This window comes from Crassostrea angulata, chromosome 3, assembly GCF_025612915.1.
Source record: "Crassostrea angulata isolate pt1a10 chromosome 3, ASM2561291v2, whole genome shotgun sequence".
Taxonomy (NCBI): Eukaryota; Metazoa; Mollusca; class Bivalvia; order Ostreida; family Ostreidae; genus Magallana; species Magallana angulata.
In genome coordinates, this window is record NC_069113.1 from 26,355,873 (window position 1) to 26,644,230 (window position 288,358).

The 288,358-nt window shown below is 33.7% G+C and overlaps 15 protein-coding genes, 1 long non-coding RNA gene and 2 other non-coding genes across 23 annotated transcripts; 12 read left to right on the forward strand and 6 right to left on the reverse strand.

Annotated features, from left to right (window-relative positions):
* The first annotated feature begins 914 nt into the window (after positions 1-914).
* LOC128175753 (proline-rich transmembrane protein 1-like) lies at positions 915-5,368 on the forward strand. Its single transcript, XM_052841591.1, has 4 exons — positions 915-1,012; positions 2,998-3,092; positions 4,783-4,914; positions 5,049-5,368. The coding sequence occupies exons 1-4, from the start codon at positions 997-999 to the stop codon at positions 5,214-5,216; spliced, it is 411 nt and encodes a 136-aa protein (XP_052697551.1). The 5' UTR covers positions 915-996; the 3' UTR covers positions 5,217-5,368.
* Positions 5,369-5,505: 137 nt separating this feature from the next.
* Positions 5,506-19,319, reverse strand: LOC128175750 (uncharacterized). Its single transcript, XM_052841588.1, has 14 exons — positions 18,953-19,319; positions 17,683-17,822; positions 14,397-15,902; positions 11,337-11,385; positions 11,092-11,183; positions 10,573-10,696; positions 9,784-9,893; positions 9,394-9,498; positions 8,822-8,931; positions 8,429-8,621; positions 8,082-8,179; positions 7,641-7,795; positions 6,841-6,970; positions 5,506-6,421 (listed from the first exon to the last, which is right to left on the reverse strand). The coding sequence occupies exons 1-14, from the start codon at positions 19,123-19,125 to the stop codon at positions 6,395-6,397; spliced, it is 3,012 nt and encodes a 1,003-aa protein (XP_052697548.1). The 5' UTR covers positions 19,126-19,319; the 3' UTR covers positions 5,506-6,394.
* A 12-nt stretch (positions 19,320-19,331) lies between these two features.
* LOC128175751 (survival motor neuron protein 1-like) lies at positions 19,332-24,523 on the forward strand. Its single transcript, XM_052841589.1, has 8 exons — positions 19,332-19,471; positions 19,788-19,868; positions 20,020-20,127; positions 20,487-20,687; positions 21,680-21,826; positions 21,962-22,027; positions 22,993-23,115; positions 23,768-24,523. Exons 1-8 carry the CDS (start codon positions 19,409-19,411, stop codon positions 23,825-23,827), a joined length of 849 nt encoding a protein of 282 aa, XP_052697549.1. The 5' UTR covers positions 19,332-19,408; the 3' UTR covers positions 23,828-24,523.
* A 748-nt stretch (positions 24,524-25,271) lies between these two features.
* Positions 25,272-40,709, reverse strand: LOC128175752 (sugar transporter SWEET1-like). Its single transcript, XM_052841590.1, has 6 exons — positions 40,513-40,709; positions 31,530-31,607; positions 31,253-31,376; positions 27,904-28,065; positions 26,817-26,936; positions 25,272-26,449 (listed from the first exon to the last, which is right to left on the reverse strand). The coding sequence occupies exons 1-6, from the start codon at positions 40,578-40,580 to the stop codon at positions 26,366-26,368; spliced, it is 636 nt and encodes a 211-aa protein (XP_052697550.1). The 5' UTR covers positions 40,581-40,709; the 3' UTR covers positions 25,272-26,365.
* A 6,871-nt stretch (positions 40,710-47,580) lies between these two features.
* LOC128176200 (zinc finger protein 830-like) lies at positions 47,581-56,816 on the reverse strand. The gene is made up of 9 exons (XM_052842343.1): positions 56,667-56,816; positions 55,548-55,647; positions 55,203-55,308; positions 54,821-54,851; positions 54,457-54,647; positions 53,755-53,864; positions 48,737-48,814; positions 48,426-48,502; positions 47,581-48,292 (listed from the first exon to the last, which is right to left on the reverse strand). Exons 1-9 carry the CDS (start codon positions 56,783-56,785, stop codon positions 48,133-48,135), a joined length of 972 nt encoding a protein of 323 aa, XP_052698303.1. The 5' UTR covers positions 56,786-56,816; the 3' UTR covers positions 47,581-48,132.
* Positions 49,571-53,068, forward strand: LOC128176201 (uncharacterized). Its single transcript, XR_008242754.1, has 3 exons — positions 49,571-50,073; positions 51,061-51,344; positions 52,055-53,068. It is a non-coding gene; the product is annotated as an uncharacterized LOC128176201 (long non-coding RNA).
* Positions 56,817-56,907: 91 nt separating the features above from the next.
* LOC128176199 (uncharacterized) lies at positions 56,908-93,572 on the forward strand. The gene is made up of 5 exons (XM_052842342.1): positions 56,908-57,048; positions 69,629-70,331; positions 71,088-71,295; positions 80,083-80,218; positions 93,279-93,572. The coding sequence occupies exons 2-5, from the start codon at positions 69,662-69,664 to the stop codon at positions 93,438-93,440; spliced, it is 1,176 nt and encodes a 391-aa protein (XP_052698302.1). The 5' UTR covers positions 56,908-57,048; positions 69,629-69,661; the 3' UTR covers positions 93,441-93,572.
* A 5,659-nt stretch (positions 93,573-99,231) lies between these two features.
* On the forward strand, positions 99,232-139,225 carry LOC128175185 (cysteine-rich motor neuron 1 protein-like). Of its 2 annotated transcripts, none has more exons than XM_052840626.1 (14): positions 99,232-99,790; positions 108,187-108,432; positions 113,715-113,832; positions 118,363-118,478; positions 120,207-120,404; positions 128,865-129,035; positions 131,387-131,503; positions 131,802-132,056; positions 134,505-134,723; positions 135,026-135,238; positions 135,941-136,168; positions 136,352-136,540; positions 136,769-136,846; positions 137,108-139,225. In XM_052840626.1, exons 1-14 carry the CDS (start codon positions 99,436-99,438, stop codon positions 137,455-137,457), a joined length of 2,853 nt encoding a protein of 950 aa, XP_052696586.1. In that variant the 5' UTR covers positions 99,232-99,435; the 3' UTR covers positions 137,458-139,225. The 2 variants fall into 2 exon arrangements, with proteins under 2 accessions (XP_052696586.1, XP_052696587.1); XM_052840627.1 differs by having other exon boundaries at positions 131,390-131,503.
* A 118-nt stretch (positions 139,226-139,343) lies between these two features.
* Positions 139,344-148,988, forward strand: LOC128175187 (arrestin domain-containing protein 2-like). Of its 2 annotated transcripts, none has more exons than XM_052840629.1 (7): positions 139,344-140,003; positions 140,415-140,629; positions 140,753-140,882; positions 146,410-146,549; positions 146,886-146,990; positions 147,678-147,813; positions 148,540-148,988. In XM_052840629.1, the coding sequence occupies exons 1-7, from the start codon at positions 139,751-139,753 to the stop codon at positions 148,716-148,718; spliced, it is 1,158 nt and encodes a 385-aa protein (XP_052696589.1). In that variant the 5' UTR covers positions 139,344-139,750; the 3' UTR covers positions 148,719-148,988. The 2 variants fall into 2 exon arrangements, with proteins under 2 accessions (XP_052696589.1, XP_052696590.1); XM_052840630.1 differs by having other exon boundaries at positions 147,739-147,813.
* A 1,224-nt stretch (positions 148,989-150,212) lies between these two features.
* On the forward strand, positions 150,213-154,007 carry LOC128175186 (arrestin domain-containing protein 3-like). Its single transcript, XM_052840628.1, has 7 exons — positions 150,213-150,532; positions 150,944-151,152; positions 151,498-151,627; positions 151,993-152,132; positions 152,352-152,456; positions 153,103-153,241; positions 153,594-154,007. Exons 1-7 carry the CDS (start codon positions 150,280-150,282, stop codon positions 153,797-153,799), a joined length of 1,182 nt encoding a protein of 393 aa, XP_052696588.1. The 5' UTR covers positions 150,213-150,279; the 3' UTR covers positions 153,800-154,007.
* Positions 154,008-155,005: 998 nt separating this feature from the next.
* Positions 155,006-168,529, reverse strand: LOC128176273 (alpha-(1,6)-fucosyltransferase-like). Of its 2 annotated transcripts, XM_052842487.1 has the most exons (10): positions 168,407-168,529; positions 167,194-167,415; positions 164,279-164,451; positions 162,152-162,323; positions 161,529-161,643; positions 160,979-161,216; positions 160,419-160,665; positions 159,920-160,096; positions 159,561-159,711; positions 155,006-159,215 (listed from the first exon to the last, which is right to left on the reverse strand). In XM_052842487.1, exons 2-10 carry the CDS (start codon positions 167,382-167,384, stop codon positions 158,892-158,894), a joined length of 1,788 nt encoding a protein of 595 aa, XP_052698447.1. In that variant the 5' UTR covers positions 167,385-167,415; positions 168,407-168,529; the 3' UTR covers positions 155,006-158,891. The 2 variants fall into 2 exon arrangements, with proteins under 2 accessions (XP_052698447.1, XP_052698448.1); XM_052842488.1 differs by lacking the exons at positions 167,194-167,415; positions 168,407-168,529 and adding an exon at positions 165,553-165,674.
* A 10-nt stretch (positions 168,530-168,539) lies between these two features.
* Positions 168,540-178,688, forward strand: LOC128176274 (protein prenyltransferase alpha subunit repeat-containing protein 1-like). The gene is made up of 7 exons (XM_052842489.1): positions 168,540-168,658; positions 173,591-173,760; positions 174,324-174,399; positions 176,008-176,112; positions 176,491-176,797; positions 177,586-177,812; positions 178,282-178,688. Exons 1-7 carry the CDS (start codon positions 168,588-168,590, stop codon positions 178,520-178,522), a joined length of 1,197 nt encoding a protein of 398 aa, XP_052698449.1. The 5' UTR covers positions 168,540-168,587; the 3' UTR covers positions 178,523-178,688.
* An 18,931-nt stretch (positions 178,689-197,619) lies between these two features.
* LOC128176769 (zwei Ig domain protein zig-8-like) lies at positions 197,620-240,351 on the forward strand. 3 transcript variants are annotated; one of them, XM_052843299.1, is made up of 9 exons: positions 197,620-197,757; positions 214,481-214,940; positions 230,717-230,847; positions 233,391-233,601; positions 234,460-234,489; positions 234,782-234,805; positions 237,296-237,586; positions 238,279-238,320; positions 239,071-240,351. In XM_052843299.1, the coding sequence occupies exons 2-9, from the start codon at positions 214,874-214,876 to the stop codon at positions 239,199-239,201; spliced, it is 927 nt and encodes a 308-aa protein (XP_052699259.1). In that variant the 5' UTR covers positions 197,620-197,757; positions 214,481-214,873; the 3' UTR covers positions 239,202-240,351. The 3 variants fall into 3 exon arrangements, with proteins under 3 accessions (XP_052699259.1, XP_052699260.1, XP_052699258.1); XM_052843298.1 differs by lacking the exon at positions 197,620-197,757 and adding an exon at positions 208,387-208,900; XM_052843300.1 differs by lacking the exons at positions 197,620-197,757; positions 234,782-234,805 and adding an exon at positions 208,385-208,900.
* Positions 240,352-258,581: 18,230 nt separating this feature from the next.
* LOC128177256 (gamma-tubulin complex component 4-like) lies at positions 258,582-267,724 on the reverse strand. Its single transcript, XM_052843902.1, has 16 exons — positions 267,561-267,724; positions 266,673-266,808; positions 265,507-265,676; positions 265,258-265,314; positions 264,792-264,871; positions 264,349-264,544; positions 263,922-264,093; positions 263,433-263,557; positions 262,857-263,013; positions 262,408-262,512; positions 262,077-262,191; positions 261,572-261,749; positions 260,363-260,497; positions 259,803-259,919; positions 259,208-259,347; positions 258,582-258,683 (listed from the first exon to the last, which is right to left on the reverse strand). The coding sequence occupies exons 1-16, from the start codon at positions 267,633-267,635 to the stop codon at positions 258,677-258,679; spliced, it is 1,965 nt and encodes a 654-aa protein (XP_052699862.1). The 5' UTR covers positions 267,636-267,724; the 3' UTR covers positions 258,582-258,676.
* A 120-nt stretch (positions 267,725-267,844) lies between these two features.
* Positions 267,845-271,582, forward strand: LOC128177257 (60S ribosomal protein L4-like). Its single transcript, XM_052843903.1, has 9 exons — positions 267,845-267,973; positions 268,276-268,444; positions 268,724-268,969; positions 269,814-269,938; positions 270,118-270,247; positions 270,474-270,630; positions 270,737-270,820; positions 270,942-271,104; positions 271,392-271,582. The coding sequence occupies exons 1-9, from the start codon at positions 267,971-267,973 to the stop codon at positions 271,464-271,466; spliced, it is 1,152 nt and encodes a 383-aa protein (XP_052699863.1). The 5' UTR covers positions 267,845-267,970; the 3' UTR covers positions 271,467-271,582.
* LOC128179109 (small nucleolar RNA SNORD18) lies at positions 269,005-269,075 on the forward strand. The gene has a single exon (XR_008243042.1). It is a non-coding gene; the product is annotated as a small nucleolar RNA SNORD18 (small nucleolar RNA).
* LOC128179108 (small nucleolar RNA SNORD18) lies at positions 269,668-269,737 on the forward strand. Its single transcript, XR_008243041.1, has one exon. It is a non-coding gene; the product is annotated as a small nucleolar RNA SNORD18 (small nucleolar RNA).
* A 2,845-nt stretch (positions 271,583-274,427) lies between the features above and the next one.
* On the reverse strand, positions 274,428-278,880 carry LOC128175169 (uncharacterized). Its single transcript, XM_052840607.1, has 4 exons — positions 277,972-278,880; positions 277,009-277,134; positions 275,648-275,777; positions 274,428-274,573 (listed from the first exon to the last, which is right to left on the reverse strand). The coding sequence occupies exons 1-4, from the start codon at positions 278,321-278,323 to the stop codon at positions 274,528-274,530; spliced, it is 654 nt and encodes a 217-aa protein (XP_052696567.1). The 5' UTR covers positions 278,324-278,880; the 3' UTR covers positions 274,428-274,527.
* Positions 278,881-288,358: the final 9,478 nt, after the last annotated feature.

Genomic DNA, 288,358 nt, shown 5'->3' on the forward strand with positions numbered 1-288,358 from the left:
TAAGTTATTTTTCTATCAATTATGTCGACATGCAAGATAAAGATGTTGACATGCAAGATAGTTATGTCAACATGCAATATGACTATGTTGACATGCAAGAAAACTGCAATCAAATAAGAATTATACAAAATCTCAAATATCGCCAATATGAGACATCCAAGATGCTAGATACGCTACCTATCGATGTAAACATGCAACTTATTTATGTTAACATGCAACTGCTTTATGTCGACATGAAACTTATTTATGTCGACATGCATCTTAGTTATGTTAACATGAAAGATAAATATGTTGACATGCAACATATTTATGTCGATATGCAACTTAGTTATGTTGACATACAACTTATAAGTTGCATGTCAACATATTTATCTTGCATGTAAACATAACTAAGTTGCATGTCAACATATTTATCTCGCATGTCAACATACGTAAGTATCATGTTGACATAAATAAGTGGCATGTCGACATAAATAAGTTGCATGTCAGCATATTTATCTTGCATGTTAACATAAATAAGTTGCATGTCGACATAAAAAGGTAGAATCTAGCATCTTGGATGTCACAGGTGGGCGATATTTGAGATTTTATGAGATTTTGTATAATTCTTATCTGATTGCAATTGCAATGTCGACATATTTGATAGAAAAATAACTTGTACACAAGGGGCAGAGATATGCCACCATATTTTACACATTTTAAGCTGACTTAAATGTATTAAGTCTTTTTAATCTGCGGTTTTATATAGTTACTTACAACATAATGCTGATAATCAGACATTTTGCCAGTTTTTCTTAGGTGAAAAGGCTTCTATCTAGTTTTACATTAATTTTTTTTATCTGTATGATTTTTTATTTTTGTTGTTGATTCTAAAACATCACGATTACCTCACAATATTTATTCAAACAAGGTAGCTCGTGTATAAAAGAGTCGCGTTATCTGCAGACCCCCTCGTGACTTACTGTACCCATTATCTCAAACCCGAACAAATTCAATATGGACAACCAAGCTTGTACGTATAGATCTTACTAGAGTTTTTTCTTCAAATTAACCAGGTTTTGTGTTAATTGAAAATGACTGACTCTCTCTCTCTCTCTTTCTCTCTCTCTCTCTCTCTCCTCTCTCTCTCTCTCTCTCTCTCTCTCTCTCTCTCTGTAAGCACAAACGCTTGGGGTGTTTCCAATAATTTCTAGTTCGTGAACGCCGTATTTTTGTAAAAACAATATTTAGCTTTACTTATCAGATAGGCCTACAACAATCATTAATTTTAGGTAGGTTAGTAAGTAGATACGTAAATAAATCAAGTCAATCATCAAAATCTGATCTATTTTTTTTTTAGTCTTTTGCTTCAGCATGTAAAAAGATCATGTATGCGGTTTCCACTTTTTAAACAGATTTATGTGAAATTATGCATGTCATGAACAGTACGCACTATCTATTTGCCTGTCATTAAAAAGCCACCAGTTATATCAATACATATATGCATGATATTTTGTATTAATCTTTCATCTTATCTAATACATATATGCATGATATTTTGTATTAATCTTTCATCTTATCTAAAAAAAAATTCAAACAAAAAATGTGTCCGTCAATAAAGCAACCTACTGACTTCCCCCTTAGACTACGCTAGATAAAAATTGACATTCTTATCGCTTCGCTTGACTTTATTTTTGCAAGTTGTAACTTATAAGTTGTTGATTGATTTTATCACTCTCGACCGTATTTGATCACCTCATAATATTTGAAGATCTAATGATACATGTATTTGTAAAAATTTGTGCAATTGTACGAAAAAATATTTAAAACACTGATTAAACATTTTGGACTTTATATTACAAAACCGATTCGTAATATTTTCACAGACAATGACTGGAAAATGTAAATACATGACTTGTAAAATGATATTTAATTACGAAAGATTTTTCCTCTACTTTTTGAAGATTGGTTATGAACAATGAACACATTGTGGGGATTTTTAACACATTTTATTCTGTTTAAGTTATATTATTAATATGCTTCAGTAATTTGATGCAATAATTCGGTTATCTATAAGTAAACAAAAACACATCTGTCTTGATTATATAACATATAAGGAATTGCGCGCCAGATGTGTATCTTGCTTCCAGATCGACAACTGACATTTTTATTTTGGCATGTACATTAAAACTTTAAAAATAATAAAAGATGGTGTGAAAAACGGTCCAGTAAATCTCGGTTGACCTTTCATTGCATTACTGTATTATGCATGCCACGTGATGTACATTCCGGTAAACGTGTTCAACATGTTTATGACATTTTCCTTCATTTAATGCAACTTATGCTGAAACTGAGTAAATTAGATCTACATTTACATGTATATACCGGTATTAGTTGATGGCTAATTTTTTTTTTTCTAGATTTGGGTGATTTGTGAGAAAAACATTGATTTTGTCATGTGATATGTAAACGAGACATGCATATCGAATATTGTAATTTTAAAGGCAAATCCATATTCATTTTTATTAATTAAAAACAAACCGGGTTACAAACCAGCTATAACTTTGTGCTTTTGAAAGGTCTATTATCTAAAAACATCTATTATTCTGTAATCGTCAAACTAAAAAAAAAAGAGTCTTAACCCTGGAAAATAATGGTGTACATATTTTGTTTTGGAATTCAGCGTAAAAAAAGGGGCTACTGACAGTAAATAGTAGTGGGATCTTGTCCTCAAATCGTGACCATGCTCCTTTAAAGGACAAGATGAGTAGGTCATTTTAATGGCATTAAATGCAAATATGAAGTAAGGCCGATTATATGTTTCTCAGTGATGTCATCAAATCGTGTGCCACTATAAGCACTAATTCTCGTACATGTAGCTCAGAGGCCATTGTCACCAATACGGCAAAGACACAAAAATTTAAAAGAACCATATTACGGGTCATTTGCTCTTGATGCATGTAATTTACAATACACACATCAATTAATGTCCTGCTCGCCTTTTTTTTTTAATTTCAGACAAACACCCTTACGGCCAGAATGTACCACCCCCGGGGTATGCGCCTCAGTACCCACAGCAGATGCATCAAAGCTCGTCCAACGTGACTGTCGTAGTAAGTGCTCGTTCACAGAAAATCAGCTGTCAAAAATTATTGTTTACAAAGGAAAAAAACATGCACAAGAAAGGTTTACCATCAGTAAAACTCGCTATGACTACTTAATTCTTTCACTGAGAATTTTTTTTTAATTTTACATTAAATGATGATGAATCTCTATTACTCTGAGTCGGGTATTAGGAATCGTTTCAGGATTTTCAGTGGCAATAATTCAAGAACCGCATTATATTTTATCATTTTTAAGAATGACGGTGAAACTTGCGTGCATATCGAACATTACATCTGTATAATGCTAAAACTGTATCTTATTGTAATTTAAGTGTGTTCATGTGTGCATTTGCGGTGGCATATATATATAGGTACATACATTAGTACATACATTCACCTAATACAGAAAGGTTTACCATCAGTAAAACTCGCTATGACTACTTAATTCTTTCACTGAGAATTTTTTTTTAATTTTACATTAAATGATGATGAATCTCTATTACTCTGAGTCGGGTATTAGGAATCGTTTCAGGATTTTCAGTGGCAATAATTCAAGAACCGCATTATATTTTATCATTTTTAAGAATGACGGTGAAACTTGCGTGCATATCGAACATTACATCTGTATAATGCTAAAACTGTATCTTATTGTAATTTAAGTGTGTTCATGTGTGCATTTGCGGTGGCATATATATAGGTACATTGAAGCACTGTAAGCACGTGCTTACAATTTCATTTTCTGAATCTCAATTCATTTAATTTTTTTTTTCATTGCGAATCTCGACAACTTTTTGCTTTTGTGCGGTTAATTTTCCTGTAGCATTACGGATTGGTTCATAAACATGTAGTAAAATACTAATAATACACATTTTGAAATATTGACTGAGGCGTAAGATCAAAAATTTGGTCCATGTGGTACAAATTATTTTAAATAACAAATATTCATTTTATTACGATTAACTCATCAGCACTTTAATCCGCGTCAACTTGAAAATTAAAGAAGCGACTAACACTGAAGTATTTTCAAAGCATATATCCTCCAATTTTGGAGGGAAAAATCTAATCTTCTGTTGCCTAGATCTGTTAAGGGGGAAAGTAAATTGCCATAGTAATATAAGATTGCAAAACAGGTAATAAATACGTTTGCATGATATGGTATCCGTAAATTACAACTTCTATTCCATTGTTAAATAAACAATTGTACCAGGTATAAATTCGGCCTTAGAAATGCTGCAACAAGTAATTTTAAAAAAAATCAGTCGTGGTTGCCTTATTTAAAGGCTTTGATTTATTTTCTAGAGTCTTTGGTATCTATTGGTGTGTGTTTTGTATTGTTCGTTTTTCAATTTCTTTGATTTCTCTTTTTTTTTGTTCCTATATATTTCAATTTATGTAGACAAAAGAAAAAAAATGTATATCAAATAGAGATTTTTCTGTAAGTACGATTATAAAATCATGGCTGAGGTATTAAATCTTGTATATTGAAATAGATTAAATTTACTGTCGCCATAATTAAAAATGTGCTCAGCTTCTAAGTTCTCTTTCTTTTACAAAAAGTGTTATTTTTCAATTTTGAGTAATTACATGTAAAAGCATAAAGCATGCAGCAATGTCCACATTTTCAGTATATTGTCAAAAGACCACGAACAACTTGATAATGATAAAATTATACAGATTATTTTTTTTATTTTTTTGCTAGACGGCCGGTGGGTTTCAGCCAGCACCAGTTATCGTTACTCCCCCAGAGCGTGACTGGACGGTTCCCGCCGTTATGGTCACTCTGTGCTGCTTCTTCCCGACAGGAATCTGCGCCATCATTGCTGCTGTCAACGTAAGTGCTATCTTAGCCGAAATCAGAACACGCAAAAAATGTCACACAGAGGAAATTAATGATTTGATAGAAAGTACGTTAAAATTTGAAGTTAACCATGCTTCGTACTTTCTGATTGACGTTATATTTTACAGGCAAGGAGCCAGTTTCTCGCGGGTGACACTGAGGGGGCAAGGTCTAGTAACGCCTGGGCCAGGGGTCTGACCTTCGCCTCGATAGGGTTTGGAGTCGCGTGGATTGGCGTTGTCATAGCATTGTACATATGGGTGTGGTCCGTGGCGACGTCATTGAATGGCTATTAGATAGGGGAAGGAGCAGAGGTTACTCTGACAGAGGACCGATACATACGGAAATGTGGCGTCATAAAAAAATGTTCCATTATGTTTATGGATTTCGAAATAAAGAATAAATTTTTGTATTAATAAAAGTGAAATAATAAAGCATAAAAAACATTTTTATAGAGTATTTTTATTTTTGTAATTAAATGTTAGGTTACCTGCAGGTGACCTAACTTTTTTTTGGAGAGGGGGAGGGAGGGGGCTATCTGCACCAAGTTTTAAAAGTTTCATCATTCTTCTCCATAACTTCTTGGTCAATCTTGGCTAAATTTAGCAAGAAATATACAAAAGCGAGTGGAAATAAATTGCAAAATCCATGATTCTTGGCTTTAGGATTCTGTTGCTAGGACAGAAAACTGTTTAGATACCATACTCCAACTCTCCCTCCCCTTTTTTATAGCAACAAAAGTTCAACAGGCAAAATGCAACAATTAGCAGTGATTTTATTACATCAAATGAAATGTTTTTAACATATAACAGCTTTGGTCATATTAGAACAAAGAGGAAAATCAAAATCAGAAAATTATACATGTATAAAAAAAAAGCAATGAACTACATGTATAATTGTATTACAGAAAACAGGTATACAGAGGCTTCTATACAATGTTTGCATCTTATAATGCAGCATGTGTAACTGATGCATTTCCATGAACCACATAATAGCTAGGATATAAATAAGAAATGCCCACAGAATTAGATGAATTTTCATAAACTCTGCCTCTTACTTAAACATGCACATTGTTTCTTTTGATGGTTTTCTAACAAAAAATTTATCAAAACTCATAAATTAAAAAAAGGCTTCAAAAATAATTCATTCAAAAGAATTCTTACATCAGTACATAAATATTTTCTTCCCTCGCCAGATTTTCATATTTGATTTTTACGAGACACAAATGATTTTTACAATATTGTTTGACAACAAACTAATGAAATGATTAAACTTGACAATTTACTGAGAAAAAAAATTTAATTTCTGTTTCGTTCAGAAATAGCAGACACTACTCCAGTCTATGTGCATTACCTAGTACACTTAGCAAGATCATGCATGTCTGGTGAAAGTGTATGATATATCTATTGTCATTTTCAATAAAATTCTAATGCACTTGTTCGTAATTCCTTGCACACATTTCCATTTCTTTGCGTCAATAATAAGGTCTCCTTGGATTATTCTGGGGGGAAAAAAGACAGGTAAAAAAATAAGCATTATAACAAATACTGTGAAATCCTTATAATTCGTGGGGGCCAATTTTCGTGGATTGGTTAACTTTTACAGGTTCGTGGGGACGTAATTTCATGTATTCTTTTATACCAACATAAGGACAAATGGTTTTATAACACTAATTTATTAATTCATGGAGGATGTAAATTTGTGGATGAGAGGTACCCACGAATTCCATGAAAAATTGAGTCACGACGAAATTTTATGATTCCACAGTACATTTAGGTATTGATGGTGATTTTTATAAAAAGAAGAGAAAAAAAAAGAAAATGAAAGAAAGAACAGAAAAGGAAATGATCAAGGTCTATATAAACATGGAGAAACACTGATATACTGATTTATCAGAACAATATAACAAAGGAGACTCACCAATGGGTTTGGTCGGAATCGGTAAGCCAGCATCATTCTTTTTCTGTAAGCATCGAATTCATCATCATCCTTCTCCAGGGCTGCTGGCCGTTCCGTCCCCACTCCCCTACCCTCTACCGAAACAGAGCCCCTGAAACATGCCAAAACATTCATCATATATTTTTACTTTAATACTAGTATCTGTTCTTTCAATTTTCAATAATTTATTTCTTACTAGTAGACTATGAAAGCCTATTTTAAAACTGTTACGAGAGGTTTGAATAGCGAAACAAAATGTCAAAACACACTTTTTCGAAATTGTTTCTCTGTTAATACATTCAATCAAAGAAGAATAATATTTTACTGTACAAGAAATATAATTTCCACAATTTTAGGTAAAATTTGTTGCATTAGAGAACTTTTAAACCTAGCCTAAAGAGAAGTTAAGGTTCTTCGCTACCCTGTGACTTTTACTTTTAATGACAGCATGTCACAATATAGCGATTGTAAAACTGTTTATAATGCCAAATGTAGGTGTCTATATCTGTAGTGCAATGGGTATGGGGTCAGTCTATTAACCAACAGTCCCAAGTTAAATATAGCACGCACTTTTGTTTTAATGAAAACGACAGGTTTTTTTTAAAGTTACTTTTCCCTCCTAAAAATCAAATCTTTTTATTTCTCATTTTCAAGTTGAATGCATGCTAAATTTTTGTATCCACAAGGAATAGCTTGTATGCGAAAAAATTTTCAAAGGTGTGGAGGACCTTTAACAGTTCTGATGAAAATTGTTTGCTGCTTCTATGACATGTTAGACTTACTTGTTGACTGGGTTTTTAATTCCCTGACCCTCAGAGCCAAGCCCCTCTCCCTCTTTCCATCCCAGCTTCTGCAGCATCTGGTAGCCCAAGTTATCACATGTCAGCTTGAAATCTTTGTAGTCTGACAGATCTGGCTCCCTGCCTTCCTTCAATGCCTGTGGAACCATTTCAACAATTAAAAAGTTTCCAAGTATGATAAATATATTGAAGGTTTCAAAAGGTTTGATGTCTGCAAAGTACCTATGCAGAAGATGTATTTATATAAACATAGTAACAAAAGTTTTCAAAAATGCAAAAACAAAAAAAACCATTGGATTATATCATAATTCGAAAGTAATAAAAGATTCATCATAATACAAGTGTATAACCTGCACTAAAATGAAAACCAATGTCATAAATCTCAAGAAACCAGAAGAAAAGATTTCTGTAGGACTGGCTTACCCTGAATGTTTCCATGAATCGCTCCAGCTCATCAGGAGGAAGGAAGTCTCCAATGAAGTGCTTTCCTTTGTTTGCTTCTGTAAGGGCTTCTGCCCAGTCTGCCAAGAAAATGTAAACAATTCTCTGAGAATAGAAACCTTTACATTACCAAGTACTGTAATTCCTTTTTTCAAAAAACATAATGTAATTTAAATTCTCTTCAGATACTTGTACTTCAAATGCCTTAACTTTTGCAAAGGGCCTGCAGATGATAAACTCATCAAACTTAGACACAAAAACATCAAATCCACTTCAGTCATAGATATTTCACAACTGCATCATCTTAAGAGAGAAAACTTGCTCTTTACCTCTGGTGGCCTCCATTTCTGCAGTTCTATTCTTGTGTTCCCATGTCCCACCCTCTACGTCTTCATCCGAATCATACTCGTACTTATTGACTTTTTTAAATGAGGCAGCAGACATCGAGGCCATCTGTTCCTCCATCAGGGCGGCTTCCTCCACCTTCTTTTTGGCAAGGATCAACTCATACATCATGTTCATCTGTACAAAAATTGAAATTTTTTTTGCACATACAGATGATTGAGGATCAAATCAAATCTCAAACTCAGAATATTTTGCCAAAAGGCTTGACAGTTCATTTTTCCTATCAAAAACTTGCACTTGGCATAAATCATATTTCAAACAGCCTAATGCTACGCATTCAAGTTTCTAAACCACCACCAAACTTCACTTCTTTGTACCTCTTGCTGGTGGCGGATCTGTTTGATCTGGTCCTCGCTCAGAGTGTCACTGCCCACCATTTTTCGTGCAAAGTCTTGTAATGTAACCTGCGGTGGCCTGGACTGTACGACTGAGTAAAGAGTCCAAGCGAATCACAATCTTATCAACAAGGCATGATTGCAATAAACACAGACAAGCTCAGTTTTGATCTCAGTCTTACTTTAACTTGCAACTAAGATCAAAAGTACCGGTAAGTTGTTCTAAATTTTATGTACTCAGGGCTAGAAAACTCCTATGCAATCATTCAGTGTTTTGGAAAAAAAACTTATTTTTTAAATCAGAAACCAGAAGCCTGAGCTTATAATAAATCCATGCAAATATTATACTTGTGGTATAAAAGGCTTTGTAGTAGACAAATAATACCAATACATGTATAATACCCATTGGGTAGTTTTGATATGAATACTGGTAGCATACAAATACTTTAACTCAATGAAATGAACCAACAAGATATCATAGCAATTAAGTATAACGGCATGCTAACACCTATTGCTCCCCCCCCCCCAATGTTTTCGAAAGCATTTTAGTTTACCATGAGGTATGGCCACACCCACTGGAGGGACCTGTGGCTGGTCGTCCTGGGGACCCCACCTGCTCCTCTTCTTCCTTTTCATTTTTGATCCAGAAGCAGATTTACCTGTTCAAAAACAATCACATGTGATAGAATATCTTCTCGTAAAAAAAAAAGAATAACAATGTTCCATTTTTCTTCCATTAGGAATCTAAGCTACCTAAAATATATCTTTATGGTGTACTTGAATAAGCATACAATAATAAAGGAAAACGGTGATCAGGTGATTTAAAGTATGTTAACAGTACAAAGTGTGTCCTTTTTTGTTCTGATGTAAATTTGTGAGACTGTAAATCCTTTAATTACGTGAGACTGTAAATCCTTTAATTATGGTCGGACAAATTCACATACCATCCATTTCCTCTGAATCCGCTTCGTTGCCATCCACATTCCGTCCCCTCAGTTCAGCAACTTTATATTTGAAGTATCTGTGTGCATGACTAGCCTCATCATACAAAAACCTACAATAAAATAGAAAAAAATATATCAGACAGAGCTAAAGAGTACAAAGAATTCAAATAAGCTTTCACATATTTTTTCTTTCATGCAGAGCTGGGTTTTTTGGTACCAGTATCTGAACTTGCCAGTAGAGTTATGTGGGCTAGATTTTTTGAGGGGCAACCATAATACAAGTTTTTAAAGAATTTTTCTTTTTGCCAACCACAACGAATGTATATATCATGAACAAATTACTAATTCATGACATGAACTTAAAAGTCGCCATGGGCATGCACACTGAAAAAAAGAAGATATCTATGAGCCAAAGCTCTCCAGTGATACCCTAGCTCTGATGTGAATACTCAAAATAAGCAAAGTCGACATTTAACAGAAAGTTGACATGGCATTTGTTCAATAATAAATCCCACCATATGGCATGCCTATACAAAGGGCGTGTTAAAATTTCATTTGCGTTAAATAGTTACCAAGATAATTGCGAAACAATATGAGACAAGAAACTTGCTATGGACAGACAGACAGAGACATACAATGGTATAATATGATATCCCCTTCTCCTTTGAAGCGGGGATATAATTAATTTATCTCTATTGAAAGAGCATTTGATGTACAGATTATAATAAACACTTTGTATTGGACATTCTACAAAAAATCAAAATAACCAAAAGTGGCAAATGTACTCACCAGAAAACCGGGTTGTCTTTGTAGTCTTCAAGGGCCTGGAATTCTTTGTCAGGAGAGCACTGGGCAAAGAAGGCTGCCATCTGTTCCGCCAGTATCACTGTGTCGGGGTCCTCTGGGGGAGAAACTAGAAGCAGCCTATCAGTATCGAAAGCTCCCGGGGCCAACAGGCTTGATCTGACCAAAATTTGACAACTAACTTGAGAGCTTTTTAACCCTAATTTCTAAAATTTGCTCCCAAATGAGTGCTCCCTTTGGACATTAAACATCATCCTGGGGATAATGGGGCATAACATGGGGATGAATGCCCAAATATCCATCTTAATTATCTTTCATATTAAAAATCAATGTCATGAATTTCCGTCCATTGACCCTGAGATTTGAAAGAAAATCATTTTTTCAATGTTTTTTTCCTCCTTTTTAGAAATGACTGTTCTGATAAGGTACCAAGTGGCTGTAAACTCGGCTATGGTTGTGCCAGCCCTTTCATTACGTAATGTACTCAAACCCACTTCCACTTACCTGGTTTTAAATCTTCTTCATTGTCATCAAACACAGATGGCCTCTTCCTGTCAAACCTGCTACCACTTCCTCTCATTTGCATGGCCACCATTCTGCAATCAAATATGGTATGAACAAGTGAAAAAAGATAAAGTCGGAAACTGTTAGAATATTCTTCGTATCTCAACAAAAGGTGTGATTGATATTACATGTAGCATAAACTCAGGTAGTTGTAAATAATCATAATTTTTTTCTCAAAAACTTACGATTTTTGGTCTCTCTCTTGCTTGATGTCATCGTCAGGGGCAACTTTAACTGAAACAAAGAAGTAAATCAGTTTCGATATTCAATACAGGTATGTGTGCATAAGTATAATTAGGTCTTTCCACCTTTCAGGTGAAAGACCTTTTGTATTTCTTATGTTTTTTATTTTTTTTTCTTCTCTTTTTTTCCAGGGACAGCTTTTTTGTTTCAAGAGATATTGAAATAGTTTTTCTTTATGTTATTGAGCATTAAAAGTCATGGTACCAAATGACCCTTTGCTTGATACCTCCCAGGACTTACAAAGTTATTGCCCTTGTGTAAAAAAAGCTTGTTATTGCTACTCCTCTGAAACCATTAGAGATGGATACTTGAAACTTTTACCAATGTCTTCATAACACTTAGAAGGTTCTTCAATCTAATCATACCGAAAGGATCTGAGCCCTCCTTCTATCAGTTATAGCCCCTGAAAGTTTTTAAATTTCTATAAAATCATTTCCAACTTTTTTATTATTTGTCATAGAGATCTCGGACCAATTGGGATGGAAGCGTCTACCTTGACCAAACAAAATGACATAATGGTCAAAGGTCAAGGTCATTAAGAAATCCGTTAATTAATGAGTTTTTGGATCTCTTTTGTTTAGGGTGGTAGAGAAAAACTTTTTCATGGATATAGTAGGACATCTTAAGACATTTTGAAATGTAGCCCCTTGGCTCCTACCCTCAAATAATTACAGAGTTATTGCCCCTATTGTATGAAAAGCTTGTTATCGCTACTCCTCATAAGAGATAGAAACTTGGAACTTTTACCAATGTCTTCAGTACACTTAGAGGGTTCTTCAATCTATTCATACTGAAAGGATCTGAGCCGCCCTTATAGTAGTTATAGCCCCTGAAAGTATTTACATTTCTATAAAATCACTTTCAACTTTTTTATTACTTATCATAGAGACTTCGCACTACTTGGGATGGAAGCGTCTACCTTGGTCAAACAAAATGACATAAAGGTCAAAGGTCAAGGTCATTTGGAAATATATTTTTTAATGAGTTTATAGATATCTTATGTTTAGGATGGTAGAGAAAAACTTTTTCATGGATGTAGTAGGACATCTTAAGACATTTCAAAATATAACCCTTTGCCCCTTACCATGTAACAAGTATAGAGTTATTGCCCCTATTGTACAAAATGCTTGTTATCGCTACTCCTCATTAACCGTTAGAGATAGAGACTTAAAACCTTTACTAATGTATTCAGTACACTTAAACGCTTCTTCAATCTATTCATACCGACAGGGTCCAAAGTCCCTTTCTAGCAGTTATTGCCTCTGAAAGTTTCGACATTCAATAAAAAACACAAATAACTTTTGAATCAAAAATCATAGATACATCGGACCACTTGGTATTGAAGTGTCTACCTTGTCAGATCAAAATGACATAAAGGTCAAAGGTCAAGGAATAAAAAATTGCAATCTTAATTGTTTAACACTTTATTATGAAGTAACACAGAAAAAATACTTTATTCTATTAAAGCAATCCTATTTTAAACATAAACAACAATGAGGTGGGAAGACCTCTAATTGTTCGAGAACAATTAGTCTATTTTTCTCTATTTTCCAAGGGACAGCTTTTTTATTATTTGGCATATTAAACAATTTTTTCTTTATGTTATTGGCCATTAAAAGTTATGGTACCAAATGACCCTTTGCGTGATAACTCCCAAAACTTACAAAGTTATTGCCCTTCTGTACGAAAAGGTTGTTATCGCTACTCCTCTGAAACCATAAGAGATAGAAACTTGGAACTTTAACCAATGTCTTCAGTACACTTAGAGGGTTCTTCAATCTATTCATACCGAAAGGATCTGAGCCCCCCTTCTAGTAGTTACTGCCCCTGAAAGTATTTACATTTTTATATAAAAAAATTATTTTTTTTTTTATTATTTGTCATAGAGACTTTGGACCACTTGGGATGGAAGCGTCTATCTTGGCCGAACAAAATGACATAAAGGTCAAAGGTCAAGGTCATCTGGAAATCTCTCTTAATTAATGAGTATTTAGATCTCTTTTGTTTAGTGTAGTCAAGAAAAACTTTTTCATGGATGAAATAGGACATCTTAAGACATTTTAAAATATATCCCCTTGGCTCCTTCTTTTAAATAGTTACAGAGTTATTGCCCATTTTGCACGAAAAGCTTGTTATCGCTACTCCTCTGAAACCATTAGAGATAGATACTTGGAACTTTTACCAATGTCTTCAGAACACTTAGAGGGTTCTTCAATCTATTCATACTGAAAGGATCTGAGCCGCCCTTATAGTACTTCTTGCCTCTGAAAGTATTTACATTTCTATAAAATCACTTCCAACTTTTTTACTACCTATCATAGAGACTTTGGACCACTTGGGATGGAAGCGTCTATCTTGGCCGAACAAAATGACATAAAGGTCAAAGGTCAATGTCATTTGGAAATCTCTTAATTAATGAGTTTATAGATATCTTATGTTTAGGATGGTAGAGAAAAACTTTTTCATGGATGTAGTAGGACATCTTAAGACATTTCAAAATATAACCCTTTGCCCCTTACCATGTAACAAGTATAGAGTTATTACCCCTATTGTACAAAATGCTTGTTATCGCTACTCCTCATTAACCGTTAGAGATAGAGACTTAAAACTTTTACTAATGTATTCAGTACACCTAGACGCTTCTTCAATCTATTCATACCGACAGGGTCCAAAGTCCCTTTCTAGCAGTTCGAAAGTTTCGAACATTCAATAAAAAACACAAATAACTTTTGAATCAATAATCATAGATACATAGGACCACTTGGTATTGAAGCATCTAAATTGTCAGATGAAAATGACATAAAGGTCAAAGGTCAAGGTCAAGCAATAAAAAATTGCAAACTTTTTTTATGAAGTAACGCAGAAAAAATACTTTATTCTATTGAAGCAAATCTTATTTCAAACATAAAAAACAATGAGGTGGAAAGACCTCTAATTGTTGGAGAACAATTAGTCTACCAGTTCTGTTTTATGTTGCCACCTGAAACAGTGTTGGTAAATACCTGGTGAATCTTCTTCTGTTGGCATGGATGGATCATAGTCTGATGAGGAAGGTTCCTTTTTTATTTCGATCTTTTCTTTTTTGATGACCACTGGTCCATATTCTCCATATACAACCTCGGTATTCTCTCCCCTCTGGACTTGAGGATGTGGCAACAGTGATCCTGACTGTTGTGGGGGCATTCCAAATATTGTGTTTGGCTGTGTCATTTGGGGAGGAGGGATCCTAGGAGGCATTCCAAATGCAGCCGACGACTGGGGAGGCATAATTTGCGGCTGCCCAGGGAAGTTTCCAGGTGGGGGAGGGGGCCCTTGAGGGGCACCTGGATGAGGAGGTTGGCCAGGATTTCCAAAATTTGCCATTCCTGGAGGTGGGGGTGGTCCTCCAAAAGAAGTAGGTGGAGCAGGTGGCCTGCTTGGTACTTGTGAATTAGGCATGCTGCCAAATGGTCCAGAATTCATTTGTGGTTGCTGGTTTGGGGGCTGACCAAATGGTGCTACTTGAGGAGGGGGTGGAGGTCCTCCATAACTGGAAACTGGGGGCCGAACTTGTGGGAAGTTGCCAGGATTTTGATGAGGGGGAGGCTGTTGATTAAATCCACCAAATTGAGCTGGTGGGGAATTGGAGGGTGGGGGTCCATTGAAATTACCCTGTGGGTGTGGAGGATTTAGCGGAGCAAAAGATCCTGGAGCAGGAGGTCTTTGAGACTGTGGGGGAGGTGGAGGGGCACCAAAAGAATTTGGTGGTCCAAAGGGAGGAGCCTGAGAAATAGGAGGCATGGAAGGTTGCCCCTGAGGAAACATTCCAGGATTTGGCCCTGGGGGAGGGGGTCCTCCAAATCTAGTTTGCTGAGCTGGAGGTGCATTTGGATGGGGATGCATAAAAGGAGGATTTTCCTGCAAGACAGGAGCTTGAGAGAAGGCCACAGACTGTGGTGGCAGGCTCACATTCGGCAGAGTCTGTTGGGGATTTGGGGGAAAATTAGGATTCTGCACACTCGGAGGCATCTGTGAGGATGGAGGCCCACCAGGATGAATCTGTTGAGGTGGAGGCCTAGCTGGAGCCTGTTGTGGTCCTGCATGAAATTGTGGAGGGCCAGGAGGCTGCTGTTGCTGCTTGGGAGAGGGAGGCTGGAGAGACTGCTGAGGTGGGGGCCTCGGAGCTACTTGTGGCTGCTGAGGAGCAGGACCTCTTGTTTGAGGAGCTTGGGTCCTCGCTGGTCCAGATGGAAACATCCTTTGACTGTTTGCTGGGGATTGGCTTACAGATGAGGAACTATTTTGCCTTGAAAACCCAGACTTATTTTCAGGGTCCTTTGATGATTTATCATCACTTTCTCTGGAAGGGTTGTACACTTTAGCTTCTGGTCTAGTAAGAGTTTGTACTGTTTGAGGATCTTTTTTGAGATCTTTGATATTCATAGGCTTGCTGTCAGAATTGTTGTCCTTCTCAGTTTTCTTCTCACTTTTATCTGAACCAGAGCTTGATTTTCCAGCTGCTGCAGCAGCTGTAATATAAACAGATTCATTCTTCTAATGTTGTTATTTTAAAAAAATATCAATATACCTTATATCAGGTTTATTCTGTGTCATGTTTTTTCCACAAATTATAACTTAAAATAGTATATAAAAAGAGGTATAGTGCCTTTTCCCATTATTTCGCCTACACCTGTGTTTGGACAGAAAGTACCTGTTACTAAAATACCTTTGATCAGGTACCTAGCTGTCGCAATATGATTTTTGAAACCTGGATATGCTGTTCTGATTTTATAATGGTGTCTGTAACAACTGATTTGTCATAAATTCGGGAAACTCTGTGTATAACAGTAGTTGATATTCTGAACCGTGATAAGTTCAAGCAAAGTGCAATGGATCTAAGTGTGAATATAGTACATGTACAGTGTTAATGAAGAGAACTGTTAATGCTGGGTGTACTCATACTCAGACTGAATTAAACAAGATAATTTTTAAAAAAAGAAGATTAGATGCGTATAACTTAATCTCTCTATTCTGTTCATGTTTCAATTTAAGTGAAAAAAATTGCTACTTAGTGAATTCGATCCAGCGACCACAAAATCAAAAAGACCTCCGTGTTACCACTTGGCCACGCATCTAACATTTTCAACAGATGCATTTTATATATATATATGGCTATAAACATGATCATTGTATTAGAAAAGACTCTCATTAAAATACTTGTCTAATTTTCAGTATGAATACCAATTTAAACCAAAACTAATTCAATGTAAACGTGTACTACAATACCTGTAGAACATAATTTTAATCGGATGTCTTTGGTTTAGAGTGGTTCAAATAGTCAAATGAAATATCCAATTATCATCATATACTAACTACTTTCCTATATATCCCTAACAAAACCTGAATATCTTTAATAAATGATGTAGTGTAAGATAATTAAGACTCTTAGAGCATGGTGATTGTGTAATTTGCATATCTTTGAATATATTTAAACTAAATATTGTTTAATACATGTATTGAAAATGTCTGATGTTTGCAAAAGGCTATATCTGAGGCCAAATCGTATATTAAGTGCGCGATGCCTCTGTATGCGAATCAAATTTTCACTATTTCAAAGTCAAAGTGAAAAATAATTCATGAAAGATTGTTTTTACCTGTGAATTGAGGAAAAAAATATCTACATTTTGACTCTTAAATTTTAATAAAAATTTCAAACGATAAAACAATTTACATGATTTCTGTAATGTGAAATAATAACTGATAATTATTTTCAGAGATACAATCATAGATCAAAAAATCATGTAAATCTACATATACTTGTAGCACAGGTATAATTAAACAACAGTTAATGCAAGGAACGTGACCAAATTTAATTAACTTGTTAATGGATTATCTAATAAACAATGAAGACCTGTTAGCTGAACATAGTCTACTGTAATTTTGCTTACCTCTTTGTTTTATAGGCAAAGAGATAACTCTATTACGAGACCAAAACTTTGTATTTAATATACGCTGATTTATTTTTCGTGTGTCGGAAATCGACGTGAACAAAGCAGAAATTGGATACACGCAGAAGAAGTTATTGGGTTTTAATCTGATTTTCACCTTTCAGTATTCCTCACTGTCTTAGCATTTCATTTTTTGAAACTTAAATATTTTTTACCACAAAATGCTTATTACATCTCGAAAATTTATTATCATTTAAATACATATTATATATGTTGCAAAACAAGATAAAAAAACCTTCAAAATGATTTTTAAGTTCAATTTCAGAACAAAATTATTGTTGTAAAGTGCATCTATTTTCACCTTGCATTGCTAAAAACCTATCCATGAAACTGCCATCATTGGAGAAAAACTCTGGACTGGGGGTTGCTTTCTCTTTTTCAGCTTCTTTAGCAGCCTTTGGTTTTTTCATCCATGAAGGTAATCCTGCTTTCTTTACAACCCTACAAAATTGATTATCAGAAGTGAAGAATTCTAATGAGGATCTGCAAATGAATTTAACATATTTCTCTTTTTGAAGACATGAGCATGTCTAAGAAAATGTCTGTTGCAATTACAGCGACATTCTAACAAAAGCTTATTGTTTTGGTATTGAATATTTCTAAAGATTGTGTTAGGAAATTAGGTTAATCTTTCGAAAAGTTTGTACATATTTTGTGCAATAAATTTCAAGATTGTAAGATGTGAAGAACTATAGCTCTACATCATTATTTAATGCTCAACGCCAAATTTCACTTATAGAACCATTTTAACAAGTCCTTGGACTTTCGGTTGAACGTAGCTATCTTTTATCTTGGGTCAAAACAAGTTAAAAATGACGCATTTTCAAGCGAAAATGCACCGATTGCGTAGTCTTAGCTCAAAAGCCAGACAAATCTTGTTGATTTCAAAGAGCCATGGCTGAGTGGCCAGCAATGAAATGGTCAGACGTACGTCACATTGCTGTTTGACACAACTAACCAAAGTCCAAGCTCTTGTTAAAATAGTTCTAAGTGATAGAGCTACATATTATTTAATAGGATGCATACCATTACAATCTTTTTTGGAATGCTCAATTCTTTTTCATTCACATATTTTTAAGTGCAAAATGTATTAATTATAAACATATTTATACTATAAACAAACTTTTATACAACCCCGGTAAATTTTAGCGAGGCTTGTGAGAGCCTTGTTGCCGCAAACAGTTTTTGTTGCTATTAAGTCTTTTAATGCCTCTGGTATATTAATATTGAGATCGTTTACATCATGTTCGCAAAAATAGATATGACCAGAAATTAGTTCTTGAAAATCATTCATAATCAAACATTGTTACCGATGTAATCAATGTTACTGGTTACAAATAGAGAGGGGTAAAAGTCAGGACTAATTTCTGGCCATATATGTTGCAAAAAGTAGCCCTGAACCAGATTATCAGTATATCTGATATCATGATATAAAATCATTGTGAATTAAAGTCTATTCACAGTAAATCTGACATTTACTCAACATTCGATTTCTTACCTGAATATCACACTAATATAAATTCACTCAACAATGACATAACAATACAATTCTTCATAGATACTGCACATACGTGGAACTTTTGGGTATGTCAGGTTGTGGGGGGTGCGCCTGCAGTTTTTCCATAATCAGTTTCTTCTTTTCCTCTATCAATCGCTCTTGCTGGGTCATCTGCTCCATCTTGTCCTTGTAAGTTGTGTTGCTTCCACTCCATGATGGGTCGTTTGCCGGCCGTTTCTTTGACATGACTTCTGTTCTCTGATTCGCGGTAGATCTTAGTTGTCCAATATAAAAACAAGTTTATCTATGCAGACACCATTTTATCAAATTGAATAACTGTTTAGAGTTACTTGGTAAACACAATTATTGAAGAAGTAGGGTAGTGAGTACGGTAGTCTCTACCTACTGAGCGTGGTCAATAGTTTTTATAAACCTCCTTTTACAAAAGATTTCCAAAGCCTGCAATCCCGAAACCCCAAATTTGATTGGATCTCACAAAACGTTGATCCAATGAAAAGACCTCTTTTAAATGTATTTCGGTAGTATCTCTAATATGGCTGCCTCTGGTACATTGCTTTTTCAACGCGGAGGGGTAAGAGAAATGACAGAAACTAAACATAAATTTGACAGCAGTTGGACGTCTATACTATTTTTTTTTACGTAACGTTTAATATTTTTTAGTTTATACAGAATGCATATGACTTTTAAAAAGACTTTTAAATGTATTACAAATGCATCGTTGCTCCAACGTTTTGGAGATTTTTGTTTAATATTAAATTATGATTTAACTTGATAATGATTTGTGTCTGTCTTGATTTCAAAAAGTTCAAAATTGCACATGTTACAGAGAATCAGATATTGATAAAAATGTGTTTTAAAGTATATGTGTTGCTTTTTCTTTTTTACAGCATGGAAGTGACAGTGAAAATGATCTCTGGGATGATACAGCTCTGATAAAGGCATATGACAATGCAATCAGTCTAGTCAAGGTGAGATTCATTACATATTGACATAGGCTTTTGAATTGTATGTGATTTTGACCTATATAAACATTAAGAAAAAATCTGAAAAAAATGTTAACTTTTAAATATCAAACTTAATTGTTGTTCAACTAAGATCTTGTATTTTTTTTCCCATAAGGCTCAAATTAAAAAAGATCAGGGATTAACAGATGAAGAGAAACCAGAAACTACTGATAAAAAACGTAAGAGTGGAAAGAGGAAAAAAAGGCATCGGAAAAAGAAACAGGTGAATAGCCATGACACTCCAGTCACAGTGTGTAAAAGTTCATGCTTGAATTATCAATTAAAATACTCATGTTGTTGGTTTGATAACCTTACACAGGTAAAAACATATTCTGTTAATTATTCTTACTCCTAAAAAAAATTTTTTGGTTATGATTTGGAATATAACTCTATATGATTACCCGATAATTTACCAAACCAAAAAGACAAAAATATGAATAATTATCACCTATATTGCAAAACAATTCAGTTTTCTTAGAAAGATTTCATATCAATACAGTATGTAATTGAATAGGTTCATAAGAGCGGATGTAATTGCATTGCTCTGTTTTAAAATGAGTTCCTTAATTTTTCTGTATGAAGTGGAAGCAAGGGGACCAATGTCGAGCGGTTTTCTCTGAGGACGGTTTGGTGTATGATGCAGAGATACTTTCTGTGGATCTGCAGGCAGGAACGTGTGTTGTGAGGTATCGGGGCTATGGGAATGAAGAGGAGCAGATACTGGATAACTTAAAACATGCCCCTGGTCGAAGATCCCGTCCACAGAAACTGTCTGATCCAGAGGTATTGTAATAGAATATTGCTGGGATTTTATTTCCTAGTCTGTTATAATTGGTTTCATTTGAATGTCATTTCTTGTGCCCTCTCAAATCTTCTCTCTCCCACTTGAAGTTTCTCAAAAACTAATTAATATATGAAGAATTGATTTAGAGATATGTGTATAATAATTATAAAACAAATTGATCTGCACTCTTTAAACCAGGGTTGGCAAAAAATTGGAAAATATTCCTATTTCCCAGGTGAATTGGAAATACTTGTATTTACTAGGAATTATTGGTATTTCCTAGGTAATAAAGTACAACTACAAATAACATACTTCATACTTTTAATCATATCTATTGGGATGTAGACAGTAGGATACCTTGTTAGCTATGGCATTTAATAGTAATTATCTTTGATTTAAACAAGTTTATACTAGCCAGCAATACATTTGGCATCTACTTATGAATAATTGAAACATGGTTCATTTATATACCATGGTATACACTGTTGTAATTTGTTTTAAGAGTAAGTCCCAGGACGAAAAAATACCCCCCCCCCCCCCCCCCCAAAAAAAAAACCCACCATATTTACCATACCACTGGTAATTTCAAGCACTGGTATTTCCCAGCCAACCCCGCTCTAATCTATTTCTAAACAATATAAATATTAAGAAATGTATTATGATGAAATTTTGCTTGATGGTATTTAAAAATTAGGTTAAATAATGTAAATTCCTCATTAAACGCGAGGAATTAATATCCACGTAAAACCACAAGAGGCATCTCACAAATTTTAAAATCGTCTTTAATTTTTTGGACAGATGTAAACTATTTGGAACTATGATAAAAATTCACGATTATATATTCTCGCGATTTGATGCAGAACTATTGAATTGTGGAATTAAGTACTCGCATAAACAAGGAATTACAGTACATGATCATAGCCACCAGTGTTTGTGATCTCAAAATGACCTTGCTGTAATTCCTTGTTAATTAAAATATGCCTTATTTCAGGGAGGGAGTTTGGCAGACAGCATGGACTGGTGTGGTCAAAGGTCAGACACTTCCAGCCACCCTGCAGGGTCCACTCACAACAGGCACACACCTAACCAGAGGGGAGGGTTTTCCTGGCCTGGTGGGCCTCCAATGCAAGGATTTCCGGTGAGTTTGTTTCATCTGCTGTTGGATTTCCAAACACACAAGTATTTGATCGTTGTCTCTTAGCTTGACTGGATTCAATTTTATTGCATTGATATTGAGAAGAATCAAGATGGTTTCATTTTTTTTTTATTTCAGTCACAGTTTTCATTCCCTGGAGTGCCATCATTTCCTAATTTTACTGGTCCATTACCACATTCAAGTGTAAGTATATATTTATTCAGTACAGTAATGATTAGACCCAACCAAACAGAAGGTAAACCCCATGTAAACTCTGGGTTTACTTTTGGGGCTTACCCTGGGTTTACTAGAATGGTCCCAGAGTAAACCCCGATTGGAATACACCCCGAAAGCAGTCGCTACAGTACATGCATGTTTGGAATATACAAGGGGCAGGGAATACAGGCAGTAAGATAGTAAGACGGGTCTTCTTTACACTTCAGTGTGTACAGTAGACCCCAAAATTAAACCCCAAGTAAACCCTGAATGGACCCAAAGTAAACCCCAAGTGGACGCAACATTTATAAAAGCAGACCCATAGTAAACCCCAAGTAAACTTTGAAAGTAAACCTGGGGTTTAGTTGGGATCTGCTCTGGTGTTAAGTTGGGTGTAATCGGTATGGTATGTAATTAATGGCATTATAATACTCATTATATATACCGGTACATGTACTAAGCTTGTAATGAATAGTTATTGTAATCTGTTAGAATAAAATTTTAGAAATTAAAGCACAATTATATTTTATATTTGATTAAATGTTAATGTATCATAGTAGATTTGACATTTAATTCATGTTATGAAGGAGTGTGAAATGGAATGAAAAGATCTGCCCGAATGGATAGTGAATCAGTTCACCGATTTCAGACCAGATATTGATGCTAGCTCAGACAAGAGCAATCAGTATATAGGGCTAAACTTTGTGTTTAAAATGAGAGTGATCGTAAGGTTTTATATGAGATGTTGTAAGACCTACTATAAGCAAATTATATCAAGCATTACAAATGTGAGCATTGCAGAACTGTACATGTATTCATGACATTTAGTTAAAAATTGCAAACTTGTAATACACAGCCAAATGTAATAAGTTAACAGTATTTCAAAGAAATTGCATATAGACTTGACATTCATCAATGAATAGAATTAATTGATAAGTGATTTCAATTTTCAGAGTATCCCCTTTGTGCCACCACCTCCACCTCCAATAGAAGATGGTATAGATGGTGACAATGAGGCCATGTGTTCTATGTTGATGGCCTGGTACATGAGTGGGTACCACACGGGATACTATCAGGTACAGTTTACAATCAGTTCTCGAATGTGCACATACAAAATGTGTTTATATAAGGAATAAGGAATCATTCTTTGAGTATTATGAGGTGATAATTTTGGTCGGGGCGTGATCAAATCCAATAAAGCCCGGAGGGCTTTATGATAGATTTGATCACGCCCCGACCAAAATTATCACCTCATAATATTCAAAGAATGATTCCTTATTACTTATATTTATATAATTTTAAACCATCGTATGACTAAATATTTAAATATAAATAAGCAAACCCTGCTGGCGCCTCAATTTGGCGTCATTTGTATTATGGGTTTTATAGTACAAAATCGATACGTAGTGTTATCACAGGCAAAGACACTGGAAAATGTAAATATGAACATTTCAACATTCAAGTACTAGTACATGTATATACATGCAGTCTCAGATTTTGTGTGCTATAGAATTGGGGAGGCTGTTTTATTTACAGGAAATGGAAACATATTTTGTAATCAAATCAAATGGAATGGGCTACAAAGATTTAAAACTAAATTAAAAGACACTTTATACTTACATTACCATACTAGGTAAAACAGCACAATTGATGATATTTTTATGAGAATTTATGCAAACGAATTGATTTACGCTTTTGAACTTGAAGCCCAAATTTCTGTTATTTCAGGGATTAAAACAAGGAAGACAGCAAGGAGGGACATCACCCCACCCAGATTCATTCAGATAACTACTCAGTGCATAGGAAATGTGTCCATTGACAATTAGACATGTAGATAGATACAACATTGAGAGCTATGTGCTCAGTTTGTTCAGCGAATGAACAAAAAAGTTGCTTCTCTGTCAGTAATGACATTATTACTGCTATGTGTTGCCATGTTTCCATTTTTTGGGGGGTCATAAATATTACATACTGTAAAAGTGGTTATTTTATGCTGGTGGTTTAGTACTAGTACATGTTTTCTATGGTTTTCCATGTGCAGGTATTTAATACATGGATATGTGATTTACCACACTAGGGTATTGATTTTTTTAACCATACGCATGAGAGTAATTTACCCAGTGTTTATCTTTGTGCCTAACTAGTGTAATTTTCTCCCTCACATAAATAACCACTTTTCAGTACATAATTTTATTTCGAAATGATCAAGATTCCTGAATTTACTTTAAGTAATTTACTAAATGTCTGTCAACAGATATCTGCATCGATCAAACATCGCTACCAAATAACTCTCAAGTAAAATTACTTGGAGTCAATTTCTTGTAAGAAAATTTGATATTTTAAATTTAGCCAGAACTGGTTTCAGTGTAAATTAATCGTAAGATTTATTTTTGCAATTTGAAACATTTATCTGTATTACTTGACTTGAAAAGTAAATCCACAAAGTGGTAATTTTTTGTACAAAATAAATAATTCCAAATTTTATTCAATGTTTTTGTTTATCACAAATGTTAATCCAAAAAAGAAAGAGAGTACCGTTTAGTTTATCATCCCTTAAAAAGCCACACAACTACATGTACATGTATTTCTTTTTTATTTTTATTTCAGTTTTGGAACAATATACTTTTCACTATACTAGTATTGCTTTTGAAGCGTTTGAATCACAGTTGTATAGGCTAGACAATGTGTCAAGTTTCAGGTGTTAAGAACAATCAACAAAGAAAATTAAAAAGACAGATATTATCAGGATCATTGTCATCAGCATCATCATTGTTAGAAGCAAGTAAAGTTTGTGAACAATGTGTATTGTTCGTTTAAAGCAAATTATTGTTAAACAAACATTTCAATTCCTTTGTCCCTTACATATGACAATTAGCTGACATCAATCCTGTTTTGAAGAATATCAAGTTGGTTTCAAAAATAACATCAATATGGTGGAAATTAATTTTTAAATCATTAGACTTTGTTAAAATTGTAAATTCGCTTCTAAAAACAGTAATTGAATAAACATGAAAATGAGACAGGTAGAGAGTTAATGGTCATGGTAGTCCCAATTACTATGTTTAAAACTGCAAATTATCTAGGGGGGGGGGGGAGAAAAAAAATCTAACAAGAAATAATTTTGAAAACAATTCATATTTAGCTTATTCATGCGTAAGCATCCTTAAAGTGACAGCATTCAAATGCATTTTCATGATCACACTTTTGTTATATACATAAACCGGTATCATATAAGCAATTGGAGAACAACTAGCCCTGAAAATGTTATAACAAGATATGAGCTGTATATTAATAGAATATGGATTTCACATTAAGAAAATATAAGTAAAGCTAGCTGCATAACAACAAAAGATAAACAGAAATATATAAAACAAAATTAATGATTGTGTCTCAAAAATCAGACTTGCAATTTTGATTACAACAGTACAATAATCTAGCAAAAAACTATTACCAAGACAACCATAAATGATAAAACACTGCAAAACAATAAGCTAACTTTATAACTCATTGAATACATTTGCAATATCACATCTCAGATACTGTGAACAACTGCAAGTAATACATAAAATTCTTAGTATATAATAAGAAGGATCTGGTTAACAGGCAAATTTGTCATCATAACCAACATTGATAACACTTTTTCTTCAAAATTAAACTGGTCATAAAAAGTTGGTTTATATACCTACTGCTACCATGACAAATCAATGGTAAAACTTTGGAAGTTATTATGGGAATGTAAAACAAAAAAAATCTATACTCATGAACAAAATTTTTTTGCATAAAGAACAAAAAGGATAGCCTGAGCTTTCAAATTGAAATTCATGGAAGAATAAAGTGGGCACCCACAAAATGAGTATTATCACTAATTACAGAGTAGTAATCGAATAAATCAGGTTACATACATAACATCATCTTTGTACAGACTATTATCCAAAACTCATTCCTTCTTTATCATCAATGTGTGAAAATCAGAATCAATGGTATAAGTATTCAAATATGTCATGTTTTTTGTGTACACTTATATATATGCCCTACACAATCACATAACACATCAAAATCAATACAGGCTTTGCTTGCACTCAAAATGAGTAGCCATAATTTATCTAACAAAAATCTCTTCTGTCTCAATTGTTGAGCTTTTTTATTGGAGATATATATAATCCAGTAATTGTAAGTGCAACAGTGACTTGTTAATAAAACTTCACTACCTAAGTATCCTTATAATTTTAGATATACTATATATCACATACTGTATTAAGGCACATCTGAGAATTTCAATAAATATACATGTATTAACACTCTTTTTCTTTTACTTAATGGAGGTTTTCATTCAGTCTTCTTCTTTGAGCCATATTTCATTATACAAACCACTTTGCCTGCACTAGTAGCCAAGCCCACTATATTCGGAGACTGAAATAAAAGTACCATAAATAATAGTAATTATGAAACAGTAGCTAAGATATGACAAACACTTGCATATATATAATCCACTGGTAATAATTTTAATACCGTACATCGTTTTAACAGATAAAAGAGTTTAATACTAATAATTTATTTTTTTTATTTATTTAATTAGAGCATCGTCAATTTTCATATGATTTAGTTAGATTTTATCCGAATGTTATTATACTTACCGTAGATTTTTAAATTGGCAAGCATGTACGAATTTATTTAAGTACAGTGAAACGTCATACTTTCCAGTATGAGATATTCAAGAAATTCTTTTTAATATAAATGAGGACCAAGCATCTTAAATTTCCGACACTGGCACACTTACATATATATAGAAGTCATTTAACAGAAGGCCATAGAATAGCCACATGGTGGCACAGGCGATTCCACCAATCAACATGGAGACCGAGATATTGGCCGAACTCTGCTTCCTCATACAGTCTCTCTGAAAAAAATTAATACACATTTTAAAGGATCAAATAAAATCAATCTAATTAAAATTAGATCCTTCACGCTCTCGTATTTGATAGATTGAAATAAAATCAACATTCCATTAAAAACATTTCAAAACAGAGAGTGTACTTACTACTTGTATTCTTATTTTAATTTAATTGACTTGAAACATGGCATTTAAACATAACTAGGGGTAATGTTAGGAAGCTCACAAATGATACTCCTATAATAAATTATGTATTTCTCTAATTGAAAAGTATAAAGAATGCACCAATTTTCTTAATGTGACATTAAACTTGCACAAATGACCAAAGCTTAAGGTCAGAACATATTGTTGGGTCATAAGCAAATCACTGTTTGAAATAGGAAGCTTCTAATCATTTTCCATTACAAGATATGGACGAGACAGGACTTATGCATGTTTTGACAATGATCTGGGTCAAAATCATGGCAATTTAAACCCTCAGATCACAAGCAATCTTTGTGTGAAGTAGAAACTTCTAATTTGTCAAAGATAAAAATATGACACAAAATTTATACAATTTTTTTTCTAATGACCTTGAACTTGCCCAAATGACATTGGGTCAAAATAATGACACACCCTCGTGCTATAAGCAATCTTTGTGTGAATAGGAATTACTTCCAATGTTTCTCCATAAGAAAGATAGAGAATAGACACATATTCTGAACTTTTCTTCAAGTGACCTTAAACCGGCCAAAGTGACCTTGGGTCATATCATGACACACCCGTAGGTCATTAGCAATCTTTGCGTAAAGTAGAAACTTCCAATGTTCCTGCATAAGAAAGATAGAAACTGGAAATGATGAACAGACAGACAGACTGGACAGACTGACAAGGTGATTCCTATATACCCCCCCCCCCAAAAAAAATTATTTGGAAGGGGGGGGGGGTGGTTATAAAACTGCAGTGGTTTCTTAAATCTTATTTTAACACTTACAATTTCCATAACAGGTGTTGCCCAGGTAACTGTTGCTACAACAAACATGAACATGCCAAGCATGTTGAGTATGGCTTTTTCGTGAACCACAACGTGTATTAGATACTGATAGAAGGTCAGGAGTCCAAGTCCTGCCATGGTCGCTTGTGTCATAGGCTTGCTCTGCAAAAATATATACAGTAATGAAAAAAAATCTATATAGATAAATCGAATTGTAGACATTCACAGATTAAAATTAATTAGGTGTTGACAATCCAATCAGAGACCTAGTGCATATCTGTGTTTGAAAAAAGTCACATTTACCAGGTTAATAAAAACTAGACAACATTGAGATTGTGAGCATCTCAAAAGGTCCCGTTTAAGTACAATAGAATAAAATGAATTTCAGATAATTTTGCTTTGACCTTGACCTGTAACTTAGAAATTTTCCAGCTGGCATAGAACTTCCAATTCAATTTCATTACCCGGGCCCTTACATACAGGCATTATTTTTAGTCTGAGCAAGATTAAGAAAATGGAAACTAATTTACGGAATAAAACTGATTATAAAGAAATCCACTATGACTTTGTAGATTGGTTCAGTGCATACCCTTTGATCAAAGACACCATATGGGTGAAGTATGAGCCAGATGGAAGCAAAGGTAAAGAAGATATGCTCCCCACAAGGAATCTTGAAAATTGGTTGAAGGTCACTATACACCCTTTACTCAAAAGATCTATTTATAGGAATTATGAGCTGAAATAGGGCTATGTGGACAGTATATAAAAAGGATTTTTGTGTGATTAGACATGACCCTGACCCTTGACCTTCAAATATTGTTTAAGGTCACTGCACACCATTTAACCATTGACACTCTGTGAGTGAAGTATGAGCCAGATTAATTGGACCAAGGAGAAATAAGATATGCCCCGGACACGGACTTAACATATAATCCTGCTATGACCTTAACCTTAGACCTTAGAAACAAAGTTCTAGATCACTGCACCACTGTCGTGTATCCGAGCCGGTAGTGACATGTTTGGATAACGTGAAAATGGCGTATCCATTAATTGCAAAAACAATGAGTGTTGTGTTCTTTTATCTATCGACAATGAGGTAAATATTAATTAAAACAATCTTAACAGTCGTTCATATTTTTCTTACGGGTTTGCAGTTGAAAAGAGCGAGTGTTATTTTTGTTCATCGTAAATAAAAACGACTTATTTTTAGGAATATCAATCGTTAACGTGCCATTTTAACGCTAAATCCAAGATCTATTTCGAGATAACGTAGATAATATAACACATTCTAAAAATCTGAAGCAGCCAAAATTAATTTGAAAGATTACTCTAACCAAATGAAATCAATTCAATATATTTTTAATACACTTATATGTATAAAAATAGCAATAACTTCATGCACCTGCTAAATAAAAAGTACGGTTTGGATTAACGAATTATTCCGGTTTGGATGATAAAATATAAATTGTGCAAATGGTACGGTTTAAATAATTTTAAGATATAGCATTTTTTATATTTCAGACAAAAATGAAACAGCTTGCCTTTTATCGGTGTGCAACTGTGGGTCTGCTAAGTCATATTTCCTCTGTTGTTAAAAATAGTTGGTCCAAAAAATCCAAGTGATGACGAGACCTGAGTAAACGTCGCCATTTTAATTTTTTAATCATAATTTCCACCAGAAAATCAAAACGATAAATATGTATCTATGTATATTAATGATCAAGAAGTTTTGTTGATTTTTTCAATGAACAAACTAAAATAATAAAATTGATTACACAATATACCGGTATTTTACATTCCACTGATTTCATTTCCAATGTATATTGCTAATCTGTTCATAATTTTGTACATGCATGTTAGTTAAAATCCATAACCAATATTTAGTTCTTTTGTATTGCAATTACCCCTTTTCCATATCACAGCCTGCATCAGCCCTTCACCAATATCAACCCTCGGGCCTACGGCCCTCGGGCTGATATTGGAGTTGGTATAATTCTGTCTTTTGACTGATCTCTTTTGACATCGTTTACAGCATATAAAGTTAGCCTCATGACTTGATCAAAACTGTCGTAAACACATGTTTATATTTGTGTCGTAAAGATTTTGGTAAGGCTGAATCTTTCTAAATTAATATCGATTGAATGATTATGCAACAGACTTAACATATATGTAAAACACTCTGTATGCAATTTTTATAATTAAGCCAAGTTATTTTGAGCTTGTATCGTGTAAAATTGAAATTCAAATTACGGTATATAAAGTTTTGTTGACTTAAATATGCAAGTCTTTCAAAGTGTATGTTTATTTCTTTAAACAATGTGAATTCAAAGGTCAAATGTCACACGACGATCTCCAAGATATTGAAAGCATGCTTTGCAATGAGGGCATGTGCATCGCACAGTAGCGATGCAATTCCCCTTCGCGAAAATATAATTAAAAGAACAGTTTAAACTCTTATATATTAACCACATCCAAACCGTATCAGATGCGCATCCAAACCGTTCCTATTTGGAAAAACAAGGTCATCCAAACCTGTTCCGTTGTTCACAATTAATCGACATAAACTGCTTGTTTACATAATTTTCACATAAACTTCGTAGAAATTTAAAGATTGAATATGCTTTTAAATAGATTTGACGATCTCATTAATGTAAAAGTAAACAATGTAAGCGTTAAATAACACGAAAACTTATCAAGAAACAAACGGTGCCGCCATTTTCACGTTATCCAAACATGTCACTACCGGCGCGGATACACGACAGTGTGCACACCTTTACTAAAAGGCACTCTGTGGGTGAAGTATGAGCCAGATTGGGCCAAGGGGAGAGGCAAGGGAACCCGGATGAACAGACTGATCATTATAGGGTGCCTGCAGTAAATAAGTGGGGCCCTAATAAATGATTTCCAGCATTATTTCTGTTGTTAAAATTATAAATTAAAATGGTCTTTCTGATTTTTTAAGGGGTAAAATTTTATAAAATCAAAATCCTTTGGAGTCAAGCAGAATGACCTTGTCCCTTCACCAAAATCTAATTTTTTAATGGTACATGACCAAATAATAACTATCCAACTAGTATGGTTCAAAGATAAAGCTAAGTTTCAAAGTTGAGAGGGGTTGACAAAAAATCTTGACAGAGAAAGGATGATGATCTGGTGGAGGTACCAGAAAAACTTGAAAGATTGTCAATTTTTCTTTTACATTTTAAAGCTAGCCCAAGATCTACAATTAATGCTGTAATATCAATGATGTTGATAACACTCCCTGCTCATGCAAAAGCTTCATTAAATCTGTTTTCCTTCCCCTCCGCAAAAAGATTGTCTACTGTGTTTGATAATTAGTCCTACGCACCTTAGGTTGACTGACGAGTATAATTGTCATCACAAACACAGCCTGGAAGACTGCACACACCCAGTTAATGGTGATCAGAGCATCGTTGTTCAGGATCTGTCCATAAACTATTCCAGCAAAGGCGCTTAAAATTAAAAACAAACATCAATTACCTCTTTTTATTAATGCAACCCCAGAAAATGTAGGAAGAGACTAGACTGTTCACAGCTAGTGCTGCCGATGCATGGTCTATGGACAGAAAAAAAAAGTACCGCAGAGAAGGCTAATTAGTACTTACTTTAAGAGACCTAATAAACAGAATATATAGTTCATCTTATTAGGGTCCCTGGATTTGTACACAGCTATACATGCTGGGCTACAAAAAACAAGTATTGAAATTAATACATGCACTTAATTCATTACAAAAATCTACATGCATTAATTGATGATACAGATACCAATTGACCAATTAAGTCTATATACATATGCTATGTTACATCAATCATTTTGTGTCATTTGCTTAACATGTGAGGAAATATATATATACAAGAATACATAATATTCAATGATTGCCATGTCCAAAAATGGAGAGGACTGAGAAAAGTTTCTCAATCCCCAGTCTCTGTAGACTGCACAATAATTGACAATAATAATGTAGCACGTACTGATTTTTAGGGGGAACTGTACTATTGCCCATTTCTAACAATTTTTGAGACTGATTTCCAGCTAAAAGCGCACACAAATATATAGGTGTAAACAAATTGAACCCTCCTGAGCCCTTCATTTATTATTCATCACCAGTTGCATTGATCTGTTGCAATTCCAAAATTGCTCTCTCTTGCCTCAAGTGGTGAATCATAATGCAGAGAAAGAAAGCCATTAGCGAGTACATTTCATTCATTCTTTATTCAATTCCAAGGTTTTACAGCCTATAAAAATGATGTAAAATGGTCATTCTTTGACAACAACTCCATGCAACCAAACACAACATAATATTCTCTCACTGAATAAAAGCAAATTATGCAAGTGAACAAAAGTCTGAGTTGATTATATTAACAGTTCTATATGAATAATTGGATCTTGGCTCTTGGGGATTCATGGATACACAGAATATTTTTAGGTCCCTTGGCAGTGACATCATTCTTTGTTGCAATATGCTTTAAACTTTATGTCTGCATAACAAACTCTAATTTAAGATTTAAACCAATGTTCAGATAATGGCCAAATCAAATAATTTGTTGGCCATGCAGAGGTGTTTGTCAACTCCTCTTCTGATCTTTATTTATGTACATGTAAAAGATGATTGGATTTATTAACCCTAGCTTAGCTTGCAAAATTTAACATCAAAGTCCCCACTTTTAATATGAAACATTAATAAACAAGAGGCCCAGGGGCCACATTGCTCACCTGAGCAACAATTTCCTTAACTCTGATCAAATTAGCAGTACAGTTTCAAAATATCTTAACAACTAAGTACAGTAGATCTTGCTAAAAAAAAAAAATTCAAAATCTGCCAATTTTCATCCACATCTTTTTTGTTTGGTAAATACCAAGCCCTTTTATTGTTGTACATGTAAGAAGATTTTTCTCTATTCCTATATACCCCCCCCCCCCCCATTTCATGGCCCCACTTTTCTCTAGGGAATCATGGTTTCATCAAACTTAACTCTTTTCCCCTTAGAGGTTTCTATCCTTTAACCCTTAATGACACGTTTTGACGACCCTGGCCATATCCTTAATGACGACTTTTGACGCACCCTATATACAGCTCTTAATTAGACCCCTCAACACCTGTTGTTTATTATAAACATTGACCGGTATACACCTGGCCATGTATACGGATGGTTGTTCACTGATTCTAAATAAAGATATCACGTGATTTACTTGTGTATGGTGGCGTGATGCATTACTACAATAAACAAAGATGGCGGACTACGATGCGGACATCGCACATGTTTTCACTTTTTGTTTATAATCAAGTTTAGAGGCAGAATTTTCTAGATTTATTGGTAGCGAGATTAAAAGATGAAAGCCAGATGTCAAATTCATGCAAAATTTTGTGGAAAAATCTGTGTAGTTACAGAAAACGGAACATAAGGTGTGCATTACCTGCAACCCCTAAATACACTAATATACCGATAAATTTGTATTTTTTCAAAAAGTCAACACACTTATTTAGTTAACATGCTAGATTTATCAAATCCTCTTACACCATTTATCATGTTTATTGGGAAAAAAACGTAAATATAAGTCTGAAAACGATAGACATGAATTGAAAAGTCAGCCACAGGTACATTTAATTATTTACTATCAAAAAAAGAATTCCAGGATGATAATGGAATCTTTCTATAAAAGTTATTAAATAATTATATGTAATAAATACATTTTTAAATATGTTTATCAAGTATCTGTTGTCAAATTATTCTTAATAAAACTTTAATGTAGAACACTCAGTTTTATTTTCATATACCTGTTAGCACCTGTATTGCATTATTAGTGACTTAAAAAAAAAAAAATTTCAATGAATATTAAAATTTTAATTTATTACAAATCCATTGATATATAATTGTGTTTGATTTGCTAAGACCTGTAATAAGTCTATTCAAAAACACACACCAGCTGTTTTCAGTTCATCTGAAAACAGTCTAAGGGTAGCCCAGGGTAGAGTGTTAAGGATATGGCCTATGCGTCAAAAGGTGGCATTAAGGGGTAAAGAGTTAAATCTGCATAACCTGTGCTTTCAAACTAAGTATTGAGTTTTGGATAGAAAACTTTCCCAGAATATTTTTAAAGATTTCCTCTATATATTCCTATGTAAAAATTCAAACTGCCATCGCGGCCCCGCCCTACCACTAGGGACTGTGATTTTGCAAACTTGAATTTACACTACCCAAGGATGCCTCTACACACGTTCAAGCTTTTCTGGCCAAATAGTTTTTAAAAAGAAGATTTTTAAAGATTTTCTCTATATATTCCTATGTAAAAATTCATCCCCCATTTTGGCCTCAACCCTACCCCTAGACTATTATTTAAACAAACTTAAATCTATACGATCTGGGTATGCTTCCACTTAAATATGGGCTTTCCTGGCCTAATAGTTCTTGAGAAGAAGACTTTTAAATATTTTCTTTATATATAAAAATTTATCCCCCATTGTGACCCCGCCCTACCCCCAGGTACGATGACTTGAACAAACTTAAATCTACATAAACTGAGAATGGTTACACGCCAATTTGAGCTTTCTTGGCCTAAAAGTTTTTGAGAAGATTAGATTTTCTCTTTATATTCCTATGTAAAAATCTATCCCCCCATTGTGGCCCCACCATACCCCTAGGGACCATGATTTGAATAAACTTGAATCTACACTACCTGAGGATGCTTCCATTTTAATTTGAGCTTTTCTGGCCTAATAGTTTTTGAGAAGACTTTTAATTATTTCCTCTATATATATTCCTATGTAAAACTTGATCCCCCTCTTGTGACCCCCCTCTATCCCCGGGGACCATGTTTTGAACAAACTTGAATCTACACTACTTGAGGATGCTTCCATTTTTAATTTGAGCTTTCCTGGCCTAATAGTTTTTGAGAAGAAGTTTTTTAAAGATTTTCACTATATATTTCTATGTAAAACTTCACCCCCCCTCTTGTGGCCCCACCATACCCCCAGGGACTATGATTTGAACAAACTTGAGTCTACACTACCTGAGGATGCTTCCATTTTAATTTGAGCTTTTCTGGCCTATAGTTTTTGAGAAGAAGATTTTTTAAGATTTCCTCTATATATTCCTATGTAAAACTTGATCCCCCAATTGTGGCCCCACCCTACCCCCGGGGCCATGATTTGAACAAACTTGAATCTACACTACTTGAGGATGCTTCCATTTTAATTTTAGCATTTCGGCCCAATAGTTTTTGAGAAAAAGATTTTTAAAGATTTTCTCTATATATATATATTCTTATGTAAAACTTGATCCCCCAATTGTGGCCCCACCCTACCCCCAGGGACCATGATTTGAACAAACTTGAATCTTCACTACCTGAGAATGCTTCCATTTTAATTTGAGCTTTTCTGGCATGATAGTTTTTGAGAAGCAGATTTTTAAAGATTTTCTCTATATATTCCTATGTAAAACTTGATCCCCCAATTGTGGCCCCACCCTACCCCTGGGGACAATGATTTGAACAAACTTGAATCTACACTACTTGAGGATGCTTCCATTTTAATTTGAGCTTTTCTGGCCTAATAGTTTTTGAGAAGAAGATTTTTAAAGATTTTCTCTATATATTCCTATGTAAAACTTGATCCCCCTATTGTTGCCCCCCTCTACCCCCGGGGAACATGATTTGAACAAACTTGAATCTACACTACCCGAGGATGCCTCCACACAAGTTTAAGCTTTTCTTGGCAAATAGTTTTTAAGAAGAAGATTTTTGAAAAATACCAACAAATTTTCAATAATCTCAAGAGGGCGTGGCCCTTCATTTGAACAAACTTGAGAATGCCCTTCACCTAGTGATGCTTTGTGCCAAATTTGGTTGAAATCTGCCCAGTGGTTCTGGAGAAGAAGAAGAAAATGTAAAAAGTTTACAACGACAACGCCACCGACAACGCCAACGACAACGACAACGGACAAATTTTGATCAGAAAAGCTCACTTGAGCTCTCAGCTCAGGTGAGCTAAAAAGGACATGAAACGGAATGTGTTTTGCCTTTTACCTCTAACCTTTTAACCATATTTCAAGGTCATTACAATACACTTTACTTGCAGGCGCTAGACCATTTTTGGTTACACTTATAAACCAATAGGACATAGAGGGAAAATATTCAAGAATTTTTTCTAACTCTGCTGCTGATTTTACCCTTTTACCCATAAGAATGATTTGGTTTAACAGTTGGTATGCTCCCCAGATTGTGACAATGAGTAAGAAAACATTATCTATGGACTTAACGATTTAAAACCATTTTTTAACCATAACTTTTAGGAAACTTGGATTAAAGGTTACTAGCACATGCTTTATGAACTACAAGGACTCTATGAATGAATTTAGAGCCAAATTGGGCCAAGTGGGAGAGAAAAGTACAATTTTAATAACTAAGTGGTATCTTAATGATGGATGGCCACATTGATCCCAATATGGCTTTTATATAATACTAAGTTGTTGTTTTTTTAGTTTTAATTAAGTGCAGTTCTGAATTATATTATAGTCAACGGAAGTCATACTAGAGAAATAGCTGCACATCCATTACAAATTACAAATGAGGTGCTTTAAACTCTACATGTAACTCCTACCATAAAAATAACAGAGCTCTAAAACATATTTCAAGTGGCTTTTTAAATTTTACTGTTTCTGCTGTTTACTCAATTATGGTATGAATTATGCGATAATTATGAATTTAAATGTATGTCTGAAGAAAGCAAATAGCATCCAATGAAATGGAATGAATTTTTTAACTGCAGCTTGTCTGCTTCTAGCCTTTGCTTGTTTTAACCATTACTTCATATATCTAACATCAGCTGTAATATATTTAAATCAACATATTCATCAAATTTATTTAATATATTACCTGATATCATCTTTATTAACCAAAACTTTTCACTGTATTACGTTATGTATGAAAACAAGAATTCCAAACATGTATAAGACTTAATATTAATTGGTAAATATTTCTCTGGTTTGATACCATTTAATCATGTCCATCAGTTTTTATTTTCTACCAAGACAGGCCATTCCTTGCATCTCTGCTATGGCTATTGATAATGAAATGGTCTGAGTTTACATTAAATCTTGGGGTTGTGCGAAGGTTATGAGAAGCCATAGGAAATGATCAACGACCAACAAATTAGAGAATCCTGTGAAATGAGCAATCTATTAATCAACGTACATATGATTCCATCTCCAATTACAGACATTCCCTTGATGCAGATCAATACAATGCCAGGCCGAATCAAAATAAACAGAGTTCGACTGCCTATCTCATAGCTAGCTTAATTGTATTCATCACCATTCAACTGTGTCATCAAGGGATGTAAAGCCTGAATGAGCAAAACTGTGGTTTGAACTATTGATTGATCGAACAATTATGTATTCTTTTTCACACAATGCTATGGTTAATAATGGTTTAGATGGAAATCTTGATAAGTTAGATTCATTGCAAAAGTTGCCATTTCTAATTATTTACCACTTATTTAATACTGCTGGATCATTGAAAAGGGTGGCCATTTCAAAGGGCCTAAGTTTTATAAGCAAGAAACAACGAGGATGAAAGGGACTTGTAAAGAAAATTAATGCTTTGACCTTAACTTTGAAATTAATTCAGAGACATTCAAACCCTCTAATAAAAACCATTGATTTGCTGGATGAAGTATGATGATCGAACTATAAATAGGACTTATAAGAGAAAGAAAATATACTCCAAACAATGATTTCACACAGAGATCTTTGGCAAACCTTGACCTTCGAGCAATAAATTTGGTTCAAGGTCACTGCACATCCTTTTTCATGTATTCATAATGAGCACCCATTGGGTGATGTATGGGCTGAACAGGACAGGACTGAACAGGAGAAAAAATATACTACAGAAAAAAAAAAAGTTAACTAACATTGATTACATCCTTGACTTAAGATCTAGAGTCTTAACTCAAAATTGCTGTTCACCCTTTAATAATCCTTGATCTCTCTTTTTGGGTGAAGGATAGGCCATATCTCAGGTGTATCAGAAAAAAAACCAAGTCCTCTGTACAAAGGAATTATGTACATTTATGAACAAAACTACATTCAGTGGGAATATATAACAAGTTAATTGCATATAATTCATTTGATTAAAAAAGAAGAGTCATCCAATTCTCAGACAACAAAGATGTAGTCTTCGAAAAAAGCACCTCCTGTTTTAAAATAGGATTTAACAAATTCTCTCCCTCTCTCTCTCTCTCTCTCTCTCTCTCTCTCTCTCTCTCTCAAACTAGAAACTTTTCTACGTTTATTTTATGAACTATTTGTAAACACATATTTCTTTAATGATATATACAGATGTGTTGGAAAAATACAATAAAAATGTTGAAAAATAAAATCTTTCAGAATTAGAATGATATTTTATTGAGCATGATCTATTTGTAGGCACGTCAATTTTTTTTGGTATATACAGCTGTGTTGAAAAGTTACAATCAAACTGTTTAAAAATATTAACATCTTTTGGGATAAGAGTGATATTTTATCAAGTATAATCTTTCTGCCAAAAAAAAACAAAAAAACATCAACTTGTAAAATAAAATTAATGTTTAATCGAATGAAAAATTTGGAATAGAAATATCAAAAATAGTTAACTGATGGAAGTTTTAAATGCCATATTTAAAATACCTATTAAGTGCAAAATGAAATCATATTGAAACAAAACCTAATGGACTTATTCATTAGTTTGTGGTTTGAACGTTTATTTATCTCCCCCAAAAGAAGGGATAGGAGAATAACAAGAGGCCTATGGTCACATTGCTCACCTGATCACCAATAGAAATCAAAGGCCGGAACGGCCACAAAGGCGTCGAGCTGACATTTTCTTTTATAAAGATTTATAAATTGATATCAATAATTTGAATTTTGGTACTATTAGTCATACATCATTGCTACAAAATCACTATAAACGTTTATCGCTTACATTTATTTTGGAGGCCGTGCCCAATAACAAATAAATTTACATATCAAATTTTATTTATATCGGGAACAGTCTCCAATTCAATTATAAGCAATAATTTAGTGAATGTTTACACGTACCTTATTGTATTAATCCACCATTCTTGATTAGGCAAATTTATACTTATGCAATGAGTTGTCAATAACCAGGGAGGCAAAATTGGATTTTTTGTACACAATGCAGTTGAATAAAAGGAATAATAATCTTGTAATACGTTTAATATATTAACTTATTTCTTGTGCACATTTAAAAGGCGGTGCAGAGCATGAATTTTTGGACGATTGCCAATCCAGAAGATCGCTAGAAGGCTGCTGAGCAGTAGCTCGACGCCTTAAAAATAAAACCAGCTTTATGAAGTCATATCCAAAATATCAGGACAATGAATGAGTAGAATAGATCCTGTAATAAATTTTTTTTTTTTTACAGATGTTCTTATGCTAAGCCCCTTTTGTAACTAGTTGATTTCATAGTTATATCACATATTGAGTACTGCCATTCTCAAAAAGTTCTTAAACAACAGTTCATATAAACATTAACTTATAAACTGAAATCTGCAAAATGTTTTTCTTATGTTTTGTGTCATTTTTATGTCATATATATAGATCAAACATTAACATACACATATTGTCTAATTTACTACTTTTTCAAACCATCAGCACACATTTTTAACCATTAAACTCTAATCTATATTGATTTTGCATTTTATCAAATTTTACACAAAAATAGCTATTTAATATTATTATTATTACAGTATTATAATTGTTATTATTTACCTCTTCAATTTTATCCTAAATCAGAAACTTTAATACTTGTCATAAATGCATAAATCTGTATGACATTACGTTTCATTTTGTGCCATATTTTAATTTACAATTAAAACATAATATTACATAAATAGTGCCTGTTTGGGAGGGTAACAGTTGAAATTAACACCCCGAGGAAACCATTGTCAACCAACAATGCTTTTATATAGAAATGATGTGAATTCTACTGCGAACCGTACGCACATAATTTACGCGCATGTAACAATTCGTTATGTTACCCATTGCCAAGTGTGTTGCTAACGCTGAGGGTAATAGAACGGATTATCAACTGTGTCTAAACCAATCAGATTTCAGTATTTAACATGAAAGTATAATAATATATATTGTCTAATATTCAGCACATTGTATTTTTTCTATCTATACTGCAGCTGATGAATCAACTTTTTATAACAAATTTACAAACTAAATTGTTCTTTTATTAAGTGCCTAAAATCAACATTAGTAGATCAATTATGAGACAATCTTTCCAACATTATCTTTTCCTCCATAGGAATTGTTACTCTAACTTCCTTATTTTATCTCAGTCTCACTGATAAGGCAGTCACCCCCCCCCCCCCCCCCCCTCCTTAGAGTGGACAGTGTTTATCAGACAGTCGCTATATATCTCATCGTACTTCAACACTGATAAGACCATGACTGTGATGCAATTACCAACTGCATTCACAAGGATACTATCTACACTGAATTTAACTTAAATTAAAAGCATGCCGCGTCATCAGTAACTTCAGATTGTGTAGTGCATTCGACCTTAAATTATCATGATTGACTTACATTGCACTAATCATCATTAGATAGGTGACGACCTGGGTCCCCAGTTCCACCATCTGAAACACCTCCATCGTGGTACACTTTATACCTGTCCGATCTCACCTGTCCCTGGTCTGAATGGACTTTCTCTGACCTACTTGTCAAACATGATTAGAAGTTGCCCGCACGTGTCTTCCGTCAAAATAAACAACTTACCCACAGAGCGAGTTGTCGTTCTTTTAACTCGCCGAGGCGTGGATCTGTGCATAGTGGGCGGGTCTTAGTTAAACAAAACGGGGGGGGGGGGGGGGGGGTCTTATGATTCCACAATCTATCACAGATCAAAGCTCGCAGAGATCTGTATTTTACTCTTATCGATTTTTCCAAACCATTACACACATTGAAGTGGAGAGAGAGAGATAGATTTTGGACTGGAATTGGATGTGAATATTTGGTAAGTCTACATAAACCACAAAAACAAAAAAAAACAAACAAATTTTAATCTAAATTGACATAAACATAATATACATAAATATGTACATTTATACCCCCATCAAATTTATTTCGGGAAACACAAATACAAGAATTTGATTTTTGTTGCCCATGAACGTTACTCTCCAAAATAGGAATAATATATTTTCGAACTACAGTTTTTCGAATGGGAATAACAAGTTCTCTCTCTCTCTCTCTCTCTCTCTCTCTCTCTCTCAAAAAAAAAAAAAATTCAAAAAAAAAAAAAAAAAAAAAAGAGAGAGAGAGATAATATAAAAAATATAACAGAAAATTAGAAACTCTTCTAGGTTTCTTTTATGATCTATTTGAAAGCAGGTAATTTTTTTATGATATATACAGATGTGTTGGAAAGTTATATACAATAAAAATGTTTAAAAATAATATCTTTCGGAAATAGAACGATATTTTACTGAGTATGATCTTTTTTGTAAGCACGTCAATTTTTATGATAGATACAGCTGTGTTGAAAAGTTGCAATAAAAATGTTTCAAAATAAAATCTTTCAGAATTAGAACGACATTTTATTGAGTATGATCTATTTGTAAGCACGTCGATTATTTTATGATAGATACACAGATGTGTTGAAAAGTTACAATAATTTTTTTTAAATGACATCCTTTGGGATTATAATGATATTTTATCGAGTATGATCTTTTTGAAAACAAAAAACAAACAAACAAATTATGTAGCAGGTCAGTGCCGTATGGGTTTTTATCAGTACTTCGCGTTGTGTTTATTTTTGTTTTGAGACTGAATTTGACCTCTACATTAGGAATTAAAATTTACAAAATTATAAATAAGGTATGAAAACGACTTTACTCTCAATATAGATAAACCAGATATAATAAACCAAACTCAAAGTAAATGAAAACCAAGATTAACAACCCTTTATAAATTTATTATGAAAAAAATAAGAACAAACAAGTTTACAAGGCTTGAAGGTTTAATCATCTCTCGCAAAAGAAGGGATAGGAGATTGTATACTATATCATTCTAAAAATAACAAGAGGCCCATGGGACACATCGCTTACTAGAGCAACACTAGAAATAATAAAATCAGCTTTATGATATGGAACGCCATAGCTGCCTTATGTGGCTATTTTATATATAGATGGTGCTTTATTATATTATGCTGTGGTTATTTCATGTGAAGATGGTGCTTTTTTATATGAAGATGGTGCTTTATTATATGAAGATGGTGCTTTATTATATGAAGATGGTGCCTTATTATATGAAGGTGGTGCTTTATTATATGAAGATGGTGCTTTATTATATGAAGATGGTGCTTTATTATATGAAGGTGGTGCCTTATTATATGAAGATGGTGCTTTTTTATGTGATGATGGTGCTTTGTTATATGAAGATGGTGCTTTATTATATGAAGATGGTGCTTTTTTATGTGATGGTGCTTTTTAATATGAAGATGATCACTCGGAACTTTATTTTTGAAGACTGAGTTAAACATTTATTATCTCGAAATTTTGAAACTAGAACAAAATTGATACAGTTAAAATCAATTTAATACACAATTGCTAGTTTCTCTTTTTTAGCATAATAAGTATTTATGTTACGAGATGAACTGTACGACTTAATCTCAACTGAATTGACAAATATGATTAATTGAATAATACAATATTTTGTCAGTATTTCTTGACATTTTACTTTTGCCTTTACCACTTATAAAAGGGCCTTCTTTGAGCTATATTATAGTATAGTAGTCCTTTCCCTGTGATTTTTCCTTACTTTCTCTTCAAGTCTAATCCTATCACCTAGGGCATCAGTCTGTTTAAAATCAGATCCTCAATCCGTTTCTTGTTTTTTTTATAATGTTTTGTTTTGAAACACTCAGAATGTGAGCTCTTCCTCCAACTCACCACTTAGGTTAAAGAGGAACGGTCATCAATGACGAAGACCGACTGGCCGATGACAATAACAAAATCAAAGTACTGAAGAACTGACGGGAGTTGATTTTGTCGACGTTTATTTGTTTTAAAATCAATATGTTATTTTGCATGACAAGTACATGTAGTTTCTAATTTGTATTTGAATTACGCACATTTTTATAATATGAATTTTGGACTTTTTCGACAAGAATTTCGAGAAACCCCCATATGAACCATCTTAAATAATATTTAAAGATAAAATTATTTCAATCAAGCTATGTATCAGTAATAGAACTATTTCTCGAAAATTGTATGGATCCAAGCAATATTGAACTCTATAGTCTCGTTCAACCAAACGCTCGGCCGACACCGTAAATCTCCGACAAGCAAGGGAGACTCTCTGCTTGTCGGAGATTTACGGAGACAGCCGAGCGTCGGGTTGAACGAGACTACATGTATATTGAACTCTGGCGTAGGAATACATACGACTACAAAAATATCTAAATTGTTCGTACCATTTAAAATCTGACTATTTTCAAGGTATTCATAAATAAGTTTCCTTGAAAAACAATGCTTTAGCATACATTACATCGAATTTATCAATTATGTTCAAGAACTAAGTCTTGTCAGCAGCGATGATTTGTGATGAGGTCCAAACAATGTTTCACTTTCGGTTTGTCTGAGTAAGTGCATAGGAGAGTTGATTAAAATCAACTCCCATTTAAGAGCGGATCAAAGATCTTATTTTAATAAGATTGCTAGGGCATAACCTTCGCTTAAACACAAATAATTAGTAAATTCAATTTTCTGCTTTTCAGGATAACGTTACTACATGTAGGCTTTCATTCTTGTAATATTCCGTCATTATATAGTTGTCACTTAATAGATGTAAGTTCGGTTGGGGTAAAGCCGTACACAGCTAGATCTTCTCGATAGCTTATATACTAATTGTGCTAGAAAAAAGAGGAACTAGCAATAGTGTATCAAATGGATTTTGATCGCATCAATTTTTTGTTTTACTTTCAATATTTCGAGATAATACATAAATGGTTAACTCAGTATTCAAAAATAAGAGGAGTTCCGAGTGACCACCTTCACATTAAAAAGCACCATCATATAAAAAAGCACCATCATATAATAAAGCACCATCTTCACATAAAAAAGCACCATCTTCACATAAAAAAGCATCATCTTCATATAATAAAGCACCATCTTCATATAATAAAGCTCCACCTTCATATAATAAAGCACCATCTTCATATAAAAAAGCACCACCTTCATATAATAATGCACCATCTTCATATAATAAAGCACCATCTTCATATAATAAAGCACCATCTTCATATAATAAAGCACCACCTTCATATAATAAAGCACCATCTTCACATGAAATAACCACAGCATAATATAATAAAGCACCATCTTCACATGAAATAGGCACATAAGGCAGCTATGGCGTTCCATATTATGAAGTCGTATCCAAAATATCAGGACATTGAATGTGTAGAATAAATCCTGTATTGTCCTTATGTTGAACCCCTTTTGTAACTATATAGATGATTTCATAGTTATATCACATATTGAGCATTGCCATTCTTAAAAAAGGTCTAAAACAACTGTTCATATAAATGTCCATATGAATATAAACCTACATCAAACTTTGACTTCGGACCTTTAACCCTTCGGAATAGAGGGCCTTTGGACTAATGAATCTTCGGATTAGTTGGCTTTCGGATTAAAGGGACTTAGACACGATTTAAGCTCAAAATTTCTAATTTTATTTTTCCATTTTTAATGTTTAGAATGATTAATATGGGTATTTGTAATGCTTTGTCAAAATTTGAAAGTCAAATAGTGAGTTAGAAGCAAGATACAGACTGTGAAATTCTTTGTTTTGTAAACAAAGCTCGAGGCTTGTTATGTCGTTTACATATGTGTTTTATTGTTTTATTTGAATAAGTTTCAATCTAATGTTGCTTTCTTCTGTTGATAATATTATTTATAACACATTGAATAGGTTTACCTTGTTTTCCACGGGTCATTTTGTCAAGGATATGGTAATTCCATACTTTACATTATTTGTAAACAAATATAAGACCGGAGCTTTGTTTACGTAACAATGAACTCTTACATGTACCTCTGTATCTCTTTTATAAATTGAATTCTAACATTCAAATTTTGGTCAATCTTTCAAAATGTGCAAGTACACTATTTTATATATAAAAATACAAGTTTCGTCTAAAATCGTTTCCAAGTCCCTTTAATGAACCTTCTGGCTACCGGACCGTGTGTACAGGTGCTCGTTACCAGGAAATTCCAGTTCACTAACTCCCTGTGATTTTCGCCTCTTTCCACTTAGACTTACGGCGTTGTTGAAGACAAAAGTATTGATGTACATATTTGCTGAAAGTTTTGATTTGATACCCCCTTTTTTATTATTAAATAAGTTTGCGCATTTAATGCGTACCCTGTCATTCATTATGTGTATTATAGTACTTAATACTAACTTAAGTAAAAGGGTATAGCTGGCGGAATTTTTTCTTTAATCAAACATTAAAATGCTTTGTGGTTTTATATAAATAGTGCCTGTTTGGGAGGGTAACTGTTGAAATTGACACACCGAGAAAACTATTGTCAACCGACGCGAAGCGGAGGTTGACAATGGTTTTCGAGGGCTGTCAATTTCTACAGTTACCCTCCCAAACAGGCACTATTTATTTCATTATACTGAATGTCTTATTTTTAAAGAAAATTTTACTGCTTTTATATAAAAATGAAGTGAATTCTACGACGAACCGGAGGCGCATAATTTACGCGCATTTAACAATTCGTTTTGTTATACTTTCATGTTAAATACTGAAATCTGATTGGTTAAGACGCAGTTAATAATATTTTCTATTACCCTCAGCGTTAGTAACGCACTTAGCAACGGGTAACATTAAAAAATGTTACATGCGCGAAAATTATGCGCGTACGGTTCGCTGTAGAATTCACGTTATTCTTATATAAAAGCAGTAAAATTTTCTTAAAAATTAAGACATTCAGTATAACAAAATAAATAGTGCCTGTTTGGGAGGATAACAGTTGAAATTGACACCCCTCGAAAACCATTGTCAACCGACGCGAAGCGGAGGTTGACAATGGTTTTCTCGGGGTGTCAATTTCAACTGTTACCCTCCCAAACAGGCACTATTTATATAGTATTACCTGTTGCCAAGTGTGTTGCTAACGCTGAGGGTAATAGAACGTATTACCAACTGCATCTAAACCAATCAGATTTCAGTGTTTAACATGAAAGTATAATGATTCATGTTGGTATGCATGTTATTTGGTTTTGAAGGTAAATAAAAACATAATCCATATTTTTTCCGCAATGACTGCTACCTTCTTAGCCCTTATGAACACCATGTACACATGTTTGTTATCAAGTATGTGACTGCTGAACTTATGCATTTCGTCAACATTTAAGAAACTCCTGAATGCATTTTAAAGCTAACTGAATATATCAACTTTAATTTATTTTTATAAATATACATGTAATAAAAATGTTTACATCAATTAATGATGTCTTTTCATTTACTTTTGAGGTAAAATTTGTGAAGATATTGTGTGAGGATACACTGAAGAGGGCACAAACTCCACAGACGGCACTGGTTGATATCAGACTTTAAAAGAGTAGTTGTAAATTTAACATTTAAAGGAATAACTGAAAGTTCATTTGATGCAAGGTGCAGATGAACAGATGAACAGTAATGACAATTTCTGTTTTTCAACTCCCTTTATAAGAATAACTGAACAAGAGAAAAGCGGTCAATGTGACAGCAAACCGAGTTTTCTTTTGTGTGACTAGTATCCATAATCTATTTGTCAACCCTGAAATGATGTGCACTACCTATCCAGAGAAATATGTTACTCTATATACAATACTTTTTGTCAAAATTTTTTCCATAAATTATCAGAATTCAAAATCCTAGCAATATGCACACTTCTGATATATGTACAATTGATATGCGAAAGAAAAACTTCCCGTCATGAAAACTGTAGAAGTTATCTGTATAATAGGGGTACCCTATATGAAATATCAATTTCCTTTGGAAAACCTGCTTTAAAACGATTCATTGCAGAATGAGTTTACATCACCTACCAACACAGATTTTGTATTTTTCCTGCAATGTTTGCTACCTCTATACAGGTACCAGTCTCGAATACCAAAGAAAGCATCCTGTTTTTAAAATATATTTAGCTACATTTACTGTTTTCCATTGTTAATTCACTTTCTTTACAATTAAGGCACCTCACAACACTTAGAATTATACTTTTAAAGACTACATCACAAGATGGCGATTTAAATGTTTTGTTAAACTGTTTATATCGTTTGATTCATTTGTATATCGTCGTAGCTCAGTGTTTATAGTATTGGGTTTCTGAACCGCAGATCATGAGTTCGAATCCGCTTGGAGCTTTTGTTCATGTTAACTGAATCATATTTTTGAAAATGTAAAAAATTTTATCCAAAATTGCACATTTTTTTTGCCTATTAGACTTGAATACTTCCTATCCATTATGATATCTATCATAATCAAGTAATTTTCTGCTGATTTGAGAAAATATTTCACGGTGTAGTGAGCCACCTTAATTACATAGACATTTTCTGCCTTGGGTAATATCTCTTCATTTGAATAAGCTGAAAACCAGCTGAGTTTTCCATAGTTTATTTGTTAATATTATATCCAAAAGTGAACAATGATAACAATTATTTCTCACCCTCTCAGACCCTTTCATATACATTCTACACATACAGATGTAAATCATTCATACACATTCAATTCAGCACTAAAGTCTTTGTTTACTAGCACAATGAATCATTATGTCAACAAAGTTCTCTATTATAATTCATTCATACACATTCAATGCAGCACTTTCTTTACAAGCACACTGAATCCGAATGTCAACAAGTTGCCTCCCTTGGCACTAAATGGCAGAGACAATTACTACCATGTGTACTAGTTTAGAGAAAGTCATAAAGTGGCTTTCTATTTTCTTTTTCAGGTACAACGATGCACAAGAACAGCGCTTGAACAGAATAGCCGGATATGTAAAACTTGCTGAGTACACCAAAACTCGAGCATTTCTCTTTGAATTTTAAAGGAAAATTCAAATTTTCCCTTTCTGGTAAAAAAAATCCTAGCATGTTTATTAAGTATTTTTCCTATGATTTTTCAAAACTCTTCCATAAGCAATAAGATATTCATTTTAGAGTTTTTGATCGCCAGTCCATGAAATCCTCTAAATCTTCATCTTCCACATCTTCATCATCACTCTGTTCTTTAACAATGTCCTCAGAGGTTTTCTTCTGCATTATTTCTTCCTTTTTTATTTCTAGATCATTGATTTCCTTCCAACGATTTCTAAAAAGTTTGAAAGAAAAACAGAAAGTTCAAATGAAAAGCTCTCACCTTTTTCATAACTGTTCTCCACAAATATTACCAATATTTATAATAAAAGTATTGGTATTAGCTAAACAGGTAAACACCAACTTACATTTGGTCATCAATTTCATCAATATTTCTCTCCACATTAACAATTTCATCTTCTTCATCCATAATGGCTTCAGAAACCTGATGAATGTAAAGGTAGTTATAATTTACTTATGAAATCAAACTTTGAAACATCACATGGGCAAGTAGGTACCAATACATGAGAAAATGAAGTCTAACTATTGACATGCATGCATATATTTCAACATCTTGATTTTCTAAAGTTTGAAATGTAAAGATTAGAGCAATTTAAATTCTGCTATATGGCTGTTCACTGCATTTAAATGGAAGCTAAATGTGACTACGGTAACTCACATGATTCTCCTCTTTTATTGCTCTCTGAAACATTTCCCATTCTTCATCCAACTTATCCTTGTATTCTACTTGTCGCACCTGTAAGAAGAAATCAGTGAAAATAAATATGTAAATGTAACTATTGCACACTAGAATAGAATGCTTGTTTATTTCTTATTCTGTGACTTTGAAATCAAATCATTGCTTATTCAGAACAAGCACTGTAAATTCCTAATTAAACGCGAGGAATTAATATCCACTTAAAGGGGCATGGTCACGATTTTGGTCAAATTTTATTTTTCTGTTTTTATTATTTACAATGCTTTAGGAATGTATTTCTAATGATCAAATGGAATTTGGGTGCCTGTCGATGAGTTTTAAGCAAGATACAGGGCTCAATATTCTTCGTCATGTAAACAAGGCTCGTGCCCTGTTTTTGTTTACATAGGTTCAATATACCATTAAAAATCTTTTTTAAAGATGATTTGTCTATATTCTGATTCATTTTAAGCATAAATTAACAGTTCATAACGATTAACACATTCGTTTTACGTCTAAAACTGGAATTTTCACTTCAACGTTCAAAATGTAAACAAAAGCTTTGTTTACATAGCGAGGAATTGTAAGCTCTGTAACTTGCTTATAACTCAACAAATGACCCTGAAATTTTGGTTGCCTATTAAAAATGCCTTACTGAAGCATTTTTAGGCGGAAGCGCCTATTGCAATTGCTTTCATGACCTTCTACGTCATAGGTCAAATTCTTGCCCTTTTTCATGGTAAACTATCGGAAGTTATTTAAACTAAGGGCACACAACTCTAGAACCCCCCCCCCCCCCCCACACTGTTCGACCCCCGTTTAAACATCGTTTCTGATAATAGAACTGTGGTATGTCTCTGAATTTTTACTTCATCGTTTTTAATTATCCATTGAAAATGCCTATAGCAAAGATAGCAAGTGGTAGATTTACGTTTTTGATAGTACAGGAACGAACGATAACTCTTGCGAAGGTATGCGACATAAACAAGGGATAAGCACGGAGTCTGATGCCTGTAGATGAAATTCCGAGGGAAAAAATAGTTCAATTTGAAATTGCGTGTTTATGAGTACAGAAGGAAAAATTGATAGGGAAACAGGTAATGAATGCTTTTTAAAAAAAACCAAAAAACAAGGGTGTGTATAAATCTATTTAAAAAAGATTATTAGAATGATACAATGCCTATAAATTATTTGTAAACATACCAACGTTTCGCGTAGTAATCTCAGACAATACTGCATAACGTTATGCAGTGTAAAATTTTTGTCAACAAACCCACGTTGAGAACAACTGGTGACTGTCCATCTTCGACATACGTAAGGTAAGTTTGATAATTAATGTGTTATTTCTCATTGTATAAACGTTTGCCTCATCATTTTAGATTTTCATGTTACAATAATCTTGATCGAGGAGCTGGTACATTCTTAATCCGAAATTCCTCTGACTCTAATCTCCGCTTGTTTATCGTGACGTGCGGAGGAGACATGTCACAATATATAAGCGGGGGTTAGAATAAGAGAAATCTCAGATAAGTACATAAATTTTATGAAAGAATTTATATTGTTTGCGTTAGGCATTCATCGATAATTCTGAAATGTCGGTCTTTTGTTATAAATACTGTACAAGGCGAGGCCTACAGGATATCTTTAAAGATTAAAATTTAGCACAATGGAATCGCATATAAAGGAAGATAACATTTCCTTTTTTAAACCTTTAATATTTTGTGACATCTTTGCAGATCTATATGTTCATATGGTGATTTTAAAATATGTTACGAACTGCACTGTATGATATAGGGTTCATTCATTTTGCTTACAAAAAATTACAATATTCAGCTTGGTTTAAAAATGACTCATGAATAATGCAAATGAATTTTCTCAAAAAAATATCTCAAATATAGCTTTTAAGTATCATACAGGTTGATATAACAAATATTCCAGATAGGCTATTGCAAAGATATTTAATTGAACATTTAAAAATAATTAATATGATTTATCCTTTTACCTACTGTATTTACTTGTATCTCAGAATTACCTTATCATGACTCTATAATGAAAGTGACTAGTAAAATTTCCTATGGAAATTTCTCTACATCTTAATTTATATGATAATTTTTATGACTGCGTCCTTTGTTTTTAGATTTTAAATTTTCAATTCATGAGAACTTGGACTATATACCGGTATATCTTTGATCTACCATGTTCATGATTAATTGCAATTCCAAAAAGACTCATTTATATACCTGACAATGATTATAGATAATAGCCTAACATAAATCTATTTGTTCTATATGTATATGTTCTTTCAGATGAATGTCAAGAAACTGATTAACATTAACCGACAAGAGGAGACAATGAGAGCTCAACATCATTCTTCATCTCTGGTGAAGGGGAGAGTTGCTAAATTTGGGTGCACAACTAAATTCAAGCAAAACAAAGAAAAAGACGGATACTATAAAAATGCGGTGTTGGCTTCCCAGTTCAGCACTTTTAAAGAGGGACAAACATTGCACGTTTGCAACTTCTAAATGGAAGCAGGGCATCTGAAATATGCTGGAATCCTCATCTTAATGGCCTTAACGCCATTTTCAAGGTTAGTAAATACAACTAAATTTAAATACGATATTCCCCATGGTTTTCTTGTTTACGTATGAACTAATTATACCCATGCTCGGAAGGAGAGGGGGTATATTGTTTTACCCTTGTGTGTCTGTTTGTCTGTAACACGTCAAAATTATCTCAGCATTAATCGCAGATGCTTGAAATTTTAACTCAGTCTTTGTTAAGGCATGCCATTCAGTAGGATTGATTTTTTAAAATATTTGATGTCAACTTCCCATTACATGTAATGTTAACTATGCTTTTTTGTATACACATCAGAGCAGGGGTATCACTAGTGAGCATTGACTCACAGATATCTTGTTGTCATATCTTTAATAATATAGTAAATATTCTTGTACTAAATGCAATTCAAAACTGAAGAATTTTGGAGAAAAAATATTAAACTTTCATTTACAGTTCAATCACTATATTTTCCATTACTTGTATGTAATATACCAAAATAACCTTACAATTATTGATAATTCATATCGTGTGATATTCTTGTATATCTCATCCTTTATTTGCAAGATACATGTATACTTTTGAAAATAAATTATTTAAGGTAAAACACATATAAATTCAAAATATTTTATAGATTAATTTTTTTTTTAAATCCGTTTTTTTAATTGGAGGTCAAGTATATTGTAATGAAATATTGCTTGATAACATATCCATTATTCATTTTTCATCAACACATTTTAGAATATCCTGCTGAAAAAGACAGTGGTCATTGGTATAATGGATACAAGACAACACTAGTGAATTGAAATTGTTGTTACTACAAATGGCACATTCCAGGATTACACGCTTTCCAAAAACACCATTACGGCATGTAACCATAAAGGGATTCTTTGAAAGTCTATGTTCTGTAATGGTGGAAGTTCTCTTGAAGATTCCATTAGTATTAAAATAAAAACTTAAAAGGTAAAAGTTCAAATGTCTTCAATACTAGAGACCTGTGATTTGACAGTACAACATGGAGCAATTGTAAAGGACACATAATTTGTACATTATTGAATATCAATATATAGTTATCCATAAATTACTGGGCTTTTACATTGTATTGTTATTCTCAACATTTGCATATTTGATCTTTGTAAAATATGTTTGGTATACAGTACAGTAAGTAAATACATTCTTTCTAAGTTTTAAACATTTGTCAACAAAATATGTGAACTGCAATCTGAGGATCAATTGGAGGTCTGCAATTCTCCACATATAAAATGACGTTGAAATCATCCTGTTACTGTTAAACTTGAGAATATATTAAGAAAACATCAAAATTTCTTTATTGAATACCTTTTTTTACAACACATTGTCCAGATATTTTGTGTATTATTCTATGAAGCTGATTTCTTAATGGCTATTACTTCTCAGGTAAGCAAAGTGACACACATACTACTTGATTCTGTAAAATACTGTAATCAAGTGATGTACAAATGTCACTTCTGCATTTTTTGTGAAACATTATTGTAAAGAATAAAATATTACAGTTTCAGAAGTTCAGTTTACTAATTCTAATACTATAATATTCTTTCATCATTTTGATGTCAAAATGAACATTTTTAATAAATTGGCATAATAAATAAAAATGTATTCCTGTAATTTCAGCTTGCATATAAGTATCAACTGTTATACGAATGTACTTCACAAAATAAATGTTTTGATTTTTAAATTGCTCTTCTCATTTAATCTTTATTTAAGGCATGACCCAGACTAATCTGGTGCAGTAACAGAGTATTTCCACATTTACTACATGTATATACCTTAATTGACATATTAGAATAGTGTTTTATGTTATCAAACTAATTCTGATTGACAACACTGACAACTTGCAATCATGCTTCCGCCTATCAGTACTTTCAGTACTTTGATTAACATTAAAATCGAAAAAATAATTTTTGCCCAAAATCGTGACCATGCCCCTTTAAAATTGCAAGAGACATCTCACGGATTTTAAAATCTCGCTTTTACTTTTCTGGCAGATGGCAGAAACTATGATTAAAATCTGATGTTTGCGATTTCATATTCTTGCGATTTGATGCAAAATGGTTACATCGCAGATTAAGTACTCACAAAAACTAAGAAATCAACAGCATTCAATTTTCAGAAGTCACATACAATGTAATTTTTTTTTGCAGATTGATTAATGTGTGAAGAAAAAAGTTGCACACAGTATCCAATTGAACTGCTGACTTTTTAAAACTAACTAGACCCCAAGCAAATTTATTAAATAAAAATTCATAAATGTTAATAATATTCAATTAAAATAAGTATTTTTATTTATGAATTTTCATATTTTAGAGTAATTAGCATCTTTGATTCAACAACCCTCCATAAATTACTCACCCATGATATTGTTATCATTATATTAGTAAACTTATACTTAAACACATTCAAACCTTAGCATCAGCCTTAGGATTGTCAAAGAATCCTTCTGGTAAAATGTCAGCCATGGTTTTAGGTTTCTCTTCTTTAATTTCTTCTTTTTTCACTCCAGGGTCAAAGAAATCTACAAGATTAAATCATGTTTTACAACATACATGATCATAATATTTACATATAGTTGAAAACCATATTTTATTTTATTGCTTAGCATTGAAATGTGTTTAATACCTACAAATAATATCTGGAAAAGGGAGATAACTTAACATCATATTCTTATTCAATCGCAACTTACCTATTCAGCATTTCAGCAGAGCTCAGAAGATCGTGGGTTTTTCTGAACTCTGTACGAAAGGCCTGAGAAGTTGCAAATGTTTTTCTAGAGGACAGGAAGGGAATATGATACCAAAATTCAGAGTTGTTTTTTTTTTGTGTGTGTGGGATTTGATAAAGATTTTTAATGTAGGTCGGCCATGTAGTGTAAATATGAATGTATACAATGAACGATGTACAGTCGAGCTCTGTTATCTCAAACTAGATGGGACTGTTTAAAAACTTAAAGATATCCGAGTATTCAACATATCAAGGGTAAAATTAAGTGGTTGGGACTTACAAATCACTTCGACATATCAAATGTATTCAACATATCAGTGTTTGAGATATCGAAGTTCAACTGTAGTATGTATTACAGTTTTAACTTATTTGACTGAGATACAGACCTGCTGGTAAAGCTGGATGTGACAACTGGACTGACTTCAGTGATGAGGCTGCAGATGTTGGAGTTACCTCCCTTCCCTTCCCCTCATCTTCATCCTCCTCCTCCTCATCTGAGGAATATGAACTCAGACCTAGACTGTTCTGTTGTCTACCAGACGACTTGGGTTTATTGTCAAAGAAGTCAGAAGGAAGGCTGTAAACATGGTACATATTCAACAGGTTAATAATGTGAGGTAAATCTGATGATTTTTAAAGAGATGCCTCAGAATATATTACTCTGTCATCTGCTGTTGAGATTAAACAGTAAAATCTAATTAAAATTGAATATTTTGTGATATTTTTTGGTGAAATTATCCTTCGTCTTACCTATTTGATTTCTTTGAGGAATTTCCATTTTCTATAAAATGCAAGGAAAATATATATTAACTTATTATGGTAGTAAAATACAGTAACTAATTTTAAATGATGGTTGGACTTGAATATTAAAGTTTCAATAAATAGTTATATGCATAATTAAAAACAAATTAAAATACAAATTCATTTGAGGAGTTTGATTTGAAAAAAATTACCGGGTATACAAGCCATAACTTCATGACTTTTTATTTTAACTGACCTGCCTCAACCTTGGTCTTTGGACCATTCAGTTTTGGTGAAAAGTGCTTTAAAATAAAGTACCAAGAGATATATAACTAAAATCTTGACCCCACCTCTTTGTGTACATGCACTTTTGTAACAGTATAAAAGTCACCTTTTTGCTTTTTCTGTGGAATTGCTGGTTCAAGAAATTCAGATTTTCTTTTGATGCCAGGATCAGGTGGTTTAGCAGGTCCAGGTTGTGATTTTATTGCTAATTTCTTATTTAAAAAAAATCAATGAATGAGTCAGTTTGAAAGATATCAAATGTTAGAGCCTATCTGAGATACAAAGACTGCAATCACAATATTAAAGGGTATTTATTTTTAATGATGAAATATACACTAGTGTCTTTTGCTTGTTTTACTGACAGAATGACTGGGAAATCTGTGCAATGAAGCATTACGATTGGAAATAAATTCGAGATGATTATAGAAATAAAAGATATGAAGAGACCTACTTCTTTGTGTTGTCTCCCCTGTATATGAGCATTCCAAAGAATGTTCGATTTGATGACTGTGTTGCAAAGAACGCATACTAATTGATCAAGGGTGTTGTATCTATTGAAAAAGTGTTAAATGTTAGAATAGGCGATATGAATTGTACTTCAATATTTATCTAAATTTCTATATCAGGTTTAAGCTGCCTGCTGATCTATAAAAAAGACACCAGGGAAGAGTTCAAATCATTAATAAAATGTCATAAAAAAAATACATTGTCTTTTTGGGCTTTATAGTTTCTTGCATAAGCAATGAAGCAAAAACCCTGAAGTTTTCAAAACATTCTGTTTCTATTCTAGTAGTTGGATCATGGATATTGGCCTGGATAGCTCAGTAGTAGATCTCCTGAACTGATTCCCAGTCCTGCAGCAGCCATATGTTTTCAATATATTTATATGCTCATTCCTCCTTTCCTACCACAGATGATGCCATGGCCTTCTTAGGTCAGGCAATCTAGATAAAAAAGTCTGGTCCATAGGTGCTTCCCAGCTAATTTTGTAAATGACGAACAATGTCTATTTATATAAGTCTGCCTTCTATACTATAAATGCTGATTTTATAGTATAGAGGGTAGACCTATATAAATAGATATCGATTGTCATACACAAAATTAGCTGGGGAGCACCCAGGGGGTCGAAGATTTATTGAGGGGGGAGGAATGAAGTGGTTGGGGCTACACGGACTATGGGTACATTGTCCTGGATAGCTCAGTAGGAGAGCTACCGACTAGAGTGGCAGAGTTTCGATTTCCCGGTCCAGCCATATGTTTTCAATGTATTTATATGCTCATTCCTATTTTCCTACTACAGTACTATTAATCTAAATATTTATTTGGAGTGACATAAGCATTTCAAGTGTCTGTATTTATTAAAATCATTTATAGCACGCCTTTGGTTTGAATAAAAAAAACATGCAAATATTCAACTCATTTAAGTTAAAAGAGCTCAGAACCAAAGCATATATATATATATCATATAACACGTGTTGTAAACATCAACAAGCACAATCCATGCACCGGTGTAACTATTTTACCAATAGTTGCAATTATCATTGTAATTATTATAAAGCATTGCACATACTTAGCAAGGGGGTGTGTCACTTTAGTTTTGTTGTCTTTAGACGCCTGTTTTTCTTTCATGAGACGCTTCAAATCTTCTTTTGATACTGCTTTTTTCATGGTCTTACTTTTGGACGCCATTTTGAAATTTTTTGAGAAAGCTTATTTTCGTACAAATGGCTTTTGTTGATATTCTACACAAGAAATCTTATAGATAAATTTAACAAAATATTTTGATTTATGATTATTTATTTGATGATATTTCAGGTATTTTATTGAAAATGAAGATGTTTTGAGGTGTTGAGTGATATACGGAACTAAACATTTGTTGGTTCTACTTGAGATGGAAAAATTTGGTGGGAAAATGTCAACTGGATGACAGCAGCAAAGCCCGAACAAATAAAGTATGTTTACTTACAGTTAGCTTTATATACAAATTACTTTCATATACTTTGCCTTTTATACGTATGCCTTTTCAATGTCAATCCATGTGTACAGATTGTCACGTGTTCAACACGCACTAATTACATAAAAACTTAAAAAGTTATAATATGTTTACATTTCATGTTTTGTTCCTATTCAAACAATATTTTATGACATAGCTTTAAATATGCAATCAATAATATGCATTCATATGTCAAACTAATCTATGATAAAATATATCACTGTTTTTGTCACAACGGTGATAACTTATACACCAGTATACATTTACCATGCATTCATTGTAAATAGAGGAAATGTTGTTAATTATAAATGTAAAAAAAAGATAAAGAACAGCGTAAAAAATGCATTAAAAACAAATCAACACAGTTTTTCTGTTGAAACAATCACTTATATTTAATTTTTGAATGTTATCTGCTTGCAGTTACGAGTACATTCATGAGAGATTTAAAGTCCTGAATGGTTGATCGATTGATTCATTTGCAATGTTTATGATAAAGTTTTTTTTATTCTTTCTATCATGTAAGTTATTGGAGTCGATAATGCATCAAACATTTATGAAAGGTTCAGGGTTTTTGATAAGATTCATTCTATACTTTTATTTTGTTGCATTTATGGCAATATATATATATATCAACAAAAATAAATTAATTCTTTTATTTGCTTGATAAAATATGTTACATTGATGATTTTTATTAGCTCACCGAGACGAAGTCAAGGAGAGCTTATGCTATACCCTCGGCGTCGGCGTCCGGACCTGGTTAAAGTTTTTGTTGCAGGTCCTGTATCTAAGCTATTACTTGTCCTGTCTTCACCAAACTTGCATGGATGATGCATCTAGACCTACTTATGGACTTGAAAGACTTGGATGCTGAATCTGGGTCCTAAATTTCAGATGCTAGAGGAGGTTAAGGTTGTTGGACCAGGTTAAAGTTTTTGTTGCAGGTGCCCTTTGATAGCAATATCTTAGTTACTGCTGGTCCGTACTTCACCAAACTTGCATGGATGGTGTGTCTTATGATACTGATGCACCAGACAGGTTTGAGTGCTGAATCTGAGCTATAGGTTTCGGATGCTGGAGGAGGTTAAGGTTTTTGGAGCAGGTTAAAGTTTTTGTTGCAGGTGCCCATTGATAGCAATATCTAAGTTACTACTGGTCCTAACTTCACCAAACTTGTATGGATGATGCGTCTTATGATACTGATGCACCTGACAAGTTTGAATGCTGAATATGAGCAAAAGGTTTCGGATGCTGGAAGAGGTTAAGGTTTAGAGCTGGTTAAAGTTTTTGTTGCAGGTGCCCTCTGATGATTATATCTTAGTTACTACTGGTCCTAACTTCACCAAACTTGTATGGATGGTGCGTCTTATGATACTGATGCACCTGATAAGCTTGAATGCTGAATCTGAGCAATAGGATTCGGATGCTGGAGGAGGTTAAGGTTTTAAGAGCTGGTTAAATCAAGTTTTTGTTGCAGGTGCCCTCTGATGATGATATCTTTGTTATTACTTGTCCTTACTTCACCAGACTTCCATGGATGGTGTGTCTTATGATACTGATGAACCTGACAGGCTTGAATTCTGAGTGTGAGCCATAGGTTTCTGATGCTGGATAAAGTTAAGTTTTTTGGAACAGGTCACATGTTTAATAGATTATAGTACTATTTCAAACTTGCATAGTTGATTTAACTGTAATATGAATGAATCGCAGAGGTAGCTTCAGATGCAGAGCTTGATCTCCATTATCAAGGATGCTAAAAAATTAATCTTAGTTGTTACAGGTCCTAACTTCACCAAACTTGAATGGATGGTGTGTCTTATGATACAGATGCACCTGACAGGCAAGGTTGCTGAATCTGAGCCATAGGTTGCGGATGCTGGAGGAAGTTATGGTTTTAATTGGTAGTGCCCTCTGATGAAGATATCTTAGTTATTACTGGTCCAAACTTCACCAAACTTGCATGGATGATGTGTCTTATGATACCGATGCACCAGACAGGTTTGAGTGCTGAATCTGAGCTATAGGTTTCGGATGCTGGAGGAGGTTAAGGTTTTTGGAGCAGGTTAAAGTTTTTGTTGCAGGTGCCCATTGATAGCAATATCTAAGTTACTACTGGTCCTAACTTCACCAAACTTGTATGGATGATGCGTCTTATGATACTGATGCACCTGACAAGTTTGAATGCTGAATATGAGCAAAAGGTTTCGGATGCTGGAAGAGGTTAAGGTTTTTAGAGCTGGTTAAAGTTTTTGTTGCAGGTGCCCTCTGATGATTATATCTTAGTTACTACTGGTCCTAACTTCACCAAACTTGTATGGATGGTGCGTCTTATGATACTGATGCACCTGATAAGCTTGAATGCTGAATCTGAGCAATAGGATTCGGATGCTGGAGGAGGTTAAGGTTTTAAGAGCTGGTTAAATCAAGTTTTTGAAACAGGTGCCCTCTGATGATGATATCTTTGTTATTACTTGTCCTTACTTCACCAGACTTCCATGGATGGTGTGTCTTATGATACTGATGAACCTGACAGGCTTGAATGCTGAGTGTGAGCCATAGGTTTCGGATGCTGGATAAAGTTAAGTTTTTTGGAACAGGTCACATGTTTAATAGATTATAGTACTATTTCAAACTTGCATAGTTGATTTAACTGTAATATGAATGAATCGCAGAGGTAGCTTCAGATGCAGAGCTTGATCTCCATTATCAAGGATGTTAAAAAATTAATCTTAGTTGTTACAGGTCCTAACTTCACCAAACTTGAATGGATGGTGTGTCTTATGATACAGATGCACCTGACAGGCAAGGTTGCTGAATCTGAGCCATAGGTTGCGGATGCTGGAGGAAGTAATGGTTTTAATTGGTAGTGCCCTCTGATGAAGATATCTTAGTTATTACTGGTCCAAACTTCACCAAACTTGCATGGATGATGTGTCTTATGATACCGATGCACCAGACAGGTTTGAGTGCTGAATCTGAGCTATAGGTTTCGGATGCTGGAGGAGGTTAAGGTTTTTGGAGCAGGTTAAAGTTTTTGTTGCAGGTGCCCATTGATAGCAATATCTAAGTTACTACTGGTCCTAACTTCACCAAACTTGTATGGATGGTGCGTCTTATGATACTGATGCACCTGATAAGCTTGAATGCTGAATCCGAGCAATAGGATTCGGATGCTGGAGGAGGTTAAGGTTTTAAGAGCTGGTTAAATCAAGTTTTTGTTGCAGGTGCCCTCTGATGATGATATCTTTGTTATTACTTGTCCTTACTTCACCAGACTTCCATGGATGGTGTGTCTTATGATACTGATGAACCTGACAGGCTTGAATGCTGAGTGTGAGCCATAGGTTTCGGATGCTGGATAAAGTTAAGTTTTTTGGAACAGGTCACATGTTTAATAGATTATAGTACTATTTCAAACTTGCATAGTTGATTTAACTGTAATATGAATGAATCGCAGAGGTAGCTTCAGATGCAGAGCTTGATCTCCATTATCAAGGATGTTAAAAAATTAATCTTAGTTGTTACAGGTCCTAACTTCACCAAACTTGAATGGATGGTGTGTCTTATGATACAGATGCACCTGACAGGCAAGGTTGCTGAATCTGAGCCATAGGTTGCGGATGCTGGAGGAAGTAATGGTTTTAATTGGTAGTGCCCTCTGATGAAGATATCTTAGTTATTACTGGTCCAAACTTCACCAAACTTGCATGGATGATGTGTCTTATGATACCGATGCACCAGACAGGTTTGAGTGCTGAATCTGAGCTATAGGTTTCGGATGCTGGAGGAGGTTAAGGTTTTTGGAGCAGGTTAAAGTTTTTGTTGCAGGTGCCCATTGATAGCAATATCTAAGTTACTACTGGTCCTAACTTCACCAAACTTGTATGGATGATGCGTCTTATGATACTGATGCACCTGACAAGTTTGAATGCTGAATATGAGCAAAAGGTTTCGGATGCTGGAAGAGGTTAAGGTTTTTAGAGCTGGTTAAAGTTTTTGTTGCAGGTGCCCTCTGATGATTATATCTTAGTTACTACTGGTCCTAACTTCACCAAACTTGTATGGATGGTGCGTCTTATGATACTGATGCACCTGATAAGCTTGAATGCTGAATCTGAGCAATAGGATTCGGATGCTGGAGGAGGTTAAGGTTTTAAGAGCTGGTTAAATCAAGTTTTTGAAACAGGTGCCCTCTGATGATGATATCTTTGTTATTACTTGTCCTTACTTCACCAGACTTCCATGGATGGTGTGTCTTATGATACTGATGAACCTGACAGGCTTGAATGCTGAGTGTGAGCCATAGGTTTCGGATGCTGGATAAAGTTAAGTTTTTTGGAACAGGTCACATGTTTAATAGATTATAGTACTATTTCAAACTTGCATAGTTGATTTAACTGTAATATGAATGAATCGCAGAGGTAGCTTCAGATGCAGAGCTTGATCTCCATTATCAAGGATGCTAAAAAATTAATCTTAGTTGTTACAGGTCCTAACTTCACCAAACTTGAATGGATGGTGTGTCTTATGATACAGATGCACCTGACAGGCAAGGTTGCTGAATCTGAGCCATAGGTTGCGGATGCTGGAGGAAGTAATGGTTTTAATTGGTAGTGCCCTCTGATGAAGATATCTTAATTATTACTGGTCCAAACTTCACCAAACTTGCATGGATGATGTGTCTTATGATACCGATGCACCAGACAGGTTTGAGTGCTGAATCTGAGCTATAGGTTTCGGATGCTGGAGGAGGTTAAGGTTTTTGGAGCAGGTTAAAGTTTTTGTTGCAGGTGCCCATTGATAGCAATATCTAAGTTACTACTGGTCCTAACTTCACCAAACTTGTATGGATGATGCGTCTTATGATACTGATGCACCTGACAAGTTTGAATGCTGAATATGAGCAAAAGGTTTCGGATGCTGGAAGAGGTTAAGGTTTTTAGAGCTGGTTAAAGTTTTTGTTGCAGGTGCCCTCTGATGATTATATCTTAGTTACTACTGGTCCTAACTTCACCAAACTTGTATGGATGGTGCGTCTTATGATACTGATGCACCTGATAAGCTTGAATGCTGAATCTGAGCAATAGGATTCGGATGCTGGAGGAGGTTAAGGTTTTAAGAGCTGGTTAAATCAAGTTTTTGAAACAGGTGCCCTCTGATGATGATATCTTTGTTATTACTTGTCCTTACTTCACCAGACTTCCATGGATGGTGTGTCTTATGATACTGATGAACCTGACAGGCTTGAATGCTGAGTGTGAGCCATAGGTTTCGGATGCTGGATAAAGTTAAGTTTTTTGGAACAGGTCACATGTTTAATAGATTATAGTACTATTTCAAACTTGCATAGTTGATTTAACTGTAATATGAATGAATCGCAGAGGTAGCTTCAGATGCAGAGCTTGATCTCCATTATCAAGGATGTTAAAAAATTAATCTTAGTTGTTACAGGTCCTAACTTCACCAAACTTGAATGGATGGTGTGTCTTATGATACAGATGCACCTGACAGGCAAGGTTGCTGAATCTGAGCCATAGGTTGCGGATGCTGGAGGAAGTAATGGTTTTAATTGGTAGTGCCCTCTGATGAAGATATCTTAGTTATTACTGGTCCAAACTTCACCAAACTTGCATGGATGATGTGTCTTATGATACCGATGCACCAGACAGGTTTGAGTGCTGAATCTGAGCTATAGGTTTCGGATGCTGGAGGAGGTTAAGGTTTTTGGAGCAGGTTAAAGTTTTTGTTGCAGGTGCCCATTGATAGCAATATCTAAGTTACTACTGGTCCTAACTTCACCAAACTTGTATGGATGATGCGTCTTATGATACTGATGCACCTGACAAGTTTGAATGCTGAATATGAGCAAAAGGTTTCGGATGCTGGAAGAGGTTAAGGTTTTTAGAGCTGGTTAAAGTTTTTGTTGCAGGTGCCCTCTGATGATTATATCTTAGTTACTACTGGTCCTAACTTCACCAAACTTGTATGGATGGTGCGTCTTATGATACTGATGCACCTGATAAGCTTGAATGCTGAATCTGAGCAATAGGATTCGGATGCTGGAGGAGGTTAAGGTTTTAAGAGCTGGTTAAATCAAGTTTTTGAAACAGGTGCCCTCTGATGATGATATCTTTGTTATTACTTGTCCTTACTTCACCAGACTTCCATGGATGGTGTGTCTTATGATACTGATGAACCTGACAGGCTTGAATGCTGAGTGTGAGCCATAGGTTTCGGATGCTGGATAAAGTTAAGTTTTTTGGAACAGGTCACATGTTTAATAGATTATAGTACTATTTCAAACTTGCATAGTTGATTTAACTGTAATATGAATGAATCGCAGAGGTAGCTTCAGATGCAGAGCTTGATCTCCATTATCAAGGATGTTAAAAAATTAATCTTAGTTGTTACAGGTCCTAACTTCACCAAACTTGAATGGATGGTGTGTCTTATGATACAGATGCACCTGACAGGCAAGGTTGCTGAATCTGAGCCATAGGTTGCGGATGCTGGAGGAAGTAATGGTTTTAATTGGTAGTGCCCTCTGATGAAGATATCTTAGTTATTACTGGTCCAAACTTCACCAAACTTGCATGGATGATGTGTCTTATGATACCGATGCACCAGACAGGTTTGAGTGCTGAATCTGAGCTATAGGTTTCGGATGCTGGAGGAGGTTAAGGTTTTTGGAGCAGGTTAAAGTTTTTGTTGCAGGTGCCCATTGATAGCAATATCTAAGTTACTACTGGTCCTAACTTCACCAAACTTGTATGGATGATGCGTCTTATGATACTGATGCACCTGACAAGTTTGAATGCTGAATATGAGCAAAAGGTTTCGGATGCTGGAAGAGGTTAAGGTTTTTAGAGCTGGTTAAAGTTTTTGTTGCAGGTGCCCTCTGATGATTATATCTTAGTTACTACTGGTCCTAACTTCACCAAACTTGTATGGATGGTGCGTCTTATGATACTGATGCACCTGATAAGCTTGAATGCTGAATCTGAGCAATAGGATTCGGATGCTGGAGGAGGTTAAGGTTTTAAGAGCTGGTTAAATCAAGTTTTTGAAACAGGTGCCCTCTGATGATGATATCTTTGTTATTACTTGTCCTTACTTCACCAGACTTCCATGGATGGTGTGTCTTATGATACTGATGAACCTGACAGGCTTGAATGCTGAGTGTGAGCCATAGGTTTCGGATGCTGGATAAAGTTAAGTTTTTTGGAACAGGTCACATGTTTAATAGATTATAGTACTATTTCAAACTTGCATAGTTGATTTAACTGTAATATGAATGAATCGCAGAGGTAGCTTCAGATGCAGAGCTTGATCTCCATTATCAAGGATGTTAAAAAATTAATCTTAGTTGTTACAGGTCCTAACTTCACCAAACTTGAATGGATGGTGTGTCTTATGATACAGATGCACCTGACAGGCAAGGTTGCTGAATCTGAGCCATAGGTTGCGGATGCTGGAGGAAGTAATGGTTTTAATTGGTAGTGCCCTCTGATGAAGATATCTTAGTTATTACTGGTCCAAACTTCACCAAACTTGCATGGATGATGTGTCTTATGATACCGATGGACCAGACAGGTTTGAGTGCTGAATCTGAGCTATAGGTTTCGGATGCTGGAGGAGGTTAAGGTTTTTGGAGCAGGTTAAAGTTTTTGTTGCAGGTGCCCATTGATAGCAATATCTAAGTTACTACTGGTCCTAACTTCACCAAACTTGTATGGATGATGCGTCTTATGATACTGATGCACCTGACAAGTTTGAATGCTGAATATGAGCAAAAGGTTTCGGATGCTGGAAGAGGTTAAGGTTTTTAGAGCTGGTTAAAGTTTTTGTTGCAGGTGCCCTCTGATGATTATATCTTAGTTACTACTGGTCCTAACTTCACCAAACTTGTATGGATGGTGCGTCTTATGATACTGATGCACCTGATAAGCTTGAATGCTGAATCTGAGCAATAGGATTCGGATGCTGGAGGAGGTTAAGGTTTTAAGAGCTGGTTAAATCAAGTTTTTGAAACAGGTGCCCTCTGATGATGATATCTTTGTTATTACTTGTCCTTACTTCACCAGACTTCCATGGATGGTGTGTCTTATGATACTGATGAACCTGACAGGCTTGAATGCTGAGTGTGAGCCATAGGTTTCGGATGCTGGATAAAGTTAAGTTTTTTGGAACAGGTCACATGTTTAATAGATTATAGTACTATTTCAAACTTGCATAGTTGATTTAACTGTAATATGAATGAATCGCAGAGGTAGCTTCAGATGCAGAGCTTGATCTCCATTATCAAGGATGTTAAAAAATTAATCTTAGTTGTTACAGGTCCTAACTTCACCAAACTTGAATGGATGGTGTGTCTTATGATACAGATGCACCTGACAGGCAAGGTTGCTGAATCTGAGCCATAGGTTGCGGATGCTGGAGGAAGTAATGGTTTTAATTGGTAGTGCCCTCTGATGAAGATATCTTAGTTATTACTGGTCCAAACTTCACCAAACTTGCATGGATGATGTGTCTTATGATACCGATGCACCAGACAGGTTTGAGTGCTGAATCTGAGCTATAGGTTTCGGATGCTGGAGGAGGTTAAGGTTTTTGGAGCAGGTTAAAGTTTTTGTTGCAGGTGCCCATTGATAGCAATATCTAAGTTACTACTGGTCCTAACTTCACCAAACTTGTATGGATGATGCGTCTTATGATACTGATGCACCTGACAAGTTTGAATGCTGAATATGAGCAAAAGGTTTCGGATGCTGGAAGAGGTTAAGGTTTTTAGAGCTGGTTAAAGTTTTTGTTGCAGGTGCCCTCTGATGATTATATCTTAGTTACTACTGGTCCTAACTTCACCAAACTTGTATGGATGGTGCGTCTTATGATACTGATGCACCTGATAAGCTTGAATGCTGAATCTGAGCAATAGGATTCGGATGCTGGAGGAGGTTAAGGTTTTAAGAGCTGGTTAAATCAAGTTTTTGAAACAGGTGCCCTCTGATGATGATATCTTTGTTATTACTTGTCCTTACTTCACCAGACTTCCATGGATGGTGTGTCTTATGATACTGATGAACCTGACAGGCTTGAATGCTGAGTGTGAGCCATAGGTTTCGGATGCTGGATAAAGTTAAGTTTTTTGGAACAGGTCACATGTTTAATAGATTATAGTACTATTTCAAACTTGCATAGTTGATTTAACTGTAATATGAATGAATCGCAGAGGTAGCTTCAGATGCAGAGCTTGATCTCCATTATCAAGGATGCTAAAAAATTAATCTTAGTTGTTACAGGTCCTAACTTCACCAAACTTGAATGGTGTGTCTTATGATACAGATGCACCTGACAGGCAAGGTTGCTGAATCTGAGCCATAGGTTGCGGATGCTGGAGGAAGTAATGGTTTTAATTGGTAGTGCCCTCTGATGAAGATATCTTAGTTATTACTGGTCCAAACTTCACCAAACTTGCATGGATGATGTGTCTTATGATACCGATGCACCAGACAGGTTTGAGTGCTGATTCTGAGCTATAGGTTTCGGATGCTGGAGGAGGTTAAGGTTTTTGGAGCAGGTTAAAGTTTTTGTTGCAGGTGCCCATTGATAGCAATATCTAAGTTACTACTGGTCCTAACTTCACCAAACTTGTATGGATGATGCGTCTTATGATACTGATGCACCTGACAAGTTTGAATGCTGAATATGAGCAAAAGGTTTCGGAAGCTGGAAGAGGTTAAGGTTTTTAGAGCTGGTTAAAGTTTTTGTTGCAGGTGCCCTCTGATGATTATATCTTAGTTACTACTGGTCCTAACTTCACCAAACTTGTATGGATGGTGCGTCTTATGATACTGATGCACCTGATAAGCTTGAATGCTGAATCTGAGCAATAGGATTCGGATGCTGGAGGAGGTTAAGGTTTTAAGAGCTGGTTAAATCAAGTTTTTGAAACAGGTGCCCTCTGATGATGATATCTTTGTTATTACTTGTCCTTACTTTACCAGACTTCCATGGATGGTGTGTCTTATGATACTGATGAACCTGACAGGCTTGAATGCTGAGTGTGAGCCATAGGTTTCGGATGCTGGATAAAGTTAAGTTTTTTGGAACAGGTCACATGTTTAATAGATTATAGTACTATTTCAAACTTGCATAGTTGATTTAACTGTAATATGAATGAATCGCAGAGGTAGCTTCAGATGCAGAGCTTGATCTCCATTATCAAGGATGCTAAAAAATTAATCTTAGTTGTTACAGGTCCTAACTTCACCAAACTTGAATGGATGGTGTGTCTTATGATACAGATGCACCTGACAGGCAAGGTTGCTGAATCTGAGCCATAGGTTGCGGATGCTGGAGGAAGTAATGGTTTTAATTGGTAGTGCCCTCTGATGAAGATATCTTAGTTATTACTGGTCCAAACTTCACCAAACTTGCATGGATGATGTGTCTTATGATACCGATGCACCTGATGGGCTTGAATGCTTAATCTTAGTCATAGGTTTCGGATGCTGGATGAGGTTTAGTTTTTTGGAACAGATCACATGTTTTATAGATGAAAGCTTGCATAGTTGATTTAACTTTATTATAAATTAAACGCAGAGGTTGCTTCAGATGCAGAGCCTATCTCCATTATCAAGGATGCTAAAGAAATCTCCTACCTCACTCAAACCAGATCGATAGATAGATGTGTTTGTTGATAAATGATAAAACATGATTCCTATGATATAGTATTGTATGATATATATGATACAATATAATATAATATGTTATATTATAAAAAGTTATACGATACGATATGATATTGTATCAATTTTTTTGATATTTTATGATAAGATATTGTATCATGATATTGTTATTTAATGTATTGTATATTATGATACAATATTGTATAATATTATATTGTATTTTTAATTTATTATTTTATCAAATGATACAATTACATAAGATATTGCAAAATATTATATTGTATCCTATGATACAATATTGTATATTCTATAATATTGTATCATACAATATTTATAATATGATATTGGTTTCAGTAATATAGAATTATATCACATGAAATTGTATTATATGATATTGTAATATTATATTATATTGTATCATACGATATTGTATGATATGATATTGGTTTATATGATATATTATCATATCACATGAAATTGTATTATATGATATTGTAATATATATTATGTGTCATATGATACAATATGTATAATATAATAATGTATTTTATAATATTTTACTTTATCACATAATATTGTATCATTTGATAAGATACAATGTTGGAATCAAATTATATTGTATTATATGATATAATATCATATAATGTATCAAATATGTTTCAGTGTCATTCAATACAATATTGTACTATATTATACAATATAATATCATGTTTCAGTGTTATGATGTATTATGTAATATGATATTGTAATATAATACTATATTGTATTATATTTTATGATATTGTATTATGTGATCAAATACAATAAGGTATAACACAATACAATGTCATATCAACGTTGCAATATCATATCTCATTATTGTTTATTACAGTATTTTATTGTATTATATGATATATATTATAAATACGACATGATGCAATATTTAATTTTATATCATTGAATTGATTAACATATGAACATATGATTATCATAAAAAAAATTATCAGATGATATACAATATTTTGTCAAAACAGAATCCATGAATATCCAAGATCATAAAGTATGATTTTCATATAAAATGATAAAGGTGGTCTTATGAAGGTGATGTCTCATAAGGGTGATGCTCCGTCTCGGTGAGCTTAGTAATCTATGATTACCTATGTTTTAGATTGAAGTAACCCAATTTTTTAAAGGTCTTTCTAACCTTGCTTTGTTAAATTATTTTAATCCACTTTAAGTGGATTAAAATCTTGATCAAATTTGAAGTATGCCCAAAAATAAGTGCAAGTGAATTTAAACCATATAGCAATATTATTATTAAATATGGATAGTAACATTAATTTCACACACAGATTAATTACATGTATATTGATATTAGTAATTGATTGTGCATGCAATTAAATGAAAAAATTTCAGTAATTGATTGTGCATGCAATTAAATGAAAAAATTTCAGTTTGGCATTGAAAATTAAAGCATATAATAGTACTAGAAAAAATATTTGTATCAATTTAAGTGATGACAGAAGTATTGTAGAAAAAGAAAAGAATATTTATATATCAATGATCAGACAAGATCTATTTATCTGCTGACTCACTGTGTCTCAGAAAGCCAAACAGATACCATATAACAACTCATTTTCAGAATAGAATAATGAGAAATTGGAGTACATAATAAAATCGGGAAATGTAATGCTTTTTGAAAAATCCTGGTTTGCTATTTCTATAGTCATGAATCTTAGACACTGAATTTGAACGAAAAGAAATTTAAAAATGATTGAAGATTAAAGGAATGTTGAGAATAAAAACAAAATTGCTCTTTTATGTATAAGTTAGTACATTACATTTTATATGTTAATCACATTTTTATTTTTCTAGAGACTGAAGATGTTTAGCAGCTAGAATTCAAAGATGTTAACCCTTGGCCTAGGATTGAGAAGGCTATGTTGTCTTTCTAAATGCAGTTCATCCAAATTGTTGTTCATACAGAACTATGACTATTCCAGTCAGCAAGAAAGTGTTCAAGATGTTATAGCATCTATCATCAGAAATGCCAAAGATAATGACTCCCAACTTAATGACAGTCTCCCCAAGAGTTCGAAGTCTAGTCCAACAAAGAGGACCCAACAGGGATCCTCGGGAATCATTGCTGATAAAAAATACGAGAGTGAAAGGAATAGAAATGAACAAAAAAAATCTTCTCCATCTTCTGATATTGCTAGTGAACTAGAAATTGAAACCGCAGAACCAGTTGTGATTCAAAGGAAGAAGGCACCTGTTGCAAATCAACCACTTTTGACCAGAAAGGTCATGCAGGCTTTGCGAAGTTTAACAGATGATGAAGCTGAAACTCTTGCTTTTATAAAGAATGTGAAACTTTCACAACCTCTGGTTCCAGAGCAGGAGGAGTATCTAGAGAGGTTCACAAGCTTTGTGCAGGAAATGAATTTAAGAAACTTGCCGGCAGTCACTCGCATTATCAGTGCAACTCAGACAGACTACCAGAAGTTCATTCTTGAGCAGTGGAAGTTAAGGATGGTGGAAGAATTGGGAGTCCAAGGGTTCGAAGAATACCAGAAAGGTTAATTATACCATGCAGTATGTTGAAGTTAATTAATATGAAAAGAAAAGTGTTAATACTTTTAAAGTTCTCTAAATCACCTTGTTGATAAGGCAGAATGATTTTTTTAGAGGCAGGGGATGGGGGTGTGGAGGCCACTAAGAGGCCCCCATAAGTTTCAGGGTGAAGCAGCTAGTGCCCTTTACTCCTTTGTCCATCCAAAACTTGCATATTTTATCTACCCTTGGTCCAATCTAGCTCATGCTTCACCTCTAGGGTGCCTTTTGGTAAAAGATGTGTAGTTGCCTTGAACAAAGTTTCTTGGAAAGAAGCCAAGGTCCTATCAGACCTCTGAAAATCTGTGTCTGGACCAAATATTCTCTCCTTGCCAACGAGAGATATTGATAAAAGTTGTAGAACTTGTTTGCCAATCGTTGTAAAAAATATAATTCATTTCATTTTAAAAATATTCTCTTTCCTTTGTCCTATCTGGCTCATACTTCATATACCGGTACCTGTACTATATTACATACTGCTTGTGGGTAAAGGATGTGCATTAAGTTTGAACCACATTTCGAGGTCAATGGTGAAGGTCATAGCAGATCTCTTTAAATTTATTCCAGAGGTTATATCTCTGGAAAACTTGGTTTAAAATATCATAAAATCTATAGTTAGATGATATACCAGTACTTTAGTTGAAAATATGTTTTGATGTTCAAAATGCTATATTAGTATATACACTGTATACAGTATTGAGATAACAAATTCTTTTTGCAGAAAACTTTGAAAAAGGACACAAGCTGCACTATGCCATACAACAGAAACTCTTGGAGGAACCTTTAGAGGTTACCCCAAACATTGAGGGATACTGGAAGAGTCTTCAGCTTGTCTTACCAGCGCTAGAACATGTGTACTCCCTGGAGGATAATGTGGTTCACCCATATCTACATTACAGGGGCATATTTGATTGCCTTGCCATTTACAGGTATGAATCTAAAGAAGAATAACTCTTTTGGTCTTGTGGTATTCAAGTTCTTTAATCTTTATCCCATTGATTATCATCATACTAAAGATTATTAGATAGTGTTTGTTCTTCTTTATTTAATACGGCACATAAAATTAAAACTGAAAATTAAAAGGATACTTTTTTACTTTATTTACTTTTGTCCAGCGAGTTGTAATAAAAACACAGTAAATTTGAGGGTCCTTCTCCAACATAAAGGCTGAATATTTTAGATTTATTAAGAGTTATCCAACTTTACTGAGAATTGGACATGGCTTGGGGTTATTACCATACCAGCTAATCAATAATTCACAGAAATTTTTAATTATAATATATGGTACAACCTGCATATCTCAAAATAAAATAGTTTTTGCAGTGCTCTGTATTATAATTTTGGACCGAAATCTTAAATGTATCAAAATGTAAAATGCTATATCTCCCCTCATTAAAAGATAAATGAAGTACCTGTATCCACTCAACATAGATTGAAAAAATAATACATGTATTGATAAGTACAGGTAGTTAACAATAACATAGATAAAGGGAAACGTGCATCTTTGAAAAGTATAAGTAAATTGTAGATATGTGTGTGGTCACAGCAAGGAGGTATGAATGTTAGAAATGAAAAAAGTCTGTAGGGGCTCTCTTTGATACTAGATCTTGGTCGTATTGAAGGATTTCTTCCAGAAGCATTCATTTAGAATGGCTTGCGGCCCATCCTTTGGTTGTTTGATGTTTTAAGCCATTTCCCTAAATATCATGTCGCAGAATCCAACTCCTTCAACACTGGTGTTGTTGCTCTATATCTGGCTTCATACCAAACAATGCAATACCAAGTGCAGGAAAACAGTTTCATGTATACAATTCATGTGAATGAAAATTCTCTAGGGGGGTCGTTCAGTATGAATGCTTCGAGGTTGGAATGAAGGGCGTTTTTACATATTACAATTAAAACTGATGCAGCCATAGGTTTTTTTGTGTCGTCAGATTTTTTGTCTTCTCTGTAAATAAGTGCATTTTAATTACTTTTTCAACAGTAGTTCTTTCCCTCCCCATCATTTCTTCAATGTTACACGTGAGTAATTGCTTCTAAACATTCTTTCCTGCCAGGAGAGATATGTCTTGAAATATGTAAATGAATCTGGTAAATGGGAATGGTCCGATTACATTTTTGTTTGTTTATTGGGTCAACTTTATTTTCTTACCCCCCCCCCCCTTTTCTAAAATTGCAACCTACGATCAAAGGGTGTACAGTGACGTTGAATGATATTTGTAGGTCAAGTGTCAAGGTCATATTAGATCTTGCAAAATTCTTTTTTCAGAGCATATATATACTCTCCACTTGGCCCTGTTTGGCTCCTATTTCACATTAACACAGCTTTTGGGCTAGTGGTATGCAGTGACTATATATATAATTGAAGCAAGTCAATGTGAAGGTCATACCAGATCTCTTTATAATCAGTTTTAGACAATAGATTATTTCCCATTTGCTTAATCTTGCTCAGTTGAACAAAAATGTCTGTATGTAAGGGGTAATGAGATTGAAATAAAAGTTGTATGCCAGCTGGAAAATTTATAAGTTATAGGTCAAGGTCAAAGCAAAATTCTCTTAAATGCTTTTCATCCTATTGTCAATTATTTAAGCAGGGCCCTTTGAGATGGTCACTATCTTAAATAAGTTATCACATCATTAATAGATAACTTTTGGTAATTTTGGATTTAAAATCCATCACCACAGTTTCAATTTGATACACCATGAAAACTGAATCTGTTGATCATTTCACTCATTATAAAAAATATATTTATGGTCTGTCTATTGGTATGATGTTACATGATATTGTAATGCTGTACCAAGATTAAAAAAAAATCATCCAATGTTCCTTCATTAAGAAAAAAAATAACTCAGAAACAGGAATCCATTGATGTGGAAAAAGTCAATTATGGGATACTTAAAAAATAATTGAAAATAATTCTATTATCAAACCTGTTTTTTATTAAAAGTAATGAAAGATGAAAGACAACTTGACATTTATTTCTGTAATCTGCAATTTTTACATCAATATTTATGATGATACCATCTTCTTCACTGATGGAAAGTTGGATGTTTCATTTTCCTAACAGCTTTTATTTTTATGTCAATGAATATCTCTGATTTGTAGGTTAACGAACATGTAATCTTCTACTGTCTGTTGAGATTGAGCAGTGCTCCATTTTCAACATCCTCAGCTCAAGTATTGACCCAGTTGATTCCCGCATAGTGATCAGGTCTTGATACCCTGAATCCCTGGGGATAACGTGTCCAGAATTCAGTCCTTGACTTTAATTTTCAAATCATTGTGCTAATAAAAGCAGCTAAATTGTTCCAGACCACTGCGAAGAATTTTGTTTCCTTTTAAATTGCACTTTAAAAAATAAAAGCTACCAGTAAGATGTTGAGAGGTATTTTAGCCTCTTGATATACATACAAACAAATGCGAAATTGAACAAAATTGAAAATTATGTAACAGCCAGTTGTAAGTGTAGGTTTTTTGCCATTCCATTTTTGCTTCATAGGTAAACAGTTCATGTTCGTAATCAAGAAATGTCACTTTGAGTTAAAATGCTACTTTAATTAATGGACCTTTGCTACTATACTTGGATGCCAACATGTTCTCTTCTGTGAGGAAATTCTGACTACGAGGTGAATTTTATAGGATACAAAGTTTTCTTTATGAATAAAGAATATTGGGATTATGCAATGTGATAGCTTTAAGGTTTTGCTCGAGATGAAATAATTAACGTGTTGATGTAATTTTTCAATTACAAATGCTTTAAACCTTTTGTTCCAACTGCAAGCAATTAATGTAGATTTGAATAGCTCACAGGAGTTGAATGATTAAAACCATTAATAATATGATCACCTTATTGTCATCAAGCAGGAATATATTCAGCTTGTATGAAAGATACTTACGAGATTATCCCATTTAAAACTTAGTGTGAATGATGCAAACTTGGTTGAACAAAAATGACATTTCTTAAAGCTTATGAATAATTTGTTTATGAAGAATTTATAATCCTCATATATTTTTGGCATAGAAATTTCTTTAAATACAAAAATATTTCGATCAAAAGTTTCAAAATAATTTTTGATATTTTAAGTTTTGTCTTTTTGGAATTTGATTTTTACGTCCATTGGCAAGTAAAAACCTTTCAGTAGTCAAGAGAAAATGAATTGAAGAACATTTTTGATGTGATCTAAATCTTTAAATTTCTATAGTTTTGTTTCAAGCATTCTTTTTCTTTTTCACAAATGACGTAGAAAATTATATCTGACAAGTGACATGCACCCAAGCTGCTGTGAATGTCATCTCAAAATTGGATGATAATCTACCAAAAACAGCTCCTGTAAATTCCGACAGTTAATTAACCAGTACCAAAGCAGCAAAATTCATTCTAGGGGGAAACGAATCTGTAAGTAGATGCAGATGATGACAAGTTTTTCACAGAGGTAAGTGGCAATCAGGCCGGCTCTACGACACCCAATCTGTTTACACTATCTGCGGTGTCAAGATTTCCACCGGACATGATTGGTTATTTTACTTTCTCAGCTCTGACTAATGAGACATGAAGAAATAGATGAGCTGACAAATTGCTGCTATTATCTCAACTTTGCTGAACCATCTATCACACCGTAGTCTCTCTCTTATCGAGAAATATTCCTGTCCACCCAATTTGGACACATTGGAAATGGACAAATGTCATTTGTGTTTGGGTACAGCATTCCTGATTCTCCTCTTTTTTGATCATTCGAATGCAATGTATTATGGTTTTTCGCCTGGATGTCGGCTGTCATCAAAAATATATACATTTTACAAGCCCAAATATTCCAATTACCATGCAGCAAGCTAGAAGCTTGTGTGACAAAAATGTTTGTCATGTCTCTCCAGTGACATCAGGCAAAAAAATGTTTTATAGGTATATTATAATCTCCCAAATTGATCCTATTCAACCCTGTTTATAAACGACCAAAATTGTTTTCCCCAAACCTATGAATATGATTAATTGCAAGAAAATGAAGATTCAGAATTCTTGGTTTATATGGGTGCATACATGTAGGATTTTGAGCCTTCCCTTTGGCTATCCCTTCCATTCTGTTAGAGAATGTTTCTTTGATATTCATTCGTAATGCAAGAGTTCATTTTTTACTACTCCCATCACCATATTTTTGCACTGAGAGATTTTCCATACTTTGTTGTTTGTCAATTTTCAAAGTCTTCACATAGTATAGAAATTCTAAAAGATGCAAAATGTTTTTCCTAGCATTTTTTTTGTTTGGAAAGTACCCAAATCGTGTGGCAGACGGGCACCAAAAATACTTACATTGTTGTAATTGAGTAACAAACTATCTTTCTGACGTACATTATCAGGAGGGTTAAAAAAAAATGAAGCTCTCTGGATTTTCAAATCGATTAGATATATATGTGCCAAAAATAGTTCTTCCAGATTCTTAGACTTTATCAGTGAAAAGAGGGTTAATTAATTAGATGAATTCACCTAAGTGGTATCTTCATTTCAAAACAAGTGTTGAAGAAGCTCTCTAGCTATTATGCAATTAGTCATCTCCTGGTCTACTGGGGAGAAAGCTATCTCGGAGGCTTTTGATGATGCTCTTCAAAAAAAGAGCCAAAAGTGCTATCAGAGATGTGTCTCATATTCTTTGAAAATGTCTAGTGTTTCTGGTTGTTTCCTGAAATTAATACCTGGGTTCATTATGCAGTTGAAGCATGGAAAAGGAAGTTAATTAATCCAGACAAGTTTAGTTCACCTGAGCAGAATTTACACAGACTTTCCAAAGTCCTTTTGAAATATATCAGTTATTTTCACATATCTTATTAAAATTTCTCTACTTTTACATGTGTTACAGGAAATTATTCTGATATACATGTATATTCTGGGTTTCTGGGATATATATTGGATGTAAGTTCATGATAAACAGGTGTTTTTAACATCTAGCTAACAAAAATTTCTGTTTTTAGTTCAGATGCATGTATAAAATCTAGCTGATTTGTTACTCAAAGAATTTTTTTGAAATGTCATTTTTATAATCCTTTTCCTGTTTAGTGAATACTCAGCAAGAAAAAAATGAAATATTTGTAATGTGTTAAATTATTAAAACAAGCAGGTATTGTATCTTTTGAAATGTACAGGTCTTCTAAATACAATATCAGCCGGGTCACTAAATAGACTTCAACACAATCAGTGAAATTTTGGACTTAATTTTATAAAATATGTCAGACTCTGGGTTTCTTTTAATAGATTTTGATTTTAGAAATATAAAACCATTTTTTTTTTGTGATTTAACAATTGTTCTGTCGAAATTCATTTGCAGTGTATAAGTGTTCACTGGCGCACACAAAAAATCAAATATAAGGATAATAATGATTTCCATGCTATGAAAGCTAGGGATTCACAAAACATGTATATTTATTGGAAATCCAACAATCTCATTGTTACAGGGATTGTTACATGAAGGATACTTTGAAAAAAATAATTTGTAAAATCCACCCCTTGCAAAATGGTTCTGTACTTTACTGATAGATATTTCATTTGACAGTCCAATTTTCATTTCAAAGATGTAATATATTGCTCTGTCAAGTTACTTGGCACATTTTCAGGCTGAAATCTTCAAGTTACAAATCTCTGACATAATAACCTTTGCTCTCAGATATGATATCTGTCTTCCTTTCTGAAAATACAAAAGGAAAAGTCCACTCCTTTTTAGAAGATTTGACAAATGATGTCACATTAAAACCACTCGTGTGATGCTGGTACATCATTGCTGTCATTTATATTGCTTGTTTAAATGTGTCACTTGCTTCTTTATATAAAATGTTGCTCTTAATGAAAATAAATAGGTTTCAGACTTTGTGAACTACTTTCCATTGTTAGATGTTGGTTACAATTTAAGGTTTTTTGAAATAATTTTAGAAGCTTGTGAGCATGCTTTCTATATTGACTTACTGGTATGAAGCTTAATTGATGATACTGTATATCAGAAGTAGGATGCTCTAAAAGTGAAATTCTGATGCATAGAATCCATAAAAAAAAGTTGACATTCCATTACATTAATGGACGTACATATTAAAACACATACAGATCTTGTAAACTGATCTATAAAAGCTTTTTAGACTTCATATTTATTGTTTCTACATGCAGAGATCTGAAAAGTAGACATATAGAGGCTGAAAGGTTGGAAAAGTTGACCTTGATAATGACCTTGCCAATACAAAGATTTGACCTCATATGACCTTTTTATGATATACGTAGTTCAATCAGCTGGTATTTTTGTTTATTTGTATATTTTTAGAAAATAAATAAGAACAGTTTTTTGGTCACCTGGGTCATTCATGTTATGTCCAAAATTGTGAAATTCATGGTGCTTGAATTAGGGGTTTAGACCCTAGGGTGGGACCAATTATGGCCATTTAATGAACATTGAATTTGAATTTTAGAAAATCAACATCTATACTACTATACAAATTTAAAAAAGAACTAAACCATTGCTGTAACCTAGCTATTTTTTGCAAACACCATCATTTTGGGACAGATTCAGTTTGTATTTTGACTATGGACCAGATGCTTAATGTAAAGGATTAAGTTATAAAACCATGCACAACTGCAAGTCAAGAATGTGTATGAGATCATAACATGCATTTGTTTTTAAAAAACCAAATATATGTGCATAAATTAAAACTATATTTTTGTAAATAAATCATTTTAATAATGATCAAAGTTCAGCTTGAGATTTTCTTGTCTCTTTAATGTTATTACAGTAGAAAATATCTGAGTCAGATTTTGATTAGCAGGTAATTAAACCCATTTCAGAAGTAGATGTAAATCTTGATTTAGACTGAAAGAAAATAGAGACGTTCTTGGCCAGAGAATTTGAGAGGATGAATGTTAATGATGGCGGACTAATTAAAGTTGAGGAGATTTATATCAGATTGCATAATGCAACTTGGAGTCTGAACATAAAACTATTCATTTACCAAATTAAAGTAACAATGTTTGAAATTCCGTAAAAATAGCAGACACCTGCTGCTTTCAGATTTAGAATCTAGAGGATTTTTTCCCTGATCTTTTTTTCTTTCGAAAAAAAGAAGTATTAACAAACAAACTTTGCATGATTAATTTGAAATGAACTGCCGCACCGCACAAAATGCTTGGCTTATATCCGATACCTGTAATTTTTGAACTTGCGCTTCCAATTCTTTAACAGCATGATGAAAGGCGAAGGAATGAGTTATCAAGCAAAACATGCATTTATATAAATCTCAATTGTCAGCAGGTGGCTGCAGTTTCAATGCAAATGGCTGCATGTGAGGCGATAAATTATTGGATAATTAGAGGTGGTGGTAGCCAAGAAATGTCATGTCCAGACACCCAGGGATTCTGCTACTGTTGAGTGATTAGGGTTCCTTCCTGGGTTCAGAGATAGTCAGAAAGAGAAATTGCACTTGGCTTGAGCCATGCTTCTATTGTGATATGGCTAACGTATTTTTGTTAAAAAATGATAAAATTCAAAGAGAGAGAGAGAGAGAGGGAGAATTTTTTTATGATTTTGATGAGCTCCAAAGATAAGGCAGGTTTAAGGGGTTCAATATGATTGTTGGTTTTAAGGATTTTTGTATCCACTTTAATTAAGAAAGAAGATAATGTCCCAATTCACAGAAGATAACATTACTTTCATTGGAGTTACTGATCCCACATTTTTTGAAAGAAAAAGGAAAAAATAAGAAAATGCTCGCCTGTCAAAGTTCAATTGTATGTAAACTTTTTTTTGAGTCTGTTGTCGATTTTTCAAAAGCATTTCTTTTTTTAGACCTTTTAGCCTAGCTGACAATATTCTATTATAGTACATGTATATAGTTGAAGTTACTTTGACCACTTATTTTTCCATCTTAAACTATTGCTAGCTTCTAATGGGTTTTCATTACAAGAAAGAACAACCCAAATTCTCCACTTCAGTCTCAAGTTTTGTTAAATGTAATTATGGTATATACTATGTGCAGAATAATATAAATGTTTTGAAGTCTTGTAAGTCACTTAATTTTGCATGAATAGAAGATTACTTGAATTCTGCACATGAATTCTGACAATTTAAACTGAATTAATTTGGTTGGCTAAGATTACTGTGTTAATTAATGCAAAAACTGTGAAACTGGCCCATAAAATATCCACATGTTCTTCACAATACTGAATATCCGGGGTTTTTTTGTGTGCCACAATATTTGTGAAGATGGGGGAAAATCTGATACATTTTTAATTTGAGTCAGTTATTTTTTGCAATTAAAAGAGTTTCTAATAGAAAATGATGCAGGATATAATTTCTGCGTATTTAATCATTTGCGATTTAAAAGAGATCGCAAAAAAAACCCGAAAATTAGATCATCGCAAAATTGTTAGTCATATCCCAGTATATCAAAAGCATGACTAGATATAAACTGAATGTGTTTATTAATTGTCCAGAAAATATGGTATTAAAATACAAAAACTAGACTTGTTATTGATGACAAAAACGCACTAATTCTTTTGTCAAATGTGATATAAGAATGTGAGTCATAATTAATGCCTCTTTGAGAGGTTTTTTTCCAGTTTTGTTGTTGAATCAGATGGGAACTGTACGAATTGTAAAGAATTAAATCCTTCATTAAAATGCAAGAAAAACAGGTTTAGGAAGGCATTAGTCGACATTTCATTAATCAGCTGTACTCTTTGTGATTTGCGCAGGGGATGTGCATGTGTCATCGACTGGAAGACGTCTTCAAAGCCCAAGCCCACGTTGAGGGACACTTACGACTATCCGCTACAGATGGTGGCTTATATTGGAGCCCTCAATCAGTCAGATTATCTAGTAGAGAGAGGGGTAAGGAGATCAAAATTAAAGAGTTTTCCAATTTGTCTTCCACTAATTTTCAACATTTTGTTGTTGCAAGTGTCCATACACTTAAATTAGTCCTTACAAAATGATCCATTATTCACAGACCATGATTGTGCAAAAAAAAAATATTGAATAAATATAAGAGGAGGTGAAAGGACATCATATGGGGATGATAGGTATTTATTTATGAAGCCAGTTATTTAATTTGTATGCAATATCAATACACATATTGAGGTATTCTTGCAAAATTCTGGGGCAAAACTCCAGTATTAAAACTCAGTTCAGAATGTAGGAGTGGGGAAGGTAGTACGCGATATACACTATATAATTTCACTTAATTTTCATCCTTCAATAATTTCAATTCCTGAAATATATATATAAATTATATATATACTTTTGAAAATAAGTTGACCAAAGTGTTTGTAAATTATTTTATAATTTTACTTTGATCTTTGATTAGGAATTATATGTATGTACATTTTTGATAGGTGCAAAAAGGTTTTGCAGTATTTATAGGCAATGGTTGCAGTGATGTTAAAAGGAAATCAACTTTGAAGTGGTATATTTTTAAGCTACAGTTTATCTACTGAGAGTTTTTGTGGATTTTTGTTTCATTAATCCAATAATTTAAGGTCTTTTAGTGTATTTATTGATAACATTAAAGACTAGACTATTTTGAAGCACAAACTTTAAAAGAAAATATATTCAATGATCAAACAGCAAAATTAGAATGTTTCTTATATTTGAAAAATCTTTGATCTTATCATTTGCTATTTTTGCTTATATGTGGTTCATATACTTCTTGTATGTAATATAAACTCCAAATTAATGCCTCGGGCGACACCTCAATGTTACTTAAAAGACCGCAGACATGATTTCGTACTCTTGTATTACGGAAGAAATGAAGCAGTTCAGTACATTCTTTGATATTTACTTCCATGTTTTATGTAATATGAAATGAGGTCACTTTCGGCGGACTTTTAAATCTTTCCTATCATAAGCATTCTGTCTCGAACGTTCTGTTGCACCCTTTGCCAGATGCACACTGCTACCGATTTCTTTCATAATTCTTTGATATCGTGGCCAAATTTACATGCAAGCTTGTGGTCTCAGGTAGATAGATTCCTTTCCAGATGCTTGACTATCATCGAAAGTTCAAATATCTTCTCACACTTAGATAATTCCCAAAGACCCATGATGTAATAAAAGAAACATTAGGTTTTATATTAACCACATTGTTTTCCTTTGCTCAGAACACTATTCTCCTTTGATAAACCTGTCTCTGATTTAACAGGAAGGGTTATTTTTAAATTGAAGATCTGTCCAAAATAAAATAAGATGTAAAAACAGAGCTTTTATTTTTCTACACTTATCTACTTTTCTAAATGAATTTTAAAGAAGAACGTGAAATAGTTGCTTTGGGTTAAAATTGAATTGTAAAACAATTTGATTTTTATAAAAATTGATATTTCTTGAAATTTGAAAAAATGTCATGGTGATGTGCTTCTTTTTAAAAAGTTTCAGTTTTGGTCTCTCCATTAATTCTGTAGATTGCTTTGACCTTTGACCCATTTTTCAAAAAAAAATTCTCAAAATTTTTTTCATGAAAGTGGGAGTTAAAGAAATTTTTGTGTTAAAATTCTTTTGATATAGTTTAACCATTTCCATATCAGGTTTAAATTCAAATGTGAAAAACTTTTCATTAATATTGTTATGCATATAGTGGTTTGTCAATTATGGATGGAATAAATGCCATATATATAGTATCTATTTCATGAAATTGAAAAATCAGTAGATGCAATTTAAATGTCAGTGCAAATTAACCTTTTAACCTTTCAGTGATTAATTGTTTTATCAATAATTATAATATTGAGTACTAACAATTTACAATTTTAAATTATCAAAGGTCAAGGTACATGTAGTTGGAAGGTGACCTATATTCTTTTGCTGGAAGTTAAAAGCATTGCATCTTATTGTTCTAATTAAGATTAAGGCTTAAAAACATGACAGGGAATATTTTCCATGGATTCTATCAGCATCTGAGGGCGAATTCTCCATCTCAGTGGGAACATTCCACACATCCATGGAATAGTACAATTATCATTTACTTTCCTGATAATTCCCAACAGGTCACACTGACTCTTCAAATTATCAGGATCTGTGATATAGAATCCTCATTACAGAAACCATTTGCTAATGTTATGCTGGCTGAACTTTTTATTGTTGTTTTATGAGGAACTGTTATGAACAGATAGATGGATGGAAATTTCTGATCAATATCATACAATTATTTGGGAGGAAAACCACTGTAATTTACTTGTAATAAGTACAATTTATGTATTAATTTTGGTTTATTTTCAGACCGATATAGGTCAAGCAATTTGACTTCATTTCACCTGCAGGCAAAATGAACAGTTGCATTTGTGTATTTAATGCAAATCGAGTGATATGTGATAATACTCAACGATTTTTCTTCAGATATTTTTTTCTCACCCAATCTCTCCTTTTGGTATTGGATGACATTGTTCATTTAAATTTCTGTGTACTCCAATCAATCTCAAACAACTCCTTGTGTTAAAAAGTCAGAGCTCAGATTTTGGTAGACATTATGTAATATCAGTATTTGAGATCAGAGAATCTTGCAGTCATTCAACTCGTTGAAATAAGGAAGAAAAAGAGGGGTATTGGAATACATCTTTGGGAAATAAAACCCCCTATAATTTTTGTGTCATAATTACCAAATCAATCAAAGCAGACAAGTCTGCTTGCAAGAGGCCAGGTTCAAATGGAATATTTTATGTCAAGCAATTATCTAACATTTAGGGGAAGGTGTTAGTTTGCAGTCATTTTCCTATAATCTAATATATAATTGAGGCTACAGTGCTGTGTACAAATAAATGTCAATAATTAACATTTTTCTGCTCTTTCATTAGTTGAAAATTGCAAACATTTATCTTTCTGGCTGACGAAACAACATTCTTATCCTCTCTTTCTATATATTATTAAGCTAATATTGGCCAATCACTTGTTGCTGGGAATTCAAGAATGTGAAAGCTGACAAAATGCATTTGATGCATACAGAAAGTAAATATTGTCAAATATTACAATCTGTTGACCTAACATGCAGTGAACAAGGATGTCCCATACATGGACATGATCGGGACATTCCCTATTCATGTTTTATTAGACCACAGATGGGCTAGTTCATCCAATGAACAATGCTTTATTTACTTGGTTGCACAACACAGAGGCATGTTTTGTGAAATAAATTGATGAATGTCATTTCCTTTAAATTAATTGAGAAGGTTGGAGGAAATCAAACAGCTTTTGAAGTATAACCCCCCCCCCCTTAAAAAATGTTTTAGAATTTCTTTGAAATGCTTGTTTTATTTTTATGGTTTTTTGATTTGATAACTGAATAACAGCAGTAGCACCTGGATTTTTGTTGACCAACAACAACAAGAGAATGGAGACTCCTTATGCGAACAAATGAATGCTTTATCTGACAAATCATTTCAATAGCAACTCGTCATTTCATGAAATCAATTTTTTGACACATCCTTTGTGATAGCATTGTGTACAGAGCTGGAATCTTGCTGATTTTAAGAATGGTAGGCATTTTTATAAGGATAGCTTGACCCTTTCTTGAGAAGTTTGAAGTGGGACAATTTGCCTGGACAGTTTTGTCTTGCTCTCCTCAGTATTGCACCTGCTTGGTCCCCATCGACAAGCTGTCCAGAAAAATGCCAAATCGTAAACAAATTCTGAAATGCAGTGTGGAGCTCAATAACTATTGGTCGGGTTTCAGATATCTTGCACTGCGGTACCTGTGGTTGTAGGGGTATTGAATTTTCGACATATCCCCTCATTTTTGCAATTTTATCTGTAATTGGCCAGCCAAACCTATTATTTCAAATCAGGGAATGTTTTAGCCTGGATGCAATTGATTATTTAAATAGAGGGCTGACACAGCAGGTGACAGTAGTTTAGTTATGAAGATACCCATCATTATGAGAAGAGACAAATTAGGTAAGACTCCATGATGAGTTCATTGGATCCAATTACAAGAGTTATTGCACAAATTCTGTAGAAATGTTCTCAGGTGGATAGAATAGGTGCATACATATCTTATTGGCAGATCTGCTGAGAAATGCAAACTTCATATTAATTTGTCATCCTATAGCCTGGTTTTCTTGTTTGACTTGGGTATCTTACACAAGTGACATTTTTAGCAGCTCTATGGCTGCCATCTCCAGTGTTTCCTCTTGTCGGTTATAGAGCTTTGTGCCTTAAAACCTTTTACAGGTGTGACATGTTAATCTCACTGCAGTAAATTCAGTTATTTCAGCACTTTAGGGGTATTTTACTAGGATTATGCTTTCATTTTTGATGTATTTTCTGCCAAGATAGGTGTTTGGATGTGAAAAGTCAGTGCAAAAGTTTTGAACTTTTCAAATTGACATGTCGTGTTTCATGCAAAAAGCATTCTCTCATTTTTTATTGAGAATGACAGTTTTTCAATCTTTTTAGAAACTACAGTAAAAGATTACAATGTTTTTCGGTACATTACTTTTTTGTGTATGATAAACCTTTGCCAGATAATGTTTTCTTTGCTTTCCTGAGTAACAGTTTTGAATACCAGAATTCCTGTTAAATTTTTCACCTGCATTGCATAGATTTTGAAATAATAGTATTTTAGGTTTGAAATTAATATTAATGTTTGGTATGAAATTTATATTACATGTTGGTATGAGATATATATTATAAAGTAAATGTGTATTTACATATATTAAATGTAAATACTTTTTCAATTATAAAGCTAGGTCAAGAACACATTTAAAGGAAATAATGAAAAAAAAAATCTTTTGCAAATTATGTTTTACTTCAAACGATAACTTTCAGTTTCCTTCATTTCTTTTAATAAAATGTTACTTATGAAGTGTAGCCTGATAAAGGGTTAACATTTTGGTGTCTTTCTAAAAGCCATATGTCACATAGGCAACAATTTGCCTGGTAAAACTTTGCCTTTGTTCGATTATTTTAAGGCTTGAAATATGCTCCCCATAGCCTATTTTGAGATCAATCAATCTGGTTGTGGCTATATTTATATAAGAAAAACGGAAAGCACACATTGACAACAAACTTTTGGTTTTTTCCTTCGTGTACAGGTACCTTTGTGAATTCATGAATAATTTTATATATATAAACTCAAAGACAGGTATTAATAGAGCTGAAACAGTGATCAGAATTCATCTTTTATGGATCATGTAAATAATCTCTAAAGGTATAGGGATAATTACAGAAAAAATGAAATTATATATACTATGTAATTTATTTCTCAAATTGAAAATTTTATTCCCTCAATTGTTTTGTTTGAATTAAATTAAAAGGGTAACAAGAGGTGCTGGACATGCAGCTTGATAGGAATGGTTATTCAAGGGATAGGAATCTAAAAACTAAGGGTACCATAAACAGCTATGAAAATATGGTTTACCAGTGATGTTTTAATTTCTAAGTATTTTTTTTGTATAATCACTATAATCACAAAATTAGTACCAGAGAACTAGTGACAAGTTACAACAAACATCCAACAAGGTTGTCAAAATTTTTTTTTGTTCCATATAACATTTATTCCAACAGTTAACACACAAATGTGTTTTTTTGTACTAATTTTGTGATTATAATAAAATACCCAGAAATTAATCAATGGTAAATCATATTTTCAATAATTTTGTGATTAGATTTTAAAATGTCAACTGTATATTTATTTGTAAAAGGTTAAAGTTTGTTAGCTAGACCACATCACATTAGCGATAGTCTGATGCGGGAAGACAATGTTATCGTTTTGTTTTTGGTATCCTATTATTTAATGTTATTGTTAACAAATTCTTAAAACATTAACAATTTGAAAATGAAATCAAAAGCAAAACGGCGGCAAACATCTTTATTGCTATGTCACCCAGCATATCAGGACCCTTGTTAAGGTTATGTGACCAAGCCAACAAACTCTTGTAACACATATGTAGTCAAATATATATGATATCGATGATTTATATTGTTTAATTAAAATATTTGACTAATAACAATCAATGCAAATTGTTATACCCTTATATATACATGTATAATTCATACAAAAAGTGCAACAAAACAAATGTAAATTTAACTCATATATTACAAATTTATTATTGACCGGTCTGCTATTTTAGCATAAAAGAGTCACAATATTTTTGTCTGATCTCAGCGTAATGAAAATTGCCAAAGCGCTGTGCGACATGAATGGCTGATTGCAACTTGTCTAATGAAATTATTCATGCAACTGTTGTGAAGGGTATGACAAATCGGTATGATTATCTGACCTTCAGACAGAAATGTTGTCCTCGGCCTTTGGGCTTGGGCAACATTTGTGTCTTCAGTTCCGATGTATCATATGTTGCCTTCATACCAAGTCAATACTTTAACTTATCATATTATGATAATGATATAAACTTGTAATGTTATACTACTGTAGAAGCAGAAATATTCGTTGAGGATTTAATTTCGTTATTTTTGTTAGCAGTATAAATCAACGAAATTAAATCTATGACAAATTTTTCACCAAAGTATGAATGAATACAAAGTGATTACGATATGACGAAATGAAATGCCAATGGAATTTTATTTGGTTCAAAAACAACGAAATTTTGACCCAACGAAAATATGTGTTTCTACAGTATATAATAATCATTAAAAAGAGCAGACATTTTAGTCGGTCAGCTGTATATGCACTCCAGTGATTAAAACAAACCATGAACAATGGTATAGCGAGGACAGTTCAAACATCTATTGCTATGTCACCCAGCATAGGACCCTCCTAAATGTTATGTGGCCTAGCCAACAAAACTTAACCTTGTACAAAACGATATATAGTTGACATTCTAATAGGTCTTTTCAAGATGTTTTTTTTCCTCCCCTCAGTAACTTTAAACTTAATGGACTCAACATCATTTGAATTAATGAAGACACACCATACAATAGTAATTAGTACACTCTGACAGAGACCTTTAAGGTTGAAGTCCATGTAAATTTGATCTTCAATGATAAGATAGCCCTTTTATCTGTCTTTTAAAAAAAAACATTTGTTTCACCTTAAGTTCAAAGTACATAATCACACAAAGTGAGAGTTGTATATAAATTTTTGTACCTTTTATTTTACTTGAAATATACCTCAACATATTAAGTGTACAAGATAAATTTATGAGCATATAAGGTGACAGACCCCACTTAGGCTTCATTGAAATTACGTTTAGTGTCCTGTTTCTCAGCTGATACATCTGGCATAGTTCTGAGAAGGTATATGTATTAATTCTGTTGTCTTCATGAATGTTCTAACTTTTGCTGAATTGTGTAATTATGGTATAAATATATTCATTATGTTGATTTCCAGTTGTGAAGGAAATTAGATGAGTTACTGGGTTACATTTCAGAGAAAAACCCAAAGGTCATTAATTTCAAACAATAAATGAAACAGACATTTGTGGTTTCGTTGGTTACAGTTGTGGATATCGTCTGCAGATGTCTTCTGCTGGTGTCAATTTCGTTTGCAAACTTTATCCTCTTTTTTTCACACCACAAAGGGCTATATAGGCAAGCTTATGACTTGCAGAATCTGTATTTTTGTTTTGAATTGCACAATTGCATCCAATAAATCATTCCATTTCAAAAGAAAGGGTGGGCTCCTTTTATCAGTGAAGAAATCATGAATGCTTTGGTGGGGTGGCAGTCATTTTGATTTCAGATTTTTTTTATTAAGATTAATTTGCTTAATTTGCTTAAGGTTTATAATTGTGAATGTGATGACACAAGGTTGTAAAACCTAACAGCAATGGCAAGTTGACTACTCTGCCATTGCTGCCAATGAAATTCTTAAAAATATACAGACGCCTTTTACCATTTCTGAAACATTGTCGGATTCCATTTGTGTTCCAATGATACATTATAACCTTGAGAAAATAGCCATCAATAAGTAGGGCTTGTGAGACAATGCTTCCGTGAAGAAGACTTTATCTTGAAAAAATAATTATTTATATGAAAATAAAGATGAATTCATGTTTTAATTTCTCAACATTTTCTTTATTACTTCTATCAATTTATAATACAGTTGTGTATGGAATGTACATTGTATTTCAGGGTTGTCTCTAAAATTTGAAGTTTAAGGAAAAAATAGAACAGTAGAAGGGGGGTTTAGCTTATAGCTAGATCGTGTTTGAAATGCAATAATAGCTGAGTAATTACGTCATTATAGGCAGGGGAATTCCACGCCTCCAGGGTCTTAGAGACAACCCTGGTATTTTGTTAAATGTTATATGTATCTTGTGTTTAAGCTGTTCATGCGTATTTGTTGAAATGGTTTTGAAGGATCATGCATATAACTATTAAAGTCATTAAATTTTAAAGATCAAGACAATTTAGATACGTTTTAAAGATATGTTGGCATTTATATTGTAACAATTTATTGTTAAACAAAGAATGTTACAGAATTCCATAGCCATGCAAGAATAGAAACTGACAAGTTGGACATGGAATTAAATGAAATTCTTCTTCTTGGCATTGAAGCTTCATTCTGTTATTAACTGTGAAAGCCCAACTAGCATGTATTGGGGTTAGGTGATAAGAAACAGGGTCACTAATGATTAAGGGAGAGTGTGTATAGTAGTAAATCTTGTAATTGAGGTTGCAAATCCATTCATTGATAACTTTCTTCAACTTTTCATTCAGTAGAACTATCTGCAGTACGTTTTGCACAGATCGATAAGGCTTTTATCTTTGTGCAGAACATAATCGAAATTTCATACAAACACCAAATTTCATTATAAATTGTTGGCGATTGCATTGGCCATGATTTTTCATTGTCACTGGTCGATAAGGCCAAATCTAGGTAATGAGAGTTTGATTACAAATGCACACCTGAGCAAACTGATATCTTGGGCAAATGTTAGTACCGCTGAAATTTTAACAAACACAATACACATTTATCACAATGCCGTTTTGCTTATCGGGCTTGATCAATTACACGAGATTGGTTTGCACGCTTGTTTACCCTCCTGATACCGAAATCAAACAAGGAAAGCTCGAAAACATGCTTCACCCTGAAATAAAAACATATTGCTATAGCAAGTTTCTTCGGAAAAACCTTTTATGTTTGTATATTGTGTAAATATCTTGCTGATTTTAATATGCATGATGTTGATTCAGCACAAGGTTGTACTGTTGGTTCTAACATCTAAAATAAACTAACATTCGTCTTCAGATTCAGTGTAGGTGTGATGATGTAAATGGGGTAAATCAGATCAAATGTTTCTGTTTATTCCTGTACATCTGTGTACCTTCTGTGCTTGGCAAACCTAAATTTGTGTTATGCAAATTTTAATCATCTTGTTGATAAGATCATTTTTTTGAAATTGGGCATTCTCTACTAATAGCACAGGTGTGAAATCTAGATGTAAAATCTGTCCTCCGGGAATTTCCTGTGATATTTTCAGTTGTATTTCAGTCCAGTCAAGTACACTTTTGGCATCTGTTGGCTAATCTTCGAAATATTGGGAGGAGTAATCGTAGCAAATTTATATGGAATAAGAGAAGCAGATTGAATTATTATGATATTGCCTTTGAGGACTTCACACTGTGTGAACTACACCCTGATTGATAGAAGGAAAAATTGTCCTCTGCATGGTTGTAATTTCTGCCCCTGGAAATTTGATGTTTCATGCAGCATATTTTCTCAATTGCACTACATTTTCATAAATACCTTTCCTCTGAAGTAACAACAATACACATTTTTTTTTATATCATGTGAATGATCAAGATCATGCCCCAGAGGGTCAAGTTAATTAAAAGTAGATTTAAAGGGGGGAAATTTATCTGAAAAATTTTCTGAATGGGGATATTGTTGACACTCTCAGTATGGGGGAGAGGCGGCTCTTCATCTGTGTGCAGTGGGGGCTGTTTACCTTGAGAGACCCACTTGTGCCCCTGTGTCGCCTGACCTTGTGGTGAGGAAGTCAACTCAGTGAAACACTGAAATAGTGACAATGCCAATCTGATAGGGGCAGATAACTCCTGTGATAAGGGATCTCCCCCCAGGAGAGATCTTGACAGATTTTATCACTTTGGCAATTGTGTGTAAACAGAATTCAAGTAAATCAACAAGATTATGTAAATGAAGTTCACAAGTTTGCCTTGATATTTTTGTGTATTCTTGCTGGACAGGTTCAAAATGTGCCACTCAAGACTATCAGCTGAATGAGATTTAAAGGTCTTCATTTGTAAAGTACTAAGCTGCTTTTATAGAAATGTAACCATTTAGTGACAGAATTTGCTTGTTGTTAATTAATGATTTACTATTGGTTAAAGAAGAGTTTGGAATGCAAAAAGAATGATTTAAAATGTAAGAAATACCTTTAAATTTTTTTCAAAGGTAGATTTCCCTAAAACTCCCTGGCTTATGAGTCAAAATATCTTACTCAGTTTAATGTGATTCATACTGAACACGTTTAATTGTATTTTTCATGAGTAAGATAAAAAGTAAAGTCCAAAAATAAGTTGCTATATGTAAATTTGTAGAATTTCAAAATTTGGCCATGAACTTTAAAATTTAACGACCTTAATATTTCCATGTTACTTTAGCATTTGTGGGAAAGATGAAATTGCTTTCAGGAACTGACCAGCAAAGTGTAGAGAAATTGAATATGATAAAAACTTTCTTTGGCATTTGAAATGAAACTCACCTTGACCTTAACACTGAAAGATTTAGAACAGCAATTTGATATTGCAATTCTGCTACAAAAGTTTCTCTTCTGCCAGAATGTCTCGGAACAATCCTGAGAAATAAATGGAATCATAAAGGGATTGAGATTGTAGCTAAAGGATATATAAAACTGCAGACACTTTTTTTTTTCAGACACCCAAATAGTTTGCTTGCAATAAATCACACTATGATTTTTATTATCTGGTTGATTGTGGTTCATTGCAAGTTTAGATATTTCCTGTTGCAACTTAAGTTTTATTGTAGGCTTATAAAATATTGCTTCTATCAGTCTGAATTACACCTATTAGTGTTATCAAGATCTCAGAGGATAACGAGAAAGACTATGTTTTTACATTGGATCACTAGCATATAACTATGAGGTGTTGTTCTCTTCATTGTACCCCAAAACTATATACATGGTATTTCACAATGATACTGGATTCTGGGGAAGAAAATTGTCACAGAATATCTGTTTGGGATCTTAAAGGATTAACAACTAATCCACAGCAGTCATTAAAATGTCTTGTGTTGCACAAAAGGTGGAATTGTTGAATGCTCAATGAAGAGAAGTTAATTTTCTTGTTGTTGAAAAAAGAAATTCTTGAGTTGGAATTAATGGGCAAGTAGACCACACAGGACCCCCCATCACTGCAGTCTGTGGTGTATCGATTTTATACAAAACCGCAGCTTTCTCCTTTTTTCGTATTCCTTTTTCAGCATGATAATGACTCTGCAATATTTCTTTATACTCCGTACCATCTAAAGCATTCGAACAAATGAGGTGAGGACTGTACCAAACTGTTTAAACCCACAACCATCTACAATGCTGACAAAACTATTTCATTTTAGGGGGGAAACAATGACACAATCACACAGAACAGTTGGAAAAACATTTGTTTTCTTAAAAAAATTACAACCCAGAACCATCAACTTTAATTCATCATCATTACAGAATTGGAAATAAAAGTAAAAAGATTTGATATGAATGTTTGCATTGAAGTCTGTTCCTCTAATACCATGTAAATACCATGTAAATAGATTTGTGATATAGCATTTATGTACACGTGGAAAGTACCATTGTACCTTTTTAAGGTCTGGTAATAGTGTATTAAATACCTTGCACTTGTAAATCTTTTAAACCTATTTCTCTTCTCAGCTTTTAAAATGTCATTTAGGGAGGTTAATAAACTTTATTTTGATGGGACTCTTGTTGCATTATCATTCTATAATGGGGTTAAATCTTCCTCTTCCACTTAAACTGTCCCCTGCAATGATTTAGTGGTAAATGTTCATTCTACACCAGCTATTATTTTGTCATCATGTAATTTGTTTCTCTCTGGTGTTCTTGTGTATCCCATTGCCGTCTTGCTGTTAAACTACCTTCTGTTTGTATTTTGAACACATGGGAGTTGCAAATTTAGCTCATTGTGTAAATAAAAACCATTTTCTCCCTGGCATGACCAAAAATAGCTGACATACAACATGAATATGTATGACAATACATGACATGCAATTATTCCAGTGAAGAGTACATGGGAACTGATTCTCTTGAACTATGTGGTCTAGGCTCTGAGAAGCAATCTGTCATGCTGTACATGGAGACATGGTCTATTGATGCCACTTTTAATACTCCCAGTCAGTTTTCATGGCATACATGTATTTGTGGACCTTTTCAAATATTAAAAAAAAATAAGTGATCCTTTTTAATATTGTACACTTTTTTAAATAACAACAAAAATCAATATTTTTGAGGGGGGTGAGGGGCATGGTTGAATTTAAAGGAAAAATGCATTAATGCCCAAAGGAAAATAGATGAAATGTTGTTACCACATTACCAGCAGAATTTTTTTAAATTTTAAGCAAGCTGAAACATTGTGCTTCTCCTTCTATTCTGTGTCATTAGTTAATATATACAACTTGTAAAGAAACAATGTGCTTCTTATTATACAGTCTGTCTGCAATTTTGATTGTTGTTGCTTTGAGTTCAAATTCAATGTTTACAAAAAATTATAACAACACAAAGCTCTCAAAGTCTGTTTCAAATTCATGGCATCTGGAAATCAACATTATTTTTTCACCTTTGAAATAAGTTTCTTTGAATAAATATGTTTGTTACCAAAATATCTTATGAACAGACCAACTAAGAAACACAAAGAAAGGATGTTCTCAACTTTCGTGGCTCTATTTTATTGGCAAGCATACTTAGTCCTCGAAATTTTACATATTGCGTTTTCTGTTAAACTTGTGTCTGTTGTTCTGCAGATTCCCCAGGTGAACAGTGCAGCTTTGGTGGTGGCCTATGAGAACGGAGACCCTGCCCACATTCACTTCCTGGACGCCGCCAAATGCCAGTACTACTGGAAGAAATGGTTAGACAAGTTGCACCAATACTGGTTGTTGAAAAGCAGTGATGCAGCATCCTGAAGAAATTGCATACAAGAAATGCCTGCATAGACTTTGCCTGTGTGTAGTAGTTATATTACAAGGGGGAAAACCAAGCTTCATCATGTTAACTAAATGCAAAAAGTTTGAGATTGAATTTTAACACTCACCCCCCCCCCCCCCAAAAAAAAAAAATAAGAGGCAGTTTTGTGAAAAAATCAACCATTAAGCATTGCAATGCCTGTATGATGTCTCATACATGTGACATATTGCAAGAGGCTAATGAAAATGGGGAAAATTTTTAAAAATTTCAAAAAAAGAATGCATTGCAAGTCAGCATATTGCAAAAATGCTTGGAAAAAAAAGAAATAAAGGCAAAATATGAAAATGTGTGAAAACCTTTGGTTATCATGTTTTCTGGACACTTACCTGCACAATACTGTATTTGTTAACTGAAACTGACACAGTTGTAAATGTTGAGAGAGAAATAAAAAATTAATCTAATAAACCTTGGCTGTTTTGTGTGGTATTAAGGATTTAAAATACAGGCAGTTGTGATTTTGATTTGAACTTCCAAAGTTTCCAGACATGAAGTGTATAATGTTGGCATTTCGACTGAGTGAGTTCTAAACTTTACTTTTCATTTGTTTCACTCTATCTCTTCAGTATGGTTTTTTATAAGACATGTTTGCTTCATTAATGGAAGACAGATTTAATGGATAGTTACCTGACTTAACCCAGAAATAAAGCATTCAACATTGAAGGTGTGCAGATGAGGCCTGGCATTGTTTATGCTCATTATTACATAAAGTGGAAATGCTTGTTATGCATTCTTTTCTGGTAATGACTCGCTGTTCTTGCACATGGAAGTGTCTTGACTTCTGCTGTTAACCTGTTAACTTACCAATACATATTGGATTTTGCATACTGTTCATCATTGAAAAGTTGTTTTGACCTGTAAAAATTACCTTTGCACATTTGAGTGTTCTGATATCATTTGAATTGATGTGGCATCGTGTTGTTTAAAAATAGAAATTCGTATTTTATGATAGAATACAATATCTTTCCATTTATTTTTTTTCTTGAAATGAGGAATTTGAAAATGTTCAGTTTGTTTACTTGTTCCACTTCTGAAAGTACAGATACAAAGCACCAATGACGTCATCATATGACATGTAATGTATGATAAATGTTTTAGGAAAGAAGAACTAGACCAGACTTTGTAATTAAAAAGAATAATTAACTAAGGGCATGAGAAGAGATTTCACTTTTACGGGATTTTGACGTTGTGTGGTTTAAGCTCGAAATTTCTCCTCTCTTGATTCGCCCCATTTCTAAAATGGTGAAACGAAAACTTTATGACACTTTTAATCCTTTGTTTTTTAAATGCTAATGGATTTTTTTAAAAACAATCTTGATTCCTGACATTGTACTTAAAAATGCGCAAAATATCATTATCCGGGAGATAGCGAAAAAGAGACTGCATTTTTTCACTACAGTGTCCATGTGATGGTGTATAGGGATTATCGTTTCAAGTCACGGATAGACTCTATCGTTCCGGATATCAAATTAAGCCTCAATTAGCAATAATTTTATGTCGTTTTCATTGCTTATTCCACAAGCGTAAAGTCATAAAAGTCAAATCACGTATGCCTCGAAGCCAGGGGATGCGAATCTGTGCATATGTAAGCAATAGGGCCACCCAGTAAAAGCAAGATTAATATAAGCTATAAGAGTTGCTAATTGACCTAAGAGTCCGTAGGAGAATTACAGAAAACCCAACGCCACTAAGTGAATTCCTTTCCCTAATCTATCATACGTTTGCACTGCTTCGAATTCCTGCAAGATCATGATCGATTTCAATCTGCAAAACGATTTCAAATATTTAAAGCAGATGTCCCTTTGCTCGAGGAAACTTTGTCAGCTTTGCCTTTATGTCAAAGATTACGACACGTTATATCGCTAATTCTACAGTGTCTTATGAGAAAAATGTTATTAAACCCTACGCCGGATTTTTTGGTCGTTGAATGTGCTAACAAGAAGCCAGATTTGGAAGGAATTGGACAAAAAGATGACTATCGCGGTATTACATGTCAATAAGCCTATTCTGACGATTTGCAGGGGATAAGAACATGATTAAAGGCAAACATCTTGTCCGATTGTGTTGCGTGCAATTAGCATTCAATCTGGTTTTGTGAAGAGATAACGGTATTTGTCACCGAGTTTAAGAGGTGGTGATCAGTTCTGTAGAGAATGCTTCACGAAATACAACACTGTTAATCTTCCTTGGCAGGGTTTTTGTGCATTAACATGAAGCGTTTTGCACTTTCGCACAATTGCCGTTGAATTCTGCAATCAGTCCTAGAGAGTCATGCACGTTAATAATGGAATGAGATAACCACATTAAATTTCAGATTTATTAGTTTCCAGACCCAACAAAGGCATTTTGTTATCTTGACATATTCAATTTGCAATAATAATTTGCGCTTACTATTCTCTGCAAGGAATGAGAATGGGTATTTTCTTTACAACAATCTATTATAGTTTAAGAATTAAACAGACTGAATTCGCGAATTAAACTGACTGTATTTGCGGTTTTTCATGGATGATGTTTTTTAACAGAAATAAACTTTTATTTTGTAAAGAAAAATTTCTTATATATATATTTGCTTTGAAATTTGAGTATTTTCCTACATCTTTATATACAGCTCTTCTTTTTAATGAGATCAATATCGTCTAAAAATGGCCACGACCCTCGATCCCTCTTAAATGCCTTTCTTTTGTTTTTGTATTGTTTCGAGTGTCACGCGACTTGATTTGAACTCGCGACCTTACCCGCAAGGACAACTTTATACATTGTAAAAACCAGCGCGGGTCACATGGATTTGCATGTACTGCAAAGGACATCAGTTCGCCCTTCTCGTGTAATGCAGAAGGAAAACTTTGAAACATTGAACTTCATGCTAAGGTTTTCAAAAGGTGAAACAATAAAAAAAAATTGTGTGTACTTCCTTTGTATTGATTGTCCTCTATAAGAAAATTAAAGCAAAAGATGTCCCGATTGCTTTGACAAACTGAAGGTTATGTATTTAAGATATTTTCAAGAATTGTGTCTGATGTGATAAAGGTACGTGCAACAAACATTTCTGAATTCGCAGTACATTCGCCTCATTGCTTTTGGCAATAGTGTTAAAATGAGAAATTTTCTTAAATCTAAATAAAAACTTATATGAACATAATAATAAAACTAATATTAATTGATAAAAACAAAACAAGCTCTGGTAAAACACATATGTATAAACGCATCTATATACATGCAGATATCTAGTTCTATGGTCGTTCGAGATTGTAATTTTGGATTTGGTAAGTACTCACGAAGGAACATGATATGTGCATTGCTGTTATAAATTCAAAGCAAAATATCTGCCGGTCCTGACTTTCGTTAATTGTGATCTTTAGACACCGTAGGTACTCGTTCCTTCCTTTTTCGCGAAAGAACTACACCAAGAAGTGCTAGAACGTGAAAATCCGCGAGGAAAATTGGAAGACTTTGTCACTTTACGTTGTATATTTCAACCAATATATCGCCGTTTGGACCAGTGGTATAGACCATCCTATAATATCATGCCCATCTCGGCAGGTTTGAACCCTCATCATGCCCCGCGTGATACATCACACATCGCTGATCTGCGTCCTTTACCGCCTACATTGGTGATGCTTTGTTATTATAGTAAAAATCTCAATTACCAATTAATGCATATATTGCATGACTGTTTTATTTAATTCTTCTTCTTTGTGTGCATTTATAATATTCATAAATTTTTTGAATGCCTGCTTTTTCTTTCCTGTTGATCTGATTTATTTCATTCATAAATTTTTTGAATGCCTGTTAATCTGATCAAGCATCCACCGCATGTAAATGCACTGTTTGAAGTTGCGTTTTATATATCCCATTTGAAATGAATCAAGGAAAATGTATGGTTTTTTTGTCTGATTTTGATTGAACCATCAGATCCGGTTTCATACATGTATACTGCCATTGAGTGCGTGCAAATAACTGAGACAAATTGATGAAAAAAATATATCAACTCTCTTTCAGAACACTGCTGGATGTTTTTAAAAATGTTGAATTCGAGAGGGGGAGCAAATTTCACTCTCATCTTTTTTTTCTATATTTATGTACAGTGTATCACTAATTCAAACAAATCATTTGCTTGCATATCTTCTGTGAAAATGCTTGGACATTGAGATTGACATTAAAATCATTATTGTTATGTTTTATTTCATCACGATCGAACCAACTGATCATTTTGGCGAACTTGTGTTTTGTAAACGTACACCTGGTCTACAGCTTTTAAAATAACTTGAAGATTTGCTTTTAGATGAACTACATATATAAATTCAATTAAACAAATGACGGTACGTCAAACCAATTTCCGCTATTATTTTTAAAAAAAATTCTCTCATCTTTACTAAATTTTTTTTGGTGAGGAATGTCGGGTGAAAGGGGAGGGGAGGGGTAATCTTAAAAAAAAAAATGAAATTTTGAAACTAGTCATAGTTAAAATCTAAACTGTTGTACCTGACACTAAGATAAAATACGTATACTTATTGTTGGTTGATATTTACCTTGATTCACCCTGCACACGGTACTTGACCAATTTGAACTTACAAGATAACTTCGGATGCAAAATCCCACTCATAATCAGGGAGGATGGGATGGGATAAATGAATTGCGTGGACTAAATACTTTTCTATCGAACGGAATCAATTACATTTACACTTTTCATTATTTATTATCTTGAACGGATGAGATAAATATTTTACTCCTGTTCCTTGTATATCGTTAAATTCAACCAAACCACAGCCGAATTATTTTATCGCACAAAATATTTTGAGAGTGGAAAAACAAATGATTTGTACTCAAGCCACCCCCCCCCCCCCTCTCTCTCTCTCTCTCCCTCTCTCTCTCTCTCTCTCTCTCTCTCTCTCATAAAAGAGGTGGTCGTACTTTTTGACAAAGAATTTACATAAATCCCTGTAGATATAGATCGTTATCGCGCTCCGTACTCTTACTTTCCCCTTTTCGTTAATTGCTCTAACGTGATTCATAAACTCTGCAGGTGGGTATAAATCTTTTAAAGAGTCCGTTAAAGAAAAGTTGAAATAAATTGTTGTTAACAGCAAATGTAAATATAATCCATTTGTGTGGAGTTTCGCAATAATAAAAAGAATATGCGTATATTTTTCTGTCATGTATTTTTTCCCTCGTTTCTCCATCATTGCTATAATTTGGGTGTAGCCAGTTTACTGTAAAATGCATGTCAGTTTCTAAACATGTATCGACACGAATTGCGTCTCTCACTGTGTAAGTTTGAATTGTGTTGGCAGCAAAGTCATGTTTATCTATACATCAGAAAACTAGCTTTATTTTTGAAATGCATGCATGCTTTATTTCAGAATATACGTAGAAGCGACCAGTCTCTCTCTCTCTCTCTCTCTCTCTCTCTCTCTCTCTCTCTGAGTAAAACTGGTACAAACTCATTAAAATCATCACCTCTTTATATATGTTTTACAATTGCATTATAAAACCATTATTTGATATTACTGACAATTGAATCTTATTTAAATGACCATAATAGTAAATTTTCCGAGTGAAGTCACAGCTTACTCATTCGCGAAATTTTATGAATGAAAAAAGTTTCATGAATGAGTAACTACGCACATCAAAAGCAGAGTCTCTCGATCGCTGATTGGTCGGCAACATTACCTTGATTTGCACCTGTTGCAGGTAACTCCGCCTACTGGCGTTGCTTGGGCCGATTTGGCGGAAGTCAACACATGATAACTGTGAGCAGACGGTATTTTGTTTTGGTGGTAGGAGGACTCGAATTCATTTTGTAATGTTAAATGACGACAAAATGACCATCTTGCTTTATAACGTGGATCGGTTATTTTTTGTGTTGTCGGCCGGATAGAGGAAGTAAGGTGGAGAAGAATTTCTCTCTAATTTACGTTTTCTAAATGAAGAGTCGGGATGCGCTCTTCGCTGCTAAGGGGTACTGGTGACTGTCGTCTGCTTTGGGATGGAATTGTGAAACACGTGCTGTTGCTTTCTCTTTTTCTTTTTGGGATGTGCCTAGATCATGCAGGCGTCAACGCGTTTCTCTGTCCCTCATCGTGTGACAAAAGTGCGTGCCCCGAACCCACAGGGTGTTCCCGGGGTAAGACGCTGGACGTCTGTGGATGCTGTGAAGTCTGTGGGCTGGACCTTAATGCGACTTGTGGGGGACCGTTTGGAGTCCACGGTAGATGTGGGGAGGGCTTAGAATGTGCCCTGTCCTCCGAGGTGGGGGGACGTATTCGAGGAAGCGCCATCGGGATATGTCGAGGTAAGTCGGCAGGCGGCTTATTGACTCTGTGTTCCGCAAATTGATTAAAATATATGTCGTTTACTTTGGGATCTTTAAAACGTTAACTCTGATAAACTTTGTCGTATAAAAAAAGGGTTAACGACCACGATCTAGTTTACCTTTTATATGGAAGAGAAAAATCCTTATCTCGAACGGGAAAGCACTACTTTTATTTTCTTTTACCTTTTACCTACACACCCCCCCCCCTCTTTCTAAATGGCCACTCTAACAAGGACTCTTGATTCTTGTAATTTTTATATACCTAGGCTTAGAACTAGATGTCAAGTTTCTTTTTCTTTTCCTGATATCTAGCAAATGGAGATGATCTTGGTACATGTAGATGAATAGCAATGGTTGGAATGCCAAGAGTCTTATATTCTATTGCACATAGGGTAGTGAAATGCATCTGTTTGCTTTATGTGCAGCAGGAACAATGCATGTTATCTACGTATATTGTTCATGAGTTAAACATGGAACACAGTACACACGTTGATAAAACACACATGAAGCAGAAATGTCTCATAGTTCAAGTTCATTGTGATAATAAATTGTGTATTGTCATTCATATGCACACACAGGCACAACCATGGATTCTTATTAATTATATAAATATAAAACATATATCTTTATCAGGGTCTAATTTTAAATGCTTGCAAAATCCTACATAATGATTTTCAAGATTTTTTCCCCCAATGTACATCAATTTAAACTTCTTTCATAACTTTATTTCCAAGATAATGTCATTTGAATAAAACAGCAAAATTAAGAATTTGAGTTATAATCAAAATCTACAAGTTTATAGAATGCAATTTTGGCATTACATGTATTAATTACCTAGGTAATTAAATATAATACACAAAAATGCATTAACGTTCAACATTGGAATTATATGTGTCTTGATGATATACTTTGGAATGCATCTCTTAGAAAGATGAGATGTACACGTTTTAATTGATACTGGACCTCTAAAAACCCATTTAATATTTCCATTAATAAATGCACAGTTTTTACAGGCAGAATTTGGCATCTTGAAATATCATTCTAGGAGCATAAAGCTAGCTTCATAAAATCTAACATTCCCTTAATTCTTGTAATTAATGCATGAGTGAAAAAACCATAATTTTGAGTAATTAAAGTGCCATATATCAACAGTGGAAGAAAAACTTTCCAGTTGCTGAGCTTTCCTAGTTTGACAGATGATTAATGCTACATTGTTGGGGAAACAGACAAAATCGCTGCCATGACATGCCAGCTTCCTTGGAATTTACCTAGTTCTAAAGATCTATTTTCAAAAAACTCCAAATTTTTCACGATGTAATGGAGTAAGAGCTATAGGCAACCAAGGTCAATGATTTTGGCCATGCAATCAAGACAGAACAAATATTTTAATGCCTCATTTGCTGACTGTTGGTAAACAGAGAGAAAGAGGTAGTTATTAAATGCTGAACACATCACCGAATTATCAGTGGTGAAATCTGGGTATTAAATGACTCTGATGTTTATTTTTATATCAGAAAGATATTTCAGCATCTTGACAGCTGATTATGTTAATACATTAACTTGGCTTTAAGACCTCATGGTAAAAGGGATAGCTGTTGTATCTTGAAAGAGCTTTGAATAACTTGAATAATTTTCACATTGACCGAATTTGTGGATAAACTCAGTAAGAAGGCATATATATTTTATTTAAAAGTACTCTGCCATAAATTGTTTTTGGTTGATGCTTTTTTTTTTTTTCAAAATTAAAAAAAAGTATGTACCGTACTTTGAAAAAATTTGGAAGTTCTACATATTTTATGGTTAATATATGAATTTAGACACAAAGCTTGAAAAATTGTTAGATGAAGGAGATTTAATTTTTCCACGAAATTGTACGTAAACAGTTGTAAATAAAAGAGACACATTCTACGTTTTAGTTTTTGGCCACCTTCCACACAGGTTTTGTGGCCCATGCATGCAGTTGTTTCATTAATTTAAGGTTGTATGACATCAAATATTGACACACTCTTCATGGCGGGGGTTAAAACAATTTGGAAGCCAGTAACTTAGATCATTCACCTGTTGTATAATTACAGAGAAAGGGCAAATTTTTCCTATCAAGTTCGTTTTCCATTATGGGTGATTTACTCCATGATTAAACGCCTTGTTTTGGTATGAATTTATCTAGGCAGATGACCTAATCTGGACAAATATTTGTACCCCGTGGCTCGTATATATAGGTATTTCCACCTCAAAGTTCTGACTTGAGTGAAATAACTATATCTACACTCAGATTTCTACTCTGAAGGTCATACATATGTATGCGTACTGGCTGAAGTTAACATCGTTAGTTTCCATTATCATTTGGGAATTTTGACTTTTGATGTCAGAGATTTTGAATCATATTGCTCTCTGTTTTAAAAAGAAATGATACTTTGTGTATTCATTTCTTTGAATATCCTCTTTTGCATTTTTTTCAGAAAATACATAGATACCCCTCTTTTTATTTCATTTCGGAACTATAAGTACCTGTAGGTTTGGAAGACAGATAAGAAGACAAGTAAAAAATAAAATTAAGAACTGGACCAGATTGGTATTAAGATTTGGGTTCCCAATCCTAATTGCCAGGTGCTTTAACAAGCAAAAGCAGTCTGAAATTGGCACCATGCAGCAGGGATGAAGTTTGTCTGACCACTACATGCATACCAAATATTCAATTCTTGGCTTTGTCACTAAAGTTAAAAGGGTTTTGATTTGATTTCAAGAACAGGATATTATTTCAAGGGTGGATTATTGTATTATTTTAACAATTGCTAATCTTTGCTCCCTGTAAGTATCAAAGGTATTAATAAATCACATAAAAGTAGCATAATCCAATTGTTTTGAAACTTTGGAGTGCTACATTTAAAACACATTACATTCATTAGTACTTCTGAGCCCACTTAAATATTCTTGATTATGAAAATATATGTACCATAATCCAAATTATTTTTTTTCTTGTATTAATAAGTGGAGCGAATAAAATTTAAGATATGTAAAGTAAAATGCAGGCAGGTTTTTAGCCTATTGTATAAATAGGAATGAAGGTAGTAATCACTGGTAAAAATTATAATAAGATTTCAAATTAGTGTCAAGGTTTACCTGAGCATTACTTCCAATTAGTATATCGGTAATGTCCAATCTCTGGAAGACTTGAGGTTAAGCTACATTTCTTTAATTAAGAAGCATGAGTTTGACATCAATGCTGTTTACGTAAATACAGCTTTTCATTTGCGTTCATCCCAATTGTTACCTTTAAGAAATGTGAAAAAGGAAATTATAGATGTTACAATTTATAGTCTCCTAAATTATTTTCCTGAAATTTGAGAATCATATCAAGTAGTGTACATACACAATACTAGTATCTCAAGTTTAAAACAGTTTTTCAGCAGAATTTGGTTAAGTATCAGAAAGTTTATTGACAATTAATCTACATGTAATTTTTTTTATCTGGGCCTCTTATACGACCATAATCCTTTCTAAGTAAAACATGCACCATATCACATCCTGTATGACAATTTATCAAAAGATCAAAAGGGGATGTGCTGGTTTTTCATCTTATCTATAAAGAAGAAATTCCCCGCTTTCCTAGAATAGATGATAGCAAGAGCGGATGCACTGTACAGGGCAGGGTCAAGAATGCTTGTACTCCAGAAAATGATCTCCGCTGCAATCACTGTTCATTCTCAAACTCCCATAGTCAATATAGTGTTTGCAGATTAAGGAAGCTGCAATAGCTAATAATTTCACATTTTGAAGTTTTTGAACATTTGCTAGTTTTTGTGATTTTTTTTTTCTGTATCTTAAAGTTTGAGGGCAAGATTTGATTTGTTTTACATGTATGTCAATTAAATGCATTCAGGTGCAGCATAAGGTTCAATAGATGATTTAAACTTTATTTTCGATTTCTCATTTGAGTACAATATTTTTTAATGGATTTGTTGAAATGAATGACTAGTTACTTTGAATATTAAGGCAATTAAAAAGGAAAAAAAAACATCTTAAATTGCTTAACAGCTTTTGAGCAAAATGTGTGATCAATTTTAATTCCCATATACCACAGTCTAGACAAGGATAATACTTTTTGGATTGAATGTGTATGAATATTAAACATTCAAAATTTCTTTATGTATTCAATTTCAAAAATGCATATAATTATGTACTTATGTACCATACATTTAATTTAATAAAAGAAGCAGTCATGATTTTGCTATTCTTCAGTTGGTAAGGAAAAATGGATCTTACAAGCATTTTATCACTAAATATATAATGAAGTGTTTAAGAAATACAGAAACAGGGTGGAAACACTACTTTAGAATCCATATTTAATTGAGAACCGGTACTTAATATATTTCTGCAATTTTGTTGTTTTGCATCAGATCGCAAGTATATAAAATAGTGAGCAGAGAACTTCTGTTATAATTTTATTTATTTAACACAGATGCAACTATCAATAAAATAATGGCAAGATTTTAAAATCTGTGAGGGGTACATGTTTCTACCGAATTTGTGAGATGTAAATTCCTCTCATTTAGTTATAGAAACCTACAGTATATATTGTTTAATATCAATGATTCAATCCAATCCATGTAATTCTTGAACAAGAAGATTTTACTAGCTCTGCATGATCTTTTTGTCACCAGAAAAAAAGATCTCTTTTTTATAAGGTCAAAAGAACTTCAAAAGTTAACTTATGTTTTCATTGTAAAAGATTGATCAGGACATATTTTTTAACATTAAACGATCACTTACAACTTTTACTCTGACAGTATCTGGCTGGTACCTACAGATAACAACAGAACTTTAGGTGATTGAGTTACTTTGATATATGTAATGCTTTCTCTTTAAAAAATATTAGCCATTTTTTGTTCTATGATATTGGTTTTACAGTTAGCAACATTTGATATGATCCAACACTGCTTAAGTCTGTTTGCCTGGCACATGCAGTCTGTAATTAGTAGACATATGGCTTATCTTAGAAAGCCGGAGATTGAACCGGACAACCGGACTGGTTCAAGCAAACAGAGATTCTGCAAAGAGCAGTCCCGTAGTCCTAAGATAAAATGATAAAATGGAAAGTTATGTCATCACGTTCAGATGCTTCCCGTATCTATTTGTCCAAATGTCATTAGAAATATGTTTGGGTCACTTAGCTGATAGCTGTGAAGCACCTTAATTGAACATATCTTCTAGCGCTGTGACAGATAACTGATCTAGTGATCCAGGGACAAATATTTGAATTGCATGACACATGAGGACACTGAAGCCCAATCAGACTTGGGGGTCTGTGTTATATATATTATTACACACAACAAACTGTTTAAATTCCCACCTTGACCCTCCGCCTCATTGAGAGATTATGGACCACCTGAATGTTGTATATATACGTAATCTTAATTGTCAAATGTATATATTGTTGCTTTTAATTGAAAGATTATACTTTAAAGATAACAAGTCATTGCATCTGAATTTAATATAAATAAATGTTCTTTTTTTGTTGTTCTTGCTTCTGTCTTGATGTGTTTAATCTGAGCGCAAAGTGCAAACCCTGTGCTTTATGTCTGCAAGTCTTGAAGCCAATACAACTGGCACTTCTGAAATATGTCAGATTTCTATTGCCTCCTTTTTTATCAACCCAAATTGTGAGATTTCTTGTACAGGTCTGGGTCATTTCACCAGTTAGCAGACTTTTTTTGTCGGTGTTAGTCTGTTCCTTCAATCATCATTATCCTTGTGTTAGGGTGAGGTGCTGACTAGAATTCGGTGTCTGATTGGTGTTGATAATGGCTTTCTCCTTATAGTTGGGGAGCTCAGATCAATGTTTCTGATCAGCTCTACATGGCATGGGGTTGACCACATCAAGTGACAGGGCTAGACTTACTATATGCCATATCTGTATTTTATCGCCTAAGTGTCTGATTGATTGTGATTGGACAAAAAAAAGGTCGCCAAACAGGTATCCACGATTTGTTCTGTGTTCTTTTCCCTACATTAAATGGTTTTTCTTTTTATCGATAATTGCACAAAAATGTGTGAATATTTTTCCTGTCAGACAAGCCAAGAGCAAAGCAAAAATGTTTATTAATATGATCTGGCTCAAATATTTGGTGCTGACAGAATAAATAGAAATATCGGTGCTATATGATATTATCCTCTTGATGGGCTGATAAGCGATTTTCTGATCACATTACAGTTATGTGTCTAATTAAGCAAATTTAAATAGCTTCGGGAGAAAGAATTCCACGTCTAGTTAAAGGGCTAGTAGTCAGTATTATTGTGACAACGAAGCATGCAGTCATGAAGTGAATTATCCTTTTCGGATTATGGTTCATATGATAAGATAAATCGCATTTTATCTAGTTTTGTATTTGGAACATTTTTTGTATGGAAAAAACATTTTAAAATCCATTCTTTATATGGAAATGTTTATTTTTCGGGAAATGATTATGTCATCTGGTAGAAAAAAAAATGTGTAAGAGATGCACATGCAACATTTATGAAATAATAATTTCATTTTAAATGATTAATTAGTTTCTTGAAATATTGCAAATTTTTTCAACATATGCAGTTTTCTTTATGAAAAACTTGCTGTAATTGAATTTCTGGATAATTTAACTGGTAAAGAAATGGAGGTTGACAGCAGAGTTACATTCAACATTGTCATTCTTTCAGCTTGAATGCACAGCCCATAGACCAAAACTAAGACACAAGTAATGTTTTGTTTAATCAGAAATGTTTCGCTGACCCACCTGGGGAAGAGGGTAGTGTATTGTAAACAGTAAGGAAGTGAGAACATTCTTGTATGCCTTTGAATTATGTCATCTCTTTTTCCCTCGGCAGATATTGTGTTAAATGCGATGCGACAGTCCACAGCATAAAATTTGGTTATGTAATGAGCAGAGCTCTGTAAGAATGTGTTTTGTCTTTTGTACGACTGCATGCATGAGCATTTAATTTCATATCATAAAATGTTATGTCACATTACATGTGTTTTTAAGCTCGAAGTCACAGCTGTGTGCTAAGCATTGCTATGAGCTGTACAAACACAATAGTTTCAGTTCTCTCCGTGCTAAGTTGCTTAACAATAGGTAATAGGTATGAAGAGGAAAAAAAACCCACAAAGCAATATGTCTTTATTGATTATCTCACTAGAACTTTTGCTCAAACATAATTCTATGACTATTTTCCAAATTGATACTCTTTTGAGGAGGAATTACACTACATTTTATTTGATGTAAAGAGTTGGTGTTCTTTGCTAGTCATAACTTTGAATATGATCTATACAATTTATATATGGTGTTTACTTTTGTCTGCCGTGTCAATGCTCTGTATGTTTCATTGGGAAGATTTTCCCCTCCAATTCACTGCAAGCTGACTGCTTAACATCCCTAGATTACACACCTAAGACTATCTGAATAGCGTCTTCAGTCACTTATTGCTTGTCGAGTCACCAATCTTTTTTTGACATTGCATCTTGACAATACATTAAGGATTTTGAATATTATAACCCCTTCAAGAAAATAATATTCAGTGTTAGTTTTTTCTTCTTTTTTTTTTTTAAAGAAATTGAATTTTTTTTTTCATTTGTCAAATTGCTATTAGCCAGGTGAGAAATGTAGCCTATAGGCATTTAGAGTGGATTGTCTACATCAATGGAATCAAAGCAGTCTCGATTTAATTTAACCTTACCTTCTTTATGTTGAAGACATTCTATGAGGAATCCTTAAGTCTTCATTTCAATTATCTATTGGTTCTATGTACATTATATAACATTTCTATGAAGCTCTGGATAACCTAGTTTTTCACATTGATTCACCAGGCAATTTTCTACACAGGTAGTTGTTCTAATAGTTGGGGAATACATTTGATAACGGTGTAAGAGTATGTAAAAAATTTACATAATGTGCTATTTTCAATTTATATGGATGTCACAAGTGAACGAGTTATGAGAGAGAATGTAACGGGCTTGGGGTAAACTTTCACATCTATTGAGTGGTGTGTTTTAACATAAAGGTTCTAGAAGTAAGAAAGTGGAATGGCAAAAGCCTCTTACATAATATTTTGTTGATACAGCAAATTAAGGACTTAGATTTAGAGAAAGGAAAACAAACTATAGGAAATAATCAATGAGCTTGAAGAATACATACTACAGGCTTTTATTGTATTTTAGGTTATATTAAGTAGAAGAAAAAAATCTCCAGTGAGCTAGTGGTATAATTATAAGATTTTCAAAAAAATGGAAATAGAGCTTATTATTTGTTTTCATTATTAATATATTGAACATTTTTTATGAACAGGTTTTGTTTTAGAAATATGATATTGCAGGTGTATAAATCAACCAATTTTTTTCATTGCAGAAATCATTCCAAAGAAATGTGAGGGAGTGAGATGTGACAATACAATTATAAGAACATGTCCAGTGGACTCAACCCTTGTTCAGATTGAAAGCAAAGACAGTTGTTGTAAAGTCAGTTACCAATGTGTATGCAACAAAAACTCATGCAGAAGGACGACCTGTGCACCAGGGTTTGAGAGTGTCCTTCACCACCCTGCAGAAGGTCACCCGGGGTCATGCTGCGACCAATATGTCTGCAAACTATCAGGTTAGTCAATGCAACTAGTCGGGTTTACTATTAAATATATATAGTCATAATTCTGTCATTAAATGAAATCTTAAAAACCATGGATATCTCGGGCTCGAATACTCAATCGGAATGGGACTCAAGTACCGTGATTGGCATGAGTGTGACGTCCCACATGCTATTTCTACCTGAATTTCACCAAACCATAATACCTTGAATCATTGGATGTATTGATTGGTTAAATTAACTGACTTGAAATCATCAGCTCTGGAAATGGATCCTAACTCTCTGTAGTAAAATTTATAATGGTCAGTATTGTTTAAATTAAGCTACAATGTAGGTAGTCTTGAGAGTTGAGACCATTTAGACCATTTTATATTTGCAAGTTCCTTGCCTTGAAATCAAGTGTCATTTATTAAGTGTTTGATTCTCCTTGGCTTGGTATTTTTCTCTCTATCTGAAAAAATGTACATCTAATTGTAATTAATAGACTGCTATTTTAATCAAAACTTTATTTTTGTGATATTTTTTCAAATTCCTTGGATTTGGAAGTTTCATAGAATACATGTTGTATGAAACATTTGTTTGTCAGTGAAATGGAATAGCTAGGCTTTGGAGAAAAAAACCCAGGTTTTATAACTAATTTACATCTTTTGACCAAAAATTTAGCCATTACATGGTAAAAAGACACTTGTCTGAAAAACTGGCAGAGTTGAAGTAAAAGAAAAAATGTCAAGAAGCTATTGGCTCCTCTTGTGACAAAATGTCCACTTCTTTTTAGCGATTATATATCCAAGCTTTACATAAAAAAGAGATGTGACGAGTGCGCTGTGTGGCATTTAGGGTCTCTGTGGCAGATTTCTTTATACTTTTAGGGGTCGGAATTGGAAATTTATTGTAGGACAATGATAACAAAACAAGGAACACTGCCCAGTGGACACTGATGTTTGACTGACCTCATGTAAGGCCATGATGGGAGTAAATAACATCAGACATGTATGGCACCTATGGGGCCACAAGATTTATGATCCACTTCATTTTTTTCAACATATATGGTTTTTCCACCGCAAGGGGTTTTTTTATACTGTTTACTTGAAAGTCTTCAGAATGTCACATGGAAGAGGTTGAATTGACTTTAATTGTTGGACATTCCTCTGACAAAGGAATGTAGATATTAAAAGCAACATCAGTACGTTAATATTGTGATTAATGGTCTCATCTCGCACCAAGTATTTCTCCCAAGTGTGATACTGGTGCATATAAATAAACTATCCCCTCTCTTACTATGACATTAAGAGATTATGATTTTCCTTAATTACTGAGAGTGTGTGGGCAGCAACTCGTTATTTTTGCAAGTGAGAAGCTCAAAAACACTAAACTCCATTAAGTATATTTAGTTTAATTCATGCACTTTTCATGAACTTCATTTTAAAAAATGTCAAAGAGATAAGATAATTCGGTCACTTCTTGCAACTGGTGTGCTTAGGCCATGTTATGTACTTCATGGTTCTAAGTCAAACCAGCTTGATCCATTTGTCTGTTCTCAAATTTATGCCAAATTAAATTTTCATATCTACAGTCTGGTCACGGTTTTTTCATCTGCTACATTAACCTCAGAAGAAGGGTAATTTAGGGAAGGCAAACAAACCATTAGTGATGGGTACACATGATGGTCATCCTTTAGTTTTTGCTCACTACTGACAGAGTATTATGGAGTAAATACTACCCACAATAGTAGGGCATTGTGATTTATGGACAAATTATCCGATTTGTTCAATGGGCTCCTGTGAGCATGACATCTCTTTTTCATTAGCCGCTGTTGATAACTTCATTGATCTTCAATATGGTGAGGGCCCCCTCCATCTGATAAAACAAGAAGTGTCCTCTTTTCTTCTAATGACAGAGACTTTGTGCTTGAATTATAGACCCTCATGAAAATTCAATTTTTATCTTCCTCATCAAAGCCAAAAGCCATTGATGTGTTCAGCCACAGACAAAGAAGACAATTACTTAAATTCCATTAATTTTAATCCTCTTAAGTGGCTGTTGTTATTATTTTATGTATTTTAGGGGGCCCTCCTCGATCCATATGGGTTCAATTTGTGTCTAGAGAGATGCATTTTATAAAGCGTTGCCTTTCAACATGAATATGACATTGCCAAAGACATCTGAGCTGCAAGTAGAAATCTATGGTGTGTCTTGCTGATATTGTAAAGGCTAATTAGCATAAAGCAGTCGTCTCTGGTTCTATTTGGAGAAAAAGTATTCTATCATTGAATGTGGAGCTGTTTATGCAGAAAGAGTATTTAAAAAAAAATATAGGTAACCTGGAATAAAGTGGTATATTTGATACATGATGAATGTGTAGCGGGTTAAACTGGTTTGTTGTTGAGGGGTACTGAGACTCTGGGTCATCTCTCTGACTGTGATTTATGGGGAATCTCCCAGCCACTTAGGCCCAAAACAAGTAAATTTACGTCTTTTTTTTACATTAGTGTGTTTTATGCATAAAAAATAGTCAGAGAATGATATTAATTCTGGATAATCATTTGTGAATTTCTAAAGAAAATGTGACTCTTGGTGATGATTTAAATGTAAAAGAAGCTTGATCTATTAATCTACCTGGTCGGTATATGCTCTGACCTGACTTAAAAATTTAGAATTTGATGACTGATATATATCATTTTCATAAAATTATATTTGAAAACAGTCCTTTTTATCATTTCTAAAGAATTTTCTACAGATTATTTGAAAGCAGGTTGACATCATATGAATAGATTTTTTAAAAAAAAATCCTTTTGTGTGATAAAATATATGAAATAAACCTTCAATTCATTAAAGCATGTTATCTTCTTTAGGTACAGATATGTAAATTAAGTACAGTCATATACTGCCCACACAAACTGAGACTGTGTCCTTGTCAAAACCTTTCCTCAGCCCACATGTTTATTTGTCTGATGTTTCATTTGGTGTTGGATGACCTCAAATATCAGCTAAACATATCAAGTGTCCATATCGGTTTATGGCTCAAATTCTGAAGTTTTTAAATAAAGAAGTTCTAAGTTGAATGTTCAACTGTGCAGTTTTTGAAGGGAGTTAAGGACCCGTCATCTTTAACTTGGATTGACCTTTACAGTGAACAGTTTTATGTTTGTTTAATACTGATTTAATCCTATAATTGATATTACCGGTAATACACATTATCAAAACATGCAAAGATTCCATGCGAGGTTAATTTTCCTATAAAATGTATCCCCAAGATAGAAAATGTGTATTCCACACTAGTTCTCATTAAACATGATAATGACATGACCATGATGGGCAGTATATTAACCCTTTGCAATTAATTACCTGTAAGGATCATTAATTAAATCTTCTTACATAACTGCTGACATCGGTCTTTCCTTCAATGCAGTGAAGGGCAATTACTCTGTATTGCTGGGATGATGCGTGAATATAGTCACATTTAGCTATCGCATTGGGGTATAAACAAGGGGCTGTTACTCTGTATTGCAAGGATTATGTGTGAAAATAGCCACATTAAGACGTAGATTTTTACGCAGTTGTCAAGCCAGTAATTATGATGCATAACCTCTGCCACATTAGGGTGATGTATGGGTGACCGTTTGAGGAAGACTGGCAGGCAGGCGAGAGGGGATCTCTGTAGGTTCATCACCAGGTCCTGTAGACTGGTACGTCCAAGGGCCTGAACCAAGCTCTCTCAGTTTTTTGTAGGGTATAATTTTGAAAATTTATTGCACGCATTTGCCTAGCACTTTGTTATAAATTGTTTAAGAGAAAAACTTATTAATTGAGAAAAATACAGACTACATGAACATGCTCATTGTGTCCTAATGTAATAGTTTTGTACAATTAGATTTTTAGACAGTGTTTTATGACTTGAATTGCAAAAATTTAATTGGAAGCTACATAATATAAAAAGACATTTTAAGTAAAAAAAGAAAAAAATCCTGTGCAAAGCATTTTCTTGAATCATTTATATTTTAATGTATTTCTTCTCCAACCATGCATCAAGATTAGAATTTCATCAGTTAGGTTTCAATGAAATTGTCATATGGCAAGTTGATTTAAAATACCTGGTAGATACATTTTTTAATAAATTCTGAGAAAGGACAGAAAGCTAGGTTATTAACTATATTACAAGCGTTGGCACTATAAGTACGCAATCATAACTTGATATGATAATGATGAAACCAATTCTTGGCCATTGTCATGAGATAAGCTTGGATATAATACTTGACGAGAGAAAAGATACACTGGTTTCTGCCAGAATACTGTACAGGGATTAAAATCTTTATCCCTCCTGTGTAATTAAAGTTACTTAATGCTTGCATATATCCTACAACACATCAAATTGTTCTTTGATGGATGGCTACAGTTAGATAATTTGTGTGTGTTGTGATATATGGCAGAGATGTCCATGTTGTAATGTTAGTGATGATTACTCCTCTCATTTAGATCCAAAGAAAGTAAAGAGAGTTAGTGTAAGAACATATGTTCTGGAATCCACAAAGACGTGAAGTTGTTGGCATATCAAAGTTAATATTTCACCCCAATTGTGCAACCACAAGCATTATAGAATAAAGGCTTTGATGAGAATGGACATGGGAAATGATGGAAGGTGCGAATCCATCATAAACAAGGACCATGCAACAAGCTGTTGGAATGTGCATTATCCTCAACAATAGGGGGATGTCCTATTAACATGGTGCAATGTCCCGGTCTTACGGTAGTGATTTACTTGTCATAGGCGGAGTGTTTTATCAGGAATGTCATCTAATGACCATTTTTGTGTATCCCTAATGGTAGCATTTGACCTTTTGTTCTGAGGTCAGTCACACAGGGTTTTTGTTGTAGGTTGCATACCAATTTATCAGTACTTGGATTTCAAATGGCTGATCTTGGCAAAGCAAGTCTGACGTGGTTAAAAATGTTTGTTATTTTGCTGAGGTCAACAAATTGTGAGAGAAGCAAGGGAACAATGATTTTATTTTTTAAGCTAAACAACACTTTCATAAAGGATTTATGTTGCCTAAACCAATTGCGAATCAACAACCTTTTCTTTTAAACTGAAACCCTTGCAAAAAGATGAGAGAGAGAGAGAGAGAGAGAGAGAGAGAGAGAGAGAGAGAGAGAGAGAGAGAGAGAGAGAGGAGAGAGAGAGAGAGAGAGAATATATATATATATAATATATGCAAATGCTTCTTGGAATATGATCATATTAATGAACGTTAAAGAAACCACAAAACCCCTTGATGATGTGAACCATTTGCTCATTTCAGAGAAGTGCCAGTCAGTGGATTGTCCATGGATCCAGGACCTGCTGCCCGAGTGTCCGGCAGACAGCCACTTGTTACCCAGTGTTCAAAGTAAAGATGGCTGCTGTCTCCAACCCCCAGGGTAGGTCTTCTTTTATCTTTTCAACCTCTCCCACCCTTTGTGGACAAGTCATTGCTACAAGCCTTTTTAATGTTGCTGTTAATTGCTGGGAAATATTTTTGTGGTCATATATGACACATTGTGGTGAATATCACATGGTGTTTCTAATAAGAGTTCAAAACGTATTAGGAATTTTGTTGAAGTGACAAATGTGCATACTTTATTTTAAACATATAGATGATGAGATGGTCACCTTTATCATTTTTTGTTCATGTAGGTATCATGCTTGCCATGGGCTTTTCGTCCACTTCAATTTTATGTTAAGCAGAGTGGACCGAAAATCCTTGGCTAGCGGAGATGTGTAAACCTAAATTAAAACAAAATTACGCGTAACAAGTATGATTTTCAAATTAATTTTCCACATGATGAACATTAGAAAAAAACTTGAGAAGAAAACCATTTTTTTATCAATAGATTTTCTCAAGGTCTTGTTCCATTTATAACTTAGCTCTACAACAAGGTGACATGTTGATCCAAGAGTGCAGACGTTGAGAAATTGGTTGTTGAAGTTCAATATCTCAGATTATTATTAAGTTGGGAGGATTGTACACAGATGTGTGGCAAAGCTTTGTGTCTGCAAGACCCTTGACACTCCTCCAGCGAGAGCATGGGCCACTTGTAAACCAGGGCTCTGTGAGTGAACTATTTGAATGGGGAAAATTTATTAGGTCATTTTTCATTGATAAATTGAAATTTAAGAGAAAAGTCAACATAAATTTGTAGGGTAACCCTTGTGGGGGTTTTTGCCTGTAGAATACATGTTTTGTTTGACTTACAGTCTATATTTAGTTAAAAGTAAACTAAATTACATGAAATGCAATGTCTGCTAAAAATATCGTTAGCTCCCTCTCTTAAGGATAAAATGGGTCTACCCAGTATTTTGACCATTTTCAAATTGATTGAAAATGCAATGGAATTGTCCTAAACACAAATACATGTGCCAGGATATAAACCCAAACAAAAAATTTGAAAAAAAAGAGTATAAACATTTTTTTAACAAACTTTTGTCATGTAGAAAAAAAAGTTTAACTGTTCTTCCAAATATGTAAACTTATGTGAGAGAGAGAGAGAGAGAGAGAGAGAGAGAGCAGGAACAGTCAAAGCATTTTTGAACCACTAGTTCACTTGTTCTAACCTTTAGGCTATCGTATTGGTTATATTGAATTGTGGAGTTTGTTTACCTAGATTATAGAATTGCTAGATTTAAACAAAGTAAGACCTGCGATAGAGCCATGAGTAGACTGACCGTTATGACACTTGTCTTAATATTAGTAAACAGTATTAGCAATGGCAGGACATTGTTGTTCCTTGCAAGTACATAATACTCTAAGCTTAATATCTTGCTCCAACATGACCCTGTTTTATTACCTGAAACTTTTTCTGTGATACTGAACAAACATTGTTCAATATTTTGGGGGACTCCAACACAATTTACAGAACTCTTTTAAGGAAGTGTACAATGTATTTAAAATTAAAAAAGAAAAAAATTTAACCTCCTAAAACGTTCTGTTCTTGAACTGTTTTCTATTTCTATGTGGGTCGACATGTAATGCCAGCTTTGAGGCTTATAGCTTTAAAAAAGTAAACATCCACAGTATTTACTTAAAACCCTCTTAATCCCCATGTCCTTGTCTGACCAAGGTATATTAAGTAAGCAACAATTCAACTTCTTCCGTCGCTAAATAACCAGAAAATGTACTGCTGTTTTTTCATTCAGATTTTGCATGAAGCCTTGATAGCAATAAGGTGGTCACCCAAGATGTGCCTTAAATGAACAAGTGCTTTGGGTTTTGTTTTTTTTTTTTATATATGTAAGAGAGTAAATTGATCTTTACCCATATTCATGTTTGCAAACTTAATCCTCAATTGATTTAAAAAGGATTTGCAGACAGGTATTAACTCATAGGTCTGCTAAGTTATGGCCCCATATGTAATGCATAATTGCATTTAGGACCTGAACTTTTGAACTTAAAATGTAAAAAACATTATTATGCTTGATTGGCTTTCTAGCTTTTAGACCTAATTGAAAGAAGAATGAATTTGAAAAATGAAAAGCATTTATTTAATTTTAAACCTCTTCAAAGGAACCATTACAGAAATTTTTCAATTGTAAATCAGATATGATGAAAACTATTAAGACCACGCATTGGTTCAGCTTAGGATTTACCATTGACCTAATAGCATAGGCATGTACAGGCAACTGTTATATATATTTGACTGGTATATATGTCATTGACCATTTGCTGACCAAATGTGAAGTAATGATTAATGTCTTGCACTGACAAAATATTTTGGATAAATGTATCATAAAAATAATCTGACATGTTTTTTCAATTATTTTGTTAATGTTTCTTTCCAATTTTATTCATTTTTTTTTTGTCCTTTTCACTGTATGTATATCTTTCATATAAATAAAAATTGGACTACGATGATAAACTTCAAAGTAGCAGGAGACAAACACTTTGATGACAAATTTTGTGCGTTTGTTAATCCATTATTAAAGTAAATCTTCCAGAATCCAAAATTGATATAAAATGGTATTACCTATGTATCTTATACACAGCTGTTGTAGCACAAGACCTGTACTGGGAGAGGAATTCAATATCAGTTGGAGAATGTTGTTTACTTTTGTGACAGGTAGCACAAATATCAATATTTTGAAAGCAAAGGAGAACACATAGATCTGAAACCTGTCTGAACTATAATCTGGGACCCAATCACTGCTTGTACAGATGGAAGGACATTGATTGATAGGTTATTGGCAGAAAATAGTATATAGTACAAATTGATCCCAATTTTAATCAAATGGAGGCTTCGACTGGAGCAGATTATGAGAGCAGAAGTAATTTAGGGATCCAGGAAAGTTCTTTAGATATACCTTTGCTGAAAATATAATTTTTCATTAGCCTAGGCTGTCAAATTACTTAAGGGGCTTAATTCATCTAAAATTAGAATGCATGAAATTGGGATTCCTTATTTCCAAAAGTGTATTAAGCATTTAAGAGACCAAGTAACTGTCACATGTAATATAAGTTGTTTTTTTGTAAAGAATACAGGGTGGAGAGATTTATATCTATAGTGTAACAACATGAGCAGTAGAAGTTAATCCTTGCTGTAAACCCCTCATATATGTAAAATATCCATAGCTGATTCATGGAGTTTTGACTTTAATTGATTTAGCAGGAGGCTTCTTTTTTGTTGATAAATTTATAAGACCAATATTGTCATAATTCCTTTCGAGGTATTTTTCCCAGGTGTTTCAGATAGAAATGAAAGCTGGTCCATTACGTCAGGCTCGGAGAATTAAAAATGGCCAAAAACCCACAAGTTTATTCATCATATAGGACCCCAAGTACATAATTCTGGTCAATATTTTTCCTGATAGGGTTACATAAAGCAAACAGGCATTAATTTTCTGTGTATTTTCAATTTTCAAGAGCCTCAGCTAGGGTCTAGTAAGATTTAAATCTGAGTTCCACTAAAGGAAGAAAAAAAGGTGGTTGGAGAAAATATTATTTCGTCAAATTAACTTTTGTAAGTAGGTTGGAACAACTGTCTTTTTTTAAATCTTCATGCGTCACACCATGTAAATTTTTGACGTCTTATCATTCCTGAAGGTTGTCACCCCCCCAAAAAAAAACCTTAACCTGCAGTTGGGAGATATGAACCATGACTGTTTAGGTGTTAGAAATTTTAATTTTCAAGGTTAATATCTCACAGTTAAGCTTTTTCAGCACCATAAAGAGCTAAATTTTATTTCACTTCTACTTCATTTGTGACAAAGGAGCGGGTTTCCGCTGCATTTAATTCCTCAGCGTACAGAGTTATAAAACGATACACAAGGTCAGCATTGCGTTACAAGTCACTTTCAGTCCCACAATGCATGCCAAAATAAATCGGCAAATGAAGCAAGCACAAATCTTACATTTTATTGACTACCCTCAATAGAAAAGCAATGAAAAGAATCTGATCCATGATAGCAATTCTACTTAAATAGGTGGTCATCAAGGCTAAATTCTATACCTTGGAGTTATTGAATTGAAAAAAGTGCATGGAGAAAAGAATTTTGAAGGTTATTAATTGGGTCTAAATAAGATTTAAATGAATGGTCTTGCACCGTATTACCTGTAAATGATTCCTGCTGCAATTTTTTTTATATTGAAAAAATCTTAAGCAATGTACTTGTCAATGAAATTGAATCAGGTAGCTATATGATATATAATATGATGCAATGATATTTCAAATGCATGTAAATAGTGCAAAGAAATATCCTGATGACTGAAGTTTATTTTTTTTTAACACAGTACATGTACATAAAGAATATCAAATTTCAATGGTCTTCATATGACTGAAATGTTTAGACACAATGCAATATGATTTAAAAGTATTGGTTACAGCTCTGTACAACATATAAGTACATAAATTTCAAGTCAGGTATTACTGACATTTGATGACATAGATATTCTTAATTTGCATCGTTGTCTCTTGTAGGTGTGAGTGTGACAGGTGCCCCCCAGAGTTGTGTCCCAGCGGTCTGCGTGTCCAGGTCCTGGAGGAGGGGCAGGGCACCCCGGGGCAGTGCTGCAGCAAGTACAGATGTGTCAATGGTGGGTGATCCTCACGCAGACATTACACAAACTTGCATAATGATGCAAAAAAAAACATTTTTGTCCTTTTATAAATTAAGCCATATAAATAGGAATGCAGCTCGATTTAAGGAATTTTAATTTCATCTTTTTAATTGAATCAACCAGTTGTGTATCAAAACTTATCTATCTGACTATTAGCCCTCATCAAAAGATACGATGAAGTTTACGGTTAAAATACAGTTTCACAGCATATCATTTCTGCTGCTTTACAGACAGGACCATCCTTTATGACATGTTGGGCCACACATTTATTTTTTGAAATATGTAAATCACCCATATACATAACTTTGCAGAATCCTCAATGACATTAGTTTCAGTCTCGTAAGTCAGTTATATATTTACAGACAGCCTCTTGTAATTTATTTGTCAGTGTGATAAGGCTTTAATAAATTAACTCCAAGTCTGTCATCTCGCCTTGGTCAACATGGTACAGGGTGGTATTATCATTAGATCCCTTAATCATAACATGTAATTTATTAATTCCCTGTGTCAATTTTGGAAATATTTGAAAATCCGCCAGTGCAAATATGTTAGATGTTTAAATCATATGTTGGTGTTATATAAATGGTTAATCGATTATGTCATCCGCATGTATAGGTGACCTTTTGGCGGCATTTTGGTGCCACTTCTTTCAATATTTTGTCTGCAGCCATAGACAAATAGGCTTTTCAATATTTTTTTACATATTAAATAAACTGTAAAATTAATGCCATTTAAATTTCTGGACTTCCAAGGCGGCTTTTTTTGTGCATGTGAAAACTGTTGTTTCATTGTAAGTCTGACAGGTATGTAGCAAAAAAAAACATAAAGAACACCAAAGGCGAACTTTTTTAAAGAAGCAAATTACATGTTGATATGTTCAATAGCAACAGCTTAAAAGATCAATCATCTTTATAAATCCCAGAGGATTGAAAGATTTTTGCATTATAAATGCACATTAGTATATCATAAATCCAATGATTTTTCTCTGGGGCACAGTATTAACTTTATGTCCGGATGTCATTATGGTTTCACCTTGAATGTTTAAATCCTAACAGTACATATCTGTTATGGTGTTAATGATTTAGAAAAATATAGTTGAGATGACCACTGTTGTGTTTGTCCAGTGGGTAGAACATTTGATCCCTGTGCCAGAGGCTGGAGTTTGAGCCTTGAAAGCGACTTTCAAGATAACAATTGAAGAAATTTTTTCAGCTTAGGGTTTTTTTTTTCAACAGTGCTATATATTATTACATATCAATTATTCAAAACTTAGAATTTTGATCCAGTGATGCAATATAGGTGCTGGTATAATGATGATGTTCAAGTTGATGGGAAAGAGATGTTTAATATTTGACAGATAGTTCACCGAGAATTTATTTTTGTTTTAAATTGAATGAAAAAAATTTTGTATCACGTAAAGGTTAAGATTAACTAAATTGACATTTTAATTTTAATTCTTTTAGCCTAAGGATCTAATAACCGGTACTATAAAATATATTGAACTGAGTCAGACATTATAATATCAATGAACCCCTCACTTGCACAATTTATAAGAACACTACTTCATACGGTACATTTTCAGATTTCTGTTAATTTGTGATACCTTTGGAATTTGAGAATTTTTTATTCATGCATTCAGCATCTACCTTAGAAAAGTAGATACCATCATCATTGAAATTGATTTTCCTTCTCTTTCTTTGATAGAAACTGACCTCAACTGTCGCACAGAACTAACTGGGACCGAGAAGCTATACCTGGATGGTCAGAGCTGGAGGCCGGATAAGTGTGTCAAATGTACCTGTAAACGAGGACTGACATTCTGTAAACAGGAGTCGTGTCACAACGTCACCATATGTCCTTATATGGAAAGCACGGAGGGAGAGTGCTGCCCTGTCTGTAAAGGTCAGTATTTTACACGGAATGATAAAAGGTCAAGGTCAAGGCATTTTAAACCCAAATATAAGACTGCTTCATGCTGATACTTGAGTATATGGGTTATCCTTTTAAAGTCTGATCCAGGAATGTGATAATCAAAATTTCCATTCCATTTTTTTTTTGGGGGGGATAAGTAGATAACAGATTGGAAGTGACTGCTTTGACTCCTTTGATCATCTTGTTACATAATGTTTTGATTTTTATTGAGTGTGAATCAAAGGGTCAATCTGGGGGCATCCCTTGATCAAATGACCATTGATGTTGACCATGTCTGGCCATGTTACCTAATTAAATGTGGCAATTGAAAATCATAATAGGCTCACCATTATCATTTCTCTGGTAGATTTTATTTTATTGCCACATTTCTATTGTCAACCTCTAATGAAATCAACTCCCCAGTCTAAAGGATGAAAAGTCGGGTCTATGAATAGGTCCTTTTTCCAGATATTGGTCCTATTTTGGTTGCTTTTATTGGTCATTTTTTGCTTCTGCGGGCCATGAAAACAATTGAGGATTGTCATTTATAGCGTGAAGTTCCATTGTAAGGAGACAACTGAGCATTTTTACGATGCATTTTGAACACCAGCGGGAGGTGGGGAAAGAAAAGATCACCAGATCTCCGAATTAACACCTGGTGTTGAATGCATGTATGTATAATGTTCACCCAGAGGTAGATTCCAATCTCCCATTTGAATTCAGTTTACCAGATCTGTCAATTATGTCAACACTTGTTGCTTAAAGACGACAATGAAGAATTTAAAAGTAGAATGGTGTTTGTATATCCTCAATGCATATTTTGAAGATTGCTTTGACTGATTTAGCAAGGGGGAAGAGAGAGGGAGAGAGAAGACATGGCTAAATGCAGATTGCAATGGCTATATTGAATTGAAAAAAAAAATTGTCTATGAAAATCTTTGAATAACAAAGTGCAGGTGTTTGCAAAGAATGGATCCAATAGAACCCTGTGCAGGTTTTAGATTTGAGAATACATGTAGTACATAGATATTGCTAATAATGTATTGAAATTGAACATGCTTGAAACAGATTATAGGCCAATATACATATCCATTATTACTGGCTGGAATTATGTATCTAAAGATTATACACCTAAGTATCATAAGCAAGTTTTTAAATTATATTTTGGATATCGGTTTTGTTCTGTTAAATCAAATAAGTTTACATATAATTCTGGTTCTGCTAGTTTCATTCAATATGGTTGATCATTTTCAGTGTTTATAACTGGGTTGTACCTGTATGCTATTTTCAAAAGTATGTTAGCAACCTGTAAGTTTACAAGTGTCCACAAACACTCTTTAGGAATTCAAATGTGATTTCAAATATCATAAACTGTATTTAAATGGCAAATAAGATGGATTCCAACCTATAACCTATAACATCTTCTCAAATTACTTGTTTGATTGGGAGAAGAAAAGTGTTTGTCAGAGGTGTTTGAATGATAAAAATTGTGCAGGGAAAAAGCTTATAAGGCAAGGAAGCTAAATCAGATGGAAGGAAAGTGAATTTGCTCTAAGACTATCAAAGACTATCAAAGAGAGTAAACATACCAAAATATAGATGCAAATACACTTAAAGTTCATGGTATGTAGAACATTCAAATTGACATAATTTGAAATAGTTGGAAGTCCTTTGGTTTTTAATGGAGTGGCACAGAATTTAAGTCGGAAACTGTGGGGGTTTTTAGGGAATAGTAAATTAGAACGCCATTGGGTTCCTGCAGGTATATTGCCCAAATTAGTGAAGTACCTTGAATCAATTTTTAAAAAGAGGAATTTTGTCTTTTACAGTAAGATATTGATAATTGCATTTCTCTTATTTAGGATGAGATTTAAAGGGTTTATGCACTACAAGTGCCCATTTGATAAGTAAATTTTTATTGAGTTCTATGGAAAAGAACACTTGTGTTAGTGTGGGAGCTTCAATTGCTCTCTGTGATAAAACTGTCTGAGGGCTAGATCCCCCAAGCTGAAAATGAGGTGATGAATGGTAATTGAATTGATTGTCTGATAATTGAATTGATATAACATATTTTTGTTCAAATACATTCTTATTCCTACAGGGTGCAAAGGTGGGTGGTTTGTTGGCAGATTGTTTTTATAGAAGTATTCAATATAGAACATTTGTCATATTGGGGAAAAAAATTAATTACATTATCATACATTTATATGTTATAATAGTGATTATTTTTAACATAAATTTGGGTGGGGATGTTGCAATAAATATTTAAGTGGTCTTTTGAGATATGAGCATCATACAGGATTGCAATTTTTAAAACTGATAATGTATCAAGAAACTATTTTTCTCTTATCAGGTTTAATTGATAGATCTTGTGCACATGAACTGCAACGTGTCTGTTCTTAAAAATATCCCTTGGCATTTATCATTAAAATAGCTTCCTTTCATACTACTTCAAGTTGCATTGATTGATTGATAAGCATCTTACCTTTAGACTTGGTAAAATGAGAGATTAATGCGATGAAAATGCTTTGTACAAGCATCAGCAAATCCCCTTTATGAGAGCTAAGCTCTGATTAATGTCAGTCTGATGGCTGCATCTTTCGGTGTGGGAGCATGTATACATATGCTTTGTAAATGTTTGTAGAACATTCAAATTTTGATTAATGTGATATTTACAACTTTTCATAAAAGTAAACAGTCAAGTAAGAAGGGGACTACCTGTGTTCTTCAAACTTTGTAAAAAGTTTAAAAGTGTTGAATATTTAGGGATACATGCTGGTAGCTGTTAGCAATCACAATTTGGCATCATGTTTAATGTGTTGCATTAGTTCTATGAAGGAAAGAAAAAAGGGTTGTGTATGTACTTGGTTTTTACCTTTATTTGCAACTTTTTCCCAGAAAGTTATTCATAGCTATTTTCATTTTTAAAAAAGGACATATGGTACAGAACTATCTTTCATCTATATGGTACGAATCTATCTTTCCTCTACAGTAAAACATGCTTATAACGAAGTCCCAGGGACGGGCAATTTAACTTTGTTATAAGCGTTATTCGTTATATCCGTCAAGTTTACAACATGAAATAGTCTTGGGGAATGAAATTCACTTCATTATAAGTGTGTTCGCTATAACCGTGTTTTACTGTATATGGTTCTCATTTATCTTTCATCTATAATTAACATTCATTTGATATCTACCAGTAACCAAATATGATTCTTCTGGATTTTCTGGTGAGTTGAAATGGTATATAGGATGCAATGGGCACCTTGATAATTACAGTATACTGGTAAAAGTAAATTTTATTCTTTTAATTTGGATCGATAAATGAAACAATTAATAGAGCTGTAATTCATATACCAAAACATTTAAATAAGAATGTAGGATGATTTACTGAAAGTCCATTTAATAGATAATATTTCACAATAATATAGTATCAGCTTTGTTTGTTTTGACAGACTCGAACCCTCTGAGGTTTTATTTTTAGGAATGGTGGGGTAAAGTGATTCCCCAAATGTCATATGAGAACACAGAATCTTGAAGGGAGCAAAAAAAACTTGTTGAATTTTCCACTTCAGTTTTGTCCAGAGATGGATCATGTTCAGAGGCAATGTCAGAACTGTGAACAAAACACTTGACATGAAAAAATTGATATTCTGTTTTTTCGTCAGTTTTGCCAACATTTGATCCAACTCGGCTTGGATCGTTGACGGTTAGTTTTTGGTGTCAATGGGACAAGATGTTTGGGTGAATCTCGTCTGTTCATCAGCTTAGATCTTGACTCTGGTTAAAGAATCTGTCTGGGGGGTTCTGACAAGATACAGGTGAGATTGTGGATCATTCTATTAAATCTGACCTGCATAAATATAGATATTTTCTATGGTGTATTGTACATCTTTGTATAATCACATAGCTTGATATAATGGTATGATGATAGTGCAGTAATAGAGAAGGGAGATTCCTAAACACCCCCAGAAATTACCACAACCATGGTGGCCTACGCTTTTTCCAACAAGCATGTAGATTTGCCAGGTTCTGTGAATTTTTTGGTTTCAGCAAATTGAAAAATATGTAAAAATGATTTCTATTTTGGCTATACAATTTGTATATGAAATGGAATTCAATTGCTCAACAAGTTTTAGAATTGCTGGAATGTGAGCTGAAATGATGACACGTACTGCCAGCTTGTATACAAACACTCAAAAAGTCTATTACCCTATCTTAGAAAGTCTAATTTATTTTATCCTTTGCACAATCTTTGTTTGTTGAACAATTATTTTATTGCAATGCATATAATTAAGGTCACTGTATTGAGGAACAGCAGCCAAGCTCCAGTTTCACTTCTCACAACAAAGTTGCTGGAATCCCATTTCTAATTTCTAGTTTGTACAGTCTAGTCCGTGATATGTATGAGATATAAGTACATAAAAGGTACTCTAGTAACAAAACATAACATTAGGTCTGCCTGAAGATCAGGTTTCTGAACTGCATTTGAAACCCTTGTGTGAAGCTGTTTTCATTTTTAAAAAGAAAAACCCCAAAAACAACAAAGAAGCATTATTTGCCATTTTAAAAATAAAAGTCCATTTAGCTCGTCAATCTTTGAAAAAGAAGGATATGTATAATAGGTATGGAAACATGTATAAAAGATACAATGACAAAGCAGTTCAGCGTCTAGCACTGCCTCCATTTCAAGAGCTATGACAAATTAAAAATCCCTGAAGTAATATTGGCTAGGGAAGCACATCATGAAAGGTATCAAAGAAAACACACCTGTCTAGTGGGGTGAATGAAGCGACTTTACCCTCGATGTTATCAAGCTCATAAATCCCATTATCCACTGTGATGTTCCGGGGAGTTTGAGAGCTTCCTAATTTGTTTATAAAGGATGGTATGACATAAACAAGATTTTTGTCATTCCTAATTGATTTCTGTACAGAGATTATGGACGTGATGTTACGTTGGCAAGTTACTTCCCGAAGAATTTATGTGCGCCTGAATGTGAAGGGGGACAGGTATTTTTGAAGTGTGCCACAAACTAATTTATTTAATGTTTAGGCAAAACATGAAAATCTGTCACAGTTGCCATTATTGATGCTCCTTGGAGAGATTCTAGGTTAATAATCATAGAATTATATATTATATCCCATATGATTTGTTACCAAGCTATATTTAGATCCTGAAATAAATGATTTCTTTCACATACAAATTAAATTTTTACAATTTATTCATTACCATAATTAGAAAAAAAACTAAATGCCACTGAACAGAATTTTTTATTGTTGAAAATAGAAATATTTCAGTGGTTTGATTTATGCATTGCATTGTTGTTGTTTTCTGAGACTGCTAATGATAGTTATTACAACTGGTGGCATTTGGGCAAGATTTAAACAGATACACTGTCTGCTCCCGATCTTCAGTAATAAAGTAGCGTCAAGATTTCGTGCCTGCAGGTTAAGGTTGATCCCCTTTCACAGGGACTAGGTCAAGGTGGGAAAGCCCATCATCACTGCAATATGGTTCCAGGGGAATTTTCTGTTTTATGTCAAAACTTTTAACTGGAATCATGCAAATATTCCCTCCTATTCATTAGATATCAGTCTAGAAAATCTGCTGATGTTTACCAAGTATTTGAATAAGCTCTTCTGATGATGAAATGCTATCCATCAAGTTTAAAGGCTGTACGTAATTTATAGGTGTAATAATGACTATTGAGTGAGTTAATCCACTTAGTAGATTAAGTGTATTGTGGGAATATAAGAGACCCTTCAAGGTACAATAAAGTAAGATGCCCAATCACTCAGGGTAGCTTGGAGGCTGAACATTTCTTAATGAAATTCCAGTGGCATTAACGTTTCTACAATGATCATAGATATTTAAGTCTTAATTTATTTTGATATATTTGCCTGGGTAATATCGTCTGACACTTTTATGGCTTTGACGAAAAAGGTAGATCTTTTATCCCCTTTAAAATGTTACAGAAAAAATTATCAGTAAAATCAATGGGAAATAATGGACATTACTCCCTGACAGATGACACAGGGTTTTTACAGGGTTTTTTAAGACTTGTTTGAAGAGACCCATTTTAATTTACTTTTTTCCAAAAATGAAAAAAAATTTAAAATACTTGATAAAGAATTTTATGATGGTAAGAATTGAAGTTGATTGAATGCATTTTTATTCTTGGCAATAAGTGACAAGAGGATGGATCCGTTTCAATGTTGGGTATTTGGAATTTTGAATCAGATATTGAATGATTAAAAGCAGCCACAGGCCTTGTACATTGATGAAGGTTGACAACCGCCTTACTTTGGTCCATTTCCTTCACAAATCACTGGAAAAAATGTTTATGTATGACACAGCCCTTTTCCTCTGTCCCGAGCAATGACGAGGCAAGATTTTTCAATTATCACACAGGTTTCTATTTAATTACTCTCTATGACAGTCTATTTTAGCTTTCCTTTCAAGTTTTTAGTCAATGAATGACCTGAGATCTTTACTAATAAAGTTGATTATACGAGGTTACACAAATATATTTGGACTTTGTTTTTCTCTGGAATCCTGAGCATATTTCATGCTTCAAATTTGAGCAGCTAAAAAAGGAGAACCTTGATTTAGATCCGGGAAGCACACTGAAAAGTGTTTAGGTACATGCGTACTCTTAGACTCCCAAACATGTCCCACTCCTAGTAAACATACAGACAGTTTTGGCTTCTTGTTTAGATGGGTATTTCCCACAACATTGATAAGGTAGCTTGATCTTCCTCTCAACTGCTGGTTTTAATGAGTTGTGGCTACTTTAGAATGAACAAAACAATGGAAAGGTGTTGCCAAATAATCTTCCTGCCTATTAGCTTGGCTCATTCTTGGCCTTGGTGTAGCATTAATGAAACCAAGTGCAGAACGGCCAGGCAGTTTGATAGCTCCTTGGCCGAGCAATCTCAACTATATATTGGATGACAGTCAGCATCTGAAAAAAAACCTCTCATTTGTTTTTATCAAGGGGTTGGCACGCTCTCCTTCCTTAAACCAATAATGCTCTCCTGCATGTATAATTTTCTACTTGTTTTCTTCATTATTATTTATTCTGTTGGGTTGACAAGAAAGATTAAATGCATTGACTGTTTAGAGCAGCATTAGCCTTATCCAACATCTACCATGAACACAGTCCTCAAAGGCTGTTCTAGGTAAAATAAAATCATATGAGTGGGCACAAAGCTGTTTGTTTACAAAAGCAAGAAAGCTTGTTGCTTCTCAGTGTCAGAAAATAATGTCAAAACTTAAAGGGGCGAAAACCAAGATTTGAGAGTATGATGAACTTGTTTTCATTTAATTCCATTCAGGAGCATAGTCTCAAATGTTAATTTTCAACAAATATTTTACCAAGTGGCAGAAATGTCAACCCAGTGGGGTCTGGAATAAATGTCTCTATAAACTATTTACAGAAACAAGAGGATGGAGCTGGATTAAGGGGGTAGATAATACAGGGATTATAGACATTTCAGAACACTGGATGGACATCAAATAAAAAGGGTGTCTCTGAACAGGTCAGGGTAACTGTTATATTGACCCCATGGACTGTAATGGCAGTGTCCCTGTCAATTCCAATCTATCAACATTTCAAGGGTGCCACTGGCATGACAAGCCCTGACACTTAATGTTTCTGTAGAAAAAGGCTTGGTGGTGGTTTGAGAGTTTCCCAGAGGAAAAGTATTTTTAGGAGCAGATACTGTGAATTATTCTAAATAAGTTTTGAGGAGTAAGTGCATGACCTTAGGTGTTGATATATAATCACTGGTCAGCCACACTGTTAATGGACAACATCCAAGTGGCGTAGGTATGCTGTTAGAATGGATGATCAGTGATACTTCAATCGTCTCAGAGTTCCACAACAAAGCACTTTAGAACTCACTGATTCTGTTTGTAGGCAGAAAGGATAGATAAAGGGATATGATACTGATTCTGCAAGATGATATGTTTGGGCTTAATGCTATTAAATGGAATTGTTGAAAAACCTTTTGTTTTAAATTTCCTCCATAATTTATGGTATCATGTACTATAACCCTCTTTAGACTGCAAGTAATAAAAAGTATTGTAGCATATATAAATAGTAAGTTTTTGCTCTTCATTGGCAAGTTTTTGCTCTCTGGACATGCAGTGTATACATTGTTCATGGGGGACCATCACCAATGTTCATGGCTTGTGGGTAACACTTGCCTACATTTACATCCCCATGCACAAACAATTATTTGTTTAATATTTACTAAATTTATCCCGATAACAACTTCCCCACAAACCAGGAAAATGTTGGCTACCCACGAACATTGACCCACATTCCACAGAATAAGAAGTGATAAATCCTAATAACAAAGTGATACTTTAAGGTTTGATTTAATCATTTTAGTATAATCACATGTTTCCCATACCAATATGTTCATTTTGACTTTGTTTCAGGTTGTATGACTAGGTCTGGAGATATTGTACACAACAACGTCACTTGGCCAGAGAATGACTGCACAATCTGCACGTGTATCGATGGGAAGGCAGAATGCAAGTCCATGCTGTGTGAAACCAGGTGTTCCAATCCCAGGAAAGTCCCAGGACAGTGCTGTCCAGTCTGTGATGGTGGGTATTTTGTGGTCAGTGTTTGACCTCCATCTTTCATAGAACCCCTAGCTATCATCAGTCTGACAGTCTCTGACCATCTATTGAAGGAAAAACCCACCCAAACCCTTTAGATGGTCAGAATGGTTGTTCTTTGTTTTGGTCTGATCTGAGGAAAAAAAATATCAGACCCAGTTTTTGTAGTTATCTACATCAAGAGCCTCAGGTCTTCAAGATGGTTCTCCTTATGAAAATTTAGTGTAAACTTGAAAAAGTGTATGGGGGTTTGTCATATAACTTTTATTCTTGGGATATAGTTTTGAAAGAAGTGCATACTGTAGTTTGTGGAATATCAATTACCACTTAAAAAACCAATTGAAAAAATAAGAGTAATTTAAATTGATACCATGAAAATATCCACATTTACATTTTGACCTATCAAAATTAATTCTGATGATCGAGCATTCTTTAGCCATAAAAGTACAATGAATTTTTAACATACCATATGTTCTTATTTGGTACTAAATCATTATTGTGCACACGCACACAGTTATTTAAATATTCTCCCAGATTGAAGACATAGTTGACATGCATTGGTTACATTTGTAGATCGAAAGAAAATGTAATTGATTGTGCATTCTTGAGTGTTGATCCCAGCTGTAGAAGGCAAAACAATAAAAAACTGAATTGATTCTTAATCTCCTCCTGGAATAGAGTCCTCAACAACAAGCTAAATAATTCCAATTGCCAACCACGCCTAGCTATTTGATTGTGCAAGGTTATGGAGTGTTGGGTGGATGTATTTAGCTTTGTATCGGTACACAGACATATGAGCCAATATCTGCCCAGTTCAGACCCTCCTTTACATGACACAATGAGAGGAGTTGAAATGTTTGGAATCTAGGCAATCTGATCTACTTGATGCACAGCATAAAGAAAAAAAAAGAACAATTCATTTCACAGGGCAGTGTTTGTATTGGTAGCTGTCATGTGAATATTCTCTTCCTTCATGATCAAGACCTTTCTCAATGCACAGCAGTATTCAAAAATTAAATCTTGGATTTTTTAAATGACGCATGTAGATTTTGTTGATTTTCATCTGCATATTTGAATCATTTATCATCATTTGTCAATATATCTCAGTGTAAGTACATGTATTATGGGAACAATTAATGCGGTGCTGTATTTCATCAGTCACTATATTTAAAGTCATAATGCCATTTCATTTTTAATTGTATTTAAAATTTATTCCGTAAATTGGAATATGTTTGCATAGGTGTGTGCAAAGTTAAGCAGTTCTGCACCTGACATTTATGAGGTTTGGTTTTTACCTGAAAAGGTGGAAATGAGCTGCCCATCGGTCATAAAATAACGGCTATACAGAAAATATGTGGGAGTTTTCATTACATGTGGGTGTTTTCATTATGTCATTTGTCTAGAAGACCTCTTTTTAAATGGCTATCTGCTTTCAAGTTTGCTTATATAGACCTATATTTCCATTTCATGCAAGAGTTATACCATTAATAAATGGGTGTTTCTGGTCAAACCATGTTAAGAAGGGTAATAATTATGGAAAATCTGTTGACTGTTGGGGCATAAAAACTTTTACAGAAAAATAATGAAATGGAAGAAAAAGGTGTCTGTTTTTATATGATGTATGTGTCTTTTCATGCAGTTACTTCCCTTGTGCTTCTTTAAATCAGTATTATTAATGATAAGTCAACAGTGAATTTTCATGATGTAAAAGAAAAAAGGTTCCACTTTGAATGTGTATTTTGGCTACCTTTCATCTGAATGAGTTGATAATCCAGTAATTTGCTTGTGCACTATTAAAATGTGTGTATATAACGTCCACAATGGATGAATGGTTTGCTTAATTCGATAAATGGTTTCAGTTTTATTTCATTTGAACAAATTGTTATTTGCAAATGTTTGTGCAATGGATTTGTTGTCCAATTAAATGGAGACCATTTTCTTTCCAGAGAGAATAAGCACATTATAGATATATAGGTTTTATTAATTTTTGCAGAATTAATGCAGAGGCAGACCTTCATTATCACCCACACAAAGATGAGAATGTACCCCCACCCCACACCACTTTTACTGGGGTTGAGAAAAGCCTTTTTAAAAATGCATAAAAATTCACTTGTTTGTTAATTACTATAAGTACACATGTATTCATATGTTACCTACACAGAGAGGAAACTTGCTGTGAAAATGAAGTCCATTTTTATAATGAAATTATAATAGATTTTTGTAAGAGAGATGGCTTTTACACAGTTGTTGTGATCAATCTTGATCTGTATTTATTGCATAACATCAGCATTTGGGAAATCTACAAGGGATGATCAGCTTTCCTTTTTTTTCCCCAGAAGATGAGTCTTTCCGACAGCCAGAACAGTGTCCAGACCTACACAAGTGCTCCCTGTTATGTCCTAATGGCCTCCAGTTCACCAAGGATGGATGCTACATGTGCAAATGCAAACCTGGTGATTACTATTATAGATGATTTTGATGTTACATGTACTGTGTGTCTTTGTCTTGTACCTTAATAGTGTTCTCTTTGCCTAAAAGAGTGCAACAAATTTGAATTAATAAAACTGACACGACTGACCAAAAAATAAAATATAGGGTATCAACATGTATTTAAACTCATTTGATTGATGTACTTGAATTTTAAAAAATAAGGAAATGAGATGTATATGTAGTAGATATACATGCAGAGGTAGATTTTCCAAGTGGTGATGTCTCTGAGGATTGATATTTGAACCCCTTCGTGTATTTCAGCCAACTGTTACTTGGACTGTAAGGAAGGGTATAAGATGAACGAAGAAGGAGTAGAAATCTGTGAGTGTGCCAATCCCCACCCCGTCTGTCCGTCAATGGAGGACTGTAAAAAACAGTGCACATACGGTCTTAAAGTGTCTCGCAATGGCTGCCACAAGTGTAGCTGTATCAAGTGTCCAACATTCTCCTGCAGCAAGAAGTGTGTCCATGGTTACAGCGTAAACCGACAGGGCTGTAAACTCTGTAAATGTAAAGGTATGTACTGTAAACTGAAATGATGAAGAGAAGTTGAATGTGCTGTATCTTGCAATGTTTTTGAAATAGTATAAAATTTCATGAACTTAGTATTGAAACTTGTGGTTGAATGAATGCTTTAACTGATATGATGTGGTTACAAAATAAAGTGCTGTTTGAATTTTATTGAGTGTAAGAATTACACTACTAATTTTGATATATTGCCGACAGTTGTTACTGCAATTAATTTTTTCTGACGCAAAAATGTAATGTTTAAAAGATTGTTGAGGACAAAGTAGAGGAAATCCTCATTAATCAAGAATTTTATAATAAATGCATTCTCATAAAAAAGTTATGGGTGCAGTTGCCCAGTGTAATGAATGGTTCTGCTCAGGTGTTTGTCCAAGAAAGGGACATAAGTCATCAGCATTTATCTTTACATAAGATACATTCAACACATATGCAAAAAATTCTGTCAAGCAGGGTCAAAGTTCTGGGATTCATGCTTTCTTAAATCTATTTGAGGGTCATCAAACATAAAAGAAAACTTTTGGCACAGAGAAAAAAAAATGTTTCCAAATGAGATTAGAGCCCCATAAAACACATGTAAAGTATTTGTTGAAATACTTGTAAAACCAACATTAGGATAGAACAATAAATGGCCTGTACTATTAGGAGGGGTGAAAAAACTCTAGAAGAGATGTGTGACAAATGTGAAAACGCACAAGGCATGTGCAGTGTCCCCGCCATGGCTGTTGATTTTTATGTAAGTGTTTGTTAGAGACGTAAGCAAAATTGGTGCGACAGACAGGTGCTATTTACGCTCTCTCCTCTGACACTTGACCCCTCTCTGATAGGTAAAAGCAGGCATCTGCTAGTTTGATATTAATGTTTGGATAATATGAATGTCCTTGGTGCTATGGGCGTTGCACAAGGCAAGGATGCAAGGAGGAAAAAGATCATGTCAAAAAATGAATAATTATCAAAATACATTTTTGGTTCCTCTTGGGCCTCTTTGTCTGTCAAATGGGAAATATTGACAGTTATGGAATTTTTCTTTTCATAAGATTTGATGAAATACCCTTGGACTTGGGTACATGTTTGGTAAAATGTACCTATTCACCGCCCTGCTCTACATAAAAGGAGAATATTTAAAGTTTTAAAAATATAATACACTGAATGGAAATGTTTGTTCCTATGCAACATCCTAATGTGTAGTTATTTAACCTTCTTATGAGAGGTTACGGGCAAAATGGGATGACATACTGTTTTAATAGGTCCTCTCAGGACAAGATTCCTTGGTGTATAACCTCCATGTTTTTTCAAAAGAGATTTATTAAAATTTTTGATCTAAAAAAGAAAAAAGAGAACTAGGTCCTCTCAATTATCTTCTGTTGTGTCATATAAACAACTAAAAATCGAATATGGAATTTCATTTTGGGGACCTTTACATAGAAAAACGAGCATGAGGTAAGCTTAGGAAATTATCATTGCAAGGTTAAACATTTCTGTATCGGGGCAACAAGGGTTCGATCAAAACATTTACGAAGTGCACGTGGCCTTTGATATCGGCCAAGTGAATCATGAATGGAGCAATTGCAAGAGACCCCAAACTCTTACGTTCCTATTTACTACACGTGTCTTACCAAGAAACCTAGTAATTGAACTAATTAACAATTCTCAAGGATTGAATTTGATAAAAATCCTGACACATTTTTTCAGTGCTTTGCTGGTGATGATCATTTATTTCCCCTGTACATGCTCTCAGCAAGTGACATTTGGCAACAGGAGATTAACCCCACCCTTTGATTTGATCATTTTACTTTAGTTAATGATGGAAGGCTAGAAAATTAGCACTTTCGTGAGAAGGGATTAATTTTCTCCAGCTCTGACTGCCTGACCTAAAAGGCTATACATGGAAAGCATTCAGGTGCCAGAACAGTGAAGTTAATAAACATTTAACTTGGCCAAAAGTTGGCATGATGTTTATTTACACAGCATTAACAAGGAACATGTAAACACATCATTAAATATCCCCACAATTAATCTGTCTATTCATGGCACTTCTGTGCTACTAATATGATAATTGGTTCTTTGCTGTGATTTATTTGGAGTTGGATTGGGGATGAATGAAAGACCTTGAAGTTGCCCACTTTTTTGGCAGAGGTTTGAGGAAAAGTTAATTGAATAGGGCAACTGGAGTAGCATATATGGCGTTAATGAACAGACCTTATAAGGTTCAATTACATTTACTAAGTTGTAAAAAAGTTGTTATTGTATCTTAGCTTGATGTTGGATTTGATGAGTTTCTGCAACAAAGTGCTATAAGATAAGCAAGTTTTCTAGGTCTTTGATATTGGTACAAAGTGCACCTTTGCAGTCAGACTCTACCAAAATTTTATTTTGTGAGGAGTCATTTTTGATGTTGTTTGAATTATTTCTGTATGCATATGTGCATGTATATTACAGATAGCAGTAGATATGATATCACACCCCCTACAACAGAATCCAGGAACACCTGTTTGTCTGTGGATGGTCAGCTACATGAGGACGGGGACTCCTGGCATGACGGATGTCGCCTTTGTTACTGTTATGGGGGTCAGGAGATGTGTGCCCTCATCTCGTGCCCCAGACCCTATTGTAGCATCCCCGTGTTCAGACTGGGCGATTGCTGCCCCTCCTGTCCTGGTGAGCAGTACTGCTTGTTTTTAAAAGTCAATCAAGACCTGTACAGTACTTCTTTATACAATTCTCATTTATAGTCATTTTAGGATCATATTCTGAATGCGACCAAGTAGTAAAATTTCTTTGATTCACGAATAATTATGAATGAATGAAAATTATGTCCGATTTTGGTCAAATATATATATTTTGTGATTCTCTTATCATGCCAGATCTCTATGACCACAGTATAGAAATCATTGAGGATCCCACAGCTGCATTTCTTCTTCTATGAGTTTTGCATTAAACTTCACTTTTCTCTTTTGCAGGAAACGTAATACTGCCGCAGTCTAAAGGGACCCATGAGATGTGCAAGTCGTTGGATGGGCGTTACTTTGTGGAGGGGGAGACTTGGCACCTAGACAACTGTACCCAGTGTATCTGTCACAATGGCAGCATTCTCTGTGAGACCCATGCCTGTCCCCCGGTGCTCTGTAGCTATCCCACAATCCTTCCAAACTCGTGCTGTCCAGTCTGCAAAGGTCAGGCTTTATAAAATCATTCTAACATCTTTTGTCATGTTGCTAGAGTTGTTGGGGACATTTTGGTATCCACAATACTTATTAAATTGTTTATGTCTACAGATATTGTACTGTTTGCTTGGTTAGGAAAGAAAGTGCCTTTCCAACTGCTTCACAGGGTTTCTCTAATAAAATCTTTTTAAACTTAATTTGACTACTGTACAATGGTAAGATTGACCAATATAAAGCCTGTAAACTCCAACAGGTGTTATGATATAATGGTTCTCTTTTCTCAGTCAGATTTATGACAACACTTGATATTGATTTTATAAATTTAGTGTAGAAAATTCCCTTTATTTGAATCCCATAAATCACAGCAACTTGTGCGGAGTCTGTGAATGAAACTTGCAATTCTTTTACTCTTAATACCAGACAAACAAACAGTGAGGAGACGACAGTCTTTTCCCTGCTTTTTCTCAGGGCATTGACTGTTGACACTAAAGCTTTAAGATATGGTTCCAACTGCACACAATTTTAATTGTAGAATTTTAAGACTTCTTTAGGTACATGTATTAAAGAATTACTACCGGTATTTGCAGCCTATTATCAGTCACATTCACATGACATGTGAGATGGAAACCTCCAACTTAATTATACATTAATGTGGAGAGAGAGAGAGGGAGAGAGAGAATTCTAGTAAGAAAAATTCAAACTTTATTTCAGAAGAGGACAAATCTTTGGACCTGACACCTATTCACCTGCCTCAAAAGCGTACCTGTCGGTCGGAGACTGGGGGGTACCTGTACAATGATGGGGATATGTGGAAGACCAACCCCTGTCAGAGCTGTACCTGTCGCAATGGTCAGGTCCACTGCTTTTCCCAGGTGTGCCCCACAGTCACCTGCTCCAAGTCAGTCCTACGCAAGGGAAGCTGCTGTCCCACTTGTCTCGGTAATCAATGCTTTCTTGTATAATCCAGATGTATCTTGAAACCAAATCACATGGTAATGCAAGCTTTATTGCTGCTTATTTGTTGTCAAATATAATAAGTTAAAATAGTTTCATTCTATTAATATTGTACAATGTACAAGGAAAGAGAGCAATAATATAAGAGAGACAACTCCTTTATTTCAGACTTCAGCCATCAGAAGGTTTGTATGGACAGAGGTGTGACCTATGCTTTGGGGGAGCAATGGCTGCAGAACAACTGTACAAAGTGTTACTGTGTTGATGGTAAAACCATGTGTGCTGATCTCCCATGTCCCCCCATCAACTGTAAATTTATGTCCAAGGTTCCTGGGAAGTGCTGTCCAGTGTGTGTGGGTAAGAGAAGATTTACAAAAATATATACCGTATATACTTTTGCATCAGTTTTTGAGTACTGTACATTTCTACATGTACTAATGATAAAAGAGATCGGAAGTTCTGCTAGCTATGACTTGCAGTTTTATAACTTTTTTTTTCCTCTGAAAAATCAATTATATAAAAAAAAGTAATAGAACTTTTTACCAGTTTGGAAAAAAAATATTAAAGATATGATACATTTTGCAGATGAAGAAACAACAGTCGAAGTCAGAACTTTGCCAAAACCTGATCCTTCTGTAATTGTCCAAGTGGAGGCAAAAAGAGGTAAAATAAGTTTTGTCAAAGGCAATAAAATTTAAAGTTATAAAACCAAATTTACAAATTTTATTAAAATTAAATCTAAGTACTGTAGATTGAATTGATGAGACTTAAGTAATTTTCAAATCAGCTGTAAATTAAAAAAAAAAAAAAGGAAACTCAAATCAAAGGTACAAGAATTTAGCAGACTTTATGAATCTAGAAGGTTGAAATGTGTAGACAAAATTTGTCGCTAGAATGATTCAAAGTGTCCATGGTTTGATTCAGATCCTGTGGGGAGCAATGATGAGGCCACCACCACCATTATCTGTGTCCTGGCTGTCATGGTGATTATCCTCCTTCTCCTGTTTGTGTTTTACTTTGTCTTCAAATTCGGGAGAAAGAGATCTGGAAGCAAGAAGTATTCGCCGAAAGGTGCAGACCTGGAAAACATACAACCCGTGCAGGTCAAACTGCTGGGCTACGAGACCGCCGAGAAACCCGCTAACCCCCAGCAATCATGGAATGCCGATTTATTGGCTGTCTCCAGGCTAAGTGATGAGGAAAAACATGTCAATTTACTAAGCAAAGAGTTTGATAAGACAAACTGTGTTAAGTTTGATGATGGTATTTACTGATAACATGGACGAAATCAAATGCAGGAGGTTGCGAAGAGGAAGGAGGTAGATAAGCATCATGACACGTACATATCCGTTTTATCAAGAACAGGCGTCATTCATACAGGTTCATTTTATATGTCTCTATTTATCCATTAATTTTGAGAATTTTTGTTTTTCACATTTGGGAATAGGGGCAGTGCTTTCATAGGCAGAAAGGGTTTTTTCTTATCCTTGATTAAACTAATGTTAACAAAAAGATTCAATATCTATTAGGCTAGGCTTTTTATTTTTTGTGGATGAAGATTGCATTAAAAATGAAATTTTAAAAACTCGGAACTGATTTAGGTATTAACTTTGATAGACTATGTGGTATCATCCTCCATGAAAATATACATGTATTTACCCTATGATAGTGTTCAAATCTTCATAAATCATGCATGGTAAATTGTATAATGTAGATTATTATTGCTATTGATTTCATTACTTGCAAAGCAAGACATATTTCATCTATTTATATTTTTTCTCTCATTTTTTTTCTTACCTTTTTCTCTGCATATTTCATTGTATGTAATATACAGAAAAACTGTTAGGAATCTAGCTCCGAAGGGTATTGACACGATCTGTAGTGGTTTTGTAACATGTGTAGAACTTAATGGTTTTGTAAGGTGTAGAATTATATATAAGATCCGTTGAAGCTTGATCGAGTAGAAGCTAGGGGTAAACATGTAGAAAGTGATCAAACAAATTTAGTATATACAATGAATTATGACTGCCAAGCAGTTTTCATTTTGATTTTTTTTTCTATCATCAGTCACCCACTTTCAGTTTGCATAATGCTGTATATAAATCTTTCACTGAGCTGCATAATGTTTTGCATGGTATCGTGTAGTTATGAATATCCATTTTTGTTATTATGAACTGATATTTTTATATTATATATTGCATTCAATTAATTGTCATATTTAAATGATCAATCCATCACGTTATTGAATTCACGATAGTCTGCACTTTGTAGACCGTCTTGTATTTTATTGTGAGTTTTTACCCATAACGATATTTTCTGTGCATTCTCTGAAGGGCAAATTCCAAGGTTGTGACATACTTCTAAGACAGTATTGAAATTATTTTTGCTGCTTTGGTGTGTACATATGCACTTATTTTGAAAGAAGATCCCATGTTCAGATTCGTTGTTTGTTTTGTGAATGTTTGTGCGAGTGTGTGACATAAAATTCTTCTCTTAGCTTTCCAATTGTCCATTAATGTTAAAAGTATAAAAAAAAATACCAGTAAATTTATAATGTGCAGTGTTTATTTTAATGTTTAAAGGATGTGGGGAAAACCTTTTGAATTTAAATAAGATGAAATTGTCAAGATTAAAACTGAGAAATGATCTGAGTTGTCTAAAGATGGTTTGTGTATTAATTTGTATTTACATAGCTGATACAGGGATACCCACTTTCACCTTTACTATTCATTTATACATTTAACAAAGTGCTTCTCTAGTTATCATAAGGCTTTGATCAATGCAACATTTCTATCATTGATAATAGTATGTACAGTTATAATATAAAGACATTTTTTTGAAATGTTGATGCATTTTTTGTTGGTTTGTAAGAATTTATGAAACATATTGCCACAAAAAAAACATGATGTCAAAGTAATGAAATGCCATTAATGTGCATTGTTGATAATTATATAATTAATAAACAGTGCTCTTTTTTATGAAATTCATTTGTATATTGTTGTAATTTGTTTTGTCAATATGAAATTAAAAAAAAAAAAATACTGTTGATTGTTTTATCTTAAATGTTGAATATTAAATCTACTCGTAGATATAATTCTGATCATCAGTGATTCTTTTTAAAATAATACGTCTTAAACCTGTAACCCCCAAATCTGTAAAAAAAAAAAAAAAAAAAAAAAAAAAAAAAAATAAGATTTTAAAAAGTGGATTACTGCTCTGACATTGATTTTTATGCTATTTCTTAGAAGAGTGATGAAAAATACCTGATGCAAACTTCTTACTTGCAGCGGTAGTCTTAAAATTAATCTTCATAATAGAATTGTCAGATGTTCGAGGAAGTCTATAAAATATTCTAGTTTTATAAGTACTTGTCATTAGTGATGAAGACTCACTTGAAAAGTCCAGTCAAGTGTGCATCATACTTCTGTATAAAAATTCAACTTCCCTATTTTATTTACATGTATTATTTCACGGTGGAATAACTAAGTTTACATGTATATAAAGTTGCATATCAATTAAAGAAGCATTGTGAGCAGTTAAAACAACGAAGTCAAATTCCAAAAAGGGATGTCCGGCATAGCGGTGACACTAGAATTGAAGGGTAACAATGTGTTTCTGGCAGGAGAACGTGTACAGGGGACTTGGTTTGTTAATGTGAATTCTGCAGCACCGGTTAAGGTAAACTTTATTACTACATACCTGATTGGGGCGACCTATGTTGAGTGGAGGGAGACCAATTATTTAAGGAGAGACTTCGAAGACGATGAGTTCAAGACCCATGAGCTGTACACCAGACAAGTTACGTCACACCCTGTCAACGGTAAAAAAAAAAAACAAACACCAACCTTACAGGAGAAATTCAATGGCATCTCTCTCTCTCTCTCTCTCTCTCTCTCTCTCTCTCTCTCTTTGTAATATTGATGTAATATCACTAGTAACATGCTGTGTAATTACTTGTATTTGAATTTTTGTTTAGCTAGGCCAATTTCTGATTTGTTAATCTTTAACTGGCTCATAGACACATAATTTCAAGGAGTTATTTCATGAAATAACAGATACTGAAAAAATAAGCAAACTATATAATTTGTTGTGATTTGCAATATTTCGCCAATGAGTACCAACAAAATACACAGATACTGATACATCGGTAATGTTGATAATATCTCAATAATTTTGCATACTTATCTATACCTACATATCACTTTAAATAAATTATCTGAGTACCTTACAGGACATGGAAAGCAACTTGCCCCTGGGTATTACAAGTACCCATTTGACTACTACATTCCAAAAGACAACATGCATTCCTCTTTCGAAGGGCACCATGGGGCCACAAGATGGTTCATCAAAATTGAAATAGGAAGACCAAAGCCATGTTCCAATATTGTCAAATACAAGTGTTTCACATATCTGGCCAAGGTGGATATTGATCTACCCTTGTACGCTGTAAGACATCAAGTTTCAAATCTTTTCGGTACATTTTATAGGCTACTCATTATTATCATCCCCGATCTTCGGTTTACTCACATGGAAACATATGTATATTACATATTATTTTCATTTTAAAAGAAACCAATGACTGCGAGTCAAGAGAGGAAGATTTCTCGTGCCTTTGGATTCGGGAATGCTGGGTCAGTAAAACTGACTGCCAGTATAGACCGCTCTGGATACTGTCCAGGAGAGTGGGCATTGATAACATGTATGTGGTTTAAAACAATCAATCCGAAAGAAAATTGGTACAGCGCAATACTTAATTTTTTTTTGATTAGATACTGTAGTAAGAGTCAGATGGAATTCATTTCTGACTACCATATAGCCATTTTCAGCCTTGATTTATCAAATCATATTGCAAAAAAAAATCCTTCTAAAGAAACCATTTTCTCAACAAATATTTTATGTGTAAGACCACTTAAAGATTCAGTTGTTTGAATGAAACAAAACAAAATACTGATGTAGCAATTATCAATTTCAACAATTGTTTGTAGGAAAACCGAGGAATACTTAAAGTTGCATAAGTATACTTTTAGGACCCTCTCTATAGAGTGTACTTATATACTTTGTTACCGAAATTGTCAAGGGCTTGGTAATATAGCAAACAAAAAAAACAAACATTTTTTTATCTGGGTTTTCCAAAGGAAAAATCTGGTTATTGAAATGGTGAACACGGCGGACCAGCGGGGATGTGGGTGGGTGGACAGTACCCATACGTACGGATAACTCCTCCTACAGTTTTCAGAAAAGGAATTTGTTGTTTTGGAGATCTATTGTACATATATTAGAGATGTGCATAATATACTTGGATTTTGATTTTTGGTAATTTATAATAAAAGACCAGCTAATGAACGTAATCATTGTTTAGCATGATATTGCATATTTAGAGTACGGATAACTCCTACTGCTGTTTTCATAATAGGAAGTTGTTCTTTTGCAGATCAATTGTACATATATCAGAGGTGTGCATATTACTTGGATTTTGATTTTTGATAATTTATGAAAAAATAACAGCTTTTGAATTTATTTTATGGCAAAATATTGCATATACTAATTACCCCATGAGTTTATCAATTCAGGGTTGACAAATGGATAATGGATACTGTTCTCACAAAAGAAAACCCGGTTGGTTCTTATATTGACAAATTTTAATTATTTTAAATCCTTGAAACAAATCTTAATGCATGTTAAGAGGACACACGTTTTTTAAAAGAAGGATAACGAAGATTAGGTCAGAAATCTATACATTTACATGGGGATTTAAATGCAAAATTAGTTTTTCCTCTTCAAAGAAGTATAGCGCCTTCTCCCATTATTTCGCCTACACCTGTGTTTGGACGGAAAGTACCTGATACTAAAAATAGCTTCAGGTATCTAGCTGTCGCAATATGATTTTCGAAACCTGCATACACTGTACTGATTTTGTAATGGTGTCTGTAACAACTGATTTGTCATAAATCCGGGAAACTCTGTGTATAACAGTTGATATTCTGAACCGTGATAAGTTCAAGCAAAGTGCAATGGATCTAAGTGTAAATAGAGTACATGTACAGTGTTAATGAAGAGAACTGTTTATGCTGGGTGTACCCATACTCAGACTGAATTAAACAAGATAATTTTTAAAAAAAAAAACAGAAGATTAATTACGTGTAACTTAATCTCTCTATTCACCACACCGTGAAATATTTTCTCAAATCAGCAGAATTTTTTTTGATTATGATAGATATCATAATGGATAAGAAGTATTTAAGATTAATCGGCCAAAAAATATGCAATTTTGGATGAAAAATTACATTTTCAAAAACTTAAGGTTCCTCGACACACCAAAATTTTATTTTATGGATCGATAGAGAATCTTTTTTGAAACATGATTCCACAAAACAGATATCAATATCGGCTTTCAGTTATTTTATACGATTTTTTTTGTATTTTTTCAGTGAAATAGGAAAAACTGTTTTGCAGACAAACAGAATATATTAGAGCTTAAAACTTGTTGTCAATTAATGTGTAATATAATTATAAATAAATTCATGCCAAAGATCGTTTGGTCACGTGTTTAATTTTTTAATTAAAAAAATATTTCTGAAAATCAAAATTGTAATTCTTTAATATCTTTTTAATCTATGGATAAAATTTTAGAAATAACATATAGTCACATAAACTATTTACTAAACAATGATATTTTACAAGGAAATTGAAATGAAAAAGCAAAATTTTGGAAAAATTGCTATTTATCAAATTTGAACCGATCCCGATTGAAAAAAACTGATCCCGATCAGAATTATTTTAAAATTGAAATTTTACAAATAAACTGCAGTTTTTTTCTAAGTAATTGATATAAGTTATAACGTTAGTAAATGACGAAACCATTTTACAGCTAAACAACCTGAAATTTTTGCAAAATTCTGATTCATTCTAACTTTATGTGATTTCGTTCGGGATCAGTTTAATTACAATCGGGATCGGTTCGATTTTAAAATTTTCCATTTATACTTTAATTTCACTATTTGGTTTCAATTTCTTGTTGAAATATGATTGTACAGTAATTGTTTAATGCGAGTAACAGTTTATCTGCAATTTTTATCCATAGATTTAAAAAATATCTACAATCCTTTTTTTTCATTTTCATAAATATTTTTTTTACAAAAATATTTCAAAGTTTATCTGGCCGTTTTTGATATGTATTTAAAGATAATTGTATTGTGCATTAATTGATAACAAATTTTAAGCTCTAATATATCTTGTTCGCAGCTAAAACGATGTTTCCGGTTTCAATAAAAAAATACAAAAAAATTCATATAAAATAATCAGAGGCCGATATAGGTGTCATTTTTTAATAATCATTTCTCAAAGAGAATTCTTCATCGATCCATCAAATAATGCATTGGTGTGTCGAGCCACCTTAATTCAGTTTACATGAACAAAAGCTTCAGTCGGATTCGAACTCATGATGTGCTGTTCAGAAGCCCAATAAGAACCACTGAGCTACGACGATATACAACCCAATTGAACGATATAAACAGTTTAACAAAACATTTAAATCGCCATTTTGTGACGTAGTGTCTTAAAAAGTAATATGTAAACGGTGTGACCGTTAGACCGAGCGCAGATTTAACACAGTGCAGTTTGATTTTTGTAGAACAAAATTTATTTGAAACGCACACAGTTAGATCCGCCTGGTTGCCTACTAAAGTTTTACTAAACGTCGCGTGCTCAGTCTACATTGTGACGTCATATTTCAGACGTAAACGTTCAAGTTTTGTCTTCGGAAATAGCCGAAGAGAGTAACGTTATTCCGAACTATTTTTTATTTCTTCTTTCACTGTTTATCAATTTAATTTATATGAATGCCGCTGTAATAAAATTTAATACTTTATTCGGTATCTAAAAGATCAGTTCCTTGACCTTAATGTTTTTATTTTCCATCTGATAATTTGATAAGACATACATAGAACATGTCGTGTTTCTTGATTGAAGCGCTATTGAAAATTATCTGGTTTCCTTTTTAAAATCGTTTAATTCGAATTACCTTCTATTGAAACACTGGAACTTATTTAATCGAGTTTAGGGGCAACACACATCGATAAGTAGTGATCAATCAATGATCAAACTAACTTTTTAAAAACAAAATGGCTGCCAAGATGGCGGCGCCCAGGGCTGGAAGAAATTTTTTTTGGCCTTAGTACCCCTGATTCAACTTTCATTTCACTTAGTTTCACTGATTTTCTTATATATACGTGTTACCATTAATCCTCGCTTCGCGAGGCGGGCTTCGCCCGCCTCTCGCTGCGCTCGGTATAAGTGTAAGTGTAGTGAGGTACCTTAAGTGAAAAAAAATTACTGCTTAGAGGATTCGATCCAGCGACCACAAAATCAAAAAGACCTCCGCGTTACCACTAAGCCACACATACAGATACTTTTCAATATAATGGCTATAAACATGATTGTATTAGAAAAGACACTAATTGAAATATTTGTCTAATTTTCAGTACGAAGACCACGTTAAACCAAAACTAATTCAATGTAAACGTGTACTACAATACCTGTTGTACATAATTCTAATCGGATGTCTTTGGTTTAGAGTGGTTCAAATAGTCAAATATCCAATTTTTTATCGTATACTAACTACTTTCCTATATATCCCTAACAAAACCTGAATATTTTAATGGTGCCGTGTAAGATAATTAAGACTCTTAGAGCTATGGCACGCCAAATTCACAAAAATGACCTAAACATAGTTTCACAGTCGATAAACTAGGTTTATCAGCTGTTAACTATAGTTTACGGATCCTAAACTATAGTTAACGATTCGTTAACTATAGTTTACATCTGTGAAACTATGTTTCACGAATGTAAACTATAGTTTACGAATGATAATCATAGTTTATCTATCTGTAAAAAAACGTTAACAATAGATTTTGCTGATAAATATAAATTCACATTTGTTAATTATAATTTACAATCGTAAACTATAGTTAAGAGTTGTTTATTATAGTTTCACAAATCGTGAAACTACATTTATCAGACAAATTCACGAAAATGAGCTAAACATAGTTTCACAGTCGATAAACTAGGTTTATCGACTGTTAACAATAATTTACGGATCGAAAACTATAGTTAACGACGTTAATCTATATTTCACGACTGTAAACTATAGTTAACGCGATAATCTTTGTTTCGCATCTGTTAACTATAGTTAACACTGAAAACAATCATTTGCGATTGTTAAACATAGCTTATCTGATAAATATAGTTTCACCATTGTGAAACTATAATCAACAACTCTAAACTATAGTTCACGAATGCAAATTGTACATAGTTTATCAGATAAATATAGTTTCACAATCGTGAAATTATATATATCAACTCTAAACTATAGTTTACGAAAGTAAACTATATTTTACAGATGTGAATCTATATTTATCAGCAAAATCTATTGTTAACGTGTATTTCCAGACAGAAAAACATAGATTTGCATTCGTAAACTATTGTTTACAGATGTGAAATATAGATTAACGTCGGTAACTATAGTTTAGGATTCGTAAACAGCTTAAGGATTAGTTTAGGATTCGTTAACAGCCGATAAACCTAGTTTATCGACTGTGAAACTATGTTTTGCTAATTTATGTGAATTTGGCGTGCTTTATATTTGTAAACCGTAGTTTACTGATCATAAAACCTTACTTATCAGATAAACTATGTTTAACAACCACAAACGATTGTTTTCGGTGTTAACTATAGTTTACAGATGTGAAACATAAATTATCGCGTTAACTATAGTTTACGATTCGTAAACTATAGTTAACAGCCGATAACCTAGTTTATCGACTGTGAAACCATGTTTAGCTCATTTTTGTGAATTTGGCGTGCCATATAGAGCATGGTGATTGTGTAATTTGCGTTTCTTTGAATATATTTAAACTAAATATTGTATAATATTGAAAATGGCTGATGTTTGCAAAAGGCTATATTTGAGGCCAAATCGTATATTAAGTGCGCTATACCTCTTTTATATGTAATTTACCTGCTTTTTAATGGAAGGAAATCCGAATTTTTTTAAAACTACACGTATTAATTAAAGAGGCAACTTAATTAAACCATGGTGAATATCTCTACCGATCAGCTTGTATATATACAGCCTTTTGATATATTTCCCAAATTCAAGTTGTGTATGACATTAATGTATTGAAATACCCATATAATGTGAATTTTGTTTAATTATTGCTAACAAAAAGTGGACGTAACTAATGGAACAACCAAAGATCTGGACCAACCCTCGGCAGCATTAATGCAGATGGTGGAATTCAAAGGCAATGGGGAGGAGAATATAACTAAAGAATGTATTCGGAAACTAGTGGGCACAAAATTAAACAAGGTAGAAACGATGCTCAAATTTGTTAACTTTAAAATGACAAGTAATAAAGAACGGGAGTTTTTTTTTTACGTTCTTTATTAAATTTTAGAACCATAAGATTAGGTTAACTAATAGAGAAATTGCAAACTTTCTGAAACTGCTACTGCACATAAAAAACTGTATTTTTTAAATTGATCAATGCATTTAAATCTTTCATCAAATGCTTTGTATTCCAGGAGAATAGAATAAGATAGAATCTAGCAATGAGAATTAGTTATAATACATGTATAAATTACTATTATTGGTACCCGAGTATACCGGTATTTTTATAATATTTGAGTCTTTTATCTGATGTAGGGCCAGCAGCTGAAATGGAACAACCGGAAGTTGACTATAGACCCTGTACCTCCAACGTCTCTACCGAGGTCCTCCTACTGTATCAAGTGCTTGTATTACATTGAGGTAACATGTATTTATTGATTCTTTGCTTCTTATATTCTCAGTTTTCATCAAGTGCTCATTTTGTAATGAAGTAGTGTATTTTCAGATTCCGTTTCTCCTATTTTCTCCTAATGTATTATATACTCATATTTTTATATTTATAGACTCCATGACCCCCCCCCCCCCCCCACAAAACTCAACTTTTTAGCTTCATGAGCCAAACGTTCAAGTCAGCTTTTTGATCATTTTTCCCGGCGTCCGTCCGTCTGTCCATTTGTCGTTTCATCTGTTTGTCGTCCGTCTGTAAACCTTTTACAGTTTTGACTTCTCCAGAACCACCGGGTCAATTTTTCAACCGAACTTGGCTCAAAGCACTACTCTTAGAAGAATAGTGATCAAGTTTTTATATTTAATGTCATGCCCTTCTTTAAGTGGTAATAATTATTATTTTCTCCCTCGTTTCACTCCTCCGAAAATAAATAATTTCTTGACTAAATCATTGAAAAACAAAACAGATATTTTTAGGATTGGTGCGTTCGTTACAAATCACATTAAATATCCATAGTATAACATATAAATAAACGACAACACAAAAAAAATAATCTCAAAAAACATATTTGGGTCAGGGCGGGTTGGGAAATCCAAAGACACAACCTGTACTGCTTTGTAACGAACGTCGCATTAATACTTATTTTGATATTTACCTAGATCAAGATCCCCCTTCCTTGTTACAATGAAGACATTAAATTATTGTTCCCAATCACCATAGGAACTGTGCCTCGGAACCACAAGAAAAGACAGAATGAAATGTCTCCTCCCAGCAATGATGCATTTAACAACCCAGGTATGGTTAAAACAGTGGCAAAACCTGAGCTCTCAGCTTTTATCATTCATCAACTCTCGTTAAGTACATGTATCATCAATGTACACATTTAACCTTATTTAGTTGGTGTATATTATAAATTTTGAATTTTGGAAAAAATACAATGTATTAAAAAGAACGAATTGGAAGAGATATTCAGCATCATACAAAGTATGTTCTTTAAGAATGAAAACCTAAGTGATGTAGACATGCAATAAGGTGTTTTTAATTTTACTATGTTACCAGTTGGACAATTTTCCACAAACATCATAGTGACTATTAAAATAGTTTTTCTTGTAGTAAATAAAATTAATTTTTTAAAGGATACTTTACTATACTCTTATTTAAAAAAAAAAACTTTTTCTATTCAGACTTTAGTAAAAAAAAAAAAACACACAGAAAAAAAGAACATGTAAATTATCATACAATTAAATTGTGAGAAACATTCTGTATGATACCATTATTTTTTTTAACAGAAAATTCGATTCTCTGTGAAATTAAAACCACCATTACAGGTACCAACACATGAAATCTTTAGATATCTTTATCATTGATTTGCATAATGAAAGTTTTCAAAATGGGGTTTGGTTGTAGTTATATATCTCCCTTTAAAAATTATTTCTAAAATGCAATCGAATAATAATATTATGATGTGTTTATAATTGTATTGTAACAATACGCAATGCCCTTTCTCTTTACTTGTGACAGATCTTTCAAACAGCATTACCTACAGAGAACAGGAAAAGTCCACGTCGCGTTTCGAGTACAGCAGCAACACTCTGGAATTTCCCAACATCTTGTATACACCCCTGACAGCCTATGTCGTAGAGTATACACCCACAGCATCTGGAACCGCACACTCCACGTCCAGTCTAAAGAAATCCTAGAGCTTGACTTCCAGTCAATGCAGGGATAGAAAATGAAAGGAAGATCATATACAGATATACTGCAGTATTACATTGTATAATTCCTGGAATAAAGAATTGGAGCAGAATGTGGTGATGTCATACCAAAAAGACATTAAAAATTGGATCAATTGTGATTCAAAACTTGTTTGTTTTTTCTTTCGAAGCAAAAATGTATTTTGTTATAAAGTTCATTTAAAGGTTTATGTCAATAGAAAAAAAATTCTGGTATGATAAAATGTTTGCTTTTATTCTTTTGTCTATATTTTTTCACATTTAATTAGGAAAAAATAAGAATGGTGAGTTGTAGAAAATTATGTTAAATTTCTATTCCAACATTTACTAGCAACTTTGTTTTGCAATTTGCCAGTGATAGACTTGTTAACAGCAATTACTTAAACCCAGTTTATAATTACACATGTGCATATACATGAAACTGCAAATCGGAGAAGAAATCGCTAGAATATGAGGTTCTTGTGAAAGTGTTACCTAATATCATCATCAAATCAGGGCTGCGTTTTACAAAAGAACTTACGACAGAGTCGTAAATATTTTCAGTCTCGTGGAATGATATTTAAAGAACAAAACTCAGACAGAACCATATTTATACAACTACTCTGATGTCCATGATAATATTTTACAGCTATGAGAATGAAACATTGATTAGTTTGTTTTTAACTAGCATTCATTAATTTGGTCGTAAGTCGTAAGTTCTGTTGTAAAACGCAGCCCTGGACTTCATTTATCAAATAATAGTTTGGGACAAGCATGTTTACATGTTAAACGATCAAAGTAATTGAAACAGTCGTATTTGTTTGCCAATCATGCATACTGCAAAGATTTAACTTCCACTTTATACAAACCTTGCGAAACATAATTCTAATTGAATTAAAAAAGGAATCTTTCTTTGAGTATTATGAGGTGATAATTTCAGTCGGGGCGTGATCAAATTCAATAAAGCCCGAAGGGCTTTATGATAGATTTGATCAAGTCCCGACCAAAATTATCACCTCATAATATTCAAAGAATGATTCCTTATTACTTATATTTATATAATTTTTAGCCATCGTACGATTAAATACTTAAATAAAAATAAACAAAGCCCGCTGGCGCCTCATTTTGGCGTCATTTGTATTATGGGTTATATAGTACAAAATCGATACGTAGTGTTATCACAGACAAAGACAGTGGAAAATGTAAATATAATGTTATATTTACAGACATTTTTAAAAGTGATGATATTTACGGCTCCTGACTAAATGAGTGCAATACAATCCTGCCTGCAAGGATGATCTTCATACAATTAACCCTGACAGAGGTTTATGAAATACTCTAGTTTTATCAGTACTTGACTGGTGATGTAGACTCACCTGATAAGCCCGGTCAAGTATGCATCATATTTCTATATCACAATCACGTATCTTATTTACATATAATGTTTCGCAATAGTGATAACTGAATCTGTATGCATATAAAGATTTTCACAAACTAACGCACCATTACAGTCTTGAGCAGTTAAAACAAACAAGTAAAATAAAACCTAATGATGTCGGGCATAAGCTCAGTGACATTTGACTTGAAGGGCAAAGAGGTGTTTCTGGCAGGAGAAAAAGTTCAGGGGACATGGTTTGTTAATGTGAATTCTACGGTGAAGGTGAACTTTATCACTACATACATGATTGGGGCGACCTATGTTGAGTGGAGGGAGACCAATCTCTCTAGGAAAGACTTCGAAGACGATGAGTTCAAGAGCCATGAGCTGTACACCAGACAAGTTACTTCACATCCTGTCAACGGTAAATAAAGCACAATGATTGTAAACAAAAACACAGGACTAGTATCTATCTACAATTGCACCTCTCTCTCTCTCTCTCTCTCTCTCTCTCTCTCTCTCTCTCTCTCTCTCTCTCTCTCTCTCTCTCTCTCTGTACTGCATGCGCATCACCAATAGCCTACTGCATAATCATTTAAATTTCTTAGGTTTGTTTTGACAGAATTGCTGCACTTTTTTAAACACATTCTTTAGAAAACATTTACAAGGATTTACTCTCATTAATATTGAATATAAGTTTCATATTTTTTTTTGACCGAGGCGTATTAAATTAATGAAATCCACAAAAACCGAGCCAACATTAATATTGATGATTTTACAATCATACATAATTATACCTACATATAAACATTAAATAAATCTGAATACATTACAGGAGATGGTCTTGCCCCTGGAAAGTACAAATACCCTATCAACTACCAAATTCCAAAAGACAAAATGCATTCCTCCTTCGAAGGGCGCCATGGAGCCACAAGATGGTTCATCAAAATTGAAATAGGAAGACCAATGCCACATTCCAACATTGTAAAATACAAGTGTTTCACATATCTGGCTAATGTGGATATTGACCAACCCCTGTATGCTGTAAGACAATAATTAATGAGACATATTTTCATTATTGTGTATCCGGTTATTGAAGCGATGATCTAATTTTCAGTTCTCTACATCGCAGAAAAATACCATGCACAAAAAGTATACCCCGTAATGTTTAAGATATAAAGGAACTTCAAATCGCTAACAAACTGACTAATGCAAATATTCTCAAATTTTGTAACATGCAAAAAAAAAATTCCGGATATACGGTACTTGTTTATACTAGATTTTCTACTTTTACTGTCACTATCTAGCTATTATCTTTGGTTAACTCACATATACATGTGTATACATGATATATTTTTTCAATGCTCTCATTTTTTTTATTTTTAACAGAAATCAATAAGTAAGAGTCAAGAAAGGAAGATTTCTCGTGCCTTTGGAATCGGGGATGCCGGGGCAATAAAACTGACTGCCAGTATAGACCGCTCTGGATACTGTCCAGGAGAGTGGGCATTGGTAACATGTATGTGGTTTAACATTCAAGCTCTTCAATATAGGGACATATATAGTCAATGTCAATCCATATTTTTGTTCTATATGGATAAGCGTCGGAAAGAATTCATACATTTATAATTAAATTCAGAGCACAAATATCCTCATTTTCAGCTTCACTGGTCTATCTATGTGCAGAAATAGACTCAGTGCCCAAAAATGACCATTTTTTACAAAACAGATATAAGGCCACCAAAAGACTTTGGCATTTGAGTAAAAGAAAAACGATAATAAGGGACAGAATTATGATATCATTTTTAATATCTAAATGATGTGTATAATCGGTACAAATAACTGTAATAAGATGATTGAAACCTCACCTTTCTACACAAAAAGTGGACCTGACTAATGGAACAACCAAAGATCTGGACCAACCCTCGGCAGCATTAATACAGGAAGTGGAATTCAAAGGCAACGGAGAGAAGAAGATAACTAAAGAATGTATTCGGAATCTAGTGGGCACAAAATTAAGTAAGGTACGGATGAAAAATTTGTTAATTTTAAATTAAACCATAGATGCTCTTTAATTCAATTTAATTAAAATTAGACCTCTAAAACTTCTCCTCTATGATCCGCTATACTTGTATTGTGTATTGTAGATAATCGGTTTTGATCATGCATGATAGGGGATAACGATTCAAACCTCCAAAAATCCTGATTAAACTGTAATTTGTAGAGATATTGATATGTTTTAGGGCAATCAGCTGAAATGGAACAACCAGAAGTTGACTATAGACCCTGTACCTCCAACATCGCTACTGAGGTCCTCGTATTGTATCAAGTGCTCATATTACATTGAGGTATAGTTCTAAATGCTGTACTTATTAAATTTTCCTACGATATGAAGTATTCATTTAAACAATAAAATGCTTTATTTGGTGATTCATGCGGAATATGAAGGTCGCGGTGGCGACATTGCAGAAAAATGCATAACCTGCGTTAGCGGGTTATGTAATTTTTTTCTGCAATTATCCTATACTTTCATGACCCGCATGAATCATCAAAGAAATGATTTTATTGTTCATATTTACATTTTTCTTTTTGCAAATTAATAAATTGATTGTTAAAAGTGAGTAAAATTCACTAAATTACTGTTTAACTTAATGTACATTAGAACATTAGCTAAAAAAATAAAGCAGCCATATCTTCTCCTTTGGGAATTTTATTCTGACATCATCTTGATTATTTCGTGCAGTCCGTGATTTTTCTTAATTAGGTCGCTGTAGGTTTCGACCAATCGATAAACGGGGCGTGTAGATTTCAGTCCTGTCTGTTTCTTTAGAGCTATGAATTGACTTTAAGTTTCCGTAAGAAATAGAGGAAATCATAATCGGTAGATGTAAATATATTATATTGAGGTATTTATAGACTCTTTTCCTCGAGTATTTTATTTTCGACAAATAGACCGTGTTCTTCTTACATCACTTTTCTATTGTTGGAGTTTAGATAAAGGTTCCCCTTCCTTTCTGCAATGGAGAAGACATAAAAATAAAGTTCCCAATCACCATAGGAACTGTCCCTCAGAACCACAAGAAAAGGCAGAATAAACCGTCTCCTCCCAGCTATGATGGATTAAACATCCCAGGTATGATTGAAACAGCTAGAAGATCTCCCAGTTTTCCAATTCATAAACAATAGTCATCAAAAAAAGTTAAACTTGAAATATAATTTGGTCGTGTAAAATATTAATATTGAATAAAGGTATGATCCAAAAAAGAATTGGCACATTGACTAAGGTAGCATATTAAAATATATCCCTCGAAATTAATAAACATGTTTGGAAAATAATTAATCACCCATAGGCCTATTGATTTGCAACATTAAATCTCAAAATACCTGGTACAAAATAATATATGCTATGACAATAAAAAATATTTATCTAAATCTAACTTGATTCCTGTGACTAACCATTCATACTTCATCTTTCCTGTATATAGTGACAGATCTCTCAAACAGCATCACCTACACAGAACAGAAAAAGTCCAAGTCGTGCTTCGAGTACAGCAGCAAGACCCTGGAATTTCCCAAGATCTCATTCACCCCCATGACAGCTTATGTCGTGGAGTATACCCCCACAGCATCTGGAACGACACCCCCTACCCCTAGTAAAAATCAGGCACCCCCAGACTACAGTACAGTCTAACCATCAGCTCCACCCTTCCCATCTAGCGCAGAGAAGTCTTAGATGTGATGGAAAAATTATTAGACAGATAATAAATATCAACCGTATTTGGGATTCAAGAAAAGATTTTTTTTTTGTTTTTTTACAATAAAACTGTATTGCTAAGTTCATTACAATATTTATGAAAATGGAACAAGAATTGACATTTAATAAAAAGTTTAAATATATATTTTTCGTGTATTTTCCCCTACTTTAAAATTAGGAAGAATTAAGAATTGTGAATTGTGGAATGCTATAAAAAGTGTATATTGTACAGGCATTTGAACTTGTATTTATGGAATTTGTGATGAAAGAACACCTTTTAATGCAGGAACAATATATGTTTATGTTTGATGTTAATGAAACATCTATAATGATCTTTAATTTAACAATCTAACATAGACAAAGACCACGCTCCGTTCACATCTCCATGACATCTGAGGCTTAAGACGAACTTTTAAGAATATGTTTTCAACAACCTGCGCAGGTCAATAACTTTTTCTATTTTCTAGGGGGAAGGGTATTTGTATTTGTGGGGGGGGGGGGGGTTGGTTCCGAGGCATAATTGGGAAATTTTATTACATAAAATTAGGACAATTAAATTTTTCAGGCGGATGGTGTCCGGAACTCCCTCTCTCCCTTTACTGTATGTAATTATTAATATTGAATTTTCCGGTGGGGGGGGGCCTCTCCCCCTCCAGATCCACGCGAAGGCGGGAGTGCGAAGTTGCGAAGGCGAGAGTGCGAAGTTGAGATAGTAGTATCGCTTCTTCGCCTTCGCACTTTAGCCATCGCATCTTCGCCGTCGCCTCTTCGCACTTTCGCGTCTTCGCCGTCGCACTATTGCCTTCGCAACTTCGCCTTAAGTGGTCCCATCGGAACACCATAGTTTTGCAATTTACCAGTCATAGACTTGTTAGCAGCAATTCATTTTCGCAACCCCTCTGTACTAGTAATTTAAAACCAATACAAGATACCGAAAATCTGACTCGTAGCGAGAAATAATCGCTAGGTTATAAGGTCCTAAGAAATGTTACAGAATTTCTTGCTCACTTGTAAAAGTTCAGTGATTTTTTTCTTTAAATTGACCTTTCAACGGTTTATGACTGGCTAGCAACGGGTATAACAACACCTGTGTTGAATTTATATAAAATTACTTATGTCACAATGAAAAACACAAAAAACCCAAACATATATAATAATTTATTATTGATGTGCGATGAGAGATATGATAATCTTACAGCCTTCGTTTCTTTAAGAAACATTTGCTAAAAATGCCACACAAGATTCCTCCAAACACATCATTAATTAACAACAAGAGCATATTCATTCTAATAAACTAATTTATATCCACTCACAATCAAATAATATTAATTAAAGACTGGATTGAAAAAACATCTCTATAGTGTTAATGTTATTTTGAAAAATTACTGTCTCCTCATGAGATGTAGGAGAGTTAACATGTATTTCGGCTGAATTTGAATTTAAACGGATCACCCTATTTTCAAAATTTTAAAAATAAATAACTCGCCCTATCAACAACAGAGAAGGTTGAAATGAAACATTGAAAGAAAAGTTATAAATTATTCTAACAAAATAAAAAAAATCTATTTTTTTTTACCTTTGCCAAATCTTGTGATAAAATTTATAATGTTGTACTTGCCCGGTAATCTTTACTTTTGGTGTAATATATATTGGAGATTAATTTTGGGGAGCCCTATAGATATCATTACATCAATGTAAGGGAGATTACTATTCCTTGCAGATAGGTCCCCCATCAGTTATGAAAACATTTAGTATTGTGAAATCTTAGAAAGAGATATCATGTACATTTTTGGTCTGAAATTTAGTACATGTATATAGTAAAGCTAACTTAATGTAATATCTAATAGAGCATCTTACATGCAAGTTTCAAAATTACTTGAGCGAAGGAAAAAAAGGATCCAAATTTTAAAAAATATCAGATTTATTTAATAAAAATATGGCACTGAAAATAAAGATTTTTTTTCAGAAGATGTAATATTAAAGCATGAAAAACTTACAAGTATGATACTGGAGAAACACTCCTTTAATTATATTTTTACACAAATACACACTTGTTGGCAGATATGAAGTAATGCTTGTAGGTGTTGTGTTATCTGAATATGTTTCACATTAACAGAAATGATCTTACCATGTGTTTAAATAACGGGGGAAAACGCTATAAAAAAAAACTTGATTTTTGAACTAACTTGAACAACCCACATTCTGAACAACTAAAAAAATACTTGTATTTCTTGACAAACCGAAACACATAACAAGCAATGTCCCTGTCTTTCTTTTAGAAATTAAATATTAATAAAACATCACAGAAATGATAAGATTTCATAACATTCTAATCATATATGCATGTATTATGTTGGTATGATGAAAGCAATTCATCCTCCAAACACTTGTAATTACATCAACAACAGTCATATACCCATATGAAAAGGTAAAATGCAAACAATGTTCAGAGTGTGAAAATCACTCATTTTATATCAATGAAATCATTAATTACTCATTTACTTAAAATACAATGAAAATTTATTCATTGCCCGGATTTCTTTACATTTTCTTACAGGTTGAGGGACCAATGAAATGGGTGACAGCTAGGATAATTTGTTTCTTCCCCCTTTTTTTTTAAAATTTAGAGGAAAAGGAGAATATAGCAATAGCGTAAATAATGCACAACAGATTAAAATGCTTAAGGCGCAAAGTCACTCACTGTTCTAATTATTCTGTCAATAGGGTATTGTCATGTCATGTATGCATTTAAGGATGCTCATGAGCAACTATAATATGTTCATGAGAGTCCCTGATCAAAACTTTTATTTGATTAACAAACTGAAATTAATGACTTGAAAATCAATACAACTCAATTTGTGAATTTAAAGTTAAGTGGTTTGGGGGTGGGGGCGGGGGATGGGGCTGTAGGTCACAAGCTGAATAATCATTGGGTTACACATTACCGGTTTGTCATCAATGTATCATCTACAAAAATTATTACATCAATTAAAAATAAATCTATCTAAAATAACAACTCAATTCTATCTAAAAGAAAACTTGTACATAAATACAATTAACTGAAACTAAAGACTTCAAACCAAATTTTTTTGTTAAAAAAATCAAGAAATGTGTATTACATGAAACATTTCATAAAATCACTACATGTACTAATGTCTACACAAATTCACAAATTCCTCCTTACTATGATAAACACAGAATATATAGGATGAACCAAAATTTATTCATCAAATAATGGCAGAATCTTGTATATAAATTTAACATATTGTATGTGCAGTTAAGCCTTTCCATTGTGTATCTATTCCTTAGAAGAAACACTGACTGTACAGGCTACAAGAGCATCTGATAGGCCAAGTTTAAACTTGAATACCTCTATTGATAATGTACTTCAGCTAATGCAAATAACAGGGTTATTGTAGATTCCTAATGAAACGAGAGGAATTCACATTTGTGTCCAATCACGAGGAGAACCCCCTTAACAGAATTTAAAACTTTGCTTTTAATCGTAATTTTCTTCTGATTGAGAACTATATATGAAATGATAATAAAAGTTTGGTGCTCATAACTTTATATTCTTGTGGTCTGACACACAACAGTGGAATTTCAGAATTAAGTTCTCACGTAAAATAAAGAATCTAAGGTAACATAGCGCAGAAAATTCTGTTAGAAAAGATGACATGTTCGTATTACTTTGCATGTTATATATTTCACAACAAAAATGTTAATGATGGATTTGTAAGACCATAAGACTGCATCAAATCTACCATTAAAAGCACCAACAATGTACATGTACAATCAAATTGTTAACAAAAAGAGGAGTTAAAGAAGATCGATATGGATTTCTTACTGTATTTTCTTTAATTCTAGTCATCACATCTTATAAGAAAGAATGACCAAAAAAAGACAATACAACATGAACAAATACACATTCATTTCACCATTGATGCAGTTTTCTAAAAACTAACCGGTTAAACAGATAGCAGATACATTTCATTTTTGACTTTGGTTCATTAAAGTATACATTAACATCAAAATAAACATAAAGTAAACATTCACATTAAAAAAAAAGAAGAAAGTTTCATTTGAAATCATATTTATGATGAAATTTAAACAATCTGTTTCTGAAAGCGAACCAAAAAAATCTTTGATATCTATGCCATATTAAAAAAAATATCAACTTTTAAACATATTTTTAATTTCTATGAAATGGGAGGTAATTGTTGTTGACAACAAAAAGCTATCTGGCTGTGATTAATGTTTCTCTTTTAAACCAAAGCTTGAAACCTTTTACCTCCCAAGTCCATTCAACAGACAAAAAAGAGTAAGGTTACCACAATGGAATGTACTCGAAGGATCAAAAACCCCAGTAACACCTGTTAAAAAAACCTCAGATCCCACTCTCCTCTTTCCAGGGGGGAGGAGTGAAATTTTATTAAGAGATGCTGCTTAATTCTTGAACACAAAATTTAAAACAGTATGGACATGAAATATTATGATCTAAAATCTGTACTCCCTGTAACACAGACAGAAAGATGTAAAGGAAGGGAGATATTTACTTACCAGGGTTGTATTTTACTTTTTTAATTTTTAGAAAAGATAGATCATAAAAATAACCACATAGATTTCTTTCTTAATAGTACCAGTAGTTTCCAAGTAATACCGGTATATAGCTTTAAAAAAAATTAATTGTATGATCTTTACTCCATGTATACTCTCAAAGAAAGTCAACAACAAAACATGTAGAGATCATCAACAAAAATTTTCTTAACAGCAATGAATATGCATGTGCACACAAATAAACTATATCATTTCACTTTCAAATAACATGAAATTTCTTTTTCTCCTTCAGTGGGTCACCTTTTCACACAAGTATACAAAAACGAAAACTTCACAATCACAATTGTTTCTTCAACATCCATCAAAAAATAAACTCTTATTAACAATCATTATATAATCAAGTCATTCATTAAAAAAAAAAGAAAAAAAAAAGATAAATTAAAAAAAAAAAATTCCTACAACTTCATTGCAATCATCCGCCTTCTGAAACTTCTGGATATGTTGGTAAATCCACTATGGTGTATTTTTCTCTAGTTTTATATGAGGGGAATAGCCCTGTTTTCCCTGTGCGGTGGTTCATGCCTTTAGAATAACCATCCCAGTGATTTCCGGCAATGCCCACCAAGTCGCCAGGCTCCAAGTCTATTTCTTTTTCGTTCTGTTTTACATGTTTTTCCACTGCCTCCACACTGTGGCCGTTCTGTCCACCAAAGTAATAAATGTCATCAAGCGACTTAAAGTTGTGGGAGGCGTCACCATGCATGGTCTGCATGATCTCGTAAGCCACGCGACACACCTGAAATTTATTTCAAAAGTCAATAAAGAAAAATGATGTCAGTTTAGGCCTTTTACTTTATATGTCACATACACACAATTACTTTAAAGAAATAGTTCATTGTTTGAAAGGTAAGAAAAAGTTATTCTGTGGAACCAAAACCGTCATCCAGAATCTATACTAAATATGATTATTAATATGAACGAAGAACTGGAAAATGGATTTAGGGTGAAAATTCTGTACACCTCAAGGGTAAAAAGAATTTCTATATGCAATATCTAAAAACAAGAAAAACATTAGGTCCATGTATTGTACAAGAGCAGCTTATTGAACTTATATCAATATTTTGAAAAAAGTGAATCTTACCTGAGATGAAAATGTGCACACTAAATGATCACAGAGGGACAGGAAGTGAATGTCTAGAATAACCCCCCTTAGTGATTCGTCAGAGTAACGCCTGTTCAGTCCAGCTGATAAGGTTGCCGAAGGATCACTGATGAATGTGTAGTCAGGGTAACTGAAAACAGATTTCGGAAAATGAAATACAACATGAAAATCCACCTATAAAAATATTTTTAGCACTGCAATTTTGAAAAAAAGTGTAATAAATTCCCTGATAATACTGATTTTAATTGAAACATTTAAAGGTCATCCATTACTCTGCTTCTTCTAAATTTATAAAACTTAACATTTCAAATAATTTGATTAAGAAATCAAAATAATACTTCTTTTTAGCCTCTGGTAGAGCTGTAGGGTCATCAGAGGCAAGGAATACCCTGCGCTGAACCCCAGGATTTCTCAGTTCTAATGCACTGAAGTAGTCCTCTACATAAGTCATGTATTCTGCCACTGAATGGAAGGAAGCTTCCGCAGCAAGCTTGTCCGTGCGTCGGATGTGAACTCTGTCAAAACACAGTCATATCTCATTAAAAATGAACATCACATGCATTTAATATATTCAATGATAGTGATTTCGTGCTGAAAATCTGATACATTAATCATATATTTTGTTAATGACACGAATAATGAGAAAAAGTATTTTCAAAATTCCACTTGAACTTTTCAAAATGTTCTATTTTAAAAATATTTCTTAATCATAACCTCTTTATTTGTGCAGTTTATAAAATATTTTAAAAAATTTCTTTAATGCCTAAAATCTATCAAATTCATAAAAGAGATGAAAAAGAAGAGAAGGAGATGGCAACAGTCCTGCTTTTTCCTCACCCTACTATTGGTCCGGTGAATCCAAGCTTCTGCTTGGCTCTCTCTAACTCCTGCTTCAGATGATCCTGAGGCCTGGTCAGATATTTGATGAACTGTCCAATCCACCAGACTGTCGGATCGCCATGGAGACGAAGCAAGCGGTCAGATAAATCTTTGGGAAATGATAAGGGGAGGTAATCTGGACGGGGGTGGAGGCTATCTATGATTGGCATTTCAATAACTTGGACGTCTTCTATAGTTTTAGGATCTGAAGTTGAATTTGAATCCATCAGTTGTAAGCATTTATCAAACATTAAAAACCCGTATTATGTAATTAACTACATGTTTATTCAAATCACACTTGGAATAACTTTATATCTACAACTGTCAAAAAAGTTTTCACAAAAGTTTTCTCCTTCTAACCCTCTTCATAATGTAGAAGAATTTGAACAAATACAGAGTTATTTGAACTACTGTAGTTTTTACATCTGAAAAAATGTTAGAGAAAATTATTGCATAAAAAGTTGACAGAGCTTTTAGAAAACAACTTCCACCAACAAATATCTTTCCCTGAAACTCACCTTTCCAAAAGACTGAGCTAGTTCCAGTTTTGGTTGTGCAGGTGTTACTGATGGGCTGAAACACAGACTCCCACCCAGCCGCAGCGTAGCGCCACCCCTTGGATTCCAGGATCAGGGTGCGGCTGTTAGCATAGCTGACCATCATACAGTACACCACGTGGTGTAGCTGGCAGCCGTAACCACAGCCCTTGCTCAGATTGCAGACTATCTTCTTGGCGTTACTGCAATCCTTGGGGTTCTAAAACACAAAAAGATGATATATACATCTGTTAAGATTTCAGGTTAAAAAAACCCACAAAATATGTATTCATTCAAACTTTTCATTGTAAAACTTGATTACAGCATTAGCTAGTTGATTCTTTTCAGGAAACTTTTCATGGCCAATCTTTACAGAAAATCTTTACCTTGCACTTCAATACAGCTGCAGTATTTATCAATACATTGCACAAACAAATACATGTGTGTAACAACTGCACTACTTCGCGTACGTAGATTAATTGATTAGTTACTAACGTACTGATTGATTTTAAAACCTTTCTGAGAATTGTACCTGTAGATAGTGAAACCTCCTCTGTACTAAGTTGGTTAATTCTTGGGACTCTTTCTTCCTCCACTCATCCATTCCATCCACAGATTTCAGTTTCAAGAAATCTGAATTCAATGTTCTAAAACAAGACTTACACATTTATTCACAATTCTGTTAAAGAATTCAATTCACATTTTAGCATTCTGACACAAATATCAACACTTGGTTACAGTAACATCTTCCATTTCATATGCTTTACTTTAGCTTTCGACCCCCAGGGAATCATTCATTCATACTTCATGTTCCCAATTCCTACAGATCCTATGAAGATTAGCATTTAATTAGCTTTGAAGAATAAGCTGAACTAGTTTGTTCAAATGTTTCTAACCAATGAACAACAATCGATGCATGAAAAAAAACCCTGGATAATTTGGGATTAAGACAGATGACCTCAAAGTACCCTAGAATTTGAAAGATTTCTTTTTTTTCATGCTAACACCATTAAATATGAAAACAAATAGCTTTTTTAATCAAATTCAATGCTGCAATTGTCAGATCAATCTCCATTTATGAACTCATACAAACCCCAACATTTGAATTCCTTGACAGAGACAAGTCTTCTCAGATTTTTCAACTTTTTTGTTTACCTTTGGTAACCTTGGCAATTTCCAAGCATTTTATCGATGTGGCTGACGAGTTGCGTGTTTCCACTAGCTTCGTTCTTCAGGTTCAATAACTGGTGCCGGACATAGTACCAGTACTCTGTGGCCGTGTTCTCCACCTGCCTCCGCGCTACTTCATGATCCTTGGAGGGCTCGCCTGCATATTACAACATATTATGAAAATGAAATTGTACAGCATACAAAAAAAGGGAAAAATATGGATATACAGAATTGGTATACCCTATTCATGATCATTTTGGTGATTTTTAAATTTTCCATCCTTGTGCCTACATACATGTACATACATGTACCAGGTATATAGATTAGCTGCATGTCTGTAGCTCCCAGTCTGAAAATATATGGATTGACAACATCCAAAATTTTTTCAGACCTCGAGCAAACAGACCTGCACCTATATATTGATAAAATTATGTTGATATTAAGCCATATAGTTTCATAAAAGGGGAATAACTAAATTTGATATTATTTTACGCATTCATTAAAAAGAAAAAAACTGATATTATACAGAATCATTCATTATTACAAGTGTGGGATAGTGAAATTCCATCAACATGATCAAGGAGACAAGATTCACGGTCTTGGTGGAGGCTTTGCTGAGTCCTAGACCGTGAATCTTGTCCCCGATGTGGAATTTTAAAATCCCGCTTTTATTTTTCAGACAGTTTTGAACTGAAGGAAATTTTAATAAAATATTGGTGATCGTGATTTTAAATTCTTGCGATTTGATACAAAACAGTACTGGCATAAATTAAGGAATTTACAGTTCTTAAAGCATGAATAATCTCAATCCATAATTTTGCATTTCCCTACAGCAGACGTTTGTTTATGTTTTAAAGCAAGTAGTAATTGTTATACACAGTGTAAGACAGAAAAGTCTCACACTGCTGTCTCACACTGGACAAATCAATCTCACACCAGTGATAATGCGAGAAATATTCTTCATTAAAATGGCAATGAACTAATATAATGAATACAGGAACATTTGATACAATACAAAAGTGCAAGAGAGCAATATGTAATCATTAATTTTTTGTTTGGCCTTATGACTTCAATTATTCCACAAATATACCATCCTCAGTTAATTAATCTACTATTAATTCAGGATCTTTTTTCACTCTAAGTCAATGAACCATTATTTTGTAAGTACAAGTGTACTCTAGAGCCAATTTTAGTGGATTGTTTGTTCAGAACTCACAAGGTTCAAGGTACTGTATAATTCATGTTTAGAGGATTTTGAAAAACAATGCATCATTCAACAATGGGGATATGTTAGTTCAACATAATTGGTATCTATGAACTTTTTTATCCCATTGTCCTCATAGTATTATGTATATGTTATACATTTCCCTGTGCCAAACATTGCATAATTCTAAGTCATAAATTATTCACATTGTTATCTACTAGTACTGTAGCTGTGTCAAAAAGACCCAAGATAATATTCATGTAAACTGAAAGCAAAGACTATTATATTCTTTAATGTCAGAGTATCATATATCAAAAACAGAAAATTAATCAATACAAAATGTATCAGAGAGGATCAGGCTCATGAAAAACCACCTTGAAAGGTTCCTAGAATGACACACCTGTTGTTTCATAACAATTGAAACAGAAGCACATTGAAGAGTCTGTTTAAGTTTGATCTCAAGCCCTTTTAAGTGCAATCCAATGCTCCAATCAATTCTTACAGAGTTTAAAAGTGCTGAACTGACTAAGGCCTATTAAAAAAAATTGTGTGTTTAGGGTAACACTGATGAAAATATTAGGTTAGGTAGGTAAGGATTTTTTTTATTTTATCATAATTTTTCAGCATGAATCCTTAGAATATTGTTTGTGTCATATTTAAAAACGGATTTTTTAATAGAAATAATATAAAATTCACAATCAGATAAAAACAGACATCAAAAAATGGTAGGATCGGGGCATTTTTGTAGGTTAGGTCGGGTTACCCTAAACACACAACTTTTTTTTTTTTAGGCCTAACATATACAGTAAGATTAAACAGAACACAATTTTCCATTAGATATCTTTATAAAGTTGGTTCCTTATCTCTCAATCCCCCTGATAGTTCACTACTTTAGTTTACACACTGACCTGACCCGGTGGCCCTGGCTTGGCCCTGGGATTCCTGGCCCTGCCCCCCTCTCTCCTGGTTCTGTAGCTGCTCAGACATCTTGTCCAGTTTTTCCTGGAGGTCCCTCACTTTCTCACTCTCGGACTCTCCGCCTCTCCCCCCAGGAGACAAGCGAGTACCCTGGGACAATTTTCTACAAGCAAAATAAACACCAATGATAATTCTTTTAATTTCTATGAATTTCTTCCGATTACAAAAAATGGAAATCTTATGAAACTATATGTACTTTTTTAACAATTGAGTTGATTTTATTTTTATTATTCTATGAGAATTTCTTCTATGGAGAGAATTCCAACTCAGTCACACTGTTGAACTAGAAGATTGTCATATTTTTGTTCATTGCAACATTAAAACAGATGTTTGTATTATACCAAACAAACAATGAGAGCAAAACAACAACAAAAATACAGGTAACTCTCAATAGCTCGAAGTCCATGGGACCAAGGAAAAACTTCGAGGTTTCAAGAGTTTGAGTTTTCAAGAGTTTGGAATTGAACTTCGAGTGATCGAAGTTCGAGCCATCGAGAGTTACCTGTATATTTCTTCGATTTTTGTTTAGTATTTTACCAAATGTCAATTTTATTGGATTACAAATAATGAATAAATTAAACAGCTTGTTGTTTTATCTTTTAAAATTTTATAAATTAAAAGATTAAAAGGCTGCAATCTGGACAGATAAGATGATAGTCCTTTTTTTTTTTTTTTAAACTTCTACTAAGCCCCAATAGGTCAATTTCAAGAGAATATCGAATTTTCAGTGATTTTTTGATAAATCTTAATTCCCTTCTTAAACTTCCCAGACTCTTTATTGATTTAAAAATCAGTGAAAGTCCCACAGTGGCCAATAGGTCCTAATACTCATTGTGTAAGCTAGTCCATCAGTACAGATTGGTAAACTATCAAAGTTTAAACACAGATTGAAGCAATATTTTACAGGGCAAGAACACAGATGACATTCTGGATCAATACTTTGTGGTCTAAAAAGATGTTCTCCTTAAGTCACTTTGTTTTGTCTTACAAAATACATTTTTTGAGAGATTTTGGTGTAATTCAACAATTGAGGAAAATAAAAAAACAATACTAACAGATGTTCTCAAACCAACATATGTATTAGCTATTAAAAAATGAATTGTTAATCTGTCCTATATTTGGATTGGATTTGTCTTATTAATTTTTAATATCAATAATGTTGAGCTGTGCTAAACCTGTGAGTGCTTAATACCATTAAACCTACTGATGCATTCTTTCAATACTTCTCATGTCTTTCACTTAAACATAACTACAATTAAAAGAAAATCAACAGTACAGATAAAATTGTTTAAAATTATTCTTTTCAATTTCTCTTCCATTTATAAAAATGCAAAGTTTTATTATAACAATATAATTAGAAACCAATATATGATAGATTAAACATGGATCTTATTCAGAATTTGGACCAAATGTTATCATTGGCCAAATTAAATGACTATATGTGATCAATTAAATTCATTCACAGTTGTTGTACTTATGTCTTTGTTAGCTTGTGCACAATTCATGTTCATGAAGTCTAGCTAGCTTTATATTTTTTGCAAAGCAATTACAGTATTACATGTATCAACACACATGTAATGCCCCATTGTATGTCCACATATACATGTACACATGTATGATCAGTTTTTCTAATTTAAATATTTTTGTTTATGGAAAATTATGTTTTAATTTATGCAAGTTATATTTTAATATAAGTTCAGTAAAATTATACACAGGAAGATGTCTTTTGTTAAGAAATAAAATGAAAAATCAATGTCTACAGGTGTCAACATTCAAAAAGATTTTATCTATTTAATTTAATACACACAGATAAAAGCTGTGTGATATTTCTTTGAGTGAATATCTTTATGGACACGTATTGATCAATCAGTACAGAAATGCAACTCAGTTAATTCTCTCCTTTCTTTACCAAAAAAGAAAAAAAAGATAATACTGTTAGTATCATTAGGAGAAAATATTCATATAAAATCCATGCATCAACATCTGCTACATTTCTATGAGGTTTTATATATCTCTTTCTGTTACATTTTAACATATTCCCTATATCTATATTTCAATTTTCAAATCACATATTGTGTATTACTTTTTATTGATCCCTTTACAAATTATGAACAATGTCACTGTGTAATTATGAGAGAGTACTAGTAAATAATTGCTGAACTTGTTTCCGTTAGAGTTTGACAAATTACTTGTGACATCATGCATGCATAATTTATTTGCTTCATTTTGTATACATGCATGTAAGGTTGCTGTAAATCCTGCAGAAAAGTGAAAGAAAGAATCCAAGACACTAACCAACAAATATAAAGCAAGATTTGTGCAGAATGCTGCTAAAAGTTAATCTTTGATTATAGTAAATTTTGAAGAAAATACAATGTACCCCACATAACTTTCAATTATTATCAATCAATATGTCTGTCTCTTTCTTGCTCACACTCTCTCTCTCTCTCAGGTTGCCTTCCAAAGTTTGATAAATACCACTAAGATCTTTACTGTTGATATTAACAATACCTTTAAACTGCATTGTACAATTCAAATAAAGTTGCAATGCCCTGATCCGGTGAGTTCATGCATTATATGTGTAATGACATGGATGATTATTAGCAGCATTTTTGCACAAACTCAGTCAATCACTGAGTAGTTCATTTTAATCCAACTGATTGATAATATTAGGGGGCTCTATCTTAAGAGATATCAAATCTTAGCCGCTCCCCCCCCTTTCTCTCTCTCTCTCTCTCTCTCTCTCTCTCTCTCTCTCTCTCTCTCTCTCTCCTCTCTCTCTCTCTCTCTCTCTCTCTCTCTCTCTCTCTCTCTCTCTCTCTCATATCCATTTCTCTTTCTTTACCTGATATCTTTGGCCAGCTTCTGGAACTCTTCATTCTGAGCTTTAAGCTTGTCTAGTTCTCTGAGGGTCCGTTTGAGTTCTCTTTCTAAGACTTCATTTCCTTCAGAAGGTTGGAAGACAGTGTTGGACATGTATATCATTATAAGCAGCCATAGAGCTAAAAGAGCGACAATCACTTTCCACGTTTTCATTGTCTCATTCTAGGTTCCAAATTGTCATTACCTGAAGATATAAATTGTAATCAATAAAAAAAAAAAATAAAAAAATTCATCATTTAAAACAAAAAAAATTATAAGATGCTTTTTCCTTGTGTATAATGATTAACTAGCTGTCATACATGTAATGCATTTATATTGTCAGTTGGAAAAATAAATGTGTAATATGCAATGCATATGATACACAAAACTGCATTTACTTAATATAAAGTATAATTAACGTACATCAAGTTTTTATAAAACAGCATTATTTTAGTGATCATCCAAAAAAAATTTGAATTCCAAAAGGTCTTTTTTTCTTTTTCAATTTCATTATTTTCCTCCTTAAAATTTATACAAAATACAGCTCACTAATGACCTATGTTCTTTAGAACAAGACTTGATTATTCAAATTCATAAACTTCCTTGAGAAAAAAGACAGCTCTCTAGATCTAAAACTAAAACATACACATTATGGTCACACCTTTTATGATATATTTTTTTTTACATTACAATTATGTGTGGCCCTGATTTAAGCACTGAAATTGAAAATAAATCAGTATAAAACGAGTATGAAGGATGCAAACTAAATCCACATGCCAGTTTTACATGGTAAGCATCATTCAAAGTTTAACAGTATCAAGTGATACGAGGAAAATCTCCATAGCTGTAAACTATGATCATTAGCTGTAGGCCAGACATTAATTGTTGAAGATAACCGGTGAAACATTCTGGACATGCATGAGTAATTTCGTAAGAAGTTTGTCATGAACTAAATGAGCGCTGGAAATTTTATACAATGTAACATGAAATTTAAGCTGCCAAAAGGCAAATAAAGACCAATAGTCCATCCCTTAGGATCCTCTGACTTTTTTAACATATAACGGTACGCAACAGTGCATTATATCAGCTGTTTCAACGTTTAGAATTATTGGATGTGTCATAAATCGTGGTGGTTTACTGCATTTCAACGATATGTTCGATGATTCAAACGCATTTCATCTGTAATTAATGCATACCTTAAACAAACATTAAGTTCCAGTACTGCCACAAAACTTCTTTGCTTCACTATCGTGTTACTCTGTGTCACTCTGAAGCATGAATCATTCTCTCATAGTGTACTTGCCGTCAAACTCACAAGTGACTAAGACGAAAACTTCACAGACGATCATATCTCTACACGTGACCAAAACAAAAAAGATGGCGAATGACAGCAGAGGATGTAGATTGCTTTCCGATTTAAATAGTGCATTTAGACGAGATCCTGAAATGTAAGTTCCTCTCTTTTGGTTATAATAACACTGTTACATATGGTACACAGATGATGTAAATTTGTTTTTGGGAACATAACGATTTAATTGAGAACTGATTTGGAAACAGCTGATTGACAAGATAGACATTGCAAAGAAGCCATTTGAACCGTTTTATGTATATCTGATACCTTACAACTGTAAAGATATATTCTAATTGATCTGCATTGATGGAATTATGATAACTTTCCTTCGGTAGTTGTCAATGCTTAAAAACAATCAAACACATTAGCAATCTGTTGTCTGTCCCAAGTTATTCCTTCCATCACTTTTTGATGATTTGTAATAAAAACACTCATACCTTTGAAAGAAGTTTAGTTGAAATCAATAAAGTGGAAAATATCCAAGATATCTTCATTGACAAATTATCCCTTCTCACTCATAAAAGTTTACAGGAACAAAAACAAATTTCTTACAGAGTTTTATAATGAGAAATTTTTACATCTTTTCTCCATTCGGAAATACTCGATCGGGTCTTGGGACACCTCGCGCAATTTTTCAACATTATAATCCGGGCATAATATGTTTTACGGTGCTACCGTTCTGGCGAGCGCAGCAAGAATTACACATACCTTGCATCATTGTCAACTTATAGTTTTATTTAGGTATCAACGAACGTCAAAGAATTTTTGAGAGAGTATTGTTCTACAATAAGTATGCCAAAGGTACTAATTTGAATGGTTAGGATACGTACAGTGCAACCCCTTTCCCACAGAGAGAGAGAGAGCCCGGTACCTGTTTGTAGGTGTGTAATTTCCCACTTTTAAATTCAATGGTCTGACTATATGCAATATCTACATAATTTTTTTTAACTGTTTATTTTTTCATTTTATTCTTTTTTATTTATTTCAAAATATACTATTGTTTATTTCCTCCCTACTTATGCATGCACAATTAGCTTAAAAATGGATCGATATGACAGTAAAGTATGGCTCTTGCTAATATATATACATAAAATCTCTATATTGAAAAAAATTAAAAACAAATCATACGTCAATGGGGCAGGTATCGCAGTCTATACTGAAATAGCTAGTACACGCATTACAGATGTTTGATCCACCTCTAAATTTATCGCGGGAAATATAGCGCGAGTGCACTGTGACGTCATCCATGACTTTATTCGTCTTTGTTTACGTTTCTCGACTCAATATGGAGGTATGGAAGCATGTAACAAATCTTTTGAGTCTCGCCAAAGCATATGCGGTACTCAAAACGTGTTTTCAAACTTTAAGTCACTGTAAATTACGAGTTAAAAGTCGGCCATTTTTGGCATAGCACCACGGGTGAAAACATTAGAGAGCATTATGGGACGTAGACAAAAATTTTGTTTGATGAACTGTAGGTTTAGCTCGTTCTTTTTCCCGCGCACACTGGTTCTTAGAGCTCGCTTCGCTCGCCGGCGCTGCGCGCCGGCGAGCTGCGCTCGCTATTAATGGCTGATGCAATGCAAAATCCCCGTAGACTTTCTATTTTGGGATGTGTATTGAAACCTGAAGCGGTAGAGGGGGCGTTTCAAAACAGATAATCTGGACATTTTTCAACATATTAGTGGATGAACATAGTTTGAGCACAAAGGTATATATTTATTATTATCGAAATATCAAGCGAAAAGTGGTGGAAGCAAAAACTCAGGATAGAGTATAATTAAAATTATAGATTTTAGATCTTTTTGTTTACTGGTTTATATATAATATTTTGATAATCATAAATACCTTTGTGTCTAGATAAACTTCTATAAATAAGTCAAAATTTTTTGTTTTGAAACACCCACTCTACCGCTTCAGGTTTCAATGCACAACCAAAAATATAAAGTTGAAAAATAGCAACCTCCAAATGATAAAAGTTGTCAGCATTTCCCATCATAAATTTTTGTAAGAATTCAATTTTCATTCCATGAATAATTTAATACTTTGAGTGAAAAATGATAATGTTTCAATGAAGATATCTTGGATATCTTCATTTTTTTACAATTTCAATTGTACTTCTTTCACATGTATGTGGTTTTTAACAAATATAACTGTCAAAATGCAACAGCAACAATGGACAGATCGACATTTAAAAAAATGAAATATTACAAAACATGTTTTTGGATTTTTTTATTTGTATTGCTCTAATATTCATCACATGAGTTGTCAAGAAAGCTTTATCTTTAATAGCTTTAACTACGAATGACTGTCGCAGGCAACTATGTTATAGAATATGTTTTTGAAAATATAAGCAAATGGGACATCACATGCACTTCTGGAAAATTCATTAGGGTCATTTAATAGTATGAGCTGATATCAACATAATGAACCCTGCTAACATTGATTTGAAAAATATTGTACTGCAACTACCCCTTGCAATGACCAAATAATCTAATCAAGTAAACGAAAGCTGTATTCGGTCAGTGCCCCTATATAGCCATATTTTACATCAAATGTATTTATCCAAGGTTCAATGCATTGTGGAGTCATGGTTTCAACTGCAGATATGCACAAAAATTTGATAAAAATAGCTCTTCCGAAGTGTCTAGCAAGATACTTTGTCACAGAAATAACAAAATATAAGCAGTATTTGGGCTTGAGTCGAAAACATGAAGACTCGGCAAACCTCGCCTTCCATCATGTTTTCTTACCCTCTCCCAAATATCACTGATATTTCAAGACTGTTTAATTACTATAGAATGGTTAATACACTATGAATTTGATCATTTGAAGACTCCAAAATTATCTGTCCCAATATGTTCTCGCTTCACTATTTATTCTACATGTACCAGTATATTCATTATCACATATGGTTTAAATGATTTTAATTAGTCTGGTTTGAAAATATTCCAATATTTCTCCTTTAGAACACCCATTTTAACTTGTCAGGTTGAGTAATGCAGCTAAAAAAGAAAAGTCTGCAGACTGTTGTTTAGGGCAAAATAAGAAACCCAGGCTAGCATATGTTTTTAAGGTCAATATGTCACCACAGGGTTAGTTCGATATTCCTTGTCATGAAACCTCATAGGCAATACAAAGTCAGGCTTTTTTTAAGTTGATGGTCATTCTTGGTATACAAGCTGCTAATTACAGAGGAATATTGAACCAGAATATTGAACTGTAAATTAAATGTAGGCAAGATATTATATCAAGATGGACATTAAATGTCTCAGCTATTTCTGAAAAATTTGTTTAATTTCATAACAAGTGTTAATTTGAACAGGAGTAAATTTTTTGATATCATTATTATTTTTTATCATTAATACAGTAAAGATACACACTTTTTAAAAATCATTATTTTTCAGATATCTGGCCTTAATGAAAAACATACTAAAAATTTTGATCATGTTAATGAAATATATTCTATTTCTGACACAGTTAAAAACACTATTTTAATCTTTATCAGAAAAAAACTTTTGGTGATGTATACTTGTTAAAGACCCTTCCTGTTAATGAGTAAGTGAAATTCTGTAAACAAAAGATTTTCTTCACTATATAGCTACAACATTCTAATTCACAAAGTCTCTATCTCATGCAAACATCAGTTAAACGACCTTGGAATTTATCTTCTATTGAATCATGTTTTCTAGGTATATCCTTGACTCCTCGATCATTAAACATTTGATAGAGTTATCCTCTATTCAGCTAGTCCGGCAAAAAAATAATGATTAAAATTAATGTGACAGGAGTTGATTTTATCAAATATTATTTATTTTATAAAATCAATGATGTGTAATTTTGCATGGCAAATAGTTTCTTGGGTGTATTTGAATATGATTATATACACACATTTTTTTCTAGTATAATATGAATTGGGCTTTCCCATCAAGAATTCTGAGCTGTAGACAAAAAACCCCATATTATATCATGTTGTGTAATATTTAAAGATAGAATGAACAGTACCAAATTCTACGATGCATCAGTAATCAAAATATTTCTGGACAATTGTATCCAAGCAACTTTTAAACAAACATCATAATACCGGTAATCATAATTATCAAAATAAAGTCTAGTCTATGCCAGTACTGGTCTATCTTAAGATAGGATAGTCTGCCCTTGATTCCAAATGCTGACTGCTGTAGAAATGGGCTTTGGTAATCTATGTTATCATAACTACTCGGCCATTCCTCTGGCAAAAAATAATGTTATTTTTCGCCAGCGGAAAATGCCAAAAAGTTGTTCATGACAGCCAACCTCTGGCATAGGAATGCATACAACTACAAAGATATCTAAATAATTCATACCATTTAAAATCTGACTATCCTTGAAAAACAATGCTTCTAAATACATTCTGTCAAATTTATTGATTATTTTTAAGTACTAAGATACTAAGTCTTGTCAGCGGTGATGATGTGTTTGGACAACACTGTTTCAATTCCGTTTTGCCAAAGAAACTGCATAGGAGAGTTGATTAAAATCAAACCCCAAAAATGAGACTGACCACCTGTAATTATGAGTTTTACTTAAAATTTTATAATAAACCCTGTTTTACACTGTGAAAACACAATTTTTCTTTTTAGTAAACAACATGACATTTATTGATTATAAAAATATTGGAATTGATTCTGCAAACTATATCATCTTTTTCAAATTCAATATCAGATCGCCATGTACATATATTGTTTTATGTGGGAGTTTGATATTACATCTTTCCAGTGAATATGACATTTAATGATTTATACATGTTACACTTGCCTGTTTATATCTGTTGTATCTATATGTATGACTTCACTGTTAATTCTATGTTTCTAAAGCATCTAGAATGTTATTGGAGATGGACCTACACAAATCTATTAGCGAATTACATACTTTCTATGCCGGGCTACTCTCTGTAGCAATAACATTTTACGTAGGCATGTTTCAGCCTATTATCTGAAGTGGAAATAATACTACTTGTATATTTAATAACTTTTTTTTTACCCCCCAGAGATGAATATGACTTTCTGCCAGTCCCAGAGCCCAAACACAATAGAAGTCCACTGGTCTTGCAGGAACACAAGTTGGGAATCGAGTCGTGGAGCGTGAAGATTTTATTCCAGTATGCTTATAACCAACTCATTAGCTGGAGGAATAACTCCCCACCCACCAAGTTCTTGGGTATAGTCTTTTTCAATTAAGACTTGTGTCAGTGTACGATAAAATTGCAGATATCGTTTAATTATTAACGATACTGCAGTAAGATGCCCTTATCATATGAATCTCATATCAGAATTATACTGTGAGATTTTCACATGACACCTTCCTGTTGTATGATATGATTTGATATATGCCGATTTTTAATGATATCAAATCAATTAACACTATTATATGAGAATTACATCATTTTGATTTAAGAATTATGTTTGACAAATTCTCCTGTATAGTCTTTCTGTCGGTGCAATTACATTTATAGAAAAGAATTGTTTTCGTGGTAATTTAAACATCACAACTGCAGGACAAATTTGAATAAAAACTGCCTTTAAGGAAAATTTAAGGAAAGGTTTTATTAAACTACCGTAATCTATCAGTATTTACATGTCGGTGACAATGTATGACAAATGATTGAGCTTGTTGACTCAGAAGCACACATGCTGAAAATGCTGATAGCAATTAATGATTTATCCTGCTTATATTACATTGTAATTTGAATTCTTATGCCAATTGTAATCTCTCCATGACAGATCCTACTGAACTATGCAGTTTAACCCGAGCCATTTTGTTGGTGAATGCAGACTGTTCTACTGCATGGAATACAAGGTGTGTATACATTGGGTACCAATTAATTTAACAATTAATAAAGATTGCTCACTCCATTAGCATGCTCCATTAGCATGCATTTATATTTCTAAAAAACATAGAAAAACTAAATCATTTTTTTTTGATAAGCTACAGATCTGTAGTAGTTCGATGGAATAATTATAGTTGACAGACTGTAAAGAACAGTTCTGTTCTGTATGAACAAAAAATTTCAAAAAACTTGAAAATTACATTTCACAGAAATGTGCATTAATTTTATTTCTGAGTTCTCTTTCCTAACATAGGGTGGGGAAATATTTGATACCCCAAAAATTTTTCCAAGGCATTTACTACTGAATTTATTGCTTTATTTGCCTTAACATTTTGAAAAACTCCTAACAGCTTGCATTTACATGTATTGCTGAAGAAATATTTGACATCAGTTTTTTTCCACGGTATATGTATGCACATTCTTATAAATAATAGGCCTTGAAACTAGGCAATATCTTTGTGGATAAATTGCAAGTACCGGTATTTTGCATATTCTGATCTTTTAGCTCTGTGGTCTGTTAACCCCAATTTTCTTATATCTAGATCTTCAGTTTTGTAGCTATAAAATTTCAGATATTCATTATTGAGGTTCATCACAGTTGGTGCTTTTAGTCTTTTACACAACGTACATCAATATTTTGTTGTTATTATTTTATAAAACTACAAATGGTGGAAAATTGCAAATATTCATCATTCTGCCAAAAAATTTAGAAAAACCAACTACCCAAATTTATTGCTTACGTACATAATATTGACTACTGTCATTATGCTGATATAATTTATTTTTGCAGAGGTCGTTGCTTTTTAAAAAAAAAAGGGTTTAAAATGTATTTGTTTTGTGACAATACTGTATCTAGTAAAACATATCTTCTTCTGGTTGTCATAGCAACTATGATGTCATTTCTTTGAATAATAATTCCATCCAAATTATATTATACAAATGACTGTCTTTTTAGGTAAACTATTGAAAAGGTATATTTTTAACTCTAAAATGGCCAATTTTGTATATTTAAATCTCTATTTTTCATGGATTTTGTTCACTTATAGACAGTATGGAACAAAAACATTTGTTTTGTTGTCATGGAAACCAAGCAAAAAAAAAATATCACTCACAATTTCTTAAAAATGTGTTATTTGCTTCTCCTTTGACGACTTAGTATGGTTTTAAATGATTTTTAAAATTCTCACTTTCCATGCGAAGCTCAATGCTTATACTGACATTGTCTCTTAAAACTACAAAGCTTTTTATATATTTTATATTTTTATATATATATAAAATTTCAGATATTCATTATTGAGGTTCATCACAGTTGGTGCTTTTAGTCTTTTACCCAACATCAATATTTTGTTGTTAGTATTAAAACTGCAAAGCTTTTATATATTGACCTTGTCAGGATGGTGATGGTGTTTAGAAGGCTCATTTTTCTTAAATTTTCTACCATCTTTCTAATAATGAATTGCAGTTTTCATTTTGACAGTATCGTAGGAGTTACTCACTTTTTAGAAATGTTATTTATTGTAATTAATTTCATAAAATTAAAGTATTTGGTTATACATGTATGTGTTTGTGTGTTTTAGAAAGGAGCTGGTAGACAATGGAGACCTTTCTGTGACAGAGGACCTCAAGTTTGGAGGCCTTGTTCTCAAGAAACACCCCAAGAGTCCAGAAACATTTTCTCATAGGTTAGATGACTTAGATCATACTATATGTTGTTATGATTTATGCCAATATTGAATGAGAAATTACTATTCTGTCCTCTTAATGCAAAATAAAAGTACTTTTGATGTGTTTGGTGAATCACAACATGTACAGGTTTTTAGGGAGATTAGGTAATTGTGTTATAATTTTAGAAACGTTGAAATTTAGGAAATTTAATGACAAATCCATCTCACTCATACAGTTCAGTGGTGGCTTTGTACAAGTTTTTGAATTAAATACTATTTTAAGCAACTGTTGCTCTATACACTACACATCTACAAAATCAAAGATAATTTTTATTTGTATTTTAATGGACTTTGAATTGAAATGTACAGAATTTTGTTACATCTCTTTTCATATAGGAAGTGGCTGCTCCATCGATTCATTGACAACTGTTTAGCCTCCAGCATTGGAAGCAATACAAGCTCAGGGAGCAATGCCTGTGATAGATTTGTCAACATGGAAGCCATTGATCTTAACATGGACGCCTCATTCAATGGACCAAATTTTGACAATGCCCCTGATCTTATCAATCAGCCTGATTATAACGAACTCATGAGAAAGGAAATGAATGTGTGCAAAAACGCTGCAGATAATCATCCGTGTAATTATAACGCATGGAGTCACAGAATCTGGGTGTTACAGCATTGTTTTAATTGTTCATTACAGGTAATAGTGTTTGATTTTGTTGCTTTAAAAAAAGGGAGCAATATAGTATCAAGTTTCAACTTGATTACTTTGCTACTCATTAATCACATTGAAGTACATAAAGGTCAATGTATGTGCTATAAAACTGATGTTATCATAATTGGCCAATTCAGTAACACACAGAAAAGGGGTCTTTTTGTTTATTTTATTGAGATTTAGAAGGCTACTGAAGTACAAAATTTACACATATTGTTTCACATAACTTGTCACATTAGAGTAAAAATTGTTAATTGAGCAAGCTTTACATTCAAACAAAAACAGTTATAAATTATCCAAAGAACTTTTGCTCCCAAACATCAATTTTGTGAAATTTGATATCTTCATGATGTCATATCTATATTATGACATCAAAAGGGTACTTTTCTTCTATTTTGCCATATTGATTTTGTGGACAGAATACTAGTAATACATGTACCGCATATGTTTCTTTTAATTTTTAACCAAATTGACACGTTAGATCTAAGTACATGCATATGAAAATTTTCTGTTTGTATGACATGTTGATAACATTTTTATTCTTTTCTTTTTTTTGATCATTACACACTGTGTATTTGGCTTGCAAATAATCACACACAAATTCATAGCATTTGGAAAACTATTGACAAGTATCATTTTCTGCATCTCTACATTCATGAATGATTTGATTTGGAAGTTAGAAGTTTAAAAACAGAGTAATGAGTAGCATTTGCATATTCAATACCAACTGATACATTGCACCTTTATGAGTTCCCTTGCATCATTATTCACAGGTAGTGTATGGAGAGCTTCATTCTACAGAAGGATGGGTCACCAAACACATCTCAGACCACAGTGGCTTTCATTACAGACAGTTCTTGTTGAAGTGCTTATCCCAGCAGGCTGAGAAACTCTCAGAACAGTTCTTACTGAATTACAGAAACATTGTACAGAAGGAGATGTACCTCATCACGGATCTGATAAAATCTTATCCAGGTCACGAGGCACTGTGGTATCACAGGTATGATGCATTTATTTAGGTTTTGATTTCACTTCCCTTTGCTAAAATGCTCATTGGCATTTGCACAAAAGATGGTGATTATTGGTCCACTGCCTAACGAACATTGGTTGGTACTATCCAATACAATATCAAGGATTTATTAGTATCAAAAAAAGTTTATTGATAACTCATTCCAGATTCAGCTATTTGTGTACTAAAATATATTAAAACAGTTAGCAATTTACATGTTATTAAAGGTAACATGCAAAGTGAAAGTCAGTACTCTCATTGCTTTGATTAAATCTCTGTAAATAATGTTTATTGGTGTAAAGCATTGACTTTAGTAGAAGATGAAACCATTTTCATTCTGACAATACAGTGTTTTGCAAACTATGAAAAATCTTGTAAAATGTTAATTGAAAGAAGGGGGGGGGGGCTACATATGAAAAATGGTGAGTTTGGTTTTGATATCTGAATGTTAACATTTCAGGAGATATGTTTTCCAATCCTTGTGTGAGTCATGTGACAAAATTGCCATGGAAACCATTCAACCCTGTGAAAAGTCTCAAGAAAACCAACAAAAGAAAACTAAACTTGAAAATGAAAGACAGGTGTTGCTAATGAAAGAAGTGGACTCTGTATCCAACGGTGACCTTACCGGACGAGAAAAATACAACCAGCAGTTAGCTCAGAAGTACTTGGACTGGATCCAGAAGTACTGCCGGAGATGATATTTTGAGTTGTGGACTATAAGTGTATGCATGCATACTTTGTCTCCTTCTTTGCATTTCAATAGACACTTACTATTTTTGTCATAAAATTCCAGTAAAATATCAATTGAAAGTAATTGTTAATCAAATACCAGTTATAATGAACCAAGTTTATTTCTGTATTTTGAAATGAAAGAGTTATTTGATATTACTGGTGTTAATTAATTTTTTTTTAAAGAGCCTTGACAAGTACATGAGCATTGAAAGTCAAATAAGATGTATTAGATTTAGGTCTAATTGGGTGTCATGCAATATTAGCCAGACTCAAAAATTTCTGTTATTGATTACTGTGTTACACAGAATGTAACTTTTCCAGTTATGAGAAATTTGTTGACATTTAAAATTTTCTTATGAATGTCAATAAATATTTCCTTTCCATAACACATTTTTCATTTTTAAAATATGAATAGTTTAATAACAAAATAGCTGAGAGCTGATTGTGCACTTTTAGAATAGATGTTATATCTAATAATGATTTGAAGTAACTGATACTAATACAACCAAACCCAAAAACAAACAAGACCTTTTCAGGGCTATCCACCATAGGTTGTGAAAACCTGTTTCATTTTCAGGGTGCAGGATTTTATAGCACTGTACATTTTTGTTAAAAGTTGACGTCATATTGATAACTCCCTATTCCAAAAAAAACAGAATAATAATAATTTTGTAATTGAGAAGCATAAAATTATAAATTTTCCTTTTGGTAGAATATTGCCAATTGACATTTATAAAGCAATAACAGTTTCTTTTTTTTTCTTTTTTTTAGAAAAAGATAGTTTTCTTTCTTATAAGTCAGATATAACATACAATATTTGTTCATATATAATATTGAAAGTGCTTTGGAAATGTTTGATGGTTTTGTTAAGAAAAAACTAAATTATTAGATATGTATACATATATGCACCTAAACATCTGTGATAATTAAAACAATGATGAGAATAAAAGGTTAACCTATCAGTTTGTCAACGAATTAATAAAAAAAAAACTGTGTTCCATTGTTTCATTCACTCCATTTCATTTGAGGCTGCAATTTGCTATGACTGTTACTGTGTATGTCTGTATTTATTGACTATGTGATTTGGTGAATGAAACGGTAAATGCATGTGTGTATTTTCTTTTTTGTGTCTGTGAATTTATTAACGCACAAGTGTTGTCTTGATGTAACTTCCTGTCAATAAATAATACAACAAAAAATCAACACGTTATACCAGTTTTGTTGGAAAACAAATGTAAAAAATGAGTTATGGTTCTTTGCATAAGCTTCAAATAGGCTTGAATACGCGCGCTGACGCAAAGACTTGTTAAGGTACCTCACTACACCCAGACTTAAACTTTTTAAGACACTAAGTTACAAGATGGCGATTTAAATATTTTGTTAAACTGTTTATATCGTTCGTTTTGATTGTATATCGTCGTAGCTCAGTAGCTAAAATATTGGGCTTCTGAACCGCAGATCATGAGTTCGAATCCGCCTGGAGCTTTTGTTCATGTTTACTAAATTAAATCTTCGAAAATGTGTAATTTTTCATCCAAAATTGCCTTTTTTTTGCCTGTTAGACTTAAATACTACTTATCCATTATGGTATCTATCATAATCAAGTTATTTTCTGCTGATTTGAGAAAATATTCCAAGGTGTAGTGAGCCACCTTAAAAAAGTGTCAAATGAGGGTTGCTAGTGGGGCGGATTCGGACACCCTCTCCGTGCTGTGCAACTTTTTCAATAGCGTTAGTTTCAATGTATCTGAATAAATAGTGTCGAAAGTGTTGGAGTAAAAAACTAATTGAATTTTCTCTAAAACTTTTCTTCTTTCTTTCTCCCTTGATGTATAAAGATCTATATCTTGAGAAATTTCTCTTGCTAATAAAATCAGAAAAAGGAGATGAGGTAGAGTCCGTGTATTATTTGTTTATCACAGAGCGGAAACATTATATAAATTTCATCGTTGAATTTTTGGTTGTTGTTTTATTATTATTATTATTATTTTCGAATATAGCCCATTTTCAAAATTGGCAGGAATTAATAGATTGTATTAGGTTATCATAATTCTTTAATATAATTACTGTCAGATATATGATGAAGCAATTTCCGTTTTAGTGGTCGCGTAGATAGACATCGAAGACAGGAAAACGACTTTAATTCCACAATTTAGCGGCCCGACTGTTGCATGCTGGGGCCATCAATCTAGTGTTGATATTAATTGAAATCGAAGATAGGTGATCCCAATAAGTGGATCAGACAATTCTATTGGGGATGCCGGATTTTTTTTTCATGTCAGCGAATAGAGACGACTTTTTCATTACAAAAACTCAATGGACATTAATTTCCGTTATACGAAGTAAAATGGTGGCCTGCCTGGATTTTTGAATGACAAGTGAAATCTACATGATATCCTACTGAACATAAAAGCTGTTGTTTTCATTATCATATAGTCAAAGAGAGAGGCGATCGTTTGGAAAGTGAGCAAAAGGGACAGCTATCTTTGACTTTATTATACGAAAGTTAATAAGCTCGGGATCGGGATCACACTTTCTTAAGGAAGAGGAGTGGATGGTCGTAGCCATTTTTATACTGTATTGATCTCTTTTAGAAGAAGAGCTGTGTATAAAAATGTAAAATAGTCTTTAATCTATGAAATTTTTCTTCACTAAATAATAATTAATGCCTTGAAAAATCATCTTACGGTTAATTGGTTGACACTAAACCACCGTAAAGTAATGAAAGAATTATGTTTACATATGGAACGCCTCAACTGCCTTATATAGATAATCTTCATAACATGATGATACTTCAACTTGAAATGTTGGAATATCAGTATGTAATGTTGAAGTACCATCATGTAATGTTGAAGTATCATCATATTATGAAGATTACCTACATAAGGCAGTTGAGGCGTTCCATATTTACATTCGACTACAAGGGGTCGTGACGAGACCCCAAAGTTTCGACACCTATAGGCCCAAATAACTACTATAGTATTAAAATTATTATAATACCAGTACTTAATGAATTTTTTTATTGATCCTGTTTTTGGACCATTCATCCTCAAAAAAGCATTTAAGTTTTATTTGCTATAATCATAATGCATAAACGTTACTAAAAAGGATATATAACAATTCCTTGGACAAAGAAGAATTTAAAAACGATCATTTCATATTTGGTAAAAAGAAATGTATATGAATGTCGGAAGCTTTAAGGATTTGAAATTCATTAATTTCTTTGAACATGGTCTTCATTTTCTGCAGTCATATTATACATATTTTTAGATTGTCATCAATAAGTTATGTTCATTGACGAGACGATATGCAATTCCTCGAAACCAAATGAATTTACAAGAATAATACAAGCAAATTAATGTCCTCCAAAGCAAACGAAGCGCTGTAGTTGGTGTGCGTTATTTTAAGAACTGCAAATATTCATTCACTTGATCATATTGCTCTCGAATTCCGGGAACAATGTATTTTACACATGGGCGATTTTATGTCCCGTTTTAATCATTAAATTCTCGAACGTGCAATAATTAACAATATGACAATTCTATGTTATCTGCGACATCAGAACATTACATTTAGAGAAATTTGCATTGCAAAATATTAGAATCGTTAAATGTAGAAATCCCATTATTCCGCCTCAGTCAATAAATTCCTGATAATTGTTTGGTGTTTCTTGTTGCTATTTATTGTCCATAAAGGAAATTCATAAATAACTTAGCAGATTACAACAAATGACAACATGCTCTTAAATTTTGAATAAAATATATGATGCGAGCTGAATATTATATGACTTGATAAGGTAAATGCTGGATTTTACCCCCCATAATGGCATGCGCATTTCCTTTCCAAGCCTACCCTTATATATGCACGGATAATGAGTACTATATAGTGCTTTAATGATGTTTGGCAGTAGTTTCATTTGAATTATTCATCTACTGATGATTTTTACGTTTGATTAAAAGAGGGAGTGATTTCAAGTTCGTTAAAGAAAGTAATTCTAGTTAGCTGTTTACATAGAGAGAAAAAAGAGACAGACAGACAGACAAGGGGGGTTAAAGTAAGTTTAAATAGCTAATTTTCTCACAGCCTTAGCAGCTCCTTTGGGATTGTGTCATGGAATTTCTCAGGAAAGGAAAGGCAATTTAACGACTTTAATTTTTCCGCATTTGGGGCATTATTTGTTCAATAAAAACTTTATATTATGCAATATTCCACGGCAAGAAATGTCACTAGCGTGTTTCGTTAGGTTTACAAAATGAAAATCTGATGTTAAAGAGATGTTTTACAAGACATCGCTAAGCCCAAGGAGCAGCATATATTCAATGGCTCCCTGAATTCTTTCAGAGAGAGAGAGAGAGAGAGAGAGAGAGAGAGAGAGAGAGAGAGAGAGAGAGAGAGAGGTTTGTTCTGTTGTATGTAAAACATTATATTGTTTTATTTCCTTTCTTGCTTAATTTTACTTTCTTTTTTACTATATTTTGTCCAGTTGTTAAATATCGTTGTATGAATTTAATCTGACCATAATTAATGCAAAGAAAAAAAATTCTACCTGAAAGAAAGCCCCCCCCCCCCTCAAAAAGACATAAATTCGTATAATAGTGCATTAGTGCTTCTATCTAAATTGATATACATGTACAATTATAATTGTATATGATAGATGTACATGTATATAACATACGAATTTTAATTTAAACATATTTTTATTGAACAAATTCAATAGAAGGATTGGGATATAGGCAAAGCCTATATATACATATACGGTATACCATATGCTTGTATAAGAAGGTCAAGATACGGATACATTGTAAATAATAAGAATACTTTAAAACATCCAGATGTAGTTATACTTGATAAAGACGATAACCTAATTTTTTTTGTGTGTGCAGTACGATTACATATTACAGGATGTAATGGTCAGACATGCAAATTTTAACAACAGTTCGATGTTTCAAGCAAACAAATTGAGTTCACGATCAGCGCAAATTCAAACAAGCCAAAATGCGACGACCAAAGAAGTCAGGTATACACCGAAAACAAACAAACTGAAGAAGATAAAGTCTGATACCTGCATTTTGGATTGAGCGACATTTGACGCCTTCTCTTTTGGCCATTATCTGGAAAACACATCTTTGGTCAGTCATTGCGTACTAAATCAAACACCGTGGTGTTAAATAGGTTCTGATAGCAAACACCCTGGTGTGGGTCAGATTGAGCGGCCTTTGTTCAAGAAATGATAAACCTGCACCGTATTCACTTACTATTGACTTACATCGGAGTTTAACTGATATCTAAGTGATCAATTATTGCGAAACTGTGATGATATCTGTTGGATTTCATTGGAACTAACGCAACCCTACCCTGATATTTTGTTAATCATTGGAGGCAAAAAAGAATTAGTCCTATGTGTATCAACACTAACGTCTTTAAGTAGTAATTAATTGGTTTGATGCAATTGTCCAAAAACTCCTTGCCAACACAACCCACCAAAAAAAAATTGAATCAATTAAACTTTGAAAATAACTCCTACGATTGTTGCAATCCCAATGCTCCCGTTTTGAATTCACTTGTACACAAAAAGTTGCGATGCAACGAATACTAAAGCTGAATCTATAACTTTAATTTGATAGACTGATACAGAACAAATGCCCATTTTATCAAAACGAGAAAGTTGGAAGTTGCATACAGCTGATCCACTTTCTGAATTTGACTTTGTTCAGTAATGGATCCATCTTTTAAACAATCGGTACACGGTATTTATTTAGTATTGAATTGGGAATTATCATGTAAAAAAAGCTGAAAGATAAATTAATTGGTTTTATTACTCTCTTGATATCCTTAGAGAGCAAAGTTAAAACATGATGAAATACAAGTTGTATAAGGTCGGTTAAAATGAATATGGCCGATTTCTTACATGACTACACACAGAGGTGTAATAATACTATGGTTCCATTAAGCAGCGCTCAAGTCGCCCATTAAATGGAGCCCTTTCGATCCGCCAAAGATGACAAATGGAAGAAAACACGCTACTCGGTATCCATGGAAATTATTCAGGTTGCCCTGTCATGGACATTATATGAATAAACGAATTTTATTTGTTTACAGTGTTTGGCGTAGGAGCACAACAGAGAGCGGTATAGCGGCATGTAAACCAATTACTTTGCTTTGATTGGTCCTAAAACTGTGTTGTAGTGTTCCTGTGTCGATCATTGAGCACTTGTTGTAACTGGCGTCCTTATTTTTGCAATGAATATTCCAGTGAGTCTGTACCTTACTAACATCTTTCTGATTTGGTAAATGCATCGCATACTAGTATATAGAGCTATCATATTGAATTATTGTTTATAACAATCATCTGCGCTTTTTTTTAAAAAGGCTTCGTGATTGCATTTGTTTCTCACCTGAAGATAATTGACGACAATGCAAACTCTTCAGGATTTTGAAACTGCAGTCATCTCTTCTAAAATTGCAGCTTGTATCATATATACCCCAATTCAACAGATTCGAGAACAAGACCTTTTTGCATTCACACGCTATGGAAGATTGCTTAAACGATTGCGTATGGTAGGGGAAGGGTCGAGCCCACTTTGTAACGATTTTATTGGTTAATAAATGATAGCCATTTTTTTGGCAACCAATGGCACTCAGTTGAGATATAAGAAGTTACGGATCTTGTTAAATTAAGATAAAACAACCATTGACGATGGCCAGATTTAAACTATCGCCTTCAGCATATGTTCAGGTGTAGGGGTGCATAAACTCAAGATCTTTAATGCAATACCTCTTCATTCCTCGGTATGAATGTAAACTTCTTCAAAAAGACATAAAACATCAATCAATCAATCAAGTAAGAGTGTTGACTTTTCGGGGATTTTTTTAATAAAGCTTTTAAATGTTACATGTGTATCTTTTTTGTTTACATATAGTTGTTGCGAATATTGCAGAATACTGGCCAGCAAATACATAAAAATATTTTAACAAGAGCTTGGACTTTGGGTAGTTGTGTCAAACAACAATGTGACGTAGGCCTGTCTATTTCATTGCTAGCCACTCAGCCATAGATCTTTGAAATCAACAAGATTTGTCTGGCTTTTGAGCCAAGACTACGCAATCGATGCATATTTCGTTTGAAACCGCGTCATTATTAATTTGCTTTGACGCAAGGAATAGATAGCTACGCCCTACTGAAAGTCCAAGGTTTTGTTAAAATGGTTCTAACCCGTGTCAATAACACAAAGTAAAAAATTAACAGTATTGTTTCACAGAGGGAAGGGTCAATGAAAATTGAGCCTTTGTGACTTTCCTTCCGTATATGGTCGTCATTTCCATAACGACATTTAGTTACATCCTTGATTTCTATAACATTGATTGAAAATTTTGCACTAAAATTCCGAAAAAGTGGACAACAACCTTATTACTTTATCTACGATATTAGAGCATATGTACTATCATATACTGGTGGCGCTTTTTAATTACAATGTGACATTATAATCAATAGCATATTACCGGGATTATTATATGTAATACATGTACTTTCTTTTGTTCTTGAAGAGGGTGAATGCACATGGAATATTTCTTAGTGAATGACCATCGCCTAATTTGCTTTATTTGACACAGTTCTTCACTTGGCCTATATGGTATATAGGCCTTAATCTGAATTGTTTTCTGACGAGCAGGTTAAGCTCTTTGAAGTACAACTGGATTATGGCGACATCAATTTTTCATTGCTCTGCATGTTAATAGCATTAAGTCATACCCAAAAGAAACAGAAATACACGCACATCTATTTCTATGTTTATCTTCATGCAAAAAATCGGATTCCACTGATTTAAGATTATACCACCTTGAGCCGAAAAATGGTCTCTTATTTATAAACTATAATAAAAGAATATAATAAATCTATTTAAACATGTATTTGTTTCATGTACATTAATGATAACTTTCTAAATATGGGGCGAATTCATTATTTCTATAACATGCATTAGAATCTATTTAGATTTCAGTTCTCGTAAATCTTTCATTATTAAATCACCATTCTGGGAATAAAAGACCATAGGGTCAGAACTAAACTATTTCTTACATGCATCTGGCATGAGAAAGGAAATAACACCGAGATTTTCCTAGAATGGTTAATAAGATAATTCGTAATCAATTTGAAAGCATCATTAAAATTAATTTGTAGCTACCTGTACGGCTACTGCTGCTGATGTAACATGTGACATTGAAAGACTGACCCGGCTGTGACTTGACAGACATTGTTTGATGTTTAAATGTACATGTATTAACAGGTGATGTAGTTCAATGTCGTAACGAAACGGTAAGTGCAAGTGGATTAGCACTGCATCAATTTTTTATCATCCCGTATGCTCCCAGATTGAGAGAGAGAGAGAGAGAGAGAGAGAGAGAGAGAGAGAGAGAGATTTTAATTTTTAAACTCTGTAAGCAACCAAATACATATTGTACGAAACATATTTTCTTTATACTAGTATCCTTTAGCTTTTCATTCATGAGGTACTCCTTAAAAGGTTTGTTTCGACAAACAGAGGAACAAATGATTTAGAAGATGTACACGTTATACATGTAGGCGCTTTTACTATAATAAAACACGAAGATTTCATGACATTTGTCATAAAGTGATATTAATGGTGTTTGACAAATTCTTTAGTGATGATCAAAACAAGTTTGACTACATACACATGTCCACTTTTAAAAGCAGCAGAGCACCCGTCATCAAACATAATTATAACTAGATCGTTCTCGTTGCGAGCAACGAGTGGGTCTTCCGACCGATTTTTGAATCAATGAGATAAAATCCTTCACTTTTAAGACTAAATTGTTAATCAAAGCAAAAAAAAAATTAGGAAAAAAATTTTCGGCACCCGAAGCTTGAACCCGGGTCGCCTGGGCACATGTCCACGACTCTAACGACCGAGCTACTCAGACTCTCGCTTCAGGACTTTGATGCTTAATATCTCAGGAACACATCAACCGATTTCAAAACAAATTACATATTCTGATTCAGTAAAAGAGTCTCTATCAACCCATTAGAAAAATATATTAAGAGCAAAAAGTTGAAAAAATCGATTTTTTATATTTTCTTCCGGTGACGACCGGAAGTGACGGCGGACATTTTTATGACCATGTTGCAACAGGTAAAGGTGATGTCTATCTTCACTGAAAATTTCAGCCCTATATCTTTATTCGTTTTTTAGATCTCTAGCCGACAAAATTGACTTTTAAAAATCGTAAACGGACGGTAACTTCCGACCGGAAGTGATTATCAAGAAATTGAAACGGCGGTACAAACTTCAGATGCCGACACATCATCCCTTTAAATTTGAAGAAAATCGAATCAGCCATCTTCGAGAAATCGCCTGCACAAAATTTGTAAAACAAAAAAAGAATAAAAAGAATAATAAGAAAAGTGAAAAAGAAACAATAGAATAATAGTAGGGTCTTCCGCTGAAGACGGAAGACCCTAATAATATTTCATCATTCGAACGGTGTCTCAAAGGAAACAACCAAATTCTGACCATGCTTATTGACTTGGTCACAATGAGACATGCATTATGACTAACGACCTGTCGTACCCCAATGCCGCTGAGTCCTCATAGCTATAAGAACCAGGAATTCACATATGGAATTCTTCGCTCCATTCTTATTTATGTATGAATTGAGCAAGGTCGACGTAAAGGAATTTTACACCTCTCGCGGGGGAAATGAATATACAAGAAACTCGTGACCCCCGTGGGTTGCACTCACTATAGACAAGAACATTTAGGGCGGGAAAGCAGTGCAATTTATCGAAATAGATGCAATAGAGATAAGAACATGTGGCAAATGAACGAGACTAGATAAATATAAAACACTTGTAAATTGCCTAAATGCTTATAAATATTAGGTAGCGACAAATAATGTAAGCGAGAAAATAGCGAATTAATCCTTTACTTTCTTTTCAACAGGTGTAGATTAAATTAATCGTTATGCTACAAGATTAAATCACGAAATTAGCTAATTTTTTGGTATGAACACATCCTCTCCGTTAATTAGCTTCCTTCTCTTAATGTTGTACTTTTCAAAGAACGAAGGTAATTTAGACAAAGCCACACAAATCTTCGAGAGTAACCTTTCGAACACCAACAGGTGCGGAAGATATATAAGAAAACCAAATTTTCTCTGTTATGAAAACAACTAAGTAGTCAAGTTTATTTTACGGTGATAAGAACGGAGAGAACAGTGTTTTGGTTAAAGAGTCTAATATTATACTTTTACTTTTAAAGAAGGCAGCCAAAATCTGTTTATACCAGTTTCCATACGAATGAAACATTTCATCTCCCGAATACGTTTGCTCCATTAAAATAATTGTTTTTTCATTGTTTTTCATCAATTTTGAAAGGCATATTATTATAAATCAAAACAGAATTATAATCTAACGAGGAAATAAATGAAAACGTTAAGAAAATAATGCATTTTTATTTTCTTAAATTTTGTAAACATTTAAATTTAAGTAAAAAATTTAATAACTGTACAGTATTAACACTTTGATATGGCTACGAAAACACTTTCAAATGCTTATACATGTAGACATTCATGTCATTTACTGATTTTGCAGAAACGTTGCTTTAAATCATATTTGTAATGATAATTGATAAAAATCGAATTATTTTATAAAACTATCATGCCTTAATTCTCTAAAACTATAACACTAGGCCCACACAAAAGAAATGTTATTCTTATCATTCTGTATAAATTTCGAAAACGTATACGTAGTTTTGTGGATTTTTTCCCAACTGCCTAACTCTAATCAATGAAATAAAACCTCTTTTTAGCTATCTAACCATTTAAGGTAAAAATTCACCTAGCGATTACAACATTTAGATGATTAAAAGTGTTCCCAGTTGATGCATCGTTGCGCAATAAAACTTTAGATGAATAATATCTAAGAATATACTACACAAAACGAAAATAGAAAACCCCCAAAACGAATAAATACATAAGAAATAGATAGTAATAAATCTGTTATACCACACAATAACCGTGTAGGGAATCCCGATAGGACCTTATAGAGCGATTTTAGAGGGTTTTTTCTCCCTTTTCTCTTAGAGTAACATCTCAAGGGCATGTATTCATCTTCAAAACACATTGTCTCTATGGTACACAACGAGCAAGGATTGATGAAGCAATAAAAAGTTATCTCGATGTATAAATCAAGCGAACTGTGGCGGGAAAACGAATGCGTCAGTCTTCGTCAGATTTTATTAAAGATGCATGGTATATTGTTCCATGAAAGGATTTCCCATTTTCAATCATGTTTAGTACCGGGATGGATTTGTCAATACACCAAATGCTCCAGCAATAAACGTCAACACATCCTCGGGCTGGTCAGCTCATTCAATTTTCTTCATCATAGCCTACACCTCATGCTAGCGGTTTGCGTGCTTTTTTTAAATAATTGAACTCTCCTGCAATCAATTTTTCCCGACATAAACGCGAGAAACGCAATTTGACTGAATAATTGGTCAAACAATAAGTAACTTTTACATTTTTAATTTTGTTTTTTTTTGTATGTGTGTGTTTGTGGGGGGGGGGGTAATTAATTAAAATCACCCCCTTTATGATGTCAATCGCAGCTGATGTATGCTAAGTGGCGTAAACCTCTGCAATCATTTCATGAAGGATCCGCAACGAAATATGATTCTCTCTGAAAATCGAGACGATGATAAATGATGTTCATTATCAATGATTTTTACCAATGTTTGAGGAGGCTGGGTAGTTTTTACCCATCAGGCCCCAGAGTCATAAAACTTAGACGGGTTCACTTTTGATCTAATTCACACTTTTACATAAGAAATATATAGTGGAAAGGTGAGAGTGAGATCAAAAGTGGGCTCGTTTAAGTTTTAAGGTCCCGGGACCAGATCTACAGAAAAAAATATTATTGTTTTTGCTTAATTTAAGCTATTATTTATTTTTCAAAAATCCATGATTTATAAATTTTGATATATTTTAACTATATCTTTATTCGGAAATTTTCACTTCAAGGAGATCCACCAATATGAATTCGACTCCATAGCCCTTTTCATTTTGGATGAAAAAGATTCATGAATTATAAATGAAAATTGAACATTTTCAGACATGCGTATTGTTGAATTTCAGGTTTAAATACATGTAACGCGCAGTGAATAAAAGATGGAGTTTAGGGGACAAAAGAGTTCACATGTATAAGGTCGTAATCATACATGTAGCTGAATTTCTGCGTGGATGGCGAAAATTCATTCAACATTCATTTTTTTTTTTTTTTATATTGATAAAATATATTTATTACAAAGACACCATAAGCAACTTCTAAACTTGAAATAATACAACAGAAACTAAATCTTTTTAAAGAATCAGCAATGCTCAAATAGTGACTACATATGTATGAATAAGTATACGATAAATAAAAAAGGCAAGTCCCATAAGTACTTTCAGTGCTTTGATTTTCCATGAATGTGCTCTTTCTTTGCATGTATATGTATAAACCCAATCTATGCATGAAACTCTGTATAACAACAATTGTTAACACAGACGGTGACTTCCATTAACCAAAAGCTGCCTAATAACGTGGAATGGATTTGTACTATTGACGATGGGATTAAAGTCTTTGACGGCATTAAACATGCGCCCATGAACTTTTTTTCAAAAATCGAGGAATTTTAACAGGATAGTTACCTGGGATTTATTTTTGAGTACACGCATTTCTAATTAAAATTAAGCTCTGCATGTGAATCTAGCATCAAACGAACCTTGATTTGGTGCAAATAAGTTCGGTGCAGAGTTTCTGTTCATGAAAGAACTATATACCAAACCCTTTACTTTACAGTTGTACTTAAATACTTGCGAAATATATGTACTTTGAAAAGTGGGATTGGGGTAATGAATTAAAGAAAATAAAGTCATCCTGGAGCAAAGCCTGTATTCGATATGTATAAGATATGTGTACGCTTATTCTATATGTATAGGTGCTCCGAAAAAGAACGAGTGCGTGCAATGTCGGGAATTCAAAGTCTGCACGCAAGAGGGGAATTAATTCTTATCTGAAGGTCTGGTTAATACTCGACCAAAAGAAAAAAGTAGTCACATCTTGCCTTGGAAATGTAAAAAATAGATCTGTGCCAATACGTGATTTTCAGGAAAATGATTCGACGATTTAATGCCTCCCTGAAGTTCCACACGATATCAACGTGTGAGAAAAGTAATTACGTGTAGATTAGTGTAATTCTTATATGTTCCGATCTTTGGCTTAAAAAATGCACTTTTAGGCATCTCACTTATATATAGTGTCCAGCTGAATTTCCTGGTCCTCATTCATTAAGACAATATCCATATCTTTACACATAAAACTTTAAAAAAAAAATTACATATATTATGAAGTACCGACTGTTCATCCATAAAACTTTGAGATGCAAAATATTCCCAACCATTTAAATCTTTATTACTATATATATAGTTATGAGTTCTAAAACCCGCCCGCAACAGACCAAACTCATACTTGTTACAATCCTAGCTAGGTCGAGGTCAAGGTGAGAGACCCCTGCCCCGGCCACCCTCCCCCTCTCTCTCTCTCTCTGTCTCTCTCTCTCTGTTTGGACCACAATTTTAAAAATAAAATTCTTACTGCGGTTTATGGGAATATTGGTATTATCGGTAGGATGTCTAAAAAACCCATAAACAAAAAAACACCAGCCGATCAAACGCATAATTACTAGTAATGGGAATCCTGTTAAAGTGTTCTTAGCTTATCAGTGGCTAAAACCCAACTAGCTTTTGTGCACAGAACTATCATTTGTCCTAAAAAAAAAACAGAAGAGAAAAACTTTAGCCTTTTCGGTCGAGATCAGTTCCTAGTACCATTCACAATAGACTCAAATAAATAGAAACCTATTTAGCAAATAATATATTGTAAAATGATAGAGCTTTCCTATCAATTAACCAAACCTTGACAGAGATCTCTTGAAGTTCCATTCAAACTCCAGCGGTCCGAACGGGCATAAACGCTAATTAACCAGGAATTTTCTTCCAGTTCAAAGACCTTGATACACTGTGGGTCTCCCAAGAGACACGGTTTACAAGGGTTTCTAAAACGATTTTAATGTGAATTAAATTATCGTTTGTCTGTAATGGATTTTGGCCTAGACTGTCTGACTGTGTAGGGGTAAAAAAGAATAGCTCGAGTTTTGTTGTCAAACATTGTCTTGGACGTGGGCTTGATCCTTTGCGTTCATGTAGCAACTTACCAGCAGCAACATATCCATTGCGTTCATGCAGCAACTTAGTACGAGTATTCCAATATCTTCAAGACTCTTTTAAATGATCTTTTTGAATCATTTTAGTGGTTGAAGAATAGGGGTTTAATAAGTAATTACCAAACTTAAATCAAATCCTCCGAAAAAAGTTACATTATTTTCTTTTGAAAATATTTCAATTCACATTCTTTTATTTCGAATACATGTGTATGTATTTTTTTGGGGGGTGGGGGTGGGGTGGGGAGGGGTGGAAAATAACAATCCTATAACATATCAATTTGCTAAATGGTACAATCAAATTGTTCCAATGATGAAAAAAATCAACAACAAAATAATGTTCCATTTTCCTTTTTTTGTTAAAGTTATTCAATTTGGTTTCAATACCATTGTTATTTTCGCATTAATAATAATAATCATCATCATCATCATCATCAATGTTGTCAATCGATGTTGTCGACAATATTCCAAAAATCATGAAATTAAATATCGGTTAAAACTTTACACACGGATTTACCAGTATGCCCAAACAGGTCGAGAAACCTTTTTAAACACACTTAGACCAAAGAGGAGGGGGTTATCGTTCAGTTAATCTTGCGTTGTTTAAAGACTTCGGGGATACTTATAAATATGAGCGTCAAACAAACGATGTTTATATGAAGGACATGTAAAGTCGACTGTCCTAATATCTTTAGAGAGTGTTTGTTTGAAGTCTTCGTCCTCCGAACTTGTCACCTTTGGCGATGTCATTGGACAGTTATCGAACCCTTATCAGGCACGATATATAAACAGAATCCAGGCCCTGTTTCCACCCACTACCTGAGAAAAGTTGAGAGAGGACATGAAAAGAAAGAAAGTATTCTGCTTTTTGCCTAGTATTTGACGGACTTAACAATCAAATGTAATTAGAATAAATATGGATCAAAAAAGAAGGCTATTCGTTGTGCATACATGTATGTAGTTATAATTCAATCCACCAATAAAAAAAAAACATGGTCAGTTTGATCTGCAATCTATAAAATACGTGATTGGCACTTTTATGTTTAAAATCGAGTCCATCAAGTTTACCTGTATATTAATTCACAGTGTTATCTTCATACCTTTTAAATTAAATTAAATATTTATCCAAATTCTTTAAAAACATACACAAAACAGTGTTGTAATTTTACAAAGACAATTTCGTCTTCATTGGTTTATAAATGCGTTCACATGTTTGTTGTTTACACGGATTAAACAGTGCAATAATGTATTTAAACAAAAATAAAAATAATATTATTGCACTAGTGCAATTATTTATCGTCGATGACATTACCTTTTATTCGCCATTCAAAGGTTCACCAACGCTTGATTTAAATTATCAAAACTATCAAGTGTTTATGATTGTATGTATTTTGCCGCAAGAAAAGTAAGAATCGGCTTATTCATAAAATTGTTTTGCCTATTGCTGCACCTTTTCACTAACTTGGTGAAAAAAATTAAAGGTTTTTTTTCACCCCAAAGCTATTGAACGGTGTTAAAATCGTTTTAAACCGCATCTGATCCCAAAAAACATGCGTAACCTTTGGTATTCTGGCTAATACATTTAATAAAAGACACAAAGATTTCCTTTTTTGCTATCTTGTCAAGCTACATTCAACTATTTAGCCATGTTGGAATCAAACAACAATTATTTAAATGTCATTTTGAAATTATAACAAGTAATAATAAAAGATAGTGTTTACATGTATAGTTTGGGTAAGAAATAACAGCAGCACAAAAATAGTCCACTCTGTGTTTTCTCATAAGTGGCATTTTTCTCCATCAGCAGAATGTAATTTGTGAATATATACTCTCCAAGCGAAGAATTCCATATGTGAATTCCTGTTTCTTATAGCTATGAGGACTCAGCATTGGGGGTACGACAGGTCGTTAGTCATAATGCATGTCTTAGTGTGACCAAGGCAATAAGCATGGTCAGAATTTGGTTGTTTCACTAACGAATTTGTCATATACCATTTTAAATCAGTTTATGACAAATGGCATGAAATCTTAATGCGCCTACATTACATGTAAAAGATGTATCATCTAAATCTGTTCCACTGTATGTTGAAACGAACCTTTTAAGGCGTACCTCATGAATAAAGGATAAATAAAGGATACTAGTATAAAGAAAATAAGTTTCGCACAATATGTTCCTGGTTGCTTACAGAATTTGAAAATTAAAATCTCTTTCTCTCTCTTTTAAATTGTTCCGAAATGCTGCCTGTATGCACATCTCCATTTGCAACACAATGCTAAATAAAATCTACTGAAAACTCATTTTAAGATCTCGAGCCCGTTATACGTCAGAATAAGCTTAGACGGAAGGGTCTAGAACATTTAACGTCTGCGACATCAAAGATGATATGGTTTCTTTTACATAGATAACTTTATTGTGAGCGCATCAGAGCTGCTTCTTTGTACTGCAATGGGTTTAGATAGCATCTATTTTTCATCTGTCATGTTTAGCAGTTTTATGTGCAGAATATATAACTTCAAGGTTATAAGCTTTTGTAGTCAGAAGCGAGGCAGTGGCATTATAAACACGCACGAACTCCTTCAGAGTAACGATATGTAAAAAAATGAAATAATACCGGTATTGCATGAAAACATGATCCCATCTAGATATCATTTTTAAAAAGGGTAGATATGAAATACGACCTGAAATGACTAATTATCAGTAAAAATGACGAATCATACACTGAATTAATATATTTATATACATGTAAGCGAATTAAGGTTATTGCTATTTTTGGTGCTGCTTATGAATTCTAAATAAAGATGTATAAAATTCTTAACCACCACCACTTCTAAAATATTAAGTGTTATCATTTTTTTATTTAAAGAGCTGCAGGTCTGCAGCTCCGGGTTATGAGAACATTCGGATAAACGATCTCGGAGCTGCAGTGCCTCCCATCGTAAAAAAAAAAAAAACCTGCAATTTACGGCGCACATACATTGCGCTAGTATTGGACAGCTTATTTTTATTTCCGCACATATTCTGAACAAATATTTGATTCCAAAAAAGAATCGAACATTTTACTACAGATATCGTCACTTTGCTTGCCTCTGATGTTCTTTTAAACATCGCCACCAACCCCGTAAGGTGAAGTGGTGCAGTTTAATTGTTTATACGTAAAAATGTCGACTCTTGATCTCGACGTAAAAACATACTTTAATCTACCAAAGTCGGTGAGCGTGTTTCGGAGAAACTCTGAGACAATAAAGAGACCGTAACAGTAGTAGATTGCCTGAAAAATTTAATGGTACTAGAACCATTTTAACAGGAGCTTGGACTTTGGGTAGTTGTGTCAAACAGCAATGTGACGTAGGTCTGTCTATTTCATTTCTGGCCACTCAGCTCTGGCTCTTTGAAATCAACCAGATTTATCTGGCTTTTGAGCAAAGACTACGCAATCGGTGTATATTTCACTTGAAACCAGCGTCGTCTTTAACTTGTTTTGACGCAAGAAAAAGATAGTTACATCCTACCGAAAGTCCAAGGTCTTGTTAAAATGGTTCTAATTTTTCTCACAGAACTTGTGTGTAATAAGGTTAAGCAGCCCAAAAACTAGCGTAATTTTTTGTGCGGCGTAAATTGGGAGGTCGTCCATCCAAATTTTTTTTTCAGACCGGGAGCTACAGACCCGCAGATACGAATTCTCTAAAATTGGAGAACCGGCATTTAAAGTTCTACGAATTTGTTCTTTATTTTTACATTAAATAAAGATATTCTTCTCTTTAATTAAAAGAAAAATGTAATTTTTTTCTCTTAAAGTAAAGAGTTGTCTTTTTTTTTTGAGAGAGAATGTACCTTAATGTACCTTAGTAATCCTATCATAATATCTTATTAATGAACCATACTCTCTATGATCATGTAAATAACTCCAGCACGATTCACCCATTTCAACCAATAATCATACCCCCTGTAACAGACGGAGTCTTACATGCATTAATTATGAATGTGAATAATTCTTGGACTGATGTCTGTACGTAGCTTTGTTCTAACAAGGTCAACAGGTTAATTATCCGCAGAACACGTGACCTCAAGATGAACTTGCTGTACCGTCCAAGACTGTAACAGTTTTGCATAATGTCGGTGAGTTCATGAGTTTGTAATTTTTATAGAACCATTTTATTTGAATGTTCAAAAAATCAGCTTTAAATTACAAGGTACGAAAGTTTAATACATGCAGACGAACATAAGTTTGATTGCATGTCGATTTTGTAAAACACTAGATTTCCTGCAAGGAAGAAATATATTTGGTTCAATGAAACTTGGACAGAACAGAAAGCCCTGTTTGGCTGTTTACAAATCATGAATGAAAATTAAGAAACGCCCTGTGGAAACAAAAACACAAATAAAAAAAAGGTTTAAAATCGTTCCATTTAGCTTAGATAAATATTGGATGTCTAAACAGTGAATACTTTAAAAATACTCGTGGACTAACAATTGTGTCTATATTTTTAATGGGTTCTGGTGATGACCTCTATGAATAATACATTTAGATTACATAATATTCTTAACAAAAATATACGTTTCTCGCATCGTTTATACATATCTTTGATCTAATTTATGAGTGGTGTGTGCATCTGGCTTCGACAGAGAAGAAAACGCCGTCTATGTTCAATACCCACAGATTTGAGTAAGAATGCAACAGAGATTTCTTTTATTTCTGATGGTTTATTACGTGGATGCAACCTTTATTCTGAAGAAACCAGAAAGCGTTTATCTGTTTCAAACAGGATCTCTATTTTTCTATCCTCAGTGATGGTAAACTCTCCAAATATCGCCTGCCCATGAATGTCGATTGCTTTGGCAGCTTGCAGTGTTGGATCAATTTGAAAGGTCAATTTTCCCGCCAGTAAGTGTCTAAACAGACGACACAATGAATGACTTCGTTCTGGTAAGTAAACAAAAGATTTTAAGTTTATAATATGTGTGATGTAAGAATTTCTGAGAGAGAGAGAGAGAGAGAGAGAGAGAGAGAGAGAGAGAGAGAGAGAGAGAGAGATCTAAATACTTGACAAAAACATATGTCGGAATTGAAACGGTTCAATGAAGTAATTCATTATTGGAACAATTGTGCCTTTATATTTTTCCAATAAACTTTTAATCTTTGTTGATGAAAACTCTGAAATTTCCAGATCAGCGATATCTTAAAAGAGATACCCCCTCCCCCTTAAAACTGTTCAAGAATTGATAAGGGACAACCCAATCTTATGTTTTAACTGATTGAAATCTCTCAGTGATTTTGTGTATATTTCGCAAAGCCGTAAATCATATACGTACATGTATGTTTGTATATAATGAGTTCTCGTAGAAAAAAAAATTCTCTAAACAAACTTGTTTTAATACCAAGTGTGCCCATTCAATAAATGTGTACATAGGAGAAACACTTCTGATATATCATCAGGTGGTATCTAAAAGTTTAGTTTTTTGTGTAAACTTACCCGGTATTTCGTAACGGTTTTAAAGCCTCTGCCATCAAGATTGGCTGTACCCCCTCGCACTGATTCATGGGCACCTTTCATCGAACTATAAAATCGACCTACCGGGCCGCTGACATACTCCTGGTTTGTTGAATGCAGGATTACTGGGAAAAAAATATTTAACAAAAATGTAGTTAAAAGAAAATCTTTTCTGATAAGAATACTATTTTGCTAAGAGTTGTTGGAGTGGTTGAAACAAAGTGCTCTACTTTGTGGCGAGATTCCGTTGACACATCACTCGCGAGTTTGCCAAAATCCTAGGGTATGTTATATAAATGGTGCAATTTTTTGCTAATCATTTACATGCACTTTTTGTACCCATTTGATTAATAACTTGTGTTTTACACGCATAAAAAAATCGGTCAAAAATACAATGATTTTTAAACATTGAAGAATTTCACAAATTTTTACTTGTTTTAAATGAACTTTTAGAATGACACTGAAAGTAAGAATATAAAAATTCAAAAGTCAAATTATCATCAAAGAAATTTAGCTAGGCATTTCTGGTTCATATTTAGAAAAATAATTAAAATATTTTGGTATACAAATTCTCAATTTAATTCATGTTTCCCTGCTAAGCAAATAGTATCACTTTGTGTATTGAATAAAAAAATTATATAAAATTTGTTTCCATCAACACATTATGCGCCCAACAAATTTATCTTCTGAATTAATCTCCATTCAACATTATTATATAAGCGTACTTTTTGAATACAATACTATAACTACAGCTACTTTAAAACACGATCAATTGTCTTTCAGTATTCAGCAATCAAAAATAAGAAAGAAAAACAGATATATGAATTAAACAAAAAGCCCCAACGGATATATATAATATCACTTTCATCGAAAGCTATTTTCTCTGCTTTCATGCACACACAGATAATTGAGAAAAACAACATTTATAAATCATAAACAGCATAAAATGTGAAAAATGTATTGTTTCATTTCGAGAAAGTACATTGATTGCAAATCTATAACTAAAAATAAAACTCATATCAGTGTTAGATCAGACATGTTGGAATTTGAACAGTGCGAAATTAAAATTGAACATGCAGAATTTATGATATCGAACAGGACCCGTTATCAGGCCCTTGAAGAGAAAAATGATTGTTTTTTCAAAGGCAAATCAGCATCCGTGATAGAAGATGAATATTGCGCACTAAATGGCATATGGAGAGCAAAGATAACGTTGACATTGATGAACGTGTTCGAAGGTATTTTCTTCAAGGATTTCTTGAAGAAAAATAGGTCTGTATTAGTTTATAATTTATTATTAAAAGGGAGTGGGATGGAAAGTCTGAATACTTACTATCAACTTCTGCTCTGAGAGAGAGAGAGTGAGAGAGAGAGAGAGAGAGAGAGAGAGAGAGAGAGAGAGATATCGATCCTTGCCCACGAATGTACATCCCCACGAACATATACACAAGCATTTGTTTAATTTTTATTAACGATATTGAACCTGCTACCATCGAAATTACGTCACCACGAACCAGAAAATGTTGGCTATACCCACGAACATTGACCCCCACGAATAAAACTGATTTCACAGTATTTCTCTACCGCTTTAAAGTCACGCAAGCGCAGGGGGTGTAAATAATGTAACATTGGATAAGGCATAAACAAACGGCCTCTCAATGAAATCCAATATCTTATTTGTATATCTATTAAGATTAACTCTGTTAAAATGTGTGTTTCTGACTGCAAACACAAATAACTTAAAATTCGTATTCTTTTCTCAGTCCGTCAATCCCAATGTAAATATTTTCAGACAGCAATCGCAATCACGTGGTACTCAAATCAATGTCCAAAAGAACAAAAAATCTTTTACATGATGAGTTTTAACTAATTGTTAGCTGATAGGTGTTGAATTGGAATACGTGAAAACTCCCGTAAGATCAAATAAAAATATAATATAAATTAAAAAAAAAAAGTTTTAAAATATTTTTTGGAAATATTTTAACTGTGTTACCGCTCTCTCTCTCTCTCTCTCTCTCTCTCTCTCTCTCTCTCTCTCTCTCTCTCTCTCTCTCTCTCTCTCAGCAGTTGAGAGAAAGGATTAAGACTTTCTATACCTCTCCCTTTTAACAAATTATAAATTGATACAGACAAATCCTCGAAAATACTTTCGAACACGTTCATTCAAAATATATTAGATACAATGTATACTTATGAACAATCAGTAATCTAAATCTCCTTCATCCTCCCTTCAACGTGTGGATTCAAGGAATGTATATAGACCCTTATCTTCTTGATGTACTTTTACATAATGATTGTGAATTCTCGTACTTGGCATGTAGCATTCTTGACCTGTCAAACAATATTTTTGTAAGAAAGTTCTTAACCTTATGCTTGGATACTGAAATCTGAACTGCTCTTCAGTTTTTCCAACCGAGTTTTTGGGACCAAAAAATCAATGTAAAGACCAAGTTTGGGAATTTTTTTTGCACAGTTTGGGATGACACGCCTAAATTTCGATCTTTCACCTGTCGCGTGTCATATACCTATGACAAATTACTCTATAAGAGGTTTGTTCTTAAAAAAAAAACCCACTAAAGATCAAGTATCTATTTAGTATTTAACGTTACTTAGTGTGGCATGCAACTGTATTCTAAAAATCGTAATGTTTAAAAAGCTATGAAAATATACATATACATTGGTTTAAAACAAGATATGTGGTTTCATTCAAACTTTGTACATAAGTTGATTACAGCAAATACCTGTATAATTATATAATACAAGAAATGAGAAAACACCAATTTCAGTGCATGTTACTTGAGCAAGTTTAAAGTATATCGAAAGTATTTCGGAAAAAGAATATTGAGGGGAACAAAGGCGCCCTGTCCCCTTAAGAATAATTCTATTGTAAATTGATCTAAGATATAAATGATGGAATCTTCTTTAGCTTAGTGATTTGTATTTTATAATAATTGACAATTAATGAAGTCTGTAAGGTGTCTGTGGCGTTTTGTTTTTGTTGTAGCGCATCTCGTACTGTGAGCTTAATTGGTGAAAGTAGGCGAAACATTTTTTCTAACGATTTTATTTTTGTCAATTATCAATAAAAGATAAGAAAAAATATCAGGAATGAAATTTTTCAGTAAATCCTGCAAAAGAACCTTTGGCTCTCGCCACCAAAACCCATTTAAAACATGCAAAAAGGCGGAAGAGTTCCGAATGAGTTATGTGCAATTTGGCTGGGAAAACTATTCCTTCGATATTTGTTCATCGATGTTTCAACACAGGCCAGAAACAAACGAGGATCATAAACAACAGAAATGACCCGTGACATATTGATATTTTGGGGGTGAGAGAACGCAGATTGAAACCTTTTGATTTCCGGAACGAGATGTCCATGTCGGATAATGGTGTTCCCATGTGTTGTGTAACTCTCTTGTAAGCGTGTAAAGCGATTTGAAAGGTTTTTATTTTAGGTTTGTCTGTACGGCGTTTTAACAGCATATAGTAAAGTAATAATGAAAAGAACTGCTCTTTCATATCTGCGGGAAAAAAAATAACAAGCATGAAGAGGAACAAAAATAAGCCTTCACTATCAACGTGCTGAAATTCTGATAACAAAACGTATTGAATTTATGCTTAACTGAGATATCGAAAACAGATATGATGTAACCAGAGGCAAACAAATCGGACAATCACAAAAACGAGCCTTGTGAGGGTCTGGGATTCCTTCATTGATGTAAAGCATTCTTTCAACTTTTTTTTAAACAGAAAATCACTATATGTACAACAAGATCTTGGTCGATAATCCTCATCTACTCAATATTAATGTAGTTTTCCCTTCAAGAAATTCGATTCTTTAATTTTTTTCATAATAACACCATGATTGCACATGTATAACCGAAAATAAAAATATGATATAATTGAACTAGATCAGAAATAAAATTTATAATTATTTGAGTGTTATCAGGTTATGCGTGGGTGTACACAAAATCGAAATCTTAGCCACTTTTTCAATAAAATGCATTAGATGAAGGTGAAATCTTCAAGTTTGATGCCTACTACACAAGGAAGTGAAAATTCAAGGAGATTTTTCACATCAAATTATTATACAACTTCAATGAATATTCCTGAATTGAAAATAAATCTTAACTACTTTGACGAAATTATCACCTAATTGACACCTTTCGCATAATAATTCGATGATATCAAATTTGTTTCCCCCACAATCTCCCAGTTTATTGGGCGTTTTATGCAAACGAAACAATGCCATTATTAGTTTTACATGGCAAATTGGTTATCATGAGCATATAACTGTCTTCTGCAATGAATGAACATAGTAAATATTGACATTTGTGAGAGTGAGGGATTTTAAAAATGTTTTTTTCCAAGCTCATATGTTCAGAACTTTTGTCTCTCGAGCTTCTTCAATTTGAAAGAAGATTAGAAACATATCATTCGAAACCTTACGAAAAGTACATCGGAATCCCTCGAGAGTTGCATGCCAAATTAACCAAAAGTATCGCTGAGCCCAAAATTAAGTTGAGGAAACGGCTACAGCCGGACTGAGTTTTGTTACAAAGCATGGCGTACAAATGCCGGACAGGGGGTACAGCTTTGGAACGATTGTGTATATTATGCGATTATTAAAGAATGACATTAGATAGGCACACATGATGTAAACGTGGCACCAAGGGATTTATTGTTTCATTTCTTGTACTACATGCTTTGTTTCTCTGGAGACCTAACGAATTTGCATTGTATATTGCCCGGGCATTGCTCTGTTCTGCTCAATCTTTCTATTTCTGCTTGTCTCAGCGAATTTCTATTGAAGCCTACTAACGCTAACAGCAAATAAAAAATCGAGCGACTACCCGGAACAGTTACGATGTCTATTCAAATACTATGTTGCCCTTTATGGCGAGAAAAACCACAAGTTACTTGTAATGGGATTTTTGAGAATATTTTGCACGGGAAAGGGAACTGAAATAACCTTCAATGATCAAACGAGCAATTATTGAAATCAAAGATATATTGGTTTCCAATTTCCGGGCCAAAGGGTGAAGATAAAAATTATTCTCTTTTCCATCATGACTTTATTTATCAATTAACCTGCTGTCTAAGAAAAAAAAAACAAGGTATGCCGTTATATGGTAGGCAAGAAATTTGTTTGAGAACAATGAGAGAGAGAGAGAGAAGAGAGAGAGAGAGAGAGAGAGAGAGAGAGAGAGAGAGAGGTGTTAAATTCTTTAAGCGAAGTTCACAGAATTATAATGGTCATTTTCTTACATATAATAGTTAGTGCTATCTTAATGTACGCAATTTATTACATTTAGTACCGTAGGTACATGTATATATCATTATCATATGTTGAAATCCGGATCTGGCAATTCTTCGGCTACCCCTTTGGGAGAACGTGTAATAAGAAGCCATCTGTGAATTATAAGAGTTAGAGTAAGTAGAGTCGGTATGTGGTGGTCACACATCAACAATAATTACTCCCGATATTACATACAGACCGGAACTGCAATTCCTACATGAGAACTTGTATTACCCGGATGTCATACAGATCTACCAGATGTCAGACATGGCCAGGGAATGCTGATCGAGGGATTAATATACTTAACGACTTATCAATGACCAAACAGGACTGGTACTGAATGGTTGATAAAGGCACAAGGCAGTAGCTTTATGGCATGGGGAAAATCGTCTTTAAGGCTGAGAAAGATACTCTTCCCTTAAACGCTTTCATCCTGCCTCGGCTCTTTCCCTTTTTTTCCTTTGGATTCTTTGACAGACAAAGAGCAAATCATTTTCATGATGTATTGATTGGCGAATCCTATTTGTACATAGATAATTGGATAAATATATTCTCAGTGGAACTCTTCTGAAACCCTGTATCCCTACGTAATTCATGTCAAAAACATTCACTCACGATATCCCAGCACAAAAACATCTAACCTCGGCTACGATACAGGGATGCGCATTTCGCCGGTCAATTATTACATGCCGAAAGCCAATCAGAGATAATGTAACGATTTAGATGAGCCAAGGTAAAGATAGTTTCAATGAGGGAATGGCTAGCTTAGTGTATTCCGAACACAAGTATTTCGACCGAGCTCTACTCTATGTATAATATAACGCCTCACTAGTACATTGTATACATGTACTCCGGATATATCTCAACCACTGAATTGAGTTGAATATTGCAAGTACCCAACTATACTATACAATTCATGCAAAGGACTTTGCCTTTGTAAATAAGATGCCGATGATATCGCGTTATGGTTGATTTTAAATGTTCCCGCAAAAGCATCTATAATTTATTTATTTTTATTTATTTATTCGCCAATCAAGGGCCCTCAGGGGGCATATACATTAAAAAAAAATAATAATAATAATATCATGATTATAACAAATAATGAATGAAATACTGCTCACAATGTCCAGGCAACAATATGCAAAATGTTTCATTAATACAATGAAATATATGTATGGGATTTACACATCAGTGAATACAATAGCTATACAGAAACAAAGTGGCCTGAAAACAGAGAGTACCAAGGGACGGTGCCTGCACAGTCGATGAGACTGGTCTACTTGTACTCAAAGTGTTCAAGCCAGTATGCTTATACATAACATAACCCCCCCTCCCCCCAACCAAAGTAAATACACTGCATAATATATCTGTATATATAACTATAACCATTATATTCCACCTTTAAGAATCATTTCACTGAGTTGTACAAGTACTTGTAGATCTTCAGTTGTCATAAGCCAGTAAAATTTTTGGTTATTGTCCATATATTGAAAATTTTTACAAGAGTCATTAGCTAATTTGTACAGAGTATCTCTTAATGCCTTATTATGATCACATGAGAATAAAAAATGTTTTTCATCATCCACTGATTTGACATTACATCTATTACAGTATCTTTCTTGTCGTGGAATGTCTTGATATCGTCCTCTTTCAATATTAAGTCTATGAGCGGAAATGCGAAAACGAGTTAAACTTCTCCTCTGCTCAAAATTTTTAAGTAATCTTAGGTAGTTCTCTTGGCCAAAATTTTGCTTAAAAGTGCTGTAGCAACTTAGTTTTTTGTCAGCGTGTATAGTGAATTTAGAATTCCATTCTTTAATAAAATATTTAAATAGATAGTCTCTAAGTGCTCTTTTGAATTTTTGTTTTGTTACTGACAGTAAATTGTTTGTGCCATCAATGCTGTTAGTTAAAAAATGAATTGAGCCATACCAGGAGGGAGTATTTTGTTGAAACAACTGTTTTGATTCACAATAAGCATTATACAAAAGTGGAAATGATTGACTTTGATTCTCAAGTCTGTACCAATAACTTAACATAGATCTTATGATATCAAAATGTAAGGGAAATCTTCCCAATTCAGATAGAACAGCAAAGTTTGTTGCAGATTTATGTACACCAAGTATCGATTTGCAAAACTTAAGATGCAATTTGTCACAAAGTGTGCTGGAATAAATTTTGTCCATTGTACAACCAGGGTGAATTTTTTTAGCAAATGGATTAAAATACCCCCAAATTTCTGCTCCGTACATTAAAATAGGTTTAATAGTATGATCAAAAATATGAATTGTGGTTTTGATGTCTGGATTCATAGAAATAGTCTTTTTTGAGTTTGAAAAATGATTTTAAGGCTTTTTGATAAAGCTGCTTTTGAGCAAAGGAGAATGAGCCTGAGGAACAAAATGACACACCTAAGTATTTGTATTCAGAGACACATTCAAGTTCAACATCAGCAAAGTTAAATTTGGATTTAGAGAGCCTGCCTGCTTTATTGAAAACTATTATCTTGGTTTTGGATGTATTAATATTGAGACACCAATCATTGCAGTATTTTTGCAAGATATTAAGCTTTTGTTGCAAACCATCTGCTGATGAAGATAATAAAATTATATCGTCCGCATACATCAAGCAATTGATTGGATTTGAGTTTAAAAACACAGGATCAGCAGACAAGTGCAAGTATTTCGGGAGATCATTAATGAAAATTTTAAATAAGTTGGGACTAAGATTGTCACCCTGTTTTACACCCATCTTTATTGGGAAAAAGTCTGTGATGTTATGTTCTAGTTTGATACAAGATTTGCTTGATGAATACATACTTTTGATAGTGTTATAAAAGTTTGTTCCTACACCAATTTTGAGGAGTTTAATTTTAATTCCTGTATGAATGACTGTGTCAAAAGCTTTTTGAAAATCAACAAAACAGGCATACACTCTACCATCCTTAGAACTACAATACTTATCAATAATAGTCTTAAGAATATACATATGATCTGACGTTCTTGCTTTTCTTGTAAATCCAATCTGACAGTCGTCAATAATGTGATACTTTTCCAAAAATTTATCTAGCCGAATATCCAATATTTTATTAAAGAGCTTCCCAATTGCATTTGAAACAGTAATGCCTCTATAATTATTTGGGTCAGAAATATCATTACTTTTGTGGATAGGTGTAATGTAACCTGAAGACCAAAGTTTGGGATAATATCCGAAAGTAAGACAGCCATTAAATAACTTGTGTAGAGATGGTAATAAAACAGTTTGACCGCATTTAATCATGTAGTTAGAGATATTGTCTAAACCAGGAGCTTTTCCACTTTTTAGTTTTGAAATAGCATTTGATATTTCAGCTATCGATATGTGACTGTCAAGTTCAGTGAAACATTTTTCTTTTTCCAGTTCTGTAAGGATATTTTCTAGTTGTATTAAGCGTTGGGTGAACTTGGGTTTTGGTGTGTTTAAATTTTGGAAGTGGGAGACCCAAGTTGGTGGGTCAACTGCTTCTGAGACATTATCTCTTTCAATACCTCGTAGCTTGTCAATTAATTTCCAGTAAGATCTAGGATTTTCATTATTGTTCAATCGGGTTGGTTAGACCAGCGAATCAAGGTAAAAATATATTTTTTCAATTGCAAAGTCAGAACATGCACCACGCGGTAAAATACAACATGCACTATACTATGAGTACATGTACCTATAGCGCAGATTTATTTTGAGTACACAATATTTTCTTGAATGTTGTACCTGTTCTAAATGCATTTGCAATGTGGTTTGCTTTAGGAAGCGAGATCGTTCTTCAACATTTATGTCGTCAAATACATGTATTACACAAAATCTCGGTCGCTCGGAAAGATCGTGACATCAATGCACTTCTTGTTGTGACATCGGAAACCATGCTGAGTATAATCGAACGGGAATCACAATTTCATCTCTTTTCCTTAAGCTTGACAATATTTATTTCGCTTAGTATTCCAATTGTATCGAACATTCATTCACGATTGGATTTTGCGCCGTTGTAAAAAGATCGACTAGAGTCGCGAACAAAACTGTGTATTCGCCAATTCAGCAGTCTTTATAAGCAAATAATCGAATTCCTTTTGAAGTATTTGCAAATGAAAGCTGAGAAAAATGTGGTCAGAAAATCGGACCATTAGCATCAATACGGAAAATTCAATATATACACTAATGAGACGAAAACATCATGCTGGGGCTTTATGGCCCGATCTTTGAAAAACGGGGGGAGGGAATGTTGTTTAATATGTTTATCATAAATCTTCCATTTATCGCACATTGCTCTCGTTATTGATACAAAAGCTCTTTTCAGCAATTGTTGGCATCCTTTGAAAAGTGCCTTTAGTCGTAATATAAATACCGCGATCGAATTTATTTGCAAGTTGCTCTCAACCGTGCAACATTAAGTGTATATCTTTATAAGTGGAGTTGCCGATGCAAAATAAAACGTGTTTCTTTTTCTGTTACATTTATAAAACTTTAAGAAAATAGGCAGAAAAGAAAAAAGAAAGAAATAACACCACAAGTGCATGTTTATCGACATACTATCCAACTTTTCTTCACTTTTTTATGCTGTAGCTATGTGCACGGGCTAATAAACAGTCTGCCAATCTCTGTCGCTGTCAAATTTCTTGCATTCACAACAACAATCGTAATTCGCTGAAAAGGTGGAAGATATAATTCATTAGAACATGTTACGATTGCGCAGTAACCATTTCTCCGCCTTCCGCAGATTCTGTTTGGCATGTCACAAACATCTGAGCTATTGCATCAATTAGTGACTTCAGCGAATGGAGGGGCTCTACCAATTACACAAAATGACTTTTCTGTAATATGCCGTAATAACTATCATATTTTTGCTCTCTTGGTTGACTCGATTCTAGGTGTTCGATTGAAATACATATAACTTGAAACGAGTGATTTCGATACGCAGACGGGTCCTTTAAATCTCGTCGCTTTTTTTATATGAATCAGAAAGCACGCGCTATGCTACAATACACTACATACATGTGTATCCTTACCTGAGCCTTGTACCGATTTATATTTCTGGAGTGAATTGCTGAGAAGGGATTTGTTTTTTTTTAACTGTGTCGGTGATCGAATTAATTGTTGACGGAACTGTTATATTCCCTCCTGCTTTTCTCGCCTTTCTGTGACAGGCTTTTATTTTTGCTTCCCGATTCTGACTTTATTCCAGGCGAGATTCTTTTCTTACGGAGCAAGTTTTTCTTATTTCCTTTACGCCTTCTAATCGGCCGTGACAATAGGTATGTATCTTTGTGTCCAAATCAATCTGTGTATGCTGTCAGCTAGGACTTGAGTCAAATTGATAGCAAGTCAACATCTTTTCAATGGTCATGTAACATGGTCAATGTTTTTAACATTAGAAGAAATATTTTTATATACACAACCAAAAATGTCAGAACATCAATCAAAGTGCGATTGTTCTTACTGTTGATGTGAAATTCTTTAACTGAATTACAAATACATGGAATTTTTCTTTTCTTTTTTCTTTTTTTTTATAAATTCTGCACCTGAAAAATATCAGTATTTCAGGCAGATTGACAAGCAAAAAGTAAGAATTTTAAATTTAAGAATGGTCCCAAGATAAAAGAGACGTTTATGGTCTTTGGGGGTTATTGTATATTTATGAAGGCTTTATTTGTTAAAGTTGATATTGTTTCAGCATCAGATGGATGAGTGTGCTTAATTACACGCGAAAAAGCCCAGAATCGTGGAATATAACACAATGAACGCGAGAAAATTAACTCTTCCAAGTACAAGAATCAAAGGTTCAATACACAAAGTTTTTGCGCTCCGCTTTTGTTTGACATCCCATCATATCCTCGTTTGCTACCGCTAAATGGACGTCAATGTTTATTTATTAATATTCTGTACCTTTTGACACATTGAAAAGTTTCCACACTTGATCGATATAATACATCAAAAAATCCTTCTGGGTCTATATATTAAACTGTATTTGGTTGATTGGATATTGAATAATTTTTTTCAATCGCAAGTTACAGGGTGTATTTTGTTCAGGAATACAGACAATCACTCGCTTGATAAAGTCACTGCATTGACTGTGTTAAACGTAGAGGAACGACTCTTTTTAACATATGTCATAGAAATAGGTAATCCGTCTGCAAGAATTCACCAAAAGGTACTAAAGACCTGAATGTTTATATAATAAAATGAAAATAGTCTACCTGAATATGATTATATTTTAACAATTCAATTTTTTTTTGGGGGGGGGGGGTGAGGGCAACTTTAAGTTGCCAATATTATCCCCACCCTAGCCGTGTGTAAAGACGAATCCTTGTTTTGATTAGGTTCTTTTAACTTTGTGGAATAATTCTTCATTACGAGTCTTTATTACAATTGTGTGTGTGTTCTTTCAAAACATTTTTCAAAAAGACTTCTTGTAATAAAAGTTATGCCAACAAACATCGTATATTAACTTATTTTCACTCGAAATTAAATGGACACAGAAGCACAATATTGATTAAAGTCGCTTACAACCGTGTCCCTAATAAAACACTAAAACGTTTTCATTTTGCCAGGCCATGGCTATCAGCTGACCAACTGTTTGGGAAGTGATTATATAAGGCTTATAGTCTTTAGGTAACGCCACTTTGTCAACGTTTCAAAGACGAAAAGTGTGCTAAGCCAGCATTCTTCGTAAATCCTTTCGAATGGTCCTTCAAATGAGTAAACAAATGTTCATGTCACTTATATACCAGATATTTTAAGTTGGTAAGCGAGCATGCCGTGCATATATACAAATATAACGAGATACATATGTACATCGATCACTTTATTTCATTTCGTTGTCTTTCTTAAACCTTAAAAGCCGCAGGTACCACCTGTTGCGCAAACCATTAAGAAGTAAGGAAAAAAAATAAAACCAATTTACAATCAACATCATGCAACAGATTGGGAGAAAAATCTCATCTAGAATCTCTTCAAACATTGATTATTGTAAAGAGTTTGAATTCTCCATGGTTTATGGATGTTTTTTCAAAAAAAGGTGCAAGTTAACTGGTTAAGCGGAGCGTTTCGACATGTAAAACTTGATTGTTTGTTTTACAAGATCTTTATTTTGTTGACATACAACGATAAACTAGCAACCACCGTGTTTTGTGCCTCAATTAACAACCTTTACTTGAAAGCGTTGGTCATGGTAAACTAATTTTACTCCATGTAACACCTATGTGAGATTCCGGCGCGTTTTAGTGATCAAAGTGTTAACTCGTTCTATACAATCGACTGAGGACCTTTACACCTTTTTAAAATGCTAAAAATGCAGAGATGACCAACTTTTTTCTCGATATTGGTTCGTTTATATTTGGCCGTTTTTTAGTATTATTATTTTATAATCGATAAAATGGTGCCGTTTTTCATTACACGAAATTTTATTCCCGAGATGTACAATAAAAACGCAACAGTGCGATTTTTGCTTGCGTGATCAGCGTGTCCAGCTGTGTATTCTGGTAACTACAACCAATACGTGCATGTTTCTTTCAAATATTGACAAAGATTCTGAAGTAACAGATTCTAAATTTAGTATACCTGTGGCTCGTTTATGTTTATTAAGAAACCTTGTGATATAACCCAACGATCTAGACACCCCCACATGAATGATATTAAAGTTATTAATATATTTTGTTCCATTTTTTTTTTCATTTATTACCAATACATGCAGTCGTGGTGAGAGTTATGAAATTAATATTCCTTATTTAAGTCTAAAGTGCAAATCGGAAGATTGAACTTGGTATCGAATAAAATGCAATGGAATTTTATCCACTCGAAACCGATGATTTGATTAAGAACATAATTGATGAATTAAACGTTAAGTGGATATAGGTGCATATATGTTTTAATGAATATAATTCAAAAAGGGGTTCTTACCTATAAACTTGCTGGACTGTGTTGAGATTTGTTGAGTGGAAAAAATTCAGATTCTTGTGATGAATATTCGAACTCTATAGAAACCATTATTGTGGGGGAAAATGCCATGAGAATAAGAGAGAACCAAAATTAGGTCATATTTTATTTTTGAATCTTCGATAGCAGACGAACCAATACGTCAGGTCGCATCGTGGAATCTGACGAGATTCTTTCTGACATTGAAGATAGTAAAATCAAAGGAATATGCATATGCGCATACTAGGAGAATCGTTTTCTTTCATTCCTCTTCTTTAGCTTTATTCATATCGGTTGCATTTGTGGTCAGCAGTCACTGGTGCTATGGTTAGGCTTCGAGAAAGGTCGATACCAACTTGCTGTAGTCAGTTGCAACTCTTTTAAGAAGTTTTAGAAAATGGATAGCTATAGATTTTAGCTCTTAAAAGTAATGATTTGATAGGCTATACTTGTATATGTTAATCAAATATCGATCTCTGATGGTGTTTATAAATCTTGACTCGGGAGAAACGTTAACCAAACATATCTTTTAATGAAACTTTTGTCCACAGTTCAGTATTGTAAGGAAAACATTGCCATTTTTAACTTAAAAGACTGTCTGTTCAAAAAGCTTCATGGACACAACTGGGTCTTAAAAAAGGAAATAGATTTATGTCCCCTTATAACGCCAAAGAAAATCTTTTAAAGACTCACTGTCAAAATGAGATTAAAAATAAAAGTTAGGTTTTATTTTATATGAAATCGGAGGCATGTGTGTGTGTCAACTTCTAATGCACACAGATAAATCTTCATATTATAAGATAAATAAATATTTGTGTAATACATTGGAAAAACTAACAAGGGCGGGTCGCACTATTTGTCCTCTTGCTAAAGGGCTTTCAGAAACCGCAATATCGTGGGCTTAAAATACCACCGATAAGATGCGAGGGGTAAAAAGAATACCGAATGTTCGAACCTGTCAACATGTCAACCTTACTCTAGCAAAAATATTGCAGGCCAAGTATTTTATCGGGGTATCATCTTATTTAGCGCCAATGAGATTTGATTGATTGTAAATTCAGCATATTTCAGTTGACTGGACTTTTACAGAAGAGAATTATTTGGATTTTACCATAGTGACATGCAACTCAGGATTTAATTTTTCGTCTGGGTCTGATAAGCGCTTTTTTATTGTGGGTTCTATCTAGATTTTTTTCAAAAAGCCCATTCTCCTTAAATTGTAATTTAAGAGAGAGAGAGAGAGAGAGAGAGAGAGAGAGAGAGAGAGAGAGAGAGAGAGAGAGAGAGAGAGAAAATGAATTTTCACTTAGCCATCAATATGTTAGGGCATATTGCACAAAACAGTAGCATTTATTTTCGAATTCATCCTCAAAAAATTGCATTTTCTGATAGCACATTTTATGCACCGCTTAGAACTCATGTTCCTTTAGATACATTATTCAACATAGCGAGGAAGTAGCAAACTATTTTGTAAAGCTCAAGATTAGATAAACCTTTGAAGAAAAAATCAAAAATTGACATGGCCATACACATTCCCTTCCGGTTCCTGTGTTTGCTTTGAAATTGATAATGGCGCGGAACTTTTAGCAATAACGAACCATAAAAAGCAAACTGTCTATTTATATCCTTTGTTCTTACATTAAGGTAGAAAAACTCTTGAAATGTTAATCAGGTGTTAATGCGACTGATTTCCTGTTCAGCCGTTAATGGCTACTGAGCTACATAAGCGATGAATACTCCACGAGCTAAAAAGCAAATAGAAACGTTTTAGTCTGCAAGTTATATTAATAGCCGAGATGGCCATTGGTTTTTTTTAAATGGTGGACACCCCATTGTATATCGACGATGTCGATGCAAGTTTATACAGTTGTAAGATGCGTTACCACAGATCGAGTGTGTATGGTTGTTGATTGTGTCTCCTAATGTTGTCCAGGAATTATAACACTTAACCATTAGTTGTTAACGTTGTGTATTTACAAACGAGATATACAGAACGAGCCAAGGTCAACCAAAAACAGATGGTACTAAGAAGACTCTGGCCCCGTGTAGCTTGTCTGTTTGAGAAGATTCTGTCATACTTAACAATTATTTCTTGGACTGAATCCATTCAATATCCATTCAATAAATCATTTTAATTGAAAGACAGTAAAGAAAAATGCTACCAATTTGCAATGAATTCTTTTAACCATGCGAGAAACTGAACGACTCTCTCTTTCTCTCTCTCTTTCTTACCGAATCTCACTCGAATCAATCTGAAATACATAATATGCGGTTATGCACTAGTATTTGGAAGTGGATTGTGACGGAACGATAGGAATTTTTACGCTACAATGATTTTAATCACAGTACACACTTTAAAAAAAAGGTAAAAACAGTCAAAAGTTATCAGTCATTTTAAAAAAAATTGTTGATACAAAACCCTTTTAACTTTCAACCCAATATATAAGTCAATCCTTTTATTTAATCGAAAACCTATTAATATCATTGATTATTAATTTTATTGTGTGTTTTTATCATATTTGTGGAAGTGCATGTAAATTGCTCCCACCATATCTTTTCACCTGAACAAAAATCTCGTTTGATGTTAATATGACGATTTTAAGTAAGTAAAGAATGTAAGGCTAGAAATAACGACATTGATAAACACGAAGCGAATCGAAATTGCAGTCGAATGCAGTTGTCTGAAATAAGTTACAACCCACTTCAGGTATATTTACAGGTAGCAAACCTGAAAGGTGATAATATCACCATGCAATTATGCATCATCTTACCTCGCAGGTGCTACGATATATAGATATAAACAAGAAAGGGAATAACTTGTACCAAAAAATAACTGATTTTTCTCTTCCTTTTCTTGCACGTAAATGAGCAATTTTAAAAGATGTCATATCAGCTTTATCCTCTTCTTTTTTAAATTTTAGATGTGACAGAACCACACAGCGGTTAAATGGGTGATTCAAGATCCTCATAATACAAACCGGGAGACCGATCGTTGAATTCGAACTGGAGTTATCTGTCATTAGTGTGTAGTGAAGGCCGGGAGGCGGTTGTGCTTATACCTCACTATCAGACAAAAGCGTGCTTTTTTCGCTCTTCCGTGATATTGGGCCGTAATTCATTTTTATATTCAAAATGGGATTTTCGAATTCACCAACGCATTCATCATAATATTCTCGCTGACTTTGTGTACTCTTTGTACATTTCTTGTATCATCTCCTATTGACAAACTCTCTGGACGATTAAGGAAGCTTCAACTGATTAGGAACACCCCAAAATGTGATTTTTGTTGCTTTTCAATTGCCTGATGACTTAACATGGATGGATTACAATTTATAAATGGTGTTCTCTTAGTCTTGCTGATCTCGACGTTATTGGCGAAGGGTAAGTTGATTATAAATCTATTATCTGCAAGCAATAGGATTAAGGGAGATCTATCGTTATCCAGACCTATTACGGCTATTCGTACCTCCCAACGAAAAAAAGAAAAGAACACACTCAAGAGATTATTTATTAAAGAGTACATTCGTGGCATAATGGAATTGCTGTCTTTCAGATTAATTTATCACAATGCGATCATGTTGAATATCGAATATCTTTAAAGAGTTTTCTATTTTAAAATTTACAAGCTAAACGAAATATTTTTTTTTCTGTCGAGAGTCGATCCTCAGGACTTCCGCGACATGTTTCAAGGCTAATTGGGCAGCAGAACACACTTGTCACAAAAAGTTTTATTGCATGTTAAACCAGTTAGTTAGCCAAAAATCCTACTGACATACCATTTATCCGTTTGTGTATTTTCTCGCTTTTTCCCCTTGTTTTAACACCAATCTCGACGATTTAAGCGTTTGATTATATTTGCTCTCAAAGCAAGAGGCGAAGCTTTCGATCGCGTGGAGCTTATATGATACAATTATCATCTTTATATTGATTTAAGGAGATAAATTCCTAACTTCCAATTATTTGTGAATAATCGAGTTTTTGGATCATGGTCGGAACGCATTTTCGTGCCATTTTTTTTTCTCTCGTATCTTTAATAATAAAACCCCAACAAGGATTCCCTGACAATTCAAATGAATATGCGTTAAGAATTTCCGATAAAGAAGACATAAAATGAAAGAAAAGACATAATTAAAAAACAATACAGTTAGAAAAACAAGTATTGTTAAGAGTCAGAGACAGAACATAAAAACCCAACTTAAATAAATGATTAATTTGTGTACTGTTAAAGCATGTATTGTGAAATATGTATCTGTCAAATTAAGTGATAATAAAATAAAGATCTATTGAAGAAAAGATAGGTTCAACTAAAAGTCACGTCAATTCTGTGCTCTGGAATAAAATTTTGTTATTGTCGTAAAGGTGCAAACTTGTAAAGACAAAAAGACATACCATCGTACGAGATTGTTTGATAATATAGATTGATATCTCGCTAAATTAAACCAGATTTATTTCAGAAATTTAAATTGCCACTCGGAGTTAAACCTTGTCAAAATTCACGCCGTATTAAAAACAAACCCACGCTACCTAATATATCTTAAATTTCATTGCACCTACATCCGAACACTGAAGGAAACCACCCCCTAGATCTGAGATCAGATGGAATAAAGGCTACCGCTGGAGCCGTGACGGATTTATGTGACACCAAATGTATCTGTTTCGTATCTGAAAACAAACCAGATTGACACAAGATTGCCTAAACATAATACACGGGTTGCATCTTGTCCGAGGACCCTGCGATAGTAGTCTTTGATTAAAACGAAACCGTATCCTTTAATTAAGCACTGCTTAGTTTAAAGTCTTTAGGAATTTTTTTGTAACATTTAGTATACCCCCTCCCCACTTTTTTTTTTTTGGATTTTTTTTATTTGAGGAGCGAGTATCTGGTTTGAAATAATTGTCAAGATGTGCAACGAGCGAATAATTGTACCAAGGACACTAACCACCATCACATCAGGGCCAACCGATCATTAATGTTGACGGCGGATCGACACACAGAGATGGCTTTCTCCTTATGGAGATGATTTACGTGCCAGCAAGAGAATGATTAAAAATTATCAAAGTTGAAGCGAGGTTTCATTATTACCATTGAAGTTTTTGTCGAGTTTGATTAATGTTTTTCGGGGGTTCGTTTTTTTTTTGTGGTTTTAATTATGCTCTTAAATGACAGATCATCTTCTGCAGACAATTCAGTCATTATTCATAGTCTTTGTGTGTATGTGTGTGTGTGAGAGAGAGAGAGAGAGAGAGAGAGAGAGAGAGAGAGAGAGAGAGAGAGAGAGAGAGAGGTTGTTGTTGTATGCTTTGCCAAAAGGTTGGTTGCGATGATGAACCATTGCCATGGAACCATCTGCAGTCGTCGATTTTTCTTGTAGCCTGTTTTCAAAAAAAGATGATCCTCAAAGTTGACTGCGGTCGTAAATATGTCAGAAGGTCTCCAAGCTTCTTTTTGTGAGTCCTGGATGCTTCAAGCTGTACCTTTGTTCATTCGTGTGGTTCTCTTTGATTCGAGTGCAAATACCCCGCTGTGCCCGGCGACAAGAAATTCAATAATGTTATGCAAGCTACCCGCCGATTTCATTGAAAGTTTGTCAGATTTTGAATCAACTTCTCCAAAAACAGGAGTCAAGCCCGCAGCGGAGAGAAACTTCACTACAATGACTTCGAAATATGGACCAACTATAATTAGAAAAATCAACATTTCCATTATTTGGGAAATTGTGCGCTATATTAAATGCACCTCTTGTGATCTGTTCGGGCTTTTAACAGAGTCTTTCTTTTATTTATCAGATAGAATATTCCCTTGAATGAAATTAAGAGAACAAACTATTTATTTTCAGAATTCTCAAGAGTTCTTATATCTAGTTCTGACAAACTAGTTCGGCAGAGGCAATTTGTCAAAAAAGAATTTCATTAATTTCTCTTCAGACACTCGTAACTTTGGATAACATGAATAGCTCGTAATGAATTCTGAAGATGTTATTCAATAATATCGCTTTTGGTACAAGGTGTGATGGGTCTGTCATGGAGAAAATGGGTTTCAAAGCGGTTTGATTTAACTACCCTTGTACAAACACATATCGCTAATGTTGGTATCTATTACGTCTTCTGCTTCATTTGAGCGTTTTGTCAAGCGCGGGCCATTTCATGTAAAAATGTCTGCCGTCGGGTACCACAGAGACAAATAAAAATCCGCGTTTAATCCTTAAAACAGCAAATACTTTTCTCTTACTGCGAGACTTCGCTTGGGAATTCCAACTCATAAATGAACAAAAAGGGAAAGAAAATTTTTCCTTCGCTAGGAGTTCTTTATTTTTTTTTCTTCTTCTCAAACAAAGTTTATGGAAGGTGCCCCGACATTATTTTGTATTGTCAATATAATCCAACCGGTATTGATTACATGTTAAATATGATTAAGAACTTGTGCCACAAAAAAGATAATGCAGCCGAGCTGAATTGCCAAACAGCATTAATATTCAGTAGAAATGCTTAAGCATTTTCACCCAAGAACTGTACACAATCTGTTATTCTAAATTATATTCAGTATTTGCAAATAGATAAAGAGAGACGGTCTCAAGGTTCAAAATATTATGAAAAAGAGTTTATTGGCAGTGGTATGAATTTTATTAGACCATTTAAACATATCACATTATATTTTTGACTCACAAACACATAGACTCTGGTTTATGCAAATTAAACGTGGTTAAATTTAGATGCACATTTTGTTTAGTTGAAAATATTTCAAAACTTCAGACCCACGCGCCATCTCTTTTAAATTTGGATTCCAGAAATGCTAATGGTTGTTCCCTTTTTGGGGGGTTTATGTGTAAGGACCATTAAAGCCTATGACAAACAGTTTTTACGTTCTTGATTCAACGTTCAATCACACTTTTAAACAATGACGAATAAAACAGTCGTTAAAATTATTGTTTTGGCGGTTTTTGTAATAAGAGCCCGCTATTTTGCTCGAACCTTCGTCTACAAGTGTCAGGTAATTTATTGCTCATCTCTCCATTATACCCTTCTCAATGCATACCTTGGTGGGTTTTAGTATCCTTTATTAGTGCACCTTTATGCTAATTCGCTCACCCCCTCAAAAAATATCACATAAAAAAAATTTCGTACCAAATTGAATTACACAGGAAATCCTTGATGTCTATTCTTGTATATCTGAGATACGAAGAATATCAAACAAGAATTCTATTTGAATGCTAGATAATCGTTATATACTCATAATTCATAAATTGAATTGTGTTAACAGGTATGGTATTAATGATTTATTAATGCAAGAGGAGTAACAGTGAACCAAGGAGGATCTCTGTTTTAATCGTAATTCCTTGAGGGGCGTGTAAGGTTCGTGTGATAAAACTCAATGACACCATTACATCAAGTTCAAACGAACACGTCTGTCATAATAGTTATCCTGACATGCTTTGTCTGCGCGACGCGATGCGCAGATGAAGTTGCATCAAGGTATGCACCTGTGTTGTCACTATGTACTTTTCCTGCATTTCTCGTGCACTGAGAAGTGATCTTAAGAGACAAATGTGGTCGTACCTGATACTTCGATGAATTACAGAAAATTTTCCTCGTGATTCAAAGGAGTATCAGCCTGTAAAAAGTCAAGGCGATTTGTTACAAGTCAATTAAACTAGTTAAAATTCATCTACCGGATGAACGACTAGCATTTACTTGTCTCATGCAGAACAAAGCCCGCACGTGTTTTTAATCTCTCAGAGAGAGAGAGAGAGAGAGAGAGAGAGAGAGAGAGAGAGAGAGAGAGAGAGAGAGAGAGATTTTGCTAAAACCACTTCTTATGAAAATGTGATTATGCACCATATTAACACCATTTTTAATCATTTATCACATATTTCTGTGTATTTGTTATGTATTTTGGAGATAAGATAAGCGATTGTTAGGCGTTGTCTTCTTTCCTATTAATATTGAGCAGAACTTCCGTCAATTTTTAGACAGGACACCGACGCGAAACAAGACAGAGGAAAAGAAAAAAATATATATATATGCGAAAAAAATCGTGCCAAAGTCATCGATAAAAATAAAGATCTGACGCTAACCAGGGATGAGCTACATGCATATTTAATAAAAGTACAGGAGATTTCCTCGTGAATCCAGTCTGTCAGACAGCCGTCGATATAGGTATAAAACTGATGCAGCCCAGAAACGCCAAGTTTGGCCACTATATGGGTATGTAACAGGCCGCTGCCAATATTCGTAATTAGTGGCTATAAATAACGTATATTTTGGAAAATGACTTCCTTGTTTTTATTATTCTTTCACTCTGCTGAGTGCACTAAAAGAAAAATGGTAAATTTGGTTAAGAACCGTTTTCCCTAGTAGAAAATGATTCCCTAATCAATCAGATCTTCAGATACAATCAATCTTTTTAAGGTAGGCCTTAACTCTTTTTGCTTTTCATGTTACATGGCGCTTGTATTTCAAAAAAGTATATATATATACCAGTTTTTATGACCGAAACTGGAATCGAAAATTGCGATTTGATTTTCTCTAACCATCGAGTAAATCAAAGTCTCACCTTGAATTTTCTAATATAAAAGATACACAAAATTTATGACTGGTGTTCTGAGTGGGCAGCAATTTTGATCCTCCCACGGTACACTGTGGGGGAGGGGGGGGGGGCACAGTTTCCATGATGAATCCCTCTCTCACCTCGTGTTCTTCAGGTGTGCCTCGGTATCTAGTGGGGGATCAGACCTGGCTGATTTACACTCTCAATATCTGATCGCCCACCCCGGGTGCTTGACACATCCTAGCAATGCCTCAACAAGCTGGATCTGTTTGTTTACGCGTTGAATTTCAGCGTTATCTGTCTTATCTGTCCTTTTAATCGACTTTGCTTCACTAATTTAAGGATCCGGTTAGATTTCCTTCGCTTGATCGTATCTGATCAATGACGAAAGATTAAAATCTCGAACTAAGTATATCACCCTTGATTTCTTAATAAAATTACACGCTTTACCAGTAGAATTCATCGCGGTGGCTTTTTTGAATGTTTTGAAGTTGCCAGAACATAGCTGACTCCTTCCTACGAGGGTCTAGAAGTCGTGCGCTTTTTGTACAGGATAGGAGTGTATCGTGTTTCAATTAGTCGGTATTATTAAGTAAATCACAGACATAATTTGGCTTTTGAAAGCTCCCATTGATGATCCGATTTGTACTAATCAGATTCATATCAACTGCAGACGAAAATCTAATCAACTTAATGTTTGTATTCATCAGACATTTTCCATGGTCTTTCTGCTTCGGGCATTGCCATGCTCGTTGATCATAGCATCGTCAATAACTAAAATCTCCCAAGCAATTCGCTGTATTTTTATCTTTATTTCACACTTTGCAAGAATTAGCACCTTTAAAAGACCTATCTAAGGGTTTTGCAAGTCGGCTGTAAAAGAATCAATTTTTGAATTATTCATATTTGCAGTTTCTGATTTGAATAAAGATAAAAAAAGAAAGTAAAATCCTCAAAAATTAAATCAGACTTCAGAAATCAGCTATAACAAAAACTTCAATGGAAAGCTTGTTCAATCGACATCTGTAATTCCCTTTTATCACTTATTTACTGGGGTGTATGTATCAAGGGACATTTTCTTACTCAGTTGACTAATTTAGGTCAAAGAAGTTACCGTATTTTTCACTAAATACGAGAACTTGAATTTTTTAAATCCTTAAATTATGCACTTAGTAATAAAAATTTTTTTTTTAAAAAAACTTAACAAAACACAAGACATTCTTGATATACATAGTTATGTAGTTCTTTCTTTTTTTATATGTACATTTCGCATGCGATGAACACATATATACCGGACGATTTAAGGAGAGTATCGGTTTCCCTTTTAAGTTGGCATCGAAATACAAGAATGGAGAGTGCAGGCAATAATATCAAAAGGCCAAATGACGATGTTGCCTTGCCTGTTATCAACACGTTGAGATCGAGATTCTTGGGGGCTACTAAGGCTTTACAGGTGGCACGAATTAGGTGTCGTTGGGTCTATTGCATTAGGATTGCATTACGTACTGTGTTCACAACTTTATAAATCTGGGATTTTGAATGGCATACGGATATTAAATTCCTCCGTTTGACGGCCACAGTTGCATTATTTCAAGTACGTTACGCCATATACTGGGCGATTTAAGATGGGTTTGTGTTTGGTCAACGTTTTTTGATTTGTTTCAAAAAAAGTAATTGCGTTAAAAAAAGAAATTGTGTAATGCAAAGTTTATTCAGTATATACAGTGTATGTTTGCGAAATTAATGGGATGCGCTTATGTGGGTTGTTCCTGGGGTTTTTTAAGTGATAGTAATCTATGAGCGATCTCAACAGACATGCAAATAGAACAGAAACTCAGTTCATTCATATGTGTAATAGTGAAGTCCTCATTGACAATTCTCTACCAAGAGTAAAAACAAAGAATAGTTATATATACTGACTTAACGTAATCCGGTTAATGACTTGCCATTAACTAATCAACTTAACTCGCAATAATTGCCATGAAACGACTGTTTCACCCTTTTTTGCGAGGGTAAAGCCCGAGGTTATGACATAGGTACACGAAACAACACCGAGAGGTGAGTCTGTCCTGGAATGTCAAAACATATGCATCTCGTTACCCCCCACACACCCTAACGGTACTGAATATGCAATAACTACACTCAAGGGGTTTCCTTCAATTATGACACTGCCCAAGAGGTGCTCGATACATATAGATATGCATATAGCTGCTCAGACGTAATGTTCCAAGAGTGAGCGTTCAAGACAAGTGCTCCGTATATAAAAGATGTATAAAGTTAATAACAGGGCGCCTTGCCCAGGACAAAGGCTTTTTATCGTTTGGCACCAAAACAAAAAAGGATTCGATAAAGAACCAAGGTCGATAGCGATCAAGTTTGGCCGTGGATTTTCAATATCTAGACCATTTATTTTTGAACTTATAGTATAAATTTACTGAAGTATAGTCTACATCCGATTTTCTGTTTTAAGGTGTCACAACTTTTTGATTTTTTTTTTTAAAGTTTGTTCTTTTTCCAAATCTTTGGCTTATACAAGACTTGAAAGAGTTTCATTGGATGAAGCAATCAATTGCAAATACATGTACAAGACAATCAATTGCAAACACGAGACAATCAGCTAAAAGATGTCTTCTTTTTGGCTCTAGTGACATATAGTAATTGTGCATACATTTTTAGAATATGGAATTTTTGATAACGAAGTTCCAATAAAGTAAAAGGAGTAAGTGTACGTTAATAAACCGTTTTTTTTTATTTTAGGTTTAGTATGATGAATTATAATGAATGATTTAAAAAAAAAAGAACTTCATACCTTTCTAGATATAGATGAGCGTATTACATTAAACCCACGTGGTCATAAATACACAAGAATTTTGATTTGACTATGGTCTAATAAGTAATAAAAAACTAAAACTAATAGATATACTTCAACAATATGGGATGAATGAAATTAATCTCTTTAACAACAAGATACTTAATTTGACTTCACAATGACACAGCAAAGCCTTCCTATTCAAAAAGTATTTACACTTTTAAAATTACATGTAAATAGAAAAAAACTTTGGTATGAAATCACATTTTAGATTTTGAAGGAAAAAAAATTATGTATCCGATGCCCAACCAAAAGGGCACACGAGCTATCTCTTAACATGGCAAACATTGCAATCGGTAGAACAGTTTACCTACTTCAGACAAAAACCCCAAACCTATTAGGTCTCTTTTTATACAACAACGACTTGTTATACATATCGCGGAAACAGTGTAAAAACACGATTTAATAATTTAATGCATATCAACTTCATGTAGCACTTTTAACTGTTTTTTTTCGACAGACATTTAGAGTGGGTACCGGTCCCTGACTTAATATTCCAAAGATCTTTAGAACTAAGTAAAACAAAGGGCGTAAGACACACCTTAAAATCTAACAGAACCATTTTAACTTGGCAATCAAACATTTGTTATGCAATGTCTGAAATGCTCTCGCAGCATGGAGGGTATTATCCAGGATTTATCAATCTGCTTCAGTTATTTTTTTGAACATGTTAAAATAGCGTGATTTACGGCCACAAATATTTTTTGTGGCACACCAAGTCAAAAAATACGCCCGGATTTTTTTCTCTTTAACTTAACTTTAGGGATTAGAATAATTCCGTACAGATGTGTTTATATTCATGTACCAGTAATTATTTTAAAGACCTTAAGCATAATTAGTTAAACGTTTTTTTTACATGTCAACCCCATCAGTGCATGACTCGCAGTTCAATTTGCGGAGAATTAAAACGTTATGTTTCCGTTCATAATTCTGATACTATTATATTGACCATACAAAACATTAATCCAATTACTTGTTACATTTAAATACAATCACCTCATTTTTACCACCCCTCCCTGTCTATTAAAAAAAAAAACTTTTTAAATTGACAAAACGTATGACGATACCGTTAGTAAAGATAGACAGTCTGTGTGAATGTTTTATGTCCTATTTTAAAAGACGAAATTCAGCAAAAGTCCCCGCTAAGGATTTATGTCATGTTAATCACTTTGCTTGACATCTTGTGACGGAAGTATGGCTTTTGTTATAATTCGGATGAGTTATGCAATCGACAGTTAAAAAAGCTAGCACTTCCCATCAAAATGTATTGCTTAACATGCATTGTCTTTGAAGGATGTTAAAATGTTACATAACAGCGATGTATTTTTCAAGACATTTTAATATGTTCTGAAACATAAAATGAGAAAATCTTGAAATTCACTAAAAAGAACTAATAAAAAACAAACAAACTACTTAAGGAAAACTGGGAAAAAGAACAAAATACAAATGTATTGTAAAAAGATCATGATTCAATATCCAGAGCTTTTAAAAAATATATTTGAGTAACATAAGGTCATGCACAGATTTTTTTTTTGGGGGGGGGGGGTATAAAATTTTCTTCTGAAGAGGGGGTAGGGGATGATCGGAGGCCTATTTTTGGGAATTTTACAGTGTGAATTTAATAAATTTGATTTCCCGGGAGAGGGTTAGAACCCTTCACCCTCACCTTCTCTAGATCCGTGCATGAAGTAAAATGATGTAGTTCAAACATTAAAGGGGACCACGTATTAGGGACTCTTGAAAAATAGCGCAACTGATTGGCCAACGGTGTAAAACTTAACAGATTTCTCATAGCGGCATTAATTGAATTATCTTTGATAATATTGTTTTAATACACAACTGAGAGAAGTGCAAATGCTAGGTTTTTTTTTTAAACTTACATCAATTGATTAAAATTATTCACCTGGCATGCGTTACTCAATATTTTTATTTCAAAGGTGATTTAAGTAATCCGCAGTTCTCATTTTTTTTCTTATGGAATTAAAAAAAGATGAGGATGAGAATTGTTAATCCGACAATACAATTCCATTCAACCGATTGACAAAGGTTCAAACGAACAGTTACTTATTTTTATCTCCAAACCACATTTACAACTTCTCAGTAGAAAAACCAATCTCCAGCGATGATATACCATAAGTATCATACTTTGCCACATTAATGGCTCGATTATTCATCTATTCTGTTTGATAGTCTAAAAGGAATTTACCATAAAGCCAGCAAATGTCTATTTCTTGTTTGTTCTAAAACCTTTCTCCCTTTCAATGAAACATGATTATTATCTTCCTCTGACTTCTTAATTCAAAAATGATAGTTCCGGATGTAAGATATATGGACTATGATACGTATGTATTTCCCGGAACGAAGTTCAACAGCTCACAGTGGGATATCAACAGAGAAGAAAGATTTTACACATTGCAAATGAATTCGTTGCAGAAAGGCAGGACTACTCTTCTAACAATTATATATACTAAAATATTGAATATAATTCTCTTGCATACATGTATGTATGAAAATGCTTAAAATTCTATCACAGTATTTTAAAAATAATAATTATTAAATTTCAGATATTTAAGAAATAAAAAACGTTATTTAGTGAACATGACGTTATGAATAGAAATTGCTCTGGTGGCATATTCCAAGATGCGACAAAAATTATGAAATCGCTTTATATCAAGTCGTCTTTTTGATACCAGTATGTATGATATGAAGAGCTTTTATATTTATTCAGTTTTATGTGTCAAGGTCATGCAAAGTCATCGTGAGAGTGCCTTTTTGTGACAAAGAAAATGTTAATGGCATGAAAAATTTCTTCCGTGTTTAGTTATCAATTAAGAAATTAAGACATACTTTTTTTACTATAAAATAATTTTTTAAGGCGGCGGTAGTATACTGTAATTCGATGTGGTAAAGCTTAACTCTGTGACCTTGACCACGACATTACTAAGGTCAAGTGTGTCACGTGATGTGCTTGTGCTTCATAAACTTCCTGTAGCATGAATGTGCAATTTGCTGTCAATATTTCTTCAACAAGACAGCTTTTAAGGTATAATGATAGAGCATGCTTTAAAGTGATTCGTCAATCTGCACTTTTCATTGTGTCATGCCATTTTTTTTATCAGTTTTTATGCAACTTCATCTTTTGGCATAAATAAAACAAGAGAAAAAATTGACAGGAGTACTTGATTCCAGACATTCATGTATACTTACTCATATATTATACCTACCGCAACAGTGCGTGTCACATGTATAATTTACCTAAGTGCCAATAATTGCATATCGGTTTCTTTTCTTCCCCCTTTTTTTGAATATCGAAAATGCAGGATTTTGTCTCATAAGCTCATCCTTGCATAACTTTATAAATACCCAAATGTACACGCATTAATCTCATTTCAATGACTTTTACAAGTATTGTTTTTAACGGTTGTGAATTATTTATTTCGACTTGAAAAAATGCTTTGTTCAATTTAACTAGGAGGAATTTTTGTAAGCACTGTCAATCCATTTAATCATGCATTATTAATCTTATGAAATGCCATATCATTTCTCTCACTTTATATTGTGTATTTCCCTCCGACATTGTAAATTTCTCTCTCTTTTTTTATTCAGAGAAGCCATCGACTCATTTTTTTTTTATTCTACTCTTTAATTCGCTCCAAACCAGGTCACTGGTGTATGAAGAACATGGTTTAACATTTTAAATAAAATATTTATCATTTGACGTGTCCAGTACCAGATTCACTATTTTGAGTTGTTACAACACGCTTTGCTAATGACTCCAAAATCAAACCCCGTTTGGTCACTAAAATTCATTATAACGAAACTGCATTCAGACTCTTCATACAGATAAATGAATAGCATATTGCTGATTATCGTAATTTAATTAATTTTAAAAATATTAATTAAGATATTTTTTCCCTAGAGCAAACAAGTTTGAAGGTGCATTCACTTTATGTATTGTGTGATTCGTTTTGTCTATGTAACAAAACAATTGCAATCAGTAAAAATATGATTTAAAATAGATAATTTGCACTTTATTGAGCTTCAAAATCATATTGACACGTCGTTGCAAATCCAACGCAACCGAGCCCGTATTCGATCGTGCTCATCCAGACGCTTGGCCGCATGGAGGCAAGCCCTTCCCTTTAATTTTCATCTTTCTCCAGAGACTACATATGGGATTAATTATCATGCCTTTGAGAATAAGCATAATGATCTTTGGGAAAACAAATGATAATTATGAAATTCACAATGTGTGTACCTTATACATTCACAACAGAACATAAAACGACGGAAGATTTGTGATTATAGGCATTGTATAAACTTTGCCACGTTCCAATCGAGCTGCATGTAATTTTATTTATTGTCATGTCAGTTTCAACAAAAATTTCCTTGCAGTCTTGAAATTTATATGATTATTAGCTGATCCTTTAAGATGAGTTGTGATTATTTAACTGAAACTACAATCTTTTCAGGAGTGGTTATCAAAAAGTTAATTTGCATCTTAAATAAAATAAAAGCAAAAAAAATTACGGGTTTTTATAATGTTGCAAACGACATACTTAGATCACTTCGTTGTTAAGATACAAATGAAAATGACGTATTATTATGCATATCTGTGTCTGCCGTAAGGTAAAATAAAAAAGCGCAATAACCACGAAATATCATAGGAAAATATTAGTATTTATTTTAAATTAGTATCTGTACGTAATTATGGTCTAGAATACACTGTTATTGCTGTAGCATTAATTGGAAGCTTCGCTTAAAAAAAAACCCAGCTGGTATATCAAAACGTGATCACCAGTAATATTGTCAGTGAGGGCGATCTGGTGACAATTAATCTTATTCTCCATTGACATCTCTATTTTTTTAAAATGAAAATGTGTATGTATAGTGCATTATGATTATTGATTTATTTGTTAAAGCAAAATCACGCCATGAAATTTGTTGTAGTACTATATATTTTTTATTTGAAAAAAAAAACCACCACAAAATTTACAGATCATTCATTTATTTAAAAAGATCCATATGATGATTTGATTTTATTACGGAATACATCGTCTCGATCGTTTTATTTATTTACTTAGCAATATCTTTTTGTTTTGTTTTCACTAGGAAATGCTCTTTATATGATACCACATCTTCTAGGACCTTTCCAAAATTATGTGTTTACAGACAAACTGAAGGCTCGGATAGATAAATTAATATATATGGGAATTGACATGCAATATGATAGACAGATAGGTAGACAGAAACAAGACTGATACGATAGACAGACTTCTATATTGATAGACAGATAGATCATATAGATCGATAATTACAGGCAGCCGGGCAGGTCCATTCTGTTACTTTTCATTTTATCACTAAACACAAGGAAAGACCCATACAATTCATAACAAGTTAAATCCTCATAAATACGAAAATTATCAGCAGCTGTTCATTTGATAAAAAAGAAACCTTTTATTTTCTAATGACCATTACAAATACCTGCATTGAACCGAGATATGAATTCTACTGCCATCAAAGAAAACCTTTTAAGGCCTTTGTATTAGATTATTTATTGTTTTGACGCCAATCCCCCCTTTTGCGTCATAAAATCGTCCATACCGCAATGTCATCACAAAGCTAAGGGAGTAAGCTTGTACAAAAAAACAAAATGGTTTTCGATTTGATTTCATGATAGTTTTTATATTGTTTTAAGATTAATAGCATATTTTGGAAACAGATGCGCGACGGATATTGCGTAATGGCACCCGGTATCTGATTCGAACACGGTGATAATTTGATTGGCGGAGACGAAATCGAATATTTTTAAGAACACGCTTGTGGCGTTGTTGAACACTTCTCCAATTTCACTTTGTGATGTCTGATAACCCAAAGTAATTTGATAGACAGGAACGTTTAATGGCGGCCTAATTTGAAATACTTGTCTGAAATTATATATATCTAACCGAGGATATTCACATTTAGTTTATACTCGCTGTCCTAGATTCTTAGAAATGCTTTTTTACTCTTGGCATTTTGATATGCGAGTTAGGTTTGTTTGTGTTTCGTACAAATTGGTGAATTTACTTAGAAACTGAACATTGGAACCTCTTATGAGAAGGTCGTTTTTCCACCATTGAATACCAGATATTGATATTAAATTCTTATGGTGTCTGGGGTAAAGCTAATAATGATGAAGCTTGTCAGTTTTCCATCAGCGATTATGATCCTTTTTCAATTAATATCCAGGCAGCGACCTTTTATTCATAATTTCCTTTCTACAACAATTTGTATCCTTTGCAGAAATTACGTACGTCATATATTAGAAAAATTGCATTCTGTCATGTTATCTTTCGTGATCGCTCATATATGTGCTTATCATTATGTTGAGCGAAATTTGCGAAGAACTGACAATTCTATTCTATCGCCCCATTTCAGACGACAAATACGTTTCACTATCACTACTTGCGTTGATGTCTCCTTAAGGCTTAAGAGCGAGTTTTCCGAACATCTCTGCAATTTTCTACCAATAATCCTTGTCACTTTATAACGTGTACATTCCCTGACAACTGCATAGAAGCAAACACAAATCTGACTCGCTCTGCAGTTCAAACTCCTTAGGCAGCTCCTTAAATAGACTATTTCCTTGGAGTATAGGCAAAAATATTAAACCCGTTTTCATCATATCCAAACCTAGAAAGATTACCAAAATTTTCTGCCATTTTGCGTCTTTTGGGAAGGCGGTATTTTAATAGACATTGATTAGACAAGACGAATCTGTTGATAAATGCTCATTTCGGCAGATAGCTCTTGTATACATGCAGCCAGAAATTTTAACTGTCAATGTAAGTGTACAAAAAACGTGAAGAGAATTGTAATTTTAACATTACACAGAGAGAGAGAGAGAGAGAGAGAGAGAGAGAGAGAGAGAAAGAGAGAGAGAGAGAGAGAGAGAGAGAGAGTTCGAGTTCTTACAAATGCAATAAGCACACTTTAAAATTAAAGTCATCATTTGGTTGTATGCTTTTTAATCAATAACATTTTTAGACAACAATGTTTGGATTTTTTTTTATTCTTTGCTCATCTAAATAGTATAGTGTGATAAAAATCTTCCTTCTTTTGCATCTTCAGGCAACATATGTTACTACTTTGTACATAGCTGAGCTTCATTTATATGTACCTAATTTTTTTTATTTAAAACGCTTGACTTTGCATGATCTGTGATCCGTATATCGCTAACATTCTTATGCTAAATCGAGAAATCGAGAAAAGTTAAGCCTGTTAAGACTTGGCTTATTCTTGTAACGATGTCAGTATTAGACGCTACACCCAGAGTAAAACACCTTGACCTTTTGGTATACAGGCATTTTATGAGAAGTCAAGAAGTCGCGGTGTACGCAGACCAGTAATAATAAAGTAATCAATATCAAAAGCTTGCTAATTAATTAATGCCAGAGGATCGTCAAATACGCTTACAGGGCATGTTTTGGTTATCTTTGCTGACCAGAAGAGACATGCTTGCTGTTAAGCGTTGCAGAAAGTATCATTCGCATTGCCATTCGCTAAGTTAAAAGATGTCTTCGTCTTTGATTTCCAAGTCTTGTAGTTGATTAATACATGTAACCTCCGTCGGAAATATTAAAGGATTTTCTAAATGCATTTATACTTTACTAGAATATTCTATTTTTCATACAAGGTTTCCATTAGATTAATTTTTTGTGAAAAAATAAAAATATTATGAAATAGGATTTTTCGTTACAGCCCAGTTTCATAACTATCAAAGTGCTGCTGTCATTCCTCCTTCCTTTAATCCAACGAGGCGGAACGTCACATATCACGTGGGAGAAACGGCGTTGTTGGAGTGTTCGGTTGATAATCTTGGAACCAAAGAGGTAAACCATCACGTGACGCCTTTAACTTTATTACTCACAACAAAATTAAATCTGACACAGAAAGATCAGCTGAGATAACAATTTCAAAAATTTGTATATATGTTTTAGATGGCACCAGATTGAATTAATAAGCATCAAATAATAAAGGATTAAAATGAAGCAAATACCCTTTAACCCCCCCCCCCCAACTTAAAAAGAAAAGTCAAGGACAAAAATATTCATTTATGATTAAAGTTGGAAAAAGAGCACCTAGCTAAGCAGAGCCCACTTCGAAAGAGCGTGTTTAAGTACATCTCTCTTGCTACTCCAAATGTCCTTCAATTTGTTATTCTGGGCATGGGAATTCAAATAAATGGATAGGAATGTCGAAGAATTAACTAGAAAGCAAGTATTTATCGATAATCTATGACAATGTGTATAAAACGTCAAATGTTGTTAGGCAGATTAAATAGAAGCTACATGTGTATTATAGAGTCGAAGCTTCTAAGAATCCAACATGGCCATTTGTGCGCCTGAATTAAATTAATATGATCTGCATAAAGAAAAACCCACCTCGAATATTTCTTATCCTAATACAGATCAATAAAGATTGGTTTATACATGTGCATCGATTTATGACCAATATAAAAATGCTTTTATAAACAACATTATTAATGGATCCATTTAAACCTATGCATGAGTGACGTCATGATTCAAATTAAGAACACTTGTTTTTTGGTATTTTTTCTGAGTGGATATTTAGTCTCCCACGCTTATAGAATGTTAAAATATTTTTCCAACGCATCGGAAGTATAACAGATTGGGTAAGACGCTGTGTAAATATTCCCATTTTAATGTCAACTGAAGGGCAAAGTCAAAGGATTAAAAAGACAATCGATTGCACATACATACATTGCAGATTTTCCTTTTCAAAACTTGAAGGCGCAACACATGTTCCTTAAGCCAAATCAATTCAACCTGTCACTCAAAACAATAAAAATATAAATAAATCCCTAACAAGTCTGCAGTTTGATATATCTGTTTTTAATAAGCTTTGTGAAATCTGTTTCATACGCCATTGATTTCCAATGGCGACGAGTGTGTTCGAATAGTTGACACGGGCCACTCATGTTTTCTCCGGAAACAATCGAGCTCATTCATTTTCTTCTAACTTTCGCAAATCATCTCTCTTTAAATAAACCCCTAGTGTTGAGTTTTGTTGACATTTGCTCAATTTAGTCAATGGAAGATAAAATCATTCGTACCTTAAATTAAAAATCAGAATGAACACAATCTAAAACTGTTTCTACTCAGTTTTTAGATAGTCGTTGAATTCAGGCTCATCCAAAACAGGACTTTGTTTCGATTATACAATGGTTTATGGATGTATCCCATTCTGTTGCGAATAGATCTTTCTTTTATTCGTTTCTAGCACCAAATGAATAATAGCATTTAAGGAGGTAATTGTTAGCTTGTAATTATGACGTTTGCAAAAACGGTTTGGTTCAAAATTACAAGGAAGATTTAAATTGTTTACTGGTAATTGTTCGGATACCTACAGAAGGTAACCGTTATAATGGTCCCCTTTACATTATCACAGCAAACTTCGATTCCATTATGAATATAGTTACATCGTATGAATAATTTGTACGGCATTGTGTCCGAAGTATAGATTTTTGTTACATACCCTTTTGTCAATTGTTTTGACCAATTCACGTAACTATCAATGAAAATCAGTAGAAAAGATAGCAGGGAATGGGTCCAAGATTTTTTTATTGACATGTCCCCTCTTTTTACCTTAAGAAAATTGAAAAGATTTCTTACGGAGATTTATGATGAGAATGAAAATATCTGTATCTTACATTTAGTTCTCGGAAAACCTGACAATTTTTTAAACATTACCATCTGGAGACACTCTCATGTTGTTTACAAAGCAAAATTCTAGATTTAGCCGCATACAATTCAACATACCAGTAGTAAGAAAGATAAAGTCTACTTTTTGTAGTTGGTCGAAACTGTATACAGGGTTATTTTCGCCCCATTTAATTTTAATCGGTTCGTCCAAACAAAGTTATGTTGAAAAAGTTATAATTTAAAATATTAGAATTTGCCCATGCTTAAATTCCTCCGCTGACAACGAGGGCGAAAGGAGCGAAAATAAAACGGGGGCGAATATTTCCTTTTATACAGTATTGTTTAGACCTTGGATCATATATTTATGAAAAATAACTAATTAAGCAAATGCAATCAAAAACATCTTGGAACAGAGCATTAAAAGGGTGTAGATTAGAGACCATACATGAACAACTGGGAGTAATCTTAAATGTTGACATCCTGACCTAGATATATATATATACTAGTACATGTACCTATGATTTGATGCAAAAAAATGATTCAAACCAAACACACTTTAGAAACAGCAATAGTAATATTCTTTGAAGATAACAAAACATTAATACAAACAAAGAAAAAAATGTTAAAAATTGTGCTTGTTTTATACTTTGCTTTCACGATAACTTTATTTATTTATCAAAATAAATCAAATCTGTGTTTTTATTCCTCAGGTAATTTGGAAAAACAGAAACCAGAAGCACGTGATCACGGTGGGTTCGTTCGTGTTCGTGGGGAATGGTGCATACAGCGTCAGTCACCCTAGCAACAGTCCTCATTACGACCTCGTGATTAAAAACGTGCAGAGGCATCACGCGGGAGTCTACGAGTGTCAAGTGAGCACACGTGAGGTGATGAGCATTGACATCCAGCTAAATGTTATTGGTAGGTCCTTTAAAGGGACATGGTCACGGTATTTGTCAAAAATTATCTTTTCGATTTTGATGTTAACAATGCTTCAGTAAGGCATTTTTAATAGGCAACCAAAATTTGAGTGTCATTTGATGAGTTATAAGCAAGTTACAGAGCTTACAATTCTTTGCTATGTAAACAAAGCGTTTGTTTACATTTCGAATGTTGAAGTTAAAATTCAAGTTTTAGACCTAAAATGAATGTATTTATCGTTAGGAACTATTTATTTATGCTTAAAATGAATGATAAGATAGACAAACCAGCTTGAAAAAGATTTCTTACTGGTTTATTGAACCCATGTAAACAAAAACAGGGCACGAGCCTTGTTTACATGATGAAGAATTGTGAGCCATGTACCTTGCTTAAAACTCAACGACTGGCACCAAAACTTCATTTAATCATTAGAAATCCATTCCTAAAGCATTGAAAATAATAAAAACAGAAAAATAAATTTTGACCAAAATCGTGACCATGCCCCTTTAAAAGAGAAAAATAAATACCTATTTTTACTTTAAACGAATTCAGACAACTGCTGTGAAAAATAAATACCTATTGTACATGTTTACTTTCAAAAGAACTCAGACAATTGCTGTCAAAATTAAAAATTAATACGAATTTTTTAACGACATAGATAAAGCATAGTTTTACTACGTTTCTCAAAAGCCTTTTCTATATTCCATCTTCGTCATTCAAGGTTTTTGTGCACTCTGTATAGGTAGGAAACGGAGTGGAACAAAAAACCCTCGGCTAGAGCGATGATGGAGGTTGAGCTATGTTTTACATTTCTATTGACCATACGTTTCTAATAATTTTTTGTTTTCTTTTATTCAGATCCGCCTGCAAATAAACATAGATACTCATGTAAGTTTTCTTTCAATTTGCTATTTTTCCAATAAAATAGTTTTTTTCATTCTTCATTATGCTTATTCTTTATAAACTTTATAATTTTAATTTATTTTGATATCGATATGATTTGCCAAATTTGAGCTTTGTATTCTTATTTTTTTTTTACCTCCATAGCTATAGATGATTTCTTTACAAGAGTGTCATCATAATATTTCATTCTTGATTTATTTGTGTACATGATTAAGTGCATTTGCTTCATGGTTTGACATTCGTTGACTTATTTAAGCATTTTCTTCCTTGCTTACAGCACCGCCGACGGCTTCCAAACCAGGTACTTCATCCTTAACCCTTTGATTATATAGTGCAAAACAACTCGGTCACAGTTAATTGCTTGCACATATTACTTTTGGATACAGTATGATTTTTCTATCTCACGTACACATCACATGTCACTCCCGCGAGAAAATTAATTCCATGGTAACACCAGCAGTGAACAACTGTGAGGTTGATTCCGCATATTATGTTCATTGTTTAATATGCCGTAATTTTCACTGCTGTTTTGTTGGAAATTATGAATTTGTTGGCAGTAATTACAAAAAATTACAACATGTAAATTTTGTATATACTGGCAGCCGGTAAATTCAAAATTTACCGGATGGCAGTAAATACAAAATTTACAACATAACACTGATGTTTTTAAAACACCGATATTTTTTCACTGTCATTTGATAGAAGTCATGGATGTGATGTTAGTGTCAATGTCACTGTCTGTACACCTTGGCCATAATCTATCGAATTCCTTTCCAACAAATCACTACCTGTCAGTTTCACTGTCATCAGGTTAACTGTCATTTTAAAACCACTGTATAGCAAATAATTATCATCAATTTCAGTTTCGGTTTAAATCACTGTCCATCCAATCATTAAATCACGACATAGCAATATCACCATTCATTGTCAATGTCAAAGTCATAAAGTTAACTTAGAATCGTTATGATTTTTTTAAATTCAGTGTCAACCAAGTTAACAAAATTTTTGTTGGTATTTTAAAAATCTGTAGTCTGCTCAATCACTCTCGGTTGCGCCATTTTTTGTTCGTGTCAAGTACGATCCACAACTGTTCGTAACAAAATGTCAGTATTCAATGCATTAATCTGTGTCAGTTGGACACAACACCATTGATTAACGTATCGGTGGTGTCCATTTCATGTTCGTCATACTGTTGAACGTAGTGGTGATGTCACAGTGTAACGTAAGATTTACTGTCAAGCGTGTATAATCGGTGTCTTGTCTGTATTCTAAGTCGTTTCCTATGGGAATTTGAGTCTGACATCATGATTATTTCGTGCTGTCCGTGTTTTTTCTTAGGTTGATGTAGGTATCGACCAATCGGTAAACGGGCGTGTAGATTTCAGTCCTGTCAATTTTTACTGAGCTATGAATTTCAATCAATTTCTGTGAGAAATAGAGGGAATCATACTTGGTAGATGTTTAATTCCAATCAATGTATCAATTGTTATTCATGCAAAACTAATTAAGCATATCTATGTCAAATATGTGAATGGTATCATTTTAATAAACATAAAATTCTCTATCAAATTACAACGCAGGCAAACCTGATTTATTTATGTATTGATTAACAATTAAATGACGTTTTTAAAAAACAGAGCAGAATGTTGAAATGCAAAATAATGACGTAACTTTTAGATGAACTGAGAGCATACACATACAAAATGTTAATCAAATTAGCTGTATAGTAGTTTTATTTGAATCCTAATTGACAAATATGGCATTAACCAATATTTTTAAAAAAAAGTCACACTGAATAGCAATCAAATGAGGCAGTTTAGAACATATCCATTACAAACATTGATAGTTTTATCATGTTCAGCCATCAATTAACCAACAAGGGAATCAGAATTCCAACGTTATTGCAGCAATAATTGATGAAAAGGATCAAATGCATATGAATTTGATGACACAATTTAAATTAAAATAGATCAGACATTTAATATTTTCAGATGTTTGAATCAGGAAATGGACTGTCAGAGTAACTAGGTCTACAATTATAAAAGGCGTGCACTTTAGTTTTGCAGTTAATAAACCAACATACTTTTACAATGTACTTACACCGTTTTGTGGTTTGTAAATTGATTCAATGATTTTGGTAGGTCACGTCTTTGTGCCTGTCTGGTTTGATAAACTGAAGTTGATTAGAAGTCGATGCATATCAAGAGAGAGAGAGAGAGAGAGAGAGAGAGAGAGAAAGAGAGAAAGAGAGAGAGAGAGAGAGAGAGAGAGAGAGAGAGAGAGAGAGAGAGAGAGAGAGAGAGAGAGAGAGAGAGAGAGGGTGTTCCCTAGAGATACTCGTGCTATTTACCGATGCGCTCTTTTAGCAAACGCATTTAATTATTTGAATCGCAAAAAATTTCATGGTTTACTTCCTAGCTTGATGTTTCTTTTAGTATATATTTTTATAGTTTTAGATGTATTACTTTGGACCAGTTTGCTAAAATTAAATTGCATATTTAATTGTTGTTAGGATTCAGGGGGCTTAAAAGAAGCATTTAAAAAAAATTACATCATGAATTTCTCAATAACCCATTCAATATAGGTAAAGAATTTGAGGGGAAAATCCCTATGACTGAATTATTTTAAATTTCGTTAAAAGTACGGCTTTTATAACGAGTCTTGAGCGAAAAAAAGTTAAACACAAAGGAAAACATTTTTTTTTTAAGTTTCCATAATAATGGTTGGAACCCTGATCATACACAAAAAAAATACAAGATGAAGATGCTGAGACTGACCATTCTAATTTCAGCCCTCACACTATCAGGGGCAGAGTTCGTAGACCAAGGGGAAGCAATTCGTCTGTCCTGCAATGCCACGGGGGTGCTTCACGCGCCCGAGGATGTGGACTGGTTTTTCCAGGGACTTAAGATTCAAAGTAGTGTTCAGGACGAAATAATCATAACAAAATTTCATAGTCCAGAGACAAAGACTCTAATTAGCACTCTAGAAATTGAGAGGAGTAAGATGAAACATTCGGGAATGTATATATGCAGAAGCACCGATCTGACCATTAAGAGTCACAATGTGCAAGTGATCAATGGTAAGTATTTCTAACGATTGTTTAAAAAAAGAAGTTTTAACAAAAGCACGGTCAGACGCTTAAATGCACTAAAAATTGTGCAACAGAGTTTGCACTATGTAACTTTACAAAGTTCTGCTCATTTTACACTATCTTCTCATATTCAGTTTTTATTTCGTCCTTTTTTCCTTTTTCTGTTATTGCAGCACGTGTAGCATATGATTCTCTTTTCTTTCTTTTTTTGCGGAATGTTTATGACATAATAATATGGTTTCTATCATTGCTTTGCACCAGTAAAGTCCGAAACATCACATTGTTATTGCGACATTTTTATAAGTCATATGAAAATACTTCCCACTTAAATGGAAATCATCTTGATATGCATTCTTTCCTCTCACATAAACCATGCCATGACACTGGACCAGCGCGGAGGGAAATTAACACCCCAATCGGACAAATAAACTACATGTCCTCTTTCTGCACCTGAAGCATTTTATATTTTGAAATATGAAAACGAAACCATGAGATGAAGAAGATAATGCATGCTGTCTTTGTACATTTGTAATATTATACACAATTGTTATGTTGAGCATGGGCGTTGCATCGTTTGGTTAACAGCAAGTTGTTAGTAGCATGAAAGTTACAACTTACATGTGATTGACAGGTGTTTGTTTCAGTGCAAGTCATCGTGACTATTTCTTTCTTTTTTTCAGCAGCGAGTAAAAACAGAGAAAGAGCTGTGAATGAGAATGGAGGTAAAATTACTTATATATGAATTAGTTTGCATTCGTTTTAATAATAAATCAGATTAAAAAAAGGTTCGGTATAATTTAGTCTATTTTTTGGATATTCCTTTTACTTTCTGGTGAAGCATTGCCAAATTGCTCTCCAATTTCAGGAATAAAGTAATATATGAAAAGAATATGTATGAGATCACTATGTAAAAACCAATTTTTATTTACAGGTAATTCATAAACAAATCTCGACTGAAACAGGTGTCAGAATAATACCTAACTAAACTTTGAACGTATGAAAAAGATGAACAATACTGCTTTTGCAAAACCATTCTTCTCATTTTCTCAAATATATGGATTGCATCCGATTTTTGCTTTCATACTCATTAGTAGAAAAAAAAAGTTGTGAGTAGAGGTATCGGCACCTTATCAAAGCATACGTGTATATATGCTTTATATAGTCATATATAGGCTATAAGCATTTAAAGTAGATCATTGAAATAAATTCATTGCAATATCGAACAATTCCATTCTCATTTATAATCAGAGGTGGACGAAATAAGTTGAAAGGGGAAACTATGCTACATTTCGTGGGTTTTATGTAAAGCTTACTGCATTAGCTGTAATATGACAACTGTAATAATTTCCTCTTTTATAAACCACGTATAGTGCAAGATGACTTTGTTGACAAGTATATATTGATTTGTAAGAAGTGGTATATTTCAAGAAGGATATGAGACATGTTCTATATAATTTTGTTCTTCATTACAGGGGAAACAGATGACAGAAGCGGACGGCAGGCCGAGCAAAAAAACAATAATTGTTCATTATTAACGATTCATTTTCCTACATTTGTGTTATTATCGACATTATCCTCCATACTTGTATATCTACCAAGGTGAAACCGTGCAGACTCATCTAAAAGGGAAAAATTATGAGAAATTCCCCATCCAGGTCTTTCAGTAATGAAGAAACCTCTATTTTGGAATCCAGATCGAGGTCGGCGATAACTAAAACGAGGCTGCTAGTATTGTAGCAAGGTTCATCGCACAATATGTTCGATAAAGGAACATTATTTCTGATAGCATGACCGATGTTTTCAAGAAATGATTAAAAGCAGAATACGACCCGTGGAATGGACGAGCAGGAGCGTTCTCCGCTGTCTTGATCAAAGTGTTATTTTGTGATATTAAAACCAAACATGATTCATTGTTCATCTGATAAACTCTCGTGCAATATTTCATCCCTCATTTTCTGTCATTCATTGATAAAACTCTGCTCTATGTATCATCTTTACAACTTTAAGTTAAAAAAAAATCTTCAAAAGTGTTGTTGGAGACTTGAGTTGTAAGAAAGACAACAATCATTCCATATGTATAGTGACTTGATTCTTTCTTTTTATCGGTTGTTCTATATTTTGTAAACCATGACTTGCTGACTTTGACAAATTTGACTGACTGTTGTTTCTCTTCGGTCATGTTTTCTGGGTTTTATATTTGGTATACATTTTTGTAGTTTGTTCATAAAATGTCCACGGACTCTTGCTTTTTTTTTCAGTTGTCACGGGTAATCATTTCTTTTCTCCATTTAAACTAATCAATACGAGGCTAATTTCTGACGATTGTCATGAAAATGAAATGAACGGTATATTGTTCAGTTTTTATATTCACTCGGCCAACTATTTCTGATGCATTTTAATAATTCATTGTAAAAACTTGGTATATAAATTGTCTGCGAATTTCCAATATGATTTCATTCTTCAAATTCACTGCTACTGTCGATATCAGTATTGTTTTGGTTTCTATGGTTAATTTACATGTATATGTACCATCTCAGTTGCATTTATATGACATTCTTCGTGTTCCTATAAATATTTATTGCAGCTTTGTTTTTATTCTCTCGATCCACGTTTTTTTACGAGAAGATACGTTTTTTGTTGTATGGAGTTTGTAATGTGAATCTTGTGTTATTGATGAAAGAATCAAAAAGTAGATTTTATGTGACAATGTGGTGAATAAAATCAAGAAAACTTTCAAAAAATAATAGAACAAACAGTGTTGCTTTGCCTTTTGAATCGGTGTCGTAAGATTATTGTGAATATTGTGAATTTTATGAAGTTACAAAATTAAGAACGTTTGGAACGTTTCACCTGTGCCTCATATTGCAATTCCAAATACATGGCAATCTTTTCCCAATTGAAATTAGTTTCCAATTTTAGTCTCAAATGTAAAACACTTAGAATGCGCAGAAATAGCAGAATAACCATTGAAGGAAACAAACCACAGCCGTTAAAATGTTGGTGTCTGAATTATACTTATTATACTTAAAACAAGTTGTACTCACTTTAAATCTTCTGTTCATTTCGTCCTCGATACTGTCTTGAATATAATCAGTATAAAAAGCAATTTTGCCATAATTTTTCAATGAATCATCATTTTCATCGACAACCAACAACAATCCGGAAGCTCTCGGGGAAACACAACCAAACCGGAAGTGTTCATGATATCCAGCTAATGCCAAGGTTTTGGGTCGCAACCAGAGGTCAAAGTCGCTATATCGTTCTAAACATATTGAGAGGTTGATGAAAATCATCCATCCAACGGCAAGGCAAGCGTGTGTGTCAAATTTATACGATTAATACATTTCATTAGGTGAACACTTGAAACTTTGGTTCAGTTTATATAAAACATCTTCATATTCATCGTCATCTATAACGTGTTCACCAAGAAAAAAAAACCTTCATCACCCTTGCATTGCATGTAAAACACCCTTCAAATTCATCATTCATTATCAACAGAATGTTTAGAATAATATTTTAAAGATGGTCTTCATCATTTAGATGTACATACAAAATATAATCGCATATAAAAATATTCATTATCTATTACAACATATACATGTACATAGATTAACTTTCAGTTTTGGTCATAATCATCAACAATATGAATACCAAAAACAACTCCGTTATAAACTACATTTTCAAAACATCTTTAACCCTATTTATCGGCTGTTTAGGGCATTAGAATAGACTTACTTAATACATACTGAGTATAAAAGACTGTTTACACTCTTTTGCTTTTACGGGCCGATTTGGAAAGAATGTTATAGTCGATTCAAATAAGAATGCATCGTCTCAAATACACATGCTGAAACAAAATATTTATTATTATTATTACCATCATCTCAAAATGCATATAAAATATTTTTAGGATATTCACCATCATCTACAACATGCATGCTAAATAACTTCAATTTATTCATCATTATCTTCAAATTGCATACAATTCATCCTCAAGATAATCATCACCTACAACATGCATACTAAATAACTTTTTTCATTATTATATATCTACAACGTGCATACATATTCGCCATAATTTACAACATGCATACAAAATAACTTGATGATATTCATTAAAATCAACAGCATGTATATTAACCAACTTCAAGATATTCATGATCTTCAAATTGCATACAAAACAACTTCAAGATATTCATCTTCATCTATAACATGCAAACAACTTGAAAAATTATTAACATCATTAACATCATCATCATAAAATAAAGCATTATACCCCCATTTGGAAATGATGGGTGAAAGCCATAAAGCTATAAAGTCGAGGTGTTCTGTCGGTACTGAATTTAACAAAATATAAGGTGTTCATCAAACACTTTTTTGAAAATTGCAAGGATATTTTTCTATAAAATACCACACGCATACAGATCAATGGTCAAAATATTCGGGTCGCCCATCCCTCTGGGAGGTGTAACAAGAAACTATTGACAAACAATTCGTAAAAAATCCATTCGTCGAGGTGATTAGTTTATACGAATCTTTTAAAATGAACCAGTATTCCATTATAATAGGGAAAAACTATCAAAATCTCTCAAGGCTCTGTGCTTTGTATATCCTAAACTGCACAATCAGATCTTTCTCGAGATGACGAATTCCCATTTTTTTTTTTATTTCTCAACTATCTTTTCAATGCCATCGATAAACAAGTCGTTTATAAAGAGGCTCTTGACAAAAAAAATCGAGTTTAACACAAGAACATTCTTGATAATTTTAGACATCTATTGACTTACTATCAGTTGGCGAAGACATCTTGAAGTAGTTAAACCCGTCCTTGTCAATAGTTTTGCACCAAAGGGACGATTTTCAACAAACGAACCTTAGTCCTTTATATAGGATGTTGAGAACCAAAGTTTCTTGGTCCTTTTTTGTAAAATTACAAATCTCAATAAACTATGTTCTAGTTCCCACGTTTGAGATATAGATGTTTTAAGTACCAAATTTTCAAGCGACGAAATTTACCATTGTTCATTCGTATATACAATCAAGACAATTTCTGACAGTGTGATTTTCAAAATTTGAAATTCATATTACATCCTTGGATGTATGTTTGGATTAATGTCAGTTGTTGAATATGAGTTATGAATTCTGAATGTCTTGCATGTACATGTATTTTACAATTTTTGACAAATTTAGAAGATCGTAATTTTAGGTATACATTTTTGCAAAAAATCTATTGAATTGGCTTTTCATTTGAGACAGGAAATAAAAATAAACTTTTCAAATGCATTTTGCTTAAGATACATACAAAAAGCTAAGCACTCAATCTTGCGTTCCCTATCATTACAGTGTAGGTACAGTATTCTTCTCTTAGAATTTTAAATATAAAACAAAAGCTCATTTTTTCGATTCATAAAAGAGTACAGGGTAGTAATTTTGTCTCTAGACTCTGACTAGAATATCAATGCAGGCACCTAGCATCACCCCCCCCCCCCCTCTACTTTTCTGCGCAGCAAAGATTTTTCTTAAATTCACATACAAAAAATTTGAATTGGAGTCCCCCCCCCCCCCACACTTTTATGGGACCATGTGAAAATTAAATTGTAAATAAGGGAATAAACATCATAATCTTTTTTTCCTTTTTTTTTTTGCTTGTCAAGATTTTTTGGATGCGTCTGCCCCCCCCCCCCCCCCCCACCTTTCAAAAACGATGCTACGTGCCGGCAATGTCACTTGCATTCCTCTTTTTTTCTGATGCCATACAAAAAACCCAAAACAAAACTAGCACCGACATGTTTTACAACAGGTGTCAATGGGAATATCCTCTTACGGCAGGATGTTTTTCAATAAAAAAGCAAAGTTAGCCAGCCTTTCGCCAAGATATTCTGTAAATTCGGTCTTTTCTTGTACAACATCTAACCACCGTGCAAAGTTAACTCACTTATTAATTGCTTTGTATTGTCATACATAAAAATGTATCAACTCGATAGTATTAAATATCTCGAAAAATAATACAACGTAATCTTTTAAAATGTTTAGGGATCGACTAATGACAATGCATAAGAAATTTGTTCAGTTTTGACAAATGGCAGAAAAATATGTTCTCGATTGCATGCTTGATATCTAAATTAGACCTACATCCAATTGCGGCCTCTCTCTGTGACCCCTAAGGTTTGGGGTTGTGCACTAGCTTGCTTTTATAATGATTTTACACATTATATCTTTAATTGTTTTTTTTTTTAGAAAAAAAATCACCCCCTAATTTTTTGTTTGCTGACACACTCCTCCCGAGAATGGGAACGACCATTATCTGATTATAACTAAGTAAAGAGTAAGATTTAATAAATCTAAAACATACTAGTACTAGGTTTGATTTAAATTGTATCTTATTTTTAATAATGAAACCCTGTTCTCGCCGTTACAACAGAGGATAAAATGTGACTAGATTGGAAAATCATATAGGCTACACCTGCAGCTTGCCACACTAATTTCACCAATGTCACAATTTACATCAGAGGGACTTCCCCTATTATGTTTTATTAAATAACATCGGTTCCTACATGACCTATAGGGTTTTTTTGTATGAATAAATCTTAAACTTCCTTATATTTGATTTGGAGAAACTAAAATTGACCATTTATCAAAAAACAAAAGTTTTGAGCTTACATGCTATTTGGTTCTTGAGATTTAAAAAAAAATCCATAGGTTTATAACTCCTTCGCCAAGGGTTGATTTGTATAACGTTTAGTTGAAGTTGGTTCAGGATAGGAAGTAGAAAATGTAAAACGTTTATATACAGGCGGATAGACGGACGCCGGAAAAAAATGTGATAGGTAAGCTCACGTGAGCTCTTTGCTCGGGTGAGCTAAATGCAAAATCATGTCCAATATTGTTACTAGTTTCGGTTATTGCATCTTAAAACAAGATTTCAATAAATATTCTTGATTCAAAATATTTTCAGTTTACATCAGAACTTCTGTTATAAAGTACATTTATTCTGTGCAAAAATCCATTTGCTTCTACATTTTTTTTCCGAACTGGGATAAACCTTTTGAATAACGGAATGATAGTTACCATACATAACGGCATGCTAGTACTTTTCTGTTCGATATTTTAATTCATGTTAAGGACGGCATAAACACTGAATTAGAATACAGATCCATTTCCGTCTTTGGTCGTTCTTAAGATTGTTCATACCATCCTGAAATTTAATTAGAAGACGTGTCTTGCACGTGCGTCGACGAATCTCTACAGAGAATCCTTTGAAAGAACCACAAGAAGAAATTTAGTATTCTTTGATACCAAAAGTCTGTCCCTCCAGTATTGATTAGACTAAGGCGAAGCTCATAATAGTAAAGTATGCGCTCCTTTAACGCGGGAACTCTTGGGTTATCGTTTCCAAGAATGAGATAATCCGGAATGGTTATTAATATAATGGCACGGAAGACAAAGAAAATAGCCCATAAAAACGACGGGACGAAACCCCCCAAATAACCACCTTTCAGAAAACACAATTTCGCCGGCTGTCAATCATCGAGACATGAAATATAAAATATAAACAGCATCTCTCTCTCTCTCTCTCTCTCTCTCTCTCTCTCTCTCTCTCTCTCTCTCTCTCTCTCTCTCTCTCTCTCTCTCTTGTGTCGTATATAGAAACTGTACATAAATCTAAAGCATTTAACAAAATATGATAAAATGCGCCGAAAAGTAAAATAATGATTTAGAAACTAATATATTGATACCAGTGTTTGATACTGGAGGTCCCTGGTCGGGTTTTTTTCTCTCCAAATGTTCGTAACTCACTAAGTATTTCTATCAGGGCTTTTCTATATACACAACCACCGCAGTGATTTCAATCGTCTGCAAGTTCCTAAAACCGAAGCCTTTACTTTCTATCATGCAACCCAAATTTCCTTTACAAAGTTTATTCAGTTTAAAATTCAATAAAATTCCATTTAAGTCGATCTGTGTTTCAATCTAGCGCCATAAACTAATCCCTAGGCCTTATTTGTTTTAGCTGAATGCGATTTTTTCACACTGAATAATTGATTTTTTTTTTATCCTCCTCTGTTTTGAGGGACCAGGATGAGGCCCATGTTTCGATATCATTCCGGATCAAATCAGCCCCTCATGGCCGCAATAACGACCCTTTAGTGCAAGAAAAGTTGCTTGATCTTGTATTCCCGTTCTATTTATTATTCATTATAATTATGTTTTACTTATGATTTATGGGAGGGAATGGCTACTTAAAGATGAAGTTTTCCCGTGATTAGAAGATAGAGGACTCGTTAAAGCTGAGGTATCGGTTTGTTTCCCTCCTACTGGACAGGTCCCGATCCCATTAACTTTGGAGAAGTGATCAAGCATAGCCTTCATGCTTTGTAAAGAGAATAGTTCGGAGCCCCCTCCTCCTCCCGCCTTTAAATCTATCTATCTATCTATCTATCTATCTATCTATCTATCTATCTATCTATCTATCTATCTATCTATCTATCTATCTATCTATCTATCTATCTATCTATCTATCTATCTATCCTACATGTATCTATCTATCTATCTATCTATCTATCTATCTATCTATCTATCTATCTATCTATCTATCTATCTATCTATCATCTATCTATCTATCTATCTATCTATCTATGTCCGTCTGCCTGCTGTGTTGCGGCTACACGTCATGGGAACTCCCTATTTATAGTATATATATCGAATTGGTACTTTCAGAACAAAAACAACTGTTGGAGTGAAATGTTAAGTTAATGTGATGATGAAATATACAACACTAAACGTTTAGTTTTTAAAAGATAAAAAAAAAACTGTGAGAAAATCTATCTAATGCAATATAAAATCTCTATCCCAGTCTCTAACCAATTTTCCCTCCACCATACTAATTATACGTTTATTGCAATAGACAAGCATTTATTGTTTCATGACATACTTTCTGACACGCTCAGAACGAATAATAAACAGTATTTTGTGGGTACATTGCCCAATCTTTCCCGATATTCCCGCAAAATAAGAAACCAGACCCACGAAACAACATCCTTTCGATAGCTGTTTATTTTTCTGAATTCTAGAATGCTCTCTCTCTCTCTCTCTCTCTCTCTCTCGTTCGTGTTTTTTTTCTTCGCAAAAAATATTAAATACGTTAATTTATAATATAGCTTAAAGGAGGTACGTAATTACAGAATACCGTTTTAATATCAAGGAAATCAAACGGAAAAAGATAACAGAAGGGCATTATTTCACTGCTGGTAGCTTTAATATTATAGGTTCTTAGAATAGTAAACTTAATTAGAGTCAGTCTGTCGAGGAAACGTGAGCGCCATTGTAGAAATTCTCCGGTGTAGTGGGCCAATGTCTGCTGGGGTTTTGGAGGGGGCTAAGTCTTTAATTACACTTAAATTAACTCCTGTGTTCTCATACTTAAAGTCCTTTCCCAGACAAATAACATTTCCGGGAGCGCCGTGACATTCCTGTTTCAAGAAACCATTATCGCATTGAAGTCAATCTAATTCCGCTGGTATTTTTGAACTTTCGCGACAACTTTCAGACAACGTTTTCATATAACTATATTAGACATTTCATCCATTAATTTTCTTCGGTAAGTCGTTTCTTCTGTTCAATATATTATTAGTATGGTGTCGTGTGCCAAACACGAGACTTGCAGAAACCTCCAGAGAAATTTGATTTTAGCACATAACAACTCACGCGGTGGTTTTTGTTTTTGTTTTGTTTTGTTTTTTGTTATTTCAAAAACTCTTTTTATAAAAGCATTCAAAATCATTACATTCAGGTTTTTGTTTTTGTTTTTCCCGAATTTAAGTCTTAATATCAACACATTTTATCTCTGATGAAATACTGATATTAACTGATATGTCCTTCCGGCATCTTCTAAGGAAGGGGTCTTCTCGTTATCAGACCATCTTATATTAAGAAATTCATGAAATTTTGACACAGTCAAACAATTCATATAACCAAATGATTCAATCAGTTTAATCAAATTTGATCATCTTGTTTTCGCATCAAGGTCAGATCAATGTCACTACCTTTTCCTCAACTTAAAGGATGATAAAAATAAATGTAGATATTTTGATTAATTTTTATGTTTCCAATATCAAAATATTTCTGATTTTTACATATATTATGATGACCTTATATTAAAATATAAATTGACAGAAACGCTAATATATTGACCATTTAATAAGAGAGAAAATCCGATTTTAATGATTAATTTTTTTTACACAAATCTATTTCTAGAATTAACGCTTAAAAAACGAGTATAATGTGATGTAATATGATACAATGTAAAATTTCATAGGCAAATCATATTTTAAAAACATATTCTGAAACCCAAGTTTTTTGTAATTTGTTCACATTAGTTGAAAAAAATCCTAAATTAATGCTATTGTTTTAAAAATGCCAAATAGACAAATGAATCTATCGTAATTCTGAATTGCAAAAACATGTCATATTTTCCTACGCCAAAGTTCCGGCAAAAATATAGTCCTTGTTAGATTCTAAACTTTGTTTACTATTTCTATGCCAAGTTGTATGATAGTAAAAAAGAAAGAAAATATGATATTTTTAATTTCTTTTCATCTTGCTTTAAAGCACATTTAATCAAATTCACTTTGGACAAGTCGAAAAAAAAGACCCCTTCCTTAATTTTATATATTTTCTATATTAACATAGTTCATATTTTAATTGTTAAAAGATGTCAGAAGGACACACACACACACACGTTTTATTACTATTTTGTAACAGGTTCTATGAACGTCCTAGCAACAAATTCTACATTATACAACATTATCCAAGCAATAGGTTCTTGTATAACGGTTTCAATTACATGATCTTAATATCCTATTAATATTCATAAAATATTTTTCGATTAATTTAGTAATAGTGTTTGTTTATACTATCTCTCTTAGTAGGTTCTATTACTAACTATATAGCAATTCTTATCAATTTACTGAAGTACGATCGCTAGCAAATGTTAGTGATGAAAAGTAATATCCAAGGACTAATATTGATTTTATGCTAGACTATATCATTCTTTTAGCATATAACAATTTAAAAAATATGTATTGTCATTTAAGAGAAATGCTTCACTTAAGTACCTAATCCTATATTAAAAAAGTTTGTTGCTACCTTGCTAATTCTGCTTGATGAATAAATTCATTTAAATCAAGAAATTACCCCCATTCTTTTCAGAGATCTTTGTTTTAGATATGCAAAATATCGGTATTTTTTTTCTCGAGCGGAAAAAAAAGCTGATCTCTAAACAGAATTATTCAGCAGAAATAAAGACTTCAGATTTTGTATTGATTAAGGTGAGAGAAAAAAATCTCCTAATATGAGTCATGCTTCCCTCAATAATTCAAATTATTTTCGAGCACCTCTATTCGAGATGTGACGCAATACTACACAGCTGCTGGTGAAACACCATCAAAACCCAAAGAGCGCCGATGTGACATCTCAAATAAGCAGATGTCGCAGTATTGCACGATACGACTAGATTTAAAGGCAAATCCCAGAGTAATTCAGAAAGCCTTTCCTTGTCTTCCTCTTAGGAAGATTATTTAATATCGCATCCTCTGATTTAGCACAAGTACACGACTCGCGAGTTCATCATGTTTGCATGCAAAGATTCACACTTGTATTAGCCTTATCATTTTTTTTCGGGGGGGGGGGGGTGTTTGTTGGGGTTTTTTTAACGTATATATTTCTTAAACATAATATGCATTTGACAGACAATTTTCCATGCATCAATTTTCAATGAAATATCATTTCAAAACAATTATGGAGGGAACACACAGAATATCGATCTTTAATCAAAACGTATTCATAGAGAGAGAAAGCTAAACTTAAACCACACAATCACATAACGAATGGCACAGACGAGCGAGAGCGAAAAAACAACCCCGATAATACCCTTAATTATCAATTGTCCAACGACATATGATGGTAATGAAATTGGTTTCTCATAATATTTCAATTACCAACAGATATACGATCTGTGAGCCAATCAGTTAACCAATTTCAATGCCAGCAAGAATACTGGTGGTAAAATGTAGAATCCTGTTACATATGCATACTAACAAAGCCTCCATTAAGACTTGGAAAGATTTCTTTCTCCCAGAGGGTTGTAGGCTTTAAAGAGGACTTTGGTTTTCGTCACTTCCCGTCGGATCAGCGGGCTGGAGATCCTTGTTAAGATAAAGTTCTCCGATATCCCATGACCGTCGTTAGTTCCTGTTTCATCATATATTTACAGATCCCGCGTTCACCATCAAATGATGCTTTCCAAGTTAGGATAATCTATACGAATAGATCCAAAAACCCAAACTATAGAATCGCTAGTCATTTGCACCGTATTTCTAAGAGAGCTAGTTGCGTTAATGTTACCATGTCACGGTCTCAAAGTACATGTGTACCTAGCACTGTGACATTGATACATAGTAGTCAATCATCATGTGAAGTATTAAGTAAATAGTTAATAAATTGAGATGCGTGTGTGTAGTGCGGGGGTGAAGGTGTTGCACACTATATATGCTATGCTGTTTGGGGTTTTTTTCAGCGCGTTGTGCATTAAACACCTAGGCTTTTTGTTTTAAAACAACGTTTCGAGAACGAGGAGGTTATTCTGCAACATTCACAAAAACTCGTACTTTATTTCTTAAATAATCTCCTTGAGGTGAAGAATTCTTTGTAAAGATATAGGAAAATATTCAAATTTTCAATTTAAAGTATATGAATTTTTTTCTTTTCTAAATTGTAGCTTAAGGCCAAAATGTCATATTTAAGAATAAAAGGAAAATCTGATAGCAATTTAAAATCATCCAGCTTCTTTAATAAACAATGAAGCGACTAAGATCTTGGCTATACGTGTAGTTGTAGTGCTAGACAATTGTCCTGTTCTGGCTGACAGAGCGGTCAGTCAACCCCACAGTCTTACACTTGTATGAAACAGAGAGGAGTTTGATGGGTCTCGGTTTCAAATAGAGTGCCAAGTAGGATTTTGTATGTTAAGTGACAACACTCAGAAATAAATGGGTTTATCAACATTAATTGGTTCATTGTTCCTTTTATTTTGCAGCAAAGGTTTGGAGAACGAAGTGTTGACCACGTCTGAAACTGCTGAATATGAAAAATAAAAATCCGTGGACTACCGATGTGTATTTTTGAAATAATACAGGAAAGTTGTAGTGTTATTTGGTCATTTATTGAGAAAATTCTGACACATGTATATTTGGAATTAATATCGAGGTTTTTTTACCATGTCGGCGATCTCATTGCGTTCAATTGTATATACAAGTATCGCTTTTTCTAATAAGAAATAAGATACTCATTCAATACCAAGGAAAGAAGACAACTTACAATCATTAGCGTCTTGCATTAAAAATCAAAACTCTACAAGTACACCATAGGTATTTCTGATTTTTCCCATATGTTATACAAATAACATACTTAATAAATACATAGATGGAAAAGACCAGTTTCAGAAATGTTGTCTTTATAGTATGGAGTAGGTTTAGGAAAAGGGACCGCTTAGGTTTTAATTTGAATGGAGTTTGCTTGTAAAGGAACTAAGCTGCGGTTTTATATTTTGTCTAAATGTGGATTAAATAAAAGGATGCCATGTTTATCATTATTTTCCCGTTGATTTTCGAGCTTTCTTGAAACTAAAACGATGATACTCATTCAGCAAACTATAAATAAGAAAAGAATATAGATCATAGTAAAAATCAATGTGATAAAGATTGTTTTGAAAATAGATTGCCAGATAGAAATCTCTTAGAAATGCTATAGTAACATTTCAATGGGGGAAAGACCTCCAAATGGGTCACTGCAGTCTGGTACTTAATTCAATTTTATGGAACCACAGAGTGTAGCATTTCAGACATTTATTTTCGGCTCCGAGACAAGATCAAAGAAACGGGATGACGTCATCAGTCATTGCTGGTCAGCTTCCCATGGCTCAAGGCACCCGATTTGATTAAATGCACTTGTCTCAGGTGAAAGATGCCATTATTTATGTCTTTGTTGAGTTTTTAGAATTTTTTTTTCAACCTATTACTCTCTGGCACTAGAACATTGCCACATTGGAAACTGTGTTCTATCTCATCGTTGCCTCAATCCCTTCCTACACGAATATTTTATTAAAAATGCCTGATACAAAATTTGAGAGAAGATTTTCAACATAGTAATTTCAGACTTGTAACTTGACAAACCTTCAAACCAAACTACAAAAATTGAAATTGTTAATGTTTTTGCTTTATCATATACTGAAAAAGATATACGGAGTCACAAATTATTCAAATGTTCAGCTTTACAATGCAATCACCACCTCCGCCTTCCCGAGATATGTAAAGGATTAAGGCTTCAATCGATCCTTTTCAGTTTACAGTTTTCACCTTAAACTTAAAAAAATAAATATTCTTAACTCTCCGACAAAATCCGGATTTCCAGATGACCGGTTCATCACACCTTTTGAGGTTAAAGTTTTTCAGACAAGCAAAATATGATAAATTTTTAAAAAGTATGATTATTAATGTTCTTGTGAACAATGATAATAACTTTACTGAAAAATAGCAGTTTTAAGGATGGTAATAATTTTTTTTTAAATTTTATTTTTATGAAAAAGACTGATGACGTGCAGTCTGATATCATAAACAGTTTAACAATGCAATTAAATCTCCATGCACGTTGTGACATATTGTCCAAAAAAAACAAAAACTATTTTACGGGGTGTGGAGTGAACTTCAGGATAATCAAACATAGCCTAGTTGTTGTCACTGACTTTCTATGCACGTGTAATCAAAAGTGAAAATTTTATGAAAATAATTGAAAAAGTTTTTAAATGTACCTTGATAATAAAAAGTAATATATCATGTGGATTTTCCATTACGAAAGAGAGCTTTTCATAGTGGGATTCTATAACAAATACAAGCTTCAGCATTCAAACTGTATTAAAAATTGCAATTTCTTTCGTCTAAAAACTAAAAAAATCTAAATTTATTCAAACAATATGTAAATGCTTTAGTGATTAATTCAAGTACGAGGATTGCGAGCATTGAAGATTAAAATACGTACTTAGTTATCAAACAAATTTTACGAATCGATCATAAAATCGAAAACCGAACTAACTCCGGTTTCCCCCTACTCTTGGTCTTCTTTTTTTTTTGGCGCGAAAAATGGCATAACTCACAGACGAGACTTTCTAGCAAAATGTACGTAAGCATTAATCGCGATGATTAGACGCAGGGCGCGTTAAAGCGACACTCCTTATCGTGTACATCTACCATCTATGATCGTTCCTGGTGTTTATGGGGTTTTCAGTCACTGCAATTAGTCACATTGTCTGATGAGCATCGTGTCTATTGCCAAATCCATTAACAACTGAATAGGAATTATTGCCCTTCGTGTCTTGCAGGTTTCAGGTGTGTGTTACAGAAAACAATCAACAGAAGATGTATTTCCTCCAGTGATATGAGGGTGTATAACATATACTTGTACAAGGCGACACTTATTGCGTTCATAAATTTTGTGCTGTGTCATATTGTGCATAACAATTTTAAATATCTGCAAAATTTAAAATAGAGTATGCAGGTAAAGAATCTGAAAAAAAGAACAGTCTGAAAAATCATCCACTTGGCAACAACAGTTCAAAGTACATACAGCTATAGTGTATTGTATGGTAACAATTAGTATTATACGTAGACGATGATGCAAAAACAATTTACCTTTACTTTCATCCATGCATCCACATAATATAAAACGTTTAATGATCGATGAAAGGTGTTGTTAAAAAATAAAGCCCTTACATTTCTCGTCACTCAATGCAAGGCTGCCGGTGAATCGGTAAATCCATAAACAATACTGACAATTGGTTCGCCATGCAAATTTCTGTTATGAGCTAAGCTGAAACATGAGATCGCAGTTAAGAATAAAGAATAAATATGTGGAGATGGAACATTGTATATATGATAAGAACGGCATAATAAATCTAAATTTTATAATGAGAATGTTCCTTGAACAAATTTACTCATTTTTTTTTTTTTGTGGACAAGGTACGGCTTGAGCAGCTCAAAATGTGTGGACTGTTTCCATTAAGTTTCAAATATTTATTAGTAAGATATTTTTTCATGGATTTTGCGAATACTAAGTACTTTTAAACAGCTGACAGGCGTTGGGTCTTGTCCAAATTTCCAATTACAACACTTCAATATATTACAGTTTTGTAAAATAATAAAAAAAATGTATGTACATGTATATAATTTACATTTGACATGCAGTCGATTAAATAAGAAAACAAGAATCACAGCATGAAATCTATCTTACAGTGTATGTTTAACAAGATACTAGTAAACGTGTAAAACTTTCTGTAAGAATAAAAAAAAAACCCCTTAATAACCAAGTATTCCCTAATTCTTCAATACATAATAAGCAAGCAATTAATTTCTATCGTATCAAGCATGCAACAAGGGAAGTTGGTTGATACAGAACTGCAAGCAAATCTGCTCGAATCAAATGGTTTTATTGGCCATAAACTTTCATTTCTCCAAGCAGTTCGGAAACAAATGAAACATTTTATCACAAAAACACCTTCATTTGATCGCACTAGAGTTGACGAACTGTGAATACAGTGTCTTTGAAGAAGTAACATACGCGGTTCTATACGACCAGACGTAACACATCGCAATGTGAGCACAACCAAAAAAAAAAAAGAAGATGGATTTGCCGCCTGAAAGGAGCGTACGCGTGTAGCAAGGCAAAGGTTCAATAAACAATAGACTACAAGGGGGTTAAGAATGCATGTAAATACAAATACATCACAACACATAGCCACAATGTAGAATGATTAGAACAGAAGGGGATAATAATGAGAAAGTGGGTAATTAGCTTCGTGGTGGGTTCCATTCTACCCTTTGTCAGAGACAGAGACACACCTCGCTCACCTGAATATTACTATATCCGTCTCATTTTCTAATCTTTGGCTTTAAAACGCCGAGTTTTACATTAAATCTTCTTCACTGTAAAATTCAGATGGTAATCTCTTTGTAAAAAAAATGTCCTCAGCAGTAAATGGATTCATTGAGGGTCCAAGAACACTCTGTATAAACTCCTTTAATTGAGATCAAAAATCTGACATGGAAAAGAGTTGGGCACATTTACATATGGATATGAACGTCCTCATGGTATTGATGGGGTTTTTTTTTTATCAAAAGATAACAATAATTTTGTTATTAATTCCTTGATTTGGTTCTGAGGTCATGACATAGGTTATGACGTGTTCTACATCAACGTGCAAACACATTCAGGTAAGAGGGCAATATAGTACATGATAGTTGATGTTTGTTACTGTTCCCTATATTGCAAATTGATCCGTTATTACTCCGGGTGTCATTGTTTGTACAATAACGGGTTTTGGGTCAAAGTTTCTTGAATCTTCTCTCGATCACACCGTAATATTGTAGCAATTGCAGCCTTGACGTTTGATGTGATTTTTCCGGCACCGCCACTTGAGTCAAATTACTGGCTCTGTGGCCGTTGTCTAAACCCCCCCCCCCCAAAAAAAAAAAACCCCATTAATTTAGAAGGAGTTTCATTGTAAATACGTGTGTATCAAAATAATTAAATTCTGTAGAATGTTACCAGAAAAAACGTATTTGGGTCTTCAGCTCAGGTGAGCTAAAATCTAATTCTAGGTGTAACCATCAAGTCATGTCAATTAATACAAACAATGATATTTGCTAAGACGATAGTAGGAGACAAAATGTTATATTGGAAATGGTATTTATGTGTTTCCTGGCGACAATTTGCAATATATATTTATAGTATTTACTTGATAGCTGACCAACAAACTAAAGTACATATATACAGAGACGTGCAATTTTTTAATATTTATAGTATTTACTTGATATCTGACCAACAAATAAAAGTGCACACAGAGACGAGAAAAAATAAAACATTTCAAAAAGCTAATACCGATACGGATCGGGATACTTAACGAGATAACTGATATGTGTGTACAAGTTTATGTTACTATAATTGAAATAGCGAAAACCCATAACTGTCGTCCGCAAACATTGAGGGAGATTTCATTATTTCGGAATAGATCTTAATTCTGACATCTTTGTTATACTCGGGTGTCATTGCTCGGTTATGGTGGAAGCACGTGCACTCTTTAGGGGCTTCTGGTCCGACAGATAGCCAATATCAACATTTCCTGATGAACGAGTTGATAAACCGAGTTTGTGAATAGTTACACAGTGTAAACATCTCAGTGAAAATTTAAAGAACATCAAACAGGAGTACGAGCACCTAAAGCGGAAATCGAACGAACCCCGGCCTCCCGGATTTGATGTTTGCTGGAACTAATTACCCAAAGTGACGATGATTATTTGGAAGTCCGTTACATTTGGCATTGATGAACAGTATTTTGAAAACAGTCGCATGATTCATCTTAGAATCGCATTAATTTCTAATGATTATCCTCAAATTAAATCACTCAGAATAAACTTACACGTTACAATATTGAATGAATTGAAAATCCAAGCAAATCAAAAGGAAATTGTGTTTCCACGTGTTTCAGTGTTTGATTGCAATATTTAAAATCCTTTCAGAGATTTTCTTTCGATTTTGGTTGGTAAATTTTGAAAATATTATTGAATTACAAAAAATTATATTAATCTTGATGTATTTATTTAGGAAAAACTAACGAGTTAAAATCAATTGAAACATTCTTTAAAATTAAAGAGAGAAAACTGATTTAAATCAGACATACATTTTAATTTATACAACTAAATAGAAAGAAAAGCGCATAAAATTTGACAATGATGATTTTAAGCTTTTAAAATCGCGATTACAAGTTATCCAATTCATTCTCCTGTTGGGAATTTGTGTCTAAAAGCGCCAAAGCGATTTCAGCTCCCAGGGGAGTGCAGGCAAAATACATTATGCTGCATCACTGCAGCAATCCTTTTAATTTCTTTAATCAGGTTCAAACAGGAAAAACAATTAGTCGGAAGTTGGGCCCGTTCGCGCATCATTTAACTAAGGTTTTAAACGATGCAGAATAACACGCTAAGAGCTAAATCATGTTCATTAATGTCTACCAAGTTTTAATTAGTTTTTCTGCCCAAGTCCATGGCACTGTCCCCGAATGTCAAAAGATAATCATCAACTTCATTTACTGATTGAGGATGTTGGTCCAATATTATACACGGGTGATGTAACATGGGGAAGAAATAAAACCCCACAAACAAAACCCCAAGAATGGCACAAAACGTGATGTAACGAGCCCAGGGGGTGGAGTTAAATTCGCCGTGTGGCGTTTTGTTTCAAGCCCCTCAACTGCAAATCTGTAAATAGGAACCTTGCAAACTATTTCAAAGCTAAAAAGCATTTCATTAAATATTTCATTATGAATCATAGCGGGAATGACAGGTGCCCTTTCTTGTTACAATGAAATACAAATCACATGAGTCAGGACCTATTGATGCTGATGTCATTATTAATTAGTACTCTTTCGTGTTCATTCCCTGTGATTGTGGAGAGAGAGAGAGAGAGAGACTGAGAGAGAGATACAGAAAAAAAAATCTTTTAGATTATGGATTGACTCACTGAGATCAATTAGAAATTATCAGCCTCTGCAATTGCGTTTTTTGCTGCATTTGAATAAATTATCCGACAAATGCCGAGCTCAAATTTCCACTGTCGAAATTGTGATATGCATAATCGCACCAATTGTTAATGCCTTAAAATTAAAAAAATCCTTGCATGTGCACCATTTTAAATGCAAATTTTTCTAAATTGTCGCTCATTAACAGTTTGGGGAGAAAATCTAATTTTGATAAACTCTATTGAAAAAAGAGTCTATTTTAGGTCTCCATGTCAGACACATGTTAATGGGAGCGCCCTCTCTCGTTTTACAATCCCAAAAGGCCACTTTGCATGCCTTCGTTTTCCGCAAATTGACTTCATGGGCGCTTTCCAACTCTAGCTGTCAGAAAACACCTTGTCCAATATAGATTATTTGTACATGGTTTCCAGAAAAAAGTGACATATATAATGTTTTTCAATTATTAAACACAGAAAGCCAATAAATAATTTGCCAAGTGACAATTTTAAACCGGATAATAATAGGGCAAATCTACCAGTTTCCATGCAAAATTGACTACTTACTCGTTGAGTAAATTATAACTCATCAACCCAAATAAACCTTGTAAATTGCGTTTTGACAGAAATCGGCAATTTGCATCCGCTGAAGAGTGAAAGAGTTCATAACAATGATATTTACAAACTTGTAATTTCATCAAGGTGTCACGGAAGAAAATCTTTCAGTTATGTAATCGTATGCAATTTGCACGTTTATTCACTTACCTGATCGATAAAGAATAATTATCTGATAGAGTAAAAGTTCCGGCTATTATGCAACACACAAAATCTTCTGTGTAATTACACCATTTGTTTTTTGGAAAGACAACAATACTACCGTCGGTGCATGATATAGCAAAACTTTTAAACTCATTAAGATTTTTGTCAAAACAATGCTGTAATTGATGGAATTTACTTGAATATCCTTGAATATCCCCATTACGCGTAGCAAATGATCATGGGAAATATGGTACACCACGCCGTATTAACTTGTGGTGGAAAAATAGTTTTCTAAAATTTCTCGAAGAATCCTGACACTATTCAATTTTACAAAATTAACGGGTTTTTTATGTTTTCTTCCTAAGTTTAGGAAGAAAACAAAAAACATCTTAAAATATCTTAAACTGGTAAGGTTTTAAATTAAATAGTTATTAAGGCCAACTCTTTAAAGAATGTAATTGTTTTTAACAAAATGTAATGAACAAAATGTTTTTCCTTTCTGAGAATCGAAACGTCATCAACTGGTTAATAAGATTTTTCTGAAGTTTACGGTAGTAATCTTCATTATGTAAGGAAATCTTTCTGTTTGGCAAATATCAGAGGACTCTTAATTGTATAAAAGTTTAATAACAATAGAATAACAAAGTTACATCTGCACTATAATACGATCCAAAAGATCTTGTTGAATGGCGTAGGTTTCCATCAGTAACTGAAAGTAAAAAAAAATTGAATATATATACATGTATATATATTATACATATATATAAATCTTCAATATTTTTATAAATCATTGTTTATCCACATTATTGAGTTTAAAATTTTTAATAAAAACATTTCTTTTAAAATTAAAAACACAAACACAAACTCTTTTGAAAAAAGGTAAAAAAAGCAAGACTCTCTATACCTCCCTTAAAAAAAGAATTAGATGCAAGACTCTTTCTTATAGAGTTTGATGGTTGTGGCCAATTTAGACTACTGAGTTATTAAATTCCTTAAGAAGAGTTTGGTATAATGATAAAGGATAGCATTCAATTTTTAAAGCCTAAGTAAAGGAGTTTTTTTCTTTCATATTTGTTATAGTTTAGAGCTAAACAAATTATATTAAACAATGCAAGGTAGATCTGATGGGTAATTTGTTTACCACACAGCCTCCTTAAAAAAACCCCACTCAATTCTCTCTCTCCTCTCTCTCTCTCTCTCTCTCTCTCTCTCTCTCTCTGGGACCCCCCTTACCTGCCCAGTTGTCCCCCGGCCACTGAGAAATAGTGGTTATAATCCAGACGTAACAGGAGCTGAGCCAGGTGGGGGCTGGCATTGTGGCTCCGTACGCTAGACAGCACAGTAAACAACAGATTGGACTGCCTCTGGAAGTTCTGGAAAACAATGGGGGTAATGTCATTTACCATCAAAGCAAGATTACTGACCCATATCTCATTTGCCCATATTGCAATGATTTGCAGACAATTAACATTTTTTACAGCCTTTCAATTTCAAATTTCAAGTTCTACTTAATTTTCAACATGGTTGATACAAAATCTATTTTAGAGTCTTACACTATTTACGGTATGCCTAAACATTCAGATACAGTCAATATCAGTTTCAGTTTCTGAAAATAAAACCCAATCATGGTAATTGACATTGGTGATTTTATCTTTTCTTCATCACCTGTGGGAAAACTTGCCAAAATATTGTCATATGTCAGACACCGACATTTGATATAGATTTTTGTCTATCATGAGTGAAAAATAAAATCGGCCCAGGTATGAAACCTGACAATGGGTACTGTTCTTGACAGCATGTAAAACATACATGTACATTACTTTCTAACCTTTGCAATAAACTGTAGGTGAGAGAGTTCCCCCTGGGAGAGAGGAGAGGAACAGTTGACCAGGAGTTTACTGAACTGACTACACTGCTCCAGGATTTCGTGAAGACATCGGGAAACCTTAAAAGTCAAGGTCAAGATGATCAAACAATGAAAAATTGCCCAGGGAAGAATTGCACAGATATACATAATCATATAATGTCAAAACTTTCATCAATCTATATTTTTTAAGGATCTGCTATACTAGTCAGAAAAAAAGCCTGCATTATAAAACTATTCATATGACATTCAATCTATAAGAAGAGCAGGTTCCTTTGATATATTGGTTGCGAAACACATTTACAATGAAAGAATTAACTAGCTCTTTGATTCACATGCATCAATTAACAGCTGACTTAGAACTTGTATCTAAGTAAATAGATGACCAGAGAAATATTCGTAAATTTTACAAAAACTTTTCAAATCTTGGATGTGTGTATAGTTTTAATCAGTAAATTTATTTATAAGATTTAAGTATTACTGTGAAATATTTACCAAAGAAACAAATCTGAATTGATACTTACGGCTTTCATGTGTACAAAGCCTTGTGAGAGCAGGGCAGAGAGGAACTGGTCATGTGCTAGCTTCACCTGCTCAAAGTCTCGGGTGGAGGTTAACTTGTCCATGAAGGTGCTGAACTGACTCTCTATCACATCAACCTAAAAGCAAACTTAGAGTTTTTCAATAAGACCTAAAATACTTCCTTTTTACTAAAACAAACCACGTTAATGGGAGCAAATGGCTCAGTAATTATAGGTGATAAGTTAATAACCAAAAGGTCATTGATTTGAGCCCCATTGTGGTCACTTGATGATGTGTGTTGTGACCCCTAGACAATGCACATAATGTACATTGTCTCAGTCCATCCATCTGCAACTGGGTACAGGCTTACGATGGAGATAAAAGCTGCAGTGGACAGGTGTCCCACCAAGGGGGAGTGAATGACTCATAAAACCCTAAAAATGGAGGTAATCATAGGCTTTATATGCTTCATGGCTACGAGCAGGTTCTAATTAACTTTGTTAATGACGATGTGACATTAACTTTTATCAAGAAGCCGAAGGTCAGGGTCACATCACACCTTTCAATTATGAGCCTCTCATGATTTTTGTATAAAAAGTTATGAACAAAGCACAAAAGAAGGGCAGACACAGATAGACATGATCCCTATTATAACCCCTAAAACAGTGTAACATAATAGTCTTTGAAGATGCTCGTGAATAACATGGACGTGTTCTCATTCACAAATTCTATCCAGAATGACACTCTATGAAATATGCATTTTATTGGATGGTGTTCCGCAGGCAGCTTTTGTTGTAATGCATATTGAATGCACTCTCAATATAATCATTTCCCCTAATTTTGTTGACTTTGAACACGAAATCCAGAATGCATTTCTAATGCATGCCCAGCAGCTTGGCAGCTGAACAATATTTCAAAAAACTTCAAACCTATTGACTTCTATCAACCCAATTATTCATAAGGGTCATCCACTTGCCTTAGACTAACAGAGTACGACAACTACCGAGAAAATAACATGGCATTGGTAGATACTTTTTGGAAAACAATATGTTTTGACTTTTGAATGAGGGCATACCAATAAATGACAAATGTAAATGAGCCAGAAACAAAGATAACAATCTCTTTAATTTCATCTTTGAATTCTTAGTAGAAAAAAAATTCAAGAAAATTTCATGATGAGCGCTGGTGACGAAAACTTAGAAAATCCTGACCTGTAAATAGTATTGTAGGTTGTCTACTAAGAAGGCCATATGTGTTCGGAGCTGCCATTTGGCCACCTCCTCCTGATTGGACGGTTTCTGTTTGTACTGCATCTGTAGTGTCCAGCAATGCTGGATGTCTATCTGTGCACGCTTCACGGCCAACAGGAACCGAAAGAGTCGGTTGTACCTATCATACAAACATTTCACTAAAAAAATGGTGACTCTTCATTTGTAACATACTAGGTCTTTTCTTTTTTTATCAACTTTTCATTTGGTTGAAAATGCACATACATGCCCTTTATGCAAGGAAAATTCTCAATGAAGAACACTTTTTTATCAATAATGAAAAAGGCTTCTGAAGTTATATTCTTATAATGTTATAGTATCCTACAGATATAGAGCTGCATTTATTACTTAATTACAAATATATGTTTCTCTTTAATTGAAATAAAATTGCCAAGCAGAAATGTATCCCGAGATTGTTTATAGTGCATGTTTTAACCACAAATCTTACTTTTCCAGAACAGAGGGAGTAAGAAGGATGTGCAATGGCCATTGAACCGTGTAAGACAATCCGAGGCTGTTCCAACCACACTCCACTGTTTGGCCACTAGCAGAACTGTCACTCTCTGTGAATAGAATTCTTGTTAATTATTCAAAATAGGACAAGAAAATAAGAATGGCTATAAATATAGGGGAAAAAAATTCAACAAAGAAAATAGAAAAGTCATGATAAAAAAAACCACATTGTTAATCATTAATTCATCAATGAGCCTGATAAATATGGTGTCTTTCATGAGAAATTCTCTGTGAAAATGCATGGATAAATGAACCAAAGAAGTTACTTTTGTCAGTGCCTTTGAACTGCACCCCTAAATGGAATCTTTGCAACAAGCTCTCATCATCAATCAGTACATTACGAGCTGCCTGATGGAAGGCCATATTTATGTCTGGAGAAGAAAACAATAATATGAAGGATGGGAGCCAAGTACATAAAAAAGCTACCATGAAAAATGATATATATTCTAATAGAGTATATGGTAATGGTCTGTGTCAGGATAGATTTGTAATTGAAGATGCAAATAAATGGCTGTTCTATAACGATTTTACACTATCAGAGATACATAATGACTTCTTTGTTTGCATTAAATTCTTATTCACTAAAACTTCTAGATGTATTCACACTTCAATTGAGTATTATGTTTAGCTGGTCATTTACATCATGTCTAGACTATTAATTAATACATGCACTATTTTCCTAGGTAAGACCAATTCATTTTCATCAAGTTGTTACCATGTTCTGTAGTGTTGACTGGTGGTCCCCTCAGGAGCCCCTGTGTTTGATCAATGAAAGCTAAAAATAGCTCTCCACGCCCCAGTAAAAAGAAGTCTTTGATGATGCGTAACTCTCCAGCAAGGTTGGCATCCTCCACCACAAGTATGTACAGATGCTGCAAAATTTGTAGAAGATAGGTTATCAGCAATCTCCATTTTACATCCTTCAATTGGCATAATATTTATGGAACAATTTATTTTTTTAAAATGTAATCCAAGAAGTGGACATTTTCTAACTTCTATTGAGCCTAGTAATATAATTCTGATGTCACGTAACATGGCCCTCAAAGAGTCTTTGTCATATCTTTCTGGGCTTTATTTTATCGTAGAGATCTGTATTTTAATCAAATTGTCTTTCAGATAAAAATTCTTTGAGTATAACAAGTTTAAAGATATGACTACATGAAATATGAACAAGATTTTCGAAACTTTATCAAAAAACACTACAAAACCTACAATCTAAATTTTTTTTAAAGGAATAAAACAGTAAAAACCAGTGAAAAAAAAGCCCTCTGAATCTATTTTAATCAATTACCTCTGCCACATGTGTTCTTATTTTGTCAATCAGAGACTCGAATGCCATGGCGTTGAACTCTTCCTCCTGGGACAGTTCATGGAGGTCCTTGGCAAAATCCTCCTCCTTATTCTTTAATATGCTTCCTACATTGAAGGGGAAAAACCATAGATTTTAAAGGACTTTATTAAAGTAAATTCTATGAAAATGTTAAAAAAAAATTCCTAATTTGTTCAGCCTTGTTACCAAAGAAGAATAACTCTATGTACCTTTCTTCTAATAGTCACAATGAAAAACTTCAATTACATGTAATTTGTAGGCTATGAGACTTCGTAGATAGATGTAAAACTTATCTTTGTTTTTAGTTTTACTGATACAAAATACCGGGAAAATAAGAACTTTTGGAGAACGAAACAATGGTGTGGTATAAAACACTATTCATAAATGGGAAATTGTTGTACCAACGACAGTTTAAACTTTGAAATAAATTAAAGTCCACTTGTCTCCTACCTTTGTCAAGAGAGTTTGGTTTCTTCTCATTTTCGAACATCTGTACAGACTCCCCAACGAACAAGATTTTGTTGGCCACCCTTACCGGGATATAACAGGGCAGTAAATCGGCCCTCAGGGCAAATCTGTGTAGATTGGAGCTGATCTCAAACGTGTTCAGGGACAGGATTTTCTGTAATTCAAATCATTCAATCATCAGTATTATTCCAAGTAACATAGTAAACAAATTCCTCAAAAAATTTACAATTCAAGATAAAAATTCTACTCCAAGCTAATGAGGGATTTGATATATCTTCATGCAAAGCTCTTCTTCTTCTGAAGATTTACACGGTTTAAAAATGGCCACGACCTTCCAGCCCTCTTTAAATGGGAAATATGACTAAATATCAAAACTCCATGGGTAAAAACATATATATAAGTAACCCACCTGCAGCTGCCTCCCAGTGACTCCTAGAATGGGCAGTTCATCGTCCTCTTCCTCCTGGGGTGGTAAGGTGCTGACATTCCCCGAGTCCTCGCTGTTAACTTGTACAAAGAATTCCTGGTATGGGTCATTGAGACAGCCATACAGGAGCCAGGAACATAGCTGTTTGTACAGCAGGCCATGACACACAAACAGGATCCTGGGAAGAAATATTGGATACTGTAGAGTATAACAGGGCTAGGTTCAAGATCATAGCAACTTCATAGCTCTCCAAAGCGGCTGTAATCTTGAGCATTATGATAGCTAAACTGTAACAAGGGTTAATTCATATAGCTTATTCTATTATGACCTATATATCTGTTTTTATGACAGCTTATCTGTAGAGCAGCTCAGAAATACAACCATTACAATATAATGGAGAAATTGTTCACTTTTAAAAATCCTACCTGTTCAATGCATTCCTGACGATAGGAAGACCACACACAGCGTTCTTATGAAGGATGTCCAGGATGTAGCAGCCATGTGCCTGTACGAATATACACATCACCTCTACTCACAATTTTTAAATTACAGTATATGAAAAGACATTTTCAGATCTTTGTGTTACATCTAATTATCATGGAAATATTTCTGCATGTTTTAAATCGTAAGATTCACTAGTGAAAATAAATTGTAAAAATTTACAATAAATAAACTGATCTTTAGTTTCTTAGGTACTGCATAATAAAGTCCAATGCTGCCTCATTTGTTATTTCAAAATTTTTGAAAAAAATTTATTCATTCCCTCTTTCAAAACTTGCAATGTTAACTAGATCTCAGTCTGCTAAATCAAATTTGTAAAACTTTTAGGTCTGAGAAAGTAATGGTTGATTTATTTTTTGTTGCCTTGCGCAAATATCCATATTCTGATACCTTGTGGCTGGTGATCTGCTCCAGAACTGAAGCTAGTGCAGGAAATAAAATGTGGTACTACAATAGATAGCATACAGGTAAAATTAATAATAGACCCAACATTGCACAGTATAAGTCAAATGACCATTCATCTACAAGGTAAAACAATTTTGTGTAAGTGTACCGGTAGTCTTTATACATGCAAGGATCACAGTATATTAAACAAATCCTTTTTCTCCTGAAATAGTCAAGCAAAATTCTAGTAATTACCTCCTGTAGGAAACTGACGAGATGTGTGACAGGCAGGTGTTCGTCACTGAGCACGTCCATTTCAAGCTTACGTAGGATGATGCGGTAGTTTTCTAGGACCCTGTCGAGACCTCGACAGAAAGATTTCAGGTACAATCCATGAATATCATCTGTTGTACATGGGCCACTGACTGAAATATACATATTTTAATTTTAGAATATCTACCGGTATTGTAAAAGACTTAAACTTCATATGTCAATAAAAATCTTAATCTAGATGGTCTAACCCCAATCACTGCTTTCATCATGACTAAATCTTAAGATCGTGAGAACCCTGAGTGAAAGGACAATCAAGTCTATTCAACACTATTTCTTTTTTAATGCTCATACTTTATAAAAAGTATTATCTTTTAAGTTTCTTGTACATTTATGACAAAAACTACAGGGGTAATTGGTTTGACTGATTTTACAGTCCAGTCATGTGTAAATAATCATTCTTTCACTACAGATAGTGCAATGTACTTGGCCTTTTTAGTTCAAGCCATTGTATGATGACAAGATGAACTTCATTAATTGTGAAATGTCTACAGAAATAAAGAATATTTAAAGAGGCATCTTCGCTAGCCAAGGGTTAACGATCCACTCTGCTCCTCCACAACCCTTAGCAGATTTAGCAATTGTTTTCAGAAAAGCACAGCTCCTTCTATCAATTGATTTAATTGAAACAATTAAAAGGTATTGGACGAACTGGTCTTGAAAAAAACAAGAATAATTTTTTTAAAACACATATATTTGAAATTAAATGTATAAATTTTAAGTTATTCATTAATCATGTAAAATTGTAACAATAGTTTTATTTAAGTTTTGTATGAAAACAACAAACTCAATCACCAATTACGGTACTACATTCCATGCGATCGCCTGACTTTGCAACTACCGGTAATCACATTCTATTGTGTGAGTTTTGATTTTGTCGGCTTAATCTGCTAAGGGTTGTAGAGGAGCAATGTGGATCATAAACCATTGGCTAGCGAAGATGATAAGGAGGCTATATATAAGAGAGAAATGTAATAGTTAAGGCTTGACAGGGGATCTACATTTGATTCCTGTTCAAGCCATTTATTTTATAATATCTCATTACTCATTCCTCCTTTACTACTGCTTTGGAGCATAAAATAATTTGTTACCTGAATTCTTAATACTTAATGTTCCTCCATATTTCTGAATGAAGTCGTTGAAATCTTTGTAGTAAGTTCCTAGTTTGCATAGTCTGTTCAGTAAATCTACCTCTGATGGACAAAGGAACGGAAGATCACTGGCAACCTTAATTAAAACATGAAAGCTATGGTCCATATTTCACATTCATACTTTCATCTAATTGATCTAAACAGGTTGGAACCAATCAACCGAAAGGGTTATACCGGTAATATCCTGTTTGAATTATAATGTACATGTATATCCGGTAATATTGGCAATGATCTAATTTTTCGCTTTTTTTGCAATCACTTTTACCAGGGACGTATATACGTCCCTGCTTTTACATTGCAAAATATTTCATACACAGAAATAATATTTGGTGTTGTTTGCCTGTAGACAGATATAGTACAATCACTAGATTAAGCGGCCACGTAGCTTGATTTACCTACATAGCTTTATTTATGTATCTAGTGATTGCACTGGACCTGAAAGAAACATACATTATGCAGCAGGGTATTGCAATTAACAGCGATTAACATAGATAACCAGATATTGGTACTAACCTGCTACACTGAGACATAAAACCACACATGGCGAATAATCATGTACAGAATTATTTATTCACATATCCATAATTAAACTTATTTTACCAGAGACATAAATAACAGTGTTGTTATTTTATGTCTCTGATTTTACATACCAAGGCATGCAAAACTAGCTGCAGGTCTGTAGCTCCCTGAACCTGGGACAGGTCGTCCATCCGAATTTCTTTCAGAATGGGAGCTACAGACCTGCAGTTAGCAATAAACATCAGAACATATGATGTCTATATTTATTAATATTTACGACATCAAGTATCTCATTTATATCAAGTAAACCTTAATTTCCCCATGGTCATTTTTGAAAATTCCTCCACAGTGTCCCGACAAAGCAAATAGTACTTCATGAAGCATTTTCTACAACATAAATATCAAGAGATTTACATGTCCTGGCAAATTCGGAATAGCCGCCACTATTGACATGATAGATGGCGCTCTGTCCCAAAATGGTATTTCCGGCATTTAGTAATATAAAATATAATCCATTAGCACATAATTTTATTTTATGTACAAAAATGGTTGTTGGAAGCATTGATTGTACATCCTGCTAAATTTGGTAATTTTCTTTGACAAATATTGATTTTTATTCTTTATAAAATTATATGCAAATTGTATCCATCCACCAAAAGTAGGTCCTTTTCCGATCACACCGGGTTCCGCGAACACGTGTTAAATTTTGTCGCGTAAAAATGGTAAGTTGTGAAGCTCTTGTGGATTAAATTCGCATGAAATGTGATTTTGATAATACGTTGACCAATTTTTTATGCAAGGATATGAGCTCTTCGAAGATTTTGAACCATTGGCTGTATTTTTATTCATAGTAATTTAAAAGGTTGGGGGGGGGGGGGGTGTGGAAGCAGTTCCTATATATATTCACAGAAAAAAGAATGCTGTTTCTGATTGCCTGGGTTTGGTTTTCAATGAATACATATTTGCGTATGTACATAATGTTTGTTACATGACTGTAGATACGTGTGTTATTTTTTTTAAATAGGCAGCCAGGCCACTGATTAGTGTATATGGGGATAAGGGGGAGACAACCAAAAGCAATGTCACCCTGCCTGCTGTATTCCGTGCGCCCATTAGGCCAGACATTGTTGTCTTTGTTCACTCTCAGATGAGAAAGAATGCTAGACAGCCATATGCTGTCAGCGAGAAAGCAGGTATGGATTATGAAATGTTTTATCTAACTGGAAAACTGAAAGCCCTCTGGAAAATTTTGGAAGACAGTTCTTAGGGCTCCATATGTTTTCATACAGTTGCAAGACAATTTTACTGAGCACTTGTTTCTAGTTTTGTAATTGCTAAAAATGCAAAAGGTTTAGCTTCCAGTATCGTTGATATTTGAAATATCAGGGAGACTTCGAAGTCAGACCCTTCTAGTTCCAAGATATTGTGGGTACATGTATTATTTCATAGTTAAAGTTTACTATTTATTTTAGGACACCAGACTTCTGCTGAATCATGGGGAACTGGAAGAGCTGTGGCTCGTATTCCCCGTGTTAGGGGAGGTGGCACCCACAGGTCTGGCCAGGGAGCCTTCGGAAACATGTGCAGAGGTGGACGAATGTTTGCCCCCACCAGAACCTGGAGACGCTGGCACAGAAAAATCAACGTTAACCAGAAGAGATATGCTATCTGCTCTGCCATCGCTGCCACAGGAATCCCCGCTGTTGTCATGTCAAAAGGTAAAATTTCCATGTCCATCTTCACTGTGGATGCAAGTGTGTGATGATTGCCTTGGTCCGTGTTTCTGAAAATCTCTGATTTTAAACAATGGCATAGTCTGACACTGATCATCTGCATACATTAATTTGTCCGAAATATTTGCTTTCGTTTGTACTTATGTTCTTCTATATGAAAACCTGGCATCAATTAAGAGTTAAAATGTATCAGTGTTTTAGAGCAGTGGCAACAAGAAATGAGGTCTATACTGTATCAGCTTCTGTATTATTTTATTTAACAGAAAGTTCAATGAAATGTTATAGCAAATTTAGGCCTTGAAGCTATTGGTTTAATAGTCATTTTTGCATATTTATGTCCTTTGAAGAAGGGAGGGCATATTGCCTTTCTGTGTCGGTATGTCGGTCGATCCACCAACAGTTTCTGTTCATTTTCTTTGCAGAGGATAAACATATTAAAATGAAATTTGGTATACATGTTTATCATGATAATGTCTAGGTCAAATTTGATAATGGATAGGATTGAGCAATTTTAGACAGAGTTATGGCCGTTGGACGTAGAAAAATTCTATTTATTTGCAGTTTTTGTTCATTTTCTTGTATGGAATCAATGTAATTAATGTTCTGCATTTCAGTTTAACTCAGGTTTATAATGATATTTATTCATTTATTTCATTATGCTTCATGTACTAACTTGGATTGGAGATAAATGATGATTGCCTTGGTCCGTGTTTCTGAACACCATTGATAACAATTTAGGCAAAATCTGATAATATACCTCCATTTTACTTTGAAATGACATTTCTTGCATTATCTATCTGTTGTCACTGGCAATATGGTCACATTATAGGTCACAGAATAGAGGAAATTCCAGAGGTGCCCTTGGTGGTCAGTGACAAAGTTGAGGAGTTCAAGAAGACCAAGGAGGCTGTCGCCTTACTGAAGCGTGTCAAGGCCTGGGGAGACATCCAGAAGGTAACATCTTCATTTACTGCTTCTAGTTCTGATGTGCTGCATTTGTTAATAACAAGACTAACATCATATTTTTGGAGTTTCTCTTCTGAAAATTTATTTGCATGTTACATTCAAATCATGTCATCAGGTTTAAATTTTGTACATCTTAAAGATTTATTGAGTGCTGTTTTGAATTTTAGGTTTACAATTCTAAACGATTCAGAGCTGGCAAAGGTAAAATGAGGAACAGAAGAAGAATCCAGAAGAGAGGCCCACTTGTTATATACAACTCAGACAATGGCATTTGTAGAGCATTCAGAAATATTCCAGGTAAATTAGAATCTTGACTAGATGAGATAAGAGAAAGTTTGTGTTTAACCATACATGAGATTATGCACTCTGTTCTATGATGAATTGCCTTTGGTCCGTGTTTCTGATTTCTCTGATAACACAACAGGCACTCTTACTGACATTGACAGTTAAAATGGCATGCTAGACATAATTTAGTGTTTTGACCATTTAGAATGTTATACAATGGTATAATTTTTCCTACCAGGTATCACACTCATCAATGTATCTCGTCTGAATCTTCTAAAGATCGCTCCTGGTGGTCATGTAGGAAGATTTTGTATCTGGACAGAGTCTGCCTTCCGCAAATTGGACAAAATATATGGTTCATGGAAAAAATTAGCTGCTGATAAAAAAGATTACAAGTAAGGTTTACTTCATAATTATAAAAGTTCTGGAGTTTTGTTTAATGGCAGTAAATGTATGAATGAATGTTACACATATTATAAACTGTACCATTTCTATTTTCAGCTTACCTAAACCCAAGATGACTAATTCAGATTTATCAAGACTGTTGAAGAGTGATGAAATTCAGTCTGCTTTACGTTTACCCAAGTAAGACTTGATCATCATGCTGTGATAAAAGAATTGAAATTAGACAGTACCCATTATGCTGAAAGTTTTATGAATTGCTTTCTTAAATTGTTACAGTAAACATGAAAATGTTTGTTTACAGGAGGGATAATAATAGAAGAAGAGTGCTTAAGAAGAATCCATTAAAGAATCCTAGAGTTATGAACCATCTTAATCCCTACAGTAAAGTAATGAGAAAAGCCGCTCAGAATGTGGAGGCCATCCGCAAAGCTTCTCGTCAGGCCAAGCTGGATGCCAAGCGTGGAGTAAGTTATCATTGTAGTGATTTGTAGTTTGAGAACAAGATATATTCCCTATATATTGCTGATGAGGAAAAATAGCTTTCCAATGTTTACTGAGGATAACGCACGTCAGACTGAGGCAATATTTAAACAGAGAAAAGACCCCAATATATTTTTGTGAATGAATATTGTTTGATGTTACAATCATTGTGCCATTCTACTTGTTCATATTTTATTAGCCAAATAACACACACTACACTTATAAAAAAAATTCAAATCTTGTGCATTGTTAATTTTAACGTGAATTGTAGATCAAAACAGAGGCCAAGCCACCTGCAAAGAAAGCAGCAAAGGCCAAAAAGACAGCAAAGCCAGCAAAGAAATAGACAGAGCAAATACTTGACAACAAGGTCTCCTTTCCTAATGACTGCATCTTAAATATGACTGTCAAAAAGGCATGTGATTGTATCATGTTGTCAAAATAAAGTCTCTGATCACCTTGTTCTGGACTCTTTTCTTGGAAATGTTGAAACCTAAGAGCAAACACTTTTGCTTTAAAGAAGTATCAAAATCCATAATGTTAAGCAAGGTTTTTTGAAAGGAGATTCTAAGGCAAGTGTATACATTTAAGAGTGAAATGGTATGCCTTGATATAGATACCATTATAGATAAAAGTAAATACATAGTACATGTTACATGCTACTTGTTTTACTTTTAGATTAGGCAATAAATGTATGTCTATTTGTATGCAAAGTTATGGAAAGATGACATTACTATCATGTTTTTTTTGTATTATAATTTGATTGCTCCAAAATTTTGTAACATCTGTTGTGTTTATTATGTACTGGCCTTTGAAGCCACCAGTAAAGCAAGAATTTTTAAACTTCGACTTAGATATTACTTTTAGAGTCATTACATGTGTTCAACTTCATACTGTATTAATATCATAACCAAATGATAGTTTAAACTATAAACATTTGTTTAATTTCTGCAAATTATCAATTTCTGTGTTAAATTTTAGCAAAAATTTGGGAAAATTATCATTTCTGTTTGGGGCCCTAGATCTAAAAAAAAAAAATGGCATGTGACATGGGTCACAAATAAAATAAAGGAACAGTTTAGGTCCCTATATTTATATCTAAGTGGTTTTCGGATGATTGACATTACTATTATTTCAGGTGCCAACCTCTCTAAATCGAAGCAAGACGTACAGTTATATATGTTTGATAGCATGAAAAATCTGATGAATTTTTCTGCAAATACTCTTGATAGGGCTTATAAACAATAATCATATAAGAGATGCCCTATTTAACACCAATAAAATCGCATTTTAACGTAAATTAAGAATTATAATTAATGTCCTGTTGGTGACGGACGGGGCATTAAAACATCCTCCACTACAATACTGAAACTCAACATACTGTTTTCTCAATATAAACACAGCAAAACTATATTTTATCAAAACAACAGTATCAAAAAGCACTAAGCAATCAACATACCAATAACACAGTCTATTTCTCAACGAAAAACGATTCAATTCAAACAGTTTATATCGGATAATGAAATCTTTAATCGTGAAAACATCAACAAAGAAAGAAAGTTAGTATAAAAAATTACTAATATTGAAAGTATTCAACGAACATAACCACAATTAAATATTAATCAAGTAGCTAAAACAACAAGTATTTTTTTATTCCTTATATTTACATTTTCTACTGTCTTTGTGATTACATTACAAATCAATTTTGTAGCCTAACACCCAATAATTTCATAAGAGATGAGTGACGCAAAATGAGAGTGTCTTATAGCATAACCTAAACTTTATTGGCTGCGCCGCGTAGTAATACATACCATGTGTTACATGAAAAATAGTGGCTTTAATTTTTATGTTGTTTTAAAGTGTGAGAATTTGAAATAATATAAATGTAAGTAATAAGGTATCATTCTTTGAATATTATTAGGTGATAATTTTGGTCGGGGCGGGGTCAAATCCAATAAAATCTGAAGGGATTTATGATAGATTTCACCACGCTACGACCAAAATTATTTGCTCATAATACTCGAAGAATAATTCCTTATTCCTTCAGTAATTAAACAGATGGGATAAGGGGAAAACAACAACCGAAATGTGTAAAAAACAAAACTGGTCTCTGTTGGACAATCTGGTTACTACTGTCAACAACATAATTGGTCGAGCATCTAATATCAGGTGGTTGATGATTTGACACCCCGTATCACAACTGAAATAAACATCAAATCATGCATATGTCAATCTTATCTTCAAACTCAAATTCTGTTCATTCTACTTAACATACAGTGACTCTGACCTTAATATTGCATCTTTATATAGGGTTATCACGGGATACATCCAATCAAAGTACTGAAGTACTGAAAGCCGGACTCTTTTGGTGTGTCTTTATGCATATTGTGTAGTATAGACTGAAGATCTCTCTCTCTCTCTCTCTCTCTCTCTCTCTCTCTCTCTCTCTCTCTCATGCTTTTAATGTCGGCAAAGCTTCAGCGAGCGACCAAATTTTGTAAGCGGCTATCAACAAAAATATGTCTGTCTAGTAGAAAAAGTTCAACAGTTGCTGCCTTGAATTTTGCAACAAGCGTTATTTCCCCATTTCTTCAACGCGCAGCAAAGTAGTTAATGGAGATTCATGCGCATTGTACGTGTCCAAAATGCATAGTCTTGTTCTTAAAACACGTTATTAAGAAAACTAAAAAAGATAGATAATTCTCTGGAAAAAAAAGAAACAAAATGCCAACACTTTTGACATAACATGGCTCTTTGTGTAACTATTTGGTATAGCAGAAGTTTTTATTTTGACGCTGTTTGGTTTTTTGTTTACTTTTGAAGTTGTCCTTTTTATAGTAACATTGGCAATTTGCCTGCCTACAGCCAGGACTCAACAGCGCCCGCCTAAAAACCCTCACATCAAAGGAATGAAACAAGTCGCATCAATTGATGATGATTTCAAATGGCTCGGATCAGTTTTTTAATCCGTTGGGTTTGTCCAAAACGTCATGAACAAAACCAGGGATGTTTGCAACTGGTACCACTGTTCATCCGCTCTCAAATGTGACTTGTTTCAAACACATGCGCGTTAACATCAGCTTCTTTGACTGCATTATGATGGTCAACAACCGTTTTCTTCATCGCTGACACTCATCACAAATCGGAAACAAATCGACATACAGTTTTAATCATCTCATCAAAATAAAGAGAGAGCAATTACATTGTAATTGGAGTTGGTGAAGAGACAAGAATCTTATTTCCATTTGACTAAATGATGGTCAACATTGCTGAAACAAAATTGTGTAACCAAACAATGCTTTTATGTTCTTATTCGTTTCACTCAAACGAACATAAAATATTTATGAAATAAACACAAACTCGTGAGTAGGATGTGAAGCGCTCTGAAAGTGCAGTTTTAATTAATTTCAATATAACAAAAATTTCTTTCTTTCTAAACCAAATCTTCCACATCTACAAAATAAAATTGCAAATTTTAGACAGTGGATACATCTATATATTATGTTCTTATTCGTTTCACTCAAACGAACATAAAATATTTATGAAATAAACACAAACTCGTGAGTAGGATGTGAAGCGCTCTGAAAGTGCAGTTTTAATTAATTCGAAGATAAAGAAGAAAAGAAAACTCGCTAAATGCCAAGATTTTTTGTGACTTTAAGTTTTTCAGATAAAATTTCTTTCACATAGCCATCTTTTGCCCTATCCGACCGCCACCGCCCATGCTTTTTAAACAGTCTATCACAAACCCCTGCGGCTGCTGCAGAAGTAGCACCGCCCGTTCTTAAACTATGTACACCAAATTTTGACTTCTCAAAACCAATCTTTTCTAGTGCGTCCAATATTATCTCCCTTGCTCTTGTATATGAAATCGGACGATTATCCGTTCTAAGTCTATAAGAATTAGACTTTTTACAAAAAGACACCGATCTAAACAAGTACATGTATTGAGAAGAATGCATGTCAGCATTTGACAATCTTAAGAACTTTTCTAAGATATTTACAGGACATGTGTCACAGAATGTTCTAGCTATACAAACTTTTTGACCAGTTTTATACACATCTGTCTTGCTTTTAACAATGTTAATTTCCACACAATTATTCTGTAAACATATATCTAAATAACGAATATTTACAATTTCTGAGAATCTCAGGAACCCAGCAAAACCTAAAAAACACATACACAACGTTCTCAAATTATACAAATTGTCATTCTTTCCAAATGTAGAAACCAGGGCCTTCAAATGTTCTGGCGTAATAGGTTCTTTTTTGGTCACAGGTTTTGATGTTTCTCCGATTGTCCCCTCCTTAATATTTTTGACGAGGATAGAATCACATGGGTCTACATAGCCTGCTAGGCTATGTGCCCAGCTAATAGCATGCGCAGCTGAATGAATTTTCCCCGATGATTTGTATTGCTTTGCCAAATGAATGATATACAATGCAACGTTGGTTTCCGAAGCAGGAAGAGGAGTAATCACAGGATTAAAGCTGTTACACCATTTGCAAAGGGTGTTAAAAGCGTACCTGTATTGTTTTGCTGTGTTGTCAGCCTTGGATGTTATACAATATCGAGGTAGTTCTGATGCGAGTTCCTCAAGACGGCGATCTTTACTTTCGTTGTTAATGCCCATCCATCTGCCCACTTTAAATATATCTGAAAAATGTGTTAGTACAAACAGAACATCAATATCTTCATTTCAAATTACAATATTTGTGGTGTATCAGGACCTTCATCATCTGCAATACACCCTCTGATGTATCAGGACCATTATTCAACTGCAATACATCAACAGTTCGTATTCGCCACATATAAGCAAGAACCATAATTTAAAATAAGATGTACCTGGACCCATGTCATCTGCAATACACCTTCATTCATTACAAATTAGTAGCATCCAATCGTACCACAAGTATTCCAGAACCGAAAAATATAGAACCAAATAAGCAGTTTTTGTTCTGACCTTGAATGATTATCTCCCTTGTATCTTTAAACAATAACACGTCTTTCACATAAGTCTTATAATATAAATTTTCATCAAATAACATTGGCCAAAAAACAGCAGACGGCCAGTTTGGTACTACAAGAACACCGTAGGCCTTACAATTTAGTAAATGTTTTATGGAAGAGACTATTAAATGAATGGGAGGAACTAGCCAATTATTCTCCCCCTCCCAAGTTTTTGTAAAACAGTCTACAGCCTCTGATTCAGGATTCTAGAATTTTGAGTTGTATCTAAGCAATTTACGATTATTAAAATTTGCAAATCTGTCTACAGTGAATGGTCCGAACATTAAACTAACAAAATCAAAAAATTCTACAGTAACTTCCCAATCATCATGATCTATGATTTTACTAAGAAAATCTGCTTTGTCGTTTTCTGATCTCGGAATCCACTGAACATCAAGTGAAATTTTGCTATCGGCGCACATTTTGAAAATATTATATGCTATAACTTGTAAATGGTGCTTCATGCTACCAGAGTGTACTATTTTCTCACAACTTTGGTTATCAGTAAACCACTTCACTGTCGTTTCTTGTAATTCATTCTTAAAAGATGCCAACGCCAATTCTATGGCCTTCAACTCTCTCCATGTCGAACTCATATTTTTCTCATCATCTTTCCACATCAAATGGAACACCTTAGAATTAACTTCAACTGTATATGCACTTGATGCTGAGTTGCTTGCATCTGAATAAATGATTACATTTTTTCTCTTAACAGAATGTAAAAATCTTGTATTTTTACAAGGAATACATTTTATCCAGAAATTTAATTCTTCAAAAACTTGATCTCTATGTTTGAATAATTAATAATTTTGAGTCCCATAACTCTTTTACAGCTACTCCATAGAAGAAAATCGTGTCATTATATTACACATGTTACCCATTACTGGTGTCATGGAAATGATTTTTCCAACTACTTGTGCCAGTTCTCTCGCTGTTATATCTGGGAAACGACCAATAACTTTCTTCAAACAACAAACAGCGTCTTCTATTCGTCTATCCGGAACTGAAATGGAAAATGAATTTGAATTCCATGTTAAACCTAACCATTCAATAATTTGCGTTGGAATAAACTTTGATTTTTCTATATTGACCACCAGTCCAGTTTCTGACAATGTTTTCTGAATGAAATTAGAATCTAAAATACATTGACTCTCAGTTGAAGCAAATGCTAACCCATCATCTAGATACAATACAATCACTATACCACTTTTTCTCAAAAACTTCACCAGAGGTCTTAAACATTTAGTAAAAATAAATGGAGCTGATGAAAGACCAAATGGCAGAACTGTAAAGCAGTAATATTTATTATCCCACTGAAACCCTAGATAATTCTGATATTCTTCAGCTATATCTATATGATGGTATCCTGATTTCAGATCAAATTTTATGCAATAAAAACCCTTTTCGAAATAATCTAATGCCGTCTTCCAGTCTTCAAACTTTATTTTTTCATACTTTACGTACTTATTTAACCTACTGAGATCAAGAATCAACCTCTTTTTGTTTTTATTTTCTGCGACACTCAGGGGACTGCACACAAACGGCTGAAAAGGAACTTCTATAATACGTTTATATTTCAGCAAGTCTGAAATTTCTGAAGAAACAAATTCAACATTGTGAATGGCAGATTTGTTATTACGAAAACACATTGTAGGTGGATTTGAAACGAAAGGAATTTCATAGCCAGATTCAATAACTTTCAAAATGAATGGATTTGTACCAATTTCTCTCCATTTACCAATATTTCTTTTCAAATTGTGTTTTATCAATGAACTTTGGTTTAAATAATTGTTCTGAAAGCATTTCACCTGGCCAGCAATAGTAAAATTGCCAATATAACCTTTATACTTATCATTGACTTTGTGACTTGTTTTTGGGACAGTTGGTTTTCCAGTGTCCTGTGGAAAAACAGTTGAAGCACACGTCACTGGGCTGTGGTTGACGCCGTGCAGATTTGCCACGAAAGGGCTGTTGCTGGTATGTGAATGGCTGAAACGAAGTAGCAGAAGGCTAAGAGGAACTAAGCTGGGCTGCCGAGCCTGCCGCCGCCGCTGGGGGAGTCTTGTAGGTGCCATATGGGTGAAAACGCCTGTTCTGCCCTTGTTTTTGTTGTTGGAGGGCGCGGTTTTCCGCACTTCGAATTTTCTTCTCGTCATCCGAATTGTCCGCAATTTCTCTTGACTGGTATTCATTTACTGTTTTCCACCCGGCTGGAGAGGAATTCGAATATGTTTCTGGCGCGTTTTTAATTTTTTCCGCAAATCTTCTATGATAGTAACTGAGTCGCTATCTTTAGTGTCAAAAGCTCTTGTTTCTAGTTTATCTAGACCCTCGAGAATCTCGGCATTAAATTCGTACTGTGCACGATTCCCTTCAGATTTAATTTTCAAAATAGAATTTTCTTTTAATTTTTTAGTGATAGACTCCGACTGTTCTGCTTTGAGCTGACCTGATAAATTTTGAAACTGGGTCTGCAAAACGCCCGTGACGAGCTTCACCACATCAGCAATATCCAGTGGAGGATTTCCAGCAGCTTCTTTGAGTTTGGTTGGTTTTGCCTTTTTCTAATAAGGAAATTTCGTCGCCAGAGTCGTCCATGACAAAACGTGTCTTGACTGCACGAAAAAGAGCCTTCGAATGGCTTTACTAGTACACAATAACTTTCACGGTCATTCATAGCCCGTGCTATGAATATCAATATTGTCACCTGACTAGGTGACAATAATAACAACCAATAGGTGTAAAGAATAAACAAACACTACCACGTGTTTAAGTAACATTAATAAATACATTCATATAATGTTGCTAAACATCATATTCTCACATAACAAGACATTTCAAATCTCATGTATACTACCATTGATAGGCAAAATTGTGGTTAATTAAGTTATCAAAATCATATTCACGACATCGTCTTATTATCAACATTAATACCGAATCTTTAAAATGGAAACTTTTTTCATCAACAATAATATCAGAAAGCATACAAAGCATATCAAAATAACAAACTTCATCAAAAAGAACACGAGGTCAAATATCTGTATTTTGTAAATGATCAAATGTCTAAAAGAAAGATTTGAGTATAAAAAGATCACTGCAATGGAAAGTATTCAACAAACAAAACCACGTTTAGAAGTTAATCAAGCAGCTAAAACAACAATGTTTTATCCCCTGTTATTGACCAAATTGAATAAAGAGAATAAACAACAAGCAAATTATGCGTAAAATATGTCACAAAACTGGTCCCAGATGGCGATTATACCGTTTGTTATCAAAATCTGGTTGCATCTGTTAACAATATTGCTGGTCGAGCATCTAATATCAGGTGGTTGATGCTTTGACTTCCCGTATCACAACTGAAATAAACATCAATTCACGTACAGGCATGAAATGCAATAACCGTTTTCTTCATCGCTGACACTCATCACAAATTCGGAAACAAATCGACATACTTACAGTTTTAATCATCTCATCAAAATAAAGAGAAAACAATTAATTGGATTTGGTGAAGAGACAAGAATCTTATTTCCAAAACACCATCTCATGGAAGTTACTGACTAAATGATGGTCAACATTGCTGAAACAAAATTGTGTAACCAAACAATACTTATATATAATGTTGATAAATATCATATTCTCACATAACAAGACATTTCAAATCTCATGTATACTGTCATTGATAGGCAAAATTGTGGTTAATTAAGTTATCAAAATCATATTCACGACATTGTCTTATTATCAACATTGATACCGAATCTTTAAAATGGAAACTTTTCTTCATCAACAATAATATCAAAAAGCATTCAAAGCATATCAAAATAACAAACTTCATCGAAAAGAACAAGAGTTCAAATTTATATATATTGTAAATGATCAAATGTCTAAAAGAAAGATTTGAGTATAAAAAGATCACTGCAATGGAAAGTATTCAATAAACAAAACTACGTTTAAATGTTAATCAAGCAGCTAAAACAACAACGTTTTATCCCCTGTTATTGACAAAATTGAATAAAGAGAATAAATAACAAGCAAATTATGCGTAAAATATGTCACAAAACTGGTCCCAGATGGTGATTATACCGTTTGTTATCAAAATATGGTTGCTCCTGTTAACAATATTGTTGGTCGAGCATCTAATATCAGGTGGTTGATGCTCTGACTTCCCGTATCACAACTGAAATAAACATCAATTCACGTACAACAATGAATTACAATGAATTCATTTCTCGTCTTCAAATCAAAAACTTTACTACTTAACATCCAGTAAGTCTTACCTAAATATTGTATCCTTTTAATAGAGTTACCACGGCCTATATAAAAAATTCCTCACATCAAAGAAATGAAACAAGTCGCATTGTGTATATGAAATGAGGATTTCAAGTGGCTCGAATCACTTTTTTAATCCGTTGGGTTTGTCCAAAACGTCATGAACAAAACCAGGGATGTTTGCAACTGGTACCACTGTTCATCCGCTCTCAAATGTGACTTGTTTCAAACACATGCGCATTAACATCAGCTTCTATAACTGCATCATGATGGTCAACAACCGTTTTATACATCGCTGACACTCATCACAAATCGGAAACAAATCGACATACAGTTTTAATCATCTCATCAAAATAAAGAGAAAACAATAAATTGGATTTGGTGAAGAGACAAGAATCTTATTTCCAAAACACCATCTCATGGAAGTTACTGACTAAATGATGGTCAACATTGCTGAAACAAAATTGTGTAACCAAACAATACTTATATATAATGTTGCTAAACATCACATTCTCACATAACAAGATATTTCAAATCTCATGTATACTATCATTGAGAGGCAAAATTGTGGTTAATTAAGTTATCAAAATCATATTCACGACATTGTCTTATTATCAACATTGATTCTGAATCTTTAAAATGGAATCTTTTCTTCATCAACAATAATATCAAAAAGCATTCAAAGTATATCAAAATAACAAACTTCATCGAAAAGAACAAGAGTTCAAATTTATATATATTGTAAATGATCAAATGTCTAAAAGAAAGATTTGAGAATAAAAAGATCACTGCAATGGAAAGTATTCCTCATACAAAACCACGTTTAATTGTTAATCAAGCCGCTAAAACAATAACGTCTTATCCCCTGTTATTGACAAAATTGAATAAAGAGAATAAACAACAAGCAAATTATGCGTAAATCATGTCACAAAACTGGTCCCAGATGGTGATTATACCGTTTGTTATCAAAATCTGGTTGCTTCTGTTAACAATATTGTTGGTCGGGCATCTAATATCAGGTGGTTGATGCTCTGACTTCCCGTATCACAAATGAAATAAACATCAATTCACGTACAAGCATGAATTACAATGAATTCATTTCTCGTCTTCAAAACAAAAACTTTACTACTAAACATCCAGTAAAACTTACCTAAATATTGTATCCATTTAATAGGGTTACCACGGCCTATATCCAAAAATCTTCACATCAAAGGAATGAAACAAGTCGCATTGTGAATATGAAATGAGGATTTCAAGTGGCTCGAATCAGTTTTTTTAATCCGTTGGGTTTGTCCAAAACGTCATGAACAAAACCAGGGATGTTTGCAACCGGTACCACTGTTCATCCGTTATCAAATGTGACTCGTTTCAAACACATGCGCATTAACATCAGCTTCTTTGGCTGCATTATGATGGACAACAACCGTTTTCTTCATCGCTGAGACTATTCACAAAAATTCGGACAACAAATTGACATACTTACAGTTTTAATCATCCCATCAAAATAAAGAGAGAACAATTACATTGTAATTGGAGTTGTTGAAGAGACAAGAATCTTATTTCCAAAACACCATCTCATGAAAGTTTCTGACTAAATGATGGTCAACATTGCTGAAACAAAATTGTGTAACCAAACAATGCTTTCATATAATGTTGCTAAACATCATATTCTCACATAACAAGACATTTCAAATCTCATGTATACTACCATTGATAGGCAAAATTGTGGTTAATTAATTAAGTTATCAAAATCATATTCACGACATTGTCTTATTATCAACATTAATACCGAATCTTTAAAATGGAAACTTTTTTCATCAACAATAATATCAGAAAGCATACAAAGCATATCAACTTAACAAACTTCATCAAAAAGAACACGAGGTCATCTGTATTTTGTAAATGATCAAATGTCTAAAAGAAAGATTTGAGTATAAAAAGATCACTGCAATGGAAAGTATTCAACAAATAAAACCACGTTTGGAAGTTAATCAAGGAGCTAAAACAACAATGTTTTATCCCCTGTAAAATTGAATACAGAGAATAAACAACAAGCAAATTATGCGTAAAATATGTCACAAAACTGGTCCCAGATGGTGATTATACCGTTTGTTATCAAAATCTGGTTGCATCTGTTAACAATACTGCTGGTCGAGCATCTAATATCAGGTGGTTGATGCTTTGACCTCCTGTATCACAACTGAAATAAACATCAATTCACGTACAGGCATGAATTGCAATAACCGTTTTCTTCATCGCTGACACTCATCACAAAATCGGAAACAAATTGACATACTTACAGTTTAAATGATCTCTTTAAAATAAAGAGAAAACAATTAATTGGATTTGGTGAAGAGACAAGAATCTTATTTCCAAAACACCATCTCATGGAAGTTACTGACTAAATGATGGTCAACATTGCTGAAACAAAATTGTGTAACCAAACAATACTAATATATAATGTTGATACATATCATATTCTCACATAACAAGACATTTCAAATCTCATGTATACTGTCATTGATAGGCAAACTTGTGGTTAATTAAGTTATCAAAATCATATTCACGACATCGTCTTATTATCAACATTAATACCGAATCTTTAAAATGAAAACTTTTTTCATCAACAATAATATCAGAAAGCATACAAAGCATATCAACTTAACAAACTTCATCAAAAAGAACACGAGGTCATCTGTATTTTGTAAATGATCAAATGTCTAAAAGAAAGATTTGAGAATAAAAAGATCACTGCAATGGAAAGTATTCAACAAATAAAACCACGTTTAGAAGTTAATCATGCAGCTAAAACAACAATGTTTTATCCCCTGTAAAATTGAATAAAGAGAATAAACAACAGGCAAATTATGCGTAAAATATGTCACAAAACTGGTCCCAGATGGTGATTATACCGTTTGTTATCAAAATCTGGTTGCATCTGTTAACAATATTGCTGGTCGAGCATCTAATATCAGGTGGTTGATGCTCTGACTTCCCGTATCACAACTGAAATAAACATCAATTCACGTACAGGCATGAATTGCAATAACCGTTTTCTTCATCGCTGACACTCATCACAAATTCGGAAACAAATCGATATAACTTACAGTCTTAATCATCTAATCAAAATAAAGAGAAAACAATTAATTGGATTTGGTGAAGAGACGAGGATCTTATTTCCAAAACACCATCTCATGGAAGTTACTGACTAAATGATGGTCAACATTGCTGAAACAAAATTGTGTAACCAAACAATACTTATATATAATGTTGATACATATCATATTCTCACATAACAAGACATTTCAAATCTCATGTATACTGTCATTGATAGGCAAACTTGTGGTTAATTAAGTTATCAAAATCATATTCACGACATTGTCTTATTATCAACATTGATACCGAATCTTTAAAATGGAAACTTTTCTTCATCAACAATAATATCAAAAAGCATTCAAAGCATATCAAAATAACAAACTTCATCGAAAAGAACAAGAGTTCAAATTTATTGCGTGGACCCTGAGGTCCACGCAGAAAATATATAAGCGAGGTTAAACCGGATGCTATTGGGAAAATTCAGCCTGCGCATGAGCTAGCCTGGTTCCTGTGCGTAATGGGTAGCCCAGGGAACCAGGCTAGCACAAGTTTATCTGAATCGGGATCGGGATTCCGTGCCATATGACACATATAAGTTCAGGGAAAAGAGTACCAATTCATTTCCCATAGGGCTCAATGTTAACCTAAACCCACCTGGCTAGTTTGCTATTATACTTACAGACATATCCTTGGTCACATTTGAAAGTTCATTCCAAGCACTAACACAAAATCAATAGAAATACATAGGGTCCCGTGGCGTTTATAGGTCAAAATTGAGCTTGTTTACAACTTACAGCGATCCGCAGCAAATAAATCCAAGTCCCAAAATTGACACCCACCCCCTATTTCAACCCCTCTTATTTCTTCACTTTTTGCAGTACTTCTTCAATCCATCATTCATTTTAAACAGTGATAAATTTACTTTGAAATAATCATTATTTCAGCAATTAATTCAGCCAATCACCTTAGCCATACCTTTTTCTGCGCGGCTCAATCTTGTATTTACACTTCTCTGATGTCAACATCCGGTGCATTGGTACTCTCATTCCTATACTCATAATTTTACTCACCTCAGAATTAGGCAAATCTGTGTTTTTCATGAACCTTATACATACCTCTAATTGTGTATGAAACTTGAGTCCTGGATCTTGATTTATATTTATGCTGTGCTCGTCTGAGTATCAGGCTCTCTCCCTCGGCAAATGTTGTAAGGTGAGTGGGCTCACAGTGAGACTCAAGATGAATTGACTGCTTTTTAATGACTTAACAAATAAAATACATGGAAAAACGGAATGAATGTGTTTGTTTAAATGTATTTAAGGGTTTCATGAACAAATTTGATAAATTTTTTAAATAAGGGTGGATTCTACCCAGAATTTGAGAAAACCTCTTAAATTAGATGAAAACCTGGTGAGTTATGCAAATTAAACAGGCTAAATATTGACTTATAAGTAAAAATTATTCACATCATGAAAATTTAATCATTATTGACTCTGATAAGCCAATTAATCCTAATCTGGCCTTTCCTGTTGATTTAGCAGGTGCAAACAATATCACCACCCCCCAGTCTAATGCAGCTTAGAGAACTAGCAGGTGCCCCCTGTCATTTTGTATTACAGTAATTTTGAAAAAGGAGAGGTACATATTTTTGACATTATATTACAGCTCAGTCATTGTAGTAATAAACAAAACTGATAAATTGTAAAATTTTTGGAATTTACACCTAGAAAAAGAGAATTTTTTGACAATGTTAAAAAATCTAGAAGGGTAATTGTTCTGGTTTGATACCACAAATATGCCTCACAGTAAAGAGACAGAGACTAGTATACTAATAATTTTACCTGCATCATGAAGAAAAATATCTGTCATGATGGATCAGATGGATACGGACTCTCTGTCAGCGTTATAAAGTGACAAAATGACTCCGACGCCCTGGTGCCACCATCTCCGAAGACAGAGGAGGCAAAAAAATGAAAATCCTCCTAAGTGCACAAATGAGAGAAAATCAGTGTTACAAGTTATTCATTGCACAAACCAATGTTTAAACATCAATTTTTATCATAACTGTCTTACAAATATACATATATATCATTAATATGTAAACGGTGTGACCGTTAGACCGAGCGCAGATTTAACACAGTGCAGTTTGATTTTTGTAGAATAAAATTTATGTGAAACGCACACAGTAGGATCCGCCTGTTTGCCTATTCAAATCATTAGCCGAAGTTTAACTAAACGTCGCGTGCTCAGTCTACATTATGACGTCATATTTTAGACGTAAAACGTTCAAGTTTTGTCTTCGGAAATAGCCGAAGAGAGTTACGTTATTCCGAACTTTTATTTTATTTCTTCTTTCATTGTTCATCAATTTAATTCATATGAATGCCGCTGTAAGAAAATTAAATACTTTATTCGGTATCTAAAAGATCAGTTAATTGACCTTAATATTTTATTTTCCATCTGATAATTTGATAAGACATACATAGAACAAGTCGTGTTTCTTGATTAAAGCACTATTGAAAATTATCTGGTTTCCCTTTTAATTTCTTTTAATTCGAATGACCTTCTATTGAAACACTGGAACTTATTTAATCGAGTTTATGGGCAACAAACATCGATAAGTACCGATCAATCAATGATCGAACTAACTTTTTAAAAACAAAATGGCTGCCAAGATGGCGGCGCCCAGGGCTGGAAGAAATTTTTTTTGGCCTTAGTACCCCTGATTCAACTTTCACTTTTCACTGATTTTCTTATATATATATATACGTGTTACCATTAATCCTCGCTTCGCGAGGCGGGCTTCGCCCGCCTCTCGCTGCGCTCGGTATTACACACATAAATACAAAATTAAATCATTATTCAGGGGTGGGGTACATAAAAAGCACAAATACATGAAATTACATGTAATTACATGTATTACCACATGTGATTTATGCAGTCAGAATAACATTCAAGGAAAAAATTTAAAAATTAGATGCAGCTAGTCTAAATAAAAGAAATTGCATTATGTTGAAATTCTGCAACACTGACCAGTAAGCCAAAGGGAAGTAACTCTAAAAACTGCTGTCTTGTTCTCTACACTGTTGACATTTTCAAGCATTTGAACTATTAAAACTTCACAAAAAGTCCCCACCAAACTCATAAAATGTCATCATGCAAATAAAGTATATTCCATATTCAGTTGACATGAATCCCAGGTGTCACCCCAAGACTAGAAAGTGGTTCCCATTCTGTTTCATGTGTAATGATCATGTAAATTAAACATTCCCTTTCCAAACCCTGGGGGGGGGGGGGGGGGGCACTCATTCTACATTTCAGACTAGACATATTCCCAAACTCTAAACTGTATTCCTTCTAGCCCCAAAACTCTAAATCATTGAACTGGGGATAAAAAAAAATGAAACGTGGCAACCTACCAAATGCTGACACTGTTGACAGTGAATGTAGTCTCAGGGTGTGTGACACAAACCTTCTTTTACATCAACCTTATTGCACGAGACCACTTCAGGCTTAAAAGAAGACTGCGGAACTCCTCTGCAAGGATGGCTGAAAAGTATGGGAGGCAGTATTTGATCCGAATCACTCTTTCGATCAAGCTGCGCAATCCATGTACAATAAATGGTCTGCTGAAAAATAGCTCAGACGAATCAAATTGGCATTGGATAGCATCATTTAATCTATTTAAAAAGACTATAGACACTTCTGAGAAGTCAATGGTAATATGGAGCACACAAAAATAACAGAATATCAGAAAAAAGTCTGAGTTAAACCTAAGTTTGGTCCAGATTCTATATTGAACAGCTGGTCAGTCAAGATTTTTCTCAAAAATCTTGTACAATTAAAATAAATATACAAGCAAAGAACTGAAATAGTGGAGTGCAACACAGGTGATCAACTATTATTTTATCCAATTTACCATAAAACACCACATTTTTTTGCTTTTATTCTTGCCTGGACACCCTTATATTACCCTTTACACTCATTCAGTACCCCCCCCCCCTTATGTTGAAAATGACAGCCACTCCCACCCTCAAATTTACATTTGCAGTATTAATTTTACTTCTAGTGTTTTAAAATGTTATATCTGCTCTCTTCATTATGAAATAATTAACCTTTTTCAATTTTTAAGCTACAAAACATTTCAAAAATAGGGTCTCTATAGGGAAAAGAGTACCAATTCATTTCCCATAGGGCTCAATGTTAACCTAAACCCACCTGGCTAGTTTGCTATTATACTTACAGACATATCCTTGGTCACATTTGAAAGTTCATTCCAAGCACTAACACAAAATCAATAGAAATACATAGGGTCCCGTGGCGTTTATAGGTCAAAATTGAGCTTGTTTACAACTTACAGCGATCCGCAGCAAATAAATCCAAGTCCCAAAATTGACACCCACCCCCTATTTCAACCCCTCTTATTTCTTCACTTTTTGCAGTACTTCTTCAATCCATCATTCATTTTAAACAGTGATAAATTTACTTTGAAATAATCATTATTTCAGCAATTAATTCAGCCAATCACCTTAGCCATACCTTTTTCTGCGCGGCTCAATCTTGTATTTACACTTCTCTGATGTCAACATCCGGTGCATTGGTACTCTCATTCCTATATTCAAAGGCACTGTAATTGTAAAGTTGTCGGTAAACGGTACAGACAAGAAATTTCTTTTAAAGAAATGATTGGCATGTGATATGAACCATCAGTATTATGAAATAAGTTAATGTTATGCCGAAACTACAACATGCATCAAATAGCATAATTTGCAATGTTTTGTTGTTTTCCAAATACACATGTAACTTAATATTAACTTTACATTTATAGCAGGCGAGGCTAGAGAACTTCCCGATTAAATTTTTTA

Excerpts from the sequence above, each read along its gene's own strand:
- LOC128175753 (XM_052841591.1), top strand. Across the intron at positions 3,093-4,782 it reads CGTCCAACGTGACTGTCGTA|ACGGCCGGTGGGTTTCAGCC; the intron begins GTAAGTGCTCGT and ends TTTTTTTGCTAG. Across the intron at positions 4,915-5,048 it reads CCATCATTGCTGCTGTCAAC|GCAAGGAGCCAGTTTCTCGC; the intron begins GTAAGTGCTATC and ends TATATTTTACAG.
- LOC128175750 (XM_052841588.1), bottom strand. The coding sequence starts at position 19,125 with ATGTCAAAGAAACGGCCGGCAAACGACCCATCATGGAGTGGAAGCAAC. Across the intron at positions 9,894-10,572 it reads AAAGACAACCCGGTTTTCTG|GTTTTTGTATGATGAGGCTA; the intron begins GTGAGTACATTT and ends ATTTTATTGTAG. Across the intron at positions 8,180-8,428 it reads AGAAATGGAGGCCACCAGAG|ACTGGGCAGAAGCCCTTACA; the intron begins GTAAAGAGCAAG and ends TTTTCTTGGCAG.
- LOC128175751 (XM_052841589.1), top strand. The coding sequence starts at position 19,409 with ATGTATTTCGGTAGTATCTCTAATATGGCTGCCTCTGGTACATTGCTT. Across the intron at positions 19,472-19,787 it reads TGCTTTTTCAACGCGGAGGG|CATGGAAGTGACAGTGAAAA; the intron begins GTAAGAGAAATG and ends TCTTTTTTACAG. Across the intron at positions 20,128-20,486 it reads GGCATCGGAAAAAGAAACAG|TGGAAGCAAGGGGACCAATG; the intron begins GTGAATAGCCAT and ends TTCTGTATGAAG.
- LOC128175752 (XM_052841590.1), bottom strand. The coding sequence starts at position 40,580 with ATGGAGGTGTTTCAGATGGTGGAACTGGGGACCCAGGTCGTCACCTAT. Across the intron at positions 31,608-40,512 it reads CTAATGATGATTAGTGCAAT|CCCAGCATGTATAGCTGTGT; the intron begins GTAAGTCAATCA and ends TGTTTTTTGTAG. Across the intron at positions 26,937-27,903 it reads CAACACCTGTTATGGAAATT|AGAGACTGTATGAGGAAGCA; the intron begins GTAAGTGTTAAA and ends AATTTTTTTCAG.
- LOC128176200 (XM_052842343.1), bottom strand. The coding sequence starts at position 56,785 with ATGGCGTCCAAAAGTAAGACCATGAAAAAAGCAGTATCAAAAGAAGAT. Across the intron at positions 55,309-55,547 it reads AGGGGAGACAACACAAAGAA|AAATTAGCAATAAAATCACA; the intron begins GTAGGTCTCTTC and ends TTTTTAAATAAG. Across the intron at positions 54,852-55,202 it reads TCCACAGAAAAAGCAAAAAG|AAAATGGAAATTCCTCAAAG; the intron begins GTGACTTTTATA and ends TGCATTTTATAG.
- LOC128176199 (XM_052842342.1), top strand. The coding sequence starts at position 69,662 with ATGTTAACCCTTGGCCTAGGATTGAGAAGGCTATGTTGTCTTTCTAAA. Across the intron at positions 71,296-80,082 it reads GATTGCCTTGCCATTTACAG|GGGATGTGCATGTGTCATCG; the intron begins GTATGAATCTAA and ends TGATTTGCGCAG. Across the intron at positions 80,219-93,278 it reads ATTATCTAGTAGAGAGAGGG|ATTCCCCAGGTGAACAGTGC; the intron begins GTAAGGAGATCA and ends GTTGTTCTGCAG.
- LOC128175185 (XM_052840626.1), top strand. The coding sequence starts at position 99,436 with ATGCGCTCTTCGCTGCTAAGGGGTACTGGTGACTGTCGTCTGCTTTGG. Across the intron at positions 108,433-113,714 it reads ATATGTCTGCAAACTATCAG|AGAAGTGCCAGTCAGTGGAT; the intron begins GTTAGTCAATGC and ends TGCTCATTTCAG. Across the intron at positions 131,504-131,801 it reads CATGTGCAAATGCAAACCTG|CCAACTGTTACTTGGACTGT; the intron begins GTGATTACTATT and ends CGTGTATTTCAG.
- LOC128175187 (XM_052840629.1), top strand. The coding sequence starts at position 139,751 with ATGTCCGGCATAGCGGTGACACTAGAATTGAAGGGTAACAATGTGTTT. Across the intron at positions 140,883-146,409 it reads AGAGTGGGCATTGATAACAT|TGGACGTAACTAATGGAACA; the intron begins GTATGTGGTTTA and ends GCTAACAAAAAG. Across the intron at positions 147,814-148,539 it reads TGATGCATTTAACAACCCAG|ATCTTTCAAACAGCATTACC; the intron begins GTATGGTTAAAA and ends TACTTGTGACAG.
- LOC128175186 (XM_052840628.1), top strand. The coding sequence starts at position 150,280 with ATGATGTCGGGCATAAGCTCAGTGACATTTGACTTGAAGGGCAAAGAG. Across the intron at positions 152,133-152,351 it reads TGGGCACAAAATTAAGTAAG|GGCAATCAGCTGAAATGGAA; the intron begins GTACGGATGAAA and ends GATATGTTTTAG. Across the intron at positions 153,242-153,593 it reads TGATGGATTAAACATCCCAG|TGACAGATCTCTCAAACAGC; the intron begins GTATGATTGAAA and ends TCCTGTATATAG.
- LOC128176273 (XM_052842487.1), bottom strand. The coding sequence starts at position 167,384 with ATGAAAACGTGGAAAGTGATTGTCGCTCTTTTAGCTCTATGGCTGCTT. Across the intron at positions 164,452-167,193 it reads AAGCTGGCCAAAGATATCAG|AAAATTGTCCCAGGGTACTC; the intron begins GTAAAGAAAGAG and ends TTTTGCTTGTAG. Across the intron at positions 159,712-159,919 it reads CTACCAGAGGCTAAAAAGAA|TTACCCTGACTACACATTCA; the intron begins GTATTATTTTGA and ends ATCTGTTTTCAG.
- LOC128176274 (XM_052842489.1), top strand. The coding sequence starts at position 168,588 with ATGGCGAATGACAGCAGAGGATGTAGATTGCTTTCCGATTTAAATAGT. Across the intron at positions 168,659-173,590 it reads TTTAGACGAGATCCTGAAAT|AGATGAATATGACTTTCTGC; the intron begins GTAAGTTCCTCT and ends TTTACCCCCCAG. Across the intron at positions 173,761-174,323 it reads CCCACCCACCAAGTTCTTGG|ATCCTACTGAACTATGCAGT; the intron begins GTATAGTCTTTT and ends TCTCCATGACAG.
- LOC128176769 (XM_052843299.1), top strand. The coding sequence starts at position 214,874 with ATGGATGGATTACAATTTATAAATGGTGTTCTCTTAGTCTTGCTGATC. Across the intron at positions 234,490-234,781 it reads AAATAAACATAGATACTCAT|CACCGCCGACGGCTTCCAAA; the intron begins GTAAGTTTTCTT and ends CCTTGCTTACAG. Across the intron at positions 234,806-237,295 it reads GCCGACGGCTTCCAAACCAG|CCCTCACACTATCAGGGGCA; the intron begins GTACTTCATCCT and ends TTCTAATTTCAG.
- LOC128177256 (XM_052843902.1), bottom strand. The coding sequence starts at position 267,635 with ATGCTTCATGAAGTACTATTTGCTTTGTCGGGACACTGTGGAGGAATT. Across the intron at positions 265,677-266,672 it reads ATTAAGTATTAAGAATTCAG|TCAGTGGCCCATGTACAACA; the intron begins GTAACAAATTAT and ends TGTATATTTCAG. Across the intron at positions 265,315-265,506 it reads TCGTCAGTTTCCTACAGGAG|TACCACATTTTATTTCCTGC; the intron begins GTAATTACTAGA and ends TATCTATTGTAG.
- LOC128177257 (XM_052843903.1), top strand. Across the intron at positions 270,631-270,736 it reads GCTGATAAAAAAGATTACAA|CTTACCTAAACCCAAGATGA; the intron begins GTAAGGTTTACT and ends TTCTATTTTCAG. Across the intron at positions 270,821-270,941 it reads TCTGCTTTACGTTTACCCAA|GAGGGATAATAATAGAAGAA; the intron begins GTAAGACTTGAT and ends GTTTGTTTACAG.
- LOC128175169 (XM_052840607.1), bottom strand. The coding sequence starts at position 278,323 with ATGAATACCAGTCAAGAGAAATTGCGGACAATTCGGATGACGAGAAGA. Across the intron at positions 277,135-277,971 it reads AGTCAATGATAAGTATAAAG|TTCCGGATAGACGAATAGAA; the intron begins GTTATATTGGCA and ends TTTCCATTTCAG. Across the intron at positions 275,778-277,008 it reads TTCCATGACACCAGTAATGG|ATATATTTAAAGTGGGCAGA; the intron begins GTAACATGTGTA and ends CACATTTTTCAG.